The sequence below is a fragment of the Bicyclus anynana genome, chromosome 4, assembly GCF_947172395.1.
Source record: "Bicyclus anynana chromosome 4, ilBicAnyn1.1, whole genome shotgun sequence".
Classification (NCBI taxonomy): domain Eukaryota; kingdom Metazoa; phylum Arthropoda; class Insecta; order Lepidoptera; family Nymphalidae; genus Bicyclus; species Bicyclus anynana.
The window spans coordinates 8,780,576-9,068,836 of NC_069086.1; the positions used below are offsets into that span (position 1 = coordinate 8,780,576).

General features: G+C 36.4%; 3 protein-coding genes, 1 long non-coding RNA gene and 1 other non-coding gene across 8 annotated transcripts; 2 read left to right on the forward strand and 3 right to left on the reverse strand.

Moving 5' to 3' along the window:
- Positions 1-6,601: 6,601 nt before the first annotated feature.
- LOC112045666 (cyclic nucleotide-gated cation channel alpha-3) lies at positions 6,602-166,357 on the reverse strand. 4 transcript variants are annotated; one of them, XM_052881389.1, is made up of 13 exons: positions 166,275-166,357; positions 113,251-113,380; positions 95,608-95,745; positions 89,568-89,746; positions 85,464-85,961; positions 29,613-29,756; positions 17,381-17,573; positions 14,913-15,013; positions 14,699-14,836; positions 13,261-13,413; positions 12,345-12,489; positions 11,025-11,267; positions 6,602-10,364 (listed from the first exon to the last, which is right to left on the reverse strand). In XM_052881389.1, the coding sequence occupies exons 2-13, from the start codon at positions 113,376-113,378 to the stop codon at positions 10,277-10,279; spliced, it is 2,148 nt and encodes a 715-aa protein (XP_052737349.1). In that variant the 5' UTR covers positions 113,379-113,380; positions 166,275-166,357; the 3' UTR covers positions 6,602-10,276. The 4 variants fall into 4 exon arrangements, with proteins under 4 accessions (XP_052737349.1, XP_052737347.1, XP_052737348.1 ...); XM_052881387.1 differs by having other exon boundaries at positions 13,261-13,428; XM_052881388.1 differs by having other exon boundaries at positions 14,687-14,836.
- Positions 66,033-67,473, reverse strand: LOC128198076 (uncharacterized). The gene is made up of 2 exons (XR_008250820.1): positions 66,540-67,473; positions 66,033-66,287 (listed from the first exon to the last, which is right to left on the reverse strand). It is a non-coding gene; the product is annotated as an uncharacterized LOC128198076 (long non-coding RNA).
- A 72,271-nt stretch (positions 166,358-238,628) lies between the features above and the next one.
- LOC112051428 (flap endonuclease GEN) lies at positions 238,629-255,354 on the reverse strand. The gene is made up of 11 exons (XM_052881383.1): positions 255,194-255,354; positions 253,948-254,042; positions 253,356-253,560; positions 251,779-251,868; positions 249,347-249,500; positions 245,454-245,586; positions 244,793-244,954; positions 241,393-241,561; positions 240,413-240,557; positions 240,227-240,304; positions 238,629-239,999 (listed from the first exon to the last, which is right to left on the reverse strand). Exons 1-11 carry the CDS (start codon positions 255,254-255,256, stop codon positions 238,693-238,695), a joined length of 2,601 nt encoding a protein of 866 aa, XP_052737343.1. The 5' UTR covers positions 255,257-255,354; the 3' UTR covers positions 238,629-238,692.
- A 172-nt stretch (positions 255,355-255,526) lies between these two features.
- LOC112051429 (methylcrotonoyl-CoA carboxylase subunit alpha, mitochondrial) lies at positions 255,527-275,978 on the forward strand. Its single transcript, XM_052881390.1, has 14 exons — positions 255,527-255,832; positions 256,103-256,307; positions 257,118-257,335; positions 257,814-257,961; positions 259,474-259,611; positions 260,314-260,409; positions 261,287-261,470; positions 262,900-263,090; positions 268,811-268,942; positions 269,445-269,615; positions 270,272-270,395; positions 270,938-271,131; positions 272,077-272,214; positions 274,440-275,978. Exons 1-14 carry the CDS (start codon positions 255,801-255,803, stop codon positions 274,596-274,598), a joined length of 2,130 nt encoding a protein of 709 aa, XP_052737350.1. The 5' UTR covers positions 255,527-255,800; the 3' UTR covers positions 274,599-275,978.
- Positions 275,979-276,739: 761 nt separating this feature from the next.
- Positions 276,740-276,812, forward strand: Trnaa-agc (transfer RNA alanine (anticodon AGC)). Its single transcript has one exon. It is a non-coding gene; the product is annotated as a tRNA-Ala (tRNA).
- The last annotated feature ends 11,449 nt before the right edge of the window (positions 276,813-288,261 follow it).

Genomic DNA, 288,261 nt, shown 5'->3' on the forward strand with positions numbered 1-288,261 from the left:
TAAAAATGGGACTTTAATGGCCGCCTCATAACGTTTTCTTTTGAGCAATTAGTGCATTTATTCTCGTCTGCGTGTAACCGGTGAATGCATTTTGAATGTTTCATGCAGTTGATTATGAAAAATCTTTAGTTTAATTCATTATTAACACGTTCGCTACGGTACGAATTCAATAGACCTCGTAAGTCTAGCATCTTCAAGAGATACGAGGTCGACGGACCTCGTACTACACCACGTAAAGTTTTAGTATGAGGTCAAAAAACCTCGTAATACACCAAAGTAAAGTACAGAGAAATAATACAATAGGGAACTTAACTTACTTATACTTATAACTATACAGTTTATACAAATCATGCCTACGTGGTTGCATTTTCGCGTTGGAAAATGGACAGCCAGGCTGCTCCTTTATGCTAAAAAATAACCAGCCCTTCTGTCATCAGGTGACCCAACTAGCCGCTAGCACTGCATTACCATGGCCCAAGGATCTCCACAGTAAAAGGAACAAATATGTACCTAATCCTCGGTCAGAGAGACATACTTGTGCTATTTATCGGTTTCAGCTTTTTCTGAGACAGGTTAATTGCTAAATTGGCGAAAACTAACTCATTAACAACATTTAATTGACAATATTCTAAATAGCTAAATGGTAAACTAAAATACTTTTTATATTCTTGCTTATAAGATCATTGTAATAGTATGTATTGTAACTTTAATTTTTCGTTTTCCTTTTACTTGATATTATAATAGCCTGACATTTCAAAAGTGCTTGGAAGCTTACTTGAAAGAAATTAATTTTGAATTTGAATTTTAAATGTATATTTGATAAAACATTTCTAATACTATATTATTTGACAGTATTCTTGCTATTAAAGGAAGAGTATAAAACATTAAATTATGGTTCTAGTAATTACAATGCAACTGCAACAATATTTTAACTATGTTTGAATTATTTTTTTTTATTATTTATTCATTATTTTTGTTTATTTTGTGTTGCATTTTTTTTTTATATTCCACAAAATATACTGACAAACCCAAAAAGCTTTTTCTCTCATACGTAACAAGTAGAGACGGGCCCGACATGGGTTTACCATAAAATTCAATTAAAAGTAAGCATCCCCCAATGAATAAGCGGTTTCATTGGACTTTAAAAAACGAAAACGTTTTTGTTGTTATGTAATTTCCCCATAGACATAACATTCGTGCATATAAACCGCTCACGTTAAAATAAAAACAAGACTCTCATTCGTTCAATTGATAAAGCTTGCGATAAATTATTGTACAATTCCAGCAAGATTAACTTGTGTGGAGTTTTAATTGTAAATACAAACTCTTCTTTTTTTTATACAACCAATATTTGTTAACACAATTTACATAATCCTAAACTTGTTATTAGTAGATTACAAAAAGAGATTATTATATTATTTTTGTAACTTTTTCTTCTATACTTCGTATTGTTATAAATGTTAAGTGAGAAAGTAAATTTTTTTGTTACGCTTAATCGACTACGCCTCAAATAAAAACTGATTAATTAAAAAAAAATTAAATGTTTACAATAATGGAAAGCTACATTATGTTACCGAGTTCCTCGAGTACGGGTGGTATTAACGTTAATTATTTATATTATTATAATTAAAGGAGGTATTTGTACGTAGTTTTTACAACAGTGATAGTATAAATAAGCGGGTATTAGATAATTTGAGTTCAGCTAGCTATTCTGTAACGATAATTTTATAACTCGCGAGTTTTGAATTTATCTCTATCTCTCTCTGTTCAACACGATACTATAAAATGAGAAAGGTAGCGATAAATTTAAAACTCGCAATTACATCATTGTTAGAGAATACCCTTGCAGTTCTTTGTTAGGCAGCGTATACACCGTCACACTGCTAGTTATGTAAGTGATTGATAATGTTTTATGTTGTAATTATTGATCATAAATTGTTTAGTGTGGCCATGGAAAACATGTCGGGCACGTGAGGTGAGTGTTGATACATTCTAAAGGGAACCCTTAAGCATACACCCAAGATCACAAGTCCTGGGACCTGCTCGAGGTGTTTCCTCTACCACAAAATGATATCAGTGAGTAAAAAGCGGTGTTTTATTACTGTATTCTCATAGGAACGGAAACCACATGGGTGAATCTGAGAGGCATCTGCTAGTAAACTATGAGCATAATTAATAAAGTTATCATTAAAATTTACAATTTTAAATGTATCCAGTTGTAGATTGCAGGAATGTTTCATAGAAACGGACATGCAAATTGCTGGAGCCGGCGATCATTTCTTATTATTTTTCAATTCATAAACGAAGTTGACGGCATTGCAATTTATTATGAAAGCGTCAGAGAAATGCATTGCACACTTTCTTGCAAGGATCCGTTACAATTTCCATAACTTTCTTTGATAGATTACTTTCCTGGCATGGAGCCCAACGATACATTGCTATTTCTCAGAAAGTGATCTCTTACTGTGGGTCTAGAATGTATTATAGCATGTAACTACCTAAAATACACCCGCACACTACAGAATCTGCAGTAATAAATTTGTTTACAGCAGTGGTTTTGTTATTCTGTTCTGTATAATGACTATTTATTACGATTTTAAAATGGAACTTTTCATTTTATAAAAAGGAGCTTTCCATTTTATAATGTCGAGAAATTGATTAATGTAGTGATTGTAAAAAATGTAGTATATTCTTCCTATTGCTTGGCAAATTCGTTCGTAACACTCCCGATGGTCCCGATGGTCCCCGTGCACAGGATTCACACCCGCGCAGTCCTTTCCCCCGTCGCCCGCATATCATGGGAGTGTCATCAGCGAACTTGCCAAGCTATAACGGCCAAAAAGTAATCGCATCTTTGCTACGTCGTAGAAGTTTGCTACGTAGTAGTTCGTAGCTACGTAGCGTTAGTTAGAATTTTATTATTAAGCTTTAGCGCTTTTTATGTTCTGTGGTTTTTGTGATTACTTATTACAAACAATATATTTATTAAAATACATACTGGGTTATCATACAATGGGGTTTATGATTGATGGGTACAAATTAGAAGCGACTAATTTGGAACTTATAATTACATTGCGTCTATAATATTTGGCTGAAGTGTGTCATTGGTTAAAATGTATCTACTGCGTATTGATGCTGCACTTCACACTCTTGAACCTATCTAGATCTAGATCAGCTGTACTGATCTCTAAGTTTGAAGTAGAACAATTCTTCTACTTCTACTATTTCAACTTTCTTCCATTTGTAAAGTTTTTCTATAACATTTTATTGGTGTGATAATCATGCACATTTTGAGAACCAATCAGTTTTTTGTTCACTATTTTTACGAGTTTGTTAACAAATAGGTGGTAAACTGATCATAAACTAACGTCTAGAATAACAACATCAAACAAAAATATTCTCGTATGTTGTTGATGATGTGACTTGACAACAAGCCAAATAAGTCATCAATAACCCGAAAAGCTTTGTCCTAATGAATAGTATAATAGTATAAAATTGCATAAATATATACTCAGAGACACAATTATTCGCCGACTTTGACTATTACGCGAGTATATTCAATTGTTTTAGAATTTAAACTATCGTGAGTGTTATTCATATTAATTGATTATGAAACACGGCTAAAACTCACGTGATATTAGTTACTAGTCAGGCATACTCCGACCTAATATCACGTGAGCTTTAGCCGTGTTTCATAATCAATTAATATATTCAATGGGGTGAATAATTGTGCCTCTGAGTATACAATGTTAGGTAGACATATAGCTACAACAATTTAAGCTTAAAACAACAATTTACCTTAATAGCCACTTATTTATATAGGAGGGAAAATATTAATTCAGTAAGACTCTCAAGTAGAAGGAAAAATCTTACCTTCCTCTAATTCAATTCAATATGGGTTTTTCATAAAAAAATTCAATTACCCGAGAGCGTGTTAATATTACCCGCCCGAGGGCGGACAGTCTCCCTTGGCCAGAGGTTTATAATTAGACTTTATAAAATTGTGATCATGGAATTTCCCTCCAAGTAAAATATAGTGAGTTGTCATCATGTTTCGTCTTCTATAAAACATACATTTCAATAGGTAAACTTTCCTAAATTTTCTTTATTACATTATTATTCTTCTTGATGTTAGTTATAACCAAATAGAATCAAGAAGATTAAAAAATAATAAATGCTTAATGTTAATTCACGGCCTCCGTGGCGCAGTGGTGTGCGCGATAGATTTACATGACGGAGGTCCTAGGTTCGATCCCCGGCTGGCCCGAATGAGGTTTTCGTAATTGGTCCAGGCTGGCTGGTGGGAGGCTTTGGCCGTGGCTATTTACCACCCTATCGACAAAGACGTACCGCCAAGCGATTTAGCGTTCCGGTACGATGTCGTGTAGAAACCGAAAGGAGTGTGGATTTTCATCTTCCTCCTAACAAGTTAGCCCGCTTCCATCTGAGACTACATCATCACTCGGGTGGTAACTAGCCACGGCCGAAGCCTCCCACCAGCCAGACCTGGACCAATTAAGAAAACCTCAATCGGCTCAGCCGGGGATTGAACCCAGGACCTCCGTCTTATAAATCCACCGCGCATACCACTGCGCCACGGAGGCCGTCGGAGGCCTTTTGTGTGATGTACGGGACATCATATATCATCTGTACTGAAAATATCATCCAAACTAATTCAACTAAGCGTTAATACAAGCGTGTGGCGCAGATTTGGATGCACGGAGCGAAAGGAATGCAGCAATGCATTCAACACGACATGTTATGCCGGAATTAAGACGAGTTATATCGGGCAGAATAGAAACGCCGAGCGCCACAAGCGTAATGTTCCTTATCTATGCTTGAAGATATTTTGCCACCAACATATGTATAGTGGATGTACGCTCGGCTTAGCTATAATTCCCAAGGAACGTAAAGCGTAGTTTATACCCAAGTGACGAGGATTGCGAGGTTGTAGGTATGTGGACATATTATACCTCTTCCATAGATCAAGTTAATTGTACTCAAGGGACGTGGTCATGTCGCGAGCTGTAACACTTCGATACACTGCGCAAATACCCATAAGTCTGGCAAGTTTGTTGATGACTCTCCCATGATATGCGGGCGACGAGGGGAAAGACTGCGCCGGCGTGCAATTGTGCGTGCGGGGAAGTGAGGTGCATCAGTCGTCGATTTTTCATTCATCGCTACACGTCCCCCGGCCCGCGCGGCCCACCGGGATTGTTACGAACGAAATTGCCAAGCTATACCTACTTATGTTATAAAGAATCGGCTATGTTTCTGCCACTTACACCTTATTCCTCATGGTGACCAGCTGGCTTATTCACCGTTTTAGTCTTTATTATCAATCTATTAAAATAAACATCAAATTAATACTTACATGCCAACACGTAGACAGGTTGTTCGTCATTAATCTGGCAATACACTTCACACTCACACATAGATACGTAGTTGGTGCCATTCGTGTGTTTCAGTTGTTTGACAGCGAGATACCGTCTACCTATTTTATAAGTCTATGGACGGAACTACTGTACCTACATAAGTACTGTAGTTACGTCTTGATTCGCTGTTCTTGATATAAGATAACAAATAAGCTATAAGCCCTTCTTAAATTTCACTACAAAGGTAGGCCCTTAACCTTAATCCCTTTGTACAAACATCCTTTGGTTAAAGTACGGTAAAGTATCTTTATTTATTCTAGCATTCGGTAATGTATTTAAAGTAAATAATTTATATAAAATAGGATTATTTTCTTTCTTTGTTGTTGAGGAATTAATATAATTTACCTACTCTTTGTAGTAGATAAAATACCTCTCTCTAATATTATTATTATTTATAAAAAATATTATTATTTAAAAAAATAATTCATTGGTACGGCAAATACACCCAACCAGACCAGTAATATTTGTCTTGAAATTTAAATTTTCAAAAGTGACTTTTCACAATTATCTAAACATTAGCCGACGTCCTACGGCTTCACCCGCATAGTTGCCGTTCCAGTGAGATTTTTTTTTGTGTTGAGTAAGTGCCGATGGCTCCATGTGGGACCACTACGGCGACTCCGGGGGGTTTGGGCGAGCGCAGAAGCATCGCCTGATGAGACCCGAAGGCTGAAATAAAGATAGAGGACGGAACGACTCTCTAAGGGCGTCTCCTATGAGACTCACACCTCGGCTTATAGGGCCATTTGGGAGGGGGTAACCGTGACCTGCGTTAATCAGTCCGGACGCCCCCAATTTCGGTAAGACCACGATGATATTAATATAGCATATGACAGTCACAAAAACGTGGTTTTCTAGTGGATAAATATTTTTTAAAGTCGCTTCAGTAGTTCGAGAGATTATTCCATACAATACACAAACTTTACCTCTAAAATATGAGTTACCTATAGATTAGGATCATATCTCCTGTATAAGCTTGGTTTTTAAATGAAATATGCGTAGAGGGTTTTTGATTGGGTCTGGATAGACTGGTGTTTTGCGGAAAATTATTAAAAAATAGAGACAGTCAGAAAAATCAGTATACCAGACAAAATGTAAGAAGGAAAAAAAATGCGAAAATGCCCCTTTTTAGGAAATCAGTCAATAAAAGTCTCAGAGCATTATGGTAATCTTTTTATTAACAATAAAATGAATAGAGTGCATACATAATGAATTCCCAATTTTAGTTCCACAAGCCTGATAACTGCGAAATACTACTGAATCACATTACCGCCATCTTTTAAATACTTCGCCGCTAATAAAACTCAATTTAATTGTAAAGATTAATAATAAACAATAATCATGTTTACACTTAATTAAATTAATTTCGAATTAGTAATGATTGTGTAAAATCTGCCAAAAATATCTGTGAATTTAATAATAAATTATTATTAATAAATATATACATTTATTATTGTACATATAATTATATTCTAGATATGTGTCGGTTTATGTGGCAAGGTGGGCCAGGCAAACCAGAGGTAAGAAGCGGCAGCAAACTATTTTTGTCGTAGACAAAGAAATCAATAGACAAGTGATTGACGTGACATCACAATAACACCAAACAGTTTTTAACTAAAACATTTAGCTAACGAGTTACTTATAGTTTGGAACAGGTATTAGCTCAAATTAAGTTCATTCTAGTTTGGACCATCGTTGTGCACGGTTTGCATACACCGAAAATAAAATCGCTTTGTCTAATTTATTTACTGAATATCTGCATAGGTTGTCCTGTTATTAGGGCGGCCGCATACGCTCGTTTTTCGAATGCGCTATTTAGATTTTTAATTCAATGAGACTACCGCAGACGTTTTTTCTCATTCGGAATGTATATTCATCACTTACGCACGGAATTGGATCCGTTTGAAAAAAAACGTACGTGCTTCAATTATTATATTTTATATTGTATTTAATGCATTGCAGATGCAGATTCGGATAAAACGAGTGTATGTAAATTAATAAAAATATCCAACCATGTATTTACTTCTCTATCTACGATTTTTGTGGTTCACAGATATTTTCCACGAATTTCACAAAAAAAATACCACCTATTCTCCGTACATCCACGGCTATAAATACTAACTTTACATGATAAGCACTCCTCGTATTCAATCGCATAACGCATCTTACCAATTTATAATCGAGAAATATAAGAAGAAAAAATTTTATGGAATATAATAACAATAAATAAATTTTCTATTTACATTTTAAAAATTGTATCCTATCTATTATAATCTGGGTGAGTTAGGAAATGAAGCCTTTGATTAAACTATGAATTCACTAATTATATATAATTTCGCTGATGGCATCGTTATAATGGATTTTTTTATAAACTATTTGAGAAACATTTGGTACATTTTTGGCCACGCTTGCAATGAAATGAGAATTAACGATAATATTGTATATCAACGTATGAAATGTTACTGGCAATATTTACTCGTACTATACTACAATAATAGTAATTACAAAACGATGCATCACAAAACATCAGGACGTTCGACAGAAGTAACAATTTAAACTTGCTGCCGCATGTGTGAGAGAAACGGTAGCCAGACATAGTAGTGCCGTAACGCGTTACGTTACGAATCGGTTTAAACTCCCATAAGAAGTAATCACTTCAAAACCACCTCTGTGGCGCTGCCTTCTTGAAAGTCTTGAGCTGTCTTGAAAGTATTCCTAGAAGTAGAAGATTAAAAAGAACCAATTGGTCGATTATAGTCGAAAGTGATTCAAAATCTTTAAGTTACTAAAAATTTTATACATATTTTATACATCTAACTATTACTTTTCTCTTAGTTCACATAGCTGAAATAGAGTATACAAAATAATATAATTGCCAATTGCTTACCCAAATAGATGTATTATTTTTTTTCATGAAAGTGTTTCACTTTATAAAAGTAGTTATGTTAGGGAATCGAAACTGAATAATTTAATTTTTAATTTCAATTTTCTTTCAATTAAATTAGTGATACCACTAGATTTATATATGCAGTTTATGTAAAATATTATGTACATTTCTACTGAGGAAATGCTAATAATATTGCCAGTAACATATAATAATTAAATATCATCATTATTCCCAATGATGTATTCATCAACAAAATACAAAAACCTCCATTCGCTAAATCTAATTTTATTCAAGCGTGGCGATACACTTTATATGGTCGTTTCACTTATTTCGTAAGTTTATACTTAAAACAAAATTTGTTTCTCACAACATAGACCCTCCACATCTTCCCGACCATCGTATATTACAGCTCGTGGCTTAAAAAAACCATTCCCTTTGAAAAACAGCAGCTTACAAATATCTACGTATCGTAAGTAAGTATTTACAAATGTCCTTAACATTACATTTACTTACACAATAAACGATTGGTACATTTCGAAATTAGTTACGACCATTTCTTTTACATATATTGAATGAAAAGGAAACTAGAAAATAAATAAAAATCCATCAAATATACTCACTCCCCCGATATTAGGTATGTCGACGAATTGTGATAATACATCCTATAAATTAATTTGGGTTATACCTACAGAATTTAAGTACAAAACTTGTTGTCATTTGATTAATATTTTTACATTAAAACATTTTACCTACTTACATTATTTTGGCAGTAGTGATTTTAATTTATTAAATCCGATGTATGCACTAAACTTTTTAGGCTACGTACCTTAACATATAGTTTTATGTAACAAATTACAACATTAGATTGAAATTAATGCAACAAAGTCAATACATTGGTTAACAAGTGCCTTTTAGGTCATTATTTTTTTTCCTTCTTAAAAATAGTTGAGGAGTCCATTCGATTCGGAATCGCATGTTTATTTTTGTTTTTAAATTTTGATAATTGAAGGGCCGCTCGCAAATATTGCAAAATGTTGTTTATACATTTTAACTAAAAATAAATCAGTTTTTTTTTATTTATATATCAAAAACTAAAAGGCATTTATTAACTAGAGTATCTACAACTGTTTTTATGAAATGCAATGTATAATTTCGTAATTTATATAGTTCACGGAATATTCAACAGAATTTATAGATAACTGAAATTTTAACTTCAACCCAAACAAAATCACATTATTATTAATATAATTGAAAATAAATCCATCTCATATCAAATCCTCCATGTTTCTATAATAATTAAAGCTCCAATTTATAAATTATGATATAGTTCCAATCCGTTAGTAATTCAGTAAATATTCAATTAATTTGGCACAAGATTTGGCTTGTAGATCAAAGATATTTATTAAACTTCACAAAACGACCAATTTTTCAATAATTAAAATTATCTGAGAAATAATGTTAAACAATACAATTCACCTTACTTACACTTTATGTAATAACCGTTTTACACATAATTATATTTAATAACATAGACAATTATGTACGTACATAGTATGTACAACATACAATTGCTAAAAATTTAAAGACGGTGGCCCTATAGGGCCGATCCAATGTCGCGGCTTGGGCTCACCGCTTGTCACTCACTTCCACTTCACATCCCCACATACTTAAACAACATTAAAGATAATATTGTCTTGGCAAAATCTCACTCCACGAACACTCGTCATTTACAGCGAGTCGTATATACTAAGTATATGTATATAAATTTGATAAAGTTAATTCGTATTTAAATATTAATTATCATAAAAACACTTCGATAAAGTCCACGTACTACTGAAGTTCGCAGCGCACTATGAGGGGCTTTAGGATTGTTTACAATGGGCACAGGGTGTTAACAGACGGGCAGACGCAGCCGCGGCGGCTCGGCCGCGCACAAGGGGGAGGCGCGCCGTTAAATGATGCTCTCTCGATTCCGCTCGTTGTCCTCCTGCGAGCTCAACGAGCTACCACCGCAGATCTGCATCTCGATTTCTTGCAACCTACAAAATTAAATGGAACTTTGATATTTTAAATGCACTTACATTTTAGACAACGTAACGTTTATGAATTGCTTATAAACATAACAATTTTTTTCTGATTGTGTAAGTGCTGTAGGCTCCTCATGGGACCTCAGCGACGTCACCGGGGGGTTTAGGCGAGCGCAGAATCATCGCCTGATAGGGCCCGAAGGCAGAAGTAGAGTAGATGGGCGGAACGACTCTCTAAGGACGTCTCTGAGACTCGGACCTCGGCTTAAAGGGAATCATAACAAAGTGGTGGATCCAAAACAAAGTGGTGGATCCAATGCAGGTACAACTTTTATACTATATAAATTTAGATTAAATCCTATAGAAGGAACTTGTTTTCTCGGTTAATTACTATGAATACATGTAAAGATTTTCTTTATTATATACGAGTATTCTCAATCTGATCTAAAATACTAATATAGTATCTAATTAATAATTTAAATGAAAGTTTTTGAAAGATAAAAAAAAGTTAGAAAGAAAATAAAATTTGGTGGATACGTCATCATTATTCAAAATGATAGACACAATATATAGGTGCTACCGGAATACATACATTATTACTAAGCTAGGTCCTATACAGCCTTGTTAAATCTTGTTCGACATTCGTCAAGATTTAATGTAAGAGAAAAATACCTGTGATGTACTTCCCATCGTTGCTGATTTAACTCTGCTGACATAGCGGCATTCTCTGTTTCGACTGTGTACAGTCGTTCTCGTAACCGTTTGATCTCGCATTCTAGAGCATCGTGGGAATCTAAATGGACCCTGGGGGCGACGCTGCTGGCCGCCACGCTGCCGCCGCCCGCCGCGCTGCTGCGGACGCTTGACGCACATGACACTACTGGTGACGCTACACGAAGAGGGCTTACAGAAGAACTGCAACACAAAAGTTAGGGTTTATAACAATAATATTATAAAGGCGAAAGTTTGTGTGTAAGTATGTTTGTTCCTCTTTTACGCTGCGGCTACAGAAGCGATTGGGCTGAAATTTGGAATGGAGATAGATTTTACTCTGTATTAACACATAAGCTACTTTTCATCCCGGAGAAATCAATGGTTCTCGCGGGATTTGTGAAAAACTGAATTCCACGCGGACGAAGTCGCAGGCGCCCGCTAGTTACGCAAGCGATACGAGGCATAAGCCGTTGATACTTTGTAAATAATCTGTCTTTATTGGAAGCTTAGACATATTAAAATTTAATATAAACGCGCGTCATAAAATGTATCGTGTTAAAGGTTTTAAGACTATATTTGTACATACGCAACATATTCGCTGCTTTATAAGAAAATATAATCTGTATTAAACGATAATCTTAAGGAAATAAAAACTAAAATACTAGAATATATAATTAATAATATTTCATGTTCATATATAGGATTTATTATTAACTAGCGGACCGTCCGCGTGGAATTTAGTTTTTCACAAATCCCTTGGGAACCATGGATTTTTCCGGAATAAACAGTAGCCTATGTTAATCCAGATTATAATATATCTTAATACCAAATTTCAGCAAATTCGGTTCAGTAGTCGAGGCGTGAAAGAGTAACAAACATTTACATCATCAAAATCATCAGTTTTCGCAAATCTCGGGAAAACATGGATTTTTTCGGAATAAAAAGTAAGTAGCCTATGTGTTAATGTATAGTGAAATCTATTTCCATTCCTAATTTCAGACAAATCGCAGTAGTAGCGGCGTTAAAGAGTAACAAACATCCAAACAAACATACATCCAAACATCCATACAAACTTTGGCATTTATAATATTGGTAGGATTTTAGATGGTTATTGGGCTTATTTTGACGAAACAAGTCTAATTATAAGTAGTTCCATAAGTAAAACTTACCTACATAAAATCTTACTTAGTCTTACAACTTTAATAATTATGTAGGTATATAATACCTGTACTACAAGACAAAGATAGGTGTTAAGAAGAGTTAGATGAGAGAGATTACCTAAATAGCTGGTCCCGGTAAGATGGCGGGTGCGAGGAGTGCAGTGGCGGGGGTATGGGCGCCGGCGGAAGCTGCATCTCCTCTAGCGCCACTTTCACGTACGACTCCACATACGGCGGTGCGGACTGACACCGACCCATCGCCACTATAAACCATTCATCATCACTAACAACCCATATACAGCTCACTAAGAACGATTCTCCTCTCAGGGTTAGGCTAATAGTCTATCGCGCTGGCCCAATGCGTCTTGGCAGACTAACACACGCAAAGAATTAGAAAATGTCAGGTATGCAAATTGTAGACCATTACGTTACATTATTATACTAGCGGACGCCCGTGATTTCGTCCAGTTTATTTTTTTTTTTCAGAAATTGCGCGAGATGATGTTTTTGGGATAAAATGCTGCTCAGTGACTTCTTTTATCTTCCAGTGAAAGTCTTATTAAAATCGGTTAAGCCATTACAAAGATTAGCCCGTCCCAACAGACAGACAGGTAGCCAAAATGTATTTTATCGGACAAAAGCAAACTTTAAAAGCCCAAACTGCTTTACGTATTTTTTGACGTCTTGAATTAGAATCTAGACGGTAGAACAGACACCAAATATTTTTCTTTTGTAGACTGATGTTAAAGATAAAAACAGATTGCAATTCTCGATATCCTGTCTAACTTTATTACTAAAAGTTCTGATTTAGGCTAAGTTCAGATGACAAATAATCTGACGCACTAATAATCTTTACTACAGTCCTACTTGATGTGTATTGTTTACCGACAGAATAGAAATAAAGGTAGAAAACGCATCTAGAAAAAAAATGTAATAAAAAGTATCTATAATAATCAAGAAGCGCGACTGAACGCGCGTTCGGCTATGTGTTATCTGAACCTAGCCTTAAAGGATAATTAAAAAAGTGTGTATACCTCTTTCATGAGGTCTTTTCTTATATTTCTCAAGTCTCTTGACTGCTATGGCTTCGAGGCGGACCCTGGCGGCTGGATACTCCTTGAGCACGTCCCACATGTCCTTCTTGCTCAGCACGAACAGATCCGAATAGCCAACGGATCGTACCGATGCTGTGCGCCGGTTGCCTGTCGACGTGTCATCCACACACTCCGTGCCAAAGGGCGCCGGGTTGCAAAACCATTGAACCTTTTCAGCTTTAGCACACCAACTCAAAGCCGAAAAAGATCAGTACATATAAAACCACACTGTACGTCTACATACCGAAGGTGAGAAAATCTTGCCCCATGTCCGTTTCGTGTAACACAAAAGTAAATAAATAAAAAAAAACATCATCCCCATCCAAACGAGTAGCACACTCGAAATGAAGATAACATAGCTTGAACAGTCACAACAATTTGAAAAATAACTGTAAGAAGCTGTTTCTATCGAGGTTGATTTGTGCTTCAAGACAAAGCGTTTAGGGTTTAAAAATATGGTAAATAAGAATGAATATTTATTAGTAAAATAAGTAAGCACATCCTACTTACGGCAATGATAGTTCAAATTAAATAAATCACTTACATAGCCGGACAAAATGACATAAAATCATTAATCGGTAAATATAGAACATTAAAGTATCATTGGACGTTAACTTGTTATTACCACCAGAGTTACTTGCAGCAATTTAATTCATATAAGAGTCATTAGTCTCATTAAATACGCAGTGAATTCGCGTCTGATATACTCTGTATTCTCTAGAAGTAATAACACGTCATTTCCGTGGGGGGGTTTCATGCACCAAGAAGTCACGCCAAATATATAAAGTATTCAGGGAGGATGCAAAGCGGTCGGGGACACTGCCTTCAATAAAACCAAAGGAGATGAAACTAAAGGCAAACAAACCACATGACCATTGACCGTCGAACCAATGTGCCTACAAGTCGATAACGTGGAAAGCAAAATCAGAACGAACATAACAAAATTAACATCGCTAGCGCATACATTGAATGATTTTAATGATGAAAAAGTAATAAAAAAATGAAAAAACAGTTTGTCTATTGCATTATAATGCGATATGGATAATTTATAATGCATACAAATGTGATAAAGAAACAATAAAATGTAAAGCGTTTCCTTTTAACAGTAATAACAATGGACGACGTTAGCGCTATTCGATCCCCAGTATTGGTTATTAATTGGATTTTTGTTTACTTTTTTTTTTCAAACAGCGTTAACGTGCATCCATGAGTGATGTCCCAAAACCTGTTGGTAGCTTCACGGCCGCTCCCTCGGCCTGATTGCAGCGTCTCCTCGATTCGTTTGCTTTTGCTTTTAAAAAACTTTTGAAAGAATAAAAAAAGAGTAGAATAATGGCGTGGCGTCTCGGGCCGTGGCGATATTTACCAAGTTGTTTACCTGCCGTGCCCATGTTCAGAATGGAAATTTCGCCAAAATAAGAACCAGCCCTGAGTGTTGCTAACACTGTCTTTCCATTGTCGCCAACAACCATTAGTCTGCCTCGGTTGACTATGTACATCTCCTTCCCGACTTCACCTACAGAAAACGGTAAAATTAGATGAATGCTCAACTAAGCGAAAACAGGCAATTTTGAAAAATGGATTTTCCTCACCTTTCCTACATATGTAGTCTCCAGGTGAAAACAGAACAGGTCGAAGTCTCAGCACGAGCTCGCATAGGAATCCAGCTTCAGTGTTTTGGAAAATCTCCACCCTGGTTAAATACAAAATAATATTGCAAATTTAGCAATACTTACCTCCGACAGTTAATACTTTATTTTGTTACAACTATGGTTTTTGTAACAAAATTCCTTTCATGGAAACGATAAAACAAAATAAATATTTAAACATACGCTATTTTTCAATAACATCTAGAATATCTTTTAGATATCCAAAGTAATATTTTATACAGGTAATTTGATTTATTACCTTGTTTATAAGACTGCCACTTTATTTAGTCAATTAAGACGACTTGTCTGTAATATGTTTAGAATATAAATTTTGAATATATCGTTTTTTTATCTTTAAATTCACAGTGTAGTGTTTGTGTATACTAAATAGATACCTACAATACTACATACACTATTTCATGTATATTGGTAGTGGGGGCAATGGGACAATCTATCACCGGCGCTTGACCGGGGTGGTCGTGTGCGGTCTGCTTGCCATACCAGTGTAGGAATGAGCCAGTGATTAGCTTATCTTATAGTAAGGACGAGGGTCCTTACACACATCTCTACTCTTGTCTACTCTACATTCTTCTGTATAAGCGGGTTTTAACAGATCGTCAACTTAGCATATATTTGTTTAATACAAAACCGCAGTCTACAAATATGTATCATATCAAAGCTTTAACATTTCGTTGTAGAGCTCCCAAAATAAATTGCTAAAATCGTGTTTTTTTAAACCAAAGATAGGCGGCGTTTAGGTGGAAAACAGAAACGCTCGAAAGAGCCATTTGGCGACAAAAATTTACGGATCGTATGAAGGAACACTGTTGAATTATTCATGGACGTAAAAAGCGAATATTTCTGTTTTTTAATTATACAACACGGAATATTAAACATTGACTGCTCTCGCTGACTTAATACCTTTACATTTTCATAACAAGCTGTTCCTCGTGACTTGTTTAGCATGGATTAGCCGTACTAATGTATTTGTTACTTTATTGTAATGGCAGTGAGGCAACGCGAGCGGGATGATGGATGGTAATACATCGCTGGACTTTTTCAACATTTTCTGGGTCCGTATTTAGTCATATTTAATGAATTTATAACTTAGATGAAAAATAATGGCCAAATGCACTCTAATTATGCCTGCTAATGAAAACAAACAGTAGATACGAATATACTAACAATTATTGGGTACTATGTAGAATCATAATATATTTGTATTAGACTACAAGCCCTTGAACAAAAATTACCTGTGAAATTACCGCTCAGAAATGACGGCATAGTGCTCAGAGTTATTTTCTAATATAGTAACAGCCTTCTAAGTGTTTTTCACGTTGGGTCATTTTACAGGTAATTTTTGTTCAAGGGCTTGTAGTCTATATATAATTTATATTCGTTTTAAGTCGAAAGTTATTGGCGTGGGTTTCCTGCCCATGTTTAAAATCTTGTCAAAATTTGTGTTTACTACATTAAAGTCTGGCAAGTTGATGACACTCCCATGATATGCGGGCGACGGGGAGAGAGACTGCGTGTGTGTGAAATCATGCGAGCGGGGAGGTGAGGTGCATCAGTCGCGGGTTCTTCATTCATCGCTACACGCCCCCCGGCCCGCGCGGACCATCGGGTATGTTACGAACGAAGTTGCCAAGCTATAGTTCTTGTAGTAGTTTGTGTAAGCTCGTGGCCTTTCGGAATCAGTCGTAAGCGGCGTTTGATTAGGTGTAGTTTGGAAAGCATTTATGGCGTGTAACTTCCCGCGCGTATTATATTTGAAACCCCATCTCACGACCGACTTGAGTCTTAAGAGGTACGTACTTGTAAGTACCTCTTAAGACTCAAGTGATTATTAATTAACCTTTTTAGACTCAAATGATTGTTAATTAGCAGCTATTTATTTTACATTACGAAATATTGTATTGGCCGTAGTTGAAATTCAGAAGTTGATGCCCGAGGACTTTCTTACTTTCTTACCTTCCAATGTACCGATCAAATAACTAATTATCATCATCATCATCATCATATCTGCCGATGGACGTCCACTGCAGGACATAGGTCTTTTGTAGGGACTTCCAAACATCACAATACCGATCCACCTGCATCCAGCGAATTCCTACGACTCGCTTGATGTCGTCAGTCCACCTGATAGTGGGTCGACCAAAGCTGAGCTGAGCGCCATTCGAGCACTTTGGGACCCCAACGTCCGTCGGCTCTTCGAACTATGTGCCCCGCCCATTGCTACTTTAGCTTCGCAGCTCGTTGAGCTATGTCGGTGACTCTGGTTCTTCTGCGGATCTCCTCATTTCTGATTCGATCACGCAGAAACTAATTTCTAACTAATTATATGATTAAAAAATGAAGTAAAAGTTGTTTATAGAAGAAAATCCGCTGGGGGAAAAGGAAATACGTACCTCTTCAACGTGTCAAGATGAACGTTGATGGCAATTTCCGCTTTCAATTTATCTGGCAGGCAGGACACCGCCTTCTCTTCGTCGGAACACTTCTGCGTCAGCCACAGATAGTCGAACCACTTGATCACTTTCACTTGCAAGTGTGTTGGAACTCGCCGCATCCTCATGTACGTTTTCACACCGTCTAGTTTTGCTACACAAAAAAATATTGTTACAATTTTTGTTTTACATGTTACGTTTACTTGCTTGGTGAGTCTTGAAAGGCGTCCGCGAATAAAGAAGCTTCTTTTTTGAAGTCGGATAAAAATATGTCAAGACAAATGCAATTGCCTTCTTCTACTTGCACGTCTGTCCGGAACAGACTCGCAAACATGTAAATTGTGAAAAGCTGGCAACTGGCAAGCATGTAAATGTAGCATTAGATATTAGCTGTGCTCAGTTATTTCAACCGTTTCCTGTGGAAATATGGGGAAACAAGTCTGAAATCTATCGAAAATTTTATGAAAATTGACGAAAAACTGATGTAGTTAAAAGACAGATGGATCACAAATAAAGTTGCAATTGTATTAAAAGTTCATACGTAATTAATATGATTGCGAACTAGAGTAACAAATTTTAGTTGTCATTAGGGAGGTTAAACAGCCTGCTATCATCCATATTCGGCTCACTGCTAGAGAGGCTAGGCCAATAGTCCAGAGAATTAAAAAAATCTCTGGTTTTCAGGTTTCCTCACGTCGTTTTTCCTTTACCGTTTAAGACTCATTATATTTAATTTCTTAAAATGCACACAACTGAAAAGATTGAGGTGCATGCCCTGGACCGGATTCGAACCCACACCCTTCGGAATCGGAGTTAAATAGCCTACTGGTAGAGAATTTGTAAATCCGCCACTAAGCATCCCCGGACGAGGTCTATCCTAATGAGCCCTACTACTAATAAAACAACATTCTCACTTGTATAAACTCAAAGTCAAATTATTCGCTTGCCAAGTTGTGCTAAAGGTAAATTGTAGCGTTTCAGATTTCCCAATTGTAATCAGTTAACGTTCGGAAAGTTAGTCAAGTTAAACTGGAAGTACGGTTTCGTGTATCGGACACAAAGTTTGAGTTTGCAAGAAATAATTACGATCTTCGGTTTACTTTTTGGCATTAAAAATGTGAACATTGAGAGACACCTGTAATAGACTACAAGCCCTTGAAAAAAAATTACCAGTGAAATTAATCAACGTGAATAACGCTCAGAAGGCTGTTACTATACCAGAAAATAACTCTGAGCACAATGCCGTCACTTCTGAGCGGTACAGGTGAGTAAGCGAGCGAATGGTATTTCTCATTTACAAATGATGAATTACGACTAATTATTAATGTACAGCTTTGTTATAGTGTTATAGATGATTAAAAATAAATGTCGAAAAACCTAGTGCCGTACAAAAGTAGTGGTACCGGAAGTCATTACAAATTTTTAATTCGTCGACAGACGCAATATAGGCCAATATATTACTGTACGGCATTTGTGTAATTCCTTTTGTACACATATACATATACTTTACCCGTAAAGGCCGTACATATTTCCAGTGCAGGAGTCGAAAGATAAGGGGCGCAACCTTTATCTCTGATCACCTATATGGGTGATGATGATATTGAACGTACATGATGATGAAAGCTATTACGTACTAGTACGTTCTAGCGTACGTACTAGTACGTAATACTTTCTAGTAGTCGAAACTAAGAGTTCCTTGTGGACTACGGAACCCTAAAAAAGTAATAACGAGAAACATTTCAATTCTATAGCAAATTAGAAAATTAATGACCAACTCTCTTTAGCGCGATGTAACAAGCCCACATTTGCGGTGGGTAATTTAATTTTCCCTGAGGACGTTTCCGGGTATAAACCACGTTCACAGTTTACGTTAGTATCTTGAAAACCGCCAATAAAATTTTTATTTGTTTCTCTCTCTACTTTATTTCCCAGTTTCGTTATAGGTTTTAATAGATGTAGCAGTAAAGCTTTAGTATTTACTTGATACTGGATTAGACAGGTACTAAAGATATTTTAAATTCTTAAGAGATTTTGAACACTGTACAATTTTATGAGAGTGTGACAATTGCTAACAACATTATTTTTTTTTAATTCTCAACAAGTTAGGCAAAGATGGCCGCGGGCTAACTTGTTGGGAAGAGGATGAAAATTTACACCCCTTTCGGTTTCTACACGACAACGGTAAATCGCTTGGCGGTACGTATTTGTCGGTACACTAGCCACGGCCACGGCTGCTTCCCACCAGCCAGACCTGGACCAATTAAAAAAACCTCGATCAGCCCAGCTGGAGATCGAATCGAATCGAATCTATAAACTACCTCCCTGCCATATTTCAGCTTTGTACATCAAGCTGTTTTTGAGATTTCGTGATGAATGAACTTTCGCATTCATATAATAAGATATACGTTAGCCCGCTTCCATCTTAGACTGCATCATCACTTACCACCAAGTGAGATTGTAGTCAAAGACTAACTTGTAAAGAATAAAAAAAAAGAAAAAAAAAACACCCACGTTCATCACAAAACTATTTTCCAGTTGTGGGAAAAGAACCCATAATAAATAATATTTGATAAAACATAAGTAGTTCTCATCTGTATGCAGATGGATGAGGCGTCTCTTCAAATATAGAAATATTATTATCTCATTATGCACGAGAATTGATTTATTTATTATTATTTTAATTAAAGCTGTAGCCAAGCACAAATCTTTAGTCCAAACTCAACTAGCAGTGATTGCTATCCGAGGTCAAGACAAGTTCAACAATTTGAATATAGACTAGGTACTCATTGGCGGAGTGACTGCACTCTGAACCGTTGTATTCTAAACACTAAACAAACGTACAACGGCTTCCAAATAGAGGTACTTACTGCGCTTTGACATAAAGACCATAATGGAATGACAGGTGTTTTACGGTAGACCGCTTAGGACGACTCTCGTGAAGTCTAGAGACAACGTTGTCCAGAATCTATACATATAGTACGAGATCCGGCATAAGAAATATGTACCCTCATCTGTTATTTATTAGGGAAAATACTATGTAGAAGATATTCACACATTTCACACATTGCAAAAAAAGACATTACTTAAAAGAATATACCCAATACCCAACCAACGTATACCCAACGTACAGGTTGCCTGCTTTCACACTGCAACTGTATGGTTGCCAGATATAAACAGTTGAGTATGTTATTTATGTTCTCATCAGTTATTTGATCGACTAATATGATAAATGTAAGATTACTTTATGCTTAAATTAACTGTATTAAGTTGCCTTCGATCTAGCTCATGGTTTCCCAGATTTTGCAGGAAAAACGTGTCTGGCTACAATTTAACTAGGCAACCAATTTTCACTGTGTCACTGTGTCACTGTGAATATTATCTATCATTTATTTCTTATATTCTAAATAATTATTAGATGAGGGTATATATTTAATATGCCGGATCTTGTACTGATACTGTAAGAGATAACGTTGTCCAGAATCTACACTTAAACTGCCAGTGCAAGTACGATTATACGGTACGTTGTTTACATTTTCCGTCCGTACGTTCTACGGTGTACCTGTCACTACAATTCTGTCTGATCCGGTTACAGATTGAACTAACCTACTCGATTTGGAACTCGTGCATTGGGTTAAATAATTGATTGGTACATTATTTAGGAAGCCAGGAATTAGAAAATAAAATGATATTTCGATACAGATATTAATCCTGAAATTTGACTAACCGCCTCGTAATCATGTACCTTGTGATAGCTCAGTGGATATGACCTCTGCGTCCGATTCCGGAGGGTGTAGGTTAGAATCCGGTCCGAGGCATGCACATCCAACTTTGCAGTTGTGTGCATTTTAAGAAATTAAATATCACGTGTTTCAAACAGTGAAGGAATCGTGAGGAAACCTGCATACCAGAGAATTTTCTTAAATCTCTGCGTATGTGAAGTCTACCAGCTTAGCCAGCGTGGTGCACTATTGGCCTAACCCCTCTCATTCTGAGAGGAGACTCGAGCTCAGCAGTGAGCCGAATATTGATAGCCGAATGGTTGATAATGATGAATCATGTACCTACTCGTAGGTAGTTGATTGGTTTGGCTATGAGTTATAATACGAGTAGGTAAATGAGTTTGACATGATTATTTAAAATTATATGTGTTTTCGTCCTTTTTAGGAAATTTTGCCTCTGTCAAAGAGACATTGTGATTTTCGTAAACAATGCGCTTTACGGAATAAGGACATTGGGCTGTTAATGATTTCATATAAATTGACTTGAGTTAGTGAATTGGCAAGTTGGTCATTATCATTAACATCTAATAGTGATCGTTACTGTAACAAATAAGCTGAACTAATCGCATTGGAGCAGCGCATACAGGCTGTGCTCTACCGTTTGCCATTTTAGGCAAATAGCGGTAATGGTACACACTACATTACCTACTCAGCAAAAATATTGTCGACTGTACATAAAATGAAAAAAATAATATGTCCGGTCGGGGCACCTTCCAGGAACTAAATTCGTTTAGTCAAAAATAAACATAAATAGCGAGGTAATTCCAAATTCACAGCAATTTCAACCTTAAGGAATGAGTTTAAGGTTGAATTTGAAAATACGATTACTTGAATTGAGTGCCAAGATGTTGTGTTTGGCACTCATTGAATGCGGACGTTTTTGGTCGCTGACTTTGCAATGTGCATCCAATTTTTAATAGGAGATCAATGGAGCTATGAATAAAAAACACTAAATTATTCCAAAATATCGATTAGCGTAACTGACATTAACTGTGTCGATATAAACTGGATAATTCAAACTATTCAGAAATTCACTGTTCAGGCAATAAGACCGAAATTCTAAAGATGCATTCAAGCGTAATATCATTCAATTATCGAATAGCTCGCGTCTATTTTCACCATCTGATTCAATGACATTGTTGACGTTGTTTGTGTTACGTCGGCGCGGTCGCCGGCCGGTGTAGGAACGATGCCCTATTAGTGCGTTACATTCAGTTGCAACGCCGCAGCGACGTTCCAACGAAGCTCCGTTATACGACAGTGTTTCACTTGTTTCGATCCATTATTGAGGCGGTCTATATGCGACGAATGACATATCTCGTGAAGAGAGAGGAGTTCCAGTCCCATATCTTTACAAACGGAGTAGCGTGCAGAATGCAGATCAATTGCGATCCGATCCGATCCGATCAGACGACGGAGTGTTTCACTTATTTCGATCCATTGTTGAGATTAACTGGGTGCATACGTCGTGCTCTTGAACTGCGGCGTCACGTTATTGCCACGCAGATGTGACGTTACGAACCGTTGCGACAAAGCAACACACTAATGAGGCATCGCACAACTGACGCACGGACGTGGCGGCGCGTACGGAGCAGCGTGCAGATCGATTGCAGCTGATACACGGAGTGTTTCACTTATTTCGATCCATTGTTGAGACTAACTGGGTGCATACGTCGTGCTCTTGAACTGCGGCGTCACGTCACCGCCACACAGATGTGGCGTTACAATCCGTTGCGACAACGCAACGCACTAATAAGGCATCGCATAACTGACGCACGGACGTGGCGGCGCGTACGGAGCAGCGTGCAGATCGATTGCAGGCGGCCGCGCGGGACGCTCGCGCCCTCGGGGACGGGGTGCGGCGCCCGACTTTCGCCGAGCTATTTATAACATTCAAGCCGCTGACCTATTTCGCTGCAGCGCCAGCGAGGAAGGTCACGGATTCAGCCTGCTCTCTGTCGTTGCGGCGCCATTGTCTTTTCAACCGAGCTGCAGTGCTAATTAAAGTTGTTGACACTTTGCCGCTTTCTGTGTATAAAATGCTCAGCCTATCCTTGCTTCGCATTGATCGTGGAAAGTTATATGTGGCGCTGTTGTATTGTTATTTTATTTTAACGACTATTTCCTACTTCCTTCCGCTTACCCGTAATAATCAATTCAATTCATTTATTTGTAGTGTTGTAGAGGTTATAGGTACTATCTGACGCCCCGTGGTTTCACTTGAGTTCCCGTTGCCATAAACACAATAATGGGATAAAATAATGGTCCATGGCACTCACAAATAACGTGGCTTTCTAGTAGTGAAAGAATTTTCTAAATTGGTTCTGTAGATCCAGGTTACCCCTATAATACCACAAACTTCACCTCTCTACGAGTACCTATAATACATTTTTAAATAGATACGTGCTACAATCAAACAAGTGTCATGACGTATACTTGTATTAATTGCACATATTCCACTAATGTGGTTCCGCTATTTCAACCGCGTAGCGTAAAATATAACCTTCGTTACTCGTTGATAACGTCATTCTCCATTGGTGAAAGAATTTTCAAAATTGGTTTAGTGGTTTAGCCGTGAGGATAACAAATGAAACCAATTTCACTTTTATAACATAAAATAATTATTGCATACAATATTTTTGTTGTCATTCTCAAGTTGTTAGGCAGGAGAGACAAAAGAATTAAACGTTCTTTTGGTATCACAATACTCATCGTCGTTATCAACCTATATACGGCTCACTGCTAAGCTCGAGTCTCCTCTCAAAATGAGAGGGGTTAGGCCAATAGTCCACTACGATGGCCCAATGCGGATTGGCAGACTTCACACACGCAAATAATTAATAAATTCTCTGGTGTGCAGGTTTCATCACGATGTTCTCCTTCGCCGTTTGAGACACGTGATATTTAAATTCTTAAAATGCACGCAACTGAAAAGTTGAAGGAGCATGCCCCGGACCGGATTCAAACCCACACCCTCCGGAATCGGAGGCAGAGGTCATATTCACTCAATATACGGCTATATCACGGCTCAATACTCATATAGGAGGAGAATATTATTTTTACCTCACTGCGTAAGTCGTGTAATAAAATTTGGGGTAAAATTGAATTTCGGAATTGGGGTAAGGTTTGGCAATAGTGCAAGGTGATTGTGGCGGACGAGATTGTTTGAGATTGTTCAAGATTGTTTAGTCCGGGCGGGGTCGAAGAACTACAGGGTGCAGATGGTACGTGCCTACGTGCCGGCACGTTCACCTGCTTAGCTCGTTTAATGTCATCTCAAAGTAGGGATGCGACTAAAATGGCCATAGTTATGACAAATAACTTTTATCCTTTGAGTATGTTAGAGGCCTATAACTTGACTTACGCGCGACAACACAATTTGGAATATTAGCGCCTTTCCTAGAATTTCCGTACCTATGAAAGATTAGACATTTTAATGTACTGGGCATCAAAAAATATTAGTTAGTAACAATAATAATACTTTGACGTTTTGTATGTCAAATAACATTGTGACGTCATAAAATGGACGACAGCGTTTTTGACGTTTGGAAAATACATGATTTTTAAATTAAGAATTCCTTAAATTTTATTAATTAACTATCTGACGGCGCGCGGTTTTACCCGCGTGGTTCTCGTTCCCGTAAGAAAACGGAGATAATTTATAGTCTATAGCCTTTCTCGAAAAATGGGCTATCTAACATTGAAAGAGTTTTTCAAATCGGACCAGTAGTTCCTGAGATTAGCGCGGTCAATCAAACAAACAAACTTTTCAGCTTCATATATTAGTATAGTTACAGATATCGAAATCAATACATTTTTTTCAATAGGGCGATAACTAGCCACGGCCGAAGCCTCTTTACAGCCAGACCCGGACCAATTAAGAACACCTCAATCGGCCCAGTCGGGGATCGAAACCAGGACCTCCGTCTCGTACATCCACGCCACGGAGGCCGTCATCATAAGGGTACGTGCCTACGTGTCGGCACGTTTACCTGCTTAGTTCGTTAATGTCTGCTCGGAATAGGGGTGCGACTAATCTGGCCATACTTCCTAACTTATGACAAATAATCTTTATCCTTTTATTTTAGTATGTACTTGGTTATAAAATGTTTTTTGCTTTATCAAATTTATATTCGTATTAGTTTAGGTATAAATTTACTAATATCATTGCTAAAAGAAAGATGTTTTGTCTATTGTGTGTTGAGATTTAATTCAAAAACTACTCGACCGATTTTTAAAATTCTTTTACCATTTACACTGAGTTACTAAGGAGATGGTCCATTTCAGGTCCACTCTTTTTTTTTCGTTTTTCTCTTGTACACCGTATCATTAAAATTGAAAGAATACAAGGATTATATTAAAATCTAAATAAGTGAATAAATCTAAATAAAAAGAAATAAATAAAATTCAAATATTGGATAGAAGCAGGCGTTACTTTGCGGAAGTTCATCATGATTATATAATGATTTATTTATTTTGCTATCATCCGCGAAAATTCGGCGAACCCATGCGACAACGTCACCCAGGTCCGACAAAATACTCTCTACCTACGTTTCACCCCGAAACCGGAGCATCCTCAGGAGATGTTGACTCTACAACGTGCAATTGCAATTGCACGTTGTAGAGTCGTCGTTGTAGAGTCGAGTTGTAGAGGGTTCGCCGAATTTTCGCGGATGATAGCAAAATAAATAAATCATTATATAAATAAAATTCAACTGCTAGTTATGTATATTGAAATAAAAAAAAAACAAATACTTTCGTTATTATGAATATATAGTGTATTATGAAGAAATGTTAGTCACTAATTATTATTGTATCATAGAAGCTTGTTTTTTTGTCTTCACTAGTTCTACATTCTATATTCTGTGTGAACATTGAATGTTTTTAGAGAAAGCAAATGTTTCAAAGGGTTATTCTCATTCAAATAACAAACTGACCAAGCCGAATTAAGTAAGCCGGCAAGGTTAGCGCAATCCAAAATTTATGAGTCGCGTGCATTTTAAAGATAACAAACTGAAATTTTCACAGACTTCATGAATATAAAGATCATTTTACTGTTAATTTTAGAGATCTAAATGCATTTATAGGTAACTTGTAAGTAATTATAATTAAAAGATATGTTTGTCCATTTAGTTTTAAAAGGACGATAAATATTGTCTACAATGTCGAGTTGTGTGTTCAGGAAATGTAAAAATGATGTGTACATTATAATGTAAATAAACACTAAATTGTGCATATGTGCGCTCAGGGGAGTAACTGTATTCGAATTACTTTTTGCGGTGATTTTTTAGGCACGTAACATATCCATAGTATAAAATATCGTTGCCAAAAATAAGGTTATCGGTAAAATTATTTACAAGAACATTTTATAGTGTAGGTATTACAGTTACTGTGGGAAAGAATCACCATACTTATTTATGCTGCCTATCAAAATTAACATCTGAGGTAAATGCTATGGCTACAAATACATACAAACATACCTAATAAAGAATCTGCATGTTCCATCAATTATGAAGTACTTTAAAAACCTAAGGCTTTACGTATGTTTCACCGCAGGTTATTGATAGTTCTTACCATGCGTGCTAGGTGCAGGTTTGAGATTATTAGCATTTAACAATAATATGTTTTTTCCATTAATATGCAATATTACAAAAACAATCTACCTTTCCTTATACAGCATTTCCAATACGATTTATTTACGGTTTTGTACATTACGACAGAATTGGCTTTATTAAGGTCGAATTGAATTGCGCAAATATCAAAGACCAATACATACGATTACAACAATTTTCGTTCCGATAAATACGTTAACATTCAATCGCGCTCATAATTGAACGCGTTGAGCCCCAACGTAGGGTGAATTATTGTTCCCAAAATAAAGGCTGTTTACTACCCGTCATAAAATACACCACGATACAACTGTATGGATTTATTTGGAGCTGATATAATTTAACTGATTGTTAATAATTCACTCTTATTATTATTATTTAAGTTGGCCCTTGACTACAATCTCACCTGATTGTAAGTGATGATGCAATCTAAGATGTAAAACGGACTAACTTGTTAGGAGGAGGATAAAAATCCACATCTATTTCGGTTTCTACACGACATTGTACCGGATCGCTAAATCGCTTGGCGGTACGTCTTTGTCGGTAAGGTGGTATTTAGCCTCGGCCGAAGCTCGACTAGCCACTGGACCAATGTAATACCAAAAAAGTTACTCCAGTAAAATCAGAGGTATAATGCTAGTCATTATCGAGATAACGTCTTCAAAGAAATTTTACATTCGTCCTGGGTTGAGTGCAAACCAAATTTCATGCGGGTTCACCAGGGCAAAAGCTAATTATTATATATTATGCAAAAGCACGGCTATAATCACGGCCTATTTTGGGCGAGGTATAACCAACAAGTTTTACCCTCGGATCGTGGCAGGTGACCCGGACGGGGCGAAACTAGTCCAACAAACGACCCAAAATATAGCACGAGTACAACCGTATTTATTTCACAATTTTCCCCAACCCTAACTCATCATTATCATTATGACAACCTAATTAACGTCCCATTTGCTTTGTACGCCTTTTGTAGAAGAGGGTTTAAAGCTTAGTACAACATGCTTATATATTAGTTTACCATTAGTGACATTAGTGAGCTCGAGACTACTTTAAGCCTCGATGAAACGAGGCGAGTTTACAAGCTACAAACCAGCGACTTCGCTAGCAGCTTGTCATTGAGCTTTTTTACAATCAATATCCGAATGTAAACGGAAACGTGGACACTGACGATTGACCTTATCCACAAATTTAAAGTCACTCAGCGAGCTGTGGAGAGGGCTATGTTAGGAATCTCTCTGAAGGATAAAATCTGGAACGAGGAAATCTGTAGAAAAAGAAATAATTGATGTAGGCCAAAGGATTAGCAAACTGAAGTGGCAGTGGCCGAGCCATATCTGTCGTAGAACAGATGGCCGCTGGAGCAGACGTGTTCTGGAGTGGAGACCGCGTATCAGCAAGCGCAGTGTAGGACGCCCTCCAGCTAAATGGTCCGACGACATCAAGAAGGTAGTGGGGAAGTGGCTGGATGAGGAAGGCGGAGGATCGTGTGTGGTAGCGCGCTCTCGGAAAGGCCTGTGTCCAGCAGTGGACGAATACAGGCTGTTTATAGATTGATCCGATTGTAAAAAAGGTGCTTAAAACAACTTAAAATAGAAAGCCGGATTAATTTTCTCGCCATTCGCTGGCGTTTTGGACTGTAAGTTAGTTAACTAGCCATCTGTCATCATCGCTTTTGATGGACTAGTTGCGAGCATATGCGTTTTGGCAGATAAAGATAAGAAAATCTCAAGAGAAGTACGAAAACTAAAAAAACACAGAAAAGAAAATGGGTAAGATCGTGGATAAAAAATCGCGACGAATATGGTACTTCCAATGGTTTATTGAGAGATCTGAAAAAAGACAATCCTTTGACTTTTAGAAATATGTTGAGACTAAGTGGTAGATGGAATGTTTAAAAAAACTCGCTAGCTAGTTGACTATTGAGCGAGTGGAACGTTTAGTGTGTCATCGACATTCGCTTACTCGCTCATTTACTAACCAAACTCGCCGATTAGTAGCTTGTAAACTAGCCCAGTGTCATCGTGGCTTTAATATTGGTACAAGGAATATGTTACTGTTTCAAACAAATTATTTATTTCAAGTTAACTTCTACAAATGCACTTTTAAAATGCAAGTCGTCGTTGAGTACACACATTTTTTTTTATATTTTATTTTTAAAAGAATATTTGCCATATAGTTTTAAAATATGACCATTGCATTATACATTGTATCTATAATAGATACTGTATACGTGTTTCCCGTTTCTTACAAGTTATAAAATATATCTATTATCTATAAATATGAATTCTCATACAGAGAGCCGTTACCTTTGCCTCCGATTACGGAGCGTGTTGGTTCGAATCCGGTCCGGGGCATGCACCTTTAACTTTTTAGTTGTGTGCATTTTAAGAAATTAAATATCGCGTGGTTCAAACGGTGAAGGAAAACATCGTAAGGAAACCAGCATATCAGAGAATTTTCTTAATTCTCTGCGTGTGTGAAGTCTGCCAAGTCGCATTGGGCCAGCGTGATGGACTATTGGCTTACCCCCTCTTATTCTGAGAGGAGACTCGAACTCATCAGTGAGCCGAATATGGGTTAATAACGAACTAGTATTATAAACAGAAAATAATATTTTGCTTGATGGTTTGTTTATTTGAAGCGGACATACTCTAAAACTAATGGGTCTATAATAAACATTTTAGACCAATGGAATGCTACGTTATCAGCGAGTAAAACAAGGTATTTCTAATCCCCTTTTTGACATAGGAACAGTAATTACACGGCCACAACCGTAGTCCGCTGCTACAATGATGAGCTTACCTTGAAACTCTTTCCTGGCTGTGCTGACGGAGGTTACGATGTTGGCGACGTGGCCCAGCACCGTGGCGAACAGCATGAGGCCGAACATCAGTTGCGCTATGACGTATACGTACTCCCCTTTACTCCGCGGCCGAGGTAGATCACCTGAGACATAAACATACTGTGATTATTTGAAACTTACAAGACAAAGGAGATGGTACATTTCAGGTCCACTCCGTATCATTAAAATTTAAAAAATACAAGGATTTTATTAAAGTGAATAAATCTAACTAGATAAAAAGAAATAAATAAAATCCCAAGTTTTTGAGTTATATCAATATGGCGCCCATAGAGCAACTATGACATGACAATTGACAGCAAACGTCAAAACGACTACTGCATTGAAAACGTCATCAATCTGCCATTATTACCCGTATTAGTGTTGCATTTCTTGGGAGAGAATGAATGTTATTTCGAAAGAATTAAAGTAAATTCGTAGATTTGTTTAATCAAAAATAGTTAAAAAAAACATTTTCTTTTATTTTCGCCAGGGTACAATGACTGATCCTAGGCTCCATACAATTTTGGACTATCTCTTTTCCACGACAACTTTTTATTTTTTACTTACAGTGTCTGTGTAAATACGTAAATAAAATATAGCCTAAAGCGCTCACAAACATGACTTTCTAATCGTAAAAGAATTTTCCAAATCGTTTCAGTAGATCCATAGATTACCTACAGAGCCACAAACTTTAGCTCTTTATAATATTACTAGCGGACGCCCGCGACTTCGCCCGCCTGAAAGTCGATGTAAACTTTCAACTACCCTACCCTACCCCTAACCTACCCTACCCCTACCCTACCCCTACTAAGACGCAAACTAAGACGCAAAGTTAGTGATTTTCAAGATGGTAGTGTAGATCTCTGGATCTACGAACCAATTTTAAAATGTCTTTTACCAATAGAAAGCTACATCTTTATCAAGTAACTTAGGCTATAGGTACTTTATCCCCGTATCCGTATTCCTACAGGAACGGGAACAACGTAGGGGTATGTGTATGTACGAGTAGCTATTTAAGTTGCTAGATACAATTTGTTATTTATTATAAAACTTTATAATAAAGCTTCAAACAATTGAACATTTAAATGACAGACTTTGTACACTCATTGTAGCACCTGCTTGAGTTATTCCATCTTACCACTATGAGTTGACTTTGCACGCCTTTGATGTACACAAAAATCATCGTAATCATTCACACTGACACTAAATACTGTGCATTTCATTGCTCACTTATTTAAATAAATATTCTAATTGCCAGACATAGCTTCATTGAGTTTGAAGCTATTTTATATGTAGCGCAATGTGAATGAGAACTACAATTCGGTATTAAACAACAACACATTAGATTAAGGATAAGCGCGAGACTAATTAATATTCTAAGGCTTTACAAATGTAAATAAAACGAAGTCGGGTTATAGTTACACCACTTATATGTTCAAAGCCTCAATAACTCAAATAGGTAAATTGACTTATCACCGAGGGGAATGGGAATATTGGTCATGTTATGTAGAGCCTCAATAGCTCAACGGTAAGAGCGGTCGGACTTATCACCGAGGGGCGGTGGTTTGATGCCCACCCCGTTGGTCTATTGGCGTACCCACTCTTAACACAGTCCTTTCCGACTAGTTAGAGGGGAATGGGAATATTTATCATATTAGAAAAATATATGTCAAATATTCTTTTTATAAAATAAAAAAAAAAATAAAAGATATTAAAAATATTCTTGAAAAAAATTTTATTAAAAAAAATTCAACCGACTTCAAAACATAAAACATACTGACTAAAAAAAATAACATCGTACTAAGTTTTATATATCATATTATGTTTTAACTGATGATCAGTTTGAAGGCAGTGCCCTTGACTACAATCTCACCTGATGGTAAGTGATGATGCAATCTATGATGGAAGCGGGCTAACTTGTCAGGAAGAGGATGAAAATCCACACTCCTTTCGGTTTCTACACGACAACGTACCGGAACGCTAAATCGCTTGGCGGTACGTCTTTGCCGGTGACTAGCCACGGCTGAAGCCTCCCACCAGCCAAAAGTTACTTGGAAGAGGTACAAGTATTTTCTACTTATTTAAACGTACCGAAAGGCTAAATCGCTTAGTGGTACATGTTTGCTCATACGGTGGTAACTAGCCACGGCAGTGGCGTGCACACCATAGATGCAAAAATGCTTTGCCTACATTGAGTATTCATTACGAACGCATTGGAGAAAGATTTTCCAATTTTGTTCACATAGTGCATACCCTAGTTAAAAACCCTATGCACGCCATAGACAAAGGCAAGGTTATTATTGTGTATTCTAGTAATCATATACCGGTACTTGCATTGCATAAAACAGAGGAAATAATAATTATACTGTTATTTTAACTTCTGTTATACTCTCTTTCCCTCACTTGTTTGAAATAGGGGTGGTATGAAGAGTAGCACAATATAGAGACCCATTTCTTAGTCAAAAGACTTTTTTCTAGAAACGTTCTGATGTTGTATGAATAACAAAGGACGGTACTCCCTACAATAGGGTTTTCTACGAAATGCATTTCCTTTGTTCCGGGAAATAAAGTCTTTTATTGTGACGGTGCATTATTTCATTACGTAGGTACCAGGTTGCTATGATACTTTCTCTGCACAGTACGAACGCCAACTGCTGCATTGGATAGTAACCTCGACGACCGTGGGTTCGATTCCTACAATTGGAAAATAATAAAATGCTCCGAAGCGAATTTTTCGACCACGGCGGCAAATCTCATGATGAGATTGTGCGCAGGAGATATTATAGTGTAGAAGTGTGTGCGTGAGTATAGGTGTTCTCTCTATTCCCTCACTTTCATAGTCTGATGGGACGGCAGACCGACACGAGTGAGAGATAGGGCGCAGGACCGACGGCTTTACGTGCTTTCCGAGGCACGGGGTTGCACTAACAGGTTGCTATTGTCATTTATCTTGTAAGAGAAATCTTAATAACGTATTGTTTTTGTTGGTCTGACCCGGGATTCGAACCTTGGACCTCATTGTCCGATGATCCAGCGTACCATGGGACTAATGAGGCAGTTTTGAAAAAGGTTCTCGTATTCGAGTCCTAAGATAAACACTCATCGGCTTATTTAACGGTTCATTACAGAGTCAGATCTCTCTCCTTTTGCACAGGCAAAGAGGGTATTGCGGGTGGACGTAGGATGTTAATGTTAGACCCTTAAATTAATAAAAAAAAAAACATTTCATCATCATCATCATCATCATAACAGCCGATTGACGTCCACTGTAGGACATAGGCTTGACTTTGACTTCTTAACATCACGATACTGAGCCACCTGCATCCAGCGAATCCCTGCGACTCGCTTGATGTCGTCAGTCCACCTGGAGGGGGTCGACCAACACAGCGCTTTCTAGTGCGGGGTCGCCCTTCCAGCAAAAAAAGCATTTATAATTACTAAAACACCTAAAAGCCCTGAACACAAACCGAGGCTAAAATAATTAATAAAAAAACATCCAACCAAAAAATACATACTTTTATTGGATTATACGTATAACAACTTGCACACGTTATCTACGTACCAATTTAAAATGTTTCCACATAATTAAATGTCAATTGCAACAAAAGAAGCTTAACAAACAAAGCTACAATAGCTTTATTGTACACATATAACAGTCCATTCAACGAGAAATCGTGATCCCGAAATGTATAACGCAGACTTGTCGGCCGTTTTCCGTTTTACCGCACGACTGTACGCATAACTATTTAACCTGCTATATGCGAACGTTTTCGGCATACAAATGGCCTTTTCACGTGTTTTATGTTCAAAAAACCAATGTGCCGCGCATGGTAATGGTGTCATGACGTTAGCGGGCACCCGTCGATTCTTCTCCACGATCGTTTATAGTCCAAGATCGGGGGAGCATTTTTACACTTGATTACTATTAAATTAGTTTTCATTTTAAGAAATTATATATCAGGTGTCTCAAACGGTGAAGGTAAAACATCGTGAGGAAACATACTTAAGAATTTTCTTAATTCTCTACGCGAGCGAAGTCTGCCAACCCCCATGATATAAATCGCACAATTTTATGTCATTACTCAAAGACGTGCACGCACATCTTATCATAGTACGTAACAAGCGCATGCTGTGAGTGGATGTGGACTTAAAAAATATTTACTGATTTTTCTTATTTTAATCTCTTGATTGTGACACAAGCCACAACATGAATAAAGAGAAATGTGTTACGAGTGATGACATAGGTACTCAATATGCGAAACCAATGTCAATTCCGCGACGCTTTAAGGCCCATTTAACGATCTACGATCGATGACCTAACCCCTCTAATACTGAGAGGAGACTCGTGCTCAGGAGTAAGCCGAATATGGGTTGATAATGATGATGATGATTATTTAGTTAATTTTCTGTAGCTTCATCTTAAGGAGACGCTCAACTTTTATATTTACGAAAATTATTGATTCTGTTAGCTAACAGGGTTACTAGCCAATAAAAAATTATGAGCGTAAGAACGAGATAACCACGAAATTTGTAAGACAATGTGTCTTTTAAGGTGTATAACTGTTAATTAGGTAATAGTAAAAAAAAAAAAACAGCTAGTTTGTAATAATTTTTGATTAACACCCCTCCTCCCAACTTGTATCTATATCGGGGACATCATCAAAGATTGTAACTAACCAGCTGTTCTTAATTAATAGTTACACAACTTAACAGCCACAAATGTAAAAGTGCTCCCGGGATCCTGGACTACTATGAACAAACCAAATCATGTCACAAATGGGTGTCGGAAAATTCAAGTAAACATGAAATAATACCTACGTAATGTTAGCTGTTAATATATTTTATTTTTTATTATCTGCCACATTGCTCCATTTGTTAGCCTAGAGTGGCTACAGATACCGAAGCCCTGTAACGCTAACATGCGACCAACGATATTATCTCGTGAAGGTAAATAGACATATTCCAACTGGAAATACCGCTATTTCTTTCATTACGTTGGTAGGAAACAGATGCAACTGGGACAACTCCGACGCTATTGGTCGACATGTTGTCTATTATCTTCACTTGGTCGCATGTAAGTACTATGGGTGGATCCCATTTCTGGACTCCGAAAAGATAAAAACGCTTAAAAATCCTCCTGCCTTTGCATGTAGAGACATTTATTCAACCCAAAAAAAAATATTATTACTAATTTTCTTTTTTTAAGATTGTAACAAAAAACGATTTTTATGATTTTATCTTACAAATTTGTCCACATTTTTAATGAATATAATAAATTACAGCTTTCTAAGCCGAGGACAAACGGATGGACAAACATAGGGACATGGCGAAACTATAAGGGTTCCTCGTGGAACCCTAAAAAAGATTGTTGCAATATTATGACGTTATAGATTTATAATAAAATCGGAATACATTCTTAAAATTAGATTTGAAGAAAAACCATGAATGAAGGTCCATTCACTCCGATGAAAATGTAAAAAAATAGTAAATGTAATGTAATAATTAAGGATAGGTATATAAAGGGCAATATTATTTTAAGGGTTTTAAGGTTTATTGTTGTCTTCGAAATTATTCCAAAATGTAAATAAATAACCCTTAGTATCTTCACGAACAATACTTACCAAGAATTCATTTAAGTCAAAGATAATATCTATTTCTCGTTCCTCTTTGCCTCGAAACTCGGCCGCGTCCTCAAAAATAATATTATACGAAATTTCAACTTTCTTTATCAGTGCCGGAAAAATGTCTTTGACAGACTGATTCAATAAGTCTTTCGTGGCTAAAGGTAAGTATAATTCGTGTTAAGTTAAAAGAGCGCTTACATATTTTTATAACACGTTTGCTAGTATCTCATAATTCACCAATTTCAATATTGTAATTCATTACGCACACGTCTATAAACGAACGGTACTTTTTTAATCTTAGCAAAGAGTTTTTATGGCAGAAAAGTGCTCAACAATTTTTTAATAAAATTAACTTTGTGAGATAAAATATAATAAATAAACATATAATTCTTTAAATTTTGACAATAAATGACAACCATTTATCTGTTATAGAAACACAAAAATATTAATTTAATTTATAAGTAATAATGGCTGTTTTAGTGCAATTGCCTAAAAAAACGCAAACTTCGCTATCTGTGCAAAAATGACAAGCGTATCAAAATGTCATCTTATGAAAAACAGGCAAAGATGCAAATTAATTTTCAGAAAGTGTGTTCAAGTGTGTTTCCTCGCAAATCTACGTATGACATACGTGCGCTTTGATAACTACAGCCTCTGCTTCCTTACTATAGCTCTCGCCCACGGCTCGAGCTTGCAATATCGCCTCGGCTGTAATTTTCAACTTACCGCACCTATTTCATAATGTACTATTACACAATGTTATTATATTATAATTTTTTTTATTTAATAAACCATCTTCGCATAATCCCATTTGTGACATCAAATACAACCGAGACCGTTAAAGTTTTGGATATCACAAAAAGTACATTAAATGCTAATCATATTTTGGCAAGATCTCACAGATTTATTGATTAACTTCGATTTTCATACATTAAATGATAACTAAGATCTGATATTCATATATAAATGATTCAGCAAACTGAATAAAAAATAGTTGTTTAAAGAAGGAAACGGTCTTTTTATATGACGACGACTACATTATACTAGAAAATGATAAACATTTTTGACGACCTTTTCATTTTATGTCGACGCGGTAACAACGGATACCCTACCGGAACCGAAACACCGGAAACGTTCTTTGAAAAACGAAAAATGTCAATTTAGCGACTAACAACTTTTTTTAACAAAAAGTGTATTGTTATGTATGCTTACGAACCCTACTTCCTGAGCAGTTGGCATTTTACTTATTTCAACCGAAATAACTATCAAATATAGGTACCTAATATTTTCTCATCAACCTTTAGATAGGACTTGAAGCCTTAAGGTACGAACATTGTAATGTCGCGAAACGTACGCAAGTATACCATTACCTACTTTGAATCCAGTCTAAATTAAAGAAAATGTTCTAATTCAGCTTGTTATCGCCGCGTTGCAACGACTTGCGGTACGGACGGCTTCAGTGTGCTCGTGGCGTTCGAGCCGTCCACATTTCTTGTGTTGTTGTGTAATTCTTTATGGGTTACTTGGAATAGGCGGGAAGAGTGACTTGAGTGGAAAAGGGGAGTGTTTGTTAACAGTCGAAGGATCCTTTAACCCTACACACAACGTTCACAATTGCGTGACTTCACTCAAGATCATTGTCTGCTATTCTAGAGCCTTATTTTGGTTACAGTTTGATTTCTTAATGAAGTTGTCCTGACAAATATTGTGAGTCATAAGCTTTGTTGGACATTAGTTTTCTTATTGTAATCACTTTTGAGTCTGCTAAAAAGCTTTCATGATTTCATGTATAACGTGTAAAAAATATTCTAAACATAGTAGCACAGCTTTGTTTCCTATAGATTAGAATTAAGTGAAAACCTTTTACGCAGAAGACTGCTAGTAATCTAATAAATTAATCTTCTTTATATATAAAAATTAATTTCTGTTCGTTAGTCTCGTTAAAACTCGAGAACGACTGAAAGGATTTATCTCATCTTGGTCTTGAAATGTTCGTGGAGGTATAGGGAAGGTTTAAAAGGTGAGAAAAATTAGAATAATAGCTGGGAAAACCATAAAATCAACCCTTTTCTATTTCCGATATAAAGGTTTGAGTTTTAAGTAGGGGTAGGAGTAGGGTAGGGGTAGAATAGAGGTAGGGTAGGGGTAAGGGTAGGGGTAGGGTAGGGGTAGAGTAATATAGAGTAGGGATAGGGAAGAAGTTATTGTGGGGCAAGGCTGCCGATATACAATCTATATTTGTACTTCAAAAAAGAGCAATTCGAGCAATATATCAATTAAAATCACGCGAGTCCCTTCGTCAAAAGTTTGCAGAAACAGGTATACTAACAGTAGCCTGTCAATATATATATAACAGTACAGTCTATGTAAGACAAAATATTAATTTGTACAAACGAAAAGGAGATTTAAACCCACGTCTTACTAGACACGGGCATAAGTTAGTTATTTCTGCATATCGTCTCCAAAGAGTAAAAAAATCTTTTGTAGGTTTGGGTGTACTCTTCTATAACAAGATCCCCAAGACTGTGATGGACCTGCCAATGCATAGCTTTAAGCAATGTGTTAAAAAACATTTACTTAGTCGAGGTTACTACAACATTGATGAGTTCCTTGAAGATAAAAGTGCTTGGAGGCCTCCAAGCGCTTTGGATTGGATCAGCTTCCACCTTCACACAGGAAATAAAACTATAAGAAATTGTAATTGTTATCAATTGTAAATTATAATACTGTATGACTTTTTCAAAAGAGCAACTGTTGAGTTTCTTGCCGGTATCTTCTCAGCAGAACCTGCCTTCCGAACCGGTGGTAGAATCTTTACAAATAGTCAACTGACGTGTCAAAAGTGCTTGTAAACTGAGCCTACTTGAAATAAATGATTTTTGATTTGATTTGATTTGTTTTGAAGTGCACATAAGTCAAAGCGAAGCTTGACCGGGTCTAAGTAATATTATAAAATTAAATGTAAAAAGTCGTAACGACTAAATTTCACAGGCTTTTGGGCATCTTGAGATATATTTTGTGTATAAGTGCCTTATTACCGTTAGGACCTTCCAAAAAGTTGGATCATTATCGGAATATTAAGCAGGAACGAGCCATCGCAGCCTGTTTGTGACGGCCCAAAATGACGACTACCCTCATTTACAAAGTAATATTTTTAAAAGGAAACCTACTCTCGAAATAAATGTATAACTAACACAATTTCCATTTTCTTCTACTCGTAGATATACGAAATTTAAAGAGTAATTAATACAAGGTAATAAAAGTTAAGATAAATCAAGCCCCTTATAAAAATAAATTGGGGAAGGCGCGTATTTATAACCTGACGTTTTAACTTTTGACCTGATCATGATTAAAGTGGGCGGATAATTTTGTCTCAGATTGTATTATCAATAAATAGTTTGGATAAACAACTAGTTTTATTTTCCTCATATTCGAAATGAAAAGTAGAGTGTTTAACACGGGTAAAAGAACAACTTCTACTCGGACTATAGTCTAAATACCTCGGGAATTCGGGAATTGATTCTTTTCACCCTCGGTTAACAATTTACTATTCCCGTTTTCGCCACATCCTTCATTTTTTTTTATATGGAATAAGCTCGCGCTTGACCACGATCTCACCTGATGGTGAGTGTAGATGTGGCCTAAGGTGATACGCGCTTGCCTAGAAGATGCCTATTCAGTCTCATCTTAAAGATGCCCAAGTTGTAAGAATTAGGAAATACTGACTACGGGAGAGAGTCCCATACCCTAGCCATACGTATAAGAAACGAAGAAGTAAATCGCTTCGTACGAGTCCTAGGAATGTCAATGACGTAGGGATTTTAAGCTGCTGTTCCTTTATGCTGTTCCGCTCTTGTTCGTAGCGTGATGTTATCTATGATTTATGAGATGAATCAAACAAACAAACTCTTAAGATTTGTAATATTTAAGTATTGGCAGGATTTCAAATCGCCAATAGTGGCCAAGCAACAGGAAGAAGTAATTGAACTCAATTTTCAATGGACAGTGAATCGCGCGGTTCGCCGAGGTGACCGCCGTGCCCTACCGCATCGCCTTGTGGTTAAACGCTGTATCAATTTGATCTTCCGATAGCTGTGAATGTTTCATGCACGAATATTGATACGTGACTTTTAGTGGCTTTGTTTCAGTAGCGGTTGTTTGCAATAAATACAGCTGGAAATAACAAAAAGATATATGAGCCGAATAAATAACTTCTTGGGTTTTCTTTCAAATGAAATTCTAGAGATGTGAAGAAGGTATTGGTATATTCCAATGCCTCGTAAAGTACTTAAAGCCGATGGTTCTTTATCTCAACTGTTGTTCTTCAGACGTGTCGGTGCGTTGTCCCAAAGGACATTGGAAGGAAATAGAGAGTGCCCATTGTTGTTGTAGACACTTGTTGTGCAGATAAAGGGCTAGGCTGGCTAGGCTATACGCTGACCCATTGCGGATTGGCAGACTTCACACACGTAGTAAGAAAATTCTCAAGTGTCCAAGTTTCCTTACGAAGTTTTTCCTTCACCGTTTGAGACACATGATATTTAATTACTAAAAATGCACATAACTGAAAAGTTGAAGGTGCATGTTCCGGACCGGATATCGCGGCTCTAAATATTATATTTAATAATAAATAATAATAATTAACAATTTCATAGACCGTTTAACGACATCCAACTTATACTAATCAATTGACCAACATGGCAGCTAAACGAACCCGTTAAGAAAATATTACTTTCTAAACTTTCGAGTTTTAAAATTTTAGTTTATAGTTTCTTCTTTACGAAATATATTGTCTAAGAGCAAGAAATGTACTTATTCTGCTAGTTTCCGCAAAAATCTGACATAGGTATCTATTTGGCGAGGACATCCAAAGAACTCTCAATACTCTATTCACTGTGACAGCGAAGCGACTTGGAATGTTGACTCGGCAATATCCTTGCAATTGTATTATACTGTCGAGTTATTTCCTAAATTCACTGAAAATATCAGAATGTACATTGTATATCTTGAACATCAATGCTTTTGATACTTACACTAATAGCAATTCGATATTTGAACTAATAGTAGAGGAGCCCGGGATGCTAAATTTGCAGTTACTAAAGCGTCATGGAGTTCGATTACATTTGGTAGATTAAATTATAGGAAATATAAATGGTTATAGGTGTTTGATTAAGCGGCGTTAACAAAAGGTATACTTTTTTCAGCGGTGGAAAAAGAAACTGCAGACTTTAAAGGCTTTGATTTCTCCTTACTGGAATTATCAGAAAATATCAGCGATTATTTTTGCGATTATTTCCTTCAAAATATGTAAAAAAACACTGCGCCATGGCTTAAATTAAGACAACACCGGTGTTGTCTTAATTTAAGCCATATCTGACAGGACCACATGAAACTGTCTGCAAAATGTAAATCTGTAAGATATTTTCACATAGCTTGAATTAATACATCACCGGCTTAGCACCGCCTTCATACTGATCAGCAGGTGGAACATATTATGATGTTATTTTTCGCTTTTTAGTTTAGTGGGTACGTTTTTAGGTTTTGAAGTCGGTTGTATTTTTTTATTAAAATTTTTATTTATCTTTAGTTGCAGATGGGCACCAAGGTCAATTATTTATGATTTTTGAAGTTGTCTGTGTAATTTGTCATTTACTAACTGACGCCACGCGGTTTTACCAGCGTGGTTCCCGTTCCCGTAGGAATATGGGGATAAAATATAGCCTTTAGCCTTCCTCGATAAAGGGGCTATCTAATACTGAAAGAATTTTTCAAATCGGACCAGCAGTTTCTGAGATTAGCGCGTGCAATTAAACAAACTAAAAAACAAAAACTCTTCAGCTTTGTAATATTAGTATAGATTGTAAACTCAGTATTTTTAATGAATAAATGATAAACTATTAAATTGTTGATAATATAAAATTACGTATAACTACAGTAAATCTTCACGTCACTGTAAAACGTGAAAGCTAAGCTAGTGGCGGGTAAGTTTATAAGGCGGTGAGTATATCAGACGTAGGTACCGTAAAATGCAATTTGTAAGCGTCTAAAGTGCATACGGGACGTTTTTAGCACTTTTCCGTTCCTTATTTTCTAAGATACGGCCTAAGATGCGCACCATATCTAGTAAAGACAAATAGCATATTGTCGACAAATAGCGTCAAACCAGAAATATTGCTCTCTGTCCCTTTCTGATTTTCAATTATGTTATTAGTAAAGTTATATGGTGACATAAACTTAATTCAGGGCTATACTATTTTTAGATCGACAAAAGAGTAGTGAGAAATAGATGATTATTAATTAATTCCAACCATTAAACTTCTAATTTGTTCTGTGTTCCCTACCGACAAAATAATGAAATACCCAAATTTAAAGTTACTTAGGGAGCATATTCTGCTAATGCGCTCAACCCTAAAGTAATGACTCGTGTAATGACCAAATGCGGTAACACAAATAATGAAACTACATGCCTACGGTACACTGTTTGAAACCACATTGAACTAAACGGTTTTTAGTTTTTTGTGTCATCATCATTGTGGTTCTGAAAATCCAAATCAATCGAAATCGGATTAATCACTCATTAGTAAAATTACATTTAAACGTGACTATAAATGAAATTTGAAATCATTCGCCTTGATTTTTAGTTCATTTTGGTTGCTAATTACATTCCAGGCTTTGAGGACTTACAACGTAGATTAATAGGTGCAGACCAATGTTATAGGAACTTGTTCCTCAAATGTAATGTATAAAAATATATCATTTATGTGGCCAAATATTTGGTTTTCATTATAATTTAATATCAATAACTGGTGACTAAATTATACGTAGGTATATGTTAATACGTCAAAGTATGTATGGTAGGTTACACACTCAGCAAACACTAACGACATTTGTATTATAAAATCTTTGCAACGACATTACGTGCCTACAAAATCACCGTAAAAAGTGATCAGACTTTAGCTACTTCACTGAGGGCACACATTTATATGTTTACAGTTTTTACACATCCTGAATACACAACTCGACATTGTATACAATATTTAGGTATTATTTATTTAAAATTTTCGTTGTTTACTATGTTACTATGTCTATATGAAATTAATACAATTAGCCGCTTTTGTTCGCCTCAGTTTTTACGCCCTAGTGACATATCTCTATTATAAATTCTTTGGTACAAACATACCTGGTTTTCAGTTTAAGCATACACTTTATGGTTTTCATTAGATTGTCTTTTTATACCTACCATAAATAGCTGTGGGAATACATTATGTCCTGTAACTCAGGATTAACCTACAGGAGGTAGGACCTAAAATGTAAGAATATAAGGATAACTTAATATGCATGGTTCCGAGTCTTGGTCGCTAACTATGGGCCTCATAAGAAGGCTCAGAGTCACACAGCGGGCGATGGAACGAGCTATGTAAGAAGTATCTCTGCGTGATCGTATCAGAAATGAGGAGATCCGCAGAAGAACCAAAGTCACCGACATAGCTCAACGAGTTGCGAAGCTGAAGTGGCAATGGGCGGGGCACATAATTCGAAGAGCCGGTGGACGTTGGAGTCCCAAAGTGTTGGAATGGCGACCCCGCCCTAAAAAACGCAGTGTTGGTCGACCCCCCACCAGGTGGACTGACGACATCAAGCGAGTCGCAGGGATTCGCTGGATGCATGTGGCTCAGTATCGTGATGTTTGGAAGTCCATACAAAAAACCTATGTCCTGCAGTGGACGCCCATCGGCTGATATGATGATAACTTAATATCAATATACTGAACCACATCTACCCGTATGTATGTACAAAATAAACGAGAATAAGGGAAAATATGCATCGCTTTACTCTTTTATCCCCGTGTCTCACTCGAATCAATGTCAGGTTAAGCTCCACACAGCAGTTTATCCGACACCTGTGATTGAAACACGTACAGATAATAAATTTTATCTCTTATTTTCGTACATTCTCTTAAATTATGTAAATAAAGCAAAAGTTTTCCTCATATTTGTTTTATGTGTATAAAACTGTATGTATATTCGATTTTTTCCATGATTTATAAATCGTCTTATTACGATTGATTATTGAGCCGTGATAGCTCAGTGGATATGACCTCTGCCTCCGATTCCGGAGGGTGTGGGTTCGAATCCGGTCCGGGGCATGCACCTCCAACTTTTCAGTTGTATGCATTTTAAGAAATTAAATATCACGTGTTTCAAAACGGTGAAAGACAAACATCGTAAAGAAACCTGCATACCAGAAAATTTTCTTAATTCACTGCGTGTGTGAAGTCTGCCATTACGCATTGGGCCAGCGTGGTGGGCTAGTGGCCTAACCCCTCTATATAATGGAATATATAATGGAACTAAAGACAAAATTGTGCATGTGTGCGCTCAGTGTTGTAGCCGATTATTCGGATCACTTTTTGCAGTGATATTTTGCATTTTGCACTATAGATCGGTAACCGATCTATAGTGCAAAATTATCATTGCCTTATTTGCAAGCAAGAGTTCTATAACCAGCAAATTCAAATTTAATTCATTACTTTTTTTTTCTATTTTGTCTTACAAAGACTATGATATTCGATTGTTCGTTATCAACCCATATTTGGCTCACTGCTGTGCTCGAGTCTCCTCTCAGAATGAGAAGGGTTACAATTAGTCCACCACGCTGGCCCAATGCGGATTGGCAGACTACACACACGCAGATAATTAAGAAAATTCTCTGGTATGCAAGTTTCCACACGATGTTTTCCTTCACCGTTAGAGACACGTGGTACTTAATTTCTTAAAAAAAATCTTAAAGATTATGTTATATTACCTATAAACAATTAATCAATCATTTTTATTCCTTTTAACCTATTGTTATCTAAAATAATACACAAGCAACTAACAAGTCGTATTTAAATGGTTTAACTACTATTATATTACCGCAGGGTATTAAATAATACTCCCAACCCTTACCAGCTACGATATAATTCATCCCCGACCGATAAGGGGATATTGCGGATATAAGCCGACACAATAGAGGACGGGAGCCAGAAGACAGATCGCTTCTCAAAGGTGACATGACGAGGTCAACCGAGGGCCGTTTTTAGCCATCCTTCAATATGAGAGTAACGTTGAGCATTCTCATAATATGAACAATTACTTAGTATGGAATACTTTTTACGTAGAAACCTCATTTCTTTTCCATGTAGAAACCAATTACCAGTATGGTCCCATACAACCGCCGCAGCCTTGCCTCAATTTTCCTTATTCCTTTTTCAATTTGCTATAGCCAATAAGGTTTTTGGGCTCTTCATAAAGCGGAAGAACGACACAATATTCTTTTGGCGGCTATGGCTCAGTTTATACATTGCTTTACAACTAAAACCTCCTGGGTTCGGTTTGGTCCTGGTTTCCCGGACAATTTAAACGTTCTGATATCATTTAAAACAAGACAAAAAAATTAAATCAAAACAAGAGATAAATCAAATAAAATTCCGAGTTAGCCCAATAACTTTTAGATTATTTTAAAGCCTGAATAGCTCAACCGTAAGTGTGGTCGGACTCATCACCAAAGGATGGTGGTTAAATCCTCACCCCGTTGGTCTATTGCCGTACCCACTCCTAGCACAGTCTATTCCGACTAGTTGGAGGGGAATGGAAATATTGGTATATATTATAAAAGATATGGCAAATATTCTTTTATTAAAAAAAATGTGATTTCAACGTGTTACGTTAAATAAAAAACCCACAATGATTCTTTTGTCTTTCTGCCTCTTAGTGAAATTTACTCAGAACACGTTCTGCATTCGGTGGTCAGTTCAGAGCAGCTATTTGATGCCAGTCATTATCATTATAACATCTGAGCATAACAGTTACAATATCAAACATTATAAATCGTGAGTGTTATTCGTATTAATTGATTATGAAACACGACTAAAACTCACGTGATACAACGTCGCAGTATGCTCGACTAGTTGAGCTGAGCTGGTTCTTGCCGCGTTGCAAGAATCAGCTCATGACTAAAGACACCGTATGGGTTTTAGCCGTGTTTCATAGTCAATGAAGCCTACAGACCTTCAGTTTTAACTAAAACTCTATAGCACGCATTTTAACAACATAGTGAGTCTAAAATTCAAATATCTCCTCACTCTTATTAATTAAATGGGGTGATAATGATAAATAATAATTAATTATTTCTAATCCATGACACAATTATAATATAATAGGTAGTGAAGCTTCCAAAAGCAGACCGCTTATTGGTGTCACCGGCGACCGGCGAGGTTAATTTTAGCCGCACTTTAATAGCGTCAACAAAATAGGATCAATACCTTTAACAATCGCTGCGCTGGTAGGTATTGATTTGGTCCTTAGTTGTGTTTATATGTAGGTGAAATAAATTTGATTATTTTTTTATTTTGTAACTAACGGACGCCCGCCATAAAATCAGTGTAATTAAGCCTTTTTTTATTCTTTACAAGTTAGCCCTTGACTACAATCTCACCTGATGGTAAATGATGATGCAATCTAAGATGGAATCGGGTTAACTTGTTAGGAGGAGGATGAAAATCCACACTCCTTTCGATTTCTACATGACATCGTACTGGAACGCTAAATCGCTAGGCGGTACGTCTTTGTCGGTAGGGTGGTAACTAGCCACGGCCGAAGCCTCCCACCAGCTAGACCTGGACCAATTAAGAAAACCTCAATCAGCCCAGCCGGGGATCGAACTCAGGACCTCCGTCATACCACTGCGCCACGGAGGCCGTCAAAATCCCCTTTTCGACCCCATAACCGTTAAGTTAACCCAGTGAAAATATTACAAATTGAATTGCAACAAGACAGACTGTCATGAACATTTTAACCCCTATTTAACCCCATCGAGGGTACAAAAATCAAGGATTTTCCTACAAAATTTCAACTCCTGTTGTACTTATATTGGCGCGACAAAAATTCCATGTTCTGTTTAAAGGTCCAATTTATTAAATACCAAATTTCATCAAAATATACTTATTACTAGACATACACTATTCAATTTTAATTGTACTAAAAACTACAATACAAAAAAAAACTATACACTACTCGCCTAAATAAGGCTAAATAATAATAATAACCTAGCAATGGCATTAGTTCGCAAACTCAGCCTAAGGGTGCTTTTCCGCCAGAGATGTGCTAAGCTACGTTGTTATGGATGCGTTTGATATCCACCAATCATATTCATTGGCGCATATAACTTAGCACTGGTGAAAACGGATTCAAATAAGATATACGAATATTATTTAAACGGTATATACCACGATAAAACGACGAGATTTTTAATGTCAACATTTCGACACAGTTTCATGGATCGTGGTCACGACGGGACTGGTAAGATATGTTGTTTAAATGGAAGGTTGCGTGCTATGGATGCCTGCTATGGCCCTATGAGCCGTCACGAGTGGGTAGCTTTGCCCTCACCGCTTCCCTACTATCGACACTTCGCATGCTCGTAGCTCGAGCTGTGCATCTTCCACGCACAGCTGCATGTTACAAGTTCCTCGATTACAGGTGGTATAAACATTCATTATTTATGATATTGTAGAGAGGAGGAGATAAAGAGTATTTGATGACTTGAGCTCAGTTGTTTGTGAGGCAGCGTAGACGCGGTCACGCTGCCATTCGCGTTAGTGATTTGGTGCAATAACGTTTTGTGTTGTAATTATTGATAGTGTATTGTGTTGTGATTATTGTTCATCATAAATCGTTTAGTGTGGGCATGGAGACGGGCAGGAAAGGTGGGTGTTGGCTAGTCGGAAGGGACCCCTTAAACCTACTCTCAAGGTCACAAGTCCTGGGACTTGCTTGAGGTGTTTCCTCTACCACAAAATAATGGTACACTCGCTATTGCTGCTACAAGTCACGTCACATACATAGCTTAGTATTGGTGGAAACGGTTACATATTTTCAGCGTAAATTTCACATCTTCGCAACATAGCTACATAGCACATCTCTGGTGGAAAAGCACCTTTATGCTATGCATAGTGTAGCGCTGATTAAAGACTACCCCGCTCGCGCTGCCCTAGCGTGCCTATTACCACTTCCAGTAATTAATCGAAAATTACATTTTTACAAATTAAAAATTAAAAAATAAAATAGGTTAAACTAACTTCCGTGTATAACTTGTAACTACTTAACTATCTATACTAATATAAAGCTGAAGAGTTTGTTTGATTGAACGCGCTAATCTCAGGAACTACTGGTCCGATTCTTTCAGTGTTAGATAGCCCATTTATTGAGGAAGGCTATAGGCTATATTATTCCCGTATTCCTACGGAAACAAGAACCACGCTAGCTAATATCTTCATGAAATGGATTCGAATAAAAAATGGATGCACGTTCTTACTCTATAACAACCTACTAAACTCAGTTAGTCGGGTATGTTAGTTAAACCTTTGTAGGCAGTCTCAAATTGCATTTTCTAATTAATTTACAGACAGCCAACCCTCTTCACCTTCGTTAAGTGGGACAGACAGTTCGTGATGGAACTAAACTACTAGAACGATTGGAGTACTGTGTTGTAAATTCCAATATGGCCGTTCTTTTTGGTCAGAATAGTCGCGCTGCGGTTTGCAATGTACCGGCCCGATACTGCGGAAATCATTTAATAGAATATTCTGCTAGAAACATAATTGCGAGATACGAATGCAATCTTGGCGGAATATTTTTTAATTATTCGCTCATAGAGCGAGTAAATTACAGAAATCCCACAAGTCAAGCCGTTAGCGCTGCAGACATGTGAGCTTACTTGATCGTCAGCAAACAAATAAATAAACTTTCTTCTTTATAACATTAGTATCATCATCATTATCAACCCATATTTGGCTCTCTACTGTACACAAGTCTCTTCTGAGAATAAGAGGGGTTAGGCTGGCCCAATGCCGATTGGCAGACTTTACACACGTAGAGAATTGAGAACATTCTCAGGTATGCAGGTTTCCTCACGATGTTTTTCCTTCACCGTCTGAGACATACAAAAATACAAAATACAAAATCTTTATTGGTTATACATACAAGTTTTTATAAATTTCATTGTTGAAACCTTCTTTTGGGCATAATGGTGCCTGTGACAGAAGGCCTCACTCTTCCATAGCCAATTATAACATCTGTATGTAATTTAGTATGAATGTATGTCTGCATAAGGGTGTTTGTGTGTGTGTGTGTGTGTGTGTGTGTGTGTGCGTGTGTGTGTGTGTGTATGTGCGTGTGTGTGTGTGTGTGTGTGTCTCGGTGTAACTGTTAGAATCACTTCATAATTAGAAGTAGTTCTTCAACCTTTTCATAATTTAAACTCTTAAGCCACGCGGTAAGGGTTCTTTTACAGTTATAAGTTGTTTTATTATATATACCTATTTTTAAATTAATTGAATTATATAGTCGGGCAGCTTGGCCCTGAAATTGTCTTTTACTAAAAAATGTACGTACCTGTTTAGCTATTATGATAGTACCTGGTCTTCTTTTTTTTAGTTTACTGGGATCAAAGATTGTCGTTTTATGAATTTTTACAATTACGTTTAATATATATAGCTTTCTAACACTTAGCAAATCACATAAATTGTATAAATTCTCTGTATCAAATCGATATGACTTAAAATACATAGTTTTAAGGAGCGCACGTTGAGCTCTTTCTACTTCTAAAAATTTAATTTTAGATGCACCGCCCCAGACAGGAATGCAATATTTTATAATAGATTGGGCTAAAGCAAGGTATATCTGTGTTAAAAGATTTTTATCTGCAACATGCCTTAGCTGTTTAAAAATCCATATTAACTTTCTGATACGCTCTCCTACCAATTCTATTTGTTTATGCCAAGAAAGTCGCTGGTCCAAAATAATACCCAAATACTTCGTTTGTTCTACTTTTTCAATAATTGGACATTTACAATTGCAGTTGACCACAAGACCACATTTATGGATTTGTATGCTAAAGTTATTATCGGGTTGAGTTCTTGAATTTATCGAGAAGCAGATATAGTTTGTTTTTTCTGTATTCAGTGTTAACAAATTTGATCCTAGCCATGAAGCAATCCTAGCCATACCTATTTCAGCTACACTGCGTGCAGCTTTCCAATCTTTTTCAGTGAATACTACAGCAGTGTCATCGGCATATGAAAAAACTCTCGCACCACATATTTTTAGATTAAATAAGTCGTTAATGTAAACGAGGAATAATGTGGGCCCAAGCACGCTTCCTTGCGGTACACCGTATGTAATATTTAACTCCCTGCTGCAGTATTCACCAACTTTTACTTTCTGCGTTCTCTCAGTTAGGTAGCTTCTAAATAATTCTAGAGGCTTCCCTCTTACCCCTACTCGATCCAGTTTGTTTAATAGTATAGGAACAGAGACGGTGTCAAAGGCCTTTTTTAAATCCAGAAAAACTGAAAGACATTTCTTGCCATTGTCCAGCTGTTTAGTTATATAAGATGTTAGAGAAGTTACTGCATCTTCTGTTGATAGGCCCTCTCTGAAACCAAACTGTGAACTTGACAATATATGATATTTGTTTAAAAAGTTAAGCAATCTTTTATTTAACAGCTTTTCTATTATTTTTGATATAGAGGGTAAAACTGATATTGGCCTGTAGTTACAGACGTCGTCTCTGTCCCCGCACTTATATATAGGAGTAATAATGGATTTTTTCAAGGCTGACGGGAAAATGCCTTGACTAAAGCACAGATTAGCTAAATGAGTGATTACTGGAACAACTTCATTATTAGCTAATTTAAGAAAACTAGTGGGGATTTTGTCCCAGCCGGGGGCACTATTAGATTTGAGGTTCATGAGTATTTCAAGTACTTCATCTTTATTTGTTTCAAGTAGTCCAAAAGATGTAAGTTGTGGGTTATACATTTCAGCGTCTTTCTCGTGATTCATATTAGATTGATCAAGAATATTTTCGGCTAATGTCTTACCTACATCTACAAAGTATTTATTTAGGTGGTTAATTGATTCGGTTGGAGAAGCTTTTAATTCTAGGAGATTATAATGTGATATATTATTTTGTTTAATGTGTGTTATAGATTTAATATTAGACCATAGTTTTTTGTTGTTTTTGGTATCCAACAATTCTCTCTCATGTTTACGTCGAACTTTTTTAATTAATTGGTTACAGTAATTTCTATACCTCTTGTAGCTAACTTTTAAAATTTCATTATGAGGATCTTTTCGTATTTTATTTTGTAACTTATTCCTATTTTTTATACACCTTAAAATGCCAGGGGTCATCCAAGGTTTTAAAGTACGGTTTCTTTTCGGTATATTTATTTCTTTTGTGTTTTCAGCTAAAACTTCTGATATAACATGTATGAAACGTTCTATGATGTAGCTAGGATTATTAGAAAACAATAGTTCGTTAATATTTTTATCAAGTAATGTCTTTAGAGCACTATCAAAATCCGTTAATATTTTAGTTTTAATAGCCTTATATGTTATTTTAACTTTAGAAAGATTTAAGAATAAAAGAGAATGGTCCGTGACTGATGTATTTAGAACTGCAATATGGGCAGATACTGACTCTTTATTAATTTTTAACATAACATGATCCAAACAATTTTTCATTCTAGTTGGGAAGGTATGTCCTGGCATTATCCCATGTGTAGTTAACATGGTTATATAATTTTGTCTGTTATTACGTTCATAAGTTAGTTCAGTCGATGTTGGTATGATATTTATATTAATATCCCCAGTTAAGGTGATGCAGTTATACGATTTTATTGTTTCTAAATATGAGTCAAGTGAATTTATAAACATATCTGCATTAGTATTAGAAGGAGATCTGTATATACCTAAAATGACATTGTTAACCCTACCCAACCCTAATTTCCATGCAAGAAGCATCAGATAATCTTATTTCTTTTACCTTAGCTTTAATATTATTGTTGACATAGATTACGACTCCATCATTTTTATTAATATGATTTGTAGTTTGAAAAGCTGAGTAATGGGAGATGGAAGGTATAGATTTTATTGGGTTTAGTTGACTTTCAGTCAGAATCAATATATCTGGTTGGAATTTTACAGGAGCCAAGGTCAATTGAAAGTCATGAAAGTTACTGTACACACTCCTTATGTTTTGACAAAAAATTTTGAGGTCTTTTTTCTGGACGTGAATATGTTTGGTCAGGTCATCAATATCGCATTGTATAGCTCTAGCGATAGCTGTATTGTCAATCTCATTCAAAGTATTAATGGACTTATCCATTTAAAAATATAAAAAAATCTGAATACATTTTAACTAAGCTGTGTTTATCTGCAATTTTTCTAAAAATATGGTTGATCTTTTTTGTTAAATATAGAAAGTTCCTTATGGTGTGTAACCGGTTAATGGCAAATAACATAAGCAAATTTCGAGGAGTATAGGTTGACTTGTGTAAGGTATGCGTGTGTGTAATGTAAGAGTATATTACAATGTCTGAGGTACATGTGTTAAGGGTGTGTGTTATAGTATGTAGTGTAGTTTTTAAAGTACTAAGTATATAAAGCAAAAACATTATATAAAAATATTTATCAAAAATAATTGCATACTGATAATGGCTAAGCTTGATAGGGTCTAGTCATGCTTGTAGTGTGAGTTGATGAATTTGAGCTTCAGACTTAATTAGGATAATTTGTGAATTTTCATCCTTTCTTAAGTATACTTTGCCATATGCTGTCCAGCAATATTTATACTTTTTGGCCTTTACCAAATCTCGCGCCAGAAAATATAGGCGGGAGCCTTTGGCAGTTAGTTGTTCCGAAACAAAAATTGGGACATCCGGTTTCGTGCGACACCCGACATGTTTAGCTGCGAGTTTTGTTTTATGTTGAATGTTGAACGCCTTGCTCATTTTTAAAAATTCAGTCTTCAGTATAGTAGAGGTTGTCTCTACTATAATAGGCGTATTATGCTCGTCTTTCTTGCTCCGTACTCTATATACATCTTTGACGTCACTCTTCTCGAACTTACAATTTATATTATTGGACAAGCATAGTACCATGTTTATTAAATCTTCTTTTGATTCGCCACTAATTTTTGGCACATTTTTTATTTCAAAATTGCACTTCCGAGAGCTCATTTGAATATCCTCTATTTTGTTCTCCAGAACTGCAATGTATTCATTGTCTTTTTTTGACTGGATCTCGAGTTTTTCGATCTTGTTTTTGAAAAACTCATTTTGAGCAATTAGAAAAGCAATGGATCGCTCAATGTGATATTTAATTTCTTAAAATGCACATAACGGAAAAATTGGAAGTGCATGAACCGGACCGGATACGAACACACCCTCCGGTATCGGAAGCAAAAGTCCATAGATAACACAAATAAAAGACCCAAAATAAGACAAACTATTTTCCAACTATAGATTACTGGAGAAAATAACTTTGAAGCTTAACAATTACCTGCACTCTAGAAGGGCAAGTGAGTGAGTGATAAAAGACGTTGCCTAGAGACATTCTTACACTTTTTATTACACTCTTACAAGCCCATTACCTGTTAGCATTATGCAAAGTGGCATATTAAAAGTCTGCAAAGTAACATGTAATAGGTTATGTGACTTTATATAACAACTAGCTGACGCCGCGCGGTTTCACCCGCGTGATTCCCGTTCCTGTAGGAATACAGGGATAATATACCTATAGCCTATAGCCTTCTTCGATAAATGGGCTATCTAACACTGAAAGAATTTTTCAAATCGGACCAGTAGTTCCAAAGATTAGCGCGTTCAATCAAACAAACAAACAAACAAACTCTTCAGCTTTATAATATTAGTATAGATTTATTTTTATAAAATATTTTAATTAAAGGTTTCGCTTGTGATGTGATAACACTTGATATGACGATATAATTTAAAATTCAAACGAACAAACGACTGTTTCAACTCTCAACAAGTCTGTAAACTCATTTGTATCCGCGAAAAGAGTGCTCTCGGTTGCTATCTCTTGAAATGTGGAGATTAACAAAGATATTATGCAAATAACATGGACATATGTCGAAAAACAACATGGAAGTTTCCAAAGGAAGTTTGCATTTTTCGTGTAACTGCAAAAATAAATATCTTGAAAGTTTAGATCCTATCAGATAATGTACATGTCGGAGGATTAGATAGTAGCGCCATCTTACATTAATTAGAATGACTAATTAGGTAGCGATATCTGTTAGACACGTCAAGGTGTACGTGTCGTTTATCTGTCAGTTTCACTCGTGGCTGCCTTACTGCTATACGCTATACATATTTTACATGTGATAGTATCAGCGCTTTACTTGATTAATGATGTAGTTAGAGGGTAGAACTGTAGTAGTAAGTTAAATGATCAATTCGGTGATGATTGATAGTGTCACTTTGTGTATTTGTGTATCTGCCATCCTAAACACGTGAAGCTTAGAACCTGCTCTTAGACTACGGCTTCTCCGTTATCAGAAGTGCAATTTAGTATGATCCGCCGATATACACAAAAAAAAACACTAGAAGATAGGACATTAAGGTGCGAATCAAGCTTATGATAATTCGAAACAGTGCAGAAAAAATATACATAATTAGATAAAATAATATTAATCATCAACTCTTCTCTACTTACAAAAGATTTGTGGCTATCATTGATAGAACAGTTAGGTTGTAGGTAGCTTATACAAATTAAAATTATTAGTAGATATCTCAATTACTTCAAAATTTTGTAAAAAATAATATTATTTATGTTATTCATAAAACATTTGTATTTTAATATCATGTATTTTGAAAAGATTTCTCTAAGCTAGTTTATTGTTTTTAATTGTGAATAGCTCAATTTTGACTACTGGCATTTATAACGAAAAAAACTCGAGTACATAAGCAGTTAATTCATTTATGTGCTAATCACGATTTAAGTCGATAGTGGAAGAAAACAATTTGTAACCAAATTTTTTTGAAAAGAGCTACTGTAGAGTTTTTTTCCATAACGGTATTTGAAATAAAGATGATAAACATTCAAGAAGTTTTAACTATCCGAATCCTGACAACGCTTACAATGGAACTAAACAAAATACATTTGCTTGAAACAAGTTATTTTAGTCCTCCATATAAAACGATAACTCGCATCTGCCTATAATGTGACTCATAAATGTGAAAAGAGATGCGAAGGTTTTTCAGTTAGATATTATTGTTACTTCGGACAACTACGGAAGCTATTTTATGACATAGATGCGACATTCTAAGGAACATACAGTACATACATTATAGTAGTAAGGGAGCCAAAGAGGGGATTTTCGCAGTTAATTGACCTCGGGAGATAATCATAAGGGACCGCACCTTGCACGTTGTTGAATACCTCCACCAAGTATGAGCCCAAAATATTGGTCTTCAGAAATACTCAACCAGCACGTCAGAATTACGTAAGGTAGGTGGGTTGATAGCTAAAAACTGCGCATTTCGAAAATCTGACGATTTGAGCGTTACGTAATGTAATGGAAGGGCAGCGCCGGACCGAGGTAAATTTTAGAATGGAGCGAGATCCAATTTTGGCGCCTTTCCTGTTTGCTCCTAACATTATTTATACTAGGGACGTTTGAAAAGTTCGTAGCCTTAACGTATATCGGGATGTCATACATTTTAACCGACTTCAAAAAAGGAGGAGGTTTCTCAATTCGACCGTTCGATTTCGATTCGAGTTCGATATTCAAGCCGTTTAAATCATAAGATTTTAACTGGATTTTCAGACACTTTTTTCAGATACGGTTTTAATTAACACAGCACTAACTCGGTACCGCCTTCAAACTGATCAGAAGATAGCACATACGATGTTATGTTTCGTTTTTTAATTTAATGGAAACTTTTTTATGATTTTGAGATCGGTTGTTTTTTTTTATTTATTTTTTTTAAATTACCCTCATTTTAAAGCTATTTTATTCAATATATAGCTATATTAATAGAATAAAATTTATGCATTCATTTGCATTCGTTACGTTCTCCACGCGATCCCGTCAAACAAATCGTGACTACTCGTATTTTTTAACATGAAAAAAAATCGAGTATCTTAACTTAATCACTGCAATAAAGAACGTGAAGAAGAAAGGTTTAGCAAAAAAAAAACATTCATGAAGTCATATTAAAAACTGAAGGTGAATTAGAGCCTTCGTATATATCGTGAAAAAGTGAGTGACGAAATTCCAACGTGGTCGTAACAGCGTCGAAAATGACCAGGGTAGCGATAGACCGTCAACGTCGACCTCTGACGAAAAAATTCAAAAAAATTGTGACATGGTCATTGTCTTATCGAAGATTGACTTTTAGGAAGATAGCTGACACTATTGGCAACTCAACAGAAGGCAAACATCACATAATCGCCTTGGCTTCTTTGAGTTGAACAAATACGTTTTCGCAACTGCTTGGAGTTGTTTGAGGCAGATACTTATTTGTATGTTTTGTGACCATGGTTAAAACCTGAGTATATTACTTTACTCCAGGAACAAAAGCACAGTCTAAAAAGTGGACACGACCAAGATCCAATGTTCCAAAAAGGCAGAAGTGGTTTTGCGTGTTGGAAAAGTAATGGCCTCAGTTTTTTGAGATTCGCGGGATGTAATTACGGTGGATTACTAAAAAAGGCGTAAATATAAACTCTGCCTAATAGTGAAATCTGCTGCGATGTTTCAGAGGACAAATTAAAGAAAAATGGCCATGGTCATTGAGAAGAAAAGTTTTGTTTTATCAGGATAATTTGCGATTTCACACGTTTGTTAAAAGCATAGCAGAAATTCATCAGTATAATTTAGAATTCTTACCTTACCACCATATTCATATGATCTACCCTCGTCTCCATCAGACTTTTATCTATTTCCGAAGCTAGAAAATACACTTATTGAGTTTTGAGCATTTTCTAAGAGTTTAAAGAAAAAAAAATAGCTGGTATAGAAATGTTTCCAGGCCAACAAAATAAGTGTAGAGCTCTAAATAAAGGTGAAAAATAAATTAACTAAAAAATTATAGCTTTGTAGTTTCCTGGTTTACTTAGGCTACGAACTTATGGAACGCGAAGATTTTGACCATACTCAGACCAATTGAAAATCAGGCACAATCACGTAGTGCCCGGGTGCAACCATCATCATCATATAGAACCCGCGCGGCGGGTGGCGCTTGGGCGCCCCTGGGATCGCGACACCCGGGTGTAACGCACCCCCTGCACTATAGGTAAAGACTCTAGCTCACGTAGCGCCCGGGTGCAATCATCATCCTAGCGCCCCCTAGTACCTATAGAACCCGCGCGGCGAGTGGCGCTTGGGCGCCCCTGAGATCCCGACACCCGGGTGTAACGCACCCCCTGCAATATAGGTAAAGACTCTCTAGCTCACGTAGCGCCCGGGTGCAATCATCATCCTAGCGCCCCCTAGTACCTATAGAACCCGCGCGGCGGGTGGCGCTTGGGCGCCCCTGAGATCGTGACACCCGGGTGTAACGCACCCCCTGCACTATAGGTAAAAACTCTCTAGCTCACGCGCCCGGGTGCAATCATCACCCTAGAGCCCTCTAATACCGAAATATCGAAATGAAATAAATTTCTTTTCGATCTTGTCTTTACCATTTCGGCGCCCCCTAGGATTTGGCGCCTGGAGCGACCGCTCCGTTCGCCGTATGGACGGTCCGGCCCTGTGGAAGGGTTACAAAGTTAAAAAATACAACCCTTATATTTTAGTTCTCGAGTTACGAGCGCGATTAAGTTTTTACTTATTTTGTAGGATTTCTCCTTATTAATCGCTAAACTTTTCTGACAATTGTAAGCCAAAGTAATGAAAATTTCTTTTAAAGTCTGTAGTTCTTTTTTTGCGAAAAATGAAAATAACCATTTATTCTTCCTATCATGTAATCTACCTTATGTAATCGGTCCCTATGACGCTTTAGTAACTGCAAATTTAGCAACCTGGGCTCCCCTACTATTAGGCAGTAAACTACGTAGTTGTATGAAAAGCAAAAGAGTTTACAACAAGTTTTTATGACACGCATAAAGTGCATTACCCGGTTATGCTATGCAAAGATAAGAGGCATATGAAAAAGTCGTAAAACACCTTTTTACGTTAGTTACGTACACGTATGACCTGTTTACAGTATATGTAAATTATTTTAACTTGGCACCAACATATTCGAGCTCACTTTTATAGTGTCTATGAAGCTTTAAGCCTGAATAACTCAACGCTAAGAGCGGTCGGACTCATCACGAGGGGTGCTAATACAGTCTTTCCCGACTAGTTGGAGGGGAATAAGAATATTGGTCATATTTATAAAATACTAGCAGACGCCGCGCGGTTTTACCCGCGTGGTTCCCGTTCCCATAGGAATTTGGGCATAATATATAGCCTATAGCTTTCCTCGATAAATGGGTTATCTTACACTGAAAGAATTTTTGAAATCAGACCACTAGTTCCTGAGATTAGCGAGTTTAATCAAACAAACAAGAAGAATGAAACAAACAAGCTTTATAATATTGATAAAAATGGCAAAATTTCTTTTATAAAAAAAAGCTAAAGACTAAAAGTGTTACTAAAAATGACACCGTGATTAATCATGATCAATCAAGGACATAAGAAAAAGGAAAATATAAAAATTCTACTAATATTATAAACGCCTGAAGGACAATGTCTCTCGTCCATACATTCAGCGCCCCACTGACATTATACCTATTTTGAATGTCATAAAATTGTCCAATCCGGCAATACCTTGTCAATGATTGTTATCAATGAAAAATAATGAATTAATCAATCACAGATGACGATACGCACTCGAAGACAGAGAATTATATAGACAGATATAAATCATTCATCGCATTCCATAAATAAAAGCTATTATAAATAAATTTAACTGTTTTATTAACTAAACCTACTAATTAAGTAGAATATGTTCTGCCTTTTTTTTTCTTTTGATTCTTTACACGTTAACCCTGGACCACATCCTCACCTGTGATGGTAAGTGATGATGCAATCTAAAATGGAAGCAGGCTATCTTGTAAGGAGGGGAACGAAAATCCAAACCCTTCGGTTCCTGCACGACATTTGCACCGGAACGCTAAATCGCTTGGCGGTACGTCTTTGCCGATAGGGCGATAACTAGCCACTTTGCCTCCGTTTAAATCAACAAATATAATCAATAAATAAAATGATTAAATAAATGAAATATCAACATTACCTATCTTTTTGGCTACACCGTAGTCGGATAAGAACTTGTCTATTTACTTCTCGGTCTACGAAATTTTTCATCATAATAATTAGTGCCATTGACAATTACTGACAGTACAAGATATACATACTAATATTATAAAAAGGTAGTTTGTAAGTTTGTGGGTTGGTGTGTTATGGGTATTCTACTGTTGCTTTGCTGGTTTCCCTTACCTCAATTAATCAATCGCTGAAGCGATAAACGATCTTCATGAATTGAATTTTTTTATGATTTATTTCTAAGAACAATACTCTATTGCTAACAATAAACCTTAGCAGAAATTTGTATATGAGACGGTGATATTTGGCGAGAATTTTCAATTTGAACAACACACAGCGGACCGACGGCCAAAACTAAACAGAAAGTTTCTATTTTTTTAAAGAACAGTAAATATATTACGTTAGGAAATTTGCAGTAAACATTTTTATGTATATCAGAGATTGTAATAGTATAGTAAGTGTTCATGAATTAATTGTTATATTTAATACACAGTCACTTGATTGCGTTGTTTTGGGATTGTGGCACGACGTTTTGAGGATATGAGGTTAATTTTTACATATTTACATTAAAGTAAATAATATAATAAAAAACAATGTAAGATAATTTATTAGTTAGCTTCTTAAAAGAAACAAAACGCAGAACTCGTAAACATAGTTACCGGCGTCCGCTAGTTTACAATAAACAAGAACAGAGCCTTTAATGAACGAAATATTTGTACTATCCGTGATTTTTTTCACACGAAAATGGTGGTCAATACAGTGTTTAATAATTAATTATATTTTTTGTCCGCTAGTGTCCTCTGAATTTTAACATCTGAATTATACGTCTTAAAATAAATTAAGAATTACTGTATATACCTAATGTCTGTTGGTTACTGAGGCCAAAAACGACAATCTCCTTTGTGCTCTCCGTAGCTTGGGACGTAAACATAAACAACTCCAGACTGTTAAATTATTTAAAAGACTCAAATAAAAAAACCTTAGCATTTTGCAACCTGACCACAATCGATCTCAAGACCTCATGATATAAAACCACATAGGCTTACCAATCATCATCATCATTATCATCATATCAGCCGATGGACGTCCACTGCAGGACATAGGCCTTTTGTAAGGACTTGCAAACATCACGATACTGAGCCAGCTGCATCCAGCGAATCCCTGCGACTCGCTTGATGTCGTCAGTCCACCTGGTGGGGAATCGGCCAACACTGCGCTTACTAGTGCGGGGTCGCCATTCCAGCACCTTGCGACCCCAACGTCCATCGGCTCTTCGGACTATGTGCCCCGCCCACTGCCACTTCAGCTTCGCAACTCGTTGGGCTATGTCTGTGACTTTGGTTCTTCTGCGGATCTCCTCAGAATGGAAGCTAATAATACTTAATAACAACTAAAATTTCTAATAATGGAAAACCCGTTTTATTTTGTTCGACTAGGCCGCTCTAACCGCGCATAAATAACCAATATCATGTTACCACATTTGAAAACTTACTGTCCAGGGACACCCTGCATAATATTAAAGTATATTCTGGTTTCTGTTTTATTGTTGTATAATATATCCTTTATCCATATTAATACTAATATTATAAAGGCGAAAGTTTGTGCGTAAGTGAGTGTATGTTTGATCGCCCTATGCGATGCGGCTACTGAAGCGATTTGGCTGAAATTTGGAATAAAAATAGATTTTACTCTGAATTAACACAAAGGCTACTTTTTATCCCGGACAAATCCATGGTTCCCGCGGGATTTGTGAAAAACTGAATTCTACGCAGAATTCTAATGATTATATCAACCGAAAATAAGGGACTTTTTCAAGCTTTTACAAGTGACGGCTGGTAAATGTTGTATTTGGGAATAAAACAATGCAATTGGCATTACGGCTCTGGGTTCCAGCTTGGTTCACAACAATAAGTTAAATTGGTAACACGTTAAAGAGTAACATAGAAAACAATTTTTCAAGACTCAAGCCTTTAGCTTTTTCAGTAACATATACCTATAATAGAATGATAACCTGTTACATAGCTTATTTAATTTATAAAAGCCGAAACTTCTATGTTTCATGTTTTAAAAAGGTTGATGACTTTTCATCTCAAAGCCACCACGGTCAAAACAACATAATTGTTTACCATACTAACTTATGGTAGGTAAAATGAGTCTACAAACTATCAGCTTATAAAATGGTAATTATACACATCTTAAGTTAAAGAAAAGATATTATTACCTACCAAGGGGTCAAAGACAATTGTATAAATTAGCCACTATGTCTCCAGTTAGAAATAAAATAGTTTTTGATTATTAAAAGGAGATGGTCCATTTCAGGTCCACCCTTGTACTCCATGTCATTAAATATTTAAAAATACAAGGATCTTATTAAAATTTATTAAAGTGAATAAGTGCAACTAAATTAAAAAAAATAAATCAAATTAAAACCCAAGATGGTGAGTTATATCAAGATTGCGCCCTTAAAGCAACTATGACATGACAATTGACAGCAGACGTCAAATCGACTAATGCGTTGAAAACGTCATCAATCCGCCATTATTACCCTTAATACTTAGTGTTGTATTTCTTGGGTGATAATGAATATTATTTCGAAAGAATTAAAGTAAATTCGTAGATTTGTATAATCAAAAATAGTTAAAAAAAAATATTTTATTTTATTTCCGCTGGAGTACAATGACTGGACCTGGGCTCCATACAATTATGAACCATCTCCTTTTAAATTTCAATCAGTGCTCAAAAAGGCTAAACAATGACTTAAATAACTTATTCTTGAATACTATCTTCATAGAATATTATGTCTGATGTAAAATCAGAGATTATGAGCAAACGGGTTCGCTAGTCTAATTATAACTGAAATTCTGTATCACATAACGGTATTATAAGCCAATTCCCAAATGTTTGCGGTAGGAGGAATGGACGCATTCCCAACTTCCATTAGGGGTAATATAATTTCATTTCATTTATTCAGGTGCTCCTGAATAAATGAGATGTGCGAAGTTGTGAGCATACAATGGAACTGTGGCTGCTTTGTATGCTTTTAATAACCGGTCAAGTGCGTTAATGGAACTCGCACAATTATGTTTCGTGGACATTATAAGTTAATTTTATTTTTAGAAAAAATATCGGTTTTCACTTTTCATCTATACTAATATTATAAAGAGGTAAAGTTTGTGGTATCTTAGGGGTTAATATCTGACCGATTTTTTTTTAAATTCTTTTACCATTAGAAAGCCACTTTATTTGTGAGTGGCTATATTTTTATTTTCTCTACTTTTTCATTCAGTTAAAAATAAAATGACAATATTAGGTATCACATTGATAAGAATTGTTATGGAATTACAAAACGGAAAGAACTTTACATTTTAAATTATAATATTATTGATTTTGTACTTGAAATACCTAAAAGTACCTCGGCTTACCCGGAGATTTTCTTACACGGATTTTTTGTTAAAGTAAAGAGATTTTAATAAAATGGATTTTATTCTAGCGAATAAAGACAGTGCGATTCGTAAGGAAACTGCAAGCGAGCAGGGTCTCCTGCTCGCTTGCAGCCTCCGAACAATAGTCGCATGATATTAAATACAGGACCCCTGCTTTTTATATTCACTTCATTGCAATTTAGTATTTTACAGAGCAGTAACTACTTGAAATACTTTTCTCTCTGTATATATGTCTTTTCTATACCGAAGCTGACGTGGCAATGGGCGGGGCACATAGTTCGAAGAGCCGATGGCTGTTGGGGTCTCAATGTGCTGGAATGGCGACCCTGCACTAGAAAGCGCAGTGTTGGTCGACCCCCCACCAGGTGGACTGACGACATCAAGCGAGTCGCAGGGATTCGCTGGATGCAGATGGCTCAGTAAAGTGATGTTTGGAAGTCCCTACAAAAGGCCTATGTCTTGCAGTGGACGTCCATCCATATGATGACGATGATGATGATACCGATGTATTTAGTCTTGAACTCTAACTCTCTGTTTAACACCATACTATAGATAGAGATAGATAAAAAAATCTTACGAAATCATTTGAAAAATAGTTGTATACAGTCGTTGGTAACAAAACGAACCATTAGAAGTAGGCATTTGTGACGTACAACTAGGGAATCCTACACTGCTCGTCGCCCGACACGCACTTATTTTTTCATTTTTCATTTTATTTCATTGCGTAATGAACTAATATGAAATCTAAAGTATTATTATAAAGAGGTGTGATTTGATTTTATGTGATTGAATATGTAACAACATCGTTATCAACCCATATTCGGTTCACTGCTGAGCTCGAGCCTTCTTTCAGAATGAAAAGGGTTAGGTTAATCCACCACGCTGGCCCAATGCGGATTGGCAGAACCACAGACGCAGAGAATTAAGAAAATTCTCTGGTATGCAGGTTTCCTTACGATGTTTTTCTTCAATTACATTCAATTAAATATCACGTGTCTCAATACACGTGATATTTATTTTTTTTAAATGCACACTTATACGGCGACGTAACAACATATTCACTCACAAACTACTCGACCGATTTTAAATATTATTTCACTATTATAAAGCTACATCGTCACCAAGTAACATATGCCATTATTTTATCTCCGTATTCCCACAGGAGCGGGAACTAAGCGGGTAAACACGCAATGATTCTGCTAGAATATAAACAGCAGCCCCCCTAGCCAAGTGGTACGTCGAATCTCTTTCTACAACTGTTTTGATTTGCTATCGACAGGTCACGTGATCGAGATCCCATACATTTTTCTAGTTTTCGAAGCGTTAACGATCGTACAAAGAGAATCGACGTCCCACTTGGCTAAGGGGGCTGAGCTCACTAAAATTTCGTGCATTACCTGCATAATAAGGGGCCTAATTGTCTAACGGACTTCATTGATCGTAAAGTTCATACGATCGGCTACGATCAACGATCAATCGTAACTTTACATTGGTATTGTCTAATTTAGTTCATTATATGAAGACCGGATGGTGAACGATGAACTGAAATCATTCATGAAGATTGCGTATTGTTTATGCAAAACGATAGTGAAACTATCGTTAATAATATTATCAAATTTATGTCAAACTCCATAATAATGCATATATTTTAACAAAGTTTTATGTCTTTTGTTTAAAACATTAAAGAAGCATTAAATTTCACGACAAATATCTACTATTGAAGACAATAGCGTGAGAAAATGGTACATGCAACTCAAGTAACAAAACGCAATTAACGAATTTAACCAAGGGCTATTTGGACTATTTGGTAATCTCCCTGTTGTCTGTGTAGGCTAGTGTCAAAATAACGGGGTATCCTATTAGTCTGTGGTGAAACATAGCATATTAATAACCTGTGGATTAGAAATTTAAATTTTATAAACAAAACAAAGTTTTTATTTTTCAGGTTTTAAAGAGAATTTAGAAATTGAGCAAAGTTTTACTAAATTATAGTGATCTTAGGAGCAAAGTTTACTTCGTTTGTGTTATTGTTAATCAAAAATATAAAAGTAAACAAAAAAGAAAAACTACCTCTATCTAATTTTGTCGATGTCCATTTCTTAAGAAATTTCTCATTAAAACAACCCTTAACTCAGGCAAGGCAGGGCTAAGGTGGTTAGCGTAACTACAAGTGGTTAACTTACAGTTAGCCAACTGAAGAACAATCAACAATGCCCGATTAATAAGTGATCGCGCTGCTTGTCTACTACTTGCTGCTTGTCCCTGCACTAGTTATAGCAGTAATTTCTTTGTTTGGAAGTATTTAGCACATCCGGGCTGCGCAAAAGGAGAGGGTGGGCATTTCCTCTGTCTCTTAGAAAAGTCCGCATGTTATTTTTATCCCAGTGTTAATCTCTAAGTCTCGTATGAATCGGCACTAATATACATAGGTTTTAGTGTGTGATTAGTGACTTCACAAACAGACTTATTATTAAAGGATTTGAACAGTTCTCTAGCTCTTTAGGGTGTTTTATTCCTTCACCAGCCAACAACAATGTCATAATTACAATGGGTTCGCAGAGTTAGTTTATCTAGGCATTTAGATATACCATTCAAAATCCTCTACTGAGAGCAAAATGTTACTGTTTTATTTTATTTTTTATTCTTTACAATTTAAACTGAAAATCCACAACCCTTTCAGTTGCTACACGTCATCACACCGGAATGCTAAATTGCTTGGCCGTAAGTCTCAATTGGTCCAGCCGGGGATCAAACACAGGACCTTCGGAACATTAATTATCATTAACATCTGATAGTGGTATATTAACACCATAACTACCAATCCACATTGGAGCAGGTTTTTTTTTTATTCTTTACAAGTTAGCCCTTGACTACAATCTCACCTGATGGTAAGTGATGATGTAATCTATGATGGTAACGGGCTAACTTGTTAGGAGTAGTAAGACAATCCACACCCCTTTTGGTTTCTACATGGCATCGTACCGGAATGCTAAATCGCTTAGTGGTAGGTCTTTGCCAGTAAGGTGGTAACTGGCCGAAGCCTCCCACCAGCCAGACCTAGACCAACTGAGAAAACCTCAATCGGCCCAGCCAGGGATCAAACCCAGGACACCACTGCTAATGTTTTCCTCTCAAAGATTCTATCTAACTTTTAGTATGAAAGATTAATTTTTTTTTTAATTTCAGACTAAATTGATTATTATGAACAGACCATTATGATGAACCACTGATATTGACTCAGAGACATGAAGATGAGTGCTTTGACAACAAGACTGACTAGCTGAGCCAGCTTAAGAATTATGTGGTGTGTGTTTGTGTCTAATTCCAGGAGCTCTCTATGTCAGCCATCCATCTATATTCTTACTCATTTTTGTTGATTATAAAATAAATTTGATTATTTAGTGTGTAACTTCATTGTACCTATCCTGCTAGCTGTTAGAAAGATAGCATCTGTAATAATTTATTTACGGTAAAACATATTTAAAAATAAACATGCTTTAACATTTAAGTATGGCCAATATGTTGTCAAGTACAGTGGGCAGGGCTGAATCCATGATTGATGACTGATCCATGATGATGACTCGTTTTTCTGATTTAAGAAAATATACTAATCATCAAAACAGTGTCTGCAAGTACTGTACAGGCTGACTGTTTGGATGAGAAGTATATATTTGATTATTTTAGCTTTGTGGTTTCAGGGTTTAAAAAATGTCTAACTGAAAGTCTATGTTTACTGTATTTATTATTATTATAATAAATAAACTTAAAAAATCTTTTTTTTATAAACTTCCAACCCCTATTTCACCCTCAGAGGTGTCATTTTCATAATTCTTAGAATACTAGTAGTCAAGATACAGTTTGTGAGATTGTAGGGGTAAACACTGGACCTACTGAACCAATGTTGAAGATTATTTTACCTATAAAAATCCACATTTGAGTATTATAGGCCATGTATTCCTTCCCACGGGAACAGGAATTATGTGGGTGAAACTGCAGGGGGTGAACATACACAGGTATTATAAATGTATTTTTTACAACTACACTTTTTTGAATAATTTATTTAATTATTGTAATGGTAAAAAAAAATATTAATAGTAAAATGTTAAACTGAAAGCTTTAGTTTTGGAAAAGACTACAAAAAACAAACTCAGCGAAGTAAGTATTCTTTTATTTTCAAATATCAAAGACCAAATCAAATATCATCAGCATTTCACAATCTATGCAAATATTTTGATAATACACACACATTTATGATTTGACCAGATAACAGGGTCATCAGTACAATGTCCTATCAGCTAAAAGCCTTTGCCATCTTTTCTTCAGCACACCAATATGTTATTCTATTGTATTGCAGGTGCTTTTTGTAATATTGGAGTCTGCAGTTATAGGGCATATTCCAAATATCCTGTAAAGCAAAATTGTTAATATTGAGCATACTATAAAATACACACATCAACATTTAGTCTCAATGTAAGTGTAGTTTGTGTACTAAGATAATATAGCAGACAGACAAGCTTCGCTTTGACTCATTCCCTATTCCTATCCTATTCTAATCCCACCCATTGGCTTATCTACTATTATTTCCTATTCCTATTCGGTAGCTCAGAATCCTAGGATTCCTAGGGTGGGCATGCACCAATGGAAAATGTAAATGTACCTATGAGCGATGACGAAAGAGTTCGTTCGCCATAATCATAATTTTAAAAATGAAATTCGATTCCTTTTTGCTTAATAACCAGCAAACTTAACTAAACCACACACATAAGCCCTGGAACACAGATCCCAACACATTGGATACAACAACATGCAAGATGTCGCAGAAATCTAAAACATGGTATGGTATTAAATATCGTAGGTATTGAGTTTATGTCGCTCTATGGACTTATCGTCTCTTTCTCTGGTACGTCCAAAGAAAGTGTGTGTAAGAAGACATTGGATGCTGGAAGAAAGATGCTGTTTGATCCCCAGTTCTTGGAGGAGTGAGACTGTGTCATATTTCTAGAGCGTGTATATTCTTTTTCTCACTTTCTCTCAGAGTCCAAGTCTCAGCATCCTATATAAATCGATTAATAGCACTCAATTAACTTCATTGTTTTGACTTTATAGGTTCATTGCAAAGAATATATTATTTATTACTCTTTTTAACAGAGTTCATTGTTTACAAACAAAACACTTCGCAAAGTTTCGTCCTAAAAATGCTAACTGTGGACGGGGAGACTGAATTGAGAGATTTAGAATGGAAAAAAATATTAATTTTAGATATTTAACAAAATATAAATTATTATTTTGGAATTTTGGACATCCACAATTTGTCCGTTTTACGATCAAAGGTGACTCAAGACCCATCGTAAGTTTTTGACATAAGCCATGACCATAAAACTTTACACAATTCGAAGACAATCGCAAATAACTGTCAAATCTTAACAAATCATTCACTCTTCGTATAAAAATAACGATCTAATCGTAATGAACAAACTATGCCCAACCGATGGCTTTCCATTGGCTTACACAATCCGAAATAGCCGTTTGACAAGTAAAAACGTACGATTTCAATTGTCAAATTCAATCGTTTGCGTTAGACAATTAGGCCCAAGATTAGCGATATCACGAACGTTGGACTAACTTTGTATTATTCATTAAAGAACATCCACAGCGTTGTAAACGAAACTGCATTACAGTGTTTCCTCGTAAAACTTTGCTGAATACTTACCTATTCTGAAACTTCTTTAGGAAATACCGTATACAAAGGAAGGTCGTAAATGCGTCGTATTTTCGAGATTCAACTAAAGCAATCAGCGTTTTTCGTCATTATCATTTATCATCCTGTTTTAGCGAAGTGACTATTCAACACGGAAACCGTACATAGACTGATTTTATTCTTTCAGCAACTGAATACATTTACAATTTATCCAGTTACTGCAACGATATTTTGTACTAGATATGGGTACTAGCGCATCAAAACTGAGGCGGAGCAATGTGCATAATTGTCTTAATCTCATTTAGTCGCCTAACGAAAGTTATTTAAACAAATAATACTAAATTTTGTCTACAATGTCGAGTTGTGTGTTCAGGTATAGAAGGTATAGGTAAGTATAAAAACTATATATACTTTAATGTTGTAAGTAAACACAAAATTGTGCATGTGTGTTAGTGGAGTAGCTAAATTCGGATCACTTTTGTTGTGAATTTGTAGGCACGTAACATATCTATAGTATCGTTGAGTTACTGGAAGAATTTAATTACCCGTCGTCGACTATCATCGTCATCGTTATCGTCATCGTCATCGTCATCGTCATCGTCATCGGCATCGTCATCGTCATCGTCATCGTCATCGTCATCGTCATCGTCATCGTCATCGTCATCGTCATCGTCATCGTCATCGTCATCGTCATCGTCATCGTCATCGTCGTCATCGTCATCATCGTCATCACTATCAACCCATATTCGGGTCGCTGCTGAGCTCGAGTCTCCTATCAGAATGAGAGGCGTTAGGCCAATAGTCCACCACGCTGGACCAATGCGGATTGGCAGACTTCATACACGCAGAGAAGAAAATTCTCTGGAAGGTAGATATGCAGGTTTCCTCACGACGTTTTGCCTACTCCGCTTGAGACATGTGATATTTAAATTCTTAAAATGCACACAACTGAAAAGTTGGAGGTGCATGCTCCGGACCGGATTCGAACCCACACCCCCTGGGTTAGGAGGCAAAGGTTATATCCACTGGGCTAACACGGCGCATTCATGTATAATATCAACCTTATATCATCAAAACATCAAATCATTCCAAAGAGTTGAGTTATCACTTGAAGCATACATTTTAGATTATATTAAACCACGCTGGGAAAGAATTTATATACCCAATACGTTGACGTTAAATTATGGTCCGGAATTGAGTAAAAGAAATCTCGTTTCTTAGATAGTGTTCCGTTGTGATAGCATTATATCGGACTGCCGGATAACGGGAGTGATCGATTTTCCCCAGTATTCCTATATTGTAGTGGCGTTTAGCTCCCTGGAAATCCTTTTTCTGTTACAATTTTCCTTTAATACAAAACGAAAGTATGTATTATTGTGAACTATTTTGTGTTGTGTTTTATTGTGAACTATTTATTTTTAATTTTGTACAAGATAGCCCTTGACTACAATCTCACCTGATGCTAAGTGATGATGCAATCTAAGATGGAAACGGGCTAACTTGTTAGGAGGATGATGAAAATCTACACCCCTTTCGGTTTTTACACTACGATGTCGTGTAAAAACGCGTCGCGAAAACGCGAAACCGAAACCCTCGTCGACGCGAAATCGCTTTGCGGCAATCGCATTTTTGCCGGTAGGGCGGTAAGCCTACAACCGAAGCCTCCCACCACCACAAATACGGTGGGAAATACAGATTGATTCGAACTGAAGCAGTATGGCTGTTAATCTCCATTTCAATTCTGCCAAATATCAATAGTAGGTGTGAAGAAGTAACAAACATACACCCAGATACAAATTTTCGCCTTATTAGTCATCATTATCAGCCGATAAACAGTCACTGCTCTGCATTCTCTCACACAGGCTTCTTGCATTCCAAGCACAATGGTCTCGAGCTAACAGCGTCCAGCGGCTCCGCTCCGCTTGATATCTTCGGTCCACCTAGTGTGGGGTCGACCAACACTGCGCTTTCCGGTGCGGGGTCGCCATTCCAGCACCTTGGAATCCCAACGTCCATCGGCTCTTAGAACTATGTGGCAGGCGCTTTGCGACTCGCTGAGCTATGTCAGGGACTTTGGTTCGTCTGCGGATCTGCTCATTTCTGATTCGATCACGCAGAGAAACTCCAAGCATGTGCAATATAGGTTTTTAATGATGGATTAATTACAAAAAAATCTGTTATAATATCTGATTCTCAAGAAGAAAGACAGACTTCAAAAATTTTGTTTATTTTTTAATTACTATGTATATTGCATAGGTATTTAGATTAAGGATACAAAATTCCCAGGCTTAAAATGTCGAAAGGACTATTAGCTTAGTCACTAAACAGTTGCCAGGATAATGATCAGGGAAACGCTGAAGGTGTTTGAATGTGTACTCCATTACATTTAATGACTGCCATTTGAATTCCGCGTATGCGTATTATGTTTATTGTCTTTCCGGTTACATGACCTCAACAATAACGGTAAGTGTGGCTTTAACCTATTGTAAGAGCGTAACCCCAGGTGAGCCGTGATAGCCCAGTGGATAAGACCTCTGCCTTTAATTAGGAGGGGGTAGGTCTGGATCTACACCTCCAACTTTTCAGTTATGTGCATTTTAAGAAATTAAATATCAGGTTTTTTTTTTATTTTCTACAAGTTAGCCCTTGATTGCAATCTCACCTGGTGGTAAGTGATGATGCAACCTAAGATGGAAGCGGGCTAACTTGTTATGAGGAGGACGAAAATCCACACCCCTTTCGGTTTCTACACGACATCGTACCGGAACGCTAAATCGCTTGACGGTACGTCTTTGCCGGTAGGGTGGTAACTAGCCACGGCCAAAGCCTACCACCAGCCAGACCTGGGCCAATTAAGAAACCACTGCGCCACGGAGGCCGTCAAAAAAAAAGGTGCTTCAAACGAAGGAAAAATATCGTGAGAAAACCTGCATTCCTGAGAATTTTCTTAGTTCACTACGTGTGTGAAGCCTTCTAATCCGCGTCTACTCGGTAACCGCTGATCGTATTTAATTACACCGACAATATCTAACGTTTGCGAATATGATGCCAATTAGTGTATAAATTATAATATTTATGGTGAATCGCAGGTGATATTATTTTGCCGTAAACATTGATTAATTATTATTATTATCATGAATATCAAAGTAAACAACATTAAAGAGACGATTGAAAAGATCTCTTTAATAGAACTACGAGTACATAATATCTAAATGTGCTTCTATTTAGAAAATAAATATTTTTATTTGTTGAACCAATATTCCATTACCTAAATCTGAAATAGGTAATTGGCTATTTGTACCAATAAAATGTTATGATTGCTAGAAACGTAAACCATTATTCGCAATCGTACAAACAAATTCAGCGTATGATTGCTTACAACCAAACCAAATAAAATAAAAATAGTTTATTACGGTAACACCAAATTCAAAATTGTTTTTTTTTTGTTTTTTGAAAATAACTAACAGCTATTAGCCTTCAACAAAGCTGTCTATATAAATGCGAAAGGTATCACGAAGATTCGAAAATCAAAAAGTCTTGGCGTACAAAAATGAAATTTACCAGGGAGTATACATTTAGTTGATGCCCGCTAAGAACGGATTTTGGCTGTTTGAAATCCACCCCCATGATATGGATATCAAATGAAAGGGTTTGCTGTCAGGAATACGAAAAAACTAGTCACGTGACTTAAATCCAATATTTGTAATGCGTATGTGCGTGCGAAAACGTGTATTTTTAGTTTTTTAAACTATTTAAAATTATTATTATTAGTATCACAACAAAAATTTACATGGACTTCATGCATTAAGCATTATGACTTTCGAGTCGATATTTAAGACCTATATCTATATCCTGAAACGGGAAGGATTTAGTAAGGACTTGTGGTAAGCACTTGGGAATATTTTACTTACTGGACGAAGTTTGTGTTACGTTACACTAACAATGAGTACAAAACGTTCGCAACAGTGCTCGTAATTCTACAAATAATTCCACTTCATTAAAAAAAAATGCAACGCCGAGTAAAAAAGGTCCTCTTCCACTCGAGGAAATTTCTATTTGTACGGTATATTAGCCGTATAAATAAACGCTATCTTTCCTGCAATTATCTCCCTATTTATGAGAGGAAAATGTCGACCTCCGGTTGAATGGTTCGCTCTACCGTGCCTGGTACACTGTTTAATATTAAATCAATGGATGGAATGGAGTATTTATCCCACCTACATACATTTTATAAGCGATCTGAAATATCGAAAACGTTTTTAATTCTAGTCAGCCCCCCTAGCCAAGTGACACCTTAATTCTTTTTCTACAATCGCTAACGCTTCGAAAACTAGAAAGATGTATAGGAATGACATTTGATATCGACAGGTCACGTGATCAAGATCTGTCATTCCCATACATTTTTCTAGGTTTCGAAGCGTTAGCGATCGTAGAAAGAGAATCGACGTGCCACTTTGTAGGGGGCATGCTTGACGATCGAAAAGAATCGACAATCGAGTTCTTCGTTAGTCTCGCTAAAACTGTAAATTTTGACTGATTTAAATAATTTAGGGAAAACCCGAACAACCGAAAAATCATTAGGCAATTTAAATGGGTTGGATAAAAAATAAATACTTGCTGCGTTCTTTACTAAAGCACGTTACAAAATGTTTACCTAATGTTTTTAATTTAATCGATTAATTAATGAAGATTCTTTGCAAAATAAATGCCACTCTGATATGAGTATAAATACAATTTTAGAATTATTTAAACTAAAGATACGTAACAAAAAGTAATATAATACAAGTCTAGTTAAAATAATACCTCGAGAATGCAAAGAAGCAATACCAACTAGGTATGCTAGACGGTGCGAACCAACCGACTGTTACGGATGTCAATAAACAATAAACATAGTCTAAGAGGCAACCGCCGACTAACAGTTTCAAAACAAATCAAAATCAAATCAAGGTGCAGGTGAAACACTATACCTATACAGCTCTACTCGATGTGTATATACCTACCGACAAACAAACTAAAAATTAAGGCAAAAACGCACATCATTTCATTACTTATTTATTTTTAATGAGAAAGAATACAATAAGGAACTTAAGCTAACTTATCCTAATAACTATACAAATGATGCCCACGTGGAATGGTGGCAAGAATACTGGCTGAATTTCCGCGCTGGACAGCCAGGCTGATCCTTTGCGCAAAAAATGAGCCAGCCCTTCTGTCACCAGTCGTTAATTTTAATTATGTATTGGTTATTTATCAAATGTTATACAAAATTTATTAACTATACCTAAATTGTTCTAAGCTTATTAATTGAATTTATTTCCATTAATTTTTAAACAAATTAATTATAATTATTATTAGGTGTGAAATGACTAGCGATTCTCACCCTCATTTTTAATTTGTTTGTTGGCAACACACACTTCGAGTAGAGTTGTAGTATGTGGCGTGCACTGCCTACCCTGGATGTACATTTTTTACGTATAATGCTTACCCTAGTTATAAACCTTGTGCACACCACTGCCTAGTATCAATACGGAGTTTGCTACTACACTGCAAGTCTGTGGAACACTGGCTCTCGGTCTAAAAGGTGATATCGGCAGACACTTCAAGTCGATAGCGCTCGACTCAAGGGAGCTTCTTACAATATTTTGCTTTCAGTTGTTTTTTTTTTTCACAAGAGCAAGCCATTCTTGGATCTCGTTTCAGATTCATAGTCAGTGCAACGTTCAATCTTACAACTTCACAATACAATTTCACGAACACCTATTATTATATACTTGTTATGGCCTGCGGTTTTACACGAGTGGGACTATCGTGTTTAATAAAAAAATTGACATCGTTCCGTGCTAACTGGTAGCTAAAAGTTATGACATTTTTATTGCTGAATGAAATTGTGGAAAACAAATTCTTGACGAACATAAACCAAAGATCTCTTTCGTTTCAGTGTTTCCGTTTTTTTTTCGAGGTAAATGTGCTATTCTAGACTAGTTAGACTAGTTCTCCGGTATGATTTCGGATCATGAGGTCCTGGGTTCGAAACCTGGGTCTCGATCTGCGATTAGCAGTATATAATGAGTGTTTATATCTTCTAAGAAATTTATCAATTAAAATTTTCAACCCGGAGTTGGGAAGTTGGTGGAGTTACAACCCCGTGCCTTGAAATCTGGAGAGCTAGATAAGCCGCTATAATCATTAGCATGTGATATTGTACATAAATTTAACATTATCACCAGCTGACCCGGCAAGACTTTTTCTGACGTATAGATATTTTTCATACAAAAATAATAAAATCACGATTAATAAATGGAGGTGGGGGTAAGCAGGAAAAACATACTTTACAACCTAGTCCACTAAATACCGATACCAACTTCACCAAAAAGCTTTAATACCTTTCAAAGAATTTTAGCTTTTTATAGCAGATTTGTGGGAATATTGGCATTTGGCGACCAAATAATGTCCAAAAGCATAGAAAATATTTAAAACAATAATTATAGCAATAGCGAAAACCACATTTTAACTGACAATTATATCAGGTCACAATGTGGTAATGGCCAAATAAACTGTACCTAAATTTATAATATTGGATAATTTTTACTATGATATAATAAGTACAATTCTAGTTTATTCTAAATACTACTATTTAAGTAATCAATAAACCTAAGATAAATTATTCTCTTCTGTTAGCTAATTGACTGTATATTAAAGGAATTCTACAGTATAAATGAGTATTTAAGTTGATATTATTGTTATTTTCATACATATTTTAATTGTAAAGATGTAAATTTTAAATGGTGAAATTATCATTTGAATCATTAAATACTTAATAATAATTTGCATGCCTAATTGGCAAGATACATTTACCATCTACATCTACCGACCACCTGTATAAATAATGCATGTATCTGCAAAGAAATAAATTGATTGATTGATTGATTGATTAATATCATGTGTAGAAGATACCATACATTATATTTTATATTAAAGGAATCTAAAATTGACAAAACAAATCTTATCTTTAAGTTGAGTAACTAAAGCCGGATTTATATTTGTCTGACGTATCGTGTCGTGACGCATCAGAACAGAATCGATTTCATACATTTTATATGCGGCACATCAGAAGCCATCACGACATGTCACAACATATGAGTGTAAAGGTTGCCATATAAAATGTATGATACCGATTCTGTTCTTATGCGTCACGACACGACACGTCAGACAAATATAAATCCGGCTTAAATCCGGCTTAACTCAGGCAGATTTAATTTTCAAACTGAAATGAGAAATTAATGAAAACTTAACAAATTGTACAAGTAAATCAAGGGAGTCACTCATATATTCCAAGGAAAGTAAGCATATATAAGTATGGCATCGAAAAACGAATGGAAATACGCAATCCGCTATGTAAATATTGTTTTATAAGTATTTAACGGAAGACTATAGTTTTAACATATACAAATTGCTCATTCCATAACACTTGTGTGATGTCTGGTTAATATTTTCTGTGGTCGTAGTTATTATAGGGTCCAAATTAATTTGTTTTTTTTTTTAACTTTTGTAATTTTACAAATTTGGTTTTCAAAATTGAGGAGTTATTGTTAGTTTCATGTTACATCCTATGTGGTTAGGTCTAGACAATCTACATGGTGCTTAAATGATTATTTGCGAATGTTTTAGGGTTAAAAATTGGGAAACTATGTTAAGTCAATATCTCTAGCTCGAGTCGAGGGTTTCCTTGCGATATTTTTCTCCGTATCCTTCGTATCAAAAGGCCAATCACTATCGAGATCTCGTTTATCAATTGAAACCTGGCATCACGAGAGCAACACGACTGAACTTTGCAATAAATTTTCTCATTTAAGAACGGTGTTTGTTAGAGCATTTTTACAGAATATTTAGAGGTCATTATAAACTATAGCATTATCATAGACTTACAAATACTCATATTTTGCTGTCTTTAAAAATTATATTGTTTTCTTCTTCAAAACACGATCAATAAAAACTTTCATTTAGTTTTAATACATAGAATAATAGCGATTTCTAAGCGAAATATCGAAAACAAATATATTTCAACACGTAGATGTAGTACAAAGTCCAGATACCGTCTTCTGAACTAAGAAGTGACGCACCCCAATGATGCCAGTTCGCATATAATTACATGCCGACACACACAGATGCATATATGAAGACAGATCGACTTCCAATAATTTCCTATATCTGAAAATACAGTTTACACTCACACATACTCGGCTTAATTATGATGATTCAGTTGTTTGACAGCGAGATACCAACTGCCTATTTTACAAGTCTATGGTTAAAAAAAAAATAATCTGACACCAAATGGATTACACACAAAATAAAATTCCTAACCAAAATTGTTTATAAGCATTATTATTCCACGTGCAGTATATACTGGAAAAGTACAGTCCTTTTCCTTGATAAGAACTTTTTTTTTGTAACTTTTTTATGAATATATTATCACGTCAAGATAAATTGCGTCACGTAATGTAATCTGTGGTGCGATAAAGTTTAACGATATCAGCTCCTGTGCGCCTATGAGTCGCTCCAAACAACATTCTACACATAATTTATTTTGGACTCATGAACAACCTTTTTTCACTATTTTTACATCTCTTCGAAAGTTAATCTTTTGAAAGTTATGTTATATTTTTACGAATAGTCAGTTCAGCGGTCAAATCAACCATAATTACGATCGATACGGTTACGACCAAAAAACTAACAAAGCCACTTTCGCATTTATAATAATTAATATGATACTCGTAGTAAAGATTAAGTAGAAGCCAGCATTAGAGTCTCTTTTGCCCGCCAAGCACTGGCAAAGCAAGGCTGTTTGAACTATGTGCCATAGTACTTCAGCTTCGCGATTCGTTGAGCTATGTCGGTGACTTTGGTTCTTCTGCGGATCTCTTCTGTAAGGTCCCTTGTCCTTACCGTAATAGCAGTAAGTCACCGTCTCACCACTACACTATAATGGCCAGCTGCACACGTCCGCCTCCTCTCGATGCCAGCGATAGACTGCCCGCTCTCTGCGACTACCGGTGTATATATAGCCAAACACTACATCTTCATTTCTGATTCGATCACGCAGAGATACTCCAAGCATAGCTCGTTCCATCGCCCGCTGTGTGACTTTGGGCCCATAGTGTGTGACCAAGTCTCGGAACCATAGGTCATCAATAACAGTATAGATAAAGTTAATAGTACTCTAAATTGCAATCTATATTAATATTATAAATGCGAAAGTAAGTCTGTCTGTCTGTTACCTTTTCACGGCTAAACGGCTGAGCCGATCAAGATGAATTTTGGTATAATGGTAAATGGAACCTTGGAGCAAAATTTAGTGAACTTTTTGACCCTAAAATAAAAATAGAAAGGGGTGAATAGGGGTTGAAAGTTTATATCGAATGACCTTTATTTATAAAGTTCACATTTTCAATGTGATCATAAATCGTAAAAAAAGTACGAAATATAATGTAATCCAAGAACTTTTAAAATTCAACCCCTAAAATGATGATATAGGGCTTGAAAGTTTACATTGATTTCCACGCGTACGAAGTCGCGGGCATCCGCCAGTTTATTACGAGTATAAACTGGAGATAAGACTACACAAAATAATAGTAATTGCAAACAAAGCCATATGGTGTCAAAACAAAGTCACGTTCATGTAAAATTACATGTTTTTGGTGCCTTCGCTACTTAATGTCATATGTGCAAACATCGAGCTTAACGACGTAACCTCACGCTACCAGCCGTTACGTAGACTCTTAACACTAACTTAACTCTCACTTAACACAATTATCGCACACAGAGTTGGGATTTTGTTATGTCAGATACATTTTTCGTCAAAAATCTTAACTTGCAACAATTATAAAGTTTATGTTTGTAAATGATTTAACAAGCAGGTATGTTATTTGAAGTCAAACCTGCGCCTATAGCCATGTGGGGCTACAGATCGATTTTATTTCTCTACAAACGCTTCGAAAACTAATAAATGTGATTCATTATCGACAGGTCACTTGATAAAATTGTCTATCGTATCTGTCATTCCCATACATTTTTATAGTTTTCGAAGCGTCAGCGTTTGTAGAAAGAGAATCGAAGTTACACATGGCTACATGTGCTCACTTGTTGAGTAAGCCGGTGAATGCGTTAGGAAAAGTATAATCGACGAGGCAAACGGACAACGGAAGTTGAGAGAGAGAGCTAAAAAGTTACGTTACTTCAGTTATGTGGTCAGGTAGACAAAAGCATCTTCATTTTGAAGTTTATTAAAAAACTACCATAACGTGAACAAAGCCGCGTGCAAAAGCTAGATGTATAATAAACTTAATCCTGCTTTATGCCGATTGATATCGTGGAATACCGAATACCTACTGACAAATCGATTTTACATTTACGTCAAGGGGGATAGAAATTTCATCCGGACATTGCTATCTCCTAGCAAGTCGAGTCGATCTGCTGAGATCTTCTCAAACTGTGTACTCGTAGTTATTCTAAGTGTGCTGTTGTGTTCCAAGCATCAACTGACGTGGATTTGCTTCGAGTTACAAATTGTTTCGGTGTGAAGATGGCACTTTGTGCGGAAGCTGCACAAAGTTAAATGATAACTACATTTTAAAATACAAGTTATTATGCAACTCTTTGAAGTCTTGTTACAATGTACATCATTATTATGCCTTGAACCATTTACGACCTTATTAATTTTATTTATTCTTCAAGTTATAAATTGAAAACATGAAATTTCAGCCCTTTTGCTTGCGGGGCTTTTTTTTGTGTTGAGTAAGTGCCGATGCCTCCATGTAGGACCTGTACAGCGACACGGGGAGGTTTGGGCAAGCGCAGAAGCATCCCTTGATGAGACCCGAAATCTGAAATAAAAATAGAGGACGGAACGATTCTCAAAGGGCGTCCCCTATGAGACTTGGACTTCGGCTTAGAGGGTCATTCGGAAGGGGGTAACAGTGACCTGAGTGAATCAGTACGGACGCCCCCAAGATCGTGAGTTAGAAAACCCACGTCCGGATAACGTCAGATATCGGGGACGAAGACGCTGAGTAGCTTGTGATTGTGTTGCTCGTGAAGCATTGTCGGCCGTTGCGGGGCTTTAGAGTTTTCAAGTAACTGGCAGTCAGTTCTAGAACAACCTTCTCATGCTGTGCAATGCTACCGTTTAAATAACTTCTGCTTTCTGTATCCAAACCTTGATCCAACAGCCAATTAAAAGCTTCTTCAGGTCGAAGATCTTCGCTATCAGACTATTGACTGAATCAGCTTTCGGAACAATAGAGGTTGATTCAACATTCAATATGGTAAGAATGGTAATAACTCTCAAATAAGGTCCAAGTATTTTGATAGTCACCGACATAGCTCAGCGAGTCGCGAAGCTGAAGTGGCAGTGGCCAGGCGACATAGTTCGAAGAGTTGGGGTCCCAAGGTGCTGGAATGGCGACCCCGCACCGGAAAGCGCAGTGTTGGTCGTCCCCCCCCCCTAGGTGAACCGAGGACATCAATCGGATTGCAGGAAACTGCTAGATGCTGGCGGCTCGAGATCGTTATGCTTGGAGGTTCATGCAAGAGGCCTATGTCCTCTGTGGCCGTCCATCCAAGCAGTGGATGTCCAGCGGCTGATAATGATGATGATGATGATGATTTTGATAGTGACACTTTTCTTTATTGGCATTTCGATTTATAGGTTTTAATTTTTGATATTTAGCGTTTATTTGAAGCACGGGTAAATGAATAACTATCGATAAATGATTAAATATCACAAAGTGTAATCCACGTCCTTCGCTAATGGAAAAATAAATAACTATTTGAAACTTTCGAATGAATCGTTTTTTAATTAAATTCTGTTACAAAAAGAATAAATTGAAAAAGTTGACTTGATTACTTTTTTATTCGACAAGTTAACGTCTAACCTACAACATTGTTTACTATTTAGGCGTTAATACAGTTTACAGTTATTTTACTTTCGCAAAAATCTTCTCTTCAATAATTACTGAGCAATCTCTCAATATATTAATATTGGTGTTCGGGTCAGTCCTATTTCTAGGTTATGCACATATTGCAAGGCATTCTTCTTTTATTGCTCCACTGTTTGCGTAGACAACTAAAGTATGTAATAATTTAGAATTTAAGAATGTAATATGTGGCATTACTTAAAAATAAAGATCTTTCTTTCTTTCTTCATTCTTTCTTTCTTTCCTTCAAATATTGCATGTTTAACAAGTTTTATAGATATTCAATTTTAGAAGTTGGTTTAGCTTTTGCTGTAGTGGTAAAGGGTGTGTGTTTTGTGTGTAAAAACTGAAAATCAGAAACATGATTACAGATTATCATCTATTTTGAGTGGTTGCTAAGCAACGATTTTCAAAATAATGCTTAGTGTACTTGAGGAATATACCTAGTATACCGGTGAAACATACTTTTGTAAGTAGGCGACTCCATTAAACACATGCTCCTAATAGAACATGATGTTGCTTCTAAGCGTCACAGTATGCTGTACCATTACTAAGTATACGGGTTCTTTGTAACGTATACTGCACCCGTAGTAAGTAGTAAATTGCAAGCTACTTACATACGTGCCTCATTTACGTATCTTGTTTTTCTCAGTGCACGAATACTTAATTCAAACAATTCAACAATGCGTTTCTGCTATCAAATTTGTAATGAATGAATCCAAATATATATATATATATATATATATATATATATATATATATATATATATATATATATATATATATATATATTATTATTTCGAAAATAGAATATCATCATATTATAAACAACTTTACTTATTACAACCATTATTGCTTATAGACAGAGTAAAACTAATAACAGTTGAAAGCTTATCTTACGTAGCCTTTGATTTTCGATGCGTATAAATATGTTAGCTGCCTCGTTGGTTGGTTCTTTATAGATTGGTTGATTGGTTCATCATTAACAACTCATATTCGGCTTACTATTATATAAAACATTGATTAGTACTGAAAATGTTGAAAATAGAGTTTCCTTTAACTGTTTTATTTTGATTTGACCAAATAGTAAAAAACGAATTTTTGTAGCGACTAATTTAATAGCTATCGAAAACATAGTAGATACAAAACTCAGTAACTTTTAACTACTTATGTTAAATGTCAGGAATGACCGTGCGATGTGATACTGTGCTCTGAGTTTGTTACAGTAAAGTAACACACTGGGACGCGTGTTACACAGGGTGGCCGTATCGGAGATAGATAATAATAGCGCCATCTATTTTTTTTTAATTCTTTACAAGTTAGCCGTTGACTGCAATCTCACCTGATGGTAATTTGATGATGCAATCTAAGATGGACGCGGGTTAACTTTTTAGGAGGAGGATAAAAAAATCCACACCCCTTTTGGTTTCATATACATCGTACCGGAACGTTAAATCGCTTGGCGGTACGTCTTTGTCGGTAGGGTGGTAACTAGGCCACGGCCGAAGCCTCCCACCAGCTAAAAACATCTAATGGCGGCAGTAGGAAACGTCTGGTACTGCACTTGGGTGAGGTTTATACACTATACTATACAGTTGCTGCAGCTGGCAGCAGCTCGAGTCTCCACCCAGAATGAGAGAGGGTTAGGTCTTATTCCATCATTGTCTACGTATGTGAAATCCGCATTGGGATTGGCAGACTTAACATAATTCAGAAAATTGTCAGGTTTGCTCACGATGTTTTTCCTGTCCCCGTTTAAGACAAGTGATAATAATTTCTTAAAATGCACTTAAATGATTTTTTTTTTAAAAGCGTGTTTATGTTGTAGTATCGTGTACATAGCTGTAAATAGTTGAAAAGCCACAGTTACGTTGAAACTACATACAGAACAAATAAATTTTATTTATAATATGTATTGATCACACTTTAAACTGAGTCTTTATACACCCCGAAACCAGCGATATCTGGGAATTTTCTTAAGCCTGCCAATCCTCATTGGGCCAGCGTGGTGGACTAAGGTCTAAACCCTCTCAATCTGAGACGAGACTCGTACTCAATAGTGAGCCGAATATAGGTTGTTAATAATGTTATCATACTTTTAATATATACCTACGTTAATAAAAAATTTTCAAAAACCAAATTACACACAAATTAATATTCAGCTTTTACAGAATGAGGAAAGTCTGACCTGTCACGACAACCTTAGTCCATAATAAAACCGTGTCGCGTATGTAATGTCATCTGAGCGGCCATTGAGTTTAATGACGTCAGCAGCTCTACCGCACTATAGTTGATACGGAAACAATCGACAATGGGCACTTAACACAATTACCGTACCCAATAGAGAATTGAAAATCATTTTTAACAGATAGAAAACTCTATTTTTTTTATTCTTTAAGGTAGCATTTGGTTCTTGGCGACCGCGACCCGCTGCTTAGTATGAATTGAGGAATCATCATCATCATCATCATTATCAATCCATATTCGACTCACTGCTGAGCTCGAGTCTCCTCTCAGAATGATAGGGGTTAGGGGTAACTGGACCAATAAGAAAATCGGCCCAGCCAGGGATCAAACACAGGACCTCCAAAATAAATCCACTGCGCATACCACTGCGCCACGTCATTTATATAAAATTTGTTTTTATTAATCACTACCCGATGTCCCGGTTCCACCCGCGTTCCCGTTCCCGTGTAGATAAATATAGCTTGAGACTCACAAACAACAAGGCTCTCTAGTGGTAAAAGAATTTTTAAAATCGGTTCATTAGATCCAGAATTACCCCCTTCAAAACCACAAACTTTGACTCTTTATAATCCATACTAATATTATAAATGTGAAAGTGTGTATGTCTGTTTGTTTGTCCGTCTTTCACAGCAAAATGGAGCGACGAATTGGCGTGATTTTTTAAGTGGAGATGGGGTGTGGAAGTTTGTACGGAGCATTTGTAGGTAGGTTTTTTTTTATTCTGTACAAGTTAGCCCTTGACTACAATCTCACCTGATGGTAAGTGATGATGCAATCTAAGAAGCGGGCTAACTTGTTAGGAGTAGGATGACAATCCCTTTCGATTACTACACGACATCGTACCGGAACGCTAAATCGCTTGGCGGTACGTCTTTGTCGGTAGGGTGGTAACTAGTCATGGCCGAAGCCTCCCACCTGCTAGACCTGGACAAATTAAGAAAACCTTAATCAGCCCAGCTGGGGATCGAACCCAGGACCTCCGTCTTGTAAGTCCACCGCGCATACCACTGCGCCACGGAGGCCGTCAAGAAGGTAGGGGTAGGCAAAGGGGTAGGGATAGGATAGGGTAAGTAGAGAAGAAGCGCACATAAAGTCAAAGCGAAGCTTGACCGGGTCCGCTTGTATTAGTATAGAAGTAGGTATGTAATCAATAGAATAATAAACACGTTTATGAATATCTATACAATTTATAAGTGGGTTTTCCACTTAACCACCAGGTAAATATGACTTAATTTAAAATGGAAATCTCATAGTCCCTAGGTCTAAATAAGGTCTTCTGTTAGACAAACGGAATATTAGATCGGACTTAACTACGACAGTTTTGAGATGGCAATACGAAACTATTCATTAGCTATGTTAAATATTCATTGCTCAAATATAATTGCTTCCACTATTTTACTGCCCCTTCACACTAGCATAGACACCGTGACAATGTAGTATCTTACGAAGGTAGAACATTGTCACGGTGTCTGTGTCATTGATGTGGTAGCAAATTAGACTCTGAGCTACGAAAGAAGTCCCGCGGCTAAAATCTGAATTAAAATTTACAGCACCTTACACAAATGACAATAAAACCGCCATTAGCAAAAGACAATGAGCGCCATTAAGACATTAGCGGCGCGTCTACGTGACTTGTTTCGTGGCGCGGAGTACAGTAGGAGTAGACTCCACGCCGTAGACACGTAGAACACGTAGAAGTCCAGCGGCTAAAGCCTAAACCTAAAATTGACAGTGCCATAGACTAATGACAATAAGACCGCCATCACCAAACAACAATGAGCGCCATTAAGACATCAGCGCTGCGTCTACGGGTCTTGTTTCGAGGCGCGATGTCTAAACGCCAATTTTCCTGACAAGTGTTTGACCATTTTTGATGCATTTCGATCACGTACCATGTACCGGCTCAGCATTTTGCTGCATGAGTCAAGCAAAGGCTGGAGCATACAGCGCTAATTTTCAGCTGTTACCCTGATCCAGGTGACTCTACGGATGTACCTTCATACATCGATCGTAGATCGTTAGATGGGCCACAAAGCGTCGCGGAATAGTCATTGGTTACACACATTGAGTACGTCATCACTCGTAACACATTTCTCTTTATTCATGTTGTGGCTTGTATTTTTACACTTCCAAAATGAACACGAAGGCATAATTAAGGGATTAAAATGAAAAAAAAAAAACAGTAAATATTTTTTTAAGTCCACGTCCACTCACAGCATGCGCTTGTTACGTACTAAGACAAAATGTGTGTGCACGTCTTTGGGTAATGACATAAAATTGTGCGTTCTTTAGTATGGAGGGGCCCATCTAACGATTTATATCGATGCCTACATATAATTTTCTGGTCTGTCAAACATAATATAACACAATATTATCTTTAACAAATACAATATTATAGTTCAAACTAGTCATTAAATTAATTACGGTCCAATTACAGACTCGAAAACATACTTCATTTAAAAAGAACATTGTAAAACGAGATTAGACGCCCAATTAAGCCAGTAGCTGTGACAATATTTCATACAACTGGAATCAGTTACACAATGTAATAATACAATATGCAGCCCTCCCAATTAAGAACCCTTCTTAAATATTCCGCGCGCTTACAAGCTACTCACAAGTAAGCTGGGATAGTGATACGTTGAAAGGTAAATTAAGGTTTCAGTAGGGTAAACAGAGATTATAATTAACGAGAATCCTACACCTCATTGATGGAATTTTTAAATTTTCATTAACGTACGTACGAATATAATAATCTTTTTAACATAAAAATAGAACCGACTTCAAGGACTTATTTCAATTATTATGATTTTAACACAAAATAAATAAACTGATTTTTATGTATATTAAATGAGACCAATCTGGAAGTAATCTTTTTCAAACAAATATAAAATCAAAATTGGTTAATAAATAAGGTAACAAACGTTGAAAAAAAGAAAAGAAAAACATACGTTTACCCCTATCCTACCTATGGGTAGATCTAGGGTGGGGGTCGGCGTAGGGTATGGGAACAGTAGGGTAGGGGTAGGGTCGGGGTAGGAGTAGGGTATAGTAAAGGTAGAAGTAGGGTAGGGAAGGGTAGAGTGAGAGAAGGGAAGGGTAAGGGTAAGTAAGAAGTGCACATAAGTCAAAGCGAAGCTTGACCGGGTCCGGTAGTTTTAAGATAAAATAAACAAATACTTTGCTGTCAACTTGAACTTATGAGCTTTTAATAATTATAACTTGAAACTTCAGTAAAACAATTCCTGTTAATAGGTAGAGAATAATGAACGGTTTGAACAAAAGTAAAAAAAGTAGAGTTTACGAATGTTGAAAACTAGCTTGGACTCGCAGATTTAACTTCGTAGATTTCGTTTAAACGAAATGAAAATGATAAAAATTTATATGTACTAATCCAGTTCAGATTAATCTGTAACAATTTTCATACAAATCCGTTCAGCTGTTCTGGGATTAAAAATGGTGTAACGAACCCGACTTTGTTTTACGAGTATTAAAATATTGAAATTGAAATTACGGACGACGTGCTAGTTGTAGCTGTACGCTTTGTTTATCCCCGTTGACGTAAGTTACTTCGCAGCTGAAAAAATATTTGGAAAAACTTCTAAAAATATACGGGAAAAGTTAAAGCTAACATGCGTTCAAAAACATCAAACAAAAAACTCACCTATCGTTGTAAGCGCCAGCGTGCACCAATAATAACTCTGCAGATACTGTTTCACAACGTCCGCAGTCTCCGTGTCGTGATACACCCAGTTTTTACTACCGAACCCATTGTTTTTATATATTATATGGTACAAGCACCCGTTCCAATGGAATATCACTAATAAATAATGTATTAAACTTGTCGATCTAAACAAATTAGGATAGTTCGTGTGCCGCTCTGTACGGTCCATAAACGCCCAAAAACGGTATATTTTCACGAGTCTAAAAGACCGCAGGATAGAGTTAAAGCCGATGGACAGGTATAGGAAGTCCAGCGGCAGCAGACAAAGGCAGTCTATGTAGAATGTCGTAGAGTTCATGTAGTGCACTCTGAGCTTCGCCGCGTCCGTTTGCAACACCCCGTCTTCCAAGTACCCCGTCCGAAAGTGAAACAAAATGTCCGCCAAATAAAGGAAGTCCGAGAAGTAATCCAAACAGAACCACACTATTAGCGTCTCCCCTGTAACAAGAGAAAGTTAACGTTAATACATTATTCAAAACTTTGAGAGTCATGAAATTACTAAATCATGCATACAGATTTTATCGATCGTCTGATGTAAGTACTCGGATGAGTACACCAGCGGAGAATTCAGCATCGTCCTACATTTAAACTCATTTGCTTATCATAATGTTTCTTTGTATAGAAAGCATAGAAATTATAAGAAACTAGCAGACGCCACGCGGTTTCACCCGCGTAGTTCCCATTTCTGTAGGAATACGGGGATTAAATATAGCCTAAGGCACGGGGCGATAGTGTAACTTACCAACAGTGAAAGAATTTTTCAAATCAGTTCAGTAGTTTTGGAACCTAATCAATGCAAACAAATAAACAATCAAATCTTTCCTTTATTTAATACGAGTATTAGTAAAGATAAAGTTAAGGCTTAAGCTCAACATAAAGGAGTAAATTTAAACAAACAAAAACTTCGTATAGGTATAACAAGTCCCGAAATTTGTGCAGATATATGTTCAGACTATTCAAAAGGCATCTGTTACCAATTAATTTCTTCAATCATTGAGTTATAAATTACTTTTAATGGTTAAAATCCACCGAATCAGCTAAAGAAAAAGAAATCAAGCGAAACATGTTCCGTCAGTTATATTTACAGAACCAAAAAAAATTATGTCCGTCGATCGAGCCTCTACAATAACTTATATCGAGTCTATCAATTTCGATCCCAATGTACCCTGAATAAAAAAAAAACAAAAGTAACGATCCACTATTATTATTTCAAAAAAAGAAAGCTGAACCATTATTCTGTGGTATTTTTTGAGTATAAGGCAATCGGGTCCATGAACTTTCTCTTGTACAAACTTAAAGTTAAAAAGTTACTCCCTTCAGTTTAATGAATTAATTTTCCGGCTATTTCAATAGGAAGGAACTTTGCGTCACGAATAAGAACTCATCGTAGTAGCGATGTAATAAAACAATGGAAAACTCCGGCGGGGAAACATCAAGACGTACCTTTCAAAGTATCACATTGTCTTGAGCGCGAGACATTTAACTCGGAAAAGCTATTTAGGTAAGTAATTTAATTTCTCCGTCGCGGAAAACTATGTGTGCAACCAAGATCGCGCGCTAATCTAGCTTGCCATCTTAAATGGAAACGTCTTTTGCATAAGAACGGGAATCAAAATTGGATTTTTATCCATTTCATTCAAATATATCCCGTTGGTGGAAATGAATGAAGACTTTACACAGAATTTTCTCTTTCAAGACATGGAATCTAGTAAGACGCTATCTCTAGAATTTTATATTAGACAAAGGGATTTATCAGAATATCTTTTTAACCCCTTTAGAAAGGATGTGGTTCCCATTTTTACTGTATTTTTACAAGCTTTTATTTCAACTTGCAGTCTTTGTTTAAAGTAGCAAACCAAATAGCTGCTGCTCTATAAGTTTTATTTTATTTCTTTAGCAACACTTTCATCAGTAGAAATTACATAGGCGCTGTATTGTTATTGCTATATTATGTTACTCGTGTATGAAGTAGATATATTAAATTTTTAAAACAGCATACTTCACTAATAAGACAAGAACTGCAAAAATGTTGGCGTATAGTCTGTTCACACCAAATTATGGTGAACTCTTACTTTGTTATTTTGGTTTCAAAGTGATAATTCTGTCGGACTGATCTAGAAATATTTTTTTCGAACAAATAAAAATGTAAATAAATTACGAAATTTTGATGTAATAAACGATAAAAAAAATAATAATTTAACTGTCGAATTCAAAATATCCTCTTTTTCAAGTAATTTTAAGTCATTTGAAAATTATTTGTGTGTACGTATGTGTGTGGGTGTATTACGGATAAACTTTGCTATTTTTGATTCTTTATCAGAAGTGGGATACCTCAGGAGCTACTCCCATGAGAATTTGAGTAACTTCTGATATTGGTATTCATGAAAACACTATCAAACGTTTAACGTTTAATGAAGTCGTATTTTGTAAAAATATTTTAATAATTTGTAAATGTTCTCGTAATAAAACTGTTAAACGACAATTCAAATTGTTGACAAAAATGTCAACGGAACTATCCCTGCACACGGCGTTTCATTTGTTCTGTTCGTTCATGCAAGTTGTTAATATTTCGCGCCATCGCTGCATTGTTGCTGGATTGAACTCTTAAATAACATAAAAATGTATCGTGTTTTTTAAACAAAAAAAAAATATATTAAAATTTATCCCAATGAAGGCTGACAGCATAATGCCCTTTTTAATCTACTGCGTAAATCAAAAGCGCTTATAAAATACTATGTAGTTGCGATTTAATCGCTGCAAAAATTGTGATTAATAAATACCCGACTATAAAAAACCTAAATTGTAGCACTAGCATATTTTTAGCTGTGCTGTTCTTTGTTTCCGCAATATGAAGGGTTTTTTTGATTTTCTAGCCAGCCTACGACCTATACTTTAAACAAATAAGTAGAGCTTTCAATAATTTATCTGTCCAAGTATAAAACCAGAAATCCATAGATACAGAACATACTCCGCGCTACGAAACAAGTCCAATGTCAAGTAATGGCGGTCTTATTGTCATTTGCCTATGGCGCTGCCAATGTTAATTCAGGTTTTAGCCGTGGGAAAATATATTTTCTATTATTTCCGCCAGGGTACAATGACTGATCCTGGGCTCCATACAATTTTGGACCATCTCCTTTACTTTAATTTAATATATTTCATTTCCAGCAAATGGAAATTAAAAGCTGTTAAATAGCGGTTGCATCGCTGCATCGACTTAAAAAAGCTCCGCATAAATTTCGATAACTCGCTGCGTTTCTTTATATTAAGCTACATAATACGATGTCTATGGGGCAGGCATTAGTTAGCGTTGCTTTTGCCGCAATGCGTTGCTGCTCCGCAATGCTCTGAGTTCATTGGCTTTAATTTAAAATGTAATATGCTCGATTGTAGCACACACACACACAAAATCCTAGGTTCGAGTCCTGAGCCGGACAATAAAATATTAAGCCTTTATCTTACTAGAAAATCTCATTAAAAATTCTCGTCCCGGTCATTACCATTTTCTCGTCCCGGTCATTACCATTATCAACTAATGTCAGCCACTGACGATCAAGTAATCGCTAACGGCTTGACGTTCGATAAAACTGATCGTGATCAACTTACGTGCGTATTGTCTGTATGTGCCCAAGTAGTTCCAAATTCATACCTGCTGGCCAATTCACTAACTTTGACGTTTGCTAGTTTAATATTAGTAGTTAGTAGTTCTTAAGTCACGTGATATTATTATTCACTATTTATTTAATACTAACTGATCAAAACTGAGATTTCAGTTATAAATGTCATCCGTTACCTAATGACAACCCTAGTGGTTATCATAGAGTAGGTAGATGACATTAACATTGTGATTTTTGTTAACTATAGATTTTACGAAATACGAAACATGCGGTGGTTATTTGATTTTAAGTTTATTTTAATATGTTGTTAACAAAGATCAACTTAGTGAACAGGCCAACAGTAAGTAGGTACAATGTAACGCATGAACAAGCTTTTCTATTTCAGTACTAAAGAGAGGAAACTTTTTAAATTCTAAAATAGACTTACCGTTAATCTCTTGGAAAGCGAACCTATACACGATGACCCAGAGGTTATAAAGGAAGGCGAGGGAGACGACCATGGACCAGTAGTAGCACAGGCGGCCGGCGGGGTCGAACACGAAGGACCAGTTTGGACCCGAGCGTATGCGCCCACTTGTGTACGTCGACCGCCGACGGAGGTTTGCGCTGAAAATAAATATATTATATAGGTCGGAGGACCCCTAAGTAGTCTCAATCGGTGAAGGAAAAACATCGTGAGAAAACCCGCAAACCTGAGATTTTTCTTAATTCTCTACGTGTGTAAAGTCTGCCAATCCGGATTGGGCTAGCGTGGTAGACTATTAGTCTAACAGGGGTTAGGCTAATAGTCCACCACGCTAGCTCTCGTTCTGAATTTGAGCCGAATATGGGTTGTTAACGACGATAACGATTAACGAATTACCTTAGAATAGAGAATACCTTGGTAATATACGCCGAGGTACCTTGGATTTAAAAACAAAATTGTCTCGTTAGCCGTGGCTTTGGTATCAAGTTCTGGGTTCAGCTGTTGAGTATACTATGTCTTTTTTTTCTTTGAAAAATATTTGAGTTTATTAGGGAAGTTGGTGGTACATCTCCGTTCCTCGGAAAGCACGTTAAGCTGTCCCGGCCATTATCATTAACAACTGATAGTGGTCGTTAATATTAAATTAATTAACGACTACTATTAAATGTTAATGAACATGTGTATGAACATTACCTGCCTAAGCCCGCCAACCCGAATTGGAGCAGCATGGGTAGGTCCTATCTCACATGGGCCCCTCCATTCTAAAGAACGCACAATTGTATGTCATTACCCAAAGACGTGCACGCACTTCTTATCTTAGTACGTAACAAGCGCATGCTGTGAGTGGACGTGGACTTAAAAAAAATATTTACTGTTTTTTTTATTTTAATGCCTTAATTATGCCTTCGTGTTTATTTTGGAAGTGTAAAAACACAAGCCACAACACGAATAAAGAGAAATGTGTTACGAGTGACGACGTACTCAATGTGCGAAACCAATGACAAATCCGCGACGCTCTGAGGCCCCTCTAACGATCTACGATCGATGCTTGTCTCTATAAGTTTGTTTCTTCTACTCCTTTCTACCACAGAACAGCAAGATGTCGCGAGCAATGGCTTCCTTGCATTCTAAATGTCCAAGCAACTCGTACAAAACGATTCCGCATCCGCATCCGCACATTTCTAATTCGCTTAACAAAAATTTGCAATGCTCTTCCATTGTTTGTGTTTCCTGACACTTATAATTTAAACAGTTTCAAAGTGAGAGTGAATAGGCATCTAGGCATCTGCCTAAAAGGCAAGCGCGCTCAAACTTAGAAGGCATTAATATGCTTTCGACTTAATTGGAGTTTTTTCTTTCATAAAATAATATTCTCTCTCTTATAAGGAGGATGGTCTGGCCTTAACAAAATATAATTTTTTCACTGGTAAAGTTACATTTTATATATATTATTACGATGCGTGAAGTTGTGTATTTCTGAAATTATATAATTTGTGATATCTTCTACTCCAATAAACACAGAAGGAAACGTCTTATCATGTGCCAATCCTTTTGTCATTCTCCGCAGCGAGACATTTAAGCTTATAATATTATCTACCCATCCCGCATTAACTCATCTTACGCACCGGTGTTATTGATACAATAGTTAACAATACAGAATACGCAATTTAGGCCAATTGGATTGTATTACATTTGATACTGAATATTAACACCAATCAAAGCCGATGTTAGTGTAAACAATGATTTGTAATTCGCAGCAGTAAGATATGATACAGCCTATTAGTGACAGAGGTATGATTTACACATTGTAACTATCTAAATAATAATTTACATATATATTTTGTATGTAACGGATTTCAATGTAAAACTCCTACGCCTGCTCATTTATTACTTCTTTAATTTACAAACAAGCAGTATAGTTTAAATTAACTCTATAATATGGATTATAATTTATAATTCTTAAAAGGCAATGAAAATTAAAATGAAAAATACAATGGTCCCTAGTACCCTGTACCGTAGAATTTTGATTTGACTTGACTGTGTACATTGTATTATAATCCCAAGTTTAAGATAATTGAATATCGCTCACGTGAGGGTAGGCGGGGAGGATACTAGGAGTGTTTCCAATTAATCTGGGCCGGTCGCCGGAAAGCCTAACCTGAATTGCGGCACCGGTAATAGCGTGTCCATTATCATTGACTGACACCATTTCAATGCCTGGAATATTAAACCAACAGTTACGTGGAAATTGTTACCACTCTACGATACCGACATAGTCACGACAAACTGTGGAAGTCCAACTAATTTATTATACACTAGTAGACGCCGCGCGGTTTCACCCGCGTGGTTCATGTTCTCGTAGGAATACAGTACAGAGATTAAATATAGCCTATAGTCTTCCTCGATAAACGATATTTAACACTGATAGAAATTTTCAAATCGGACCAGTAGTTCCTGAGATTAGCGCGTTCAATGAAACAAACAAACTAACTCTTCAGCTTTATAATATTAGTATAGATCAGGGATTTTGAGAAAGGCAGAAATTGTATGTTTATTATTTTTATCAATATAATAATATCATATTATTATTATTTATATTAATATTATAAAGCTGAAAAGTTTGCTTGTTTGTTTGCTTGAACGCGCTAATCTCAGGAACTACTGTTCCGATTTGAAAAATTATTTCAGTGTTAGATAACCCATTTATCGAGGTAGGCTATATATCCTCGTATTCCTACGAGTATGGGAACCACGCGAGTGGAACCGCGTAGCGTCATCTAGTATGGATTAAAATTCAACGACATTATAAAAGACGTTTTTCCTTTCCTACATGAAATAATATAAACTACAATATTTATCAATTTTTTTTACACAAAAATGTTTTTGTATGTTCCCTTAAACTACTGTAGCATTTATTTAACTGAGGTTAAATATTGGAGAGCAATTGTGAATATAAAAAGGACTCGAAAGCACATACCCGACACACTATTTAAAAAAAAAAAACATACATACAGCCGAACGTAGAACCTCTTCCTTTTTGGAAGTCGGTTAAAAATAGTAGGTACACCAAATAATACATAGGAATTGTAAATTATTACAAAAATATAAATTATAACGATTATCAATAGATAAAACCGTTTTAGCACCGTGGGATTTCCAAATGCAGTTACAATATTACATTCAATGCACAAATTAATTCGAAACTATTCTGTAACTAAATTTAATCCAGCGGAACTAAACTATGGCATTCCCAAAGTTAACACATGATTAAACGGATTTATTGGAAGTATAATATGGAAACAATAGTTAATTGTAGTGAAAGCTTGACTGTAATTGCATTTATTTTAAAACATTCAATTTTTTTTTTGTACTTAAATGTTTTTAATGCAATTTCTTAGACACTGAATGCGTTACCCTAACATCATCATCATAGTGAGCCGATTATGGGTTGATAGTCGTTAGGAGTAGAACCCCTCTCAGAATGAGAGGAGTTAGGCCAATAGTCCACCACGCCGAATGCGGATTGGCAGACTTCACCCACGCAGAGAATTAAGATAATCCTCTGATATGTAGGTTTCCTCACGTTGTTTTTCCTTCACTGTTTGAGACACATGCTATTTAATTTCTTAAAATATACACAACTGAAAAGTTGGGAGGTGCATGCCCTGGACCGAATTCGAACCCACACCCTCCGGAATCGGAGGCAGAGGTCATATGCACTGGGCTATCACAGACCTTAACATAAGATATGATAATAAAATGAAAACATCTAAAAGAATATTAAAGTCGCGGGTACAAAAAGTCTGCTTTGTAATTTTGTTTGTCAAAACTTAAAATATACGTAGGTAACTACGAATTCAAAGATAAACTTTGGATATTTGAGTTTCAAGATACCTGCTTAATATAATACTCAGCGATTGAAAATTATCTTAAAGAAAATTAAAAGATCACGATACGTACAAGATGTTTGTTTTATAAATTTTGTATGATCATTAAATTAACTACATACATACGTGAACTGATGTTGAACTTTTCGATTTTGAGTTTAAAAGTTGGATGTGTTCTTATTTAGTTGCCAATATTTGTTTGAAAAATTAGAAAAAACACGTATTTTGATTACTTTCAGCCATATAATGGCACGATTAATAATAAAATTTTTAAATATCTATAAATTACCTACGTATTATATATTATAATACAATGAAAACATATATATTTATTATGTATATTTTATATTTATAACTGTACTATAAATAAATATACTATTTTTGTCTTTTGTTGCACTATCCCGCATTTAATTACATTACTTCCTTTCTCCAAAGGTTGTCTGGCAGATATTGCTATAAGCAATAAGATCGCCTTTGCACATATTTGTTTTCTATGTTTTCTTTGTTGTTGTTTTTGTTTAGTGCAATAAAGTATAAATAAAAAAAATGACGTTTATGTTATACATTACATACCTACAATTTTTCTCAAAAAATGTCATCGCTATGAGTTTAGACAAAGTAGAGTATAAAACGTAGAGCTGTTAAATTATTAATGTATTAATCTATCAGCAGCCAAAGGAACTTTGTAGCTAAAGTAATAAAGTTTTTTCCTAATGTTTACAGCATTATAATTAGTAATTTAACTAAGAATAGCCATTTCTACTGACAAGTAGCTATTGAAATTATTTTTTATACTTTGTAAACTTGATACTTTGACTGAGTGTTTAATCAGTAACTTCATATATTTCAACCAGTATTAAAAAAAAAGATTAAATTCATGATAGATGTTTTAGGCTCGTAGAGAGGATAAATGAAAGGTGACTAACAAGGGATTTATAGTTCGTGAGTGAATGAAGCGTGAAGTGAAGTGAAATGTCGAAAGAGGAAGCTAAGGCGGACGTTCATGGACTAAATCCAGCACATTCTCAATAAAAGCCAGGTCCAGAGTACCCTAAACCGTCGAACTTGTACGAAAGGATTGACGAGAATGGAGAATGGAAGGAACAAGGATCAGCTAAAGCCGTAAGTCGTTTTGCATGTTCTGTGGCAATGCGGTCTCTACCTATGGCACTAAGGTGTGATAATAAATATAATCACACACATCACATCGAACTAAATATAATGTCGTGATGTGCACAAACATAAGCACACTTTCCATTCCCTCCGTACTACGATGAGACGGTAATCCAACACGATTAGAGAGAGTTCAGGCGCAAAACCGACAGCTTTACGTGCTCTCTCAGGCACGGATAATATATTATGATCGTGTTCAGTTACCTTTCATCGTCGCCGTTGCAATTCGTTAAGACGAAGTGATTATGGGAGTGATGTGGTGCGGGGGACGGTAATCCAAGGCGATTACACTCAGTTCAGACTCAAAACCGACACTAAACTTGCCCTTTGAGGCGCGGATATTACGATTTTGTTTGGTTTTTCAGCGTCTCGGCACTGCAAAGTTATGGAATGTCGTTCCAACTTCCGTTATTCCTACCACCTACAATATGGGTATCTTCAAGTCAAGAGTGAATAAGCATCTTCTAGGTACACGCGTTCCACTATAGGCTGCATCATCGCATATAGTCATGATTGTAACCAAGCGCTTGCCTATTATTCATCATTAACAACCCTTATTCGACTCAATGTTGAACACGAGTCTACTCTCAGAATGAGAGAGATTAGGGTAATAATCCATCACGCTGGCCCATTTTGGATTGGCAGAGTTTATGCATGTAGAAAATTAAAAAAATTGTCATATATGAAGGTTTCCTCGCGATTTCTTTCACCGTTTGAGACACGTGATATTTTTTTTTTCGTGGACAAAAAAGGTATCCACCTCAGCACCTTCAGGTGAAACCTTGTGTCTACGACTATGGTTAACTTAAAACTTATGCATGATTGAATATTATTTAATTTCTTAAAAAGTATATAACTGATAAGTTGGGAGTGCAAACTCAGGACTGGATTCCGAATCGAAGACAGAGGTCATATCATGTAAAGAGGTAAAAAAAAGTTACCTTTCATCGGTGCCGTTACAGTTTGGTAAGTTGAGGTGATTATGGGAGTGATGTGGTGCGGGGGTAGCAGGCGTGTGGGGTGTGCTGCGCCACCCGCTGAGTAGGGGCGCCTCTCCGCTGGCACCCAGCAATTTTAATCTGAGAAAAAAAAATATTTTATACAAACCCACAAAGTCACACCAGCGAGCGGTTTAGGGTTAAATAATGATCAGCCTATTTTAACGGCCCACTACAGAGCCAGTTCAGCTGGGCTATTCACTATTTTGGTCTTTATTATCAACCTAAAATAAACATCAAATCAATTGTCATTTACCTACTATGTGATATCCTCCAGAAGCACCGGATGACATTTTTACATAGAATCACAATTTCGTGTATGTAAATTAGCATACGTCAAACATAGTGAATAAGCCTGCTGGATTAACCTTGTATTTTATTCCATACTAGATGGGGGTAGGAGGAACAAACCATACTCGTACATATTAATATTCTACCTACGTTAATATTATTTAATTATTTTTTTATTCTTTGTAGTTTGCATAAGGGGGAGGCGGAGGAGGGGGTGGGGAGGACGGCCAAAGGCATGAAGTGACCTTAATCCGGCACTGTCACTATCTATCCTTTCGCTTTTAATTTGACCAATAATAATCGAGCGAGGTGCTATACTTAAGCCGGATTTATATTTGTCTGACGTGTCGTATCGTGACGCATCAAAACAGAATCGGTATCATACTTTATATGGCAACGTTTACATATAAGTGTAGTGAAATTTCGTGATGACTTCTGATGTGCCGCATTCAAAATGTATGATATCGATTCTGTTCTGATGCGACACGAGACGTCAGACAAATATAAATCCGGCTTTAGCCGTCAATTGTTACCAACCACAGAACAGAAAAGCGATAACTATCTCTAGTGCGTTGATGATATTCAAGGCGGATCGGCCAAATTGTTCCAAACCATCCTTCAAATCTCATCGGGTTTTTTTATTTTTTTTTATTCTTTTTTATTCTTTACAAGTTAGCCCTTGACTACAATCTCACCTGATGGTAAGTGATGATGCAGTCTAAGATGGAAGCGGGCTAACTTGATAGGAGGATGAAAATCCACACCCCTTTTGGTTTCTACACCGCATCGTACCGGAACGCTAAATCGCTTGGCGGTACGTCTTTGCCGGTAGGGTGGTAACTAGCCACGGCCGAAGCCTCCCACCAGCCAAACCTGGACTAATTAAGAAAATCTCAATCTTCCCAGCCGGGGATCGAACCCAGGACCTCCGTTTTGTAAATCCACCGCGCATACCACTGCGCCACGGAGTCCGTCAAAATCGGTAGCTTGGAAGGAAAACGTACCACCGTCATGGTTCGCTCGGTTCACAATTTTGTTCGTCTCACCTTGAATATTACATACATAAAGTTTGAAAAGTATGGTCATGAATAAATATTTTGTTCCTGGGCCTAGAAACTAAATTGAAATTCACTGGAATGACACAACAAAATGATATTTTTGAAGAATATAATATTTCAATATTTATTTATTTATTTATTTATTTAAGCCTTTACAATCTAAATTACATAATATTTATTACATGCTTTACAGTTAAATTTCATCCCACTGCTGGGCAAAGGCCTCCCCCTTCCTCTTCCATTGTGTCCTTTCCATTGCTGATTGGGTCCAGTATGTCCCTTCAAAGGCAATCAGATCGTCTTTCCGTCTACTAATTGGTCTGCCTCTTTTTCTTTTTTCCTCCCTTGGGCACCACGATGTTGTTATGCTACTCCAATCGTCATTTGATTTTCTTGTTATGTGTCCTGCCCAGTTCCATTTCAACCTCTTTGTTATTTTTCCTACGTATTTCACTTTACTTTTTAGTCGAATATGGGTATTTAGCACCCATTTTTGGCATTCAAACAAGGAAAGATAACTTTCCTTGTTTAATTATATTATGTTTATATAAATAAACATAATATAATCCCTAAATATTCTCTACAATGTCGAGCTGTGTGTTTAGGAAGTATAAAAACTATATATACCCACATAAATATATTATGTAAGTAAACACAAAATTGTGCATTTGTGTAAATTTGCGGTGATTTTGTAGGCACGTAACATATCTGCAGTATAAAATAAAATCATTGGCTCTTACAGTACAGAATACAGTGCCCAGACAGCTTTAGAAACTTGGCTAACTTTCGCTTGGCTCTAATAGTTTTGTGACGTTTTGGCATACGTCCTACATGCGTGCGACTTAATAGACTTACATAATCTACAACTTGGAACTTGTAATATTACTTAATTTTGAAGCTGCAGTCCGATGAGAGCGATTTTTGACATATCACACTAATATTATAAAGCCGAAAGTTTGTGTGTAAGTTTGTTCCTTCTTTGCACTGCGGCTACTGAAGCGATTTGGCTGAAATTTAGAATGGAAATAGACTTTTCATCCCGGAAAAATCCATGGTTCCCGCGGGATTTTTGAAAAACTGAAATCCACGCGGACGAAGTCGTGGGCTTCTGCTAGTAATTTAATATTTTATATTCCTATTTCTTTGAATAATTCTAATAAACGATAATCGTAATTTGAATTCCAGTAGTGCTTTTCTCAGCACGCAAATGAAAATCATAATATTCATGTATTGGGCCTCAATATCGATGCACCATTTCTAGGAAGCGATTCTCAATATGTATGAAAATGGTTTATTTGGTCTATTCTAATGCTACGAGTAGGTATTGCGTTTGCTAAAATATTTTACATTCCCGGAACATTTCAATCCGCCAATAAATCTTGTGGAATGTAGCCTTTCCCCTCAGGGTGCCTCAGGTATATTAAATGGATATTATTGGTGCAGGAGGGCTATTCTGTAACGGTGTCTTGTATAAATCACAAGTGCGAGTTTCGAATTCGCCTCTATCGTTCTCTTTCTGTACTATCATAATCGATGGAGAGAGATAGAGGTGAATTCGAAACTTGCACCAGCGAGTTTTAAAAACATCGTTACAGAATAGACCTGCTGTGCAGTCTGCGGCCGGGTATGTGGGACTTGCTGCAAACCAGAATACCCACTAAAACCCAGCGGGGCCACCTGCGTCCTACTGGGATGTAAAAGGATCGCGAGATGCACTCACTTTTACATCACAAGGGTGGGAAAAGATGCGCATAACGACGCCTTCTACCACCCGATCTTCTTCTGCGTAGCGGGTCAGCATCAGGCGCCCGCTCTCTCTGCTGCTCCGCTGCCTCCTTTAAGCCGATGATGGTCTCACAAAAGGAGGCAACGTGAGACCACTATTCCTCGCTGTCGAGCATGTACTTGATAACGCTCGACAGCGAGAAGTCTCCCTGAAGAAAAGACACAAGTGAGTGTCTTTGCGGTGCCCATGACACAAGTCCGCAAGAGTGTAATGCGCCGGGAATAGCCCTGCTGGCCCTTTTAAGCAAACGTGCTAACGTCGCCCAATAGAACCGATCACATTTTTTGAGTCGTTTATATCTCATTTTACGGTAGAACAGTTCACGGGGAATGAGGTTCCTCGGCCTTTGGTCCCCGAAGCGTTCGGTAAATCAATTCCTAATGGTGACAGATCGCGCGTCCCTAACACGATTAGAATTTTTATAATAGAGTGAGGGACTCGAAAATATAAACCCTCTTGCAATTTGAGATCTCTGTAGAGCATAAAGAAATTCCTGAGGAGTGCTTATTTGTTATTTATTAAAGCATCTTCTGCTGCGTGAAAATCTTTGTACCAAAGCGTACATATTTTATGTCAGACAAGATAAATGTTTCCTTGTATTTTTGAGGTTTTCAGTGGCGCTATTAAATTTGTTAAATGTATTTTCTTGTTGCGCAGTCTTGCCGGAAGTTTTACAAAACACGCTGCTATGTTAAGCTTTGGGTTTAATTAGTGAAACTACTTGGTAGTATTATTGTATTTAAAATATAATTATACTAGCGGACGCCCGCGACATCGCTTGGAAATCAGTTTTTTACAAATCCCACGAAAAGCTTGTTTTTTTCTGGGATAAAAAGTAGCATATGTTTTAGACCAGAGTAACATTTATTTCTATTCGCAACGCAATGCAATGCAATTAATGCAATTGCTTCAGTAGCAAACATTTATCTTTGTTAATAGATAAAATAGATAAATATTAATTGATGAAGCTTAGCTTATTTTTTGCGCAAAGGAATGAGGAAGGCTTGGCTGTACATCGCAGAAATACAGTTAGTATTCTTGCCACCATTCCACATAGTTATGATTTTTATAGTTAATAGAATAGGTCAGCTTAAGTTTCTTACTGTATTACTTTTCATTAGTGAAGTAAAAACGAGCCGTGATTGCTCAATGTATATGAGACTTTTGCCTCCGATTCCGGAGGGTGTAGGTTAAAATCCGGTCCGGGGCATGTACCTCAAACTTTTAGTCGTGTGCATTTTAAGAAATTAAATATCACGTGTCTCAATCGGTGAAGGAAAAGCATCGTAACGTAACCTGCATACCAGATAATTTTCTTAATTCTCTGCGTGTGTGAAGTCTGCCAATCCGCATTGGGCTAGCGTGGTGGATTGGCCTAAACCCTCTCATTCTGAGAGGAGACTCGAGCTCAGCAGTGAGCCGAATATGGGTTGATAATGACAAATGAATGAATTGAAGTAAAGTTAATTACAATTCGTGAAAATGTGATCAATAATAAGGATTACTTTAATCAAAAGCAATGGTTTTTTTTTGTTTATTAATTTTGCGGTCCTTTGACTTTTCCGTTGGGTTTATTTTATCGAGTTAAAAAGGGCCCGTTTTATCGATAAAGTGGGCGGCGATTGAGTCAACACTCATGATTAGGGCGCACTCACCTAGAGGACCCTTGCCTTCTACAAACAAAAGGCAGACACTCGAAGCTTGGGCAGAGTTAATGGAAGCGCGAAGGTTACGTAGTTTTCTCAGAATATTGTTAACTGCCGAAAATAGGACTGTCTTCATATATCTTAAATATATACTCAGAGGTACAATTATCCACCCACTATAACATACTTGCGTCATATTGAAATTATGCCTCTTGAGTATATACTAAAACGAAATCGCTTCCCACCGTTTGTACGCTTTATTAGTTCTTTAGTAAGGCGGAATTATATTTGTCTGACGTGTCGTGTCGTGACGGTGACGCATCAGAACAGAATCGGTATCATACGTTTTGTATGCGGCACATAAGAAGCCATACAAAATATATGATACTTATCCTGTTCTGATACGTCACGACACGATACGTCAGACAAATATAATTCTGCCTTTTTTCTACAAAATACATATTTAGGTGCCTAACCACGATACACCACAGTTAGTTTTACTGTGCATAGCCTATGTATTGCACCAACCCATTAAAATCGGTTAAGCTGTTCCAGAGACTAGCATGGATAGACAGAAAGACAGACAGACAGACGAAATTTTTAAAAAAGCTTGATTATGTTTTAGTGTGATGTAAATTGCTTACACTTGAAAAATCAGTATTTTTTTTAATCACAGACAAACACTTTTGGGACTTGTTTAAATTACTTATGTAATAAGAACCGTACTATCATTAGCACTAAGAAAGGATTAAAATTTCAACTTTACAGGCGGGAAATGGGAGAGAGAACTTTTGTACATGTCTTTGTTCTTTAGAAACGTGTAATTTTCAGTTCCGTATTTAACTGTTTTTGGATATTCACATTTTGTACTGAGTAAAAGATGTGGTGAAGAATTAGAAGTTTAGAACCATGTATTTTTCCGGTATGAAAGCTGAAGCCTATGTGATAATGCAGAGGAAAATCTGTTTCCATTCAAAATTTCAGCCAAATCGCTTCAGTAGCCGCTGCACAAAGGAGGAACGAACATACATACTTAGACACAAACTTTCGCATTTATATATTAGTGTGTTAAGATCAGAAAACGAATTTGCTGATTTCTGATATATATAACTAATACTTTCATTCATTTCAACATTTAGAACTTCTAGAACTAAAAGTGTTAGACGTAGTTAGTACGAGTAAGTGTAAAGTGTAAGAGTTTCTCAACGAATTGTGCACTTCAGCAATTTTGAATTTAATTTGAGATGTTAGTTAGACGGTAATGAACGCAGTTCACTTGTAGGAGTTACGTCTATCTAAAGCGGGCTATACACCTTAAGCAGTCAGCCAGGTGATCAACATACATGGACCGCTCTCGCAGTCAGGGGATTTTAAACTTATTTCGTGGTTGTTCATTATGAATATTATTTAAACGGGTACATACCACGGTAAAACGACGAGATTTTAATGTCGATATTTCAACCCAGTTGCATGGATCGTGGTCACAACGGGACTGAAGTTGCGAGATTCGAAGTTGACATCAGCTGCTAGGGGTTGTTATTAGGCGTTTCGCGGCGCCCTCTTGGTTTGCACAATTCTACAACCGGGAACTAAACATTGGATTGAGATCCATAATCCACGCATTATTTCCACGGACCGCCATTATATACCCCGAGTAGTTCGAGAAGCCATTGAATGCGAAAATACAATAATTTCAATCAAAAAGATGGTTTCAAACTAGCCAGCAAGTGGAACCCGGTGGTAGAATTGTGCATATAATCAGCGCCGGCCCAAAGCAAGTTTTAAAATAGAGCGAGATCCAATTATGGCGCCTCTCCTGTTTGTTCCTAATAATATCTGTACCAAATGATGAGTGAAGTAAAAATGGAACGCGAAGATCTCGACCATACTCTGGGGTGACCAATTGAAAATCAGGCGCATTACCATCTACGGTTAAGTATGATTAAGATTATCATTTCGGCGGTCTCTAGGATTTGGCGCCTGGAGTGACTGCTCCGTTCGCCGTATGGACGGGCCGGCCCTGCATATAATCTCCAACATCTATATAAAATTTCATATAAAACGGTTCAACGATTTAGCTGTTAAAAGCACAGACACATTTATAATAGTAAGTAATATTAAGTGTAATTATTTTGCAGCACAAATACTTACCCAAAATCGATAAAAAAAAGAAAAATGAGTCAACACAATTACCTACTTCAGCCAAGAGCCCTTGCCCTCAGCAAACAGGAGACAGACTCTCTTAACCTCTCAGCTGACTAAATGAAAGGGCGCCGTTTAGACACCTTGAGCACATTGATGCTTTCAGAAATTATTACAATATATTATAAAAACGAAAATTTGGCTGGTGGGAGGCTTCGGCCGTGGCTAGTTACCACCCTACCGGCAAAGACGTACCGCCAAGCGATTTAGCGTTCCGGTACGATGCCGTGTAGAAACCGAAAGGGGTGTGGATTTTCATCCTCCTCCTAACAAGTTAGCCCGCTTCCATCTTAGACTGTATCATCACTTACCATCAGGTGAGATTGTAGTCAAGGGCTAACTTGTAAAGAATAAAAAAAAAAAAAAAAAAAAATATGTTTCTTAGTAAATCGTAACGCGATCTTTTAGCAGACTCAGAGGTGATTACAATAATATGAAAACTGATGTCGAACAAACGTAATGGTTAGTATAATTCACAACATTCGTCAGGACAAATCAAACTGTAACCAAAAAAATGGCAGAGGGTTGTGTGTAGGGTTAAAGGATCCTTTGACTGTTAACAAACACTCCCCTTTTCCACTCAAGTCACTCTCCCTGCCTATCCCAAGTAACCCATAAATAATTACACAACAAGAGATGTGGACGGCTCGAACACCACGAGCACACTGAAGCTGTCCGTACCGCAAGTCGTTGCAACGTGGCGATAACATTTGTCACATCAATATTATATTAATCCAATACAATATCAATTGCGATGAAATTTTAGTGAATTGGCATCCAAATATTATATAGATTCATAAAATCAGGTAGGTAAGTTTCTTTTATCTTCAACCATTCAGTTGACGAGCTAGTTATAATTATTGGTGAGGTACTAACCAATTTTCCGATTCATTCAGTATATTTATACCCGGTGTATTCAAAACGAAAGATCCAATGCAATTAATAAAAAAAAATTAGGTAGTAGTAATAGTAGGTAAGTGTAGCATAATAAATTATCACCATACGAATTTATTTTGTTTTGTATAATAAATTCGAATAATAAGAGGTATATGCGATATAAATGGCTCTGCGGACTTTTTGTCAGTAATTATGGGCATAAACATTAAGCATACCAAATGCACTATATGGAAAGCACATTGTTTTATGCTTCATAAATTTTCACAGCTCCTGCCAAATTATGACTTTTATAGAAAAACTGGCAGACGCCCGCAACTTTGTCCGCGTAGAATTAAGTTTTACACAAGTTCCGCGAGAACCATGGATTTTTTTGATGAAAAGTAGCCTATGTGTTATGTAATGTACACGCACACACTCGTGATTTACTGAATCACGAGTGTGTGTGTCACAATTAAATTCACAATTTGCCCCCTGAAAAGACTGCCCCCGACTGTCATGAGGGGCTTGTATTTATAGACTAGTCAATGCAATAGTTGGTATATTGACATCGTGTTCGTCACGTTTATCAGACTGTATCCGGCTGTCAGAATATTGATAACATCCGGTAACAATACTTAATTATTTCATGTCAACAGTTTGTAGGCTGTTGACATGCATTCCTTTATACTACAAGTTAATCCAGAGTTAAATATTTCTATTCCAAATTTCAGCAAAATTCGCTTCAGTAGCCGCAGTACAAAGGAGGAACAAACATACACACTTACACACACATATTTACACACAAACTTTCGACTTTATATTATTCGTGTGATATATAGAAATAAAAACTTTTTTTTTTATTGTTTACAAGTTAGCCCTTGACTACAATCTCACCTGATGGTAAGTTATGATTTAGCCTTAGATGGAAGCGGGCCAACTTGTGAAGAGGAGGATAAAAATCCACACCCCTTTCGGTTTCTACACGGAATCGTACCGGAACGCTAAATCGCTTGGCGGTACGTCTTTGCCGGTAGGGTGGTAACTAGCCACGACCGAAGCCAGCCAGACCTGGACCAATTAAGAAAATCTCACTCTGCCCAGCCGGGGATCGAACCCAGGACGTCCGTTTTGTAAATCCGCCGCGCATACCACTGCGCCACGGAGGCCGTCAAAAAAGACTATTGAGTGTACACGAATAATTTTAAAATGTTTGGTAGATATCTCAACACGATTTCCAGTAATATAACACGGACTCGTGTGGATCCTTTTTACGGGATTTCAATCAAATAAAACCTTTTTAAGCCGCCATAATACCACGTAAAGACCATCACGATCTGTTAATATAATAATGGATTTAAAAGATAATATCTGCGAGATGTTTTTAATCACATTAACGTAAATGGATGTCGATTAAAATTCTTTTGTAAGTTATCAAGTTGTTTGCAATGATGAATTTTGAGGGGCGTTTTCTAATCTTTACAAGACAACGGCGATCGAGTCTTAGGGCCCTCTCGTGACGAGGGCCCTTGCCTCCCTATAACAAGAGCAGAACTCTTGAACGTCTCTGCTGATTAGGGTCAACGCAAACCGCGCGACACTTTCATGTAACCCGACAAATACTTTCCCGTGAATAATTAAGTATGTAATTGAACCTATAGTAAATCGGTAACTTTCTTTATCTTCTTTATAAATGAAATGTCTGGCTGAAACTCGAGAACGTTCTTCTCTATTTCAATGACTATTTTTTACTTTTCTAAAACATAATTTATAGTTTAAAGAAAGAGTAATAGCCGAATCGGGGAACAAGCCAGAACCGGCTGAAATCTCGATAAAGACCACAAGTTGTTAGTTAATTTTGTATCGTCACTTCAAAATTATTAACAATTTTGTACTTTTTACGCTTTATATGAAAGAACATATTATGAAAAATTTTAACCACTAGAAAGCTACGTTATTTGTGAGTGTCATAGGCTATATTTTATCCCTGTATTCCCACGGGAACTACGCGGGTGAAACCGCGTGGCGTCTTCCAGGGGTAAATAATTTGACCTGACCTGATAAGTGACTTGAAACGTTAAACATAAAAGTGTTGATAAAATACTCTTCATATTCAATTCATTGAACCATCAGCGACAATAATAATAACTGGATTATCACCTATCAGACTACACGAGCGGCATTAAGAGATGTCAACCGCATCGTTTATTATTATTTATAACAAGCGGACGCCCGCAACTTCGCCCACGTGAAAATCGATGTAAACTTTCAACCCCCATATAACCCCCTACTATTTAAATTTTCGTTTTATTTAGGTATAATGAAAGTCCCTGACCAATATTCTTGAATGACAATACATTTTGTATTTTTTTCATGATTTATGGACCAATTTTTAAAACTGTGACCTTTTTCATTTTATTTTCACAATAAAAAGTATCCTACAACCTTTTCCGTGTTAATTCTAATTTCAGTTGAAGCCTCAATAGCTCAACGGTAAGAGAGTTTGGACTCATCACCGAGGGGTGGTGGATCGATCCCCGACCCGTTGGTCTATTGTCGTACCCACACTAGCTCAGTATTTCCCGACTAGTTGGTGGGGAATAGAAATATTGGTCATATATTATAAAAAAAAATATTGCATGGCAAATATTCATAAAAAAAAATCATTAGCGAAATAAAATAATGACAGACGGACAAAAAATCGAAAAAAAAAATTTTTGGCTTCAGTATCGATTGTATAATGCCCAAAAAAATTTTCAAAATACCTTCAATGTACAGAATTTTAACTGTTACAGTTTTGTTATGGGTATAGATAGATAGATAGAAAGATATAATTATTAACATTTATAAATATGTAATACGAACCGACGCCACGCGGTTTCACACGAGTATTTCCCGTTCTCGTCAGAATACAGAGATAAAATATAGCGCGTATTACTCAAAAATAACGTGGCTCTATAGTGATAAAAGTATTTTCAAAATAAGTTCAGTAAAACCAGAGATTACCTCTTTATAATATTACTAAAGAATTATTTACTACATGTTGCAGGCAGTCTCTGTAAAGTTGTTAAAATATCTAATAAGTCTCCCAATATATGCATTCGCTCCAGGTAACTTCGTTTAAATCCTCTTACCTAATTTATGTTCTGGAGGGCGTAATATTGCTTCCAGTAACTTCGCTCATCAAATCAACCCGATTACTCCGACGGGAAACGGTTTTCAAAAGTGAATTTATGTATATCGGCTTAGACTTGTAATTAATAACATTCGAATAAATAAAACTTACTTTCACAAATTAGTAACGGACGTCCCGCGGTTTTTGTTATTAATTAAATATACAGGGTGTCCCGTAAATAGCTGACATCATGTTCATTTTTTAAAGACTAGCTGACTCCGCGCGGTTTTACCCGCGTGGTTCCCGTTCCCGTGAGAATACGGGGATAATATATAGCCTATAGCCTTCCTCGATAAATGGGCTATCTAATATTGAAAGAATTTTTCAAATCGGATAAGTAGTTCCTGAGACTAGCGCGTTCAATCAATCAAACAAACAAACAAACTCTTCAGTTTTATAATATTAGTATAGATTCCAAAGATGTAAGGCATTAGTACATTGTTTTCAACCACTTCGACACAATTGCTAATAAATATCGTTCCGAAAAATCGTTACTTATTAAAATTTGCTTCTGCCACTTGAATAACAAAAGAATTTATATTGAATCATAAGAAAATGAGGGCGGATTTTCAAAAAAAAACGATGCACGGTCACAAATATCAATTTGAAGCTTTCTAACTTGAAAATTGCGGAATGCTCCATACTAACTTCCACCCCCTATTTTAGGGAAGTTGATGCACGGTTTTTTAGTCACAAATATCAATTTTTATCTTTCTACATTGAAAATTGCGGAATGCTCCATACTAACTTCCACTCCCTATTTTAGGGAAGTGGGGGGGTTACAAAGAGTAAAATGTAACCTTTGTCATTTTCCATCCTTTCAACTATCTCCACTTAAAAAAAACTTCAATTCGTCGCTCCGTTTTGCGGTGAAAGGCGGTCATACAAACAGACAGACACACACTTACACATTTCGGCAGGTCACGTGATCAAGTTATAGATAGGATCTTTCAATCCCTAATATTTTTTTTAGTTTTCGAAGCGTTTCTTAAAAGAGAATCTACGTGTCACATGGCTACAGGCCTAGGTGTGCCATCTGCTGTTCCGTCAACTATTAGGTACTATAAAAAAATATTTTATTTAACTACCTACTGATGTGTTCTGAGAACAGAGAATCTTTATTATCAGCCTATTTAAGGAAGGTATACCTACTACTACATTGCAGGTTGGCGGGCTTCGACTAAAAATGTTAAAGTCTTAAAGGCCACTGTTTGATGTCGATGATAATGACAGAGACCGACGGTTTTAGGGTTTAACTACATATGCACAGAGGTGTTAACACCAACTTCCGAACTCTGTGCTGAGAATTTATACTGATAACAAAGAAAAGTTCAGTATGGCACACCCAACCTAGGACTCGAACCGAGGACTCAAAATTTTGAAACCACAGAATAAAAATGCAGGGCAATGAGAAAACGTAAAACTTAATATTGGATTTAAATTAAATCAAATTAATTCTATTTTACGAATAGAACAAAGTGGACTGGAATTTCAAAAAAGCTTCAGCTCTTTGATATCTGATTCTTTTAGTAATATAGAAGTATATTTATTTTAAAAAAGAAGTGAAGTCGATAGCTTTTGTTTAACAAATAGGAAATCTGATTGTGATCATCTGAACTAATATTATAAAACTGAAGAGTTTGTTTGTTTGCTTGAACGCGCTAATCTCAGGAAAAACTGGTCTGATTTGAAAAATTATTTCAGTGTTATATAGCCCATTTAACTATATAATTATTATCCCCGTATTCCTACGGGAACGGGAACCACGCGGTTGAAACCGCACGGCGTCAGCTAGTCATACAATAAGTTCATCGCGGTTGAGTATTCAAGTCATTTGTAAATCTTTATCTTGACTAATATTATAAAGAAGTATGGTGGTATGGGGGATAATCTCTGGATCTACTGAGCCGATTTTGAAAATTCTTTTACCACTACAAAGCCACGTTTCAACGTTTCTAATTTTAACGGCTAAGATGTGGAATGCCCTTCCAGCGTCTGTGCTTCTTGACACCTACAATTTGTGCACCTTTAAGCCAAGAGTGAATAGGCATCTTCTAAGCATGCGCGTTTCATCTTAGACCTCATCTTTGCTCACCATCAGGCATGATTGTAGTCAAGCGCAAGCCTATTCAAGATAAAACAACGTTATTTGTTAGTGTTGTGGGCTTATTCTCACGGGAACGGGAACTACGCGGGTGAAACCGCGAGGCATCGGTTAGTAGTCGATAACTCGACTCTTATACTCTTATTCCTTACAGTTAAATTTTTATATACAGTTGAGTTATGTTGTTTTTATACAAATTAAACCTACATTTTATAAAACTGGCTTTATTTAGTTAGTTATTGCTTTCTCTATTTATTATGGAAAATACAGTATTTCGTTTATTTGCCGAAAGTTATTCAATGTACAAACTGTCTACGTTACAGCATAACTACGTGTTTATTTTCAGTTCCAAACTAAAGTTTAACTAGCCACCAAAGTTTGAATTTGGCGGAGTAGCATTAATATTCCGCCAAAATTGGTGAACAAATTAATATATTATACTATGTTTAAATGTAGTATAATTTATTTAATTATGTGTTTTAATAATAATAATATTAATAATTTATTTGCTGAAACTGTGGGTTACAATGGTTCTTACACTATAGAAAAAAAATCCATCACAGTTTACTAATATATCAGCGTGCAAATATTTACAGAATTTTACAAAAAATTATTATACCTACAATTTTAAAACGTCAATATTTATACATTACCAAAATTTCATGTCATTCATGTACTCGCCAACACTATAATCATCATCATCATCATCATATCAGCCGATGGACGTCCACTGCAGGACATAGGCCTTTTGTAGGGACTTCCAAACATCACGATACTGAGCCGCCTGCATCCAACGAATCCCTGCGACTCGCTAACACTATAATAATTCTTATTATTTAAAATGGAGAAGAATTTATTTATTTTAGCATTATCCAAGATCTACAACTAACCATGATTTTCATTTAATAGATAAATAATCACTAGATAGAGATTACACTTAATTTTATGTCATGCCTGATAAGGATAATTTCATACAAATTACCTACGGCTGATTTTTAATAAAACAGGTAAGGCAAACCAACAAGAAGTAAAAGAAGTTAAACCATACCTGAGATTTTTCTTAATTGTCTAGGTGTGTGAAGTCTCTAATCCGCATTGGGCCAGCTTTGTAGACTAAGGCGTAAGCACTCTCATTCTGAGAGGAGACTCATGCTCAACAGTGAGCCAAATATGGGTTGTAAATGATTATATGTCGGTTATTGAAAGTAGTAAGTTCAATGTATAGACAACTCTAACATAACTGCGCATCTAAGGATATAGACATGGTTCCGCTTTCATCACGAAAGATTTAGAAATATAGCTTCTTGTTTTCCACAAATATACTGAAAGCGAAATACGCGATGTTCCTTTTATTTCGCTTATCCGCCATCATTATTTCTGTAGCGAGCGACTTGAGTTCAATGAGTCTTTCCAATTCACAAATCATTGAAGTATACTACAAAGTTCTATAAATAGCAGTTAATAGGGTGCAGTTTATACAAAAAAATAGCAGACGTAGCGCGGTTTCACTCGCGTATTTCGAGTCCCCATGGGAATAGTAGTATAAAATATAGGTAACTAGCGGACGCGACTTCGTCCGCGTGGAATTTAGTATTTCGTAAATCCCTCGGGAACCATGGATTTTCCGGGATGAAAAGTAGTCTAAGTGATAATCCTGAGTAACATCTATTTTCATACCAAATTTCAGCCAAATCGCTTTAGTAGCTGCAGCGTAAAAGAGGAACAAACATACTTACACACTTACACACTTTCACACAAATTGTCGCCTTTATAATATTAGTGTGAAGTGTGATTAGTGTGATATTGCTTAGTGAAAATGCAGCTTTCTAACGGTATTTTTTTTAAATCCGTCAAGTAGTTTTTGCGTTACAAATAAACAAATAAAAATCAATTTTTTTTTTTTATTCTTTACAAGTTAGCCCTTGACTACAATCTCACCTGATGGTAAGTGATGATGTAATCTAAGATAGAAGCGGACTAACTTGTTAGGAGGAGGATGAAAATCTACACTCCTTTCGATTTCTACGCGGCATCGTACCGGAACGCTAAATCGCTTGGCGGTACGTCTTTGTCGGTAGGGTGGTAACTAGCCACGGCCAAAGCCTCCCACCAGCTAGAACCTGGACCAATTAAGAAAACCTCAATCGGCCGAGCCGGGGATCGAACCCAGGACCTCCGTCATTAAATCCACCGCGCATATCACTGCGCCACGGAGACCGTCGAAAAATCCAATCCTTTTATTATTAGTTAAAATATTTATACATATTTTTAAAATTTTGTTTCGGGCTAGCTAACTTTATGGCGAACGTGGTAAAATTTCTACAGGGATGCGTGATTTTAATTGAAACAACTCTACGCTAACAAAAACATGTGTAAAAAAATATCTACGTATGTACCAATTTCAAAACATTAAATAGTCAAAGGTAAAGTAAGTTCAAAATATTAATAAACAATTAACCAAATATAGTAGTTTATAGAATTCTTAATGCAATGTAACATAAATATAATATAAGTACCTAACAAAAAAAAAATAACAAAAATATATTTCTGTAATATTTTTGTTATTATTTTTTTTTCATCTGATTTTCATGAATTTTTTTTTTTTTTATTCTGTACAAGTTAGCCCTTGACTACAATCTCACCTGATGGTAAGTGATGATGCAGTGTAAGATGGAAGCGGGCTAACTTGTTAGGAGGAGGATGAAAATCCACACCCCTTTCGGTTTCTACACGGCATCGTACCGGAACGCTAAATCGCTTGGCGGTACGTCTTTGCCGGTAGGGTATGAATTACTTTACTAAATGTTTTAAGAGTAAATAACTGTATAAATATTACAATAAGGAGATTATTTTCACAAATAAAAATGTGATTAGATTTTCTAGGCATCTAAACTGCTTATATGCAAAAAATCTTCTTGTTTTCTTGTTTGTTATAGCAGGCAAGCTACTCTATTTTCTGAACTGCCCCCCTAGCCAAGTGGCATGTCGATTCTCTTTCTACGATCGCTAACGCTTCGAAAATTAGAAAGATGTATGGGAATGACATTTGCAAGTTAGCCCGCTTCCTTCTTAGATTGCATCATCACTTACCATCAGATAGTAGTCAAGGACTAACTTGTAAAAAATAAAAAAAAACAACACAAACACATGACCTACTTGGTGGATAAGTAGGAACCCATAGTTATATTATATTTTTAACATAAAATTGGAATCGAATTCAAAGACGTATTTCAGTTATTTTGATTTTAACACAAAGTTACTAAACCGATTTTCATGAAAATAAAATGGGACCTATCTGGAAGTATACTCTTTAAGAAAAAGTTATGAAATAACAAACATTAAAAAAAAAACAATAAAACATACGCGTCGTTTTGAGAACCTCCTACTATTTTGAAGTCGATTGAATAAAACTTCGCATGTCAGGAATACCCTTAAAAAATGCTACTCTGGCATGCTTAGCGTCAAACATAAGCATGACTTCTTCTTCCCCGGGCTAACTCTGTCACAAGTAGCCCTGCTACTACTGGATAATAATAATATGTAACTAGTATTATAAGCTGTCCTGGGCCTCTTAGCCATGTGGCACGTTATTCTTTTTCTACAAACGCTAACGTTTCCTAAATTTAAAAATGACATTTACTATCGACATGTCAAGCGATAAAGTTGTCGATCGGATCTGTCATTCCCATACATTTAGTTAGTTTTCGAAGCGTTAGCGTTTGTAGAAAAAGAATCGACGTGCCACATGCCTAAGGCCCCTGGAACAATAATAATTATTATCATCTCCCGCCAACGCTGCAGTGCAAACCCTAGAGATTCAAACATATTGTGTATAAGGTATCTCGTTATACCGATACCGCAGATTTATGTACGACACGTGTAAGTTGAGACACAAATAGAGGTACTGTTACTACATTTAGCTTCGTCGTAGCGAATAGTCACCTATGTTGTATCGATGTCATGCCAGCACAGTAGCTTGGCTTTTGCAAAGGTCAAAAATCAAATGTCATTTATTTGAAGCACTTTTGAAACGTGAAGTTTGGCAATAGGCTAGTTAGTTAACACTTTTTTTAAATGGTCTTAAATTGTTTATTATCGTTCTATTACATTGAAAAAATTGTCATACTTTCCTGAGACGTATATACAGAACACTTTAAGTATTTTTTGACAACACGAGCCAAAACACTCGTCAGCTATGATGGCTTATATTTCAACATTTTTATGACTTCACGTTAACAAATCCTATTCAAACGGAGTTTTACAAAAATATTAGTTGATACGGGGGGAAAGACTACCCGCGAAGCCTTTCCCCCCGTACTCGTACATCATGGGAGTGTCATCAACGAACTTGCCAGACTATTATGCATACCCTTCTCCTATAAGGAGGGAGGCCTGGGCCTTTAAAACAGGCTGATAATTCACTAATGATCATAATGTACAGTTGTACCCACCTGGCCTTGTGTGAGCGTTTGGAGCGGGTGGAAAGGTCGAGCTCGCTGGCGGCGGAACACGCCGTGCCGGCTTGTAGCGAGCCACGCGAACCGCCCAGCCGCCGCGATCCCAGTCGACACGTCATCATTTCTGTAACAATATACTTGTATGGCCTTATCGATTTTGAGATACCTCACGGGAGCACACGATGCGTTGCGTCGCATTATAAAGATTTCACCGTATCAAAGTTGCAAGTCCGGTGTGACGTCGGAGCGCATCGTGTGACAAGCCACAGATATTTCTATGTAAGACGACGCAGCGACACCGCTCCGGCGCCGCACCGTTGCCGCAACGCATCGTGTGACCCCGCTCTTCTATAAGTACGACCCATCGTACATTCTTAAAATTAGCAATGCTTTGCTCTACTGGGGCCAAACAATTATCACTGGTATATTGTAGCCAATAGACCTGCTGGCCTATTTCCTATTTTGGTTTTTATTATCAACCCATCAAATTAAAAACAAATCAATTGACAAAATGTCATCCACATACTATGATATAAATTACAAATGTCATCCGGTACTTACGGTGTATATTTTATAGTATGTAGATGACACTTTGTTGTCCACTTCAATAAGTTGATAATAAAGACCAAAATAGTGAATGGAGGCCGATTCATTAACTTTGACGTATGGTGGACATATTATACGTATATCAACTAGCTGTTGTAAGTAATTCTTAAGTCATGTGATTTCGCATTCACTAGAAAGGCAAAGATATAAAATAAACTAAAAGTTCTTTAACATTTCATCTACAAATGATATGAAATTTAGCTCTATACAATATTTTTCAAGCAGGTACACAATTTCTAAGTAAGAGGTAAACACAAGAAATACAACCCACGGTGAAGGGTTTACTCGAGACGAATAAAACATATTTAACGTTGAACGTCAAAACAATACAAATACAAACAAAAATCGACAAAACCTTTTAATGTCCCGTTAGGACGAAGGTCAAGAAAAAGAAAAACAATGGAGACAAAGCCGGTGAGCCATCTTGCGAAGCAAATAAAATGAATAAATCGAATAAAACCTATTCTTGGCTCGAATCTTTTTATTCTGTCCTCTACAAATTTGTTCATTGGGGCGCTCGCTCCATAAAGTTCCAAATTACAAACTCGGATGAAACCCATCTCTCTTATAGATGTTAAAAAATGGGGATAAATGAAACCGCGATGCATTCAACCAGAAAACCAACCTTGCAAACAAAACCATGACTAGAATAAATTAAATTGTTTTATTATGATTATAAAAGACTAGCAGACGCCCGCGACGAAACGTGAAAATCAGTTTTGTACAAATCCCTCGGGAACCATGGACTTTTCCGAGATAAAAAGTAACTAATGTGTTAAACCAGAGTAATATCTATTTCCATTCCAAATTTCAACGAAATTGGTTTAGTAGTTTCGGCGTTTAAGAGTAACAAACATCCATACAAACTTTCCCGTTTATAATATTAGTAGGATAAACAATTATAAGAGTAACTCTAAAAATAAAGGACTTTCCATACAAACTTTCAACGCCTATTTCACCCCCTTCTATTTTTATTTTAGGGTCAAAAAGTATCCTATGTTTTGCTTCAAAGTCCCATTTACGATCATACCAATTCATCTTAATCGGTTCAGCCGTTTATGCTTATACTAACTACTACTACTAAAATTTTTTATTTGACATTGCCTTCAGCTAATTCTGGGGCTTATTCTTCATTAGGGTCCTACTTATTTAATACTATTAATTAAGTAGGACCCTAATGAAGAATTAATTCTGGGGCTTATTCTTCATTAGGGTCCTACTTAATTAATACTATTAACTAAGTAGGACCCTAATGAAGAATAAGCCCCAGAATTAGCTGAAGGCAATGTCAAATAAAAAATTTTACTCGCCTTAACAACCTTCAGTAAAAGTTTCATCAAAATTGTGATCCGTAAATAAGCCCAAAAAATATTCCAGTTTTATTTTGTAAAGTAGCTATACAATTTGATCTTACTTAATAACGCCGTAGGGTTATTAGGGACTTGATAAGTTAAACAAAGCTTAATGTAACAAGCGCTAAATGCAACGTTGTTTCACTCGCAGGCCGGCGGTTTTGGTAAATTTTAATGACGTTCTACGTCGCAGTGCGGGTGCGAAAGCTGTGTTACCTGCTTATCATACGTTATTGTTGTATTTGGATAAAACAGATTAATTTCGCTACTTTAGCTTTACCCGCAAAAACTTTATTCCTGGGCCAAATGTGGACGCATATAGCTGCATTACATTTTCACTTTATAAGCAAAACTGATATTGTACTTTTGCTTGCTTAACTTTGGTTCATCATTAGTAGCATCATCAGCATGACGGCCTCCGTGGCGCAGTGGTATGCGCGGTGGATTTAATGACGGAGGTCCTGGGTTCGATCCCCGACTGGGCCGATTGAGGTTTTCTTAATTGGACCAGGTCTAGCTGGTGGGAGGCTTCGGCCGTGGCCAGTTACCACCCTACCGACAAAGACGTACCGCCAAGCGATTTAGCGTTCCGGTACGATGTCGTGTAGAAACCGAAAGGAGTGTGGATTTTCATCCTCCTCCTAACAAGTTAGCCCGCTTCCGCTTCCATCTTAGATTACAACTAATTTGTAAAGAATAAACAAAAAAAAAATCAACGTCATTATCAGCTGATGGACGTCCACAGCTGGGCATAGGCCCCTTGTATGGAATTCCAAACACCAAATACCACGAGTCGAGTAAAAATCATCATCATTATTAGCAACCCATTATCGGCTCACTGTTGAGCACGAGTCCTATCAGAATGAGAGGAGTAAGGCCAATAGTTCACCACGCTGGCCCAATATTTTGACGGCCTCCGTGGCGCAGTGGTATGCGGGGTGGATTTACAAAACGGAGGACCTGGGTTCGATCCCCGGCTGGGCAGATTGAGATTTTCTTAATTTGTCCAGGTCTGGCTGGTGGGAGGCTTCGGCCGTGGCTAGTTACCACCCTACCGGCAAAGACGTACCGCCAAGCGATTTAGCGTTCCGGTACGATGCCGTGTAGAAACCGAAAGGGGTGTGGATTTTCATCCTCCTCCTAACAAGTTAGCCCGCTTCCATCTTAGATTACAACTAATTTGTAAAGAATAAACAAAAAAAATCAACGTCATTATCAGCTGATGGACGTCCACAGCTGGGCATAGGCCCCTTGTATGGAATTCCAAACACCAAATACCACGAGTCGAGTAAAAATCATCATCATTATTAGCAACCCATTACCGGCTCACTGTTGAGCACGAGTCCTATCAGAATGAGAGGAGTAAGGCCAATAGTTCACCACGCTGGCCCAATATAGGTAAAAAATATTTCCATTTTATAAACAAACCAACAATCACCAAATAAATAAAAATATTACAACCTTAGAGCCGATAACTTTCTTAATGTATTTGTAGTATAGAAAAAAAAGATCAGTTTTAACAGTTTGGCCATCGGCCATGAATAAATATTTTGCCCCTGGGCACAAGGACTATAATTTTTATATGCAGTACAAATACTTTTTTACGCAATAATAATTGTAGAAATACAACAAAATCGACCAATTGCGTATTGGACCACGCGCAGTATAGGGTTCCGTAGTTTAAATTTGCACTTTAAACTCTTATTTGCACCGATAGCGAAACCGCACACAATGGTAAAGACAAGTAAAAAAACATCTTCACTTTGCATGTAGGGGTACCCTAAAAATATATTTTCTTAATTTTATTTTACAACTTTGTTCACATTTTTAATATGCCATACTCATGCTAAGTTAACAGCTCTGTAGTAGTAGTAATCGCTAAAGCGCGGACAGAAGGACTGACAGACAGACGGGGACGGCGAAATGATGAGGGTTCCTTGTTCTCTACGGAACCCTCAAAAAACATAAAAAAAAGTTCCAGTAATCTAATATTTAACAATACAAAGAAACACCTCATTGGAAACTACTTAGTGTAGTGTCGAAAGCGATTTTAAAGGCGTTGTTACGAATAATGGCGGAAAAGGTATTATGTTACTCTCACCCCTCAGGATGTTTATGTGATATGGAGTGGAAATATCGAGTTAGGCGTCTGTTGAATGGAAAATATCGTGACAACTTCCATTAGTGTTACTTGAAACCTGTATTGTGTTAAACCAGTAAATAAAATGTCATGGTCAACCTTTTGACAGACTCATTAGCGCAGATGAAAAGGCGTAATTTTATACCCTAGAGCTCCTGGGTATAAATCTAACGTCTTAGTAACCTTTGAGAGCCGCCATAGCCCTGTGGGTATGACCTCTGCCTCTGATTCCGAAGGGTGTGGGTTCGAATCCGGTCCGGGGCATGCACCTCCAACTTTTCAGTTATGTGCATTTTAAGAAATTAAATATCACGGTGTCTCAAACGGTGAAGGGAAAACATCGTTAGGATTTTTTTTAATTCTCTACTAGACTAGACTAGAGCTCAGCAGTGAGCCGAATATGGGTTGATAAAAGAAAAAAAGTAACCTTTGAATTATCCTAGTTCGATTTTTATTATAATCGGCCGTGGCTAATTATCATCATGTACAAGAAGGCGATTAAATTTCAAGGATTTTCTTAAAATATGTATTACCTAACATGAAAAAATCTTCCATTGCTTTTACTACTCTTATTCTACTTATAATCTCGATTATACCGAGAGGGTATGGAATCTAAGATCAATGGGCCTTCAATCCATTTTCGCAATAGGGATGATAACAGTTTTTTAAATTGTATATGTAAATTAAGAGTATGCTAATAGTAAAGCAATTTTGTAAAAGTAACAGGGAAACTGCGATCATTACTTTCGGAGCTACAAGGATTTAAAGGGTCAGATTTGCGGCGCAGCCACGGATCCCTGAAAAACATCGTAGCTGCTTAATGATCGTTAGATTTGTATGGGCGGTCAAGCAAAATTACTAACATCTTTGTTATTTGTGCGTTTATGTTTATAGTTTATGTATTGAAAAATGTCACATTTTAATGTGAGGAAGTTGAAACTGTATGAATTTTTATCTAATTAAGATAAAAAAAATCTTAGTTATTTTTCAAATATCCAGTTAATCTTTGCTTTTTATGTATCAAATAGTTAACATGGATCTTATTTACCCGAATGTATCATAAAAATCAATATATTCAAACCTAGTCATCATCACTATTCCAAATCGAAAATTTCGATTGTACCTTAAGGCATAGTCACGATCACAAATCATAGACCGCCATTGCTATAGCTAACGCTTTAGCAATAGAAAGGTCAAGAGGACGAGGCCCGCGTATCCTCATATTTACGCGGACGAATTCGCGGGCGTCGTTAGTGTGCCATACTCGGTGGTTAGGTAAAAATGAAAAATGATTCGGCCATACATTTTCATGAGCGGCATTTAGTATCTCTGTTTATTCATAATGCAAGTACACTCTGGTGTACCAACATTGTACAGAACACGTAGAACAGTGAGAGCCAACCGCAGTGCGACGCAAAGTGTCATTAAAACAAGACTACACAAATTTATTTCAACAAACAGTCTGACTGTATAATTAAAAAAGTAACAAGGTTCAATTGTTAGGCACTATGAACGTTGAAAAAATGTTTTTTCCTCACTTCGTTATTATATAAATAACAAAATGGCAATCGACTTTTTACTTAGCATGCAACTAGCGTTCGGTAGATACGAAGGACTTGCTGGACGGTTTTATAGTGTTCTCTAAAGATCATTATGAGTTGAATTGAAGATTGTAAAAATACTTGTGTTGTGTAAGTTGAGGCTCGGTATGCACAAAGTTTTATCACCAGCCCTTTGTTTACATATTGGCTATCTGTGTATCAAGACAATAATAAAAAATAGTTTATATTCCGGACTAGAATGACGCCTGGGAAGAGTCTTTTAACCTTCCCAGTAATTAGTATGTAAGTTTATACCTATTTGTATTAATAATTATTATTATTTTATAGTACTATGTAATATGTATACTGGGTTGTTTTAAATTATTATTATTATTATTCTATTAAAGTGCAAGATAGCACGTTCCATGTAACGACGATTTCTTTAGTTTTAAAGAAAATATATCATACTTTCCACAACACGTGTATTATTAATAACCTGCGAAACCCACGAGGGTCCCGAGGGACCCACATCTCATGGCGATCCTGCCTTATGAACTTGAAGAAAAAACCATAGTGGTAGCCCAAAATGAAAACAGTCGTGGAATAGACGCACGTGAAATAGAGATAGAGCATAAGCACTAAGTTTAACCAATATAATGTTAAAACAACCAGCTGCAGAAACCTTATCCATTTATTCGGCCATATTTGCTTTATTGACGTTTTAAAATAGAATCGTCAAAAATACTTTGCTACTACTATAAATTAAAATATGTATATAAAATGATAATGTTTGCTGCCACCAAAATTTCTACTCGTTGATAGCAACATTTTACGTAGGTACCCAATTATATTCATTAATAAAAATATTATTTACCCATCTCTTTACTTATTACAAAATATCAGAAAAAAGTATGAAAAATAATTGAATAACAAGTATTGCTTTTAAAGTCAACATGAAAGCAGACGTCATCTACCTACGCCTTTAGTCCTCAAAGCTGTATTTTCATCCATGCGTAAATATTGGCATTCACAAAGCAAAGGCTTACACATAGTGAAAATAAAGACCCGAACAGAGCCCGTTACTGGTGAAAACTGAGTGCTCACAACGCGTAACTGAATCGATACCAAAAAAAAAAGAAAAAATTATAGACTCGAATTGCGAAAGCCCATCCAACAATACCACACTCGCGGGACTGGGATTTACTTTGTACAGACTTTTATTGAAACATGCGTATTGCTCGTACACTTTGTATATAAAAAATCAATCATAGTCCTTTTGGGAAATGAAATATTCCTATATTGAAAAATTCAAGATTCTGCAATATTATACAGTTAGCAAAAAACTCTTGGAAGAAATGGATTCTAAAAATCAGAAAACCAATGTTGAAGAAAGGTTAAAATAATATTCACAACATTTTAATTAATAAATCAAATCAAAATGTAACTAAAATAAAACGGAGTTCACTACTCGAGACAGAGAGAGATTCTCCCTGCCTATTTCAGAGTAACCCAAGAAGGATTACTCCACAAAAGATGTTGACGAATCAACCGCCATCAGAATACTGAAACGGCGAGCGCATTGTAACACCAGTGACTCCCGCCCGAGAGCCTCACTGGCTGACGTCCATTCTTTACGGAAACAACTAGCGCCACCAAGTGTCGGCACGAGTCAACACGAGATAGTCGAGTGACGTCCTTCTGATACTACTAATTTCCTGCAATACCTATTAAATGTACCTATTTCGTGGACAGCATGCATTGGTTTTGAAAGCTCTGAATATTTTCCTTGAGTAGGAACTTCAGTCACATTACCAAGAAAGAAGTAGATAACTTCGAGAAACTTGTGATCCACGTGGGCATGATATAGTTATTAGGATAAGTTAGCTTACGTTCCTTATTTTATTTTATATCAAAAAAAGACTTGAACTAAATTAAAAATGGTTAATGGAAGTTTTCGTTTACTCAACGTAAGAGTAGTATTTGCCATTGTACTCGTTTTAGGGTTCGGTACCAATGAAAAAACGAAATCCATTATAGAATCACTTGCGTCTGACTGTCACTATCAATCTAGTCTAGTCTTAAACAACTAGACCGATTGAGCTAAAGTGACCTAAAGACGGACGTGTAACGTAAATAAATGAAGCTTCTATTCTATTCTAGAATCCATTTTAATGATATAACCAGTTTAACTCACGTAAACTGTATAATGTCCTGTTTTCACCGCGTTGGCCGCTTTTAAATTTACATGTTTTTAATAAATAGTGTAGGAAATAGTAGTCTGTGACGGATGTGACGGCAATGACGATCTCGTGTTGGCTTCAGTGTGCTCGTGGCGTTCGAGCCGTACTACTTGTTGTACGTACTTGGGATAGGCGGGGAGAGTGACTTGAGTGGAAAAGGGGAGTGTTTGATATCAGTCAAAGGATCCTTTAACCCTACACACATCGTTCACAAGTGCGTGACTCCACTCAAAGTCATTCTCTGCCATTCTAGGGTCTTTTTTTTGGTTACAGTTTGATTTGTCAATTAAGTTGTCCTGACAAGAGAGAGTGAATCATAACCTTTATTAGGGTAGGGGTAGAGTAGGGATAGGGAAGAAGTGCACATAAGTCAAAGCGAAACTTGACCGGGCCCGCTAGTCAAATAATAAATCCACGTTGTTTACTTGTTTCAGTATTAACATTGTACCAACCAATTATTATTTTCAAAATCCTGCAAAATATGTAAAACAGAATCTTTGCTTTTTTGCGAGTTGGTTAAAACAGTTTATATCGTTCCGAACATGAGCTAAGCAACAAAACAGATACGAACAATTGAAACAGAAAGAGCTCCAGCGAAAATCTCGGCAAGCTCACAAAAAGACTATCCATTTACAATATTAGTTTCTTTAATAAAAAAAAACCTACAATCCTTTTGTGGAATATACGTCTTTGAGAAGATACGAGACCATGAATTATGAATACGGTTCTTACTTGGATAGCTGATTCGCCTGAGAATTAAATCACTACCTACACTGTACAATGGACTAGCGAATCCCACGCGGTTTCATACGAGTATTTCTCGGAGTATTTCTTGTTGCCGTGATAATCATTCTCATCATCATCATCATCATCATCATCATCATCATCATCATATCAGAAGATGAACGTCCGCTACAGGACATAGACCTTTTGTAGAGACTTGAGACCCCAACGTCCATAGACTCTTCGAACACAATTGCCACTTCAGCTTTGCGACTCGTTGAGCTATGCTTGGATCATCATCACGCAGAGTATCTCTGCGTAATCCAAGCATAGCTCCAAGCATAGATCCAAGCATAGCTAGTTCCGTCGGCCCTTCTACTCGTAGTAATACGAGGGATAAAATATAGCCTATTTTATTCGTTGATTATGCTTGTGATGTAGCCATATATCACTGGAAAGCTACTTTATCAACTACATTTTCTAAAACCTCAAGATTGTAGAGCTACGTACTCGTAGCTAAATCAAAATAAAGTAAGTAAGTAAATCCCTATGTAAGCTACAATAAGAAGAACACCCATAACCGCAGCGAAAAGTTAGTATGTATTGTGTATCATATTACTTTGGTGTCTTGCAGATATATTTCAGAAGGGGCTTGTTAGCGAAGATGCTGCCTGGGGGATGATTTATGTCGGTGGTCTATCCCATTTTCGCTAATTACCAAGGCGTGCTTTTGCCTTGTTAAGATTTGTGTCTCAGCATCTGCAGACTAATTAATTATTTCTTATATTATCTATACTAATATTATAGAGAGGTAAAGTTTGTGGTGTTGTAGGGGCATTCTCTAGATCTACTGAACCGATTTTGAAAATTATTTCACCACTAGAGAGCTACGTTATTTGTAAGTTTCGTAGGCTATGTTTTATCTCTGTATTCTTACGAGAACGGGAACTACAAGGTGAAACGCCCATTTTGATTCGTATGTTCTTATTCGTAATTCATACAACAAGAAACTTAAGCTAACTTATCCTAATAACTATACACATCATGCCTAGGTAGATTTTTATTTAATTCTTTACAAGTTAGCCCTTGACTACAATCTCACCTGATAGTAAGTGATGATGCAGTCTCAGATGGAAGCGGGCTAACTTATTAGGAGGAGGATGAACATCCACGCCCCTTTTCGGTTTCTACACGACATCGCACCGGAACGCTAATTCGCTTGGCGGTACGTCTTTGCCGGTAGGGTGGTAACTAGCCACGGCCGAAGCCTCCCACCAGTCAAAATGGTGTTCGAATACCGGCAAAATTTCCGAGTTAAGACAGCCAAGCTAATCCTTTGCACAAAAAAATAAGCCAGTGTTCTTCTGTCACCAGTCAAGGCAACTAGTCGCGGAGAACGTAATAATAATAAAATTCTCAACAAACTATAAATTGATATGAACACACTTTATGGTACTGCACAGCTAGTCTAATTAAATTAACTTGGCCTACTGGCACCGGTGATTCAAATGGGACACATTTTGACATTAGTGATAATGAGCAAGACCTCTATACCCACTTCAGAAATTAATGAGGACGCAATCGCTCTCTGCAGATGAGATACATACGTTATTTGAATCTACTATTTAGCAGCTCTCACAAAATTAAGGCTTTATTGTTATACTAGCGGACGCCCCGCGATATCCTCGTGTGGTTCCGGTTCCCATGGGACTATGTAGATAAAATATAACTTACTACTACTACTACTACTACTACTATCTACTATTACTACTACCTACTACTAGTACTACTACTCGCTGGTTTACTTATTTATTTTACTAGCGGACGCCCGCGACTTAGTCCGCGAGGAATTTAGTTTTTCACAAATCCCTCGGGAACTATGGACTTTTCCGAGTTAAAAAGTAGCCAGTAGTAGTGTTAATCCATGCTATAATATATCTCAATACCAAATTTCAGCTAATACGGTTCAGTAGTCGAGGCGTGAAAGAGTAACAAACATTCATATCATCAACATCATCAGTTTTCGCAAATCTCGGGAAACCACGGATGTTTTCGGGATAAAAAGTACCCTATGTGTTAATCCAGAGTAAAATCTATTTCCATTCCGAATTTCAGCCAAATCTGCTTCAGTAGTAGCGGCTTTAAAGAGTAACAGACATCCAAACATCCATACAACTTTCGCGTTTATAATATTAGTAGGATTAGGATAACCAACAGCTATTACAATTTCATTGCCCAGTTCAGTATTAACAGTAGTTATAACACAACTAATGATAGGTTTCACATCATATACTAATTAATATTATGTCAATACTACAGTTGTCAGAAATTAATGAATGTCAAATTAAACAATGCAAATTAATAGAAAAAAATGTCAGTTAATGATATGTATGTCTGATGATAACGTAGGTTTACATTGGTGAAATAATGTTAAAGCATAAACAATAAACTCACTTTCGCGTATATTACTATAAACAGTATAGTATGCATAGGGTTATATTATTTTCTCACAAATTTATTATAAATGAATTCCTTTTTAGTCTCTTGCCTAACTACCTTGCGTTTATTAGAACTATTTTAGAACTTTGTATTACAATCTACTATTACGTCTTGAGTAAATCTCAAATTGAACGTCCTTCATAACTGATCCACCGTAAATATTAAAACATACTCAAAATAGATTCTAAGAAAACAGACAGACATTAAAATGTGCACGAGTGATACTATAAAGGTTCAGTTTATGTCCTTCGGAACCCTAAAAAGAACGTATTATTCAAAAACATCGAAAATTAACAAGCGGCAAAAGCAAAATAATGACGTAATCGGAATCTGAGCAAATTAACTGTCAATGAATATGCTATTTAGTAAGCAATTCAGAAAACGTTTCGCACACATCACGGCCGGTTAATTGTATCAAGCCGCCAATTATGTGTCGCTTGTTTCGACAAGGTCTCTGTACATTTCATTTTAGGCTTCCATGGTTAAAAAAGGTAAAAACAAACCCCATATAGAATCGTAGAACCCAATTCCATTCTCATCCTCTGGTCTGGTTGTCTAGTTATTCGTCTATCAACCTACTTATCAGATCATAATTTAATTTTAGGTTTTAGAATAAGCCAACATTCGCACTAGAGTTTTTTTAACGGATGTTAAAAAGCGTTCAAATATAGAAAAATGAATGCCCTAAGCGATTGTTCCAGGACTTACATGAAGTCAAAAGTCAAAGTCAAAATTCATTTAATTCAATTAGGTTTAGTTTACAAGCATTATTGAAACGTCAAGTAATGTTATTAAATAATGGTGACAATCAGCCCCCATTCGCACAAGAGCTTTTTTAACAAACGAAAAGCATGATACATATTACGCACGTCAAAGCATAAATTCCAACAAACGGAAAATGTATGTATTCCAACAAAAAGAAAATGCATGTGCATTGTGCATATAACCAAGCAATGTATAAATGTAAAAATCCTTAAAGATTGTTTTGGTTTCATTCCTTAAACATTTGAGGAGTGTTCAATCAGCCATTAATCAAAGCATTAGGTAACCTAACTAAACAAAATGTTGGTGGTCTCATAGCTTAAGAAATTTGTACAGAACTTTCAAAGCTCAAGTCCGACGACTTACGAGTACACTTGCCTGGTTTTTGGATATACTCATGAATCTAGCGAGTTACGTGCAACAAGGCGTGCACACTCACTCTGTGACCAATCGCGCGTTATACCCAGCAGGGGGTAGGGACGCCAGGAAATCTACTAGTTCCGGGATATTTTTCTATATAAATCATAGCACAAAATTGAGTTATGGTATGTGTATGGTTATGGTATAAACTAATGTACGCTTTGAAATGAAGAATATAATCCTGAAAAACTATTATGACAGTTAATCCTGAGCTACTTGTAAAATATTTTCTGAAAGTAATAAGGTTTACCACAGAAGGTGAAAGCACAAGTGAGTGTGTGCAAAATATAGGAAAGGCAGTACAGCAAAAATGCGGCGATGGAGATGTTGGAGGAGTGTGATATGAAAGGATTCTTTTTTATTTATTTTTTATTCAATGACAAGGTCTCACATGATGTTATATGATGAATAATAATAATAATAAGATGATGATGGACAATGTTAACGATGCGCAAATAGGGCCGCTGGGGGTCGCCAGGGCGCGTCTGGGGCTGGCGCTGGACGTGGCAGCATGCGAGCAGTTAGTCAGTGGACTCTGTCGGAGCCAAATCCTCTGGTGGAGATGATGGATGTGTCGACCGGTCAGTTGGCAGTGCCAGTTGCCGAGCATGGCCGGTCGACACATCCATCATCTCCACCAGAGGATTTGGCTCCGACAGGGTCCACTGACTATCTTCGTAGCCCACCGCTGGTGGCGTACGGCGCCACCGATGAGATGGACGTCAAATATGGATTTGAATTTGGTCATGCTAGCGTACTACTGGGCTACAGGGGGAGAAACTGGATACCAAACAGGAATGCACCGCGAGTTCTTACTGCTTGAGCCGGACTTAACTGTCGCAGAACAAAGATCCCAGTCAGCCTCGGTCACCATCTGAGGCGACCGAACCGTTTTTCGAAAATAAACGATAAATCCTATACTATAGGTAAAGTAGCGCATTAACATGGAAGGTTTATTCAATCTAATCCCTGACCGGTTTCTATTTGACTTCGTTCCGGAATTCTAACTTAACAAGCCACAACCTAAACCAGATTCAATTTAGGGAATACATACTTGTGTAGGAAAGACATACTTGTGTACATTTTTAAACCGACAAACATGGAGAATAAAAACTTATTTCAACTGAGACAAATAAGTCACTAAAAGATGCATGCGATTCTAAAATTAATTTCCCGAGTCTCACAGCTTCAATATACATCACGAGGGTGGGCACATTGGAAGAGCTCACCTATTGTGCTTATTTTCCTCCATCATAATAGATTTTCCTCCAGGTAATAGCAGTATCTCATTTCGTTAGTCGATATAACTCGGGTTCGTTAGCGTGAGTCATGCTCAAATCATTTGACATCATTCTCGATCTGAAGGCCCATTACACGAGCAATTTTTATCCGCACAGTTGTTTAATTGAAATGATTGTTTTCTTTATACTATTGTTAGAGCGAGGAATGGATCTTTTTATCGTCGGATTTAAAAGCGTATTTTTATGTCGAGTTTACTTTACTTTGTTGTGCTAAAACGTTGTTCTGAATGGAAAATTAATTATACTTTATTACCCTTTTATTGAAGGCGTTTTATATAGATCTTTATTTGATCAGATCTTTCTTGATTTTTACTGAGGATATTTGTACAATAGGAATAGTTGTACAGAATTAAGACCGGGAGCAGCAACAGAAAAGCAGAAACCGGTAAATGGCCCAAGTATGTCTTTCTGACTGAGAGTCACATATTTGTTCCTTGGACCATAGAATCCCAGTTACAAAAAAATCTACAATACTACAATAGTGCCTACTGTAAGCATTGTGATGAGTGACACAATTTTAAATTAAACGTTTTTCGTATTTCTTTTTTTATAGCGAAACGCTTGTTAAAAAACTTTCAATAGCATTGTACAGAACCTTCCTGAAAGATTGAATTAGTAATGCAATCTTTTGTATTGCAAAAATATCCAAAAAAGCCAATAACTCGTATAGATTTCTCATGTTATAGATAAGGCGTATGGATCACGATAAGGAATACATTTTGTTTTTTATTTGGAGTTGATATAATTCATCATAGTATTTCCAATTTTCCTTATTTATATAAGAAAACATATTTCGATTCACCTGTCAAAAGAAAAGTAAGCAACAATGTGAGTTAGGTATCTGATGATTTATCAATATCATAAAAAGCTTTCAATTCGCTGATGATTCTCTGGTTCATCATCATCATCATTATCAGCCGATGGACGTCCGCTGCTGGACATAGGCCTCTTGCATGGACCTCCAAACATAACGGTCTCGAGCCGCCATCATCCAGCGGTTTCCTGCGATCCGCTTGATGTCTTCGGTCCTAGTGGTGGGTTATTATTCTGTTCTGATGCGTCACGACATGACACGTCAGACAAATGTAACACCGGCTTTTTCCTAATACAAATTATGTCAGTACTTCTGTCACCAGTCGAGGCAACTAACCGAAATTGTTGGAGAAATTATTGGGCGACTTTTTTAAAACAAAACGTACTTATACGTGTTAACTTGATTTGAGACTTCCTAATGTAGAACTCAACAACAACAACAACTCGCCAAAAGTTACTCACATAGCGAATTGCGAGGTCGTTCCGTCTTACATATATCTAGGAGCTGTAATCACAAACAGTGGCGGTTGCGTAGACGAAGTTAAGCGACGTATGGCAATCACAAGAACCGCAATGGACAGGCTGAAAAAAATATGGCGGAACAAGAGGGTTACCAAAGCCACCAAGATCCGGCTCGTAAAAACTCTTGTTTTCTCCATTTTCTTATACGCAGCAGAGACATGGACTTTGCGACAAGCCGAGAAAAAAAAGATAGATGCTCTGGAGATGTGGTGTTGGAGACGAATGCTGGGAATCTCCTGGACTGAGTTCCGCACTAACGTCTCTATACTCCAAGAACTCGACATAAAACAACGTCTCTCGACATTAGTACACAGTCGCATTCTTCAGTTTTTTGGACATGTCTCCCGGCGAGGGAATGACTGTATCGAAAGCCTTGTTGTACAAGGGAAGGTGGAGGGAACTAGTCCACGCGGAAGGTCACCCATGCGATGGACCGACCAGATTAAATCTGCTGTAGGCGGTCCCTTGCATGAATGTACGCGACTCACTACACAAAGGGAGAAGTGGCGAATGCTCGTGAGGCGTATTACATCTGCCTCCAACACGTCCTAAAGACCACGACCGCTCTGTCAAGAGCGCAGCGACAAAAAAGAAGAATGTAGAACTTGATCCTTTTTGGAATGTCCCTTAATAAAATGGTTTTCTCATTTTTATGTAACTTTTATTATTGTATGTCCCCTTTAAACGAAACGTGTTCTGCTTTCCTAACAACCTAACAACGTACCAGCTATAAAAATATTTGTAACTTAATTAGTAAAGCAAAAGTCACCTCCCGAAATAAATAAACTTCGTACTATGTCGTTAAAGGCATACAAATTGTAATTAACGTAGACTGTTTAATCGAAAATTTAGCGATACTTTGTATACTTATTAATTAATTAGGACTTTTGTAGCGTGATATCGAGTTGTTAATTAATTCTGCCGGTTTTGCTGGAAAACGAAACGAAACGGAAGCAATAATAATCAGCAGTAACATCTAAACGTGCTCTGTTTTAAAAATACACGATGATATTACTTGAGAACATCATAGAATAAGATAGGTTATATTGTTTCTTCACGATATTAGAATAAGGTAGGTCCAATTTCGAGAAGGAGGTGAACCGCCGAATCTAGCTCGGCTGGGCAGCATTCGGAAAACTCCGCGATATCTTTTCGTCCGAAATTCCTCAGTGCCTGAAGACGAAAGTTTTCGAACAGTGCGTGTTGCCAGTGGTGACCTATGGCTCCGAGACGGGTCGCTAACTATGGGCCTCGTAAGAAGGCTCAGAGTCACACAGCGGGCGATGGAACGAGCTATGCTCGAAGTGTTTCTGCGTGATCGAACCAGAAATGAGCAGATCTGCAGAAGAACCAAAGTCACTGACATAGCTCAACGAGTCGCGAAGCTGAAGTGGCAATGGGCGGGGCACATAGTTCGAAGAGTCGATGCACGTTGGGGTCCCAAGGTGCTGCAAAGCGCAGTGTTGGTAGACCCCCCCGCCAGGTGGACTGACGACATCATGCGAGTCGCAGGGATTCGCTGGATGCAGGTGGCTCAGTATCGTGATGTTTGCAAATCCCTACAAAAGGCCTGTGTGAAGTGGACGTCCATCGGCTGATATGATGATGATGATGTTGATGTTGTTTCTTAAAAGCTTGTAGAAGTTGTATAGGGTAATTGACTCATATCAAATTTAATTTAAACAATATCAATTTCGTATTGTACATAGAAAAAGTATAAATAAGTAATATCGATATTAGATAATCAAAGTTAAAGATTTCTTAAAAAACTTAATTTAAAATCATGTATTTTTTAAAAAATTCAAACGTCAAAAACATTGTCGTCCGTTTCGTGACGTCACAACGTTACTTTATGTACTGGACGTCAAACTAATTGTTATTATAATTAATATTTTTGGTAAACGCTCCATTTGTTAAGCAATTCAATAACATGACGTCATGAAACAGTTATTAAGATCATAGCCGACAGCGTTTTGGCGCCTATTGTCAATAAAATATTTAAAAATTAAAATTTTTCATGAAACCATGTCTCAAAAAAATATTTTTTTTTTCAATCTAGTAGAACTATAATGAAAAATTCAAGACAACATTTAAAAAAAAAACATTTGTAAAATGTGTCAAGTAGCCTATCATTAATTATTATATTTTGTGCCTATTAAACATTGAATCCTAATAATACTATTAACCGATATTTTAAGATTTCGCTTATTAAAACGATTGTTACACTTGTTTGTTTTAAGCCATACTAATATTATTAGCATTTGATAGTAAGTTCTTATGCTATACTTTAGTGCTTTAAGTACAGTGCCGATAAGAAGATAGGGTACTGTCCTCTAGTAGTGCTGTTAGCGGACACCACTTTTCAGGGTTAAAAAAAAATCTAGTTTATTTTAATTCAATTCTAAAATTATTATAATAAAAATAAATATATTAAAATAATTTTACCACTTTTCTACTCTCTTTCAAAAGCCTACGTCTAGTTGTATTAATTAGGCTAGCGATGCTGGCAAATAATAATTATAAAAATATGAAGTCACTAAATTAAGGTTAAGATGAGTCTATTGTTATTGCTCGTAGAATAAAAATTGCAGTGAGCAACTAATAAAAATACGTGATAGCCCAGTGGATATGACCTCTGCTTTCGATTCCGTGGTGGTGACTTCGAATCCGATCCGGGCATGCACCAACTTTTCAGTTGTGTGCATTACAAGAAAATTAAATATCACGTATTTCAAATGGTGAAGGAAAACATCGTGAGGAAACCTGCATACCAGAGAATTTTCTTAGTTCTCTGCGTGTGTGACGTCTGCCAATCCGCATTGGACCAGCGTGGTGGACTACTGGACTAACCCCTCTCATTCTGAGAGGAGAGTTGAGCTCAGCAGTGAGCCGAATATGGCTTGATAACGAACTAATAAAAATAAGTTTTTAAGCACAAAAACGATGACTTATAAAATAAAAGTCTAAAATAAAACCTTTAGATTTCAACAAACAAAAGAATGAACACTGCTCCAATGCTTGTTGGTGGCATTAGGCTGATTATCATTAACAACTCATATACAGCTGCGGCTCACTGCTGAGCGCGAGTCTCCACTCACGAAAAACAGGGGTTAGGCTAAGAGCGGTTTCAGACTAACGTTTTATACGCGCGTATGAGCTCGTTTTTAGAAGCGCATGTAGGCTCATATAGACGCGCCTTTTGACACACGCTCAACTTGTACGAGAGCTGAGCTTTCTAAGCTCGTATAAGCGCGAGCCGCTCGTATGTTTCGTCAGAATCCATTTTGATATTGACACCACATAACAGATTTACGCGAGTCCGGTTTTTGAAGCGTGCGTGTAAGCGCTGCCGGACGTATACGCGCAAAAAATACGCTAGTCTGCAAATCACTCTAATAATCACTGACCAAATTCGGATTGGTAGACTTCAGACTTCACACACGTACAAATTGAGAAAATTCTCAGGTATACAGGTTTTTTCATGACGATCATCTTTCCTTCACCGTTAGAGACACATAATATTTAATTTCTTGAAATGCACATAACTGAAATGTTGGAGGTGCATGCTCGGACTGGATTCGAATCTACGCCTTCCAAATCGAAGGCAGAGGTTATCACAGCTCAAATGACCACAGGGTTTAATGATAGTAGATATAAAGAAACATATTTATGTAACAAAAAAATATTTATTCAAACAGTATAGATAATAATCTAACCGCAATGACTGTTAGCCCATTAAAGAAACTCAGAAGCTAACTCCTTCACGAGAATTCAAAAAGCGGGAGATCGTGTTTTTAATTCGTTAAAAACTTTTGTACTTTAACGCTGGCAAATAACGGAATGCAAACAAATAATCGGCAGTAACATCTAGACGTGCTCCGTTTGAAAATGGACGATAATTTAACGCGCAAGACTAAAATAAAGATCTTTAACGCATATTTAGATTATCACGATTTAAAAAAAATGAGGAGGATTAATCCCATTGTATTTTTTTGTTACATGCCTCTCGTTTTTAACGAATTTTGAAAAATTATTAAATATAAACAAGATAGCACTACATCGTTCAAGTCAAGTATGTATAACTTCACTATATATTTTCAATCTAAGGATTAAATAATGCCGGAAAATCAGTTGACCGACTATAGAATTCATTAAATAAAATCGTATCATCAATACATAATGTATTGATGATACGATTTAATCATCAAAAAATTAAAGTGTCTGCCGGAGATTTTATGATAAGTATGTGTGTTCAAGTGCTTAGTTATTTACAGGATACTAAAACAAATTCAAGGTTTTTTTTTGAAAATTTTGTGTCTGTTTGTCTGTATGTCCGGGCGAACCACTGGAGCTATTGAAACGATTTATACGGGACTTTCACGTGTAGGTAAAAGAGGTTGTTGAGCAACCTGTAGGCTAATTTTTATCCTGGAAAAACTCATAGTTCTCGCGGGATTTATGAAAAACTGAATTTCACGCTAAAGAAGTTGCAGACATTCGCTAGTCGATACTTATAATAAATCTGTAGATAGGTCAATTCTGTACATGAAATAAATGCAATAAGTATAATTTTCGTTTGTCTGTCTGTCTATCTTTATCTTCGTATTAAAACAAAAAAATACTCGAGGGATTTCAACGAAACTTGGTACAATTGTTCTTCATACTCCTAGGCAGTTTATAGTATACTTTTCATTACGCTACAATCAATAGGAGCAGAGCAGTGAAGGGAAATGTTTGGAAAACGGGAGAAGTTACTCCATCTTTTAAGCTTTCGTCGCGTGTGCAGCCTTAATGGTAGAATAGGGGTAGGGGTAGGGTAGGGTAGTTGAAAGTTTACATCGACTTTCAGGCGGACGAAGTCATGGACGTCCGCTAGTTTTAAATAAAATAAACATAAAATCGCCTTATCAAACACGATCATCGTTTGAACCGTAACAATATAGTTAATTAGTAATAAAACACGCTGTCCAGTGATTATTGCGTCTCCGCAATAATGCCTTCGTGCTTAAATGTAATTTACGTGCGAAGTTCAGTTTAGGTTCGTACGTGTCTTGGCTTCTCGCTTTACGTAACTAACAGACTTCCCATTATTCTTTGGGACAAGCACATTGCATGTCTAGAATTATTCCTCTATTTCATCAAGTTATTTACTAATATTTAATTATATAATATTTAATTTAATGATAGCAGAATCCCATGAATTCGTCCGCTTCGAAGACCTACACACTTTAAATTTTAAAGTATTTCATACAAAGTTTCCTCTCCTCACAAGCCCCCCCCCCCCCCCTTCTCCCTCTTTAAAATCTGTCACTATACAAAATTAGGGTTATCATAGGGTTATTATATACAAAAACGTATATACGTTCGATTGGCGTAGGTCTGAATCCGGTCCAGAGTACCTCTAACTTTTAAGTTATATGCATTTTAAGAAATTAAGTTTCAGGTTTCTCAAGCGGTGAAGGAAAAACATCATGAGGAAACCTAGCGATTTTCTTAATTCTTTAGTTAAATTGGCCCAACGTGGGGAACTATTGGCCTAAGCCCACTTAATCTGAGAAGAGACTCGTGCTCAACAGTAAACCAGGGATTTTCTGGTCGAAAAGTGCCACTACGCGGTAAATGACTACATGCATGATAAAGAAAACCAGAAATTAAATCGGTCCCCTTATCACTCACTTTTCAACTAAGGCCCTAACAGGGTATCCTTATGTTACACTAGCTGACGCGCGGTTTCACTCGCGTAGTACCCGTTCCCGTAGGAATACGGGGATAATATAGCCTATAGCCTTCCTCGATAAATTGGCTATCTAACACTGAAAGAATATTTTAAATCGGACCGGTAGTTCCTGAGATTAGCGCGTTCAATCAATCAAACAAACTCTTCAGCTTTATAATATTAGTATAGATTGTATAATAAAGTTGGACTCGTTTATTTACTATATTACATTATATAATGTAAAATATATGAACATGAATAAAAATAAAAAAATAACCTATTGTTGGTCGTTAATACACAAACACACAGTTTGTGTGAAAGTTCAACAAATTCACGAATCATCTGTAGTATTTTGAAGCCTACAATAAATGTTGAAATTACTAAACCTCATAACTCGCAGAAAGATGTGGAGCTAATCAAATCTCGCACGAGTTCTGGAAAGTTCTCGTCGAGTTGTCAGATTCAATTAGCAGATACGCTGTATTATGCCGCTTCTGCTGGCACAGTGTTCGCTGTATCATACATGATGTGTTTGAACTGGATTATCTTAGCGAAACGGGTTAAAGATATAGCTTAACTAAGCCGGAGTGTACAAACAATGCAATTTGTTAGGCTACTTTAAATATAATCGGCGGTCGGTTAAATTACACCGGATGTGTTTAATTGTAGCTTGGCAACTTCGTTCGTAAAACTCCCGATGCGGGAGCGGGCCGGGGAGCATGTAGCGATGAATGAAAAACCCACGACTTTACCTCGCTTCCCAGCACGCACGATTTCACACCCGCGTAGTCTTTGTCTTTCCCTGTCTGTCTGTCTGTCAACGAACTTGCCAGACTATAGGTCTTTGTTTCATAACACATAATTTAATTGTATAGTGAGCTTATCGACATTTTTGGGTGTTTGTTTGCAAGCTGATGGAATTTGTTCGTTTGTTATCAACCCTTACTGCTGAGCTTGAGTCTCGTCACACAATGAGAGGGGTTAAGCCAATAGTCCACCACGCTGGCCCAATGCGGATTGGCAGACTTCACACACGCAGAGAGTTGAGAAATTTCTCTGGGGTGATAATGTAAGATGGAACTTGTATTGTACATCTTCTAACTATCCTAACACAGAAAGAACCAAAGTCCTGACTGAGTAATAAATATCCTTGAAGTGATCTGAAATTTTTATACCTTTAAATTAACCAATATGTGAGGCAAGTTGATGAAACTCGTCCTGAACCTCTTCTAAGAGCGGAGGCACACGATGCATTGCGGCGCCGCATTGCAAAGATTTCACCGTATCAATGGGCACACGAGCGGTGCGACGCCGCAACGTTGTTATGTCGCAGCGGCGCCGTAGCAGCGTTGGACAGTCAATAACTCATTGGCATAAACAACTGAGCGGTGCCGCCCCGACGTCGCAACGCATTCACCCCTTCTTGCTTCGTCTCGGTGTTTGCAAGTCCGGTGCGGCGCCGGAGCGCATCGTGTGTCATGCCATAGATGTAAGACGACGCAGCGACACCGCTCCGTCGCCGCACCGCCGGCGCAATGCATAGTGTGCCTCCGCGCTAACTCTTGAGTCCTGCCTGTCCTGGAGTAGTAGAGCATTTTTTTTTCTTTTTTTTTTAAATCCTCAAGAGTTTGAAGATTTTTTAAAGCTCTACTACTCCTCAGTTTTCAGTTCTGTATTAGGGTAGTATAGAAGAAGTACTAGAAAATTTTACAGGTTTCCCCAAATACCTAACAAAACATATTGACCTGCTCTCTAGCTACAAACACTGATACATACTGAAAGAAAATTATAAGCACTTTTATTGCGCGGTTGATAGATGATTGGAAAAAATCTTAGGTCCGTGATTAATGTCGAAAATATTAAAAGTCATCGCCCGCTAATGGGTGAGTCAAACCAATTTCACACAGGTTCGAGAAAGTTCTCAACAAGTCCTCGGATTTAATTAGTAGTTGCGACTTTATACACAGCGCGTCTACTGCAAATCCGGTTGTCGATAATGAGTACACAGCCTTTTATGTGTAAAATGTTATAGTTTATCATATTAGTTAGTAAATATATCAAATAAAAACATTCAAGCTTCGATGCAAGCACTTTTGAAAAGTGAAGGTACTTAAATAGGTACCGCCTTAAGTTAAGTCTGCCCTTGAGTAGGTACCGCCTTAAGTTAAGTCTGCCCTTGAGTAGGAACCTACTCTATCGCCGGTTCTTAAAGCAGATTCTTATAAGAAGATCTTCCAAGATTTTCTACAAAAAAATGTAACAATTAACAATTTTGTCTCTTTATGTCAATAAGTTTTGTATAGCAATAATCTTAGGATGACAAGAATAGAATCAATTAAAATATTACTAGGATGGATTTTGTTGATTTAATTTTTTTTCATAAATAATTCACCAGATTATTGTAATAAACGTCTTAGCTTTAGATATTAGGTGCCGTTTCAGCTTAAAGTCTGAACTAAATAGCTCACTTCAAAATTTAAAATTGTTTATGCACTTTCATTAGTTCACATTTTCTTTACAGGGTTTTGAAGCACACTTTTCTGGTACGTTTTTTTGGTTGACTGGCAGTGAATGTTTTCATCTAAGGTAAACCTAGCTTGTAAGGAATCTCCATCACATAGGAAAACCTTTATGTTGTTATGGAGTAGGCACAGGCATGATTTTATACAAAAATGAATGCCTTTAAAAATTTAAATAAAATAAAGTAAATAATATTAGTAAGAAGTAGGAAAGAAGGTTAACAAAAGAATAATGGATAAAACTAGTAGGTAATAGGGATGATGACAGTTTTTTAAATTGTATATAAATTAAGAGTATACTAATAGTAAAGCAATTTTGTAAAAGTAACAGGGTATCTGCGATCATTACTTTCGGAGCTACAGAGATTTAAAGGGTCAGATTGGCGGCGCTGCCGCGGATCCCTGAAAAACGCTCCATACAAAATGGCTCGAACTAATGACGTCATAGCCAATGTAATGATGGTTAGATTTGTATGCGCGTTCAAACAAAATTACTAATATCTTTGTTATTTGTGCGTTTATGCTTATAGTTCATATATTAAAAAATGTCACATTTAATGTAAGGAAGCTAAAACTGTATGAATTTTCATCTAATTACGATAAAATATTTTAAATAGATTTTGAAATTTTATAATCTCATTTATTTTGTAAATATCCAGACAATCTTTGCTTTTTATGTATAAATTAGTTAACATTGACCTTAATTACCCGAATGTATCATAAAAATCAATATATTCAAACCTTGTCATCATCCCCATTATGTTACTAAGAGAATTATGGTGTAAAGTAGAAATGAAAGTAGTACCTATATGTTAATGCTCTCATTACTAATAAACATTACATACTATACACATAATAAACATAATAGTATATTATTATAGAGCTAGTACAAACGGTGAAGGAAAAACATCTTGAGGAAACCTGCTCTGAGAAATTGCTTAATTCTCTACGTGTGTAAAGTCTGCCAATCCGCATATGGCCAGCATGGTGGACTAAGGCCTCACCCCTCTCATTCTGAGAGGAGACACGTGCTCAATAGTGAGCCAAATATGGGTAGTTAATGATAGATGCGAGTAAATTAAATAGGCATTGGAATAGCTTGGTGGATCTTAACTCCATATCCCCTCACCCCATATATAAGAAGGGAGGCCTGACCTCATAGTGCGCCGATAAAATAGGCTGATAATGATGACGTATAAGTAATTTGTAGTTATTACTCACTAGCGGACGCCCGCGACTTCGTCCGCGTGGAATTCACCATGGAACCATCGATTTTCCGGGATGAAAAGTAGCATATATGTTAACTCAGAGTAAAATCTATTTCCATTCCTAATTTCAGCCAAATCGCTTCAGTAGTAGCGGCGTTAAAGAGTAACAAACATCCATACAAACTTTCGCGTTTATAATAGTAGTAGAATTAAAAGCTCTCGTTTAAGCGCCTTTAATAAAATCTACTATGATCAATTTAGATAGGTGTTATAAAACTGAAGTATCTAGTTATTTTCTATAACCACAACACGTGTTGAGTATGATAATAGGATAAGATAAGGAAAAAGAAAATTATTCACAAGAAGTTCCCTCTTCAACAAGTAATTTTAGACAAAACACTGCATATTATCTGTTTTTAATCTTCCAACGCTCTTCTCATACGTCGCTTATGTTAACAAGAGGAAATTAAATAGCTGTAGCTTGTAGTTCATAATTGAAAAACTTTGTACTCGAAACAATATTTCACTTTAAAGTTCGAGATAACAACACATAGTTTTCAGGAAAATATGTAGTTTCTAATTGATATAAGCAATATAGAATCGATGTTTTGGTTCTAAATTACTAAAATTTTTTTTAATTTTTAAGTTTGTGGAGGATATCGAAACGTATCGTATCGGATTTATTTTACTTGGTTTTGAAACGTGGTATTATGTAAACAACTAAACATCATCGCGGTTGTCGTCGTCCATTTTCCAAAGTCCATAAGATCACCCGCGTATCTTTCTATCCATTTGTCACAGTAATTTTTTTTAATACATACGTCATTATTTTGTTAGATGGCGGAGAAATTGTGCTTACAAGGATGGAAAGTACCAAACAGCATTTAAATTTTATTTTCAAACAAATGGTAAGTACTTCATATCTCAGAGAACGACCTCGTTCGGTCACGTGATTTTATTTCCAAAAAAATACTTCGTCCGATCTCTTTGTAACAAAGCTTTATATAACCAATCTAATCTACTAATCTACCTGGGAAAATTGGGCACTCAAAATTCGTTTATTACTTTCATAAATTAGCTACCGACAAACAATTGGACCGTGATCAAAATTATCTATGTATAAATTAATACATAACATGAGCTGGTAGGTGCCAAATTTCATTCAAACACCTACGTTCCAGTAGCCGTTTTCTGTAATCGAGTACAGAACATCCAAAAGTTTTGTTAAACACTTTCACACTCACAATATAAGTAGCTTGTAAAATGTATGCCATAAAAAACATCACTTGTAAAACGTAGCAACTATCGCAATCCGTTATTCTACCGCAAAAAGTTGTGAAATCCATGTAATACCAAGTCGATTACTTTATATTGTCCGTAATTAAATATCTTCTGTTTCAAGTTATTACGTAAATAGCTAACCTAACAACATCTTATAGTGAACATATCAATATTAAAAATCTTTTATATTTTATATAAATAGTTTGACTTGGCCATCACATGAATACACAATATACTCTTTGTACAATGTGATGTTACAATTAATACATATTATATTCAATAACATTGCTTAGAGCGTTTGCCAAGTCGATCTATTTATTTAAAATATATAATGCCTGCTTGGGTACTGAAAATTCGGGCTTCTGATTTCATCCACAACAAAGTTACAGGGGGTCGAAAATGGCTTGAATTGCTTCGAGAAAAGTATAGTATAGTGCCCCCTTTTTTTTTGCTCGACTTGCGGGGGCACTCCCGTGCCTCCAGATTATGTGGTAGAACTATAAAATAGCCAAACACGCACAACAAAAAAAAGTAACGAAAGCAGAAAGAAGTCAATTAACTCGCTAAAACTGTTACAGCATGACAAAGTTATTAATTACGTAAATAAATCGCGTTCCATTAGTTGTACTCGTGGTTGTGGTTAGTAACTTCGCAACAACGGAACGATTTTCCCAAGATATATTCGTAATGGAGTTGGTAACTGTGTGAACAAACTGCTGCTAGGCAGTTGTAGATTGAATTAGAGGTGCTACACACTCTAGTAGTTTAACTACCAGTGTGCGGTTTGCGGCTAATGCATTGAGTGACTTCTAAATATTTGCCCAACAGTTTCGATACCTACGTGTGATGTTTATTTTTAAGTACTTTTCATTGTGTTTTTGTTTATTGTTGTTGTAAGAGCCGTGATTCGAATCGTGAATACACCGTAACCGTACTTGTTATTTTTTTTTTTTTAAAGAATATTTGCCATATCTTTTATAATATGACCAATATTCCCATTCCCCTCCAACTAGTCGGGAAAGACTGTGCTAGGATGTGTGGGTACGACAATAGACCAACGGGGCGAGGATCGAACCACCACCCTTCGGTGATGAGTCCGACCGCTCTTACCGTTGAGCTATTGAGGCTATATATATTGCACGGGTTAAGGCGCACTATCCGGGTCCAATGAAACACTGACTAACTGAACTGAATATTTCTTTAATTGCACACACATAACATAAACTGAACAGAAAAAAAAGTTGTCAAACATGGTTTGTACTTTATAAATTCGAATCAATAAACGTTAGCGCGAGTCACACTATTTATACCGCTATCTATCGAGAACTGTTGAAACTACGAGAACAGTTATAATACACGCCAATATCTTAGACTGCATCATTAATTATCCATTAAATTGTGGTAGAACCGTGATAGCCCAGTGGATATGACCTCTGACTCCGATTCCGGAGGGCGTAGGTTCGAATCCGGTCCGGGGGATGTACCTCCTACTTTTCATATATGTGCATTTTAAGAAATTAAATATCTTCTGCGGATATCCTCATTTCTGATTCTATAAAGCAGAGAAATTCCAAACACAACAAAAGCAAGCATTAAAGCATACAAACATACATTTATTTGGGTTACATGACCTCATATCTGGAAGTGGGTTAAAAATTAAACTCAATACAACCGTTATGACAGCTTCGTAGCCATATACAAAGTACATTATAAGTTTACAACATCGTAATAGCCATATAAGTGTCAAGTGAATGTATTAATTACTCCCAGGCGCCTCTAACCGCGTTAAAAATAGCATCGGTGCCAAGAGAACGAGCGCACTGGACAACTTTAATAGAATAAGTGTGAGTTATCGCCTATGACGGGGTACCGCGGTGCTATATTGATTTTTATTGTAAAAACTTCCTCCCGCAACTTTAGCACTCCTTTCTATACAATGAAATGAAACGAGGACAATTATTTGTAGGTGAAATTGACTATATACAGGATATACTGAGAAACAATACAATTTTTAACTTTGGCAACATTTTCTTTAATCTATAACCACGCTATGTGATGTCTGTGACTGTAATGTCGGCCCGCAAGATATTGTGATGTGATTTAATACTCTAAGACCTTATTCGCACGAGAGTTTTTTAACGGACGTTAAATAAGCGTTCAAATACAACCAATGCATTCCCAAGTATATGTTTTTACTGCTTTTTTTCGAGCAGTGTTGCATTTTCAATTTTCAAAAAAAACTCTCGTGCAAATGAGGGCTAATACAGAATTAACTAAGTTCCATATTGTGTTATTGGACTACAAGTCTAAACAGACTATCCACGAGTAAAAATCATCTGTCTTATGCATTTAACAACCCGGGGTTGGAAAGTGCGTAAGCCATTTATAAAATGAGCGTCAAGTAAGAAAGGATTTTGCTATTCGAAACTCTGAATTTTTCAAGGATACTTAAGTATTTTAATTGGTGGAGAAGGATAATGATGAGTAGAAGTTTTACAGTGAAATAAAGTATGTTAGATAATAATAATAAGTGAGAAGAGTAATAAGCGTGGAACAGTCGTGTGAATTTAGTGGTTAGCCTAAGTGACTTCGCTTCACAAGGTTCAGTATCTATAATTATTTAATAATAAAAAAATAAGAGCTCTTCTTTTAAAAAGGACACGTTCCCTCAAATATCTCGGGACAGACGTCAAATTTTATTATCATCTGATAGCCCACCATCTCGAACTTAAGCAGTGTGGTGGGACTAAACTCTAAGCTCTCGATATTAATTAATAAAAGTTAAGGATTTCTTATAAAAATTAATTTAAATGTCACGTATTTTTTTCAAATTTTCCAAACTTCAAAAATGCTGCCGTCCATTTTGTGACGTAACACACTTGATGTACTAAAGGTCAAACAAGGGTCAAACTAATTGTCGTAAACAAATATTTTTGTCAAACGCTCTGTTTGTAATTGACTTGTAATAGTGATGTCATGAAACAGTTGAAATGTAGACCATCATGGCCGACAGGCGTTTAGGCTCGTATTTTCTAAAACAAAAAACAAAAAAATAAAATTTTCAAATCGCGTCTCAAAAAAAAATATGACTTTTTTCAATCTAGTAGAACTGAACTATATAAGAATCTGTTTAATATAATTCAATATTAAAGCTAATTTTAACAAAACCTCTTATACGCGTATTTTTATTATTTTCATTCCAACCTAACTATTCTTTACGTTTTCATTTCAATTCGCTAAACGCCCGCAAAGGAAGCAGAAAATGTACCTTCAAAACAAAAGAACAATAAAATAATAAAAACAAAGACGCAATCCCTACAACGCAGTGTTTCCAAGTGAATAACAACAATTTGTTCCAGCTTTTTTTGTATATTTTTTCATTTCTTTCTAGAATAAGTAATGTAAATGTGAAATTGTACTGAATTATTCTTTTATAATTCAGCTTGGTCAATTATATATTCATTGACGGAGCAAATGATGATACCTACTGATGGTTTATTTGATGATTTTTATTTAATCAAATAGGCTACGTTTGACCATGATCTAACCTGATGGTAAGTGTAGATACAGTGGAAGATGGGACACGCTTGCCTAGATGTGCCTATTCATTGTTGTTTTGAAGAGTGAACTATTCTTTAAAAGTTTCTAGTGTTTTACTTCAGCATGTCCCAAAAAGTATGTGTACTGCAGATTCATTGGTATATAAAAAGAGGTAAAATTAGATTTTTTTTTTGTTACAATTTAACTCAAAAACTACTCGACCTTTTTCAGGGTTCCGACATACGTAGTACAAAAACGGTACCCTTAATAAAAACTCTTTCACTTCTAGAAAGCTACGGTAAAAGCTACGGTAAATCGGTTGAAAAGCCAAAGTTTGTGGTATTTTAAGGGGTAGGTAATCGGTAATGATCTGATTTTAAAATTCAATTACCACTATTTTTTATTTTTATTTATTTATTATTCTACATAAAAAACACATTTCAATTAAGCCTAACCATAGTGCAACACAAACTACAGTTGATTTTACTGTGCACTGGTTATTATTACATAATACACTAGAAAGCCACGTTATTTGTGAGCGTCATAGGCTGTATTTTACCCTTGTATTTTCATGGAAACGGGAACGGCAGTGTATAATATGTTCAAAGATTAATTTTTCCATTTACCTGAAGTAGCGGCGCGGCGCTCGCGTACGTACTCATGTCATGTTCAGTAATGTCCCTCAAGGTGCACATTACCAGCGCTCGACGATAACATACTGCCGTTTTGCGAATACTGCACGATGGCACTCGTGCATCGATTGGCTTAGTTCAGCAAATATATTATTTTACTAGTCATTAATCATTAATTTTAATTAAATTTATACATCACTAGCTGACTTTTTTTTTATTGAGAAAGAATACAATAAGGAACTTAAGCTAACTTATCCTAATAACTATACAAATGATGCCCACGTGGAATGGTGGCAAGAATACTGGCTGCATTTCCGCGCTGGACAGCCAGGCTGATCCTTAGCGCAAATAAAAATGGAAAAATAAAAAAATTAATAATAAAAATTGAACCGACTTCAAAAATATAAAACATACTGACTAAATTAAAAAGCGAAAAATAACATCATACTAAGTTCTATCTATCATATTATGTACTAACTGATGATCAGTTTGGAGGCGGTCCTCATCAATACAAATACATCAAACCCAATCACAGGGTAGTTACTATAAACATCATATGTTTTTAGGAATTCCATTAACTGACCTTCGTCTTCATCATCAGACCCTAATGACAGTCACAATCCATCTAGGTGGAAAGTCCAGATCAATACAATTAAATCAAACCCAATCACAATGTACCTACTGTAAAAAGTAGAGGAGTTCCATTACCTGACCATGGTTTTCAACATCAGACCTCAAAGCCCATGTAGGTGGGAAGATCTCATCAATAGGAATCGATCAAGCCCATCACAAGGTAGCTACTGTAAATCGTTCAGGAGTTCCAGTACCTGTCATTTGTCTCCATCATCAGACCCCTAATGACAGTGTTCACCTATCTAGGTGGAAAGTTCTCATAAATACAAACTAATCAAGCCCTATCATAAGGTATCTACTGTTAACCGTTGAGGAGTTCCAGTACTTGTCCTTCGTCTTCATCATCAGACACCTAATGATAGTCACAACCCATCTAGGTGAAAAGTTCTCGTCAACACAAATCAATCAAGCCCAAACACAAGGTAACTGTTTTAAACCGTTAATGAGTTCCCTCGTGTGTCTTTCGGCTCCATCATCAGATCGACTCCAGACCTTCATTCTGTTGTAGTTTTTTAAAGTGGCTAATGGAAAAATATAAAACGCTATAGTTGCCCCTACGGTTTTTGAAAGTTCCCCTCAATTTCTCCAGGATCCCATCATCAGATCCTGAAATGGTGACAATTGGATCACCTCAGGAGTATACCCTTTCAAATAAAAAAGAATTATTCAAATCGGTCCAGGCGTCTTCGAGTAATCAGGTAACATACATACAAAAAAAACTGCGACTCATGACCCAAGGGTCTCCACGGCAAAAGGTACAAATATGTAACTCTCTGTCAGAGAGGCATACCTGAGCCACTTACCGGTTTCAGCTGTTTCTAGCTGACTCGATGTTTTTCCTTCACCGTTTGAGACACGTGATATTTAATTAAGTTACACATAACGTTGGCGGTGCTTGACTGGATTCGAACCTACGCCCTCCTAATCGAAGGCAGAGGTCATATCCACTAGGCTATCACGTCTCATATGTCAATGTACTAATATTCCGATCCAATTCACACGTGCAACTTTAAGAGGTACCTCTCATTCTACTAACACGATTAGTCGATTTACAATTGAACTTCTAACTTTATGTTATTAAATCAGAAATTCTTGTTCAAACTCCAGCTCGCGTATTGAGCCAATTATTCATTTTAACAGTTTCCAAATCCAATATGAGAATTCTATGCAATTAGGTAGGTGATAGTTAAATTACAAAAGATTCCTGGGCAGAAGATTTAATTTCGCTTCAAGTTTAATTCCTATAATAGTTCAATGGCAGCTATCTTTTGATCTTCTCGGCAATAAATTAAGTCTGTCCGATCCCATCGGCGATTATTGGAAGATCTCCAATAATGAACGTTTTTATCGGATTTTCATAATTTTTACACGCGATATTTTAATTTATTTTATACATTTGAATTTGCAAAGTTGTTAATTTTATATTATATGACTAGAAAGGGAGTGTCAAAGCCTGTGCTATAGAAAAACACCTTATAAGATCGAAGTTTAAGGCTTTCCTCGAAGCTAAGAATCTGGCGAATAATTTCCTGTAGAATATAAAGAACGTTCGTACTCCATCGTTCGGTCTGTTAAGTTTAAACTAAATACCTACTATAAACCGTATACTTAGATCTACAGTCCCATGAAGTTGTGAAGTGTGATAAATCACTTCTAAGTTTACGTAAAGAAATTTAAGGCAGTTTATTCAGCAAGAAACGCTTATTTCACCACTCTCAAGGGAATTTTAATAAATAATAAATATACTTAATCAATACACATCACTATCTAGCCTTAAAGTAAGCGTACAGAGTAGCTTGTGTTATGGATAATTGATATTATAATTATAATATTCATATACATTTATATACTACATAATTACATATATATAATTTATAAATACACACAGACACTAAAAAAAACCCATGCTCATCACACAAATATTTTCCAGTTGTGGGAATCGAACCCACGGCCGTGGATGCAGAAAGCAGGGTTTTACTACTAACTACCCACTGCCTCACGCAGCCGTCGGAATTAAAAATCATATGGCACTTCCCGTTGATCTAGAACTACGTGGCCAGTAAAATCGTTACACCGTAAGTTCGAGAAAAATCGTGTACATTTATAATTAAATCTTATAAACAGGGAAATTCGGAAAAAAACAGAGCAATTCGATTCCTGAACTATTAAAACGATTCTATGTACGGATAGTGGGCTAGTGAGACTCGCACTTGTCCAGTTTTTGAATAAAAATCTAAGTTCCGAAGTTTAACATTACGTTCTGTTACATCCCTAAATTCCATATCCATAACGCAGAGCTGTGACACAGATATAAATGTTCTGTCAGCAATATATCTGCTATATAAACCGTAGCTCTGCGTCAAACAGCCAGTCGTTCTGGTAATTAGCCGAATTGCTGACCAGCTACGGACCTGGTTTATGCTCACCGGTCTGGACTAGTACTAAGACTAAGCCCTGACAATATTAGCCGCCTATATTTATATTTTTATATTGCGGGTCCTAGCGAGTCGCAAAACGTGATTAAGTGATCCAAAGTAGTAGGGAGTGTGTTGTAGTGAGAATCATAGTTATAATATAAGCAATAAACTTAGTTTCCGCTAATAGTGTTTTTTTTTATAACACCGAAAAGCCGAGACTAACAGTTCCATGAAAATCGCCTTACATTCTCTACGCAAATAAATCAAAGGTACAACGTACGTTCGCCAATTGCTGATAACGATCAAAAGAGATAAAGCTACGAGTAAGGCCCAGGCCTTGTTTTCGCACAAACACGAACAGGTCAGGATGTTAGGAATAAATCACGGAGCACGTTGTTTGTAAATCGTTATCTTCGTTTGGTTCAGCAAAATAGACGAGCCGTTTTATACTTTATATACATGTGCAGGTCAACCAAATTTGTTGTTTGCTTGCTACTACGTAAGTTTATCTTTTGTTAATTACAGAACATAAAATACCATAAAAAACAACATTTGTAAAATGTAGGAATTCTCACAATTAGTTATTCTACCGCAAAAAGTTGTGAGATCCATGTAATACCAAGTCGATTACCTTAATCTGTCCGTAATTAAGGGATCTTCTGTTTCAAGTTATTACGTAATTAGCTAACCTAACAACATCTTACAGTGACCATATCATTCAGATACATTCGAAATAAAATATTTTAAGCTAATGGATGCGACTTCATTCGAGTGAAATTCTGTTTCTCAACAACTCCGAGCGAACTATGGAATGTTTCGGGATTATAGATTTTTTTCCTATAACGAGGGAGGCCTGGCTCTCGATGATGATAAACCTCATAAAAAACTTACCACACGATTATAGTAAAACTTTAGCTCTCCCTCTCCCTCCCTCTGTTCGAGTCAACCGATTACATTTTTTGTAACCCATTCACAAAAAACAAGATTTAAATTCTTCAACAAAACCAGTAATCGCACTGACAAATAAAATATGTGGATAAAACTGAAACAAGAAACTAACAAATAAGTATATCAATTCACATTTGACACGAGGGGGAAAGTTCACAAATCTAATGAACCTTATGATGATAAATGAAAGGACGTAAAAAGTCGAACTAGTTGGCCCGTAACTGTTACACCTGTTACGTCGGGCAATATTTCAAGACCTCGAAAAAGTCGAGCATCGAATAAGCCTGAATAATTTACAAAATTTCTTTGGCTGAATTCGGCTGGCTGAGTTCCCAAAATAGAAGCGTTGACATCGAATTGCATTCCTCTCATTGCAAATTCAATAGGTAAAGACGTAACATGACCCTCTTATTCACTATTTTGGTCTTTATTATCAACCGATTCAAATAAACATCAAATCAATTGACGATATGTAATATACCTACTGTGTGATATCCACCAGTAAGCACTGGATGACATTTTTACATAGAATCTCAATTTCGTATATGCCAAGTAGCATAAATCAAAGATAGTTAAACTGCTGGTGTATTAGGTGATTGAACGTTGGGTTTTTAAACGGAGGTTTTTATGGAACATTTACCGCTACGATACCGTCAAAAAACCCAAGGTACCATTATATGGAATTTTAATCATTTTATAAAGCAAAAATAGTTGAGTTAAAATAAATACACGACTAAATTTCATGATGATAACGAAGAAGATACGTAATAACGTAACGATAACGTAATCTAAGAGCAGGTTCTAAGCTTTACGTGTCAAGGATGGCAGTTACACAAAGTAATACTATCAATCATCACCAAATACTACTACAGTTCTACCCTCAAACTACAATATTGATCAAGTACAGTGCTGATAGTATCAGATGTAAACAAAGATTAACTAGCGTATGGAGTCAGCCACCACCGGATCTCAGACTTGCAACTGATTCCAGTAGGGTTGAGGGGCCCCTTTAAAACATGTTAACGCTTCTTTCTCCGCTTGTGTTGGCTCCCAGCCAAGTAACTGACAATGCAATACTAACTGGACCTGACGATAACTCACTCACTCACTATATTCACTATGCTTAACACGCGATTACAACTCAACTGCTCAACTAGCAGAGTACAGTGGGGGCAGGGTACCCCTGTACCTGTCAGGCTACGCGCCATTTTGGACGCAATGCTGTTGGACGAGAGTCTAATCAATCTTATATAGTCTTATTTATTGAATTTAAACAGTCAATAATTAAATCCCAATTACATGAAAACCTGATTCTAATATTATAGCAATAATTAACGTAGATTTTGCTAACCGATCAAATAACTCACTTGCCGACATATACTTAGACAATACATACGTGTATGGTAGATATAGTACGGTGTTGATTTTCTAAAATAGAAATTTTCTACCTTATCGACCTTAGCGACAAAATTGTAAAGCATTTCATATATTCTAGCACAGTAATGTCATGAAACTTTTACTGACTCGCCTGTACGCTTAGGTGGACGTAATATTACATCGAATACCACGCCGAGACGATGTTCACATACCCCTCGATATATTTCACAATTCTTGGTAAAATGAAGCTATAAAATCTAAATTGATTCGCGAACTTAAAATTCATATCCATCTATTGCGGGTTTATATCGCTTCTCGCTATGTGAAAAGGGACTTGAATATTGTCTTTATTCTTCGTTCAAACTCAATTTTCTAATATTGCTTTTCCAAACACGTGCGGCGATCGTTTAATTTGATATACGTAATGAAATTGTACTATAAATAATATTTAATGTATCTTTAATGTGTGTAATTTATTTGTTTTAATGGTATTGTTTAAACTAATTAAATTGTTGTTTGTGATTTTTAATGCTAGTTCACGGCGTGGGTAGTGACCCTACTTTCTGCATCCACGGTCCTGGGTTTGATTCCAACATATAGTACAGTACAGTACAGTAGTTACAGTAGTTACTCATAAATATAATATATGACTAAATAAATTGTTACTATGTTAAGGCTGAGTTTGTTGTGGGCTATTCTCGGACCCTTTTGAAACCCCCGAAACTTAAATTTTAAGTTTTCCACCAATTATTATCACCATTGTCTAATAATATTAGTGCCTGACATTTCAGAAGTGCTTGATCTAAGTCTAATTAAAAGAAATGAATTTTGACTTTTACTTTATTATAATCATTGATTCAATAGTGATATTCAAAATGTTAGTACTGTTTGTTTTTCTTATTATGATATACTAGCGAACGCCCGCGACTTCGTCCGCGTGAAATTACGTTTTTTACAAATCCCTCGGGAACCATGGATTTTTCCGGAAAAAGTAGCCTTTGTGTTAATCCAGAGTAAAATCTATTTCCATTCCAAATTTCAGCCAAATCGCTTCAGTAGTAGCGGCGTTAAAGAGTAACAAACATCCAAACATACATCCAAACATCCATACAAACTTTCGCGTTTATAATATTAAGTAGGATAGTAGGATCATATACTTCAGGTACTAGCAAAGGTAAAAACCACCAAACCAGGTTCACGGCAGCTTTTATCATGTGGAATGCAAAAATTATGTTGATTAAAAAATATAAATTGGGATAATTTTTCCAAAGCACGAACGAAACGTGATCCGAATACGTTTTAATGTCTGTCGAAAACAAAAACTCGCCATTTAATACGCGAAACAAAACATGCAGGACGTTGGTGTTTTTTTAAATTACCTACAGCGTGACTTTAATCAAATTTGTATAATAATTTATACTTTAATCATAGCTGCCAAGCACGTACTTTGGTACGTTATTTAGGGTTCCGTATATAACAAAAAACGGAATCCGCATAGGATCACATTGATATCTGTCTGTCTTACTGTCCGTATGTCTATGAAGACCCTATAAGGCGGGGACGCGTGGAGTAAAAATTAAAACCATAGTTTATGAAAACACTCAGGTTTATGAAAGATACATTTTGATAAAACCAAACTTGTAAGTTAACTTCAAAAATTACGGTTGTTTATGCCCCAAAAAACGTTATCAATACTCTCAAGGAAATTAAAATTTGAAGGTACTTATTTAAACCTCAAAATGTAAAAATTTGGCAAGTAGTGTAGTCTTATTCCACAAGCACAGGTAAAAATCTGAAAACTAAACAATTGTAAATAAATCAAAAAAATATATTGTATTTATTAAATATATGCACAAGTACTTACAAATTGTCCACGGAACCCTCGTAGGGTGAGTCCGGCTCGGACTTTTTTTTTATTTTTTGGCACTGCGTGTTTATGTTCGACATCCGAGCCAAACAGAAATTACATTTCTGAGGCGGCAATAAAATAAAAGATCGATAAACTCCGCGATACGAAAGAAGTCCCGCATCTAAAATCTGAACTAAAATTGACAGCAAGCGCCATTAAGACATTCTTAATATTACAAAGGCGAAAGTTTGTGTGTGTGAAAGTGTGTGACGTGTGTGTTTGTCCCTTCTTTGCGCTCCGGCTACTGCGGTTTCGCTAAAATAATACGGTCTGGAATAGAAATAGATTTTACTCTGGATTAAAACAAAGGCTACTTTTCATCCCGGAAAAATCCATAGCTCCCGCAGGTTTGAAAAACTGAATTCCACGCGGATGAAGTTGCAGGCTTTCGCTAGTAAACCAATAGGAATGATGACAGTTTTTTAAATTGTTTAAATCTGCGATCCCTACTTTCGGAGCTACAGGAATTTAAAGGGTCAGTATTGCGGCGCTGCCGCGGATCCCTGAAAAAACGCCCCATACAAAATGGTACGAATTAATGACGTCGTAGGTACATAATGATCGTTAGATTTGTATAGGCGTTAAAACAAAATTACTAATATCTTTGTTATTTGTGCGTTTATGTTTATAGTTAATTTATTAAAAAAAATACACATTTAATGTAAGTTAAAACTGTATGAATTTTCATCTAATTATGATAAAAGATTTTTAATAGCTTTGAAATTTTATAATCTCATTTATTTTGCAAATATCCAGACAATCTTTGCCTTTTTATGTATAAATTAGTTAACATTGACCTTATCCGTATCCGAATGTATCATAAAAATCAATATATTCAAACCCAGTCATCATCCCCATTATTTGAATAATTCGCCCTAGCTACCAATGAAATTAATCTATTACTATTATATCTATACTACATTTAGAGAAGTTTAATTATATCCTAATCTACGAGTATTTTGTATAAATCGCTGTCAGGCCGCTGCCCGAAATAGATCGCTATCTTAGCGATAAGGCCGACTGTACTCTGTCGGGTTGTATTATTGATTATATCTTACAAGAGAATTTATTGATTAATGGTAAATACCTAAGGGTGAGCTAACAAGGTTATAACATAAAATCCACTCATTAGAACTTTTTTTTTTGTTCTTTACAAGTTAGCCCTTGACTACAATCTCACCTAATGGTAAGTGATGATGCAATCTAAGATGAAAGCGAGCTAATTTGTTAGGAGGAGGATGAAAATCCACACACCTTTCGGTTTCTACACGATATCGTACCGGAACGCTAAATCGCTTGGCGGTACGTCTTTGCCGGTAGGATGGTAACAAGCCACGGCCGAAGCCTCCCACCAGTCAAACCTGGACCAATTAAGAAAATTTTAATCGGCCCAGCCGGGGATTTTGTAAGGACGTAACATATCTATAGTATAAAATTACAATTGCCGCCAACCCACGTCGGAGCAGCGCGGTAAGTCTAAGCTCTATATATTCATTATATCCATATCCATACTTATTAATATTATAAATGTGAAAGTGTGTGTGTCCGTCTTTTACGGTAAAACGGAGCGATGTATTGACATGATTTTTTAAGTGGAGATAGTTGAAAGGATGGATAGTGATATAGACTACTTTTTGTCTCTATCCCCCCTACTCCCCTAAAATAGGGGGTGGAAAAATTGTAAAACGAAGCTTGACGGGGCCGGTAGTCCTCTTTACGGAGGGAAGCCTGGTTTTACAGTGGGCCATTAAAAAAAGGCTGATTAATTATATATGTTAGAACATTTTACTGTATTTTAGAATGTGGCAATAAAAATAATGATACTTGCAATATACTGTGACACGTATAATATAGAGATTTGCAGAAATATCACACAGAGTCAACATACGATTTATTGGCGAGACTCCGAGGAAACGGGCATTTGTGACTGTGGGAGCTACGTCACGTAGTCACACGTCAGCGATCCTGCACCATTATGCTGATCCTCACACCAATATGAGAAACACGTAGGATCAGCGTTACAACGTAAACGATGCACATACGGTTTGATTTTACAGAATTTAATACCTATCTTGATTCACCTATTCAGTTTATTTCAAGTAAAATTTCTTTTTTGGAAAAACCAAGTTTAATATATATTTTTTAAATACGTAATGTCTATTATTGTTGGCTTAGCCATCATTCGCACGAAAGCTTTTTTAACGTCCGTTCAAATACAAAAAATATGACACCGTATATGCATCGTTTGTATGTATGTGTATACTAATACTATGGTTATTTTTGTTTTACGCCACCTGCTGATGTCCTTAAGTTTTCCTAAACCGAAGGTTGCCTGGTAGAAATCGCTACTTAGCGATAAAGCCTGTGTGCTGATCACTTCTTAATATGTTTTTATTTCACTTGTATTTGTCTTTGTGGAATGCAAATAAAGAATATCTATCTAACTATTTATCTAACAAATGCATTCCCAAGTATGTGTTCACACGACAGCGTTTTTAAAACAAGACGCTTTTTACGAGTAGTGTTACATTTGAAATGTTGAGCGTTGGAAATAGACTTTCATTTAACTTCATACTATATTTGAGCGATTTTTTAACGTCCGTTAAAAAAACTCTCGTGGGAATTAGAGCTTAGCCACTTGATATACGAAGCGCGATCAATCCGTGCGATGGAGTGAGCTGTCGTTGGAGTATTATGAAAGTATCAGAAAAGAGGAAAACCATCATAGGGTTCATCATCATCAAACGGATTACAGGGAGCCACTGGGTGCAAATTGCTCAAACCCATGGTGTTTGGAAGTCCATGTAAGAGACTTATGTCAATCAATCAATCAATACATACATTATTTATACAGGTGGTCGGTAGATGTAGATAGTAAATGTATCTTGCCAATTTGGCATGCAAATGATTTATTAAGTATTTAATGATTCAAATGACAATTTCACCATTTAAAATTTACATCTTTACAATAATTTTATAAGTAAACATTTTATAATTATATTACTAAAAATACTAAGTTAGTGTGTAAATTTTAAATACGTAATATGTCCTTGTACTTGTGTGTATAATGTCAGCCTTTGGAAAAGGAAACTAAGTTAGGCACATAATGCCTAACTTAGTTTCCTTTTTCTGGAACATAATTAATATTCAAAATGTTATTCAAAACCTCTTAAGGCCTTTCAGACAGTTTCTATTATGGTCTCATTTTCAATATTGCCTCAATCAAATCTTAAAATGGGTATGGTTGTGGATAAAGATTGGTCATTACGTAGATTACGATGGAGCGTCGTCGGACTCCAAATGTAGTCCCAAGGGATCAAAGAGAAATCGTTATACTTGATAACAAATAAAGACAGTTATTAAGCTTATTATTGGTCAAAATTTATGTATTTTTGCCAAGGACGACCCTTATGATAAATATTAAAAAGTATATCTGTGTAATCATTACAATGTATGAAATAAAGTCACTTCCGCTGGATGTTCGCTTAAATATTTTAAACTATTCAACGGATTTAATACAGTTTTCAGCATTTACACAAAACCTTGACAAACTTAAATAATATTTATCATGAATCACTGTATCTATTAGATAAAAACGCATGAAAATTTGTTCAGTAGTTTCAAGTTTATTTCGAACAGAAGTTGAACTTTTTAATGCTACATATTCTTGAATATTTTTCTTTTATAGAAAAAGCGCATGGAACACATTGTCAGCTAAGATTTTACAAGCATATATTTTGTTTAACGTACTACACAGTTGAATTTGTATAGAAACTTGTAAGCATTTAGCATACATTAGCATTAATTGGTAATGTTAATCACATAATATATCGCCTACATAAATCTAACAGTGTCTATTCATCGCCAAGGCTCGCTTTATTTCACTGTCAAACTGTGAACTTGTAACATGGGGAAATTACTATACGTAATCACATTCCGGTAACGAGATTTTGCACAAAAGCCTTTTGATTACCGAGCTACATGGGTGGAAAAATTGTGTTTGCAGAATTACATTGTCAAAGTCAGCGAAATATGGGAGATCATTAAAATGTGGGAGACCTTTGTATGTAACTAATTAAATGATAAAGTAATAATCCCAGTCCCTTTTTATTACAAATTATATTGACATTCTCTTTAAGCTTCCTATTTTGGATTATAATGGAACAAGAACTTTGAACTTATGATATTAATGAATGTCACGACCACCGCCGCCGATAACATTTCGGTGAACCTCCACCCTTAACCCGTAACATTTTAAATCAATCATCGCATTTGAACTGCCAAGCGTGGGTGGTCGTGGGCTGATAAATCTATATAATTACGCTACTACGTTTTCCTCTGTTGTGGTTATTTGAAAATCGTATTGACTGTGTTGCGACTTAATTTAAATATAGTATTGTAGGAAATAGAAGTCTGAGTCGCTGAATCTCGTGTTGGCTCGTACCGACGCTAGGTGGCGTGACTTGTTTCCGTAAAGAGCAGGGAGTTAGAGAGGAGTAGCGATCGGATGGCGGAAACGACTTGCGATATAAGGCGCTCGTCGTACGGTCGGCTTCAGTATGCTCGTGACGTTCGAGCCGTCTACATTTCTTGTTATGTATAAATGGTATAAATATAAAATTACAAATGAAAAAAGTCTAAAAACAACACTTTTCTATACTTCCACACACACGATTCGAATTAATATTTAAAAAGGTGTAGGGTTTTTAGGGTAAGGATAGGGGTAGGGCTAGGAGTAGGGTATGGTAGGGATAGGGTAAGAGTAGGGTAGGGGTAGGGTTGTGTAGAGTTGGGGTAGGTGTAAGTTTCGTTATGTTTTAATAAAATTAAATTCGTGCTATTCCAAAAAATATACATAAATTTAAATAAATAAGAATTTATCACTTGTGTTGAAGCTACAAACTGTAATTAGTATTGATTTACGCTAATTGGTATTAGCCTACAATTACGATTAATTATTATGTAATTGGCACATATCTATGTCAAACATTAAATTAAAATGTACAAACATAAAGATACTATCACCAATTTTAAGTTAGTTATAATTATATTATACGAATAGTCCGAGTATAGTTGACAAATACCTTTACCGAATCAAAAATATTTAGAAAGAAATATTCTAAAATATTTTCGGGGTATTTCCAATAAAAATTCGGACCACTCAGTAAAAAGTTATGCGTGTTCATACATGAAAAAAAACAGACGAATTGAGTACCTTCCTCCGTTTTTTCGACAGTTGAAAATAACCACCCTACGTCCTTCAACATATATAGCAGTAGCGTGGTAGATATTGTAGTAAATATGGTAGTTCCAGGAAAGATAAGAGATGTGCCCAGCCGTAAATAGAGTTCATAGGTATCTGTGTGAGACGTACCTGTGTGTCCATAGGTAGTGACAGGTGATAGCCTAGTGGATATGACCACCACCACCAACTTTTCAGTTGTGCGCATTAAAAAAAAATTAAGTATCACGTGTCTCAAACGGTGAAGGAAAAACATCGTGAGGAAATACATGAAAATTTTCTTAAGTCAGCGTGATGGACTAATGCATAACCCCTCTCATCCGGACAGGAGACTCCTGCTCAACAGTGAGCCGAATATGGGTTGTTAATGATGATGTTGATGATAGCTAAGTCAAAAGAATATACTTTTTGACATCCAACAATCAACTCAAAAGTTATTTGAGCTATTGTAATTGGATTTTTTTGAACCTTCGTTCCGTGCGGCATGCGCTATGACCAAAATATCGAATCGCATTGTCTCTTTTTGTGTTCATGCATAGCTTGTTCTTTTTTTTTTTTGAGAGAATGCGATGAATGGCTCTATTGTGTGGATAAAAGGCAGTAAATATAAATAAATAATTATTCAATAATTCATATAAATAAAATTGAAGTGATTGTGATTTAAAAACTAAGTGTTTTTACAAGTGCTTAAAGTTACACGATACTTACAACACAAACAAACTTACAAATAAATTCTGTCTGATTCTATCTGACTGTTTGACCAAGTGAGTCTCTGAATGTTCATGGGAGTTTCGCTGGAAAATTAAAGAGACTCCGCCGAGATAAACATTGATAGCCCTTGACTGTAATCTCACCTGATGGTAAGCGATCATGCAATCTAAGATGGAAGCAGACTAACTTGTAAGGCGTAGGATTAGAATCCACACCCATTTCGTTTTCTATACGACATCGTGTCGGAACGCTTAGTCGCTTGGCAGTACGTCTTTGCCGGCAGGGTGGTAACAAGCCACGGCCGAAACCTCCCATCAGACTGACCTGGACCAATTAAGAAACGTCAATAAGCCCACCCAGGACCTCCGACTTGTAAATACACTGCGCATATACCACTGCACCACGGAGGCCGTCAAAAATCCTTCAGATTCATGTAAAACTGAGTTTCACGTGGACAAAGCCGCGGGAATCCGCTAGTTGATAATAAATAAACCACGATAATTACGATTTTCAAAATGATGTCTATGAAACTAAAGAAAACCTAATCGAAGTTTACGCGTGAAACAATCTAACACTGCCAATACTTGTTAATAATCAAATAATTTGCGATTATAGGGTTGTTACGGAAACTCATTTCCGTCTCCCATTAATTACATTCATGTCGCCATGTAGGTGCGTTGTAATAATGAACAAAGTTACCTAAACTCTGCAATATTTATCTGAATCGTTTCCGACTTCCCATTGAGGATGTATATGAATAATTCCAGCTTATTTACTTATTCCGCGCCATGAGTTCCTTTAACTTTTCACATAAGTAGGTATATGTTAATATTATATTCTATTACCGATTTATGGAGAACGAAAATTAATTTCCTAAAATAAGGCTTAATATCTCGCATTTTGTCTTGTTAATTGTAGTGTCGACTACAATATCTGTGTAACGCGTAAACTGAATTAATATTATTTTTAAGCATTTCACAGATTTGTGTATGTATATCTGTGTAACTTACTTAATATTATTTTTAAGCATTTCAGAGATTTGTGATGTATTCTAGTATATTTTAATACTCGTGGTAAAACAGGCACCTTCTAAAACAGGTAAGATCTTATAAAATTCTCATTTAACTTATCCACGACCTTATCAATAACCATGTTTTAGTAATAAGTCTTTCTGTATAAAAACGCAACTTTAAATGCCCACTAAAGGTTTACAATTAATGTACTCGTATCTAACAATAATTAATTATTGTGACGATATTATCTAATTTATTATATTCGTTGTACTGTGATGTATTCTGTGATTACTTGTAAATAATACTTGAGGGCTAGTGACTCATGTTAAAACTAACGCCATCCAAAACGCCTAAGACCATATAATAATCATTTATTTTTATTTCGGTTCTTCGAATGGCGAGGCGGGCCACATAGTTCGAAGAGCCGATGGATGTTGGGGTCCCATTGTACTGGAGACCCCGCACTAGGAAACGCAGTGTTGGTCGACTACCAGGTAGACTGACGACATCAACGAGTCGCAGGGATACGCTGGATGCAGGCGGCTCAGGATCGTGTGAACATCCATCGACTTATATAAAGATGATGATGAAAATGATTTTTGTTTATTTTAAACCTTTTTCTTTATTTTTTTTTTTTTATTTAGGTCAACAAACAGCAAACGATAAGATTACATTACAAAAAAATCAATTACTTACATAAAAACTAAATCGTCAACCTACACCGTTAACCACAGATTAATTAATATACAAGAAAAGTGAAATATTGAAAGTGAAGTGACATTGAATGTATAAGCTACTTTTATATTATATTCTTGAATTTTTAGTGACAATTGTTTTTTGAATTTACTTGGACGAGTATCAGAATATAAATCAACGTGAGTATAATTATCATTATAGCTTCGCATTAGTGCATATATTGGCGAACGTTTTCCAGTGTTAGTACGGCAATTACCTATAGCAAACAATGGTTTTCTAATTCGCATTTGTGTAAGACGTGGAACTCTAATATAATTTATTATTAATAGGTATGCAGTCATACTTTCTATGACAAATGTCATAGAGGAGCAAAGCCAATAGCTGAGTGCGTCTAGTATTGAGTGTTTGAATATTGTATTTTTAAGAAGATCGTACGAGTAATTTATAAAATGTTATCCAAGAGTATAATTTTTTATATTCCTGGGCTCCGACATTAAGTAAATTATTTATGCGTACCTTAATGAAACTTTTAGGACGGATTTAATACGAGTGTTCTCTTAAATAAATTAATCAGTTCGACCAAGGCGCGTAACGCAGATTTACGAGTAACCTTGTCCCAGTCTCCCACCACACCACTCATCAATTTGCCCAGTACACGGCTTGGAATCCTGTTAATTAAACTATGCTACCGAATGAGCTTACACAATCCACAACTATTCGTTTCACTATTTTGAAGGAGAACTTAGTTTGCTGAGGCTTGTTTGGACATAAAACAATGGTTTTGTTCTTAAGATGCCCCTTTTATCGGCACTCTTTTAAACTGAATTTTGGATACACCAAAATACATTTTTGGATACCAAAGATTCTTTTTCTTCTTAATTGTACACTCTTGGCAGAGTGGTCGTGGTTGCAGCGATGAGCGACGCCTTCTGTAATACCAAGGATAGTAAACCATTTTTATCGTTTATTATTTACTAGCGAACGCCCACGATTTCATCGGCGTGGAATTCAGTTTTTCACAAATCCCGCAGAAAGCATAGATTTTTCCGGAATAAATGTAGCTCCATTGTAATGTTAATCCAGAGTAAAATCTATTTCTATTCCAAATTGAACAAACGTCCAAACAAACATCCATACAAACTTTCGCGATTATAATATTAGTAGGATTTATATTATTAAACTATTGTATCTGTATTCAGACTGAATATTGTAGTGTTAAAAATTTTTAATATTCATTTTAATATCAAATTATACAAATATAATACTAGACCTAAATTTACTTATTTTCTTACCAAGCAATCCGTCAGTAATATTTCGAGAGGTACCTAAGTCAATAAATAACAATATTTTCACAAAAAACAGTGTACCAAAAAATATATTTTCTGATTACAAAGAGATCGACTGTGGAACCCGGCAGTAAATGGCATTTAAGTGTCAATGTTTCCGCATAAGGAAATACGGCCTGTCAATAAGTATCACAGATGTGACACTTTTCCTATTTGTGGTACTATTCTTGTTTCCTCCAGTCGATATCGAAATTCTATTATGAAAACACAAGTATGAAATCTCGTGTTCGTAGACATGGTCAACGTCATGCGTAGCTGAATGCTACGTAAGTGGTATGCTACGTAAACGTATGTAGCGCCAATGCGTAGACAGCTACGAACGTAGCTATTGATTTACATATTGGACGCAGCACCGTTATTGCGTCGATGGCTGGTCATCGCATGGCGAAGTAACGAATTCATACTATGAAATCACTATTTATTCAGTTAGATTGAAATATATTATAATGTTTTTTTTTGTAATTATTGCTAGTAACAAAAAACTCTTAAACGGATTTGCACATAGTTTACACAGGTTACGTCATTACTCGTAAAAAGCAATAGAAGTAATAGAAGTATAGGATAGATTCAATGATGTTAGAAGTAAAAAGAGGTAGATAGGTCGTATAAATCACATTCGATGTTTATAACTGGCACACGAAAATTATTTCAGCGGCGTTGTCAACGGCGCGATGAAAGTGTGGCGACTGAGCTCAGGTTTGCTAATTAGCATAGATTTAACGAACCACTTGCGGTCCGTATAAAAGTTATCTACCTCTTTTTTTGTAACATTATTGGATAGATTAGATACATTAAGGATACATCTCTAATATAGTTTTTAGATAAACACGATATTAGTGGTTTGAGATTTATTGAAAACATAAAAAGAATTTTTACAAGAGAAACGCAAATCACAAGTCCGTCAAAAAGCAAAGAGTGAAAATATAGAGTATTGACAAGTTACCACAGATATGTAAACAGTATTGCCACAGGTTACATGATAATAATTTTATACTACAATACTCTCTCCAAATTATTACCCATTGATTCTATTCAATCAAATTATTACTTATTGAGTTTACAAACCCCTATCTTCTTTCTAAGATACCTAAACTTTTCTTTAGATAAGGCCTTTGTAAATAAATCTGCATTCATTTCACTAGTGCATATATAGTTCAAATCTATTTCACCTTCATGAAACTTTTCCTTAATAAAGTTATATTTGACGTCTATGTGTTTACAACGTTTATGATAGTTCACATTTTTAATTAATGATATAGCACTTTGATTATCCACATTTAAACACACGGAGTCCTGATAATATGCACCAATATCTTGTAAAAGTCTTTTTATCCACATAGCTTCTTTAGTGGCAGCACATGCAGCCATAAATTCTGCCTCAGTGGTCGGCAGCACCATTTTTCATAAAGATATATCCTGTCATGGATCTTCTGGTTTCAGTGTCTTTTGCATAATCAGCATCACTGTATCCCTCAACAATATTCTGTGATGCTGGTGAATAAAGAAGACCATAATCTTTTGTCTCTTTTAAATACTTGAATATCTTTTTTACAACGTTCCAATGAGTTATATCATAACTATCCAAATAACGACTAACTAAACTCACAGCATACATTATGTCAGGTCTACTGACTATAGCCAGATGCATGAGTGATCCAACTGCTTCTCTATATGGAATCTTGCTATCCAGTTCTAACTGGCTTTTCTCTAATGTTGTATGTGGATCAACAGGAATACTATTGCCATTAGCATTGCTCATGTTAAATTTTAACAATAACTTTTCAATATACTTATTCTGATGAATAAAAATATTACTACCATCCTTCTCTATTTCCAAACCAACAAAATTCTTGGTATGAAGGTTTTCAGCTCGAAATTTTTCTGAAGATCACTTATGATCTTCTGTAAAACAATTTCATCCTTGGATATAACCAATCCATCATCAACATACAATAACAAGTATACTTTGCAGTTATTGAAGTAACCTGTATATACACATTTATCTGAATGACTATTCTGTAATCCAAATTTCTTTAATACATAATCAAACTTTTGATTCCAACATCTCGGTGATTGTTTTAAGCCATAAATTGATCTGTTCAATTTGCAAACAAAGTTTTCTGGGGCTTTTAACCCTTCTGGTGGTGTCATATAGATATTTTCTGAGATATCTCCATAAAGAAATGCTGTTTTTACATCAAATTGTATCATTTTCATGTTTTCTTGACAGACTTCAGTCAGTAATATGCGTACTGAGTCATATCTTACTGTTGGTGAAAATGTCTCAGTGTAATCAACTTGATACTTTTGTGAACAGCCTTTAGCACATAGCCTTGACTTATAAAGAGGACCGGATGGCTCATCTTTGATACGGAAGACCCACTTACAGCCAATTATCTTCTTTCCTGGTGGTTTCTCCACCAACTGCCAAGTCTGATTTCGTTCATGTGCTTTTAATTCTTCTTCTATTGACACTTTCCATTTTTCTTTGTCTGCCGAAGTGATGGCTTCAGAGTATGTTAGTGGTAAAGATGGATGTTCCAGTTCCAGGTCTCCACCTTGACAAAGGTAAGTATTAGAACTTTTATTTATATTTTTATTTCTAGGCCTTAATGTCATGTTCATAGTATACTCAATAGGTTCAATTGGTTTTTCGGGGATATATAGAGATCCATCAACAGAATGAAAAGAGTCTTCACTTGATGTAACAGTTTCATCGTTTTCTGAATCAGTCTTTTCAGTATTAGGTTCAGAACTAACAATCTTAGACTTCTCATTATCATTCTTCGACAAAGGCACCATTACACAACTTCTTTTCATTGAATTTTCAAGAAATACAACATCTCTACTTATTACAACTTTCTTTGTTTTAGGATCTAACAGCCTATATCCTTTTGTTGTATCACAGTATCCTATAAAAATCATTTTACTCGCCTTAGCATCCAGTTTTTGAAGTTTCTGCTTCGGTGTTAGTACCATAGCTTCACATCCAAAAATTTTAATATGCCTCAAGTCAGGCTTTCTCCCAGACCACAGTTCCTCAGGTGTTGCATATGACAGTGCTCGTGTTGGACATCTATTTGTTATATAGGCTGCTGTAGAAACTGCTTCAGCCCAATATTGCTTCTGTAAATTAGCATTAATTAACATACAGCGAGCTCTCTCCATTAAGGTACGATTCATACGCTCTGCTAGTCCATTCTGCTGAGGAGTGTATGGATTAGAGGTTTGATGCAAAATTCCTGCATTTTTCAAATAATCAGAGAGTTCTTTACTTAAATACTCTCTACCATTATCAGTGCGAATGCATTTTATTTTCAAACTAAGCTGATTCTCTGCCAAAGCTTTAAATTCTTTAAACTTCATAAATACATCTGACTTGCTATTTAAAAAATATACAAATACTTTCCTTGTATAATCATCTGTGAAGGTGAGGAAATAGCGGGCTCCACCCATAGACTTCATTTCCAACGGTCCACATATGTCAGAATGTATCACTTGCAGAGGTTGTTTTGCTCTGGATCCTTCATTAGGAAACGGCAGTCGAGACTGTTTTCCTTTCTGACAGCATTCACATATTATACTGTGCTTGTTTTCAAAAGCCTTCACTCCTGTTGCACAATCTGTTAGTTTATTTAAATCTCCAAAATTTAAATGTGCCATTCTCTCATGCCATAAATAATAATCAGACTCATTTGCCTTACAGATGTATGCTGGAACACTATGTGTTTTCAGCCGGTACATATTCTGTATGAGTTGCAACTTCAGTATTCTCCCTATTGAATATTTTACAGCCGCTATTATTAAATTTCACGGTACATCCATTACTTATCATTTGACTAACAGATAGCAGGTTTGTCGCGAGTTCTGGTACGTAGAGAACATTCTTGACTTGAATTGTTTGTGCATTACCTTTTTACCAATAACATTCAAATCTATTTTACCACAGCTTTTCACCGGAAGCATTTTGTCATCTGCAATCCTAATGCTTGAGATCGGAGGCGGAGATTCATCATAAAGCCAATCATTCCTCATCGTCAAGTGCATGGATGCACCAGAGTCAATATACCATCCACCTTCATTTTTTATTGTTGCAGATAACACGGCTACGTAACCAGACTCTTCATTCTGACCTTGTTCCTTCTTTTTGAGCTTACAGAAACGGCTGATATGCCCATATTTATTACAGGAGAAACAGCGGGGTCCTCTTTGACTCTTCACTTCTTTTACAAACTGATTTGCTTTTACATTTTTGTTAACATATAACGCTGTAGACTCGGAGCTCTTCACCTCTTGCAAAAGCTTAGTCTTCACTGAGTCGGCAGTGACGGGCACACCGGAACTTTCCATAGCCATTATCATTGGCCTATACATCTCTGGTAAGCCAGCTAAGAGTAGCGTGCCTAACCATTCATCATTTACATCAAAAGAGATGCTTCGGAGTTTATGTGCTGTCCCCATAACTTTGTTAACATATTCTTCAATATTATTGCAGTTTTCTAGTGTTGTAGTTATCAAATCTCTTAGTAAACCAACTCGGCGTGTTAATCCTTTGTCATCGAACGCTTTGGCTAAACTCACCCAAACTTCCTCGGCAGTTTTCGCCTCTTGTATATGCACACAGTTGATTGGGTCAACCAGCAATATAATTTTCGATCTCGCCTTTATGTCGAGCTTAGGATCCACGGGGTCGTTGTCTTTTCGTTCGATGCAGTTCCACAAGTCCTCGTGTTGGAGATAAGTTTGTACGGCAAATCTCCACGTAGTATAATTATCTCTTCCAATTAATTTTTCAATTAGAGTCATCGTATTACTTGCAGACATATTGAATAAGAAATCGATTAATTTGAAGAACGATAACCAACTTCAAGCCGGCGCAGAGTTCGGTGGAATCATGTGGAATGTTCTAGAATTCGATGCGATGTTCAACTTTTTTTCGGACAAGTTACCACAGATATGTAAACAGTATTGCCACAGGTTACATGATAATAATTTTATACTACAATAATCTCGCTCTGAGTGAGACCTATCCTTTATCTAAGAACTAGCCGACCCCCGCGACTTCGTCCGCATGGAAATCAATGTAAACTTTCAAACCCTATTTCACCACTTTAGGGAATACATTTTTTGAAAATTTTTGAATTACATTATATTTCGTATTTTTTTATGAATAATGAACAAATTTTTAAAACTAAAAATGAAGGACTTTCCATACAAACTTTCAACCCCTATTTCACCCCCTTCTCATTTTATTTTCGCAATAAAAAGTATCCTATAACCTTCTCCGTATTATACCTTCTCCGTCTTAAACCGTGCCAAGTTTCATTTGAATTCATTCAGTAGTTTCAGCGTGATACCCGAATAACAAAAAAACACGGACAGATAGACAGACAGAGTGACAGACAAACAAAAAATCGAAAAGAATATCTTCAATATACAGAATGTATAAAATTTACAGAATTCGTATTATAAGTATAGATTCTAGATGGCGCTGTCGTCCGTTATGCGATGCTAACGTTTGTTGTTATAAATGGTATAAGTATAATTTCAAATTGCGAATAAATGTATAGAATTCGACCAGTTTTTATTATAAGTATAGATACCTTATTATCTAAGAAATGAATGCTTTAAACTAATATACTGCCTACTTCTAGCTTAGTTAAGGTGAAAAACGTATTAATAGGCGTGTTGAAAATGTGTAACGTTCAAGTAATATGTCAGTAAGACTCTAAGGCTGTAAAGTAAATTAGACTTCATCAAAGGCGCCGTCTCTGTGTAAGCTCATTTAAACAAATCTTCAGAGAAGTGCTTCAGTAGAAAAAGTATTCAGTAAAGTGACGAAAATTTTCAAGTATTGTATAAGAACCGTCTTCCGCGAACGTTCAAATCGCGGTAATTTGCAAGTTAAAGAAGTAGGCTAAAACACCTTAGAGAGAAATCAAATTTTTCTTACTTAATTTTGATTTACTTTTGGATTTTTTTTTCATTTTGAATGCACGAATACCATAACGCTCCTGATGTACATTGTGAATATACGGATGTTGTAACACTTCAGATGTAGGTAAGTAAAATATAATTTATTGATAGGGCAGTCGATTATTTTATTTTATAAACTATCACTTACTTTATCCCCTAACCAAATACCTTAGTTTTTGCAAAGTGCATTGTTGATATTTTAAAATTTAAAACAAAAAAACATGCGAAGAGAACGTGAAATAATTGAGAAACTTTTATTTTAATTATTTTGAGGCATTTTCATTTTAAACGAACATTTCAAATATTTGTCTTAAATGTTCTTCTCCTTAATGAAAATTTATGTTCAATTGATAGTAAGATTATATTTCTGAGAAATAACCATGTGTTGAAAAGCACACACTGGGTCCTCAACCACCGCCGCCCTGGGTGCGCCATGTTCGAGTGCGTTTGCTCGTCCAGTGTGCCTAGAGGAACATATACAGTAGAACAATATTTAAGAGGCTGAGTTGACTGGCGGCAAGACTAGGCTTTGGCGACGAATCCATCGATCGTAGATCGTTAGATGGGCCTCGCGGAGTTGTCATTGGTTTTGCACATTGAGTACGTCATCACTCGTAACACATTACTCTTTATTCAGTTGTAGCTCGTGTTTTTGCACTTCCAAAATGAAGACGAAGGCATAGTTAGGTGATTGAAATGAAAAAAAACCAGTAAATATTTTTTTAAGTCCACGTCCACTCACAGCATGTGCTTGTTACGTACTAAGGTAAGATGTGCACGTCTTTGGGTAATGACATAAAATTGTGCGTTCTTTAGTATGGAGGGGCCCATCTAACGATTTATATCGATGGGCGAATCAGTCGCACAAAGAGCGCCGAGTGCACAACTGCTTGGACCTCGCTTCAGTACATCTGTAGGGATATATTGAACAGTACCTATGAGGCTGTGTCGACTGGCGCCGAGGCTGGGCGCGGGCGGCGAGTCGGCCGCACGCAGCGCGCCGAGCGCGCCGCCGCCGCCTCCGCCGCCCAGCGGACCGCCCTCCAGCGCGCCTGGGGGAGATATTTTGTACTGTTACACAAATATTTAATCTATACTAATATTATAAAACTGAATAGTTTGTATGTTTGTCCTTCAGAATCGGAGGTAGAGGTCATATTTTTATTTCTAAAACAAACTATTCACACCAAACAATCCTTACCCTATACATAAAGAAGTAAATGATTGGAAGAACAGCATTCTTCGAACATTTTGTAATATACTACAATAGAAACCAATCTTCAATTTGGTGGCTACATTACTTTTCGCTAAACAAACACAAGGTGACATATGCAATTTCCAAGAACCAATAAAATAGAATTAAACTGGAACATTTATGCTTAAAATTCCAAGAATTCTTTTCATCTCATTGTCATACCGAACAACAGAAATAGGAGTTTAATATAAAATTGCTAACAATGGCGGGCGTGATAAAAAACGATCTCCATTACCGAGCAATGCCAATTTCACACTGATTCAATACTGGCAACTCACATATGATTTCACTCCATTATTACAGCACAGCCAGCTCATTATTTAGTTGATTATTACTCTGCTAATTATGACTGGTGCGCGTTATTTGCCACAATTATATGTAACTGTCACATTTGGAGTTAATTAAAAGAAACTATAGTAATTATCTTATGGATCCGTTATGCGACCGACACTACGTCAGTACAAAATTATATTATTAACTAGCTGACGCCGCGCGGTTTCACCCGCGTGATTCCCATTCCAGTAGGAATACGGGGACAATATATAACTTATAGACTTCCTCGATAAATGGGCTATCTAACACTGAAATATTTTTTCAAATCGGACCAGTAGTTCCTGAGATTAACGCGTTCAATCAATCAAACAAATAAACAAACTCTTCAGCTTTATAATATTAGTATAGATGATTATACTGTACTCATTATGCATCTTACTAAATCATGGAGCATAGTAAAATAAATCATCTATTATTTTTTTCGCAATTTAACATCTGCTTCTATTAAATACTAGCGAATGTCGGCGATTCCGACCACTATTAGATCTCCATCATATGGTCCTGTTGCAAAATACGTTCTTAGCGCACATCTACTAAATATGAACTACCTCCCTGTCAAATTTGTTTTTTGTAAGTCAAGCTGTTTTCGAAATATCGTGATGTAACCTTTCCCTTTTATATAGTTGTTTTTTTCTTTTTAAAAGAGTATTTGCCATATTTTTTTTTATAATATGACCAATATTCCCTTTCCCCTCCAACTAGTCGGAAAAGACTGTGCTAGGAGTTGGTACGACAATAGACCAACGGGTCGGGGATCGAACCACCATCCCTCGGTGATGAGTCCAACCGCTCTTACCGTTGAGCTATTGAGGCGACCGTATATTTAGATTTTAAATAAAATTTTATAATATAGTTAACACAATTTTATTTCTACTCGTATCAGCTAATATAAGTATTACGTAATAAAGGACCGTCGCGTCAGTGATAAATTCTAAAGAATCGCCATAAAATATTTAGCGATGAAAATAGGACAGGAAATTGATTGGTCCTTTCAGGTCCCAATAAAGCTTTATTGACAGCTATACAGGATACGTCGGGCTACCGAACGGCACGCCGGGGAACCGTCATCTTTTATGTTCCATCTCGAATGTGCCGGTCTCAACTATATCTAATATAATTACTAATACACCAGCATACTCGTAAATTTGTCTACTGACCGTCTATATATTCTCTGGACAATTATCGCAGAAAAAAATGGGTTTGTTACAATAAACCAAAACATTTTTATGCTTGGTGTGTCTCTGCGTGATCGAATCGGAAACTTAGAGATCCGCAGACGAACCAAAGTCAGACATAGCTCAGCTAGTTACGAAGCTGAAGTGGCAATGGGCATTGTGGAATGCTCACATTCCGCTCATAGTTGTAAGAGCCGATGGACGTCGGGGTCCCAAGGTGCCGAAATGGCAACGTTTCGGAAATGGTGGTTGACCCCCTATAGGTGGACTGAGGACATCAAGCGGGTTGTAGGAAGCCGCTGGATGATGACAGTTCGAGACCGTTGTGTTGAAAATTCATTCAGGATACCTATGCCCAGTTCACGTCCATCGGCTGATAGTGAAATTAATGATGAATGAATATATTAATGTGTGTATTTAACGTTTTTGACAAAATTTTGGCTTTAATTTGAAATGGAAATAGAGTTTACTCTACATACTTTTACATTTACTACTTTTTATCCCGAAAAAATCCATGGATTCCCGAGATTTGCGAAAACCTTATGATTTTGATGGTATGAATGATTGTCACTCTTTCACGCCTTGGCTACTGAACTGAACCACCTGAAATATGAAGTAGAGATAGATCATAGTCTGAATTAACACGAATACTACTTTTTATCCCGGAAAATTCCATGGTTCCCGAGGGATTTGTAAAAACTAAATTCCACGCGGACAAAGTCACGGGACGCCCGTATTTAACATAAATTGCACAAAACCCTTTTTGTATAAGGTATCTACTGGGAACCTTATTACTACGTGTTTCCGTGAAATTTAAATATACGTAACAATTTCCTTTCAAATATTTCTCTACTCTGTATAAACTACAATCTACCGCCCACACGAAAATATACCAACAAGCAAACATAACGGACTTGTTTCCCTAAGTCCACTTTTGTGTTTTTATGGGTCATGTTTTGTAATATCATATTTAAACGAGAAATACATGTAAATCTATACTAATATTATAAAGCTGAAGAGTTTGTTTGGTTGAACACGCTAATCTCAGGAACTACTGGTCCGATTTGACAGTCTTTCAGTGTTAGATAGCCCATTTATCGAGGAAGGCTATAGGCTATATATTATTCCCGTATTCTTACGAGAACGGGAACCACGCGGGCGAAACCACGCGGCGTCAGCTACTTATGTATATTTGTAGATCTCAGTAATGAGTGAGCTTATTTAAATAAAACTGTGTATACAGACAGGTAAATAAAATGATTTATTTTGAAGCAAAGACGATATAATTCCTATGCTCCAATTTATTCCGCTTGGATTCGCCGTTTTTTCGCAATCAATTATTCCCTCATTCATAATAAACTCCCGCAAGTTAACAACTGCTTCTGTTCGGTATATTCTAACAAAACAAAAATTAATGTTTAAAAATATTATATCAACACATCTGGTAATTTATAGAATGAATATGTGATGAAAAATACATTGTGTCACGGTAACTCAATAACAATATTTCTATTTTACCGTGGAGGCTTTAAAGGCTTTTCAGGTACTATGTGAAAATTTGCATTTTTCCATTTTGTTGCATTTTATTTCATATGCGCAAATCATCATCATCTTCAATGTCAGACTATTTTAACCACTAAAGCGTCAAACTATCCTCTTTATTAGAGAGGTGATAGACCCATCCTTAGGGCTTAGACCCATCACGCCGCTCTTATGGCGGTTAGCGGGCCTATAGTTAGGCTAGTTCATTGATGACTCTCCCACGATATACGGGCGACGGCAGAGGAAGGACTGCGCGGGTGTGTTGTCGTGCGCGCGGGGCAGAGGGAAGGATTGCGTGTGTATGAAGTCGTGCGCACGGGGCATCGCTACCCTCCCAGCCCCCGCGGCCCATCGGGAGTGTTACAAACGAATTTGCCAAGCTATAGGGCAGTTGGTATAATGACCACCAACTTCCCAACTCCGGGTCGAGTATTAAAATTTTCTTTAAAGAAAAAAATCAGTTAGTATTTTATAACCCAACCCAGGACTAGAACTCAGGCTCCGAAGCCACATAGGCTAAGCACTAGATCAACGAAGTATCAAACGTACAAAGCGTTAAGGATAAAACGCGTCGCTTAACCAGTCTTATTCAAACTACATTCGCTCAGCAACTAGACCACATCCCACGTACTCGTACTAGCGAGTGACCGTGTCGTGTGTCAACATAGCTTTACTAACACAACCGCCTAAATACACTTCACCACCAAGGACACGTCTCAGAACGCTCCACTTCGTCCCTTGAGTTATATGTTTTAACTATCGAACGCTCGTGACTTCGCTACCTGAAATACAGTTTATCAAAAATTCCTTTGGAAACCATGTATTTTTTAGGGATAAAAAGTATTCTATATATTGCTCCTTAACCTCCTTATCTTTCCCTGAATGAAAATCCCATTAAATTTAACTAGTTTTTTCAAAGAATATCCGGATAAACAGAAAGATAGACAGAAAGTCGAACTGTCTAAAATTAAAAAAAAAACTTGATTATGTTTTAGTATCGTAGCTATATAATATTATAATAGCGTTTAAAAAATATATCGTTAAATGGGATGTAATTATATTAGAAGAAGAAGAAGAAGAAGAAATACTTTATTGAACACAAAAATACAATTATAAATTGAAACATTAGAAAACATAAATTAAACTTAGCATGCAAAGGCGGCCTTATTACTATAAGTAATCTCTACCAGGCAACCCCTGACGAGAGAACTTGCGAAGAAAGAGCGGGAAGGTGCAATACATTATATGTAATTATATATATAAATAATTAAAAAAATATATATATATATTAACGAAACTTAAAAATGGCAAGTGAATTACTGGCACTATTATATTAGGTTTTGACTGTAATCAAAATTAAAACACAGACGTAATATGTCTTAAATAAACAATTAGAACGAAAAACAGCAACTTTGAAAAGACAATATCTAGAATTTTACATCTCCATAACTTGGCTCGACGTACGGTGACATTATGGTTAAGTTTTTGGGCGACTATCCAAATATCCGAATAGTACGAACTATACGAAATAGTCTGTCAATCAGATTTTTTCTAAAAATAATCCTTAAACGAAAAAAGAAAAAACCGTAGTCATAATATTCGAACGCATTTAGATATTAGTAGAATAGTAGATATTATGATATTTAATGAAAATAATTGTTATATTTTAGTACTTTTCCTTGAAAAAAGCAACATTATGTTTAGTAGTTATAATATTCAATCACATGTAGATACTAGTAGAATATTAAATAGTAGATATTATGATATTTAATGATAATTAATATATTTTAGTAGGTAGTTCTCCTTATAAGAAAAAGCAATATTATATTTAGTAATATTATATTCGAACGCATGTAAATACCAGTGGAATATTAATTAGTAGGTAGATATTATGATACTTAATGATAATAATTATCATCTTTTAGTAGGTACTTAAATTGTCCTCAAATAGAACGAATTATTGTAAATTTACTTGTACCATATTATGTTGACACTTAATATAAAAATCCTACTTTTTAACGTCCATACCTACACGCGATCGCCGCAAAGCTCAGTGGGTGACTGAACTGTAGGTCAAAGTTCTCAACTCGATACTCAATCGCCTAGAAAAGACTCTTGAGAACCTGTTTAGTTGAAAGAAAGAAATAAAGAAACTCTAGATATCATCCTCTGTAAGTGAATTGAAAATGGATACAGACTTTGTAACACTGAGGGCTATTTCAAGAAACTTATTCGCATTTATTTTATTTTTGCTGGAGATTTATTTTATTTGTCTTTATTTCAGACATCCCTCCTTTGTTTTGTTAAATTATGAAATTATATATATATATATATATGATTGTTAAATTATGAATAATGATAAAGACCGGGAATGACACCTTATGGTGCTCTCCGAGGCACTATATGGGTATAATATCTATACTAATATTATAAAGCTGAGAGTTTGTTTGTTTGTTTGGTTTGGGCACTAATCTCAGGAACTACTGGTCCGATTTGAAAAATTCTTTCAGTGTTAGATAGCCCATTTATTGAGAAAAGCTATATATTAACTCCATATTCTTACGAGAACGGACACCGCGCGGGTGAAACCGCGCGGCGTCAGCTAGCATTATACATTACATAGCATTATACATACATATACATAGTACGACATACTCTACAGGATGATTCAACTGTTTACCTTTGATTCAATGTAAATAATTTTGTTATTCAAGTAACAGGAACAAATTTTAAAAAGTAACGATTTTTACATAATCAACCCCTTTCGGAACGAAAATAGCAATTCTGACGAAGTGTTCAAAATAATGTACGTTTTTAAGCTAGATATACAACTTTGCCTAGAACGATTTATTTTCAATGTGACCGTTAAAAGTACTTACACAAAATAACGTTAAACATACAAATTTTTTGGAAAAAAGTTTTTTTGCAGTAGAAAAACTTAAACATTAATTACTTGAAAAACTATTCAAAAATAATTACCAAGTATAAAATCATCGCTTGAGTAAATTTTCAGCCATGTGCTGAAAAATTGTGTGACTAAACTGCACTGAAGGGATTTTTGAATTTTTTAAAAAAATAGATATAACTTGAAAACCCTAATATTTCGTCTAAAATATATTGCATTATTATAGGCCTTAATGTCAGCCACACATCACAACATCCTGTGTGCAATTTTATACACAAAAGTTAGAGGTAGTTGCAAAATAGAATAGTAACTACTTATCGGAAAAGATTGTTGCAACTTTGTTCTTGAATTTAGTTATTTAGTTGCAGAGAGACTGACTGTACAATAGGAGGGTGATCTCGAGTGAACAAATTCGCTCGAAGCTATTTCAGTTTTGGAACAATGTGATCGACATAAACTCTCAACTTCACGAACGAGAATGTGTCGGGGACATTCTAAATTTTGCTCATTTTAATTTGTTTTTGAACTTTTATAACGTCCATGTGTGACCTCGTAGTTTCTTTTTCTCTAACAATATTTATGAAATTAATTTTGTTATTTTTTTTATTCTTTACAAATTAGCCCTTGACTACAATATCACCTGATAGTAAGTGATGATGCAGTCTAAGATGGAAGCGGGCTAACTTGTTAGGAGTAGGATGAAAATCCACACCCCTTTCGGTTTCTACAAGGCATCGTACCGAAACGCTAAATCGCTTGGCGGTACGTCTTTGTCGGTAGGGTGGTAACTAGCCACGGCCGCAGCCTCCCACCTGCCAAGAAATAACTATAAAAAGCCAGTTAACGATAAATAACTGAAGAAATATGCTTGTAAAACTGTTAGATGTAGTGCTGATTGGTTTGATGCGTTTTTAACCTACTTCAAAAAAAGAGTCGATGCGTATGTTTTTTTTTTATGTTTGTTACCCTATATTGCTCGTTTATTAACCAATTTTGAAAATTCTTTATTTGTTTAAAAGAGTATGCTTCCAGATTGGTCCCATTTCACTTTTATGAAAATCGATTTAGTAATTTCGTCCTAAAATTTAAATAGGTAACTGAAATACGTCTTTGAAATCGGTTCCATTTTTCGGGTTCCGAACGTACGTAGTACAAAAACGGAACCCTTATTACGTTAAAAAGATTATTCAAAGCATCGTATAGCAACTATACACATTTTCGTGTTTAAGGAAAACGAACGTAGAGATATTAGGCTGTTTTTTGGATTTGCAAGCCTGATTGTTATTGAACGCTAAATCGCTTGGCGGTACGTCTTTGCCGGTAGGTAACAAGCCGCAGCCGAAGCCTCCCATTAGCCAAAATTCTTTTGCTAATATTAGGATATATAGTCAATCTAAAGAAAGTATGAATACATCAACGCCATTACCACCCTTAACCGTCATTTATTTCCGCATTCGGCAACAAAAAAAGTTGATTGCAAACAGCCAAGGGAGAATATTGCAGACTTTAAATATCCAGGGTTGGAATCCTAGTACTCAGTAATGCGATTCAACGAATTTATGAGTTAATAGCAGACGCGGAGAGCAGTTGAAATAGCCTACTTCCACTTTTATCCTCTTAGCGACTTTAGTTGATTTGGAAATGAGACTTTATATTTAATAATAAAAATAATGAAGCTGGTATTACGAGTATTTCATGGATAAAATTGCAAAACATATAAATTAAATTGAACTGTCTGTCTGTGCTTAGAGTTATTTACACAATGACGAAATTTTTGTCTGTTGAACAGTTGAACCGATCTTAATGGGACATTCACTATAAGATAGATTGAGCTGCATATAAGCTTTTCTTGGAAAAATATAAGTATCCTAAGACATTTTTGCCGTTTGTATTATTGTTATTGTACGTATGTTATATTGATAATACAACTTTTTATGGTCTTTTTGTTTTCTTACACATAACTAGCTTGCAGTTATTTGTAAGAAAATAAAAGGCTCTAGAGGGAGAAACGCAATACACACCTTGTTCCTTTTTTAATTATTATCAATAATTGTCAAACACTTGTTCTTGTGTGTAAGTAAATATGTTTGTTCCTCATTTACACTGCAGCTATTGAAGCGATTTGGCTGAAATTTGCAATGAAAATAGAGTTTACTCTAGATTAAAACATAGGCTGACTTTTACGCGGACGAAGTCGCAGGCGTCCGCTATTAAAATACAACCAAAGTATATGACTGTTAAAAGGAAAATTCTATAAGCAACGCTAAACTTTTTTTTTTATATGCAAAAAAGGCGTTTTTCATTGCACAGCCTCACTGGCGTATTTCTGTCGGCTTCTTTCTATCGATCTGATGGGAAGGCGAGCGAGTGTTTAAAAGTACTTGCTTTGCTCGCAGTTTGTCAAGAGGACGGATGGTTTTATGCAAAAATATTAACTCTATTTTCCACGCACCGATATTTTTTGTTCGAGCCTTTTTTTTATTTTGACAAGCGATTTCAATGATTGAGAAATACCTATTGTATTTGCAATATCTATTCAAATATTATCAGACTCATGAATTGTTAAATTATACTAAATCATTAATTGCTTAATTGTAAATTGTAAACTAACTTTGCTTTGAGGTTTTATCGGCTTCTATCTAGATCACGTTTCTATAGTATCATAGGGTAAAATAGAAAGTAGCTATAATAAAAAGTAACTATTATCTCCCATTATCCTTACGATTAACAAACATCCATGAACTGATGTTAATTTTTCAACCATTTTCCAATTTTCTCCACTATTTTCTTAATTACTCGTACCGTAAGAACTTATATTATAAGTAAAATTAAACAAGCTCAAGCAACAAACACGTCTCCGTATGTACCTACTATAAAAGTATGAATAAATCCTAAAAAAGTATGACTAAATTTTAACCTGAATTTAATTCAGCCATGTGACAAATGTAACTAACAAATGTAAAATGTTACTATTGATTCCTTGGCCATTAAAATAATATTTTAAACATAAAAATTAAACCGACTTCAAAGACGTATTTCAGTTATTTTGATTTTATCACAATAATGCTAAACCGATTTTCATGAAAATTAAATGTGACCAATCTGGAAGTATACTCTTTCAAACGAAAAAAGAATTTTCAAAATTGGTTAATAAATGACGAAGTTATGAGGTAACAAACATAAAAAAAAAAGAAAAAAAACCATTACAAAAAAAAGTATTATTATGTAATATTGTAAGACTCTCAAGATTAGCAAACGAAAATAAACCGAGCAATGTAAAAAAAGGAAGAAACTGTATGATCAGTGGTTACAAAAGTCAAGTTTTCTGACTCTGGCATGTCTCCTGGCAACCCGCCAGGCCGTTAAAGGAAATAAGTTAATATGGAATGTACACTAGCTCTAGTAAAGGCTATTGCACACTAAACGTGAACTATTTTTACGCATCAAAGGCTTCGTGCGATGTGCACCGCAGTAATAGATAATAGATGAAATGGTATTTTTACCTCTCACATAATATATTCCGTATCCATAGATCGTAAAGTTATACTATTAGTTGTACTTGTGATTCGTAAAGGTAAGCATACTTTCTTTGTAGGTATATTATAATGCGAAAGTGAATTTGTTTGCGTGTAGCGACCGCAGTCCAGGTTCCACTGCGGATATAGCATACCGATATCTGACGTCACCCAGACGTGGGCTTTTTAACTCACGATCTCGGGGGCGCCCGGACTGATACACTCAGGCCAAAACACCCTTCCAGAATGGCCCTCTAAGCCGAGGTCCGAGTCTCAGAGGAGACGCCCTTAGAGAAATTATAACAATATTAATTAAATACAAAATATAAAAAAAAACACTTTTCGCTATAAGACCATTGATTGAAACGACTATAGGAACAAGAGTAATCAATATTCCACATGGCAGTAAGCTAAGGTCCAAGTATTTTGTATTTTAACATTAATTAAATAATGTAATTACTATTTTTAGGTACTCTGGCTGCTTAGTTTGAGGAACCTCCTTACAATGAGCGCCGTTTATAGGATTACTGGCCTTTGTACCCGGCCATTTATCCACCAGCCAAGCGAAGACTTAAGATGTTAGTCAAAGCCTTTCACTATAAGACCATTGACTGAAACTACTATCGAAACGATAACGGTGGACTCAATATTTCATAGATGTTTAGATTAGTTTAGTACTTAAACTAATAGTGAGAGTCTAATTCTATTTGCTCCAACTCGTCATTATATTTAGCGTCGTTATATTTAGCAGCGATTTTATATTCTATATACCTACCTAAAGTGTAGCGCTATTCTGTAACGATGTTTTTATGCATATATCAGCAGTGGATGCCTCGAAGTCACCTCTATCTGTCTTTGTCTAATACCATACTATAGAAAGAGAAAGATAGAGGCAAATTCAAATCCACACTATCACCCGTTTTATATATTATACCTCATTAGTTTCTTTTGTGTTTTATCCATACTAAGGTTAATGCCCATAGAATGACCAAGCTGGGCATGCGGGTTGGTCATTCACAGGGCTGGATTTTTCTGCACCGGTGTCGCTGCTGCCCGACACCGGCCTGTGCCATTTATAAAAAACCAGCCAGTTAAGAATGGTTATACTGCTATTAGTCGGTCACCAGAGCCTCGTCGGTCAATCTACAGAGTGCACCACGAGTAGGTGAGGCAGGTAGTTGGGGAAGCTGACTGGTACTAGCCTCCCCCTTACACCCCTACCTACCTCCCTTGATGCTGGCGGCTCGAGACAGTAAGGTAAGGTAAGGTAAGTGTAGTGTTCGTGTATACTAAATAGATACCTACAATACTACATACACTATCTCATGTACATTGGTAGTGGGGGCAATGAGTCAGTCTGTCATCGGCGTTCGACCTGAGTGTGAGTGGTCGTGCGCGGTCTGCTTGCCTTACCAGTGTAGAGATGAGCACGTGTTTAGCCTCTCTTATAGTAAGGACGAGGGTCCTTACAGTAAGGTTAAGAGTTTCGTCATATCACAATGTAAAGGTTTAAAGGTATACGTAGAATTGTTTCTCTAACAGCAGTAAACAACATATTTCAGAACATTTTAACAAAATTAGACACCACTGATTAATTAATTTCATTTACCTCACGCACATATACGTACAATTTAATTGTGCTCCTACATAAATCTTTTACAAGTGACAAAAGTGGCTCTGTCATGTAAAGTAACTACCGTACTTAAACAAAATGTAGGTAATTCATTACGGGCCAAACTGTGCTGGCTTGTTAACTGAGATAAAAGAACAAAACCAAGTTCAGTATTCACTGTCGTTTGACGTCACCTTAAGGGAATCTCATTAAAGCCTGTTCAAACTTTCCATCGGAGCACATATATTATGTATAGACGCAGTGTTGGCGAAATTGTCGAGGGCGTCACTCGACACATCTCTGATTTATATTGGATCATGTTATTGCCATTTCTTTTTTTTTTTTGACGTGACAACGTGTTACTCGTATAATTCGATGGAGCCGACTGCACACTCGAAAAAAGATGACGTCATGAAGATTATTAAACAGTATTTTAGAAAAAACGAACATTTTCTTTTGAAAAATGCAAAGTTATTGCAGTATTTTCTTATGATGTTGTCACGTTCAACTATCGTCTGTAAACTGACTTTACAGACAACCGATTTTCTCAATTGAAATTTTGTTTCGGCTGTCAGTGGTAATTTTACTTTCCACTTTTCATTTTCATTTTTCTTCTTTCTCTTCTCAGAAAAAACGAAACAGTGCGTGGTAGAACCTTTACAAATAGTCTACCTTGTCGTTTTAAAAGTGCTTGTAAACTAAACCTACTTGAAATAAATAAATTTTGATTTTGATTTTTCCTTAAATAGCTCTTTCACTTATTAGTGACTAGCGGACGCCCGCGACTTCGTCCGCATGGAATTAATTTTTTCTTAAATTCCGCGGGAACTATGATGTTTTTCGGGATAAAAAGTAGTCTATGTGTTAATCCAGGCTATTATGTATATCATTTTCAAATTTGAGTTAATTCGGTGCGGTAGTCGCGGCGTGAAAGAGTAACAAACATTCATATCATCAAAATCATCAATTTTTTAAAAATTTCGGGAAACCATAGATTTTTTCGGGACAAAGAGTAGAGTAGAGACTATGTGTTAATCCAGAATAAAATCTATTTCCATTCCAAATTTCAGCCAAGTCGGTTTATTAGGTGCGGCGTTAAAGAGTAACGAACATCCAAACATACAAACTTTCGCGTTTATAATATTAGTAGGATTAAATTACTTTTATTCGAGTATATTTAGTACATCTAAATAATAATTTACTGCGTAAGTATGCATTTCTCTGTAATATAAAATTATCACGAACAAACTTATACGTGTTTGCAGTTAATCTCACAATGTACCATGAGTTCGCTAGCAAACCTTTCTTAAGCAATCTTAGAGAATGTAAAATTGATTATCGGTTATCAGCAATATTACACATAACATTTTATTTTAGGCATACGTATCACACTAATATAAGTGTGTAAGCGTGTAAGTATGTTTGTTCCTCTTTTACGCTACGGCTTCTGAAGCGATTTGGCTGAAATTTGGAATGGAAATAGATTTTACTCTAGATTAACACATAGGCTACTTTTCATCCCGGAAAAATGCATGGTTCCCGCGGGATTTATGAAAAACTGTCCGCTAGTATAAAATATTTTGTACCAATTATGTAGTTTCATTAGACAAATCCTTCGTAATTAAATGCTTTTCTCTGCTGAAAGCTTTAAGCTTATTATGTATAAGACTATCTCTTTGTATCTCAATACAAGTAATACCGACCCGCGACCGCACTAAGCGGATATAACGACTCAAGCATCTTCTAACTACTTATAACGAGAAAACGCGGACTGTAGCAAGAACCGTTCAGATTTAAGATTGAGCTAAGGTATTCTGCTAATTAATGTTGCTCGCCCACTTGAATTCACGCTTCAAGGAAGTGAAGGCACTTACGGTAGATGTGACCTATTATTTTTACACCCTTGAAGTTTTAAGCCCAGTGGATATGACCAGCCCAGTGGATATGACCTCTGCCTCCGATTCCGGAGGGTGTGGGTTTCGAATCCGGTCCGGGGCATGCACCTCCAACTTTTCAGTTGTGTGCATTTTAAGAAATTGAATATCACGTGTCTCAAACGGTGAAGGAAAACATCGTGAGGAAACCGTGTGTGAAGTCTGCCAATCCGCATTGGGTCAACGCGGTGGACTATTGGCCTAATCCCTCTCATTCTGAGAGGAGACTCGAGCTCAGCAGTGAGCCGTATATGGGTTGATAACGAAGTTTTAAGCCTTTAGCGGTGTCTGGGAAAACTTAATACGAAGATGAGTGTCAGACGACTGACGAAGGACATGATTTATCATATGCCAAATATATAAGAACATCGAACTTATGAATTAGGACGATTTAGCCCTCATTCGCGCGAGAGTTTTTTTAACGTCCGTTAAATAAGCGTTCAAATATAGTGTGAAGTTAAATTAAGGTCTATTTTTCAACGTCCAAAATTGAAAATGCAACACTACTCGAAAAAAAGCGTCGCGTTTTAAAAACGCTGTCATGTAAAAAAATACTTGGGAATGCATTTGTTGTATTTGAACGCTTTTTTAACATTACAAAAGCTCAAGTGCGAATGAGGGCTTAAGGTTTGAAACTACAGAACAAAGCTGCGCTTAAGCGGTTAAAACTATGCTACTTTCAACCTTTCAAACCCACAATAATCCTCCATTGGGTTGACAAATTATCAGAGTTTCTAAAATAACAAAGGTCTGGCCATGATAGGCTCTCCCGTACCCAAAGTGAACACAATAATGTATCAGACACGTCGTAAACATTAATAAAGATGATCATGGTCATTGCATTATATGCAGCTTTGATGAGTCTCTCTTCACTCTTGCGGTAGTTACGGCAATGTGCCACCAACTTTAAGCCCGCACGGATTATTTTATACTCATATGCATATTAAATATAAGCCAATTACGGCGACTTATTAGCCAGTCACCTTACGTAGGAATGGGGTTAATGAAACGCTTGGGTAGGCGTTAAGCACTTACAGCGTTTAACTTTACTCAACTGTTTGCATCTTCGTTGGAGTTAAATTTAGTTTACGTATTCTTAACTGGAAATGTGTTTACTGTTAGTGTTCTTATTTAGAAGAACTTTATTGCACACAAAACGAATACCAAAAAAAAAACAGTAACAAAAGACAATACAAGTAAGCATACAAAGGCAGTTTTATTGTTAAAAGAAAAAAGTAGATTCGTTTATTGCCGGTCCGTTACTAAACAATGATTAGTTCGACTTTCTTTATTAACCGAGAGACTGTGTCTATTTACATAGAATCCTGATCTTCCGACCTTTGGCTTTGCGGCAACCCTTCGAAGACCGACCGACTGAAGAAAACCGTCAAAGAATTTTTAAGATTACTTTAAAGGTCTCAAGCGAAGGATTGCCATAAAGTTCACGGTCTGAAGACATGATTATATCCGAGAAATCATAATATACTTTAGAAAATATCATAATTTTATGATATTTTCTCATAATTTTACTTAAACAATTGAGGATCTGGCATCGAAACCTGCTACATAGCCTCCACGATCTTAACTCCGCAAACAAACAAAAAATAATTGACTGGTACTTACTTAAGAATTGTTTAAGATATTTGTTGGCTAAGATGGTATATGGGTTGACTAACTTTCAGCTTTCCTAATCTAAACTAATATTATAAAGCTGAAGAGTTTGTTTGTTTGCTTGAACGCGCTAATCTCAGGAACTACTGGTCCGATTTGAAAAATTCTTTCAGTATTAGATAATCCATTTATCGAGGAAGGCTATATATTATCCCCGTATTCTTACGGGAACGGAAACCACGCGTATGAACCCGCGCAGCGTCAGCTACTATGAGATATGTCTAGCTGTCGTAGACAATCTAGATCACGTCAACTTCCAAATAAAGAAGTCGTATAATTATCGGTCCATTATTTAAAAATATTACCATAGACAGACACACCTCTTTTTACATCCATAGCTAAAAAAAAAACAAAATACCAACAAGGATATTAACATTTAAGCGAATGCGGTGAACAACGTATAAAATGTTCATAACAACCCTTGTAACGTTACTAAAAAAAGTATTACACCGTGTAAAGCACATTTCGACCCGCTCCCAAACTGCCACGAACATTAACGCAATGCCGATATTATGTATTGTGCAAAATATGACCTACATGTACGTATAACAAAACAAGAGCTGAGTTTTTAGGTACAGTCAGTTCAATGAGAGTTTCAATATGCATTTTAGGTACTGATCATCACTATCAACCCATATTCGGCTTACTGCTGCGCTCGAGTCTTCTCTCAAAATGAGAGGAGTTAGGCCACTAGTCCACCACGCTGGCCCAATGCGGATTGGCGGACTTCACACACGCAGAAAATTAAGAAAATTCTCTGGTATGCAGGTTTCCTCACGATGTTTTTCCTTCACTGTTTGAGACACGTGATATTTAATTTTTTTAAATTCACACAACAGAAAAGTTGGAGGTGCATGTCCCGGACCGGATTCGATCCTACACCCTCCGGACTCGGAGGTAGAGGTCATATCCACTGGGCTACTGGTACTGATACTGCACATTAAAACTAACTGTGGCTTGTGTTGCATTAAGGTTAGGCTTAATTGCATCGTGTATTTTGTAGAATTATCATTAACAACTCAACAATATTCGGCTCACTGTTGAGCACGGTTTTCCGCTAAGGATGAGAGGGGTTAAACCTTAGTCCACCACCCTGGCCAAATGCGGGTTGGTCGACTTCACACACTTAAAGAATTAAGAAAATATATATACAAAATTATACACGTGATTTTGTAGAATAAAAATAAAATATATAAATAACTTGTTGCTTTATTGTTCTGCCGTCAAAGTCGTTGAAGTATTCCATTCTGAAGAGTACGGTTGCTGGCAGGGAGTGGCGTGCATAAGGCTTTTAACCAAGGTATGCACTATAAGTAAAATTGGAAAATTCCTTGTCTAACTATGTGTTCTGTGGACCGACATAGGTTTGTATTGAGTCTTTAAAGTAGGCAGTGCATTTATGCATCTATGAAGTGCACGCCACTGCTGGTAGGTATAATTTCAGGTAATATGAGGCAATATGAGGCTTAACATCTATGCCTTAAGTTGAAAGACACAGAGCAGCTCATTTTAGGACGTATTCTTTGCATACCCTGCGAACAGGGCCGGACCGTCCATACGGCGAACGGAGCGGTCGCTCCAGGCGCCAAATCCTAGGGGGCGCCGAAATGGTAAAGACAAGATCGAAAAGAAATTTATTTCTTTTCGATCGTCTATATTTAAAGCGAAGAGATGAACGCGACGTGCGCGAATTTACTAGATATATCTAATAGAGGCGTCTTTCTTTACCTATGGTGCAGAGAGTGCGTTGATTTTAACCCGGGTATATACAGGTAATAGAGGGCGCTAGGGTGATGATTGCACCCAGGCGCTGCGTGAGCTAGAGAGTCTTTACCTATAGTGCAGGGGGTGCGTTACACCCGGGTGTCGCGATCTCAGGGGCGCCCAAGCGCCACTCGCCGTGCGGGTTCTATAGGTACTAGGGGGCGCTACGGTGATGATTGCACCCGGGCGCTACGTGAGCTAGAGTCTTAACCTGTAGTGCATGAGGTGCGTTACACCCGGGTGCCGCGATCTTAGGGGCGCCCAAGCGCCACTTGCCGCGCGGGTTCTATAGGTACTAGGGGGCGCTAGGGTGATGATTGCACCCGGGCACTACGTGATCGAGAGACGTTATTGTGCCTGATTTTCAATTGGTCTGAGTATTGTCAAAATCTTCGTGTTCCATAAGTTCGTAGCCTAAGTAAACCAGGAAACTACAAAGCTATAATTGTTTAGTTAATTTATTTTTCAACTTTATTTAGAGCTCAATACACTTATTTTGTTGGTCTGGAAACTTTTCTATACCAGCTATTTCTTTTTCTTTAAACTCGTAGAAAATGCATAGACCACTTTCATAAAAATTTTGAACTCGATAAATGCTTTTTCTAGCTACGGAAATAGATAAAAGTCTGATGGAGACGAGACTAGATCATATGAATATGGTGGTAAGGTAAGAATTCTGAATTATACTGGTGAATTTCTGCTATGCTTTTAACAAACGTTTCACACGTTTGTTAAAAGCATAGCAAAAACTCGCAAATTATCCTGGTGAAACAAAACTTTTCTTCTCAATGACCATGGTCATTTTTCTTTAATTTGTCCTCTGAAACATCGCAGCAGATTTCACTATTAAGCAGAGTTTATATTTACGCCTTTTTTTAGTAATCCACCGTAATTACATCCCGCGAATCTCAAAAAACTAAGGCCATTACTTTTCCAACACGCAAAACCGCTTCTGCCTTTTTGGAACATTGGATCCTGGTCGTGTCCACTTTTTAGACTGTACTTTTGTTTCTGGAGTAAAGTAATATACTCAGGTTTTAACCATGGTCACAAAATATACAAAAAAATATCTGCCTCAAACAACTCCAAGCAGTTGCGAAAATTCGTCAGTCGATCGCGTATTTGTTCAACTCAAAGAAGCCAAGGCGATTATGTGATGTTTGCCAATTGCTGTTGAGATGCCAATAGTGTCAGCTATCTTCCTAAAAGTCAATCTATCTATCTATCTATCTATTACTATAATAAAAGAGTAGAAATCGAGTGTCTGTACTTTTCCCAAATTTAACTAAAATCAAGTTAGGGCAATTAGAAATGAGCAATTGAATACGAAAACATTTTTTTTAATTTTCTTGACTGTCTGTCTGTCCTTCTGTCTGTATGTTCGCGCTATTCTCTGGTTCTACTAACCGATTTTGATGCGGTTTTCACCAATAGATTAAGCATAGTCCAGGGCAACATATAGGCTTTGTTTCATTAAGATCGGACCGGCCTTCGGCCGGGGGTTTGTAATAGGACTTTCGACTGTAGCTATGGCTGCGCATTTTACCTAAGCGCAAAAAACGCGCGGCCTTCGGCCGCGAACTTTATTCTACCCCGGCCTTCGGCCGGGGATTTGTAATAGGGCTTTCGACTGTGGCTATGGCTGGGCATTTTACCCAAGCGCAAATAACGCGCGGCCTTCGGCCGCGAACTTTATTGTGCACTAGTTTCGGCCAGGGGTTTGTAATAGAGCTTTCGACTGTGGCTATGGCTGGGCATTTTACCCAAGCGCAAAAAACGCGCGGCCTTCGGCCGCGAACTTTATTGTGCACTAGTTTCGGCCAGGGGTTTGTAATAGGGCTTTCGACTGTGGCTATGGCTGGGCATTTTACCCAAGCGCAAAAAACGCGCGGCCTTCGGCCGTGAACTTTATTCTACCCCGGCCTTCGGCCGGGGGTTTGTAATAGGGCTTTCGACTATGGCTATGGCTGGGCATTTTACCCAAGCGCAAATAACGCGCGGCCTTCGGCCGCGAACTTTATTGTGCACTAGTTTCGGCCAGGGGTTTGTAATAGGGCTTTCGACTGTGGCTATGGCTGGGCATTTTACCCAAGCGCAAAAAACGCGCGAACTTTATTCTACACCGGCCAAAGGCCGAATAAAGTTCACGATATATACGAAGGCCCTAATTCACCTTCAGTTTTTAACATGACTTCATAAATGTTTTTTTTTTTGCTAAACCTTTCTTCTTCAAGTTCTTCATTGCAGTGATTAAGTTTATTATTAAGATTAAGATACTCGATTTTTTTTCATGTTAAAAAATTTTATTTAATGTTTGACGGGATCGCGCGCGTAACGAATGCAAATGAATACATAAAATTTTATTCTATTAATATAGCTATACATTGAATAATGTAGCTTTAACATGAGGGTAATTTAAAAAAAAATAATAAAAAAGAACAACCGACCTTAAAATCATAAAAAAGTTTCCATTAAATTAAAAGCGAAACATAACATCGTATGTGCTACCTTCTGATCAGTTTGAAGGCGGTACCAAATTAGTGCTGTGTTAATTAAAGCCGTATTTGAAAGAAGTATCTAAAAATCCAGTTAAAATCTTTATGATTTAAACGGCTTGAATCGAATCGAAATCGAACGGTCGAATTGAGAAACCTCCTCCTTTTTTTGAAGTCGGTTAAAAATGTATGACATTCCGATATAAATTAGGCTTTTTCTTTTCAAAAGTCCCTAGTATATAATGTTAGGAGCCAACAGGAAAGGCGCCATAATTGGATCTCGCTCCATTCTAAAATTTACCTCGGTCCGGCGCTGCCTGCGAAGTGTGTTCAACATAAAAGACGGACAGACAGACGAAATAAATATATATGTATATATATTTGGCTTCGATGTCGATTATATATATGCCTCCAACAACTATTTTCAACATATCTTCAATGTACAGAATTGGACCTACTATAGTTTTATTATAGGTATAGATCCAAATGTACTGACAATTCAAAATGAAGATTGTTCTCACTTCTCAGTGAACAAAAACTTTTACTTTGGCTACTGATACGTCACAGCTTCATGTAGAATTTTCTAAAGCAAGAAGAAGAGTAATGAATAGAACAGGCATCTAATAGCACGCCGGAGTACCGTAGATAGTATCAAATACTGCATCCTATTACGTATCCGGTCGTTACGTTCCTCAACTTATTATTAATATTACCGTATACGGCTAGTTCCTGCTCTCAGCTAGAGTTGTGGCACCTCACCGCAACCTATTACGAATAAACCATTAACATATTACCGGGGTTAACCTTGTGCCTCCGCAAAAGCGATTGTTGTGAGATATTTGCAATAACAACAGAGCGCGCTGCACGAAACGCTGCGCCGGTGCGGAGGTAAATAAATGTAAATTTGGATCGTGCTAGGTAGTTCTAGTTGCACTATCAGTTGTGCTAATCTTTTATAAACTTTCTTTGCCATAGACTTCAATCAATCAATACTTATAATAAAACGTGTCGAATTTTATACATTTCGCAATTTGAGATTTTACTTATACCATTTGTAACAAACGTTACAGTGGCATAGAGTACTACTAGCGCCATCTAGAATCTATACTTATAATACGAATTCTGTACATTCTGTACATTCTGTACATTGACAATATTTTGAAAATTTTTGTTGGGGGTATTATATAATCGATACTGAAGCTAAAAATATTTTTTTCGATCTTTTGTCTGCCTATACGGAGAAGGTTATAGGATACTTTTTATTGCGAAAATAAAAGAAGAAGGGGTGAAATAGGGGTTGACAGTTTTTCATTTTTGGAGTAACAGTTTTAAAAATTCGTTCATAAATCATTAAAAAAAACCAAATATAATGGGATTCAAAAACTTTTAAAATTCAAACTCTAAAGTGGTAAAATAGGGCTTGAAAGTTTACATTGATTTCCACGCGGACGAAGTCGCGGGCGTCCGCTAGTTCTTAATAAGGTTTTGATAATAGGGATTTTGACGGCCTCCGTGGCGCAGTGGTATGCGCGGTGGATTTACAAAACGGAGGTCCTGGGTTCAATCCCCGGCTGGGCAGATTGAGATTTTCTTAATTTGTCCAGGTCTGGCTGGTGGGAGGCTTCGGCCGTGGCTAGTTACCACCCTACCGGCAAAGACGTACCGCCAAGCGATTTAGCGTTCCGGTACGATGCCGTGTAGAAACCGAAAGGGGTGTGGATTTTCATCCTTCTCCTAACAAGTTAGCCCGCTTCCATCTTAGACTGCATCATCATTTACCATCAGGTGAGATTGTAGTCAAGGGCTAACTTGTACAGAATAAAAAAAAAAAGATTAGATATACTCTTAGAAAAACGACTGAACAATATTGGATGAAATTTAAATTTTATTTTTATATATTGTATATGCTCGCTCTACCCACCAGACTTATTAAACGTATCTTCTTGAAAAGAATTAAAAATGGTGTCTTTACAGGCTTTGCTTCGTGAAATTATCTTAATTAATATTATTTGAAAAGAGCAACTGCTCTTTGCTTTTCCTTCTCACTTTCTTTTTGCTTTTGCTAAGAACTTGAGTCACTAAGAACAAAAGCTTGCCTTCAAGTATGTTTAACATCACCTACTTAAAATAATCGAATTATATTTGTATCATCATTTTATTGTTCGGCTCACTGCTGAGCTCGAGTCTCCTCTCAGAAAGAGAGGGTTTAGGCTAATAGTCCACCACGCTGACCCAATGCGGATTGGCAGACTTCACACACGCAGATAATTAAGAAAACTCTCAGGTATGCAGTTTTCCTCACGATGTTTTTCCTTCACCGTTTGAGACACGTGATATTTAATTTCTTAAAAAGCACATAACTGAATAATTGGAGGTGGATTCGAACCCACACCCTCCGGAATTAGAGGCAGAGGTCATATCCACTGGGCTATCACGGCTCTGATTATATTATATTTGTATAATTAGTACAAACGAATAAGGACTATAAAGAATAAAAAATAGCGTTTAAATCAGAGCGTGTCAATCGTTAAACTTCAATTAATCTAATTGAAGTCAATTTTCGCCAAGAGATTAGTCTCAACGTTTAAGGCTAAAGTACTTCTTTATTCGCGAAACCGATAAGTGGAGTTTGGTGAAACACAAAAAGTTTTATTTCCCCAAAGTTTTGTTCCGTTTCGAATTCATATGCTTCCCCTCGATGATTCAAGGCGAAAGTTATGTTAAATAAACTTTCTTGGCCTAGAATACGATTTAAGTTTTTATAAGTAAGCATTATGAAGAGAAAAGTCTATAGGGTTATGGCCTACTTTCGACTTTGAAAATAATTTCACGACTCGAATAAATACCACTTCAGAGAAACTACCGATAAAACGTGTATAAAATTGATTGCTTCGGAAATCGATGAAGTCCAATGCGGACGCTGCGGTGCAATAACAAGAAGCCTGAAGTAGCACAATGGCGGTTAAATTGTTGATTAATTAGGTTCTCTCTCAAGAATACGTAGAAAATATAAATCTATACAATAGAAGAAGCATTAAGTAGTCTTTGTGACGTAGTTTCTCAGGGGAAGTACTTGGCCCAAAACAAAGGTCTTTGTCCCTGCGAGATGTTTCTACATTGTAAACGATACTTTTTCTACATAATTATAAAAACTAAGAAAGTAGAAACTGATTCTAATAATAAAATATATCTTTATAACTTAAAGATAATATAGGAGTAGATAGGATAGAAGTAGTGGTTAAGGTCTTTACAAATTGTCAAAGTTGACGTTTCAAAAGTGTTAGTAAAAACAAATGAATTTTGATTTGGACAGAGTTAATGTACATATAAATGTAGTACATTTTGTGATTTATGCAAGTTTGCCGAATACTTCCTACTAAACATATTTTTCGTACTGAACGTATTCTTCCTGTTATAGTGCGTCCCAAAACAAGTTTTTTTTTTTTTGAACTATTATATTACTATATACGATTATTCTTCAACATAATAACTTTAAATAGTTTTAAAAATTAATAAACACGCTTTTAGCATGCATTAAAAATTACAAATATTGAATTTAAGTCACGTGACTATTTTTTTCGTAATCCTGATAGCAAACCCTTTCATTTGATATCCATATCAAGGGGGTAGATTTCAAACAGCCAGTCCGTTAATGACGTAATGTAATCTAATGACGTTTCTTAGCTAGTCATGTGTTGTCATCAGAGCTCAGAGCGTGTGCAAAATTTCATCCTAATCGAAGACCGGGAAGTGGGACAAATTAAGATTCCAAGATTTTCTTACATACAAAGTTACAAGTGAAGCTAATATAAAGCATGTAAAATAGGATTTGAACAAACAAACGTCTTTCTTTGTACGTTAAACATGCGGTGCTTAAGGTGAAAAATTAAGACACACGGGGACACTTTAATCAATGTAAAATTCCGTAACACGTTAAATTACAAGTGAGGCTACGAACGTGCCGGGCCTATTTTCCATTTTACGAGTGGAAAGCACCACGTCAAGGTGAGTCGTAAACATACGTACCTACTTTATGAGGGACAGCGGGTGCCTCGTACCTATCCTCTTTGCTCCGAGTGATGCATTTTAGACATTATCAAAGCTTACTCATAATAAATTCAGTACATGATGGTCACGGAAAACCGGAGGATGTAAATCAGGGTACACAAAGTTTGCGTTACAAGGGAGGTATGTTTAGGCCTTAAACACGTTTGCGTGGTCCCAGCTGTGTTGCGTTCAGTGTAAAATGACATTGAATTTTTTATTTTATTTTTATTTTTATTTTTATTTATTTTGGCAAAAACAGTCATTACAAAACAATATTACTAATTATAAGAAAATACAATCAAAATAGACAATACATTGCCGAAAAAGTACTTATAAATATAAAAAAGAGTTTGAACATCGGAAATAGTGAGTAGGTACAGAAGTTATAATCGAAGTATTATTATTGATATTTTTTAAAACATGCTTTTTTAATTACATCTAAAGAACTAAAACTTAGGTCTAAATGAGAAAATTCAACATTATATAATCTCATAGCTCGAGAAACGCAACAGTTGCGTGTATATTTTTTATAAAAGTAGGGAGGTGAAAATAAATTAAATTTACGGTTGGGGCGACTAGGAAGTTTAAATCGGTATGAAAAATTAATTTTAGATAGTAACCCGGGACAATCGATCATGCCGTTCATTACTTTATATAAGAATGTGATATCAAATTGCTTTCGTCGATTAAATAAGCTTAAAATACGATGATGCTTTAAGGAATTTTCATAGGAATCACAATGGAAGTTAAAACGAAAGTTTAAGGTTCTAATAAACTTACGTTGAACTTTTTCGATACGATCAATATGAAATTTGTAGAATGGGCTCCAAACTATGCAACAAAAGTCTAGTGTTGAACGAACAAATGCAAAGTACAATATTTTTAAAGTGATCGATTTACTAAATGGTTTAGTAGTTCGGTTAATGAAGCCCAAATTTCTGAATGATCGTTGTATTATTTTATCTATATGTAAGTTAAATGTAAGTTTATCATCTAAGAATACACCTAAGTCACGAATCTGGTTTACACGCATAAGAGTGTTATTACAAAGTTTATAATTAAATTTCAAAGGATATTTTTTTCTAGTAAAAGATATAATACTACATTTATCAGAATTTAGAAAAAGCTGATTACGTGCACAATAATCTAATAGATTATCGAGGTCTTCCTGTAACTTCTGACAATCAGCAATACATGTTACAGCTCTATATAGTTTTGTATCGTCAGCATATAGCAGATAATTACTATTAACAAGGTAGTCTCCTATGTCGTTTATGTATAATGAGAAGAGCACTGGGCCTAAATGGGAGCCTTGTGGAACGCCAGAAGGAACTAATAAAAATTTTGAGCGAAAACCTTTCAAACAAACAGCTTGACTACGATTTTTAATATAAGATTCAATCCATCTGAGCAGATTACCGTGAACTCCTAATTTCCAAAGCTTTTCTAAAAGTAAATCATGGTTAATTTTATCGAAAGCTTTGGAAAAGTCTGTATACACGGCATCTACCTGGATGTTTTTATCCATCGACCGAGATAAAAAATCTGTAAACATAATTAGGTTACTTTCAACACCACGAGACTTTATAAAACCATGTTGATTTTCGTTAACGTTATTCCGAATAGCTGAGGATAGTTGACTTGAAACTATTTTCTCGAGAAGTTTACCAAAAATACATAATTTAGAAATCGGTCTATATTGAGTGATAAGGTGTTTTTGTGTATTTTTAGGTATAGGAGTAATAAGAGCTTGTTTCCAAATATTGGGGAATATACCGGATTCTATAGAAGCTCGAAAAATATAAGAAATAGGTTTCAATAGTGCAGTAGCGCACCTAGAGATTAATATGGGATGTATGTTGTCATAGCCTGCGCTTTTACGAATATTAACAGATTTAAGCTCCTTTAATATAATATCATCGTTAAGGTTAATAGAATTAATGTCAACAATGGGTGCATAGTCACAGTGCACAGGAAGTGTAGTGTTGGAATGACAATTATTTGTTTGTGGTATGAAAACAGAATGAAAGTATGTGTTGAATGCTGTGCAAATGTCATTACCGTGTGTATAAATTTTACTGTCAAAAATCATTTTTTCTGGTATGTCACTATTATTATATTTAGATTTTATGTAAGACCAGAAAAAATTTGGATTATATCTTATCCTATCCTCCGAAATAATATTATAGGTATTATAACAATCACGTTCCATTTTCCTAAATCTTCGTCGAAGATAAGAGAATTGTATATAATCTATGTGGTTGCCATATGTTTTCCATTTTCCATGATATTTTCGTTTTTCATTGCTAACCTTAATAAGTGAACGGGTATACCAAGGAGGGTACTTGTATGAGTCTCTGACAACGCGTTGCGGTACATATTTATTAATAAGGTCATACAGAATTTCATAGAAATAGTTAACTCTGGATTCAACAGCACATAAAGTCGAGAAAGTTTTGTCCCAATCTATTGAATTTAAACATAGATTTATGTTATCAAAGTCAGATTTATAGAACATTTTTTTAATAAAAGTGTTACTTTTTAGTGTCTCTTTTTTGTTTAAAGATATTTCTATGTCAAGGGATTTATGATGACTATCTTCAGACACGAGTGGATGCAAACATGAGGTCACGGTGCAAGTCTCGTTGCAAAAAACCAAGTCTAACAATCTGTTATTAATGTTAAGCTCGGAACTAAATTGGGATAGAAGTGAGAGATTCATAAAATCACTAGTTAGCGATGTAAAAAGTTCATTAGTTGGCTTAATGTTCATACTATTTGTATTATCATCATAGTACCATTCTGCGTGAGTGACATTGAAGTCTCCTATTATTAAAAACACATCGTTGGTATGAGCGTGAATAATATCACAAGATCTATCGTAAAAAGAAGTGAGTAAATGCTGATGATGGTTACCGTGAGGTATATAAGTGCATCCTATGTGCAGCTCACGCGCGCGCAGCGGCACGCTCACCCATACCTCGTCTGCGGGCGGCGGCGCGCGCCAGCCCGATTGCTCACTGGGCTGTAGCGAGCGGCGTACGGCGACTATAACTCCCCCCCCGCGAGCACTGCCGCTCGCGAGTGGATCGCGATCGCATCTAAATACTTCAAATCTATTATCGAAAAATTCTGAACTATAAAAACTATCATTCAGCCAGGATTCCGTGATGCAGATTATATCGTAGTCACAATTTAAAATATTACTTAGGAAGTCATGAGATTTGGTTCGTAAGCCCCTTACGTTTTGATAATAAATAGATAAAGGCTTAACTGTATCCATTTCTTACGATTACAACAAAATGAAAAGCGTGAATACACTTTATTGACAAGGCACTAATGCGCCATGTTTTATATTTTTTAAAAAAGAGGTAATAAGTTGCAACTGTTGCGTTACTTTGACTTATTAGATATTTTTGATAAGTTATAAGACAATTATTAATAAAGCTAAAATAATTGCGAAATATTAAGCAAATACATATTAGAACACAATATATTAGGTATATAATGAGCAGATACCTTATAATACCTATGCAATATGCTATTTTAACATATAACGAATTGTTATATTTTAGAAATGTCAATATTAGACCTCGATGTTGTGTGACATATAACACTAATATTATACTGTTAACATTAGTATAGAGATTTTGATACATAGAATAATCAAATAAGGAATGGTTGTACGCGCGTCACTTTATTTTAATTAGATCACTTTCGGAAGATATTAAAATTGCTTTAGACGCGTCACTCTTTCGAAGGAATATCTTGCAGTCACTAAGCCATATGTATTTATATCCCAATTCACGACCGGCCTTACGAGCACGTCCATATAACATTTTATTGTGTGGTGCAAGGTGGTCGTTTATAAAAATTGGTTTGGCTGCGCCGTCGATACCCACATCAGCTGTTGTAAGACCTCGGCGCGCGCGAACTGCAGCTATCATAGCATTCTTACGATTATGCTGTGTAAATTTAACAATAATATTTTGTGGTTGAGCGTCTTCATTACGAGTGCTATCGCCTGGTCTTCCTTCACGGGGATATCGCCTGACCCGATGGATGCAGTCAACATCCGAAGATGAGGGTGTAAACCCAACCTTGGTAGCCAATAAATTAAAAATGCTGAGAAGATTTTCACCTTTCTTAAAAGGAATTCCCGTGATTTCTATGTTGTTTCGACGGTCTTGTTGTTCTTTGTGTAGTAATTTTTCAGTTAACAACTTATTATTCTTTTCCAAGTCAATAAAATCTTTTTCTATCAGCTGAATTTTTTCTTTAATAGTGTTGTTTTCTGTTTTAACCTCTGTTAAATTTACTTTTAATTCCGCGATCTCATTTCTCATCGTCGATATGTCTTCGCGCACCAATGTGAGATGACGATCAAGAAGGGTAGTTATTTCTTTACGAAAAATGTTTAATTCCGTGAGCATATCACAACAATCTCTTTGTTTTCTTTTTCTAAGAGTAACGAGGGACCCTTCGACATCGTTTATTTTAGAAAGATCAGGTTGTGAGTGTGACATGGTATTTATTATAATAAATAAAGTACTGTTATAGATAAGTACCTCTGTTTTTTATTCTCCAATTGTAAAATCTTCAATAAATATCCAAAATACACAATCACTAGCACTTCACACGTGTTTTTCATATAAATATCATGAAAAGTTAAAATTTAAATGCACAAACAATATTACGTCTACGCACACGTCCGATGCGGCTCAATGCCTCGAGTGAATGACTTTACTCTTAGTGGCAAAAGTTTTAGTTAGCAACTTCCTAAAACTTAAGTCAAACCAAGATGATATGGTGCGTGCACCTCCAACTTTTCAGTTAAGTGCATTTTAAGAAATTAAATCAAACAATGAAGAAAAAACATCGTGAGGAAACCTGCATACCTGAGAATTCACGCTGGTCAGCGTGGTGGACTATGGGCCTAGCCCCTCTCATTCTGGGAGGAGACTCGTGCTCAGCAGTGACCCGAATATGGGTTGATAATTATGATGCACTTAATGCACTTTAGTAACTTACTAAAGTATTTACTCCAATATATTTTTCGAAATGTGTACCATTAAATCGTTTTCAGAAATTGGAGAATATTACCAAATGAAGTTTTGGGAAAATAAACCTAAAATATACAATATTACACTATATATATTATATTATAACTTATATATATACTAGTATAACCTATAATATAAGAGTCACATCAAATTGAGAACCCTTTCCTGTCTTAAAGTCGATTAAACCCGAGTGATGACGCATATAACCATCAAAGACAAAATTGACGGCAAAAACTAGTCACAAATATATGAGGGAAACCTAACCCAATACCCGGCCAAAGTATTATGTAAATATCAATTTAGTCGCTACCTGTCATGTGTACGTTTCCTGTTACCGATGCCACGTATTGGAAGTTTTCATATTACAAATACGGAACGAATAACGTCGACACACTAAAAAAACTATTTACTTGGTGTACAATACAGTCGTGTTGTGTGTTCGAGAAATTGAACTACAAGAAACCTACCTACGTTTAGTTTTGATTTATTTATTTCGAATCTATATTTTAAACTGAGAGAGAAACCTGTGATGCGTTGAATCATATCAGAAATATGGTGCAATATAGGGAGAGTGAATCATATCAGAATAATGGTACAATATCATACTCTCAATAAACTATTATACATGCATACATACCAGGGGCGATGGTTCCTAACAACCCGATTCCTATCGGGTTACCTTTTAAAAATCCACGAGTTTTACGGACGTAAATAATTTAACGTACTCAGGCAAAATTACATTGAGACTATAAAACACCGCTTAAACGGGTTACATAAAAAAAATAACAATATTAATTGATAATATTTAATTCACCATTATCAAAAACAACCCATAATATTTGGTCAGGCCTCCGTCCTTAAACAAGTATAAATTCGGGATATGGAGCTTAAGCCAACCACGATTCGAACCTACGCCCTCCGGAATCGTAGGCAGATTTCATATCCACTGGGCTATCACGGCTCATAGAATAGAGCGTTCGCTGGAATTCTAAAGATGTGCGTAGCAATCTTTGGCTCTATGCTTGGCTCGGCTCGTTATTCAGTTCGACAAAAACGACGAATGCTCGATGTTCTGTTACAAGAGAATGCTCAAGTCTATCAGCAACTTTAGTTGAATTTGTCTTCCAAGTCAACTGAGTCGCTACAAAATGACAAAAATAAATCTGTACAGAGTATTGTTTGACGATTTCCCTAAATATTGACGCTATTAAAAACAACTACTGAGTTTCTTGACTGCTCTTCTTAATAGAATTTGTCTTCCAAATCAACTGAGTCGCTAAAAAATGAAAAAAACTAAACCTGTACAGAATATTGTTTGACGATTTTTCTAAATATTGACTGTAATTAAAATAGGTCAATTACACGTCCATTTTTCATTTACCCAATCACTAACAAAAACGATATACTCGTTAAATAAACAATGTTATTTTTTTAGAAAATGTACTTTATCCAATTCCTATATTTCTAATGTAAATATTCACATTTCCCGATATGTGGCATTGCCGCAATTGTAACTGGGAGTGTACACAATGTGTCAGGTAACGAATATTTTTTTATTTACATAAACGAGAACTTCAACTATTTAATGGTTAACATGGGTATATTATAATGAAATATTTATTCCGAAAATCTTCCTAAATAAGAATCTAGAAATAAAGCTAAATGTCAGAAAGAACTCTAATAGTTCAAAATCCCCAATTATTTAAGGATTACTAACTATTAGAGTTTTTAGGTTCAGATCTTTTATCGAAAGGATTATTACTAATCCTTTCGAAAAAGGTTATTTTATCTAGGGTTATTTAAATAGATAGAAAATCAGGAGCAAAAGTACGTACACAAGCAAGTAGATACGTCGTTTCGCTCTAACTTTTCTAATTTTTTTATATATAATATCACCTGCATCGTCGTTATCAACCCTTTACGGCTCACTGCTGAGCTCGAGTCTCCTCTCACAATGAGAGGGTTTAGGCCAATAGTCCACCACGCTGGCCCAATGCGGATTGGCAGACTTAACACACGCAGATAATTATGAAAATTCTCTGGTATGCAGGTTTCCTCACAATGTTTTCCTTCACCGTTTGAGACACGTGATATTTAATTTCTTACCTCTTTCTTTCGATCGATTTCTATCACCTGCATATCTCCACCTATTTATTAGGTCTCGGACATTTCTATACCGAAGAAGATTTGAAAGGGTGTTGAATGACTATACAAAATGACAAAGGTTAACTATACAATATGACAACAAGATCTAAGCGAAAAGGGTTTTAATGTTTGTTCATGCATAACCACCTAAAATCCTGTACAAATAAGGAAAAGGACAAGGAAATTAATTATGTTGTTTTATTTTTCTACACAACGATTTACACAAGAAACTTTTCTGCTTTATATACCTAATTAATGCAGTAAATTCACATTATGAACACAACAGAAAGACGAAACAAAAGATTTCCGTTTTGTTATTTTTATAGCTCTCTTTCAAAAAAGGTCCGCTGTTAAAATGGGCTACTATAATGATGAAGGGATTATAAAAATATCTCTGTTACATGTATTTTAACTTTTGATTTTCTTTGAAATGTGGAAACGAGAATTTAAAGATTTCGCTCAAAGAAAATCATTTTCTATTGTGACCAACATAGAAACAAGGGTCTTGACAAACAGACAGACGAATGGATAAACAACGCAGTAATCCTGAGTAATTCAGTATTTTTCTCACGAGGTGCGAAATCCTAGAAATAATTTTCTGACACACATTAGGTAATATTTCCAATGTAGTTTTACTAATGGGCTTTAATTTAATGGGCTACTATAATGATCAATAAATACCTACATAAAACAAACTTATTCCGGATGAACACGAATTTTTCCGGAATAAAAGTAGCATATTAGTAGGATAAAATATATTAAATTGATCGATACTAAGATTTTTTTTTCTTAATCCATATTTAGTGTTAATGTTGATAGTAATTACTGGCGTTTAGGTAATTTACAAGTAATCCATACTATCATTATAGATATATGTATGAGAAAGTGTTTTTTTTTTATTTATTAACATTGCATGCAGTATTCAACCGATTATCGTATTTTAGTTACAATTAGTACAGATAGAAATGTACGGAAGAAAAATTCATACAACAAAGAATACGAAGTAAAGAAATATAACGACGAATCCGTGAACTTTAGATAATTCGCAAATTAACCTATTTTATAGTGCGAGTTTAGAGGTCATACAAATATTTTTAATTTAATACGAAACATTTTTTGACACAAAATATAGACGGCAAACTACGCGTTCATCGGACCCTTTTAACAAAATAGCAAGCAATCCTTTTCTTGAGCCCTGCTCAAGGCCTTTTTGGCATTCATCCATGTATGTACGGGTGTTGCCAACTTTCTGGAATGTACTTGTAGGAATTGATTTACGGATTGCACAGGGCGCTGCGGCGAAACAATGCAAATTAAATAGCTACACAATTATAAATGTACTCGTTTATTATCTGAAGTGCCTACACCAGACCATTATTAATAAAAGTTAGATATTCCTATTAGCTAGAACAAGTACGCGACGTTTTGACTTGCTTCATGATGCTTTGGCCACCAAAGTCTCAGTTTGAGACTATACGTTACACAAGTAATTTTTCAAAAACAAGTGTTAGATTTTTAATTATTTAAATAATTATAAATACATAAGACAACATATAAAAACTCCTTCTTCCAGATAAATGTTTTAATCTGTACTGTTTATTAATGATTATGGTTTTATTCTGAGGTTGGTAGGGTATTGTGGTATATACTCTATGAAAAAGAGGCGGACATGTGATGAAGTGGCGTGAAGTAAATTTAATTAATGTATTATCCATCTACCAAAGTAACGATTTGTTTAAGAATGAGTAATAAGTTATTTGAAATACAGTTTATACATTCCAGCTTGTGTTATTTTATTCCATTGCTATTATCAGAAGTGAGAGTACCTACGAACACGATGTCATTACCTACATTAAAGTCGATCTACAGAAAAAAAATGTAACGGCATTTAAATGAAGTGTGAATTTGGGAAAACAGTGGTTTACATTACGAGAAATGCGATAAAAATCATACGTGTGTACAACCATTAAGTATGTATACCACTGACGGCTATGGGACGCACGCCGCACTGGTCCCGGTAAAAGTATTTATGCGATGTCGGTTGTCGATGCTTACAATATCTAACAAGAATGAAGAAACGTAAACGTAACACACTTATACCATGTTGACGATATTTATGAGCAAAACAGTCAAACAGTCCAACAGCACTCATAAGAGGATATTATTTGAAAAACTGCGAGAGAACAGAGAAGAACGTGTAAATTAATAACAAAATATAAAGATGCATGTGTGGTGTTAACTGTTATAGTTATATGAGATGGAATCCTGTTGGTTTGACGGATGAGAAATACCAATGATGTCTAAATATATTAAACTAGGTGTCTGGTGAGTTTTATTATTGACTAATATGAAATAAAATTACAAAGAATAAATAATCACTAGGTGAAACTAAGTATGGTTGATAGGTTGTCAGTTTGTCTGGCTTATTGTCAAAACATTTTTGTTAGATGACTATATCTAGGAAACCAAAATCATTTAAGTGAAAAGTACACACACACACACACACATACACACCGCTCAAGAAATTAACGTATGAAGACAGACCACTCTAGGGTTGTTAGGATGTAGGACACTGGCATAATATAATATTGAGAAATCTTAATTATAGAACTACATTACATCCGTTGCTGACATGGGACTAAAATGAATTAACTAAAATATTGTTTTTTTTTGTGCCTGTAACTTCAAACTATACATTTGTTATATGTGAGTTTTTATGACTGAATAACATAAAAATTAAAAATATATGAAGTTTAATGTAATGGTTCAAGTATTATTTTAGGCCTTGATGTAGGTACCTGATAACAAGTTTTGAGACAGCTATTACAATATTTTCAGATAGGATTTGCTTAGATATATCATTATGTAGATTACTGTATGTACTTAATATAATTTTTTTTAAATCTTTTAAGAAATTGGATTGATAGATTTCTTGAAAAATAAATTTGTAGTTATGTTTGAAAACCTATTTAACTATTCAAGCGTTGACAACATGCCTTCAGCCTATTTAGTATAGAACATTTATTAACAATCTGCAGCAACACAGTAAATGATTCTTATCCATGAATATTATTATATTCGGCTTATCTACAAGAGTACTAAGAGATATTATGATATTCATCTTAATGAAATCTTATAATTAATTAAATTGGAGATTTTTTTTAGGGTGATATTAAAAAGTTACTTGTGTGACAATTGAGTAATAAATAATTAATTATAATAATATCATTGATCACAAATTGTCTTAGAGCCCAGTCTGTATGGACTTCAAGTAAAGAGACACAGATTGCCATAAATAGGTTGTAAAATATTTGTCTAAGACATATTTTGACAGTTTTGTGGGTGGGTGACGTTGGGCTCTCTTTTCATTAATGGTCATGTGCAGATGTATAGATTCTACATACAAGTAAATTAACCATACTATTGCTGTTGTTTTAGATTCAATCAATCAGTTTATTATTTGCAGATACACTAGTGTATTTAATCCATGTCTCATTTGTTTATTTCTAGCATTTTATTAGATTGCAACATTTTGTATAATTATGAAAATTAGTAATTATTATGGGGTTGTGGTTAGAATTATATATTCGGATGGTTACAATGATATGTGCATAAGGTTTTAACTAGGGTATACTAGTACACTAAAGGTAAAAAAAAAAATTAGAAAATTCCTTGGCCAACATATTAAGTGGTATAGGTTTTGAATATAGATTTGTATTGGGTCCTTAGGTAGTCAGTACATTTGTGCATCTACAAAGTGCACGCCACCGAGTTGTTGGTACCTGCATGCAACTGATGGGTGGTCTGCATCAAGTATGAATCAATATAGAGACTTAAATCATTACATCAGTAAAATAATTAATGGATATAGCCAAAAAAAAAAAAAAAAAAGAATATACTAAAATTAATGAATAGGTAAAACCTCTGATAGCAAACTAGAGGTATATAACAAAGGGGGTGGTCTGGTCTAAGACAGGTTTATGCTACTATTATTACAAAAAAGGGGGTAGTCTGAAGATAATTATACAATACATAGTCAAATATCATCTTTTCTTATCTAGTGATAACTACTAGGATTGGATTACATACTAAAATTATTACAATCATAAATCGCAATATTTTCAAGAAGTCTTTATTATCATTAAAAAAAAAAGCATTTCTTTAAGAGAAAGAGTCTTTTGTCTGAATTAAAGTAAATTGATAGATTAACACATGTTTAACATTTTATTTCATTTTATGTACCGGGTCTAAGGTTCATTCAATTATAGACTGATTTTCTCTTGGATGCTAGGTATGCTAGTTATGTTAAATTAAATTATTTGTCAAACAAGTATGATATTTATCTGAACGATTAAGTGACTGAGCTATGTGATACTGTGTGAAAATATTTGATTACAGATCCGAGATGCATGGATATTGATTGATGAATATGGGATATATGAGATTCTCATGATAATCATTGGGTTGAACACAGCCCTATTCGACAGTTGACCCAAATCACAAAGATGAGAGAAGTTACACTATGTATTGATAACACACGATTTAAATTTAGTATTTTTATTTATGATATGATGATATTATAATTATGTATTATATTGAGAGTTATTAGTTTTGATATCATATATACATATATTTTAAATATTTGCTCACATCCATGATGTTATTCATTAATTATGACTTACTGATGACGATTTGTGTTTTGGTAAAATTTTAATATAAGGATAGATGTATTACACAGGCCGACACGATTTTCGTTGTCCAAGATATAATTATTTTTTTTCTACTGATTTTGTAGTGCTGATTACGAAATCAGACCTAATTTTATCATATCACATCAGATTTTTAGTAAAATTAATATATTCGCTAGTTTTGATTTTTCAGTGAAATTTTCGAGTTTTGGCACTCTTTCTTTGAATTAAGCAACCTCTCATGAGAAATTACTTCAGTTATAACAACGACACACCTATTTGTAACGCGTTTCGTGGAAATAAGCTGTTATAGTGCCTTTGTTAAAAAAATATATATATATATTTTAGTTAATGGTTTTTTTTGTTGTTGGAAAACGTCTGATAAACATTACGTCTTCTATAAAGTGTCACAATAGTCCAGATATATTTTGTTACATTTGTTGAAACTTTGTGATTCTAAGCAAAAACTGAAAAATTTGTGGAAAATATGTATAATAAATATGTAGCTTATTTTGACTTCAAAATACAAATAAAATCGTGGACTCTGCAGTTTGTACTAATCGTGTTGAACAATTAAGGCAGTGGACACTGGACATACAGCAAAAGACAATCTCTACCTTTTGGTACTACCTATGATATAGTGAAAGCAAGACAATCATACAGATATTGTTATTTTTGCTGTATGTTAGAAGCTTTTAAAGTAAAATTTGTTTTCCTTTTTGTAAAAAAAAATTGATGTGATAGAGTAATTGTGCAGGTATTTTTGTGTTCAAAATACTATAAATTACTGATAATTTTTACTGAAATCAAAACAACGTTCAAAAAGTATTCATTTGTCGGCCGGTGTTATCGATAATATTTTAGATAGTATTATAGTATAGTAGTGTTATGACGACTAATATACCGTTATTTGTTTTGTGAATGATTATGGATATATTTGTTGTATAATAATTTCTCTATTGATTATTACACAGCAAAATAAAATAAATAAATAAATATAAAAAGATTCCAACGAATTCATAAACTCCTTTTTTTTGAAGTCGTTTAAAAATGTATGTATATGTATTTATATCTGATTTTATATTTTGATTATCTTCTATCACATGTCATCTGGAAGTCTAACACGATCATGAAGTCCTGTAACTATATTAGTTCTGAACTTGATGGTGAGGGGTTCGGTGCAGATGCAACACATCATCTGGAAGTCTAACACGATCACAAAGTCCTGTAACTTTACTAGTTCTTGACTTGGTGGTGAGGGGTTCGGTGCAGATGTCACACATCATCTGGAAGTCTAACACGATCACAAAGTCCTGTAACTTTACTAGTTCTTGACTTGGTGGTGAGGGGTTCGGTGCAGATGTCACACATCATCTGGAAGTCTAACACGATCACAAAGTCCTGTAATTTTACTAGTTCTGGACTTGGTGGTGAGGGGTTCGGTGCAGATGTCACACATCATCTGGAAGTCTAACACGATCACAAAGTCCTGTAACTTTACTAGTTCTGGACTGGGTGGTGAGGGGTTCGGTGCAGATGCCATTAATCGATGATGACGAATTTGACAAATATAAATAATGTTTTGAAATGATGAAAATAGATAAGTTGATTGACAAAAGCTTCACATGAACATTATGTTTATTTATAATATGTATCACTCTTATTCTTATTTAACATTTTTATGATAAAAGTATATAGAAGAAATCAAGAATTTCATTATAGTTTCATTGGATTCTTTTAAATAACTTATGGGATGCTGTGTGATAATTAATTATAAAATTTTATTGTTAACATTGTTCTATTTATAGTTGATATTATAGTAATGTCATAATTTCATGATATTCTTGTGTTGTTTGGGGACAAACTTTTAGTAAGGATGGCCGAATATTAGAAGATAAAGACATTACATTTGTAAATATTACATATCGTCTATGTACTTAATGCTTTAAATTAATCTACTACTCTGTCTAAGTTAATTACAATATTTAATTAGTCTCTGTCTAGAGTAAAGCTCCCTCTTGTCATCTGGAAGCTCAGACAAATATTAGAAGATAAAGACATTACATTTGTAAATATTACATATCGTCTATGTACTTAATGCTTTAAATTAATCTACTACTCTGTCTAAGTTAATTACAATATTTAATAAGTCTCTGTCTAGAGTAAAGCTCCCTCTTGTCATCTGGAAGCTCAGACAAATATTAGAAGATAAAGACATTACATTTGTAAATATTACATATCGTCTATGTACTTAATGCTTTAAATTAATCTACTACTCTGTCTAAGTTAATTACAATATTTAATAAGTCTCTGTCTAGAGTAAAGCTCCCTCTTGTCATCTGGAAGCTCAGACATACATAAGACCTACCTCGCTAGATGTTGTTTTTCGTCAAAGTACATGATTTACTTGTATGATCTAATGCGATTATAAGAACTGTCTCTGTAGAATCGAGGTTTCATAGTTATAACTTTATATTAACATAACTTTTAGTTTAGTTTAGGAATGACAAAATGACAGACAATTTTGTCATGAATTTGGGTAATTGGACTGAATCTGGAAGTGATTAAAGATTGAATTTATTTCAAATTTGTAAAAACAAGAATTAACATACCAGTTTAACTGAATTTAAGTGTTTGGATTTTTATCAATAGAATCACTATCAAAATCTGTATAGGTCTGTATTCACAATTTGTAAATATTGAATGAGAAATCTGTTAAACTATAATTATATAATTCTTAAAGAATAATTAAATGTATTGTAGGGTGTTTCAACATATTGTTAAATCAAGGTTTAAAATTAGAAAATATCTGTAATGACAAAATTGAATTTTACTACTTGTAAATCAGTGAATTTAGCAAGTAGTAATAATAATAGATTAATTGGGACTCACTTTTGTTATAATTAGAAATTATTGGAGAATTAATGAGTTGTGGTAATAAACATAAATTAAAATTTTAAATACTATGAGACATAGTTCAGTGAATCTTTATAATAATGTAATGTTAGAATTTATTTGTGTTTACAAAGTTTGAGGACAAACTTGTAGTCAGTATGGCCGAATGTTAGATTTTTAATTATTTAAATAATTATAAATACATAAGACAACATATAAAAACTCCTTCTTCCAGATAAATGTTTTAATCTGTACTGTTTATTAATGATTATGGTTTTATTCTGAGGTTGGTAGGGTATTGTGGTATATACTCTATGAAAAAGAGGCGGACATGTGATGAAGTGGCGTGAAGTAAATTTAATTAATGTATTATCCATCTACCAAAGTAACGATTTGTTTAAGAATGAGTAATAAGTTATTTGAAATACAGTTTATACATTCCAGCTTGTGTTATTTTATTCCATTGCTATTACAAGGTATCGAGTCGTTATGTGTTATCACATCAATGGCCGCGATTTATCATTTCGTTTATTCCAACGACGGTAATAACGCCATTTTACATGAAGTGGCAGTGATTTTTCGTTTTTGTAATAGAATAATCTAACGTACCATTTCTTAATATCAGATCCGACCGGAGCTGATTTAGGGTCTACAAAACCCTAAATTGACCGAAGTGGGAATCGAATACAGGACTTCACTACTGAAAATCACTTAATTACCAATTGCACTAAAGATGTCATATTATTATTATTATTTGAATGAAGGCGAAAAGAAAACATAAGCAATATTTTTATATCTATTAGTTGCTCGGAAAACCTTTTGAAAAGATAAATACCCAAATGATATATTACAAGCAACGGAAAGATTATAAAGAGTATCTTAGATTATGTTTCATCCCTTAATCTAATCCTAAAGTTGTAAGAAAGTTTACGTTTTGAAGTTAGGAACATTAAAATTTTAAAGTTAGGTTATAGACATAAAACAAAGACTGTTGAAGGTTCCCCACTAATGGGAAGAAACGAAGTTAAAACGCTGTACGAAAAGCTTATTGCATATAACATATTTCCCTTATGGTGAGAAAATTTGGTAATATTGCGGGGAAATAAGAAATTATACACACACGAAGGTTCGAGGAAAAGACTTTTACATTGAAATACATTACGTACTAGAGAAGACACTTATCGGTATTGTGATCAACTGCGGCAATATCGCACTTCATAGTTTTTTGCTAGCTTATGTTGAGCGAAACGCGTAAGCGCCACGTAATTCATATGTGCTTTATGACGTTTTTGTTGTAAGGAAGCAATATTCTGTATGCGCGTACTTCATTTATGCAAAAATGTACTGCCTACCCTGTGTAATCATTATTAATCTGGGCATGTAGCCATATGGCACGTCGATTCTCTTTCTACGATTGCGAACTATGATAATTTTATACTATAGATACAGAATCTACACAAAAAGTGATCCGAATAAAAGGATACAACACTGAGCGCACAAATGCCCAATGTCTTTGATTCCATTATATACTTATGGTTTATAGTTTTTACACTACCTGAAAACACAACTGACATTGTAGAGTATTATTTGTTTAAATAACGTTCGTTGTTGACCACAACTAACATTGAGTTGACTATAAATTTCCTCTTTTGAGCACCTCATTTGTCATGCACTAATAACACGCACAATTTGACGGCCTCCGTGGCGCAGTGGTATGCGAGGTAGATTTACAAGACGGAGTTCGATCGATCTCAGGCTGGGCCGATTGAGGTTTTCTTAATTGGTCTAGGTCTGGCTGGTGGGAGGCTTCGGCCGTGGCTAGTTTCTACCCTACCGGACATAACGCCAAACGATTTAGCGTTCCGGTACGATGCCGTGTAGAAACCGAAAGGGGTATGGATTGTCTTCCTACTCCTAACAAGTTAGCCCGTTACCATCTTAGATTACATCATCACTTATCATCAGGTGAGATTGTGGTTAAGGGTTAACTTGTAAAGAATAAAAAAAAACGAAAAAAAACACATCTAACAGTATTTAGTATCATTGATCGCGAATAATCAAACAAAAATTAGTAGGTAAATACTTGACATGATTTTGTTTGGATCAGCTTCTCTAGTACGTAGTTCATATCAATGGATATTCAAGCAAAGTGCGTGATTGGTAATTAACTATGAAATGAACAAGAGTGGGCTAAGTGGACACCGGTGTACGCTAGGGCAGCCGCCTGCCAAACTCAGCGGGCACTTTTAACGAAATAGCCTACGAATCTCTCATTTTCTTGCTCCCCGCTCAAGTATGCCCTTTACTTATTCATGCACGTTAGGGGTGGGAATTGTCGGTTGCTACGCCAATTTTCTGCGAATTCAAAGATTAACTTTTACTCTTTGAGTATACAAAGTATAATAACGTTCATTATTCGAAAAATAATTTTCAGGTCAGTAAAAGTTCACAGTTGGCATAATTTTTGCATTTCATAATCCCTTTCAATACTTTATCCGAGAGATATTTTCTCATGAATTAAAAAAAAAAAGTTTCTGTTTTACACGTATTTAGCTACCCACTACTTATTTTCAAAAACCACTGATCCAATTTCGATGGAACTTTCATTGTTTATATGCGATTTTTCAGGGTTTAGTATATAATTTAAAGGCACTTCGCTTGTTCCTAAAAAAAACTTTCCATGTCGGATGACATTCATATATTTCATTCATATATTTGCCATCGGACATGAAATCCGAGACTTTTATTACACGGCTGCGTAGCTTATGTAACGATATTTTTATAACTCGTCAGTGTGAGCTTTGAATTCGTCTCTCTATCTACTTATTGTATAGTGTTAAACAGAGAGAGATAGAGACGAATTCGTAACATACTATCGAGTTATATCTAACTAGCCGACGCCCCGCGGTTTCACCCGCGTAGTTTACATCCCCGTAAGAGTACGGGGATAAAATATAGCCTTTGACACTCACAAATAACGTGGCTTTCTAGTGGTAAAATAATTATTAAAATCGAATTAGTACATCCAGAGATTACTCCTACAATACCACAAACTCTACCTTTTTATAATATTAGTACCAATAGATAACATCGTTACAGAATATCGCTACTATTATGACGTACTCGTAGATACGACGATTTTGACGGCCTCCATAGCGCAGGTGGATTTACAAGACGGAGGTCCTGAGTTCGATCCCCAGCTGAGCCGATGGAGACTTTCTTAATCGGTCCAGGTCTGGCTGGTGGGAGGTTTCGGCCGTTTTGTTTTTGTTCATGTATTAATTAATTACATAGATATCCCTAAAAAATAACGTTTAAAAAGTTGATATAAAATGGTAGTAAGTGAATAAAGTTTTACCAGAAGTGATAAATCCACAAGTTCTTTATAGACGTAACTGTCGATTCCCAAGCGAACCAAACTCCATATTTTTGTATTATTCCCGCTTTAAGTTGTTCACACTATCGTACGCGAGGGAGCATTAGAAACTTTTCTGAAAAGGTAGTTTTAATATAATGTCAGTTGTCGGGCCCAGGCCTAATTAGAATACCGCCGTTTAATTATACGGCTAATAAGCTGAGGTGCGCAGTGACAAAAGGCTTAGCAGGAATTCCTATGAATAAATTATTAAAAGGGTGCACCGGCGATGGTTTTAACATAGGCGTTTCATTCATCCCCGACAAATTTGTTCTAATTATTATTAGAGAATTATTATTAGAGATTATAAGGGGCTACCCCCTTATCGAAAACTAGCAGACGCCGCGCGGTTTCACCCGCCCAGCTCTGATTCCCGTGGGAATACGAAGACTATTACTACACTGAATACTCGCAAATAACGTGATAGAATAATACAAATAAATATAAAAAAAACCTTGAGAGGTGCCAAGGAACACCCGGATGGAAAGAAGTTATCGCTATCGCTATTGCAATTGCTATAGCTATAGCTATCATCGCTATCGCTATCGCTAGAGATATTGTTATCGCTATCGCTATAGCTATCTCATCCCATCCCATCCCATCCCAATCCATCCCATCCCATCTCATCCACTGTTCAACGCCACACGGCTTACAACTATAGCAAAAAGTGTCGTTATAACTTTCGGTCTTAATTTTTTTCGTCTAGTCCCCTTTTGCAACGCGCGATAAGGAACTTCGTAATTGTAGTTACATTTTATTATTTTAGTTAGCGTAAGTAATTGTAAATAAACCCTAATAAATAAATAAACGAATAAATTAGCACAGAACCGTTCAGCTGTCTTCGTGTTTGCCTTCCTGGATTTCTTAACTTTAGAATTCTCTCTTTTCTTCTCTCCCTTTTCCCTCTCTTTTTTTCATCATAGGTCGGCGATTATGGGTGCAGTTTTGCCACTCTTCATAATATTACGCTTCATAATAGTAGAATAGATAATATGTCGTATAGCGAATCTAATCTCATTTCCACCAACAAATAGGTCATGTAAGACAAAATCAGCCAAAAATGTATCTAAGTTGTGTTCCCATTTTCACATAGATATCCGGCAAATGGAAAAGTACACTATTTCCAAACAAAACTAGTAGGTATGTTTGACGTGCCCTAGTTATGACACTGCATATCGGTGGAGTACCTAGCAGCATCTGTGGAACCATTATATCGTTACTTGAGTCACGACACTTCCGTCAATCATTTTAAGTGGTACGTTGTGTCTAAACTTGAAAGATACTATATACTTATTAAACACTACGTCCAATAATAAAATAAGCTAATAATGAAGGAAGTATCTTCTTGTTGTACAATAAAATCAATTTGTTTGTGTAGGAGTAGGTCCCTTTATTTGTCTATTTTTTTTAATTTATTATATCGCATAACTAAAATATATTAAAACCTTATAATAAGGATGATGTGTAGGTTTGTTTGTTTTTGTTTTATTTTATGTTTATTTAGAATAGAATAGAATAGAAATCATTTATTTGTTAACACAACACATAACTACATAATAACTTAAAACTAATACATTTACATCGTAATAATAACTTAAAACTAATACATATATATATATATATATATATAGAAAATATGTTGTTATATTTAATGTTACGTATATTTTACATACCTAACAGATACATAATTTGATTTTGAGTAGTTTTAATTTAAATTCAATTAATAAATGTAAATTCAATAATGTATAGTAAACTCAATTTATAAATTATCACGTGTTTTATTTTAAGTTTTCAACACTAAACTTCACTACAGTTAGAAATTTACAGGAAATCAATATCAGGTAAGTAGGGTCTACCCAACACGGAAAAACATGGCAAGGGGTCTTCGACACAAAAAAGTTTGGGGAACTCTGGTCTAGAGTCTACTTCATGCACCCTTATAAATTTGAGTAGCGTTATTTCGTTGAAACACTAATAACCTGCAGTGCAGAGTGTCAAAAGGCTTAGATATATGAATAAGTGAATAGGTGTCTGCAAGGTGTTTTAGTGGTAGTTATTTTTGATAGAGTACGTATACCGTTCTTCCTAAATGTATTTAAATGATACTACAACATGAATAATGAGACGCTAACTACAGTTCTCCCGTTTAGTGTGAAGATTGTAAATTATTATGTTTAATTTGTATACTGATACAATTATCTCTCTGATATAAACCTCTCGGATATAATTATTATGAGGGCTAGCTTATTTTTGCGCAAAGGGTCAGGCTGTCTAACAAACTCGGAAATGAAGCTAGTAATCCAACCACCATTTCACGTGGACATTTATAATAAGTATAAGAGAAATAATACAATTGGAAACTTAAATAAATTGCCAATTGTAAAATTGTCTCTCTCGTCCACTTTTGTTTTTAATTTTTAACAGACACTATTAAAAAATATAACAACATATCTTTTCACTTCATCCGCACGGAATCAGTTTTTTACAAATCCAGCATGGATTTTCCGGGATGAAAAGTAGCCTATGTGTTTATCCAGCGTAAAATCTATTTCCATTCCAAATTTCAGTCAAATCGCTTTAGTAGCAGCGGCGATAAAGACTAACAAACATCCAAACATCCATACAAACTTTTGCGTTTATGATATTAGTAGGATTAGTAGGATATGAAACACAAAACAATGTTTTCGTAGATTGTGCCCGATACAAGTTTAACAGTGCGAAGGTGTTACTAGAAGACGTTATAGTTTATTTATAAACCCTTTGATCAAATACTTTTATACCTACCAAATATTTCTACCATTATACAGACAAAGTTATGCGCAGGTATCCCGTATATTATGTTTATTTAGATAGAGAGTTCCGTGACTTTACGAAGTAGAAATAAAAATTTCTTACAAATTTCCGGTCTTTATCTCGCGAAAGCTCTCTCAAACTCCCAGATAAATATCGGGCTTATACTCATACTTTGAAAGTAAAACACGGTATGAAGTTGATTTACCGGGAACAAGAAAGCGTTCTTATTGTTTAAGCCCAGTTATATAAATGAGAGGAAACGCAAAATTACGGCGAACTTGGGTAAATGGAGCATGATATCTATATTAGTATAGGTCTCATATATTGTTTTTAATTTGTTTTATTTACACTTTATCTTTTACTACACTATTATAATGTGCTATCGTGAGAAATGATATGAATTGAAACTTTTCTAATAAAATGCAGAATTAAGAGTGTGCAATATGTAATTTGGTGGTTACAAATGGTTTTGGATCTCAGATTCTGGAAAAGTTAGCAGCCTGATATTTGGGTACATAATATTGCAAAGTGTTAGCTTCGTTATGACTATACAAAATACACAATTTGTAAAACTTTTCTCGATAGTTTATTTTTTTGAAAAATACATGTATTGCTCACATTTTGCTTTCAATCTCAGGAAAAGCAAACTTATTTTCTTAAATTTTTGTTTTGTATAGAAAATTAGGTATATATATATCTTGAACATGGCCATTTTGTTTTTCGTTAAGTTGTTTAATTTACTTGCAATTAGGTAAAAATGGTTTTGGCGCTCACGTCATAAAATATGCGTCGCGCGTCAATCGCTCCGTGCTTTTCACTCACGTGAAAGTCATAATTCGGCGTCTCGTTTGCGCTTCGAATTTTATCCATATCGTACCGACGCGCTGCGCGCTCTTAAATCAATGAAGACAATGCTTCAATTCTATTCTATAGAATAGTATTGCATACTAACTATGTGGTTGTGTGGTCTATGTATCGAATATCTAATTATTTTTTATTTATGAATAACTAGGCTGTGCCTCGAAGTTCCAACCGAGTAGAGCCCGTAGGGAAAACTGACTGACTAGATGTCGATTCTATGAAATAGCTGCCCCGACCAACTTCGTTTTCTCAAATCTGTTGTTTGTGTAGAAAAAGAAAAATGTTGTTTTTACAGGTTTTTACTATTTTCTTTGCGATTTTTACTATTTATCCATAAGAATGGATTATGATGAATGGAGGACTATTTATCCTTACCCTGTGGAATAATGAAAATATGAAAAAATGTCGTATGCCGAAAATGAAACTCTTCTACAGTTTTTAGAGATTAGCGCGTTCAACCAACCAAACAAACAAACTCTTCAGCTTTATATATTAGTATACATTCTTAGGGTAACGAAAACTACTAAACTAGTGCATTATATTTATGTCTATATAGTACACACACAGTTCATACAAAAAGATAAAGCTGAAGAGATACCTGTCAAACCTTACGAGATAGTACCTTCAAAAAAACTACCAAGTGATGCGTTTTTGGGTTTTAAATCCCTTTTCTTTTATGTCGTGTTTTCTGAAGAAACTTTAATAGATGGAATTTTAAAAAATAAGCTTTATTAAATTTCACATTTGAATCACAATTTTTCATCCTGTTTTCGTGATCTCAAATTATAGAAACACCAAAAATTTTAATAGTTATAGTTGCATCTTTAACCTATTTAAACTATTTTCAATGTTTTCTGTCAAAACAAAAAATAATAATCCGCCCAAAAAAAAGACAACGTGCAAATCTGATAATAGTGGGTAAAATGGTACGGCTGAAATATCAAGCGTGACGTAAGGAGTGACGTCACCGACATTAGTCGCGGACGTGCGTGGGAAATAACGAGATACTCCTATGTCCTAACTTTTTAGTATACCCTCATTTAGAATAATAAGAAACTAAATTATATATATTATATACGAGTTCAATTATTTTTTTTTTCAATAGAAAGGCATCTTTTGTTGTTTTTCTGAGGGCTTCTTCTTAAATTTAATGTTTTAAAATTAATGTTTTACCTTTAAGGCAACATTAACAGCAATACTCGCATAATAATTTTAAATTTGCAAAGTCAAATGAAAACATTAGCATCGTACAAAGTTTCGTCCTAAATAAATTTCAAAAATCGAATGGCGCAGTTTAAAAAATTTAGACCCTCCTATTTTTTGTACATTTAATTACAAATGTATGTTTTTGAGATTTTTCTCGTGTTTTTTTTTTAAATATAGTTTAATAGTCGACGGGAAGTGCCCTATGGGATTTGATTCCCTTGAGAGTGTCGAAATATGCATTTTTTTAACTGAAATTTAGATGTTGGAATCATAAATTTATGAGACCGTAGATTATAAGGTTTCAATTTCAACTTGATACCTTCACGCATTCCCGCAAAAAAGAATCTTGACAGACATACAGACAAACGGACAATAAAGTGATCTTATAAGGGTTCCGTTTCTCTCTTTTGGAGGTACAGAACCCTAACTATAACTAAGTGTAGTACATATACTATAGCATTCTCCGGAAGAGTTGTTTTTTTTTCTGATTGTGTAAGTGCCGTAGGCTCTTTATGGGACCTCAGCGGCGTCACTTGGAGGTTTGGGCGAGCGCAGAAGCATCGCCTGATGGGGCCCGAAGGCAGAAGCAGAGTAGATGGGCGGAACGACTCTCTAAGGGCGTCTCCTCTGAGACTTGGACCTCGGCTTAGAGGGCCGTTCGGGAAGGGGGTTTTGGCCTGAGTGTATCAGTCCAGGTGCCCCCGAGATCGTGAGTTAAAAAGCCCACGTCTGGGTGACGTCAGATATCGGGGACCTCGTCTTAGCCGGCGAAGACGCTGTGTAGTGTGTTTGTGTTGCCTGGGAAGCATTGTCGTTCGTTATGTAATCGTCAGGATCGTAACGTTTTTTGGGCGTCTAGATCTAGATCTAAACTAGTTGTGTTACATAAATGTCTACTACAGCCTATAAATACGTACCCGTGTAGGTGGCGCCCGTGGTACGATCGGCTAGGTCGGGGCGGGCCGGCGCGCCGCCGCCCGCATGCTATCAGCTGGCCGGCGCAGCCATCTCGCCCGCGCGCGCCGCCGCTCACCGCCCTGCGCCTGCGCAAACATGCCTACGTTCAGCTTGGCAAAGGAGATCATTCGCGCACCATACATTTTTGGGCTCTTTTTGAAAGTGCCGGCCAACAAAAAAATAATGGCACGACTCGACGGTTAGAATTAGCCATTTGGAGCAATAGCTAACATGGCATAAAAGTTGTCGGGTGGCTCTGAACCAAGTTATACAGGTTCGACGATTCGTTATTTCCATACATTTTGTCAATTTTCAAAAATGCTTGCAAAGAAAAATAACTGGTACGTGTAGTTAATACTACCCATTTGGAGCAATTATTAGTATGGCACAAATGTAGGATTGATCTGAACCAAGTTATTAAGGTTCGATGACTCGTCACTTCTATACATTTTATTGAGTTTCGTAAGCGCACCAATAAGTGGCAACTTTTGTGCCATATTAGCTATTACTTCAAATGGCAAGTTCTAACGATCCATGCCACTTTTTTGTTGGCCGGCACTTTCAAAAAGGGCCCAAAATGAATGATCTCCTTTGTTCGTAACACTCCTGATGGTCCGCCGGAGGGGGGTAGCGATGCCCCGCGCGCACGACTTAATACCCGCGCAGTCTTTCCCTCTGCCCCGCGTGCCCTACTTCACACCCGCGCAGTCCTTCCCCTCCCGTCGCCCTCATATCATGGGAGTATGATCAACGAACTTGCCAAGCTATAGCATTCCGCGGGGCTACTATTCAACGCGCCACGAAATAGTCCCGTAGACGCGGCGCTAATGTCTTAATGGCGCTCATTCTCGTTTAGTAATGGGTGTCTTATTGTCATTTGTGTAAGGCGCTGTCAATTTTAGTTCAGGTTTCAGCCGCGAGATTTCTTCCGTGGTTCGGAATCTAGCAGCACTCATCGCAATCTCGCATATATTCGGGTAAACGCGATGTTTGGAGATAAACATTCGTAAATACTTCAGGAGCTTTAAGCGAAAAAACACATCCTATCCTATCATCCTACTTATCACCTAAGTTTGCTGAGGTAACAAAAATAACCAACACGGATTTTTTATGATGCTTTGGCAATCAAAATTATGTATTGTAGGAATTAGTAGACTGAGAAGAATATGACGTCGATCTTGTGTTGGCTCGTGCCTACGTTTGGTAGCGCGACTTGTTTTCGGGTAAACTGGGAGTTAGAGAGGGGGAGCGACTGGCGATAGAGGGTGCTCGCCGAACGCTCGGCTTCAGTAGTCTCGTGGCGTTCGACCCGTCCACATTTGTTGTTGTGAAATTCTTTATGGGTTACCTTAGGATAGGCGGGAAAAATAACTAAAGCAGTGAAGGTAGGTGTTGGTATGGCGGAAGGGTACCCCTGAACCTACATCCGGAGTCACAAACCTCTGGGACTGACTCAAGATATTCTCTGCCGTTCTAGCGACTTATTTTGGTTACAATTTGTTTGTTAATTAACTTGTCCTGACAAATATTATGAATCATAACCTTTGTTCAACATTGGTTTTCTTATTTTTTAAAAGCCACTTATGAGATTTTTTCATAAAAGTATGTAATTCATTTAAACAACCTTTAAACAAATACCGTAGTCAATCATATCAGAAAAAAGTTTCAATGAAGCTCGATATATGTAATTCAAAAAGTTTACCAATGACAGATAAATATTCTTCGATTACTTTTAACGAGTTATGTTAAATAACATAGACCCAGTTACAATTTAAAAGCTCAAGGTACGAGTATTATTAAACTGTGGTATAACAAAACGTTACGTAGGTACATATTATATTCTTAGTCGGTCAAGAATAGCAGCGCACTCCACGAGGGTATAACCGATGCTAAAATGAGAGCACTGTGCCGCAGCCCGCTCGATATTTATTTATTATTACTCTGTCCCTGTCCCCGACATATGCTTGCTATTTTTAAATTAGAACTGTATATAAAGATGCTCACTTTTACTGATATTCATTATTGTCCACTTACTTTTAAATAGCTCTCAACAGCAAGCTACTTCACTAACTTTGACGTATCACGTAATGGGGATGATGACTAGGTTTGAATATATTGATTTTTATGATACATTCGGGTAAATAAGATCAATGTTAACTAATTTTTACATAAAAAGCAAAGATTTTCTGGATATTTGCAAAATAAATACGATTTTTTTTTTACAAGTAAGCTCTTGACTACAACCTCCCACCAGCCAGACCTGGATCAATTAAGAAAATCTCAATCAACCCAGCCGGGGATCGAACCCAGGACCTCTGTTTTGTAAATCCACCGCGCATACCACTGCGCCACGGAGGCCGTCAAAAATAACGGTTTACATTCTAACGTGGTTACATGTTTTCTGCGAGTCTTCTAAGCGTTATTCATGTTGGTTCATTTCACATGTAATTTTTGTTCAAGGGCTTGTAGTCTATTACAAGCGAGTGTTCGTCTTGAGGTATAATAAAATGTTACGAGGTACATTTAGCAACCGAGACACGGAAATTAAAAATATTTCAGCAATCCCCGCTCTATATACTGTGCTACTCAAAGGCAAGACTGTAGGTCGCTGTAACAGATTCGACGTGTGCGAAATATTCGCCTGACATTTTTGAATCGAGGGAGACGAGATATGAGCCCACTCTGTTTCATCTGACTTGAGAGTTAATTTTATAATTCGCTAGACTGAAAATGAAGGAAAATATACTTAAATTTAGGTGTATAAGTTGATCTTAATATTATCGAAAAACTAACGGACGCTTGTAACTTTGTTATTATTAGCGTGATATTAAGTTTTTCATAAATTCCGCAGGAATCATGGTTTTTCCGGAATAAAATGTTTATTTGTTACACAATAACCTCATTGATCTACTAGTGAAAGTCCCGTTTAAATCGGTTCAGCCTTTCCAGAGATTAGCCCGGACAAACAAACAAATAGGCAGACGAAAATGAAAAAAACTTGACTGTGTTTTAATATCGTGTAAATAAGTAGTGGCAATGGCCAGGCCAAATAGCTCGAAGATCCGTTGGATGTTGGGGTCCCAATGTGTTGGAATGGCAACCCCGTGCCGGAAAGCGCAGTGTTGGTCGACCCCCTACTTATCTCGATAACTAACCACGGCCGAAGCCTGCCACCAAACCAGACCAGAGCCTATTTGGAAATATTAAGTCCTAAAAAGGCCCGTGTTCGTTATCGAACCCAAGAGATGTCTGTTGAGAACCACAACCCTACCAACTGCGCCAAAGACGTCGTCAAATAATTACAAACTTCTTAACATTAAATGTATCGCCGTAACAATTATGTATATGTCACCGTTAAATTGTAAAATACGTTAGTTTATAATCTCACTCGCGATATTGTAATTTGTCGATATTTTGTGAACTGAACATACTGATTTCAATTTAACGTGTTATTTTTATAGATATAGTGATCTATGAGAGCAAAATGGAATAATAACATAAATATTTAAAAAACTAAAAACCACGCTTGACACCCATATCATGGGGGTGGATTTCAAACAGCCAGTCCGCCATCTTGGGGAGGCCGCCATATTGGATTTGTAATGACGTTTCTTAAGGCTGATTTACGTTACGTACGTAATGATTTCTGACAAGACGTGACGTGACGCATTAGAACACAATCGGTACCTGTCATACATTTTGTATGACAACGTTTACACTTATGTGTTGTGACATGTCGTGATGGCTTCTGATGCGTCGCATACGGGTGGTATTAACATTCATGGAAAACATGTCGGGCAGGGGAGGTAAGTGTTAATTGTGTGGTAGTGCATTCTGAAAGGATCCTTTAAACCTACACCCCAGGTCACAAGTCCTGGGACCTGTTAGAGGTGTTTCCTCTACCAGAAAATGATGGAACAATCACTGTCGCTGCTACCTTTCACGTTATACAATGGTCTAACAAACTTTTAACCTTCCTACAATGGCTATCGCAGTCTCTCAGTCCAAAGTTAGACAACAAAATACAGCATACAGAAACAGAGGAATTATAAATTTTAAATGATGATACAGTCTATAAATTTTTATGAGGTCCCCGTTAATGGCCAAAATGGCTAAATGCACTACAAAAGCTCAAAGTAGGGCTCGCAGCTAAAACCGCCAGTTTCACGGAGAGTTAACTTGAGAGAGGCAGGTGAGTTCATGAATTATTAACTTTTTCAAAGATTTTACCATAATTTTCGTTTATTAGGCACTCATTATATAATAAAATTGTCGGTAACTTTGTTACACGAAAAGCAGATACTTGTGTTTATTTGGACTTAACTTAAGTTTATTTTCAGTACGAGAAGGTATTATTTTAAAACGTTAATCATAACAGCTTTAAGACATAAACAGCGACTTGAACCTTTTAAGGGTTTTGTAGTAGCTGGAATTTCCGTTTTCCTGCCTTTTTGATTGGCTGTTGCTTACCTCAGAAACTCCTCGTCCTTATCAACCCATATACGGCTCACTGCAGAGCTCGAGTCTCCTCTCAGAATGAGAGGAGTTAGGCCAATAGTCCACCACGCTGGCCCAATGCGGATTGGCAGACTTCACACACGCAGAGAATTAAGAAATTCTCTGGTATGCAGGTTTCCTCACGATGTTTTCCTTCACCGTTTGAGACACGTGATATTTAATTAAAATGCACACAACTGAAAAGTTGGAGGTGCATGCCCCGGACCGGATTCGAACCCACACTCTCCGGAATCGGAGGCAGAGGTCATATCCACTGGGCTATCGCGGCTGAAACTTCTAATATTTGAAAACTGTAATTTGAGTAAGGAGGTGCCAAGCCGGTGATCTATTAATTCAAGGCGTACCTATTATAAAGATTTTTGTTTTTTTTTTCTTACATGTGTTTTTTCAGTAACGACTAAAATCATCAAATTAATAATTAAGGCATAAATTCTTTGTCTTTAATATTCCTTGTGAACTGATTACTACAGAAATATCTACCTACACGAGTATTTTGAGCCACATTTCACCCGAGCGAAGTCGGATTTTTATATAGTATTAAATAATATCCGGGACCCATACTTACGCTCTATTGTTCAAATTAAACGAAGTACGCGAAGTACGCAGCTGTTGCTATCTTAGGCATACAATATCTATTGAAATATAAAATGGTATTTAATTTCAACACATTTTTAGTATTTTTCCGTCAAACGGCCTTAGTACAAATTCGAGTTAGAAACTGTGCAAAAATGAATCGATTTTTTTGCTTCTTGTCAGTTTTAATTTTTTTAATAATAATAGTCATACAATCTGTAAGTTATTCATATATTTTGTATCTACAATCCTAAATATATATATATATATATATATATATATATATATATGGTCAAATTGAGAAATCTCCTCCTTTTTTGAAGTCGGTTAAAAATTTATTCATTACTTGTATATAAATTTATTGTATGTAATAGATTTGAATTTATTTAATATTTTGAAAACATTAAAAGGCTTATTTCTTTTCACAGAATGCACAATCTCTTGAGTCGAGTGAGTTATATTATTTGATAATATTGTTCAATATATTTTAAAGTAATTATTATTAATTACAGAGAAAAAAAAATTACCTACCTACTACTGTTTTAGACTAATTACATAAAGACCTGTATCGCTAGACGTTACTTTTCTGTCAAAGTATATGATCAACGATCTAATGCGATTATAAAAACTGTCTCTATAGAATCGATGTTCAGATTTTTCGATTCATAGTTGTAATCGTGTTCGTCGATTAAAGTATTCCGTAAATACACCCTTTTGTGTAGTTGAATGGTGTAAAAAACGGTCAACAACTTCTAGTTTAGTAAAACTATACACAGGGTGTCCCGAAATGAATGCATAAAATGCAAATGGTAGATACACCCAATTATCTAAAACGTGCTAAAATTAATTTGAATAGTTTTAAAAAAATCCCTAGGGTGACCAAGTCATAATTTTTTTTTTCGGATTTAAAAAAAAATTCTGTCTTAGGTCAGTTTTTTCAACGCAGTAGCTGCTGTTATTACTACTTTAAAGATCTGATTATTGTTCAACATTGCGAATAAAATTACCAATGTATTTTGATAGTACATTTACAAATAATATTTTATTTGTTTTGTAAAAGAAGCTTTGAGCTCAATAATTATTTTTCTTTCAAAAAAATGTCCTGTAAAGTATGTAGGTATAGAAAGCTGAAGTGTACCATTATTCATATATATAATTTTTTACCAGCGACTTTGTGACTACAAAGAGTAGACACAAGTTTTATACCAATTTAGAAACTTTGATAATTGTACAAGTTTTTAAAGTTATGGTACACTTTAGTACTATTTTTTTTATTAGATTTTTATTATTATATTTAGGTGGTGTATCTACCTTTTGCGTTTTATCCATTAATTACGGGACACCCTTTATATAAATATATAATATATGTAAACACAAAATTGTGCATGTGTGTGCTCAGTGAAATTGTTAGATTCGTATCACTTTTTGCTGTGATTAATCACATCACATCTAATAGTATAAATTCTTCGGGTGCAACTGAACTAAATTACCTACTCCGGGCTAAGAATGTTTGGTCAACATTTCTTAGAAGAAAAGCTCAGTATGTACTTTATAGCCCGAGCCAGGGCTCGAACCTAGAACCTAGTGATCTGAAGCCACATAGCTAACCACTGGATCAACGAGGCAGGTAACATATGGATAGGTACTAAAAAGTATCTTATATATTTTTAGGTACATCAGATAATGAATCCAAGTTATTAAAGTTGCAATTTGATGGAGGTAAATAGAAATTTTTTTTTATATCTACTTGTAAGTAAGCTAGTTGTGCCCGTAGTTTCACCCGCGTATATTACGTTACGCAATTCTTGATGGAATATCGGAATAAAAAGTAACCTATGGTATAAATTAAAGTATAAAATATACCTGTATACCTGTGCCAAATTTCATCCAGATGCGTTCAGCTATTAAGCCATGATTGAATAAAAATTATATTATTTTTTTATATGATATATATATATATATATATATATATATATATATATATATACTTTGTTTGCACACCACAATGACAAAAACAAGAGAAATAAAAAACATATACTAGGGATAGCGAGTAGCGATTTCTTCCAGGCAACCTTCAGTTTAGGAAAACTTATGGATGTCAGCAAGTAAAACAAAAATAACCATGGTATTAGTTTTACACAAATACCTAATATGGCATGGCAAAATATACTAATTTAAATATGTCAGTGCTGATACCACTGAAGACTGAAGTCACAAATCGTAGACCGATAACCTCAGAAAATCATCATCGATTTGCACATAGATGAATATTTGAGAAGTTTCTGACCTAAACCACGGACGGACAGACGGGCAGGAAAATAAACGAGTACCTATTTAAACGACACCCTATTTTTTTAATCTACTTGTTACTACACTTTCCATGTTGTTTTTGACATTTCAAATGTTTATCTTATAATTCAATGTAAATCATTTTGTTATTCAAGTGACTGGTACAAATTTTAAGAATCAATCATTTTTACGTATATAACTTTCAGAATAAAAATAGCAGTTACTAGTTATAAAATCAGCGCTTGAGTAATTTTTCAGCACATAATACGACTATAGTGCACTGAAGGTACTGATTTTTATATTTTGTAGAAAAATCAATATGACTTAAAAACTGAAAAATTTTATGTAATATATTATATTGCGTTATTTTAGTAAGCCTTGATGTCAGGTATCACCCTGTAGATAATATTCATTACTTGTTGAACACCACTCGTGTTATTACATCGCCTGTCGTTTTAGTAAAAATATACAATTTCAAAATTTATTTAATAAGTACCTACTATTATTATTTTTATTTCAGAACCAATAATAGAATTCCGTAAAGGCGGTACGGTTGACATAATGGGAATTCTCAGTAAGTTTTTTTTATCTAAGTTCAGTTTTGAAATCCAAATCATAGAATTAAATAATTAAAATTTCCATGCATATTATTTTCTGTGATTATGTTTTCACAGTGCTTTCTCTCTTTACATTGATATTAGGTTTAAGTATATAATACGTCTTTTAAGTATATAATATGTTCTGTTCTTCCCTCAATAGGGTATGGCAGAATATCAGCGTTGTAAGTAGATATACCCACTGAGTCCCGTTTTATTGGCACAACATTTGGAAATAAAGATTTGGTTACTTATTGGTATTGAATATATGAAAGCCGTGATAGCCCAGTGGATATGTCCTCTGCCTCCGATTCCGGAGGGTATGGGTTGAATTCGGTCCGGGGCATACACCTCCAACTTTTCAGTTCTGTGCATTTTAAAAATTAAATATCACGTGTCTCAAACGGTGAAGGAAAAACATCGTGAGGAAACCTGCATACCAGAGAATTTTCTTAATTCTCTGCGTGTGTGAAGTCTGCCAATCCGCATTGGGCCAGCGTGGTGGACTATTGGCCTGACCCCTGTCATTCTGAAAAGAGACTCGAGCTCAGCAATGAGCCAAATATGGGTTGCTAATGATGATGATGATGATTGAATAGGCTCTACTGTACCGATTTGAAAAAAACTTACATTATCTTTGATGAACATTGGCTGTAATTTACACTAACAATAATTCGATTAATTTTTATTGTTTACAGGATAATAGAAACAAATGAGGGTCATATTTATTCAGCACCGAGGGTTTCCTAATATACCTTGGACGCTTTGGTGTAAGGTGAAACAAACAAAATGTCCCAGATTTGCAGAAATAAAGCATTAAATGTTTAAGAACAACTTTCATTATTTACGCGTCTACCGGTGAAAATATAAAATATGTTTTTTTTTAAATCTAAATAGACACGTAGATTTCTTCAAAAAATGCAACAAAGTTCATATTTTTAGTAAAAGGAGATGGTCCAAAATTGTATGGAGCCCAGGATCAGTCATTGTACCCTGGCGGAAATAAAAGAAAATATTTTTTTTTAACTATTTTTGATTATACAAATCTACGAATTCACTTTAATTCTTTTGAAATAATATTCATATAAATTAATTAGTTATATTCACCTTATTTACCTGAATGTCTCAAAAATCAATAGATAGATTAAAAAAAAATAACGCCAATAAATTTATCTTGTCTCCTTCCAACACACACAACTAAAAATTTAATGCGTAATGCACACACGTGTAATTTTAACACAATGAAACATCGATTCTATAGACGCAGTTTGTATAAAAACACATTAGATCGTGATCATATACTTTTGACAGACGGGTAATGTCTAGCAAGGCAGGTCCATTGGTAATTTGATTGAGGTAGCACTGTACTGTCTAAATATAGCTACCATAGATTTAAGAGTGGGTACGGAGATAGCTACCCATACTAATAACTATTTGACACGTTGATTAATTAGTCAGAGAGTCAGCGCCCGGTTCGTAATGTTAAACGAACTATTTACGTAAGTAAGTACCTACAATTGCCACGAAGCTAACACGGTTCCGATATGTAAACATTTGAATTTCCAAATGTATTTGATGTGCGTCACACGACCAACGCTTGCCATTAATTGTCGCCGGTTTGACAGAGCTAAAATGTTTTCATTGCCTTTTCCTGAAATGCATCCGATTCATCTGCAAATTCCTGGATACAGTTTTATTATGTTAGTTAAATAAAACTGTAATTTTATAAACTAATTAAATAAATAAATTAAATAAACCTTTTTAAACCGTTCAAGCAGCATGCTTTATTTTTTTAAATTTTCTTTTGTTAAACTGTAACCACTTTATGTAGGAGAGTCAGAGGACATATTTTATAGTTGTTTAATATAATTTAGAAGTATGCAATAAAGTAAAGCAATTTTGTAGAAGCAACAGGGAAACTGCGATTATTACTTTCGGAGTTATAGGGATTCAAAGGGCGGCGCGGCCACGAATCGCTAACGCTAACGCTCCTTGCTTAATAGAACAAAAGGATGACGTCGTAGATTCGTGAGATCGTTATATTTTTATGTTTAGTTAATATCAGTGCAGCAGTGTAAGTGTATATTTAAATGAAAATAAACAAGTAAATAATATTCTTTGATCCAACTTACATATTGCAACACCATTTAACCTTTTCTGTTATGATGGAAAGAATTTCTGGCATAAAAGTTCCTTTTCCAAGAAGCAAGAAAGAATTCCTTTCTAGTTAATTTCATGACAAATGTGGTTTTGTCAAAATTTTCAATTTGAACATGTTGGTTTTCCAGTAACCATTAGGAGAGCTGTTAAATTATTGCTATTAAAGAGTGTTTTTACTTTAATTTTATACATTACAATCCATCCACAAGCATCACTAATACCACTAATACGTTCTAACTTTCCGAACATACGCCCGGTTAAATTCACAATACAAGTTACGTATGTAGGTACATAGCTTTGTACATGCATATCAGTTTGGAACCGTTTGTGACATTTTTCGGTTCAGCTTTCCGCCAGCGGAAATAAAAACATTGTTATATTGCAGACGCGGAGGCGAAAGTTTTGATTTTATTTTGTGTCATGCAAGCGCTCGTTATCCGGGCGTATAATGTACTTTTTACGTCATATTCACTGAAGAACTAATAACTATTTTTTATACAATTATCAACCCATATTCGGCTCACTGCTGAGCTCATGTCTCCTCTCAGAATGAGAGGGGTTACTCCAATAGTCCACCACGATGGCCCAATGCGTATTCGCAAACTTCACACACGCAGAGAATTAAGAAAATTCTCTAAGGTTTCCTCACGATGTTTTTCCTTCACCGTTTGAGACACGTGATATTATATATCGTGATATGATAAGAAAGAACCCACACACTCCATATCCACTGGGCTATCATGGCTCTTTTTTATATACCTAATGATTATTTTAAAAGAACAACTGCTCGGTTTCTTACCAGCTCTTCTCCATCTGCCTTCTGATGGTAGATTGGCTACAAAATGTCAATCTTGGCTAATTGATAAGAGGTTATGGACTAACCCTACTTGATATATAAACGAAGAATTGATTAAGATACTGCTTACCTACATATATTTTATTCGAAATGAGAATACATTAATTAAATAATTTGCACAATTATATTAGTAGTAGTACCATAAGTGATTTCAGACAGCATGGGTACCGTTACAGTTGCCTTATGACGTTCATAATACGTTGATACTATTATTGTGAATTGCGGCAAAATTTCAAGACTGAAACGATCTGTCACCGTACCCATGCTATATAAAAAGCACAGTAGTGGAGACGATGGTGTCCCAAGGTGCTAGTACAAGAAGTACTAGTAGGTATTGTTCAGCGTGGTCTTCCGTCGGCTAATAATAATGAGAATGACGATGAATTATGATAAATTCAGTGTACAGAGGTGTAGTTAAAATACTAGCGGATGTCCGCGACTTCGTCCGCCAGTAGACCTCTTTAATCCCATCGATATAAATCGTTAGATGGGACCCCATATTAAAGAACGCACAATTGTATGTCATAAACAAAAGACGTGCACGCACATCTTATCAAGCGCATGCTGTGAGTGGACGTGGACTTAAAAAATATTTACTGTTTTTTCTTATTTTAACCCCTTAATTATGCCTTCGTGTTCATTTTAGGAAGTGGAAAAACACAAGCCACAACATGAATAAAGAGAAATGTGTTACGAGTGATGACGTACTGACTGTGCGAAACCAATGACAAAACCCCGACGCTTTGAGGCCCCTCTAACAATCTACGATGCTACGTTATGATGATGTGATCGATGCTTAATCCGGCCCAATCGCAAAATCCGTTCTAAGTGGATACATACTAACTATAGATACTTATGTTTTCTGTGCTATAGACTACTCATCATTATACGTCAAGCGGTTTTCGAGATTTCGTAATGAATGACCTTTCGCATTTAAGAGCGCGCAGCGCGTCGGTTCGATATGGATAAAATTCGAAGCACAAGCGAGACGCCGAATTATGACTTTCACGCGAGTGAAAAGCACGGAGCGATTGACGCGCGACGCAAATTTTATGACGTGAGCGCCAAAACCATTTTTACCTAATTGCAAGTAAATTAAACAACATAACGAAAAACAAAATGGCCATGTTCAACATATCACCTAATTTTCTATACAGAACAAAAATTTTAGAAAATAAGTTTGCTTTTCCTGAGATTGAAAGCAAAATGTGAGCAAAACATGTATTTTTCACAAAAACAAACTATCGAGAAAAGTTTTACGAATTGTGTATTTTGTATAGTCATAATGAAGCTAACACTTTGAAATATCATTTACCCAAATATCAGGCTCCTAACTTTTCCAGATTCTGAGATCCAGAACCATTTGTAACCACCAAATTACATATTGCACACTCTTAAACATTACGATTACTCCGAAACACAGACGATACTTTAATCAAATATTTGAAATCCAGCAAACAAATTCAATTTGAATACCAATCCATGACTATCGCGGAATGTCCAAACATGATAGAAATAGAATGACAACATGCATTTGATATGCAAACATTCCATATCTACACTGCGTATGGAACATAATACACATAAATAGAACAACACGTACAACGTGAGTCATTTATTTGTAACCACTTGTGACGTCCGCTCATTTGTAAAATGTTTTCGGTATTTTTGACTGTAACAAACGCGATGACAAAATGTTCTGATATTTTTCGCTCCCGTCGCGATTCAATTTGTGATCTTTTTCAGGCGCAAATCTTCGAATACGCTCCCCGGCAGATATCAAGGGTTAGAAATTAAATCACCTGACGTTTGTGAGGTTTATCGTGTGCTTCTCGCAAGATACACACGTGCGGGCGTTTACGTTTTATATCTACACTATATATATTATATACAAGATGACGCCGCGCGGTTTCACCCGCGTGGTTTCCGTTTACGTAGGTATACGGAGGTAATATATAGCTTATAGCCTTCCTCGATAAATGGGCTATCTAATACTGAAAGATTTTTTCAAATCGGAGCAGTAGTTCCTGAGATGAGCGCGTTCAATCAAACAAACAAACTTCAGCTTTATAATATTAGTATAGATACACATTATAAAGGGATAAAGTTTGTAAGATATAGGGGGTAAACTTTGGATCTACTGAACCGATTTTAAGCCGTGATAGCCCAGTGGATATGACCTCTGCCTTCGATTCAGAGAACGTAGATTCGAATCCGACGCGTAGCATGCATCTACAACGTTTTCAGTTACGTGCATTTTAAGAAATTAAATCACGTCTCTCAAACGGTGAAGGTTAAACATTGTGAGGTAACCTGTATACCTAATAATTTTCTTAATCCTCTACGTATGTGAAGTCTGCCATTCCGCATTGGGCCAGCGTGGTGGACTAGTAGCTTGAATATTTTTCAATCTCTATTAATATTATAAAGCTGAAGCGTTTGTTTGATTGAACGCGCTAATCTCAGGAACTACTGGTCCGATTTGAAAAATTCTTTCAGTGTTTCATAGCCCATTTATCTACCCCCCACTAGGTGGACCGAGGATATCAAGCAGGTTGCATGGCTGGATGCTGGCGGCTCGAGATCGTTGTGCTTGGAAGTTCATTCAATAGGCCTATGTCCAGCAGTGGACGTCTATCGGCTGATAAGGTAAGGTAAGGTACATAGCCCATTTATCGCGGAAGACTATAGGCTATGTATTATCTCCGTATTCCTACGGGACGGGTACCACGCGGGTGAAACCGCGCGGCGTCAGCTAGTTTCAATATATTGTTCAAACAGTTTCCTCTTAATTTTATTTTGTGATTATACAATTACATATTCCATAAAAAGTTCGCATTGTCGCCCTTATAATGCCAATTTGGTGCACATCGGTTGGATAGGAAATATTTTAGCCGACTTCAAAAAAGGAGGAGGATTTCAACTCGAATGTTTTTTAATGTTTATTACTTCTTCTCTGTTCTTCTTCTCTTCTTTATGTATTAACCAATTTTGAAAATTTAAGTGTAACTTCCAGATTGGTCCCATTTCATTTTCATGAAAATCGGTTTAGTAATTTTGTGTTCAAAACAAAATAACTGAAATATGTCCTTGAAGTCGATTCCATTTTTATGTTAAAAAGATTATTTGTTATACCGATAAACGTTACTTACAACAAACATATTAAAGGATTGATCTCTCTCCTCGAGAACTATCATAATATATCAAAGGACGTAACCTTATTTATTATTTTCTTTGTCATCCATGTACCTAATCATTGGTCTCTGTTAGTATTTTATTTTTTTACTTCTTCTGCGATATGTATACAAACCATTCTTTGTTTTGTGAAAGTTTAAAATGTATAGAGAAAAACTAACATGAAGTTGGTTGTGTTTTTAGTTGGGTCCCTGCGAAATCGTATTAAACGGGTTCTACTGTAACTACTTTAAATTGTAATATTACTATTACTAGTAACTATTCTAAACCTATTTTATTATTAGTAACTATTTTAAACCTGTACAGCACACTGCACTAGCACACATATAATGGATATTATATTATATGGATGGTAGCTACTAACCTCTTAGTAAATCAGGAAGCAGTGTAAGTAGTCTTATCCCTGCTCTACGCTCGGACAGAGCTGTATTCCATTTAAATAACCAGCTTATGACAACCGGTGCTCACAGGTTCCTAAAAGCTTTCTGCCAACCCACAACATAGTTAAGCTCACTTTATGCATATGCTTTCATTTATTCTGCTTATTCAGATAATACCTTGCAAGTTTATTACCTAAATATAAAGAACTTGTTTATTTTAAAGCTAAGAGGATTGCATTAGCGAATGCCGAAGATTTTGTGAAGCTAATATTATTTTGTTTATTAGTAGACGCCGCGCGGTTTCACCCGCGTGGTTCCCGTTAAATAAAATATAGCATAAAGCCTTCCTCGATGAATGGGCTATCTAGAAGAATTTTTCAAATCGGACCAGTATTTCCTTAGATTAGCGCGTTCAATCAAACAAACAAACAAACAAACTCTTCAGCTTTATAATATTCAAAGTCAAAGTCGAGCTTTCCTTAATGAATTCGCCTTTGGCTCGAGCTGCAATACCGCACTTATATCATAATGTACTAATATCACACTTAGGTATTTGTGATTTTGAAGTCCTTGCGTTACATTTATGGGCCGTACAGTATGCTGATATTGATAATGAGAATAGCCACGATCGTCCGCGACTGAAAAACCGGTCAAGTGCGACTGCTCTGAGTTCCGTACACAATACGAGCAATACCATTTTATTGATTGAATAACTAAGTGTTTCCCTCTAATTTATTCTAGTGCAATAAAAAATAACTTCCTTTATTTTTTTTATTACAACAAAATTGTTTTCGGATAATTTCCTATACTTATACGAAAAAAATTCTTGCTAAATTTCATGATTCTTGGTATGTATGTAGTACGGAAAATGTGACTTGTACGGTAATCTTTTGATTACGTAGACTTAATATTATCACAGTTACAAGGGAGCGCAGACTAATAGCAAAAAAAATAATGTTTCTTGCTTTTCATAATTCTTGGTCCTTTGTATGTAGTACGGAAAATGTGACTTATACGGGAATCTTCTGATTAGTAGACTAGACTTGCGTAGACTTAATATATCACAATTCCAAGGGAACTAAAACTAATATTTGATATTAATTAAACTTTCCATCCACCGTTTCTGAGAAAAAGGACCTTGACGGACAGGTAACGAAGTGATCTTATGGGTTCTTTTGTTTCTTTAGAGGTAAAAAATCCTAAAAATATAAAAGGTTAAAAGTTCTTGGGACCGAATTCTGTACCCGTTTGAGTAATCTGCGATATTAAAACTAAAACATCGAACTTCACTGCCGGATTCTAATTACTTTTAAACTGTTCTTCAAACTAAAACAATTTTATAATACTGAAAAAGAGGATTCATGTAATTTAATCTGTAAGATTTAGGATAGGTTGGCTTGTTTTTTGCGCATCGAATCAGAAATTCAGTGCCGGGATGCAGTTTCTTGGCACCGTTCTACGTGAACAAGATTTGCATAACAATTAGCTTAGGTTTTCGTTTGTAATCTAATTAAAATGAAATGATATGCCTGTTTTGTGTAATGCTAGCCACAAACGGTCAATTATTTCTTGTAGCATCCATGTCTATAATTGATCGTGTGTTGGTCACTGCGTATATGATTTGTATAGTATGCCGCGTGGGTACTGCCGTTTGTTTTTCAGAAACGTGAGAATAATTGAGCATCAATGGCGACGTTAACCCTTGCAATAACCAAAGGATTATAATTATAACCTAATATTATTAAGACGTAGTTACCTACTCAGCACGGAATAATGAAAACACAAAAATTGTTTTAACATAAAACATACTATATCTAGAGCCGTGATAGCACAGTAGATATCTGTCTTCAATTCGGAGGGCGTAGGTTCGAATCCGGTCCGGGATATGCGTCTCTAACTTTTCAGATAATATGTGCATTTTAAGAAATTAAATATCACGTCACTCAAACAGTGAAGGAAAAACATTGAGTGAGAAGACCTGCCCTGCATACCTGAGAATTTTCTCTACATGTCAAACTTTGCCAATCAGCGTGGTGACTATTGGCCTAGCCCCTCTCATTCTGAGAGAATACCCGTGCTCAACAGTGAGCCGAAAATGGGTTGCTAATAATAATAGTATATCTACTAAATAACACAACATAACATCGATTGCTGATCTCACTGACAACATCGATTGCTGGGAACCCAGGACCTGTACCTATTAGAGAGGTCGTCGAATCAAATGAAAGATCTTGAACAACCTTATGGTAGCGTAATCGCCAAATGCCTATTGACTTTAACATGGCGCCACAAAGCGATTTATACGTTTCACCCAAAAAGGTTATTTTCATGGCCGACCAGTTACATCGTTTGATTATGTTCAACCCAGCGTTCTAACGACAGTAATCCAATTTCTAACGTGAGCGCAATTTTTAGGCTTCCGGATCAAAAATTTTGAATGACAAACTAATTCATCGTATATTCTGGTCGAGTATTAACTAGTAAATCCATATATATAGCCTTAATAGACGGAAATAAGTAATTTGCTTGGAAATATCTAAAAATATTAAAAAACGATGTGAAGTACTAACATCTACCGAATGGTTTGCTAAAACATCTGCATCATACTCGATGGTTGGTTTAGATGGTCACGCGACTTCGGCTGTATGTATGTTTTTCTTTAGTTAGGGAATGCTTATGACCAGTGACCACCTTCCGATGTCATTATCGTTATCAACCCATATTCATCTCACTGCTGAGCTCGAGTCTCCTCTCAGAATGAGAGGGGTTGGGCCAATAGTCCACCACGCTGGCAAAATGCGGATTGGCAGACTTCACACACGCAGAGAATCAAGAAAATTCTCTGGTATGCAGGTTTCTTCACGATGTTTTCCTTCACCGTTTGAGACACGTGATATTTAATTTCTTAAAATGCACACAACTGAAAAGTTGGAGGTGCCTTCCCCGGACCGGATTCGAACACACACCCTTCCGGAATCGGGGGCAGAGTTCATATCCACTGGGCTATCTCGGCTCTATCTGATGTCATTGATCTGATGGTTTAAAACATTGCAAATGTACCTCATTTAAGGCTTCCGATCCTCAATCATACAAGTATTAAACGTAATTTCTCGATTTTTTCTGAAGTATATCATGACAAACTATGTTTCAATTCGCCAGACCTTTAGCTGCGTTGCTTTTCTTCGCTATCTTCAAGACATTCGACACCCTTAATTTTTTTTTTTATTCTCTACAAGTTAACCCTTGACTACAATCTCACCTGATGGTAAGTAATGATGCAATCTAAGATGCAAGCGGGCTAACTTGTTAGGAGGAGGAAAATCCCTTTCGGTTTCTACGCGACATAGTACCGGAACGCTAAATCGCTTGGCGGTACGTCTTTTTCGGTAGAGTGGTAACTAGCAATTAAGAAAACCTCAATCGGTCCAGCCGGGGGTCGAACCTAGGACCTCCGTCTTGTAAATCCACCGCGCTTACCACTGCGCCACAGAGGCCGTCAAAATGCCATGACAAACTATGTCTCAATTCGCCAGACCTTTAGCTTCGTTGCTTTTCTTCGCTACCTTCAAGACATTGAAGACCTTTAAAATTCTTTAAGTACGAGTATGTATTAACACCTACACTGCAAAAATCATAACCCTTCCTTTGTAGGATGAAAAAATCTTTTATTTTGTACCAACGAAAATTAATGTTTAAATAATGGTTTGTTATTTATGATCTCATCCTAAACGCGAAAAACACATTAACTTTTGTGAAAGGAGGAAATTACAGACTGTGTAACTAATGTTAATGTTTCTCCATAATACAACAGGCTATTATAAAAACATTGTTTATTTTATTCATTGGAAATATTGCCTTATTGTTAGCACAAGCATTAAACGATTTCAATCTTGCTTCAATTTATTTTACGAGATATTAAGTTTAGTTAATAAATTGTAATATAATACCTGAAACTATATAGTTGTCTCTGTAATAAATAATGGTGAACATGTATTTTAAGAGCCGAGATAGCCCATTGGATGTGACCTCTGCCTTCTATTCGGAGGGAGTAGGTTCGAATCCGATCCGGGGTATCGGTAAGCATGCTCCATACCTCCAACTTTACAGTGATGAGGAAACCTGCATATCAGGAAATTTTCTTAATTCTCAGCATGTGTGAAGTCTTCCAATACGCATTGGGCCAGCGTGGTGGACTATTGACCTAACCCCTCTCATGCTGAGAGGAGACTCGAGCCCAGCAGTGAGCCAATTATGGGTTGATAATAATAATGATGATGTATTTTTGAACATAACCAACAACTCTTTTATTTCAAACTAAGCGAAAAGTTTGTGCTGAGGTGCTAGGAATGGGCATAATAGAGCAGCGAGCAAGCATTGAACCCCGGCCCTTTCAGCATACATAGCTTAAATGTAATATAAGTAAGTTAAGTTAAGCGTGATAATAGAAATCTGCCTAACCAAAAATTTTATACTGTGTAGTAAGACTACTATATCAGTATATTTTATCGGCCAGCTATAGGACCCGGCCTCCCTCCTCATACGAAAGAGGATATGGAGCTTAGACCCACCATGCAGCTACATTGTGAGTTCGCGATATGACCACTATGTTAAATTCGTAAAAAAAAAATCTTTATTTTTTTTTTTACGAATTTAACATAATGGTCATATCGCGAACTCACAATGTAGCTGCGTGGTGGGTCTAAGCATTATGGAATACAGGAATTTCATATGGCCTATAGCCTTTCTCAATAAATGGGCTCAATCTAACACTGAAAGAATTTTTCAAATCGGACCAGTAATTCCTAAAATTAGCGCGCTCAAGCAAACAAACAAAAAAACTCTTCTGCTTTATAATATTAGTATATAAAACGTCCGGGATCGATGGATCTACATGTTTTAAGCATGGACATGTAACATCAACTTCCCATCTTCATATAACAAAGGTTCAGTATTTTATAGACCGAACCCGGATTCGAACTCAGGACTTCCGAAGCTACATATCCTCACTACTAGACCAATGAGGCAGTAAGATATCCATCATATTACCGAAACACTTCCAAAACATGAATCTACCAATACCAAACTATATCTTGGCGTTACTCGATCTGTGGTTCCAGCAGAAAATCAGCGCTACATGTCTTAATTCAAATTATGGTCACATTGCATTATGCTGAGCTTTAGCCATTTTCTGGGTTATGCCACACATCGCAGGGTATAGTCTAGTCTAGTTATCAAACCATATTAAACTCACTCAAGCTCGAGTCTCCTTTCAGAATGAGTGGGGTTAGGCCAATGCGGATTGGCAGACTTCACATTCGCAGAGAATTAAGAAAATCACCCTAGGGTTCATTCACATTCATTCACACGATGTTTTACATTATATGCACATTCCTATATGCACATTCCTCACGATGTTTTACTTCACCGTTTGAGACACGTGAGATTAAATTTCTTTAAATGCACACAACTGAAAAGTTGGAGGCCCCGGACTGGATTCGAACCCACACCCCCCGGAATCGGAGGCAGAGGTCATATCCACACGGCTCTCACCTAACCTAACCTATACTTGAAATAAATGCTGAGATTGGATTTAACTAACAATAGCTCTAACGAGACTTACAAAACAGACAAAGCGCAATTTCAAAGTAAACTAAAAGTATGTGATTACCCAAGTATTTATGTATGCACGCCTCTGCAGCGAAACACTTTCTCATGTACTCTGCAATGCGATGTATTTAGAAAGGAAAAAACATAAAATGGTTGCGTTTGAAATAAATATACCTACATGCAAATATACTATCAAAATTGGGCAGTTATCTATCTTATTAAACCATTAAACAGAATTTATCAGCCCCACTAAGGTTTTTATTTGGGTAAAGATACGTGCTCCCTATTTGATTTTGAAATTTAATACATTTTTTTTTAATTCGTCACTTGGCAGGTTACTTTTAACTGGCAACAATAGACTCGGGGGAATACAAAGAGGACTGGGGGAATACTGAATTCTTAAAGTGATAAAGAGTAACTAAAATGCTGTGAGCCCTGTGTCCGGGAAGTTTCTGGAACGCTGGTATTTATGAGTACAAAATGAAATAATTTATCAATCTTGATTACATTTTTTAGATAAAAACCTACAAATTTTCTAAACTCAATACTTCGTTCTCGTCTCGTCTTTGTGGACTTCAAATCACACTCAATACAAATTGACAAAGTATATAATTTTGAAGTCAGTATTTAAATAATAATTAATAAATACCTAACCATTTCATTAAATTATCGCGCGAGCAAACGATACGCACATAATACGTGTGACAAAGGCTCTATGAAATGTTCAGCTAACAACAAATTTAGTTATACGCAAGTAAACATTTTCTGAATCAGTTTTAGAATTCAGATTTGTTTTAAATTGAAATAAATGGAAATTAACCTCATCTGTACTTGTTACGTATTTTAAATTTATTTTAAGACTGCATATTATTAGGAACAATTTTTGCAAATCAAAGATTAATTTTCGCTATGCATTACAACAAAAATCTTGCACACAATTGGTTCTACTGTACAGAAATCTTTGTGTTATTGATTTCGAACAGATCGTGACGTTCATTATCAATTTCTAAAAACATAAAAGCGAGACACCTGTTACATTATCGATCCTTAGCTGCAAGCAATCTGCTGCTAACAATACTGTTAATTAACTGAACCGTTTATCTTCTCTGTTAGCAACTGTTGGAAGAGAAAACGAGAAAATCAGTGAGGGGTATTCATTTTGATCAAAGGACAACAGCGCACGTGCGCGACTCTATCCCTTGCAGGTAGAGGTTAAAATACAACGGCGGCCCGCTGAGCTGCCACAGTCGTAATTCATTCATTTTTATTTCTTACGCCACTCCGATGCGCTGTTGGCTCGCTGAAAATCGTTACCGGCGTACAACTATTCCCATGCGGACAAACTGACACATGCAACGCACCAACTTACACATGGATTCACGGTCGCGGCTTCTTTACATCGCGCCACAATCGCCGGTTCCGGTATACGTTTGCGGAAACTCGTAACGGCGAGCTACGGCTCGGTGCACTGAGCGGGTCACCGGCACTGGGTCCGCGGTACGCGACGCGGCACTGTCTCGGGCTCCGAGGGCGTGTTCGAGCGGTACGCGGGCCAGCTCTCGCGGCGGATGCGGTGCGGACTAGCGCTCGCTCGGACCAGCGCCGACACACGACAGCCTCCGTCGCAATGACGAAGCGGCCGGGCACGCGCGCGCGCTCTGCGACGCAGCCTCCCGATCGGACCGACCCCCGCCGACATCTCCCGACGGAGGGGTGAACAAACCCGCCGCACTTCTCCTTCTAACACAGTGATGAGGTTAAAAAGGATTTTGACTTTCTCAGAACGCTTCACGGTTCGATCATCCTTCGCGTTGGACGTGTTAAAGCGTACACGGCTTTGCAAAAGTCCACTAAATTGTGAATAGCACATAACAGCGCAGGCTTCCAAAGCGGTGATTTAATCTATTGTATAAACTAATAAGTGATTAAAGCATTCGTGCAAAAGTAAATCTCAATGTCGCAATGCAAACAATAATATTGCTAATAAAAGAAAAAAATAATCCCTCTCCCGTAGCTGTAAGGCGCCCCCATTGTAGAATATGTTATGAAACACAAAGACTCATCAAAAGATAAACTGTAGGGTCACTGCCGGCAATTTAATATAAAAGAAGAATTTTTCTTTACGAGGTGATTCAACTGTGGCCAAAGATAATTTTAAGAGAGGTGTGCCTTCAACTGAAAACTTCAGTAAGCGTTTTCCTCCATAACTGCCGCAAAACATTTTGTACGAATTCTTTCATTTAGGAACAAAGTTGGTAATACTTAGATGACTCTAGTACTGTATTTTAATATTCGTATTAGTAAAGCAGATTGATTAGTTTTTAGGACTAAAATATATTTTATATCTAACAAGATTATTTTTTCTAACTCGTTAACTAGGTAAGTAAGTTCTTCTGTGCTTTATTTATCGCATCAAATCACTTTTTTGATATTTTTTTTAAACGTACATCTATATTCTATACTTACATTATAGAGAGAAAATATTAGATTGTTTATTTCTTTGCATTGAATAGGCACTGAAACTACTGAACCGATTTGAAATATTCTTTCACTGTTGGGAAGCCAAGCCCCGTGTGCTATAGGCTATATTTTATCCCCGTACTATACGGGAACCTCGAGGCGTCTGCTAGTAAATTATAAACAGACATTCAGTTTCTACTACGTTACTGCAGTATAGTAAATCGATAGATTTTTTACGAAAACTTGACAAATCCCGCCATAAAGATTCGATACAACATACGAGTATCTACCTATAACATGGACTAGTCTTATTTAAGCTACTATTTAATCTCTCAATCACACTTGTGTCGTCTTTGTAAAAGTCTCTACTCATAAACATTAATATACAAATAGTTTTGACGGCCTCCGTAGCGCAGTGGTATGCGCGGCGGATTTACAAAACGGAGGTCCTGGGTTAACTGGTCCAGGTCTGGCTGGTGGGAGACTTCAGTCGTGGTTGTTACAACCCTACCGGCAGACGTACCGCAAAGCGATTTAGCGTTCCGGTACAATGTCGTTACTAATAAGTTAGCTCTTCCATCTTAGATTGCATCATCACTTCCCATAAGGTACGAAGGACTAACTTGTAAAGATTTAAAAAAATTTTTGCAAATAAAGATATTTTTTGCCTCATTGGGCCAGTAGTCAGCCTGTGTGACTTCGGATCATGAGGTCTCGGGTTTGTGTACTGGGTCCACGAAATACTGAAAATTTTACAGTAAAAGTTCAAAAAATTAGGAAGCTAGTAGTATTACATTCACATGTATCAAAGAACATGTTTAAAAAAAAAAAAAAAACATCAACCCCGCGCATTATCATTAACATCTGATAATGATAGTTAAAAAACACATACTCGCATGCATCTTTAACATTTCAGTTATGTGCATTTTAAGAAATTATTTATGATATTTAATATCACTTGTCTCAATCGGTGAAGAAAAAACTTCGTGAGGAAACCTGTACAGCTGACAATTTTCTTAATTATCTCCGTGTGTGAAGTCTGCCAATCCGCATTAGGAGACTCGTGCTCAATAGTGAGCCAAATACGGGTAGATAATTGTGAAAGTTAATATTTTTACACACAAATACCGCAATTCATTATACTTACATATAGAAACAAGTTTGTCTAGAAAACAAAACGTAGCGGCGAACAAGCTACGTAACATCTACGGTGCTACGAATACGTAGAGCGACGTAGCAAACAAAGCACCATAGTTACGGCTACCTAATTCCTTCCCCAGCTCTCCGCGAAATAATACACGGATTTATATATGAAACAGAAGCTTTCTTTGTTTCGGTAAAACAGAGTAACTTCTACTTACTGATATGCTTTGTGTCATTTTGTTCACAGCGAGTAAAAGCAAGCATACCCCCGTTTCAGTATAAAATGTACGAACAATTTTAGATAAAAGTATTATATTTAAAAGAAAATTGTTTAAGTGTACGTATTTTACACCGACTGCGTGAAGAAACGTTTTTATTTAATAACACGAGAAATTTTTCTTCAAACAATCGTTTCGCATTACGTACTCCAAGATACAAGCTAAGCTTTCAATAGACAGACAGATCAATTTAGAAATTATAAACTCTCAATGTAACCCATTTTTTAACAGAAAGTCAAGGTTTTTTTATTATGAATCACCGATATTGATGAATCTTTTACGTATTTTAATCGATCTCATGGGTTTCATTCAAAATTAGTAGGTAGGTGGCTATACAAACATTTTTTTTTTCTATTTATTTTAATGTTACTAAACTTCTTATGAGTCTTCGAGTTTTCCGCCAAGCCAATCAGCATTGTAGTGGGTCTAAACTCCATCCAACTCCTTCCCTCTTATAAGAAGCGCAGACCTAGCCTCGTGTGCTATGCTATGCTTATTATTATTACGATAATGATGAATGTTTGGTCTCAATAGATACATTTAGTACCGCATAAAAACAAACATATAGAGAAACATTTATATTTTTTGTCATGCTATATTATACTATTGCTTGCAAAGTTTCATCAAAATCCGTAGTAGATTTTTTGTTAAGGAATATTGAGTCTTGTTCTATAGCTAGGCAAGTTCGTTGATGACACTCTCATGATATGCGGGCGACGGGGGAAGGACTGCGCGGATGTGAAGTCGTGCACGCGAGGCTGACGGAAGGAATGCGCGGGTATGAAGTCAAGCGCGTGGGGCATCGCTACCCCCCTCCCGGTCCGCGCATCGGAAATGTTACGAACGAATTTGCGAAGCTTCATAGGACTAATGCAACTTCATTTAATTTTGATAGATTCCAAAATAGTCTAAAAAATAATAATTATATTTAATCACTTTTAGGAAAATATTAAAAAACATACATTATATAAATTAATTTATTGTTTAAATATCACAAACTTGATTATTATTATTTAAAACATTACAATCAAACATCAAGTAAGCTATATTCCAATGTTGCATCGGAATCCAGATTTATACAAGCAATTTTCTGTTTATATTCCACAGACATCTCGAAAGCATCGCACTCGTCAGTAAATTTATCAAAGAAATAGCTTGTATTTGCTTTAGGGATAGAAGACCGTCTGCCAGCGTTTGTATCGTGAATGCTTTTTCGCACTGGACTGTTTTTGGGCGTTGAGCAATTGTTTTCATCAAATCTTTGAGTTAGGATAGACTTTCTCGGTAAGTGATTTTTCTCAAAGATCAATTTGACGAAATTGCTATTTACTTTAGCGGTAGTGACAGTAGGAGCTCTAGAAATAATATCGTCAACTATCGCTGACAAATCATTTTCGTCAACATCGTCTTCGGTCATATCAAACAAACTCAACAAATGCTTATTATCTTTTAAGTTTTCTTTATTAACAGAAGCATCAAAATTATTAAGGTCCAAAGATTTATTATTCACATTTACGTTAGCGGAAGTGACAGTAGCTCTAGAAATAATATCGTCAACTATCGCTGACAAATCATTTTCGTCAACATCGTCTTCGGCCATATCAAACATACTCAACAAATGCTTATTATCTTTTAAGTTTTCTTTATTAACAGAAGCATCAAAATTATTAAGGTCCAAAGATTTATTATTCACATTTACGTTAGCGGAAGTGACAGTAGCTTTAGAAATAATATCGTCAACTATCGCTGACAAATCATTTTCGTCGACATCGTCTTTGGTCATATCAAACATACTCAACAAATGCTTATTATCTTTTAAGTTTTCTTTATTAATAGAAGCATCAAAATGTTTGAGATTTAAAGATTCATTATTCACAAGGGACAAATTTCTGAAACTGTCTCCTAAAGACTGCATTAATTTAGAAGATTTACGTTTTTTACGCGGTTGTAGGTAATTATCAATTGTATTTTTTGTTTTACTCTTTGCAGGATTTTTTAATTTTCTTTTCAATTTATTGATAGAAACACTGACGTTTGCTTTACAAGAACTTGAATTGAAATCTTTATTTGTTATATTCAGAATTTTCAATGATTCGTTTAGTTCAGAAAGGGTGAGATCTTTCAGTTGTTTAGGCTTTCTAATGTACTTTCTCTTTGGCTTATCGGTTTGTTCTTGTTTGTCTGGATTGTCTTTTTTCTTTCGTCCCTTTGTTTTCTTTTCTTTCGGTGGCTTCTTGATAGATTCTTCGTACTTTTCTACTAAGTCTGGATAATATTGGCGCATAAGATCTTGCCTTTCCACAGATGTCCAGGGACCGTTTATATCTTCACCTTCTAGAAAGAGTATAAAAGGTTACACATTATTATTTAATAAATTCATTTTATTAAATCTAAATATATAAAAGGAGGAATAATATTTACAAAGGAGAAATATAGCAGGGAGGCAGTTTATAGTTAGTCGACGCGACGTCTGCTAACAGATCCGACAGGGCCGGATTAAGGAGATCTAAGGGCGGACACAGTCATGGGCGTCCGCTATTGTTGAATAAACATTTATTTACCTTCAAACTGATCGTCGGGAATAAGAGCTTCATATTGTCCATCAATATCTTTCCACAAAACTTCAAAACTGGGAACTCCTGTACAGAAAAATAGTACGTTAGGTACATAATATGTTATATAACATTTGTTTTAAATTCTAGTCAAAACATAAATAAATAATAAATATATATTTATAAAGTATGTACCTCTAGGATTCCTCTTTTTCTTTATTTCTATAGGCTTCAGAGTCCTATTAGGTACATTTTCTTGTAAGTGCCATTTTGTCAGTAATGGCAGAAACTTTTCAACGCAATATTTTTCCGACCAGTCCAGTTTGTACGTCATGATTTTCTGTAAACAATCAAATTTCTAAATATGTTTGGAGTGAAATATGATAGCTTCTGTGGCGCAGTGGTATGCGCGGTGGATTTACAAGACGGAAGTCCTGGGCTCGATCCTCGGCTGGGCCGATTGAGGTTTTCTTAATTGGTCCAGTTCTGGCTTCGGCCGTGGCCAGTTGCCACTCTACCGACAAAGACGTACCTCCCCTCCCCGCCAAGCGATTTAGCGTTCCGGTACAACGTCGTGTAGAAACCGTTAGTTAGGCCACTTCCTTCTTGGATTGCATCATCACTTACCATCAGGTGACATTGTAGTCAAGAGCTAACTTAGAAAGAATAAAAGGAGGAATGGTCAAAACTTGCCTACACAAATATAAAGAATATTTCTTTTTAGTTTGATTGAGGGAGTAGAACTACTGAAGATATTTTAAAAATATCTTGACCAATATCAGGAGCGAATAATGTATGCAATACTAGCGGACGCCCGCGACTTCGTCCGCGTGGAATTCAGTTTTTCACAAATTCCGCAAGAACCATGGATTTTTCCGGAATGAAAAGTAGCATATGTGTTAATCCAGAGCAAAATCTATTTCCATTCCAAATTTCAGCCAAATCGCTTTAGTAGCTGCAGCGTAAAAGAGGAACAAACATACTTACACACACAAATTTTCGTCTTTATAATAATAGTGTGATTTTACTACTAAAACTACGCGGGTGTAACCTCTAGTTCCCAATATAGACATAATAAAGCATTTTCATTTGACAACTAACAGACTTCATTATCACAACTGGAATCGAAATTCACAAGTCTGAAAACAAATTAAACTTAAATCTCAATCAAATACCACAAACTGGATTAAACTTGGAGTAGGAATGTTCAGGCTATCGAGATCTATATCTTCTGGTGTGGCGTTCATGAATTCCTTCATAACTTTCGGTTCGGGGAACGGCATTCCGCACGACAGGGCCCGATTCCGAAGCGATACTTCACGTTTCACTTCCGCTACTTTGGACCTGCAAAATAACATTCTTAACAACTTGGAACCGTGTAACGAATCGATTCAAACACATACCAAAAATACAAGTTTTATACCTATTTTTATTGTTCCGTACAATAATATTTTATACTGTAGATATGTTACAGAATCACCCCAAAAAGTTCCAAAGTTAGCTACTCCACACATCACACTCATGCACACGTTTCTGTTTATTTTCTTCTTATTGTCTGTCTGCCTGTCAGTCTATCTATCTGTCTGTCAAGGCCATTTATCTCAGGAATGCGTCGACGTATCGAGTTAAAATTAAAACCTCAATATAACTATAGTCAAGTCAATAATACCCCTTGAAACTGTGAAAATATAAAACTTTTAAGTTAGCGTAAAAGGAGATATGGCTGTGTATGCCGCACAAAACTTGTGGGGAATATAAATATTAAATATAGAGAAAAAACAGAAAACCATACTTATATACAACGTGCAATTGCACGTTGTAGAGTCAACATCTCCTGAGGATGCTCCGGTTTCGGGGTGAAACGTACGTAGAGAGTATTTTGTCGGACCTGGGTGACGTTGTCGCATGGGTTCGCCGAATTTTCGCGGATAATAGCAAAATAAATAAATCATTATATAATCATGATGAACTTCCGCAAAGTAACGCCTGCTTCTATCCAATATTTAGAAAACCATACTTTTGTATTATTTTTTTTTTTTTTTTTTTTTGATTTGAATCATAAAACATATAGTCTTCATTTAAACTACGCAATCAATCATCGAGGATAAGTAAATAATGTACCTAAAAAATGTATCTAAAAATACCTAAAAATGGAACTGTAAGTCAATCTCAGCCGTGTCGGATTTCGTTTTTCTTAGCACTTCATAGATAACATATTGTGATTAACTGTGTTAACAAAAGATGGCCGTTTTCAGTTTGAAATTTAATACCTAATTAAATCCATATCCGTCTGTATGGATTTAATAGCTTAAGGGAGTTCAAAAAACCACAAGTACAACACTACTTGAACAACACAATCGATTGATTTATAATCTACTGTATAAAAGAATCTTAAAAACGGAACGGCTATTCCACAAAAAGCCATTTTGCATGACTCTTCTACCTGTATCGAGTATGGTTGCAACTTGAAAGACTACAATACGATATTGAATAGCTTGAAGAGGATTGTCGCGGCTAAATCTCTACTAAGAATCTTACCGCCAGATAAGTCCCAATGCGTCTTTGATGCGAGAAAGATGGGAATTTTATCTGAATTCACGCGACGATGTACATTTTACGCGACACATTTTGTGTACCACAAAAGCAGTGTGTACGTAACGCATCGACCGGAAAGCGGATTGTACGCAGTACGGTGTACGGTTTATAGTTCATACCCTCCCTCTATTCTATTTTTGGAGTTCACGCCACAAAGTTTCTGGTTTATTAGGACGCCTTTCCAACTCAGATGAGCGAGCTTTTGCAGGGACTTTTGCATATATTAGTGACTCTATCGACAAGAATATTTCAAACCAATAAAATTTCAAAATATTTTATATCTTTCAATTTTAGTTTAGCGGAAATAATACATCCAAAAACTTGCAAGAATCGACAAACTGTAGGTAACAACACAGAGCTGGGTAGTTGATGGTGCCCCGTGCATCTGAGAGCACGTTCATTGTAATAAGGATGATGACAGCTTTTTAAATTGTATATAAATTAAGAGTATACTAATAGCAAAGCAATTTTGTAAAAGTAACAGGGTATCTGCGATCATTACTTTCGGAGCTACAGGGATTTAAAGGGTCAGATTTGCGGCGCTGCCGCGGATCCCTGAAAAGCTCTCCATACAAAATGGCACGATTTAGTGACGTCGTTGGCTCGCTGATCGTTAGGTTTGTATGGGCGTTCAAACAAAATTACTAATTTGTTATTTGTGCGTTTATGTTTATAGTTCATTTATTGAAAAATGTCACAATTAATGTGGAAGCTAAAACTGTATAAATTTTCATCTAATTACGATAAAAAATGTAATAGATTTTGAAATTTTATATTCTTATTTATTTTGCAAATATCCAGACAATCTTTGATTTTTATGTATAAATTAGTTAACATTTACCTTATTTACCCGAATGTGTGTATCATAAAAATCAATATATTCAAACCTAGTCATCATCCCCATTAACATTTGATAGTGGGCGTTAATGAATTCAATATTATCAATTATTATCAAGCCCGCCAACCCGCATTGGACCAGCATGTTAAGTCTAAGCTACATATCCCCTCTCCTTTAAAAAGGGGAGCCTGGCGCTGTCAACATTCATCATCATTATGCACCGATGGTCGTCCACTACTGGACATAGCTTCTTGTGTATAGGTACTTCCACTACTATCTCGAGCCGCCAGCATCCAGCGTCCAGCAATCCGTTTGATGTCCGCAGTCGACCAACACCGATCCGATCCGAGTCTTTAGCCCAGTAGGTTCTAATTGTTCATTCAAATAGGCTGATAATGATGATGATGTTACTCACTTGTGGCCAAGATCAGTGCATCCTTTGTGAGTGACACACACGGTGCAGCCGTTTCTAGCGTGCGTGCGACCGACGTGCCCGCAGCGGTCGCAGCGGCCCGGCGCCGACGTCCAACGCGCTTTCTCTGCGTAATCTTCAGGATCACTCACCCATGACAATGACCTGTACGTACACGAGACTCACTTGTGGCCAAGATCAGTGCATCCTTTGTGAGTGACACACACAGGGCAGCCGTTTCTCGCGTGCGTGCGACCGACGTGCCCGCAGCGCTCGCAGCGGCCCGGCGCCGACGTCCAACGCGCTTTCTCCGCGTAATCTTCAAGATCACTCACCCATGACAATGACCTGTAGGTACACGAGACTCACTTGTGGCCAAGATCAGTGCATCCTTTGTGAGTGACACACACGGGGCAGCCGTTTATAACGTGCGTGCGACCGACGTGCCCGCAGAGGTCGCAGCGGCCCGGTGCCGACGTCCAACGCGCTTTCTCTGCGTAATCTTCAGGATCACTCACCCATTACAATGACCTGTAGGTACACGAGACTCACTTGTGGCCAAGATCAGTGCATCCTTTGTGAGCGACACACACGAGGCAGCCGTTTCTAGTGTGCGTGCGACCGACGTGCCCGCAGCGGTCGCAGCGGCCCGGCTCGACGTTCAACGCGCTTTCTCTGCGTAATCTTCAGGATCACCCATGACAATGACCTGTAGGTACACGAGACTCACTTGTGGCCAAGATCAGTGCATCCCTTGTGAGTGACACACACGGGGCAGCCGTTTCTAGCGTGCGTGCGACCGACGTGCCCGCAGCGGTCGCAGCGGCCCGGCGCCGACATCCAACGCGCTTTCTCTGCGTAATCTTCAGGATCACTCACCCAAGACAATAACCTGTACGTACATGAGACTAGTTGTAACCACGGAACGAAATATATGGAACTTGCTTCTGTCATTTTAAAAACTTCGTACCCGGGGGCGTGTTCTAAACAAGCACACCTACTCGTATAGTGTAAAAATAAATCGCACTAACAAACTTCTTACATAATTGGAAATTATGATTTTGACTGAAAATAATAAATATGTTATTATGAAGTGTAAAATAATTACACTTCATATTAACATAAATTATGAAGGTATTCATAAAAAAGTTAAAAAATTATTTAAACCTAAAGTTGAAAGTTGTTCATTCTTTACAACTAGTACATTTTATTTTTTACTGACACAGATATAAAACAAAATTCTTTTCAAAAAGTCCCATTGTCACAAACACAATTTGTGAATGTTTCGTACATGTTGCCAAAATGAATGAAACAAAATGAATGTTTAGTAAGGTTGCCAGTTGAAATAATTAGATATTAAAACAATTATTATAATAACCAGAGAACTGAACCTGGGAATAACATCCTCTTCCGGCACGGTGTGCAGAAATGAAACCACCGTTGTTATTGATGAGCCACAAGCGCCGACGCCATAGTCACAACCGCACAGCAAAGCTAACGCCACCATTTTCTTACGGCCGAAACCTAGACAACGTAATATTTATTCTTTCATTATCAGCCTATTTTAACGGGACCAAACCTCCTCATTAAAGGAGAGGCGTTATTGAGCTGAGACTCACCATGCTTACCCAATGCAGGTTGGCACACTTAGGGTAGGTATTTGAATCAGCAATTTTTTTTATTGATGGTATGGTGATGGAAGCGGGCTAACTTGTTAGGAATAGGATGAAAATCCTTTCACACCCCTTTCGGTTACTACACGACATCGTACCGGAACGCTAAACCACTTGGCGGCACATCTTTGCCGATAACCAGACATGGCCAACAGCAATTTGTATCTTTTATCCGTAAAAAATACTATCGACCTGCTTATAAAATTTAAATAATAAAGGCCCATTTTGGGACATGTCCTTTGGAATGGAAATAGATTTTACTCTGGATTAACACATACTTTCATCCAGGAAAAATCCATGGTTCCCGCGGGATTTGTTAAAATATGAATTCCACGCAGATGAATTCACGGGCGTCCGCTAGTCAATGTATAAATATTTTTAGAAATCTAACTGTCAACAGTGACTTCATTCGCTGAATATTCTAATCAATAAACCCCGTCTAATCCGGAAACAATCTAATATTCTAAAGAAATAATGAGCTGTTCTCTATGTATTCTGAGCCTAATACATATTTATTATTTGTGTCAAAATAAATGACCCAAATAATTGTGTTGTTTGATAATTATAATGTTTTTTTATCATTAACTAGCGGACCCGGTCAAGCTTCGTTTTGACTTATGTGCGCTTCCTGACATTCATTATTCGTACATTAAACATGAGTCTCCCGAGTTAAGCTTCCACCCCGCTGGCGCAATGCACATTGGCAGATTTCAAATACATAGAGAATAGGGTAGTTCCCTCATATCAAATATAATATAAACCATATTCATTTCGCATAGTACATGGAAAAAGGGTCCAAAATATATCGATAATAGGTAATTAATAAAACTTAAGGATTTCTTATAAACATAATTTAAAAATCATGTATTTTTTTAAATTTTTAAACGTCAAAAACGCCGTAGTGACGTCAGAGATAGAGTAGAGATTTTGTGACGTCACAATGTTACGTGATGTACTAAACGTCAAAATAATTGTTAACTAATATTTTTGTATATCTTTTTTTAAATCTGTTAATAAAATTCGGTTTTTATTGTCACTTAAACAACAATTACGAAGGCCCTCTTGTTCTAGGTCTAGCTCTTTGTTGGTTTTGTTAAACACATCCTAAATTATTTTAAACTACTAACTAAACTAACATTCGCTAGGTACAACAATTTACGTAAAAATGTTTAGAATCACAAAAGCTATCTATTGTTTCAACCGGCGCATTTTTTTTATTGATCTTCTTGATTTTCCTTCCTGCTTATTAATTCTTTTAAATAAATTCTTTGAATACTAAAAATAAAACAAGCCACAACCTACAAAACGCATCTTTTTTTTTAAGTCTATAAAAATCGGTTTTTATTTTCACTAAAAAAACAAGTACCTACAATTGTTCTTGTTCTAGCTTTAGCTCTTTGTTGGTTTATTTAAAACACATCCTTATACTAGCATCTACTCGTATCTACCACTTAACTTGCGTAGGTAATTGTTTAGAATCACAAAACCTACTACCCTATTGTTTCAACCGGCGCATTTTTTTGATTGATCAAATATACAGAACAAATGACTCGCTACCGTGGATTTGCCAGGTTGTACGTATAACATAGTGCCCGGATCACGTGAATTACGGGGTGTGCCTAGTAATAAATATACAGAAACGGTTGGCCATATGGATGCCATGGACTTGAAATATGGACAAAGGCGCTATACAAACACGGGTAGACACGTTTTATTATTGACTGGTCACTGGTGTGATGAGCGATTATAAAATACGTTTATGAATAACCAACGCCGGCTAACTGCATTGGAGAAGCGTGGTGGATTTAAGAGCGGAGGCACACGTTGCGTTGCGGCGGCGGTGCGACGCCGGAGCGGTGTCGCAGCGTCGTCTTACATAGAAATATCTGTGGCATGACTTGCAACCACAGAGACGAGGCAGGGAGCGGTGAATGCGTTGCGACGTCGGAGCGGCACCGCTCAGTTGTTTATGCGTCACAACTTTACAAGGATGTACAAACTGTCCAACGCTGCTACGGCGCCGCTGCGACATAAAATGTTGCGCTAGCTCTAAGGTGCAAGTATCAAAAGTTAAGTGTGTATGTAAGTTAAGTACAATACAATAGGTAGTAGATAATCTTTGAACAAACCTTATATATAGGGGAGTGAGTAACCACTACCATTTTTACTTCAACCAAGCATGTCAAGCATTGATATTTCGATATTTGCATATGATTGACATTAAATTAGAGACCTACTCTTACGTAGAATAATGTAGGCAACCTCATTTTTCCTCAGAACTTTTAGTACATTGGACGATTACAAGTAAAAACTTTTATATGCTAAGTACTAGCCTTACAATAGTGTACAAGTACATACGTCTCGAGTCATAAAATAAAATTAAATATTCACTACTTTTTGTACAAACTTTATGTCCCGTATCTCCAAAGGAAACAGTCTTAAAATTGTGCGACGCCTTAGATAATAAAAGCATCTGCTATGAAAAGACTGCTTTAAAGATAAACAGATACATAGACATCAATAAACGATCAAATTTTACACAAAGCAAAATAATAAATTGTTGGATATATTGAATAGACACTGTGAAATGAGTAAGCAAAGATTTGAAGGAGTAACAACTTTTTTATCCAAAATGCTTTTCATAAAAGACTCATAATTTAATATTGATTTAACAATGAATAATTTGGAATATATAAGTAAATCATGTGTATTATCCAAGCTATGTGCAATAATATTGTAAGTTGCCTTCTTCGTGAATAACTCTTTGTATTGGTGAAAACAGCATAAATTCATTAAAACGCACGCGGCTGAAAAGGTACTTTGCTTTATAATATATAGGTATAGATGTGTTAGCCTGGATTGCTTCATGGGTTTTTATTATTAGAAAACTGATTTTCCAGAGATATTAGTTATTGTCGGAGTAGCCAAAAAAAAACGAAATATTCCATTAATATGCAAATAATTACTGTCGTAATTCGTAGAAGTATATTTCCTAATGGTTTAAGCTCATGGCGAAAAATGGGGTGTAAAAGTTCGAAACAAATTGGGCATACACGCAGCACGAGTGACGTGGGAAGTAAGTATGATATCGTGCAATGTCGCCATATTGTACGCAAGAAAGGAGTTTGTTCTCAGTTCGACGTGTTTTTTTCAACGTTTATCACCTCATAACTTCATCATTTCTTAACCAATTTTGAAAATCCTTTTTTTGCTTGAAAGAGTATTAAGATTGATCTCATTTAATTTTCATGAATAGCGGTTCAGTAATTTTGTGTTAAAATGAAAGTAACGAAGTTGCCCGTACTGTGGCAATTTCGTTTACTAGTACTCACTAGAAAACAGAAAAAATAAAATCTTTTTAAGATTAAAAATTCAACCGATTTCAAAACCCCAAAAATGAACTAAAAAGCGAAAATTAATTAATACCCACTGGCACCGCATTTAATTTGATCAGAAGGTAGCCTATAAGATGTTATTTTTCGCTTTTTATGATTTTGATTTTGAAGTCGTTTGATTATTTTTGTTAAAAACATTTTATACTACAAAGAAGTTAAAACGAATCGGGTCACATTTTCATAAAAACACAATAAAATGTAATGCAGTGTACTCACCATTACTGCGGTACATTTTGTCCGCGTCATAGCAGTCGACGGAGCCCTGCAGAGCGCCGCCCCCCGCCGCGCTAGACACGCTGAAGTTGCGATAAACGCGCTTAGCGCCGTACGCGAAGCAATCAGAGTCTTGTGAAACGACTGCATTCACTACCTACAATTATATTTGTGTATTAAAATAGTGAGCCGTGATAGCCTAGTGGGTATGACCTCTGCCTCCGATTCCGGAGAGTGGGTTCGAATCCGGGGCATGCACCTCCAACTTTTCAGCTGTGTGCATTTTAAGAAATTAAATATCACGTGTCTCAATCGGTGAAGGAAAACATCGTGAGGAAAGCTGCATAACAGAGAATTATCTTAATTCTCTGCGTGTGAAGTCTGCCAATCCGCATTGGGCCAGCGTGGTGGACTATTGGCCTTACCCCTCTCATTCTGAAAGGAGACTCGAGCTCAGCAGTGAGCCGAATATGGGTTGATGACGACGATTAAAATACGCAACCTAAGATAAGTGTTTTTCAGATAGCATGGGTACGGTGACAGTAGTGCCTGTATGACGTTCATAATACGTACTATTATCATGAATCGCGGCAAACTTTCAAGAGTGAAACGAACTGTAAACGAGAAATTCATTCCATCAATTCATCAACCATCATAATTTTATTCATTAAACACGAAATCTCGATAACCGCCTGACGTACAAAGATAAAATTTGGCAGGGAGGTAGCTTATAGTTAGTATGTATGCGCTAAAAACGGATTTTACGATAGAGCCGATCCTTCAATTCTCATGCTACAAACTTGGAATTTGGCGAGGAGGTGTTTTTTAGTTGGTAGTCGTCTGATAACAACGAATTTTGCGACAGGGCCGTATTAAGGAGGTCTAAAGGCTCTCGCAATTTTGAATGAAAGTCTTTCATTTTTTTATGCTACATTGTGTGTGCCCAACTTGAAATTTGGCAGTAAGGTGATTTTATAGTTAGTAGAGTTCCGTTATTAATGAATTGTTTTGAGAAATAGGGATTTAAGAGGATGTAATCGATTTTTTTTAATTTTTGTCTGTCTGCGCGTCACGCCGATACTACTGAATGAATTCAAATGAACCTTTTTATCATGAAAATAAAAACAGAAGGTGACATAGGGGTTGTTGACAGTTTGTATGGAAAGTCCTTCGTTTTTCAAGTTACATTTATCAAAATTGGTATGTGTACTACCAGAAAAATACTAAAGATAATGCGATTTGACTATTATTAAAACTCTACCATACCTTGAATCTATCGATTTACCATAAAACATGCGAAAATAAAATTAGAAGGGAGTAAAACATGGTGTGTGTATTACCTACCAGAAACCTGCTTAAAATTATGTAATTCAATGACTTTTAAAATTCTTCCCCTAAAAGGGTAAAAGAGTAAGAGTTAAGAGTATTTTCAATCTATAAGTTATATTTTAGTAAAAGGGTTAATGGACTAATGTGTAAATACATAATATAAAACATTATGGGGACGAAGTCGCGGGAGTCCGCTAGTATTTTATGTTTATCTCCAAACCCAACTGTGGTTTGTGTTGCACTTGCATCATGGTTAGGCTTAATTTTAATATCTATTTTGTAGAATAATAAATAAATAAAATAACCCCATACTCCTACGATTAGTTTTCGAGTACATTTCAACTTTCAACTTTCAAGTTCAACTGGCAGGTACCGAAAGGGTACCTGTGTCAAAAATTATATCTGTTAAAATACACTTTGTTTGAAAAATACGATTCAGCTTTATTTCAGCAGGACTCCTTTATATAGGTATTCGATATGAACTCTTGAAGCGCGATATAAAATTATAAAACGCCATCTGTTGACAGATTTCATACCCCTCAACATATTATATATTAATTATAATATTACATTTTTTGAAAATTTTAATTACAGGGCATAATATTATCGATCTTCATCATCATCAGTATCAGCCGGTGGACGTCCACTGCTCAACATAGGCCACTTGCATGAACTGCCAAACATCTCTCTCGAGCCGCCAACATCCAACGACTCCCTGCAAGCCGTCTAGCGGGGGGGTCGACCAACACTGCGCTCTCCGGTGCGGTGTCGCCCTTCCAGCACCTTGGGACCCCAACGCAACGTCTATCGGCCCTTCGAACTATGTGCCCTGACCAGCTTTGCGACTGATGGTGGGAGGCTTCGGACTTGGCGATTTAGCGTTCCGGTATGATGTCGTGTACAAATGTGTGGATTTTTATCCCTCTCCGAATATGTTAGCCCACTTCCATCTTAGATTGCATCATAGCGTACCATCAGGTGAGATTGTTGTCAAGAGCTAACTAGTAAAAAATAAAAAAAAATGTATTTTATGCTACTACATCTAGAACCCAGTAAAATGATCTTGGCAGAGATGTGTCCAAACAAATAATGAACAAAATACAAGCACCTTTAGCGTTTAGTCTTGCACAAGTGGCCTCAGCTTCTCCTCTACCCTTCACACATCTCACTCCCATACTTCTAAGAAGAGTCTCACACTGAAAAAAATATTTAATTTACATAAGTGTTCCTAGACCAGATTAATAACATAAAACTATTTATTTACATTTTTAAAATGACATTACATTTTTAGAAGTAATTTATAAAATATTTTTTAGGAAAATGATTTTCTCTTTTATACAGGATGTCCCGTAATTAATGGATAATATGCAAATGGTAGATACACAACCTAATTATTAGAGATGGGCCGAGTACTCGGTTGATACTCGGTACTCGGCGTACTCGGCGGATTTTTTGATACTCGTACTCGGCCGAATAACTCGGTCGGTGAATGCCGAGTATACTTTGTTTAAGAAAAGCATTATTTAGGTAGATATAATTAGAACAACAGTGTTAATCAAAAAGTATTTATTAGTAATTTAGAAAATCTTTGAAAATCTCAATTAAATTTAAATTAAATGAAAATGAAAGATTTAAAAGAGCAACTAACTGTTGAGTTTCTCGCCCTCTCAGACTGCGCCTTCTGAGCTGGGTGGTAGAGTCACTACAAATAGTCAAACTTGACGTTTCAAAAGTGCTTGTAAACTAAGCCTACTTGAAATAAACAATTTTGAATTGAATTGAATTGAATTAATACTTGTTTACGCGCGCGAAATAGAAATTTGACTGAACCGAGCTACTCGGCCGAGTACTCGGTTGAAAAAAAATTGAACCGAGTAAAACTCGGTACTCGTTACTCGGCAAAAGTGTTACTCGGCGCATCTCTACTAATTATCTAACACTAATTTAATAATTAATCACATAACAGTTTTAATTATTCACTTATTTTTTTAGATTCAATCAATAACTTTGGTAACAGTAAACTGCAACTCAATTAGAACAGTAATATTTCAGATAATTTAATGTAACATGTATTTTTAAATTTAACAGCAAATTTTCTCATAAATTACTCATCAAAGGTATACAAAAAAATCTCCTTATTAAAATGGGGATGATGACATCATCCCCATTCAAATATTGATTTTTATGATACATTCGGGTAAATTAGGTCAATGTCAAATCAATTTATACATAAAAAGCAAAGATTGTCTGGATATTTGCAAAATAAATAGGATTATAAAATTTCAAAATCTATTAAAAATCTTTTATTGTAATTAGATGAAAATTCATACAGTTTTAGCTACCTTACATTAAATGTGACATTTTTCAACATATGAACTATAAACATAAATGCACAAATAACAAAGATATTAGTAATTTTGTTTGAACACACATACAAATCTAACGATCATTACATTACCTAGAACGTCATTAGTTTGTGCCATTTTGTATGGGGCGTTTTTCAGGGATCCGCGGTAGCACCGCAAATCTGACCCTTTAAATCCCTGTAGCTCCGAAAGTAATGATCGCAGATACCCTGTTCTTTTTACAAAATTGCTTTACTATTAGCATACTTTTAATTTATATAAAATTTAAAAAACTGTCATCATCCCTATTATAAATTGACTTCAGAATACCAACCTACCTCCTTTAATACACCTTTAAATCTTTTCCTAGTGACATTAGGCACTTTGCCTTTGGCAAAGGCTGTCTTTGGAGCAGCACCTTTGAACTGTATAGCATTGCGAGCAGCCATTACATCCCTCTTGAGTTCTGGAGCATCTCCTTCCAGAACAAATACTGGATTTATATCAGCCAGTATGAGGTAAATAGTTCTAAAGGAAAGGTTTCTGAAAGAAACAAAAAAAGCTTTTAGATGACCAAAAGTAATAAATTGGTAGAAACAGGTTAATGAAATGAATTTCTGAAGGGTTATTGCTTCTCAAAATTTACTTTTCACAATATTGTGGATACTGAACTTTAATTAAAATTTTAAAGTACAATAATTAAAATTAGGTAAATCAAACAAGTAAGTATCAAGAATTTGTTTTTTTTTTTCGTTTTCCCATGAAGAATGCGATGTGTCCAGGAAGGATTTAATTTCAAGCCAACACTGTCTCATTATCATTTTACAATAGAAACACTGAGTTTAGAGGAAATAACATTTTCATATTTGTATTAATATAGAGCATCCCTTTCTGTAGGGGAAAAATGTATTATTTTATTTTACCAATTACCTCAAATATAATTTAGGCTGTATATAGTATTCAGTAACATTCTGACTGTCGCACACCCATCCTGCAAGGTCCACAGCAACTGTTTCACCTCTTATCTGCAAAGAAGAACAGGCCTTATTACCATTTAGCACTCCATAACTAAATATATGATACTAGCGGACGCCCGCAACTTTGTCCGCGTGAAACTCGATGTAAACTTTCAACTATCTGTACCCTACCCCTACCCTACCCCTACCCTACTCCTACCTACCCCTACCCTACCCTTACCCTACCACTACCCTACACCTATATAAACCTACCCGTCCCCTACCCCTAGCGGATGCCCACGACTTAGTTTGCGTGAAACTCAATGTAAACTTTCAAATACCTCTACTCTACCCCTACCCTACCCTACCCCCACCCTACCCTAACCTACCCCTACCCTACCCTACCCCTACCCTACCCTACCCTTACCTTTACCCTACCCCTACCCTACCCGTACCCTAGCCTAGCCTACCCTACCCCTACCTTACCACTACCCTACCTCTACCCTACACCTACCCTACCCCTACCCTACCCGTACCCTACCCTACCTCTACCTTACGTTGAAATTTTTCCTGAATTTTCTTTGCTATAAACCTGCAATGCAAAACCGTGGAAATCGGTTTGTGCGTTCTGGAGTTATAGCGTCAGGAAGGAAAACCCGACTTATTTTTATATAGTAGATAAATGGATTAAAAGGTTTGATCATTAAATGCTAGCTTAACTGTATAGAGAGAGTAGAAATCCAGTAGCATTACTCTGAATAGATTTGCAAAAAGTTGTTATAAAGTCAAAAGAAAGTTATAGAATATTTCAGTATTATAATAATAAATCTATTAAACCAGATAAAAATTTAAAGTTTTAGTCTGTCTGTTTGTCCAGGCCTGAGAATACTGAGTGATTTATTGTTTTCTGTATTCTGATTTCTGAGGTACAAGCTAGTCTCTGGAACTGCTGAACCGATTTTAAGATACACATTCATCAATTTAGCTTTATGTTTCACTTTAGGATAGATGAGGTTACTGAGCAACATCTAAGTTACTTTTTACTGCAGAAAATAGGTCTCGCCGAATTTGTGGATATTGAACTACGCATGGTCGAAGCCATAGGCATTAGGCATCTAGCGGTCATAATATAGAATAATAAACGTGCCGAAATATCTTAAATATTAATGCTAAGAGCGTTATGAGGATATTGTTGCACAGAACAAATACTAGATAATTACCTCATGTAGCGCTTTCTTTTCACTGTAAGGATTCAACACACCCCATAGTCCTTTAATACCCATTTTTATTTAAACGCTATTTTAGTTTTAAATAAAAATTTAAACCATTTCCTAATTTCGTATTTAACGCTCTTACCTCGTACCACAGACAACTAATTTTTTTTAACCTCATGATTGACACTGACAGCTCCTTTGAGTATTCTTTGATTGACAGGATTGACAGCGAATTATTTATTGTTTGACATAGACAATGCACCAAACACCAGAGCCACAGTAGGCCAGAGCTGTAGAGAACGATGAAAAAAAAATTTGACATTGACAATTGACATTTAACTCTCTCGATCGAAACTCGAAATACTAATTCCAAAGTAAACAAGTTTTTTTTCGAACTTATCACTATCAACACAAGTCACAATACAAATTATTATTCAACGGAATAATTAAGCGATAAAGAATTTTATATCACCATGTATGACGACACTCTCGTAATCGCACATTCGTGTTTACACTCATTATTCGTTAGGGGCTCGACGACCAATTTTATCATAAGTCCCGCTTATCAGAAAAGAATTGATTTAGTCTTACTATTGTTAATTATACCCTAATCATGTCGTACTTACATAAGTTTACGAGAATTTGGTAAGTTTTTTATTAAAATATTAACATTTAATGTTTCATTATTTTTATGAACTAATTAATAATTTTTAAATTATATTCATACGTAGCGCTCCAATTTAGGCTGCATCAGCGCTTACTAACAGGGATGATTGCAGCCAAGTGCTGATCTATTTCTTTTTATCTTTACTTTTAACTACAATTAAAAATAACATTTTCCAACATCCTTTTTCTTTACAATTTATTTGTAAGTTCTCTGACAGAGGTTATAATAATTTAAACTATTCATTACAGCACAGATTTAAATCTTAATTATGCGGTCAGATTTAACCATGCACAGCAACTCAAGAGTGAAATCCAGAGACGTCACATAGACAAAGTATTAATAGCAAATAGAGGAGAAATAGCATGCAGGGTTATGAGAACTGCTAAGAAACTAGGAATAAGGACCGTAGCTGTTTTCTCTGATGCTGATAAACATGCTATGCATGTGGAAATGGTAAAAATCTTTTCATCTATATAAAAATATAATTGTGGACTACCACTTTTATTTGTTATAACTAGTAGGTCTAGCATTTGTCAACAATGTATCTCAATAAGAAAAATGACATATTGTGTCTATAGCTCGAAAGTATGTCTCTCTTTTTACGAGAGATTTTATGGTGCACAAGGTTAAAAACCTTGTGATAGGATATATTAATGCCTTTATTTGGATCAATTTAACCTATAGTAACATTATTTTTGGATTGGATATGGGATATTATAAATTGTACATAATGGATAATTCTCTTTCCGATACATATTTATAATGAAACCTCAGGCAATGCATTTTCACATCTGTAAAGTGCATGCCACTGATCTGAGTAGGTACACTGAAAGCGATTGTCATAGAGCCAAACTTGGTCACCCTAAACCCACCGACTAACTTTACTAATGTTACTAATGTTACTTTTGCTGAGTAACATTAGAGCTCAGTAATTTACAAAATATGTTTTTGGGAGAGCTTGCGCAGTAGCTATCTGAGCTTGTTCCCCTGTCTGCTTTTTACCTTGGTAGGTATCTATACCTAGAACTTATACAAATTCTTACAATCTTTAAGATGAATAGGCATCTTCTAGGCAATCACATTCTACCTTAAGTCACATCTACAGTTACCATCAGGTGAGACTGTGGTCAAGGGAGAGCTTATTGCCCCTCTTCTACAAGGAGGAAAGCCTAGTCTTGCAAGTTGTTCATTAAAATAGACTGATGATGGCAATATATTTCGTGATGTTTTCACTATATCAGATAAATCAGTTTTAACTTTTAGGCAGATGAAGCATACCACATAGGACCAGCACCTTCTAGCCAAAGTTACTTGAATGCAGCAAAGATCTTAGAAGTTGCAAAGAAGTCCAATAGTCAAGCCATTCACCCAGGATATGGTTTTCTGTCAGAAAATGTTGAGTTCTGTGAAAAATGTGCCCAAGAAGATGTCATTTTCATTGGACCTCCACCACCTGCAATAAGAGATATGGGTATAAAAAGGTAATCTATACTTTTAATAAAACTGTAACAGGTCAAATTGTATATTTAAGATATTTTGAAAATTTTAGTTGGAGGGCATTATTTGATACTGAAGCCAAAAATATATGTATTTTATTTTTTGTTTGTTGTCTTGTATTCTATTTGTCGCTAAAATAACATCAGAAGAGGGGAAACAGGGGTCGGAAGTTTGTAAGGAAGTCTTTAATTTTTTCAAGTTATGTTTGTAAAAATTGGTATGTGAACCAGAAAAATATTAAAAATAACTTTAAAAAAATATAAATTGATTAGTGGATTATTTATTATGTTTAAAACATGTGAAATATAAAGAGAGTGAAATAAGAGTTGAAATTTTTACATTGATTTCCACATGGACAATGTCCTGGGTGTCTGCTAGTTAATTATACACACATACACTCTTTTTATATAAAAAATTAATGACCCAATAATATATTAATATTTTTTTATTTATATATTACAGTACATCAAAAGCAATTATGTCAAGTGCAGGAGTGCCCATTGTGAGAGGTTATCATGGGGAAGATCAAAGTATAGAGAGGTTACAAGCTGAGGCACAGAAAATAGGTTTTCCATTAATGATTAAGGCAGTCAGGGGAGGTGGAGGAAAGGTAATTTTTTTTATAAAACACTATTTCTTCATTTTGATTCAATCATGTTAAGTCTATATAAAAAGTAATTTTACTTTCTCTGAGTACAAAACTACTATAACCTTCTTACTACTGTACTTACTGTAACTCCTTCTTCTTTGTCCTTTTGAGTAAAGTAAAGTTTAAAGTTTAAATTCTAATCCATGTCTATAAGTTAGGCTTTTTAAGTATCTGCTTGAAAAGTATCAAGTCTTAATATAGAATAGAAAGTGTTCTGTACAGTAACATAATTATACTCGTACTTATTTATGTGTTTTAACTTTAATTCTCCAGCTTGACAAGTTTAAACAGTTTTGTATGTCAATTATAATAATTAAGGCTAATTGTGTCTGTATTTATAATGATAACCATGAATATTATTAAAATACTTTCTTTAAAAACTCGTGCCTGTTCGCGATTATCTTATATTGGCATAGATATTGAGCGACACGACACAGAGAAAATTCTTTAAAATGGTTATAATAAACAGTTTATGTTGTTCACTAAATTTCAGCTATCTTGATACATTTAAACTAAACAGTGTGGACTCATTCCAGGTGAGAACACTGCCTATTGATAAGTTACATTTTATTTACATTTTAGTAAATACCTACCTATATAAGCTTAAGAAAACTGCACAGCACTTTTCTTGTTTTGCCTTGGTTCACTTTACCATTGTTTCTGACTACTGTAAATACTGAACTATATAAAAATATGATGCAATGATATTATTACTCAGACTAATTAGATAAAGACCTGCCTCGCAAGACATTATTTTTCTGTCAAAGCATATGATCAACGATCTTAGGCGATTATAAACACTGTCTCTATAGAATCGATGTTTCATGGTTTACAATCGTGTCCGTCGGATAAAAACCTCCGTAAAAATACCTTTTTGTGTAGTTAAATGGTGTAAAAAACTAACAAAAACTGCTAGTTTAGTATAAGATATGTATGAAATCTAAGCTCGTTTTTCTTAGAAAACGGCAGAAAATTTTGTTCGTGAATTTGGGTGCGATACTAGTCCATATGTATTTAGTCTGAGTATTATTATGACTTAAATATAGCTGTTATATATAATGATACATTAGGATAAGTTATTATTCAAAATACTATTTAATAGACGATTGATAAGTCTGATGAAGTTTGGTGTACCTATATCTATACTATCTATACTAATAATGTCTGTCTGTCACCTTTTCACGGCTAAACGGCTGAACAAAACTTACTTACTAACTATTACTTACTTATTGACCCTAAAATTAAAATATAAGGGGGTGAAATAGGCGTTGAAAGTCCTTAATTTTTTGAGTTACAGTTTTAAAAATGTGTTCATAAATTATAAAAAAATATGAAATATAATGTGATTAAATTTAATTTAAATTCAACCCCTAAAATGGTGAATTAGGGGTTGAAAGTTAAATTGATTTCCACGCGTACGAAGTCGCGGGCGTCCGCTAGTTCTACAATGAAGTGAACAAAATATGTTTATAGGGTATGAGGATAGCTATGACAGAAGCAGAGTTCCTGCCACAATTGGAATCTGCAAAAAGGGAATCTCTGAAGTCTTTTGGTGATGACAACATGCTTTTGGAACAGTACATCACAGATCCGAGACATGTAGAAGTTCAGGTAAGTTACATCTATAAACAAACTTACTTTAAATATTATAGTTTGGCAAATTCGTTCGTAACAATCCGCAAGGTCCGCGCGGGCCGGGAGGGGGGTAGCGATGGCCCGCGTGCTCGACTTCATACCCACAAAGTCCTTGCTTCTGTCCCGCGCGCTCGATTTCACATCCGCGCAATCCTTCCCACTCCGCAGTGTATAATATTACATAATTTCTAACAATTAAATCATAACTTTAAAATAGTAATTAGTATAACTTAAAGTATTTTTTCATAATATATCAACAAATAACACTTATCTGCAGTCTCATCAACATTAAGTGACAAGGCAGTTTAAAATGGTATCATATTGGACTTAAAAAAGTCTTAAGAAGAACTGGCTGATTTCTACACATCACACCAGATGGATAGCTTGGATTTCATTGAAAATAGCCACCGGGAAGTGTACCTCATCGAAAATTAGATCTTCAAGGATCAAAACCTATACCATCTTCTTCTTATTGATGTAGAGGCACTACAGGTCTTCAAGAGGTTCCTGTATCACATTCACCCACTTCCGATCTAATAAGATCGCCACTACTAGACTAGACTAGATTTCCCCTCCAATACTTGTTGCCCGGTACAGCAGCAGTTTAAGACCATCTTGTAATCAAAGATATCATTAATCCTGCCAACAATCGTCATCAAATATATATTTAATTTCAAGGTCTTTGCCGACATGCACGGTAATGCAGTTCATCTGTTCGAAAGAGACTGTTCAGTGCAGAGGCGGCACCAGAAAATCATCGAAGAAGCGCCAGCGGTATGCATATCAAAATTGTTTTTTTATTAATCAAGTTCTAAATGCACACAGTGTGAGAAAATGCCCACAACCCATAACTTCATATCTCATATTCGTTAATTGTTGTAATTTTAATATTTAGGGCGTTTATATAAAACTCACGCTAACGCTTGCGACTTTGTGCAGTGTCGTTTATACTTTTAACTAATAGACGACACATGCTGCTTGCTGCATGGTAACTACTGGTACGATTTGAAAAATTCTTTCAGTGTTAGATAGCCCATTTATCGAGGAAAGCATAGGCTATATTTTATCCCCTTATCTCTACAGAAACGGAAACCACGCGGGTGAGACCGCGCGGCGTCAGTTAGTCAAGAATAAAGTAGGTTACTGATGGTGAAAACCAAATTTCAAATTCAAATATTAGTATAGATATAGACAATAGATAATAAAAGCAAACAGAGGTTCTGCAGCAAATTCAAAGGAGGATACTCGAATACCTGGGTCATTTAAGGCGAAGCTCCAAATAAGACCTGCTCCAGATCCAGCAATATGAGTACAGTGTTTCAAAGTAAAATTAGCCTTAATGATTGCTAACCTCCGACAGGAGATGGCACTATTAGAAGAAGAAGAAGATAGATAGTAAAGCAGTGACATATGGTTTCATTTCATAGTATCTAAATTATCTATTTTAAATGTTCTGATTTTATTACTAACTAGCGGAGCGCGGAACATGGGAGCCATGGATTTTTCCGGGATGAAAAGCCTATGTGGTAATCCCGAGTAAAGTCTATTTCCATTCCAAATTTCAGCCAAATCGCTTCAGTAGCCGCAGCGTAAAGAAGGAACAAAAATACACACACACAAACTAGTTTATGATATTAGTGTGATTTTCCAGCCAGGGCTTTCTGAAGAAACCCGCAAGTCCCTGGGCGAGGCCGCCGTACGCGCCGCCAAGGCGGTTGGCTACGTCGGCGCCGGCACCGTCGAGTTTATCCTACACCGGCAGACGCACGAATTCCACTTCATGGAGATGAATACGCGCCTACAAGTGGAACACCCTATCACTGAAATGATAACAGGTATGTGGTAATGCCTTAGTGTTGTATTGAAATATTACAAAGCATTTTTTTTTTTTTAGAAATTTTGCCATTCAATTTCACGCCAAAAACCGTTTAAACTTTTTAGGGTCCCGAACATACCCTACAAAACGGAACCCTTATTGTTTGTAATCACACTCGTATCTAAATATGTTATATTTGTTTAGTCACCATCAATTTTACATTATTGTTATGAACTGGGACCTTTTGTAAGAACTTCCAAACACCAAGGTCCTAAGCCGCCTGCATCCTGCAGCTCCCTTCAAGTCAACAACACAACAACAACCGATTCATGCGTCAGACCACGGGCGCTCCGTGGTTTGTGCACAATAACGACCTACATAGAGACCTAGATCTCCCCACAATAGCCCAATATATGAAACAGCTCTCGGAAACTTATTTTGAGAGAGCCGCCACCCACCCCAACCAACTAGTGGTTGAGGCTTGCAGCTACATCCCCGATATCAACGCTGATTGTAGATCTAGACGCCCAAAAAACGTCCTTTACGATCCTGACGATGACATAACAAACGACAATGCTTCCCAGGCAACACAAACACAAGCTACACAGCGTCTTCGCCGGCGAAGACGAGGTCCCCGATATCTGACGTCACCCAGACGTGGGCTTTTTAACTCACGATCTCGGGGGCGCCCGGACTGATACACTCAGGCCAAAACACCCTTCCCGAACGGCCCTCTAAGTCGAGGCCTGAGTCTCAGAGGAGACGCCCTTAGAGAGTCGTTCCGCCCATCTACTCTGCTTCTGCCTTCGGGCCCCATCAGGCGATGCACCTGCGCTCGCCCAAACCCCCCGGTGACGCCGCTGAGGTCCCATAAAGAGCCTACGGCACTTACACAATCAGAATATAAAACTTCAAGTCAAATGTTGTCAGTCTTGGTGGGCGTCTACTAACATTGCGGTTTCCGGTGGTCGCATTTCCAACACCTTAGTGGTCACAGAACAGACAGCGCTTAAAGCTAACGCTTTTAGCAATAGAAGTAGCAAGGGGGCGTGGCCCGCTTAAAGCCAGGTTTGCGGAACTTCGCAAGCGTTTCCGCTTATCAGTCTGGTTTTGTTTACTGACATTGTATTTTGTTCTGTGACAAAAGGAACAAATAATATTCAACTCTAAAGTAAGGGTAACATGTTTTTTTTTTTCACTAAATATTATACAGCCAATTACGTAAAGAGTTTATCAGTGTGATGAGTATTATTACAATATACATGTGTTCGTTTAGGCGATGCCCCGGGTACGCTGGTTTCAATACAAAGAAATAGCACTTTATAATTTGTTATCTCTTATATCAGTGGTGTTTTCTGTAGTGTTACATCAACTTTCATGGACTATTTAACCTGCCCATTGCCCGGTTAACTTCGCGTCGCGTTAAATTGTCTAAATATTAATTCCAGGTACAGATTTAGTGGAATGGCAACTGCGTATAGCGGCGGGCGAGCCGCTCCCCGTGGCACAAGAGGACATCGTACGGCGCGGCCACGCCGTCGAGTGCCGGATATATGCCGAGGAGCCGGGCGCGGGCTTCCTGCCACGCGCAGGCACCCTGCATCGACTGACACAGCCCACACCCGAAGATAACGTGCGGGTGAGCAATGAAAACACATTTACATACATATGATTACGCACCATTCCCACACCGGTAAGGAGAGACCACATCCTTGCATGTGCTATGTTCCTTGCATATCTACCTTGCTTCTTCCATTCTTATCAATCCTATCATAGAAGTTCGTTTAGGTACTCTCTGTTACGTACATTATTTGTTTCGTATCAATGTCCGGAATCCATCTGGAGAGAAGCACCTGTCTTTCCTTGCCGAATGTCAGCTAATATCACCTCTCCGATGGTGGCGCCCCCTTGCCCCGACCTATTACCTATGTACAAGTGACCGTAGCGAGCCGAGTGAATGTTCGTCATTAAGCGTCGTTTTTTCACGCCGTTCACAAGTCAGCCATTGTGATCACGGAAAAAACAATTTATACCTACATATTAGGTGCACATTTTATATTTTCTGTGAGAATAAACCTCTCCGAAAATGGAGAACGTAAGTGATTTTGTTAAAAGTGAAATAAAAACGTGCACGTTCTCCATCGTCGAGTTCCAGCGGCAGCGGCGGTAGTGATCCTACGAGAAGTCGCAGAGCAGAGCATGTAAGGCTTTGCAAACCGTGAGTTACGTATAGTTTCAATTTTATTACAACATTTTATCACATTTTCAACAAATCCTATGAATAGAAATAGTGAAAATACGTGTACAATTAGAGACAAAGCGACGGTAGTAACGATTGATCTTGGCTTAAGACGTCTGCAAATTAGTACGAAATTGTTGCTACTTTATAGGAATCTATTTACTAAGGCGAGTCATAATCCTCATGAATTTATTTAAACATCGTTTTAAATACGAGTATTGATAAACTATATATTGTTGATATGTTCCTTTGTTACGACTTTTCTTCACTTAAAAGAAAAATGTGGGTACCCACATTTTATCATTCACACCCGGAGTTAGTACGAAAGAAAACGTTTAGAGGTACATAATTATGAAAGAATTGCATTCAAATATACTGGAATGTTCTTTCGCAGCTTTGTAAAACTTCTCAGGTTGCCAAATAGTTGTTTTACAAGAAAGCGTGACAAATATTAGTAGACTTTAGACTTATTACTCTGAAAGGTCATCTATCCATACAAGTACAAAACAATGGTAGGTGAAATGATTTTATCAATTTATTTTTACGTGAAATGAAAATTTTAAATATGATGTTTTGTATAAAATTCCTCCCAAGTGCAAAGTGATTTTCAAAACAAGGGGGGGGGGGGTGGCTAAAAAACTTACCCTTGATACACTTAGTTCCAGAAACAGAGCAAAACTGTCTTGTTTCTTCATCGTGACATTTCAAGAACAACATCTATTATACTTACCGATAATTCAAGCTAACGTAACGAAAACATTACATTACATTTTAAGACGGATGTTTGAGAAAAAAAAAAAAAAAAAAAAAAGAGATTTGAAATATGTGGACCATCAGACATTTTTAAATGGTGTTCATATCTTCAGACCATATCGTATACCTATTTCAGTTTTAGTTTCTACTCATGCAGCGTTTCAGAAATAAAACGTACACTGTGTATGTATACTCAATACCTATTAACTTTTGCTACACAGGTATACGTAATGTTTATTTTAGAACTGGCGCAACACAGCTTTGTCCATTTTGGTTTTGGTACCAAGACTGAACCAAACATTCCGACCAATCCTAAACTTGACTTAACTGAACGCAACTGATGGAAAGAGAAAAACCGCTTTCGCCTATGCAACCAATTTTGCACCGCATATTTCTAAGGCTCGATTAGCACTGAAGTTTAGACAAACAGCAGCTACTTCAGCTGGCCTATTTGACATTCGGTCTATAAGCACCTAAAAACCTTTGCAATAACAACGAATTGGGTGTCAATCGAGGAACAAGTGTACCTTTTCTAGAATACACCCTTCAGACTGTAAGTCGGTCCTGGTACTGACACAATACCTCGGGATTGTCGGCATAACTGGGATACAAGCAACGTAAAGTCTTTGTAGGAGTCGTATGTGCTTAACGCTATGCAAGACACTTGAGCGACATCTTCTTAAACGTAAGAGGAAAAGCAATGCTAATCTCATATGGACTGGACTGACCCTTTCACAATAAGGACTGTAAACATTAGAATGGATAACCAACTCCAAGAAGTCTGTGCTGACTCCGATACTTTGCCTCAAGTTTCTTGGCAAACTGGGACGCAAGACGCAACGCAAAGTCCCCTTGTCGGAGTCGAAGTGCTTAACGCTACGCAACAGCGCTTCAGCAATAGCTCCTTAGTCGTAGGTGGTCTCTCTGACAAATATCAATCTCTTAAAGAGAGGCTGACCTTTGCGACCTGTGTGTGTTGGGCCACAGTCCTTCGAGCAGCTAAGTCAACAGGTTACGTTTACAACACGCCTGTTGCACTGCCTAGGACGGATAAGCAGGCTACACAGTTGGACAATGCAATACTACAACCGACTGCTGCCGATAAGTCAACATAGGTGGAGCAGGGCGACTATTCCTATACCGTTGTGCCCAGATATAGATTAATAGGTCAAGAATACCTATAGAACACATGGCAAAATAGATCCGGCAAAACACCTATTGGCCATGCCAACACACACTCATATTGGCTTTCAGATGTGGATTGAAAACGCAATTCAATGACATGAAATTCACGATGTCTTGGACGAATGACTCGCATGGTACGCACACCAAAAGGAAATGTACTGCGATACTTTATCAGCATTGTCGATGGCAAAGTGCTTAGATGCTTCTTCAGATCTATAACCGATACGTGGATTGCTATATAAACAGAACAGAGTTACCTAGCAGTCACATCAGGTCCTAACATATAATAGCTCAATATTTCCTGGACGGGTTTAATACAGAGTTGTCCTCTCGAGTCAGCAAACTTAGTCAGAATGATTTTTCTTTTTGACGTGCGACAGCTATATTATTTCAAGTGTGAGACACGCCCAAAACAAGCGTCTTGTGTAGGAACTACTCATGCTGAATAGCCTTTCGAGAGCAGATGATCAGGACTAGTAAGCCTTATACACAACAACACGTTATGTGTACTAAAGAAGCACAACTGGTTGTCTCTTCCACCAAACCTCATCGTACACGGCCACCGGAATCATTCTAATCATTTCGAGCGGAAAGCTATTAAATTTTAAATTTTTAAATTTGGCGAACACACACACACACACCACAAAACAAACAGATGCACATGCCCCAGTGATTCAAGATTATAACTACTGAGCCTCACCGATTTTGAGTGACTAGAAATGTTGATCGATTAACCTGATCAAGGGCAGCAGTTATCAGTATCCAGCCGGCGCTACAATCATATGATAAAGCCAGTTTGAGACAGATGTAAAGAAATGGTGTATCCCACAAACCATTGAATTTATATTCTACAACGTTGGACAAATAGTTTGCTATCTGTCTTGGATGACAAATGCCAATACAGAAATCGGTACCTAATATAAAAAATTTACTAATTTGACTAGTAGGTGAGATGGGCTTATATTAATGCTTCTTCACGTTGGTATCGATACCCAAAGCTATTTCAGTATCGGAAGAGAAGTTAAATTGGTATCCTAAACTTACCACCGTATTATATAGTTTCACATGATCCTGACAAAATCGATAATTTCTACACCCAGTTTAGCAAGGGCTTCTTCACCGTTGAACATGGATTGTCATAATTTTATCAATCAAGATACTAGTACAATGAACAGCAGTGACGTGCACCTCATACATGCAAAGGATTCGCTTCTACCGGACTCATTTACCGTCACCATAATCAGCCGGGCCTGCCTACTTTTGGGATATGGAGCTTGAATCCACCATGCTGCTACAGTGAGGTCTATTATTTAAATAAAAGTAATTAAAATTCATTTATCGCCAGAATGATGAATCTAATGATATTAAATTACATTTCGATGTGGCACAATCTGTCTGATGGGTTGTGGTAAGTAGATTATTTATAGGTACATATCCTAGTTCCTGTGCGGGTCACTGTTGGCTAACATATTTGGACTCTAAAGTGCAGAGTATCATTAAGAAGCAATTTATATAGAGTTTTGAAATATAATCAGTAAAAAATCCAAGTATGGTTTATGGGTTTAGGCAACTGTTTTGTATTGCTGTAACTGAATGGCAAAACATAACTAAATTAATAATACTAGGAGCTATGTTACGCATGCATCTTGAACAATAATAGATTAAATAAAATTGTTTTACAAGATCTGTAAAGCAAATCTTTCATCAGATTCTATACATTTCTAGAAATTCGGACGGATTTGGAAGTCAGATTTAATTACTAAGATCTAGAATTCTAGAAAATCACTGATTATGAATTCCAAAATAGGTATACATAACTGGATTACCTAGTGCCACTATCAAATTCCTTAATTTTAAAGTCCTTAGTTTAAAAGTCAATATACATACATATTAAGAGTATATTTGTTCTCCAAAATTGAGAATTTTCATTTATTCAAAAATACTTTTCAGTATAATTCACATTAAAGCGTCAACCTTGCGAGCACCAGGTGATAACAAACACTTCACTCAAGATGGATTCCGGACATTGATACGAAACAAATAATAGAGAGTTTTAACTACCAATAAAACTTACCTATTATTTTTTCATCAATGTCCGGAATCCAGGTAAGGCCTACCTGGTGCATCATGAGTATAATAATGGCGAACATTCACTCGGCTCGCTACGGTCACTTGTACATAGGTAATAGGTCGGGGCAAGGGGGCGCCACCATCGGAGAGGTGATATTAGCTGACATTCGGCAAGGAAAGACAGGTGCTTCTCTCCAGATGGATTCCGGACATTGATGAAAAAATAATAGGTAAGTTTTATTGGTAGTTAAAACTCTCTATTAATAATATTTATAGTCTGTGTAATTGTCAATGTCAATGTTATGTTACTTGTCTGTCTAATTGTCTTGTCTATTGTCTACTGTCATGTCCTAAAGTCTGTACAAGTACCTATCCTATTAAATAATATAATCGCCAAGCATCCGTAATTTTATTTACCATTACAAACGTTACACTCTCGACCTGGCCTTTGTTGGGAATTCCATTTCCATTTCCATTCACCCTTGCTTTTTAACCCTTTTTGTTAGTATTATTTCCTTCATCCTCAATATGTGCCCAAAACAACTTTAATAGCCAAGTGCGCAAAAGGCCCTGGAAAGAAGAAGAAAGAAGAAGTCTAAAATATCTGAACATACCTTATTCGATTTTATTAACAAAAGGTTTACAAATTAAAAATTATTATTGTAGAGAAAACATCATCTGAGGATGATTTAATTTTGGAATGATTAACCACAACTATTTAGTGTCTGATAACTACCTTCATAGTCCATGATTAACATATTTAATTGATCATGTCATCAGGCCCTGTGTTAAAGTCCTGGTTGGAGCTACAAAGGTCTTGAGTTTTTCTTTCCACCAAGAAATTCTCGCAGCAGATTGTGTTTGAGCTTGTACCACCATTGCCATTTTACCAATACACTGCAAGATACCTGGAGGACTTCGCTTTGTCATAAATCCCTAGAACTTTGCGTCTTCATTTGTTATACACATGGTTAGAGTATGGATCCTCCTGATACTTACACCTTTAGTATTGGAGCAGCACACTACAACTAGATTCTACGCCGTCTCTAATATGAAAAGGCCTGTGTCCTGTTAATGATGATGATGATGAATCTGTATTTATTATTCAACAGGTAGAGACTGGAGTGAGAGAAGGGCAGGAGGTGTCCGTTCACTACGACCCCATGATCGCCAAACTCGTAGTGTGGGGTCGCGACCGCACCGAAGCGCTAGCAAAGACGAGGCGCAAACTATCAGAATATCAAGTACGTTTAATTTAGAGCTTGCAAAAAAGCTTAAATTTTTATTTCGCGACTTATCATCATTACCGAATGCATGCCTTGATAGAATTTTATTTATTGAAGAATTTTATCTGACTTACACGAACAGCGAAGGTGCGAGTTGACGCATCTCTTTAAAGGGTGCATTACACCAAGGCCACTGTCACAATTCACAAGTATCGAGATAAGCTCGAAGTTATCCTTTGTTGGAATGTGGACCCGGCATCCGTACGATGAATCCATGGAATCCTAAGCTATATGACTCTAAAATATATAAGTTATTATATCTGAGATTTTTTACCACCTCCACCTCAACACATTGAGTTTATGTCTATGAAGTAACTCATTATACAATTTTAGTTATTTTAGACATCACATTTTGCTCTAGAATCCTTTATAAATGAAAGAATTATAAAGCAAGATGCAACAAGCATTTGAGATGCCAGTCAAGAGTATTTCATATACAAATCTTTTGAATTTTTGTCAGGTTGCAGGTCTGGAAACAAACGTGAACTTTTTGCTGCGTTTAAGCGGTGCGAGCGCGTTTGTCTCCGGCGACGTGCACACAGGGTTCATTCCGCAGCACGAGGCCGAGCTGTTCCCGCAGTCGAGCAAGCAACTGAGCAGCGAACAGGCTGTACAAGCTGCACTCGGATATGTAAGCATATCTATTGCTAACCGCTCTAACGTGTTCATCGTTTGCCATGTTGGTAAACAGCGCACATCCAATATGGCTTTAGATATAGTATGTACACGTCAAGATGCGTCAATCAACCTGATGCGTAGATCGCGAGTTAAGCTCTATGCGCCTGGTCTATGTGTGAACAATTATTCATACATATTTAAACAAGAACACAACAAAAATTGCTTGACGGCAAAAATTAGAGTGACGAGCGACGAGTGAGTGAATACTCTTTTCTTTATTCTTTACAAATTAGCCATTGACTAGAATCTCACCTGATGGTAAGTGATGATGCAATCTAATATAGACATAACAACTTGTTAGGAGGCGGATGAAAATCCACACCCCTTTTTCGGTTTCAACACATCGACATCGTACTGGAACGCTAAATCGCTTGGCGGTTCGTCTTTGTCGGTAGGGTGGTAACTAGCCACAGCCGAAGCCAAGCCAAAAGCATCTAAACTACTAAGCTTAAGGCCTAGTTCGGACTACTTTAGTATTTAGGCGAGTACGAATGATTTTTGGGCGGTAAATCCAAAAACTGTTCGTACTCGACTAAAATACTAAAGGAGTCCGAACTAAGCATTAGTCTCATATCAAAAATGTTGGATCGTCAAATCTTTGTTTTCCAGTTAATCAAATCACAAAATGACGCAGTCACAAATGACTCGTGGAAAGGGATCTCAGTGGCTCCTACTGCTTGGCGTCCTAATTATAACTTACAAAAGACTGTCACGCTCAAGTTTGACGGCAAAGGTATGTTGTTATAACATTAATAGATACACTAGCGGACGCCCGCGACTTAGTCCGCGTGAAATTCACTTTTCACAAATCCTGCGGGAACCATGGATTTTTCCGGAATGAAAAGTAGCCTATCTATGGTATTATCTATCTTCGTTAATATCACGTCACCGCAAACGCAATCATAAACTGTAACGTCATTCGCTACAAAGCATCGGTTTGTGATTGGCGCGTGATATAATCAAATCACTGCAAAAGCCAATCACGCTGATCTCTATGAATGACGTCACTTGCTAATGTGTGTGTGTTTCGGCGGCAAAAATTTTACGTAGATATTTTTCATTTGTATTAAACTTTTTACTGGTAATCATTGACGGGACAAAATAAAATATAGCTTATAATACTTTCATAATTTCCTTTAAACACTGTTTACAAAAGAGGCAAGTAGCCTATTGCCGGGTGGTTAGGGTAAGCCTAGGCCGGGGATGGGCATTCTCTTTTACTGATAATGATGAAGTTGATGTCACAAACTAACGTCCGTATCTTGCATGTTTCAGATATAAAGGTGACAGTGAAAGCCGAGAACAGCCCTAAATCGTACTCCGTCAAAGTAAATGATGGGGAGTGGTCACCAGTAGAAGCGTACGTCAAGTCTACAGAACAAGGGTTGCGACTGATCTCTAAACTGGGAGATAAAACCAGTAACGTTGGCTTGATGACGCACGATCATGAAGTGCATATTTATGATGAAGTAAGAATATATTATAGTTACATTACACTAGCGGACGCATGAATTCGTCCGCGTGGAATAGAGTTTTTCCCGCGGGAACCATGTATTTTTTTGGGATGAAAGTAGCCAATGTGTTAATACAGAGTATTATATCTTCGTTTCAAATTTCAGCCAAATCGGCTTAGTAATTGCAGCGTTAAAGAGTAACAAACATCCATACAAACTTTCGCGTTTATAATATTAGTAGGATATTAGCAGAGTCCTCGCTATTTCACCCACATAGCTTCCTATATCTTATCAGTTATCAATGCATTTCTGTATGTTAAAGTAAAGATGTAGCTTTCTAAGGTGAATGAATTTTACAATCGGTTGAGTAGTTTTGAGCGAAGGTTTTCTATAATTATGAATAATTATAATCATTTACTAGTTTGGTTCCATACCTTGCCAACCCCTTAATCATGAGCTTGTTTCTGCAACGCGGCGTAATTGTAATCGCGGCACTTTGTGATGCGAATCTTGGGCATACAAGTTTAAAAAGGCGTTTATACTTTGCTGACGCTCCTTCATTTTACATACATAATGTCATTTAATTTCACTACAAACAAAGAAAAACCTTCATCATATAAATAGAACTAGCGGACGCCCGCGACTTCGTCCGTGTGAAATTTAGTTTTTCACAAATTCCTCGGGAACCATGGATTGTTCCGGGATGAAAAGTAGCCTATGTGTTCATTCAGAGTAAAATCTATTTCCATCCCAAATTAAGCCATAGTTGCGGCGTTAAAGAGTAACAAACATCCAAACAAACATCCAGACAAACATCCAAACAAACATCCGTACAAATATCCTTACAAACATCCATACAAACATCTATACAAGCATCCATACAAACTTTCGCGTTTATAATATTAGTAAGATATCTATAGTTTGTTTGTGTTAAAGCAAAGAGATATAAATGTTTCACAGAACGGCCAAACAGTGGTGCAAGTGCCGCCGCCAAAGTACCAGGCACTGTCTGGAGATGACGCAGCCTCCTCTGCGAACAGTGCATCGTCCCCCACCCCTGGCGTCCTGGAGAGAATACTGGTTAATGCTGGAGATACAGTAAGTTTATGTTATTTCATCCAAAAGATTCATCAATTCATCATTATTAGCCTATATTAACGGCCAGAAGAGAGACAGGGCCAGGTCTCTCTCCTTATATGAGAGGGGATATGATATGCTTAGCAGTACTGGATTAAGGTAAATTGATGCCCTAATAAGCAATCTTTCCCTGTGGGACCCCTATATTTAAGTGAACTACAAAGAATTAATTAAAAAAAAATATATAAATCAATACATAAATGGTAATTTTTTGAAAATATTTTGAAATGGCTCAACTTAATGTGCTTGCTTTAGCTTTCTCTATTTGGTGCAATTTCTTAAATAGCTTATAGGATAATCCAGGGCTGGGCTTAGACCGTTCTCGGGGTTTGACGGGATAGGGGGTGACTAATTAACGTTTATTATGAGACGTTATGCCTTGTTGGGACTACTTTAGTATCGCCCAAAAATCGTTTATACTCGACTAAAATACTAAAGTAGTCCGAACTAGGCCTTAGTGATAATGACCGGGACCGAGGAAAGCAGAGGTCATATCCACTGAGCTATCACGTCTCTTATATAAAGTACTAGCGGACGCCCGCGACTTCGTCCGCGTAAATTTCGATGTCAACTTTACTACTACCCCTACCCTACCCTACCCCTACCCTACCACTACCCCAACCCTACCCTACCCAACCCCTACATCTAACCTACCCCTATCCTACCCCTACCCCCACCCTACCACTACCCTACCCCAAACCTACCCCTACCTTACCTACACCCTACCCCCATCCTACCCCTACCCTCCCCGTACCCTATCCCTTTCCTACCCCTATCCCACCCGTACCCCTATCTCACACCTATCCTACCCCTACCCTACCACTTCCCTATCCTACCCGTACCTCTACCCTACCACTACCCTACCACTACCCTAAACCCGGCCCTAAACCTACCCTACCCCTACGCTTCCCTACCCGTACCCTACCCTACCCTGTAACTTCTCTATCTTACACCTACCCTTAGCAAAATCGGTCCAGTCCTTCGAGAGTGGTTGTATGACCAAGAGAAATAGAGACTTCTATGCTAATAATATAAAGAGGTAAAGTTCGTGTGGTTGTAGGAGGTAATCTCTGGATCTACTGGACCGATTTGGAAAATTGTTTTACCAATAGAAAGCTACGTTATTTGCGAGTGTCATAGGCTATGTTTGATTCCCATATTCACACGGGAACAGGAACTACGTAAATGAAAGCGCCGGGCGTCATATAGCGGAATTTCTGCGTCTTTTAGAAATTTTGTATTATCTCCGAAACTATTTAAGTAATTAACATGCAGTAAAGGGCAAATCTTATCTCCATAATATCCTTGTGATTATTAAATAATTTATTTTGATAAGGATTTAAGTTAAGTAGCATAAATAATGACGCAAACCTAAGTATATAAAATTAATAATTTTTAAAACACAAAAGGTACTATATCTGCTAATATATAGAAGATAGATATATGGTGTCGCGCACTTTTTTGTAGAACTTTTAAAGATACATAAAGTCTCCATACATTAATTTCAATTTTACACAATAGTTAAGGCAGCGCATGCGAATAAGTCTGTTTAAGAGGACTTTCGGTCCGACCTGTATGACAAAAACTGTGTTAACTCGGCTAATATATATGATACCAATATAAAATATAGCCTATAGCACTCCCCGATAATGTAGCATTCTACCAGTGAAAGAATTTTTAAAATCGGACCAGTAGTTCAGAAGATTACCCCATTTAAAAAATGTGACAAACTTACAAACTTTACCTCTTTATAATATTAGTATAGATAAGGGATGATGACAGTTTTTTAAAATTGTATATAAATTAGGAGTATGCTAAAGGTCAGATTTGCAGTGCTGCCACGGATCCCTGAAAAACGCCCCATACAAAATGGTACGATTTAATGACGTCGTAGTTCATAATGATCGTTAGATTTGTATGGGCGTTCAAAGAAAATTACTAATATATTTGTTATTTGTGCATTTATGTTTATCACACTAATAGTTCATATATTGAAAAATGACTGAAAATAAAAGATTTTTATTAGATTTTGAAATTTTATAATCTTATTTATTTTGCAAATATCCAGACAATCTTTGCTTTTTATGTATAAATTAGTTAACATTGACCTTATTTACCTTTTTAAGTCTCATAAAAATTAATATATTCAAACTTAGTCATCATCCCCATTATTTTTATTTGTGTAGGTGGTGAAAGGCCAGCCACTGTTCGTAGTGATAGCTATGAAGATGGAGTACGTGGTCCGGTCGCCGAGAGATGGCGTTGTTGCCACCATTGCGAGTTTCAAGCAAGGAGACGCTATTGGGAAAGGCGCTCAAGTCGTATCATTGAAGGAAGATAGTTAAAAGAAGGAACCTAACCAAACTATAAGAGTCCAAGCGTGCCTCGTTCGTTCTATCGTTCTATATCGTTCTAATCGTTCTATATGCAAACCACATCACATTCCATAGATATCGCTCTATTTCATACCAATGTAACGTAAAGAGATGAAATGACTAATGTATGGCTGTCCTTGGCTCTTAAGGTGGGTACAGATTGGTGCAATGCAACATGTAATGTAATATTCTGCCTTACATTGCATGTTCCCTGCTGCCTTGGACTTGTGGCGCGCGCGGTACGCGCATTGGCTGCGAATCAGTCGGCTCAGTCCTGCGCACACTGCGCGTCCCTTTGTGTTCGTACCAAAAACCGACAAATCTCGGATCGAACCGCGCACGAGTTGTAACGCTCGGAGCGTGCGCGACCCAGGCGCAGTTAGTGCGCGCGAGGCGTCCAAACCACGAGCATTCGTGATACATTACAGCAATGTGGACGTCAAATTCTTGCATTGCATGTTGCATTGCACCAATCTGTACCCACCTTTATACGCCGTACAGACTGCGTGCTTTAGTATTTTAGTCGAGTTCGAATAATTTTGGAATTACCGCCCAAAAATCGTTCGTACTCGATCGCGTTATATCAGCTAGGTAACTTGGTGTTCTCTTATGATTGTTAAAGGATCATTTGTTGTCCCGAAAAGATTTAACGAGGCTATTTTATAAGTACAGCTCGTGAGGATTAACTTGACACCTGACTCGAATGATGTCGATGTGTTTGGCCGCCAGGTGTCAAGTTAATGCGCACGGGTTATATAGTTAAGTATTTTTAAAATATTGTTCTGCATCATTGTGTCTGTAAGTACTGCCATGTAGTAAACATGTAATATTAAAATAATAAATAATAATATATCAAACTACGGAGCGGTGGGCATCAATATATGATTTCCTCTTTGGTGGTGGGTTTTTAAATCCTTGCAGTGAAACACGTCTCCTATCCTACTAATATTATAAATACTATTTAATATAATAATACCGCAAGTACTGAACCGATTAAACTGATATTGCAATGGAAATTGATTTTACCCTGGATTAAAACATAGGCTACTTTTCATTCTGGTAAATTCATGGTTCCCGAGGGATTAGTCAAAAACTAAATTTCACGCGGATGAAGTCGCGGGCGTCCGCTAGTTAGACATATTGTGACGATGTTATCTGGAGCCTGGGCTGGCCCACTGCAGGGCTAAGCCTCTCTCAAAATTGATGATATTTCAAGAGAGGAATTAAGAGCTTAGGCCCTCCATACTGCTCCATTGAAAATATTGGATTGGCAGGCTATTTTGTTATTGTGTTAATTTTTATTTATGATATATTTTTTCACATATCTCAATAAAGTTGTTTTAAATGTAATAGTGTTTTTATTTCAACAAAAACATTCAATGGTCTGGTTGTTTTTAGGTTATCCAGAGAAAGTCAAATATAGTGCGTCTAATATGAGTAAAAGTTAATAAAAATGGAACTAAAAAATACGCTGTGTGACAACATCACATTTACTGCCATTGTCAGAAAGATCTGTCATTATAGACCAACCAATAAGCAACCATAGATGTAAATCATGAAATCACTTATCTTAGTACCCATAACACATGATGCTTGCTTCCGGGCTAGATAGTAAGTATTTGTACCGGTACGGTAAGTACTGGCAGAGTAGTAAATAATAAGTAAAAGAAACTTGCAAATCTTATTCTATAAAACATTTTATTTACTGACTTTTAATGACATCTCGTTGAGATTTAAAATATCAGTAGGTATGGTTTAAGCTATGAAACCTGTATAATGAATAGGTAGGTACTTACTTACGAGTATATTGCCCATCCAAGCCAATAACATCTACCGTTAGTCATATTTAGAAACATAACATACCATTACTTAGCAATTTAAACATGTAGGTAGGCTACCTAACAGTAATTTTATTTTGCCAAGATTTACTTAACTACCATAAAATTTATCTTCTACTATTAATGTATCATGAAGATAATGATATACTATCGGAATAAGATAGTAGCTAGACCTTGACAAGTTGGCTAGTGGTAGCGGCCTATGAAAGTTGTTTCCGCATAAATCAAGGTCTTTTAAAGAAATCATACTATAAATTCAGTGCTGCAGACAACGGGGGCGTAGCTCAGATGGTAGAGCGCTCGCTTAGCATGCGAGAGGTACCGGGATCGATACCCGGCGCCTCCAAATATACGTTTTTTTTTTTTAATAACTAGGGAAGAAAATAAAACCTTTTATAGAAATATACATATTTATATAACTAAAAAGAAAAATCTAGAAGCGCCGCAATCACATTTTTACTACCACCGTTGACAGAATTAGTTTCATTCGTTTTCCACAATATTTTTTCTTAACAATAAATATATATAACATATATATTTTTAATTATATATCTAAATTTAACCTTTATATACTAAAAAATTAAAAGTTGAGCCGTGACGTGTCGAGTGAAGATGACCTATGCCTCCGATTCCGGAGGGTGTGGGTTCGAATCCGGTCCTGCGCTTGCACCTCGAACTATTTCAGTTGCGTACATTTAAGAAATTAAATATTACGTGACTCAACCGATGAAGGAAAAATATCGTGAGGAGACCTCTGGGTGTGTGAAGTTTGCCAATCCGCATTGAGCCAGCGTGGTGGACTCTTGGCCTAACCCCTCTTATTCTGAAAGGAGAGTCGAGCTCAGCAGTGAGCCGAATGTGGGTAGATAATTAATGTAATTAATAAAAAGTTGTATTGTATCCTAACTCTGTGAGGGAATATCGCCTATAAAAATCTATCTACCCATAAAAAAACATTGTAATGCGGTTCTTTGGTAACACAGATTTCAAATGGGTAAGTTCTACCAAAAAAGATGCTTAGATAGTAATATTTTTGTCTCGTTACTCGTTACACAGTCATTATATTAATTACCAAATCGGTTGGTAAATATTAAATAAATTATTATCGCATACCAGGAACAAATTAGTTATAATAAGTACCAATTAATAAGTATTAACATACTCGTAACCACGATAATTACAGATGAACCTAGGTATTTACTGCGCTATGGTTCTACCTAGACATTTACACATATACCTACCTTTCTAGGCCTAGATACCATACCGCCCCATCGAAATTATTTATCATGGTTCGCACAGTGGTCCTTATCTGTGGTTTCAGATGATACGCTTCTTTGTTCTATTTCTATAGCCCTGAAACCGCTGCGGTTAGATAGGGTTCGCTGGAAACCTGCCAAAGAAATTTGACACCTATGTTCTGTCAAGTTTTTTTATTTAAAATGTTTTCGTTTCCATATCATTCAAATACAAATATCACCATCAACAACATTAAATACTCGTGGAACTCGATACAAACTTTGAACCCCTATTTCACCCCTTCTATTAATATTTTTGAATATTTTATAAATAAATAGTATACTAATCATTTTAAAAACTATAACTCAAGAGATAAACGATTTATATTAAAAAACTTCAACCCCTTTTTTAACCCCTTTTTGTACACATACCAATTTTTGCAAATGTAACTTAAAAAATGAAGGACTTGTCGTACAAACTTTCATCCTCTTCTGATTACATGTCCGCGACATAAAGTAACTTAAAATCTTCTACATATTATCGTCTCAACAATTTTCATTTAAATTATTCATTCAGTAATTTCAGCAGGCCCTGCCAGGCGATGTTTTTGCGCTAAATCCGCCGATGGCGACGCTGACGTCCCATTAAGGAGCCTACAGCACTTACACAATAAGAAAAAAAACACAAAACATGCAAGGGACACGTACTTCAAGTGCTTCTAAAGCCTCATGTGCTTTTACACAATTACACCGGCAACTATACCTTTCACACCAGCGGTTGCTGACAGAAATAAGCATGGCGGTAGTGCTACCCCGGACGACTTGTCACGAGAAGTGGGACTACCTTATATACATTTTTATATTCCTATGTTAATTTTAACTCGTGCGTATTAACTTGACCTGACCTGGCTCGAATGTTTGTTTAGGGTAAAAGTTTTGTTTTATTAGTGTCCGAACTTTCGGTTTCGGCCAAGGTTCGGCGAAAAACGGGTTCCGCTGCAATAGTGTACTTGTTAGTTTAGACTTTACAGTATACTTTATTAAAGTGCGTCGATCGCTGCCAAACGCATACAAATCGGTTGATTTGTGTGAAACACTAGAGTGAAAAGAAGTTCTTTTTCAACAACCAAATCTTAGGTGATCAATTTGAAGCTAACAGTCCTTAGCGCCGGGAGGAGGGTCGAGTTTCTAGTCAAGTGTCAAGTTAACTCGCACGAGTTATACACGAAATTTTAGAAGTAGGTACCTACCTACCTTCCTACTCGTAATTTCAAACATGTTTCAGTTTTAAGGATATATAAATAATCAGGATCGTAGGTAGGTACCTACTCGAATATTTTTTGTAGCCCCATTGTTCTTTTGAACTTTTACCTGATACAGGTTTTGTATGGTGGTTTTTTGTTGTTATATCGGCATTCCAGCAACAGCTGATCGACACAACAAAGCCACGTGATCTTTTAAACTTCATCCTATTGGTCCATCCTTCCCCTCGAAAATTATAGGAATGAGTCTAAAGGCAAGTTTACGAGTATGTTATTTAATACGTAGCTTTTTTTATAGTACTTTATTTTACGTTATATTAACTTAACGTTCGCGACTTCGTCCGTGGGAAAAATATGTAAACTTTTGCTATAAGTTAGGTAAGTACCATTTTTTAGAAGAAAGTGGGTATAAAGTAAATATCTTCGAAATATATGTAAGAGTTTAAGGCATAACTGATTTTTATAGATCTATAGAAGAGAAATATGTTATATATAACTATGCATTTTGTTATAAGTTCGTTTAATTTTGTTATATCTTCAAGCGTTTGCTATGAAACCGCTCCCAGGCAGCTTGAGTTTTTCCGACACTTTTTTTATATTATATCGTCATATATCAATCAATTTAAGTACAAGTAATTTTCACAATTTATTTACCGAAACCTTCCTCATAAATCACTTTATCTATTGGTGGGAAACGCATGAAATTCTGTTCAGTATTCTCTTTTGGATGTATGTTTTAGTAATAGTGACTAAACTTTTTATTACAAAGCTCATCCATGTTTTATTTATGACGCCAAATGTTCTGGTTTAAAAGCCATAGTCGTCAGTAAGATCGTCCCTAAATTATAATACAAACAAGAATCTCCTACTTTGGTACTTACCCACAATGTCAGTACCTAACCTTGCGGCAATCGACCATTTTGAAAATAATAACTAAGTAGGTAGACATTTCCAAAAAGCCTTTTCCTTATGAATAACGTTTTTATAAATCTTCATGCTGCTTAAATAATCCGAGGATGTATGACGTTTTTCGTCATACCTTTCAACTAATTTAGCCTTCAATGTAAGTAAGTACTTACTGGTGTAGGTACATTAATTTAAAAGGAAGACGACGACTACGATTGTCTTTAAATTATTATCTACCAAATATATATATTTTTTAATTACAACAGAATTCAACTCATGAAGGTACTTACTCACGAAATTAAAAAGCGAAAAATAGCACTATAATATTTTACAACTACTGATCACTTTGAAGTCTGTGCCAAGCCTTTACAAATTTTTATAATTTAAATAAATACAATTTAACTTGTGTTCAAAACGGTCGCTAATTGAGGTTGAAATAAATAAATTATTAGGTATGCAAAGATTTTATTAACACTACGCTAATAAAAACCACACTAGAATTGTTTAATCTTAGCGTCAGGTGGCTATATTACCTGTATTAACATCATGTGCAATAGAAAATAAGCTGTTATTCCACGATGAGTTGGAAAGCTGATGTAGTGTATTGTTAACATAAAATATTAAACACTTATGTATGTGAGGGTATGACAATAAATAATCAGTATTGAACTAGCAAGTGGCGTTTCATTACATGGTGGCAGCGGTGCGAGTTATTTAATTAGTTTTTAGAAGTTTGAGGCAGTGAATTATTGAAATAAGTGAAGATTTAACGTAAGTGACGTTAATACAAGTTTGTATTACGGTAAAATGGAGCACGCTCGCCCACCGGCTGAGTTAAACATCGATGGCAGTCCAGCCGCGCGAGCGGACGCGTGGACAAAATGGTGGAAGCAATTCGAGATCTTTTTAAAAGCATCGGGGACGATTAAGGAACCACTAGATGTACAAGCCAGCTTGTTAGTGAATCTCATCGGGCCAGAGGGTTATGAGATATTTTCAACCTTCACGTATGGTAAAGAGGAAAGTGCAGAGGACGTGAAATGTCTTAAAAGTAAATTTGATACTCATTTTGGAACAAAGAAAACTAATGTTACAATGTTACGGTTTAAATTTTTTACGAGAAATCAAAGCGAGGGTGAGCCGATAGGAAAATATGTTACCGCGCTCAGATTGCTCAGTCAAGATTGCAAGTTTGAGCATCTCACAGACGACTTAATCAAAGATCGCATAGTATGTGGTATTTCTAACAACGTCGTTCGGGATCGTCTACTGAGGACTGATGATCTAAATCTCACGAAGACTATGCAAATCTGTGAGGCCGATGAGATATCGAGGCATGAGAGTAAGCAAATAGAAGAGGCGAGTTCGAGCGTTCGTGTGGACGGAGTGGCCGGGCGCGGCCAGACCGGCCGGAGTCGGGACCGCGGCGGAGTGCCGGCGGCGAGGCGCGCGCGCGGCTGGTGGCGCGGCGCCGCCCCCGGACCTCGTGACCGCGAGCGCGGGGCCGCGCGCCAAGGGGCCCGCGCGTGTCAGCGTTGTGGTAGTGAGTTTTGTGAAGTGCAATGGTGTCCAGCGGCTCACGCGACCTGTTACACCTGCAGGGGCAGGGGTCATTTTTCAAGGGTATGTAGAATGCCGGGGAAGAGGGTGCACAACCTAAGTGAGGGTATTGAATCGGAAGGGTCTGATGATGAACTAATCTTTGTGAATGTGATAGGTAACAGTGAAAGTGATAGGAAAAGGTCGAAGGAATGGACAGATTTATTGGAGTTTGGTAATGGTAAGAAGTTAAAGTTTAAGTTAGATACCGGTTCGATGTTGAATATATTGTCTAAATTAGATTATTTGAATCTAGGTCTTAGTTACAAAAAATTGAGCCCTTACACTGGGCGAGTGCACTCTTATACCGGCAACATTGTGCCGATAATAGGACAATGTAACCTATCTGTTAAATATAAGGAAGTGTTTTATAATCTGAAGTTTGTTGTATGTAACATGCAATGTCAAAATATATTAGGATTGAGTGCTTGTGTAAAACTGGGCTTAATACAAAGAATAGATAACTTAGATATAGACAAAAGTTATTCAGATTTATTTTCGGGTATCGGGAAATTGCCTGGTATACATAGGATAGTTATAGATAAAACGGTGCAACCCAGTATATGTCCGTCGCGGAAAATACCACTAGGTCTCCGAGAGAAACTCCACAGTGAGTTGCAGCGCATGGAACAGCTGGGTGTAATTCGCAAGGTACAGCATCCAACAGAATGGGTAAACGCTATAGTAATAACAGCGAAGAAAAATGGGGATATACGCGTGTGTTTAGACCCGCGGCAGTTAAATCGCGCGATCCGGCGTGCGCACTTCACGTTACCCACGGTGACCGACCTCGCGGCGAGACTGCGCGGGGCGAGCTGCTTTAGCGTGCTCGACGCGCGCTGCGGCTTCTGGATGCTCCAGCTGGACGACGTTAGCGCGGACCTGTGCACGTTCAGCACCCCTCACGGCAGGTACCAGTTCTTGCGACTACCCTACGGGATAAGCTGTGCACCAGAAATATTCCACGCGAGAGTGCGTCAGCACCTGGAAGATCTGGAGGGAGTCGACTCATTCATAGACGACATCGTGGTCTGGGGTAAGACTCGGGAGGAACATGATCTACGATTGAATCGATTATTAGAAAGGGCGCGCGAAATAGGAATGAGATTTAATAAAGACAAATGTAAATTTGGGGTCAATGAGATAACGTATTTAGGACATATTTTCGATGAACGGGGCATGAGACCGGATGTTAACAAAGTTAAAGCTATTCTGGAAATGCCCGAGCCCAGTGATAGAAAATCATTAGAGCGGTTTTTAGGTATGATTAATTACCTTTCAAAATTTGTACCTAATTATTCACAGGCGGTGGCTTCGCTTAGAAGTTTACTTAAAAAAAAATGCTGAATGGGTGTGGGACTCGGTGCATGCGGAGGCGGTGAAGTTATTAAAAACAAAAATTGCAACAGCGCCAGTGCTCGCGTTGTATAGTACGGAGCTCCCGGTTGTACTTTCGGTGGACGCCAGCGCGGAGGCCCTCGGCGCGGTGTTACTGCAGTCGGGGCGCCCGGTCGAGTTCGCGTCCCTCACGCTCACTGACACGCAGCGACGGTACGCACAAATAGAAAAAGAAATGTTAGCAATTGTGTTTGCGTGTGAACGGTTTCATCAATATATTTTAGGGCGACGCGACGTGATCATACAGAGTGACCATAAACCGCTAGAATCGATAGTTAAAAAATCGTTATCTTCCGTTCCGGCTAGATTACAGCGTATGATGCTTAGACTGCAGAGGTATGATTTTAAGGTCGTATATACTCCTGGAAAATATATGTATATTGCAGATACTTTATCTAGGGCCCCGTTACCGGAATGCATGTACGAAAATTTAAATGAAAACATTGAAGCACAAACTTGTTTTATGATTAGTAATTTGCAGTTTAGTGATAAAAAATTGAGTTTAGTTAAAGAAAACGTAGCTAATGATGACGAATGTCGAGACTTAGTGAAATATATAGTAAACGGTTGGCCTAAAAATAAATACGAAGTGAAAGTTAATCTTAGGATATTTTGGTCGTATCGTGAAAGTCTACAGTATGTAGATGGATTGATAATTAAGGATTATTTATTATATATACCGGCAGCACTACGGCGCGAGATGTTAGAAAGGATTCACGAGGGTCACCTAGGCATCGACCGCTGCAAGCGGCGCGCGCGCCAGGTGATGTTCTGGGTAGGCATGTCCCGCGACATCGAGCACGCCGTGCGCGCGTGCGCCACGTGCGAGCGGTACGCGCCCGCGCCGCGCCGGGAGCCGATGTTGCCGCACGCCATTCCCGACGTGCCGTGGCTCAAGGTAGGCTCAGATATATTTGAATATAGAAAAAAGAATTTCCTTATCCTAGTAGATTATTTTTCGAACTTCGTTGAAGTTAATGAATTGACGTCGGTAAATAGTAATTCTGTGATAAGGGCTATGAAGGAGCAATTTGCTAGATACGGAATTCCCAATGAATTGATCACAGATAATGCAACAGTTTACTGCTCGAAGGAATTTCAAACCTTTCTTAGTACATGGGACATTAAACACGTGACGTCTTCACCTTTGTATGCCCAGAGTAATGGTAAAAGTGAGCGCAGCGTCCGTACGGTAAAAAATTTAATAAAGAAAAGTTTCGATTCGGGAAAAGATTATTACATAGGATTATTAAACCTTAGGACTGCACCGCGGGAAAACATAGACTCCCCAGCGCAGATCCTTATGGGTAGGAGGTTAAATACGCGGCTGCCAACACATCATAAATTGTTTAATGATATTGTCGATCGCAAAAAGAATCACGATGCCGTGTTGGACCAACAACATAAACAAAAAATTTATTATGATAGTCGTGCCGCGAAACATCTTCGACCTCTGCGTGTTGACGATAAAGTGGTGATCATAGACGGTAAGAACCGAAAGAGCGCAAAAATTATTCAGCCGGCCGCGGAACCCAGGTCGTATATCGTAGAGGATCAAGTCAGACGTAGATATCGACGTAATCGGCGTCATTTAGTGTGTAGGCAAAATATAAAAGAGGGCCAAGAACAGTACGAGCGGGCGACAGACGGGAGATTCGCTGAGGGCGATAAAACTGGAGCGAGTACAAGCGGTACCGGGGCGGTTAAATCTGAAACGGCTCCGACAAATATTCAAACTCGTGATGTGGATACTAGGTCTGCGGAACACTTCGGGGACTCGAAAGATGCTTCAATACATACGCGTCCGTTAACTCGTACAAGGAGACAGGCTCGGTTGAATGCGCAAAATAAAAATACAGCCTGAATAGGTATTTATTTCAGTTGAGTTTACGCATCATGTAGGTATTTTATGTTTAGTTGCATGGTTTATTTATAGTAAGTACTAGAATTTCGGTCTGAAAAATATTTAAAAAAAAAAAAGAAAAAAAAAAAATTAAAAATTAAAAATGTGAATGTAAAAGAGAATTATAGAAAATTGTAATCTGAATTATTATATTATATGCATGTAAAGAATTATTAAAATGAAATTGTATTGTTGTGTATGGGGTAAAAATATAAATATTGTATTTTTTTTTTATCACTGTACCTATACTTATATTCCTAATCCTGGATTATGATTATAATAAGTATTGATTTAATAATGTTTAGATGTATTATGATTCCTTTTCTAGTAAACATTATAAGAAGGAAGGAAAATAATTAAAATGATATTGTAATTGTTGTAAATGAATAAATGTTTGTCTTTTATTGAAAAGGGGAAAGATGTAGTGTATTGTTAACATAAAATATTAAACACTTATGTATGTGAGGGTATGACAATAAATAATCAGTATTGAACTAGCAAGTGGCGTTTCATTACATGGTGGCAGCGAGCTGCTTCAGCGTGCTCGACGCGCGCTGCGGCTTCTGGATGCTCCAGCTGGACGACGTTAGCGCGGACCTGTGCACTTTCAGCACCCCTCACGGCAGGTACCAGTTCTTGCGACTACCCTACGGGATAAGCTGTGCACCAGAAATATTCCACGCGAGAGTGCGTCAGCACCTGGAAGATCTGGAGGGAGTCGACTCATTCATAGACGACATCGTGGTCTGGGGTAAGACTCGGGAGGAACATGATCTACGATTGAATCGATTATTAGAAAGGGCGCGCGAAATAGGAATGAGATTTAATAAAGACAAATGTAAATTTGGGGTCAATGAGATAACGTATTTAGGACATATTTTCGATGAACGGGGCATGAGACCGGATGTTAACAAAGTTAAAGCTATTCTGGAAATGCCCGAGCCCAGTGATAGAAAATCATTAGAGCGGTTTTTAGGTATGATTAATTACCTTTCAAAATTTGTACCTAATTATTCACAGGCGGTGGCTTCGCTTAGAAGTTTACTTAAAAAAAATGCTGAATGGGTGTGGGACTCGGTGCATTCGGAGGCGGTGAAGTTATTAAAAACAAAAATTGCAACAGCGCCAGTGCTCGCATTGTATAGTACGGAGCTCCCGGTTGTACTTTCGGTGGACGCCAGTGCGGAGGCCCTCGGCGCGGTGTTACTGCAGTCGGGGCGCCCGGTCGAGTTCGCGTCCCTCACGCTCACTGACACGCAGCGTCGGTACGCACAAATAGAAAAAGAAATGTTAGCAATTGTGTTTGCGTGTGAACGGTTTCATCAATATATTTTAGGGCGACGCGACGTGACCATACAGAGTGACCATAAACCGCTAGAATCGATAGTTAAAAAATCGTTATCTTCCGTTCCGGCTAGATTACAGCGTATGATGCTTAGACTGCAGAGGTATGATTTTAAGGTCGTATATACTCCTGGAAAATATATGTATATTGCAGATACTTTATCTAGGGCCCCGTTACCGGATTGCATGTACGAAAAGTTAAATGAAAACATTGAAGCACAAACTTGTTTTATGATTAGTAATTTGCAGTTTAGTGATAAAAAATTGAGTTTAGTTAAAGAAAACGTAGCTAATGATGACGAATGTCGAGACTTAGTGAAATATATAGTAAACGGTTGGCCTAAAAATAAATACGAAGTGAAAGTTGATCTTAGGATATTTTGGTCGTATCGTGAAAGTCTACAGTATGTAGATGGATTGATAATTAAGGATTATTTATTATATATACCGGCAGCACTACGGCGCGAGATGCTAGAAAGGATTCACGAGGGTCACCTAGGCATCGACCGCTGCAAGCGGCGCGCGCGCCAGGTGATGTTCTGGGTAGGCATGTCCCGCGACATCGAGCACGCCGTGCGCGCGTGCGCCACGTGCGAGCGGTACGCGCCCGCGCCGCGCCGGGAGCCGATGCTGCCGCACGCTATTCCCGACGTGCCGTGGCTCAAGGTAGGCTCAGATATATTTGAATATAGAAAAAAGAATTTCCTTATCCTAGTAGATTATTTTTCGAACTTCGTTGAAGTTAATGAATTGACGTCGGTAAATAGTAATTCTGTGATAAGGGCTATGAAGGAGCAATTTGCTAGATACGGAATTCCCAATGAATTGATCACAGATAATGCAACAGTTTACTGCTCGAAGGAATTTCAAACCTTTCTTAGTACATGGGATATTAAACACGTGACGTCTTCACCTTTGTATGCCCAGAGTAATGGTAAAAGTGAGCGCAGCGTCCGTACGGTAAAAAATTTAATAAAGAAAAGTTTCGATTCGGGAAAAGATTATTACATAGGATTATTAAACCTTAGGACTACACCGCGGGAAAACATAGACTCCCCAGCGCAGATCCTTATGGGTAGGAGGTTAAATACGCGGTTGCCAACACATCATAAATTGTTTAATGATATTGTCGATCGCAAAAAGAATCACGATGCCGTGTTGGACCAACAACATAAACAAAAAATTTATTATGACAGTCGTGCCGCGAAACATCTTCGACCTCTGCGTGTTGACGATAAAGTGGTGATCATAGACGGTAAGAACCGAAAGAGCGCAAAAATTATTCAGCCGGCCGCGGAACCCAGGTCGTATATCGTAGAGGATCAAGTCAGACGTAGATATCGACGTAATCGGCGTCATTTAGTGTGTAGGCAAAATATAAAAGAGGGCCAAGAACAGTACGAGCGGGCGACAGACGGGAGATTCGCTGAGGGCGATAAAACTGGAGCGAGTACAAGCGGTACCGGGGCGGTTAAATCTGAAACGGCTCCGACAAATATTCAAACTCGTGATGTGGATACTAGGTCTGCGGAACACTTCGGGGACTCGAAAGATGCTTCAATACATACGCGTCCGATAACTCGTACAAGGAGACAGGCTCGGTTGAATGCGCAAAATAAAAATACAGCCTGAATAGGTATTTATTTCAGTTGAGTTTACGCATCATGTAGGTATTTTATGTTTAGTTGCATGGTTTATTTATAGTAAGTACTAGGATTTCGGTCTGAAAAATATTTAAAAAAAAAAAAAAAAAAATTTAAAATTAAAAATGTGAATGTAAAAGAGAATTATAGAAAATTGTAATCTGAATTATTATATTATATGCATGTAAAGAATTATTAAAATGAAATTGTATTGTTGTGTATGGGGTAAAAATATAAATATTGTATTTTTTTTATCACTATACTTATATTCCTAATCCTGGATTATGATTATAATAAGTATTGATTTAATAATGTTTAGATGTATTATGATTCCTTTTCTAGTAAACATTATAAGAAGGAAGGAAAATAATTAATATGATATTGTAATTGTTGTAAATGAATAAATGTTTGTCTTTTATTGAAAAGGGGAAAGATGTAGTGTATTGTTAACATAAAATATTAAACATTTATGTATGTGAGGGTATGACAATAAATAATCAGTATT

Excerpts from the sequence above, each read along its gene's own strand:
- LOC112045666 (XM_052881386.1), bottom strand. The coding sequence starts at position 113,378 with ATGATGACGTGTCGACTGGGATCGCGGCGGCTGGGCGGTTCGCGTGGC. Across the intron at positions 14,837-14,912 it reads AGACTACATATGTAGGAAAG|GTGAAGTCGGGAAGGAGATG; the intron begins GTGAGGAAAATC and ends CGTTTTCTGTAG. Across the intron at positions 11,268-12,344 it reads TACCGGGACCAGCTATTTAG|TTCTTCTGTAAGCCCTCTTC; the intron begins GTAATCTCTCTC and ends TTTGTGTTGCAG.
- LOC112051428 (XM_052881383.1), bottom strand. The coding sequence starts at position 255,256 with ATGGGTATTAAAGGACTATGGGGTGTGTTGAATCCTTACAGTGAAAAG. Across the intron at positions 251,869-253,355 it reads TTAAAGGTGTATTAAAGGAG|TGTGAGACTCTTCTTAGAAG; the intron begins GTAGGTTGGTAT and ends TATTTTTTTCAG. Across the intron at positions 241,562-244,792 it reads TGCACTGATCTTGGCCACAA|GTCCAAAGTAGCGGAAGTGA; the intron begins GTGAGTCTCGTG and ends GTTATTTTGCAG.
- LOC112051429 (XM_052881390.1), top strand. The coding sequence starts at position 255,801 with ATGTCGTACTTACATAAGTTTACGAGAATTTG. Across the intron at positions 257,336-257,813 it reads AGAGATATGGGTATAAAAAG|TACATCAAAAGCAATTATGT; the intron begins GTAATCTATACT and ends TATATATTACAG. Across the intron at positions 272,215-274,439 it reads TGGTTAATGCTGGAGATACA|GTGGTGAAAGGCCAGCCACT; the intron begins GTAAGTTTATGT and ends TTATTTGTGTAG.